The sequence below is a fragment of the Theropithecus gelada genome, chromosome 8, assembly GCF_003255815.1.
Source record: "Theropithecus gelada isolate Dixy chromosome 8, Tgel_1.0, whole genome shotgun sequence".
NCBI classification, from domain to species: domain Eukaryota; kingdom Metazoa; phylum Chordata; class Mammalia; order Primates; family Cercopithecidae; genus Theropithecus; species Theropithecus gelada.
In genome coordinates, this window is record NC_037676.1 from 56,887,141 (window position 1) to 57,175,498 (window position 288,358).

General features: G+C 38.1%; 2 protein-coding genes and 1 pseudogene across 3 annotated transcripts in view; all 3 read left to right on the forward strand.

The window, feature by feature from the left end:
- LOC112630251 overlaps nt 1–72,647 on the forward strand; it is an 83,061-nt gene extending 10,414 nt beyond the window's left edge. Inside the window, 13 exon segments of the mRNA XM_025394414.1 lie at nt 2,606–2,757; nt 14,106–14,184; nt 18,693–18,768; nt 19,643–19,754; nt 19,757–19,795; nt 19,797–19,856; nt 20,033–20,162; nt 45,410–45,513; nt 47,436–47,612; nt 52,353–52,565; nt 66,322–66,499; nt 66,631–66,693; nt 72,581–72,647. Coding sequence (XP_025250199.1) covers nt 2,606–2,757; nt 14,106–14,184; nt 18,693–18,768; nt 19,643–19,754; nt 19,757–19,795; nt 19,797–19,856; nt 20,033–20,162; nt 45,410–45,513; nt 47,436–47,612; nt 52,353–52,565; nt 66,322–66,499; nt 66,631–66,632 — 1,322 coding nt within the window. The 3' untranslated portion in view covers nt 66,633–66,693; nt 72,581–72,647.
- Nucleotides 72,648–101,180: 28,533 nt separating this feature from the next.
- LOC112630252 (lipoxygenase homology domain-containing protein 1-like) lies at nt 101,181–222,953 on the forward strand. The gene is made up of 11 exons (XM_025394415.1): nt 101,181–101,314; nt 102,007–102,158; nt 105,251–105,405; nt 116,375–116,433; nt 116,758–116,802; nt 129,748–129,911; nt 190,516–190,735; nt 205,949–206,103; nt 210,237–210,315; nt 218,970–219,051; nt 222,929–222,953. The coding sequence occupies exons 1-7, from the start codon at nt 101,188–101,190 to the stop codon at nt 190,588–190,590; spliced, it is 777 nt and encodes a 258-aa protein (XP_025250200.1). The 5' UTR covers nt 101,181–101,187; the 3' UTR covers nt 190,591–190,735; nt 205,949–206,103; nt 210,237–210,315; nt 218,970–219,051; nt 222,929–222,953.
- Nucleotides 222,954–261,635: 38,682 nt separating this feature from the next.
- LOC112630341 lies at nt 261,636–262,390 on the forward strand (annotated as a pseudogene). Its single transcript, XR_003120848.1, has one exon. The product of XR_003120848.1 is annotated as a peptidyl-prolyl cis-trans isomerase A pseudogene (transcript).
- Nucleotides 262,391–288,358: the final 25,968 nt, after the last annotated feature.

Below are 288,358 nucleotides of genomic sequence, written 5' to 3' on the forward strand. Positions count from 1 at the left end.
GGGAAGGCTGGGTGTGGTGGTTTACACTTGTAATCCCAGCACTTTGGGAGGCTAACGCAGGTGGCTCTCTTGAGTTCAAGACCAGCCTGGGCAACATGGTAAAACCCCATCTCTATTAAAAAGAATATATAAAATTATATATTATGAATATGTAATATAATGTTATATAATTATGTTATATACACATGATTATATATATATACACACACATATATATATGTGTGTGTGTGTACATATATAAATATTAGCTGGGCATAGTAGCACATGCCTGTAGTCCCAGCTAGTCAGGAGCCTGAGGAGGGAGGATCACTTGAGCCTGGGAGGTTGAGGATGCAGTAAGCCGTGATTGTTCCACCGCATTCCAGCCTGAGTGACAGAACCAGACCCTGAATAAAAAAAAAGAAAAAATGAAAAAGAATGGAGAAAAGTTATTAATCTTTAGAAAAGGATTGTCAAGTTTACAATCCCAGAAAGTAAATAAAACTTCCCTCAATAATTCCTACTTATAAACCTTCTGCATGAGCTGAGGAGGGAATGGAATATGAAGGAATATCAACTGATGTGAAAATCCAGAGGATGGAGCTGGTGTGGGAGGGCAGTGCAGGAATGTGTTTGAATTCACAGAACTCTTGAATTATAATCTTTTTATCTTCTTCTGGTACTTCATGCCCATGAATATTAGGTATTTTGTCATTACCCTACAGGTCCCTGAGGTTCATTTTTTAGAAAACGTATGTTTCTGTGTTGTTAGATTGGATGATTTCTGTTTATCTGTCTTCAGGCTCATTTGTGCCTTTTTCTGTTCTCTCCAGTCTGCTCTTGAGCCTATTCAGTGAGTTTTAAAATTTGCTTATGATGTTTTTTTTAGTTCTAAAATTTCTATTTAGTTATTCTTTAAATTTTCTATTTCTTTGTGGGGATTTTCTGTTTATCCATTGGTTTTAAGAGTGTTCATGATTGTTTGTAGTAACATTTGTATCCTGACTGCTTTAAAATATTTGCTAGATAATCAGTACCCGTGTCATCTCAATGGTGATGTCTCCGTTCTCTTTTCCCATGTGAGTTGATATTTTTCTTGTTCTTAATATTCTGATTATTCTTATTATATCCGGGGCATTTTACATATTATTATGTGAGACAGTAGCTCTTACTTAAATCCTAAGGAGAATGTTGATATTTTTGTTTTAGTATACAGTTGACTACTTAATTTCAGGTTGTAAATTCTAAACTGCCTTCTGTGGGCTGTGGTTCCAATGTCAGTTCAGTTCTTAAAATCTCTACAGTTCTTGGATCTTTCTTTTGGTCCTTTGCTTAGAAAACTGAGGCTTTAGTTATCCTGTTGTGCTGTGCACTTCTTCAGTCTTCCTGTTTGGAAGGAAGAACCTACTGAAGCCCAGTTCCTCCAAACAGAAGAGAAAGTTCTCTCCTTTAAAATGTTGGCTCCAATGTACCCCTCTTCCCAGGCACAGGGATATAAGAAAATAGAGAAATGCAAGTAAAAAAATGGTAGCATGTCTGCATCTTCTCTTCTCTATATTTGAGGAGTTCCCTTTCCTGCCTCCTGAACCAAAACTAGAGGGCTTCTACCGAGCCCGCATATCTGAGGTCCCGGTACCTATTTCCAGGTCTCTGGTGCATTGAATCTAGGCTGGGGGACTGTGGAGGAGGAAAAATGGTAAACTCACAGATGCTTGGTGTTACTTTAAATTTTGGTCTTCTTCCCCATTCCTCCTGCCGCTGTTCATGTTTTGACCTTCATATAGCTGTTCTATGCATTCTGTCAAAGTTTTACAGCTGCATTCAGTAGGAGAGACTGGGTGGTGCATGTTACTCCGTATTACCTGGAACTAGAACTCTTGATTGGATTTCTGTACAGTAGTCTCCACTTGTCCATGGTTTTTCTCTCCTTGGTCTCAGTTCTTCAAAGTCAATTGCTGTCCAAAAATATTAAATGTAAAATTCCAGAAACAGACAATTCACAAATTTTAAGTTGTGTCCCGTTCTGAGTGTGATGAAATCTCCTGCTGTCCTGCTCCATCCTGCCCTGATGTGAATCACCGCTTTCTCTAGTGAATCCATGCTGTATATGCTCTCCGCTTGTGTGTCACTTAGTAGCCATCAACTGTCACAGTATCGCAGTGCTTGTGTTCAAGTAACCCTTATTTTACTGAATAATGGCCTCAAAGTGCAAGAACAGTGATGCTGGTAATTTGGATATTTCAAAGAGAAGCCATAAAGTACTTCCTTTAAGTGAAAAGGTGAAAGTTCTTGAATTAATATGGAAAGAAAAAAAAAGTATGTCAAATTTGGTAAGATCTGTGGTAAGAACAAGTTTTCTGTCTGTGAAATTGTGAATAGTATATTGTTATAATTAATCAATTTTATTGTTATTGTTAATGTCTTATGGTGAACTAAACTGTATTATAAGTATGTATATGTAGAGAAAAACATAGTATATATAGAATTTGTTACTATCTGTGGTTTCTGGCATCCATTGGGGATCTTGGAACTTTTCCACCATGGATAAGGGGAGATTTCTGTACGTAATTTTCTATTATATGAGCACTGCTTGGCACTTAAAAAGGTTTTTTTCTTATGTTGTCAGTGACAATATATGAAGTGAATGTGGCAACGGGTGAGCTATGGAATGCTGGAACAGTAGCAAACGTCTACATTTCTATCCATGGGGAAAAGGGAGATACAGGATCCAGACAACTATTTAGATCGAAGAGCTCTTTCAATTTTTTAAGAGGACAAGTAAGCAAAATACCTGTTGATTTTAAAAAGATTAATCATGGTAAAACACATAAAATAAGATTTACTGTTGTAACTATTTTAAGAGCATTTTAAGTGCACAGTTTAGTAATGTTAAGTATTCACATTACTGTGCAACAGATCATCAGAACTTTTTTATCTTCCAAAATTGGTAATCTAGTAATTAACAACTCCCCATTTCTCCTTCCCTTCAGTCCCTAGTAACCACCATTCTACTTTCTATTTCTGTATTTTTACTTCAGATACCTCATGTAAGGGAAATAATATAGTAATTGTCTTTTGTGACTGGCTTATTTCACTTAGCATAATGTCCTCAAGATTCATCCATGTTATAGCATGTGACAGTATTTCCTTTCTTTTAAAGGCTGAATAATACTCCCTTGTGTGTAAACAAACAAACTACATTTCATTTATCATTTCATCAATTAATGGACATTTGGGTTGCCTCCACCTCTTGGCTATTGTGAATAATGCTACTGTGTACATGGGGGTGCAGTTATCTCTTTGAGCTCATCTTTTCAAATTGTTTTTGATACATATTTAGAAGTGAGACTGAGGGATCATATGGTAGTTTGTTTTTAATTTTTTGAAACTGCTATACTGTTTTGCATAGTGGTTGCACCATTTTACAATCCCACCAGCAGTGTACAAGGGTTCCAGTTTCTCCACCTCCTTGCCAAGACTTGTTAATTTTTTTTATGCACCCATCCTAATGGCTATGAGGGGATATCTCATTGCTTTCAGTTTACATTTCTTTATTTATTAGTGATGTTGAGCATCCTTCATATGCTTATCGGCCACTTGTATATAATCTTTGGAGAAATGTTTGTTCAAATTCTCTGCCCATTTTAGGGTTGGGTTATTTGTAGGAATAGAAAACCAAATACTGTATGTTCTCACTTATAAGTGGGAGCTAATTATAGGGTACTCATGGACACAATGAGAGCAACAATAGATACTGGGGTGTGGAGAGGGATGCAAGAGAATGAGGCAAGGATTGAAAAACTGTTGGGTACTAGGCTTAGTACCTGGGTGATAGGATCCTTCATATCCTAAACCTCAGCATCACACAATATACCCAGTTAACACACCTGTACATGTACTGCCTGAATCTAAAATAAAAGTTGAAAAAGAAAAAAATTGGGTTATTTCTTCTTTTTTGTTGTTGAATTGTAGAAATTCTTTGTTTATTCTGGAACTTAAGCCTTTGTATTTCCTCTTTGTTGAATTTCTAACTTGGTTCATTCATTGCTCTCCTGACCTCAGTATCTTTGTGACTGTTATTTTGAATTCTCTGTTGAGTAAATCACTTAGTTCCATTTCTGGAAATTAATCTTGTTCTTCTGTTTGGGACATATTTCCCTTTTTTCTTCATTTTCTTTGACTTTCTCTATTAGTTTCTATGAATTAGATAAGACAGCCACCTCTCCCAATCTTGTGAGACTGGCTTCATATAGGAAATAGAACCTCACCGATCAACTTGGCAGAGATTAAGTGCCTTCCAAACTTTTGTATTTGTCCCAACTACTGTCTTTGTTTTTAGTGGTCCCCAGGAGTTTAGGGTGTGCCAAGTCCTGTCAGTGCCCTAGAGATAGGTAAGATAGAAACCAGTCTCTTGAGAAGCAGCTGGAAAAGTTGGGTTGCTAGATGTGTGATCAAGTTCTGTTTTTCCTCAGGCAGAATCTGGAGTTTATCTCCCATTCACTCTGCATTAAGCTGCAGAGAGGATCTGTGGCAAATGCCTGCACTCCTGTTCAGACCACACCGTTGCATTGCTCTCTGTTGCCCCCAAGAGCCTAGCAAATGCTCAGTTCCATCAGTTCTCAGAGACAGGTGGGTCAGCTGGAGACTTGTTTTATCACTGGAATGAACCAGGGGAAAATGCTGTATGAAGTGTGCAGACACTCAGTAGACTACTGATTGCTTTTTCTGTCACTGCCTGGATACAAGATAATTAAAAATGTAACCCATGGAAATTGCTGGGAAACTTGACATTAGGTGTGCATCAAACCTCTTTCAAAGAAAAACTGGGTGCTGGGGTTTTTTGCCTGCTCTCTCTGCATGAAGCCAGGAGAAAGCTGCTGGAAGTGCTCCTTACCTGTTTAAAGCATCTCTTCATTCTCTGCAGTCCCTGGGGTACTTAAGAATGCCTATCCCCATCAGCTCCTACAAGTAGGTGATTTAGAGCCCAGTCCCTCAGGTAGAAGCTGTAAAATATGGGACATTCAATGTATGGACAAACTCCTTCCAGGGAGAAGATGGAGATTGGCTTTATCACTGGAGCCGGGTGGGGAAGAAGGCATGTCTGTTCAGGTTCACAAAGGACTTGTAATTACTTGACTTATCACCAACCAGATGCAGGCTAACCAGAAGCTCAACTCTGGGGCAGCATCTGAGAAAGTGTAAGTCCAAACTTTTGTAGTGAGAAAAAGGGATTTGGGTATTTTTGCCTGCTTGCTCTGTGCTAAGCCTTATGTGGGATAGCTGCTGGAAGTGTTCTTGTACCCAGTTGAAATTGCCTCTTTGTTCTCTGTGGTACCAGGCAATTCTCAAATGCTGAGCCCCCACATTTCCAAAAGTAGTTGATTTAGGAGCCAGTTGTTTAGGTGGGAGCTATGAAAGTTGCGATGCTCAGTGTGTAGAGAAACTCTTTTCAGGGAGAAGCTGGGGACTTGGTTTTATTGCTGGAGTGAGCTAGAGTGAGAAGACATGGGAAGTACCCACATGCCTATTGAGGGTCTGGGAACTTTACTAATTTCCTGCCCTCTAGGCTTCCAGATATACTCTAGTTAGAAGCCCTGACCCCCAGACAGCAGCTGGGATTGTGTGCAGTCACACCTCTTCTGGGAAGAAACTGGAAGTTAGATAATTTTCCTTGCTTACTCTGCACTAAGTCTAGGGGTATAGCTGCCTGCTTAAAACCACCTCCTAGTTCTCTGTGATCCCAGGGGATTTTCATATGCCAAGCCCCATCTGCTCTCAGAGGCAGTTGATGTAGGAGCCAATCCCTTGGATAGCAACCATAAAGTTAGGTTTTCTCCTCTACAATCCCTCAGCCTGGATTCAGTGCACCAGAAACCTGGAAACAGGCACTGGACCTCAGATATGGGGGCTCAGTAGAAGCCCTCTAGTTCTGGTTCAGGAGGCAGGAACGGGAACTCCTCACATATAGAGAAGGTGCAGACATGCCACCTTTTTTTTTTAACTTTCATTTTTCTGTTTTTGTATGTCCCCATACCTTGGAAGAGGAGCCCATGGGAGCCAACATTCTGAAGGAAAGGAACTTGCCCTTTGGTTTGGTAGAGCTGGGCTTCAATGGGGTCTTCCTTCCAAACAGGAAGACTGCAGAATTGCACAGCACAACAGGATAACTAAAGGACAGAAACAGAAGAGTGGATCCTATGTCCAGAATTCTGTCTCATTTGAAGGCTGCTGGAGAAACTGGTTTATGTCTCCCCTAACTTGGAGGCATGACAGAAATGGCAGATAGTTTGGAAGCCTGGAAAAACAGAGGCCAGCACTGCAGCCTATTTTTTGCAGCAGATATTCTTCAGTACAGCAGACAGACAACAAGGCAGGCAAGAGATTGTGGGCTCCAGATAAAAAAACAAACACTTCCTTTTTGAAGCTGGAGAAGCTCCTGACTGTGCAGTGCTATTTCTGGGGTGTGGTTTGTGGCAGGAGCTTGTCTCAGCTTTTTCTACCTGTTTCCATGTGGATATTTTCTCAGTTTCCCAGTGTGTGTGTGTTGCAATAAGTGTCTGGATATCTCTCCAAGTGAATTGATGTATTTGTATTTGTTTATTTGGTATGTCCATGGAAGAATTGAAAGTCAGAATCCTCCTAGTCTGCCATGTTGCTGACATCACCCAACCCGATGATGGTTTAAAGAGTGAGTTGTTAATAGCAGGCTCTGAAATTGAGGTAATAATTAATAGCCTACCAACCAAAAGAAAACCCAGGACCAGACGGATTCACAGCTGAATTCTACCAGGGGTACAAAGAGGAGCTGGTACCATTCCTTCTGAAACTATTCCAATCAATAGAAAAAGAGGGAATCCTCCCTAACTCACTTTATGAGGCCAGCATCATCCTGACACCAAAGCCTGGCAGAGACAAAACAAAACAAAACAAAACAAAAAACAGATAATTTTAGACCGATATGCCTGATGAACATCAATGCAAAAATCCTCAATAAAATACTGGCAAACCAAATCCAGCAGCACATCAAAAAGCTTATCCACCATGATCAAGTCAGCTTCATCCCTGGGATGCAAGGCTGGTTCAACATATGCAAATAAATAAATGTAATCCATCACATACACAGAACCAATGACAAAAAACACATGATTATCTCAATAGATGCAGAAAAGGCCTTCGACGAAATTCAACACCCCTTCGTGCTAAAAACTCTCAATAAACTTGGTGTTGATGGAATGTATCTCAAAATAATAAGAGCTATTTATTACAAACCCACAGCCAATATCATACTGAATGGGCAAAAACTGGAAGCATTCCCTTTGAAAACTAGCACAAGACAGAGATGCCCTCCCTCATCACTCCTATTCAACATAGTGTTGGAAGTTCTGGCCAGGGCAATCAGGAAAGAGGAAGAAATAAAAGGCATTCAATTAGGAAAAGAGGAAGTCAAATTGTCCCTGTTTGCAGATGACATGATTGTATATTTAGAAAACCCCATCATCTCAGCCCCAAATCTCCTTAAACTGATAAGCAACTTCAGAATAGTCTCAGGATACAAAATCAATGTGCAAACATCACAAGCATTCCTATACATCAATAACAGACAGAGAGCCAAATCATGAGTGAACTTCCATTCACAATCGCTACAAAGGTAATAAAATACCTAGGAATACCACTTACAAGGGATGTGAAGGACCTCTTCAAGGAGAACTACAAACCTCTGCTCAACGAAATAAAAGAGGACACAAGCAAACAGAAGAACATTCCATGCTCATGGATAGGAAGAATCAATATTGTGAAAATGGCCATACTGCCCAAAGTAATTTATAGATTCAATGCCATTCCCATCAAGCTACCAATGACTTTCTTCACAGAATTGGAAAAAACTACTTTCAAGTTCATATGGAACCACAAAAGAGCCCACATTGCCAAGACAATCCTAAGCCAAAAGAGTAAAGCTGGAGGCATCATGCTACTTGACTTCAAACTATACTGCAAGGCTACAGTAACCAAAACAACATGGTACTGTTACCAAAACAGAGATATAGACCAATGGAACAGAGCAGAGGCCTTAGAAATAACACCACACATCTACAACCATCTGATCTTTGATAAAGCTGACAAAAACAAGAAATGAGGAAAGGATTCTCTATTTAATAAATGGTTCTGGGAAAACTGGCTAGCTGAAACTTATAGAAAGCTGAAACTGGATCCCTTGCTTACACCTTATGCAAAAATTAATTCAAGATGGATTAAAGACTTAAATGTTAGACCTAAAACCATAAAAACCCTAGAAGAAAACCTAGGCAATACTATTCAGAACATAGGCATGGGCAAGGACTTCATGACAAAAACAGCAAAAGCAATGATAACAAAAGCCAAAATAAACAAATGGGATGTAATTAATCTAAAGAGCTTCTGCAGAGCAAAATAAACTACCATCAGAGTGAACAGGCAACCTACAGAATGGGAGAAAAGTTTTGCAATCTACCCATCTGACAGAGGGCTAACATCCCGAAGCTACAAAGAACTCAAACAAATTTACAAGAAAAAAAACAACCCCATCAAAAAGTGGGCAAAGAATATGAACAGGTATATCTCAAAAGAAGACATTTATGTGGTCAACAGACACATGAAAAAATGCTCATCATCACTGGTCATCAGAGAAATGCAAATCAAAACCACAATGAGACACCATCTCACACCAGTTAGAATGGCCATCATTAAAAAGTCAGGAAACAACAGATGCTGGAGGGGACGTGGAGAAATAGGAATGCTTTTACATTGTTGGTGGGAGTGTTAAACTAGTTAAACCATTGTGGAAGACAGTGTGGTGATTCCTAAAGGATCTAGAACTAGAAATACCATTTGATCTAGTGATCCTATTACTGGGTATATGCCCAAAATATTATAAATCATGCTATTATAAAGACACATGCACACGTATGTTTATTGTGGCACTATTCACAATAGCAAAGACTTGGAACCAACCCGAATGTCCATCAATGATAGACTGGATTAAGAAAATGAGGCACATATACACCATGGAATACTCTGCAGCCATAAAAAAGGATGAGTTCATGTCCTTTGCAGGGACATGGATGACACTGGAAACCATCATTGTGAGCAAACTATCACAAGGACAGAAAACCAGACACTGCGTGTTCTCACTCATAGATGGGAATTGAACAATGAGAACACTTGGACACAGGGTGTAGAACATCACACATGGGGGCCTGTCATGGGGTCGGGGGACAGGGGGAGGGATAGCATTAGGAGATATACCTAGTGCAAATGATGAGTTAATGGGTGCAGCAAACCAACATGGTACATGTATACCTATGTAACCGGCATGTTGTGCACATGTACCCTAGAACTTAAAGTATAATTAAAAAAAAAAAAAACATAAAAACAAAAAAAGTGAGTTATTTAATTCCGCATATATGTGAATATTCTAGTCACCTACTATTATTTTCTAGTTTTGTTCCACCATGATTGGAAAAGATACTTTATATTATTTTAATTTTCTTAAATTTGTTAAGACTTGTTTGTGAACTAACTTGTGATCTCTCATGGATAATGTTCCATGTTTGTTGGTGGTTCCGTATACGTCTGTTAGGACCAATTGGTTTATAGTGTTGGTCATGTCCTCTTGCTTTATTGATCTTTTGTTTCATTTTTCTATCCATTATCGAAAGTGGGGCATTGAAATCTCCTATTATTGTGTTGCTGTCTATTTCTCCCTTCAATTTTGTAAAAGTTTGCTTTATATATATATGGATACATACATATACACATATACATATGTATATATGCATATATATGTATCCATATATGTGTATACATACATGTATTTAAACTCTGATGTTAGGTGCATATATATTTATGAATAATATATATGATATATATTACATATTATATACTTTAAGTTATATATATATTATACTTTAAGTTTAGGGTACATGTGCACCACGTGCCGGTTTGTTACATAGGTAGACATGTGCCATGTTGGTTTGCTGCACCCATTTACCTAATTTACCATATGCCTAATTACCATATACCTAATATAAATTAGGTATATCTCCTAATGCTATCCCTCCCCATGCCGCCCTATCCCATGCCCATGACAGGCCCCCGTGTGTGATGTTCCCCACCCTGTGTCCAAGTATTGTCATATATAACACATGTATAACATATATAACACATAGATATGTTATATAACACATAGATATGTTATATATATAAAACTGTTATATATATATATGTATATATATTAAACGTTAAGTCCTGGTGAATTAACCATATTATCATTATATAGTACCTTTCTTTGTCTCTTGTGACAGTTTTGGAGTTAAACTCTATTTTGTCTGATATAAATATGACCACTGTCTCCCTCTTTAGGTTCCCATTTGCATAGAATTTCTATCTTTTCACTTTCAACCTGAGTCTATCCTGAGATCTAAAATCAGTCTCTTGTAGATAGCATAGTTAGATCTTGTTTTTTTTTTTTTTTTTTAATCCATTGAGCCCATCTATGTTTTTTTGTATGGAGTTAATCCATTTACACTTAAAAAGTTACTGATAGGGAAGGACTTACTGTTGTCATTTAGTGAATTGTTTTCTATATGTCTTGTAGCTTTCCTCTCCTGCTTTTCTCTCTTATAGCCTTCATTTGTGTCTCATTGATCTTTTTGTAGTGACCTGCTTTGATTCCCTTCTCCTTTCCATTTGTGTGTATTCTGTAGATATTTTCTTTGTGGGTCCTATTGCAATTATATAAAACATCTTAAAGTTATAATATTCTATTTTAGATTGATAACAGCTTAACTTCAGTTGCACACAAAAGTTGTCACCCTTTACAGCTCCACCCTCCAACTATGTTATTGATGTCAGAAATTATATCTTTATATATTGCATACCTACTTTTGTCTTTTAAATTCTATACAAGAAGTAAAAGTGGATTTATGCACCAAAATTACAATAATACAAGTTACTAATGTTTGTCTATTTATTTCCTTTACTGAAGAACTTTATTTTTTTTCCTTCCTTCCCTCCTTTCCTCCCTTCCTTCCTTCCTTTTTTCTTTTTCCTTTTTTTTTTTTTTTCTTTTTTGAGATAGGGTCTCACTCTGTTGCTCAGGCTGGAGTGCAGTGTACTGATCTCGGCTCACTGCAAGCCTCTGTATCCCGGGCTCAAACTTCATATTTTCATATGGCTTCATGTTGCTCTCTAGTGTCCTTTTATTTCAACTTTAAAGACTTCCTTAGCATTTCTTGTATTGTAGGTCGAGTGGTAGTGAGCTTACTCAGTTTGTTTATCTGGGAAAGTCTTAATTTCTTCTCCACTTTTGACAGTTTTGCCTGATGTAAAATTTTTGGTTGAGAGTTTTTTTTTCTTTTAATATTTTGAGTGTATCATCCTGTTGCCTTTTAGCCGGAATGGTTTCTACTTAAATTTACTCATGATTTTATAGAATCTCCATCATATATGATGAGTTGCCTTTCTCTTGCTGCTTTCAAGATTGTCTCTTTGAAAGTCACCAGTTTGATTATAATGTGTCTAAGTATGAATTTCTTTTCGTTTATTTTAGTTTTAGCTCATTGAGCTTCTTGAATTTACATGTGCATTTCACTCCTCCGATTTTAGAAGTTTTCGGCCATTATTTTTTCAAAAAAGCTCTGTGCCCCTTTATCTCTCTCTTTTCCTTTTTAAATTCCTGTAATCCATATGTTGGCCTGTTTAATGGTGTCTCATCAGTTTCTTATGCTCTCTTCACTTTTCTTCACCCTTCTATTTTGTTGCTCCTGTCTTGATGATTTCAAGTGACCCACCTTCAAGAAAGCTGATTCTTCTGCCTTATTAATCTCATGTTAAACCCCATTAGTGAATTTTTCAGTTTAGTTATTATATTAACAGCTTTAGAATTTCTGTTTGGTTTTTTCTTATAGTTTCTGTCTTTTTCATTGTATTCATGCCTGAATTTACTGATTTCATTTAGTTGGTCTCTCTGTATTCTTTTTAGCTCATTTAATATTTTAAGATAGTTGTTTTAAATTTCTATTAGGAAGTTTAGAGATTTGTATTTCTTTAGGGTTATTTCATGGAACCATTCATTTCTTGGATTGGGCCATGTTTTCCTCTTTTCTTTGTAGGATTTGTGATCTTTTATTGAGATTTGAACATTTAGAAATACAACTATACTTCACAGTCATTATGAGTCATAGGCTTTACTAGGGGAAAACTTGCATTGATCAGCTCTGGTGGAGGTTTGGGACCTCTCAAACCTTTTCTGACAATGTGTCTTCCCTGGGCTTATGTATTTGATTTTAAGTATCTTAATTTTCTTAATTGCTCGCTCTTGTTTCTTATCCAGAGCCCACAATCTCTTGCTTGCCTTGTCTGTCTGCTGTACTGAAGAAGCTCTGTTGAAAAGACAGGCTGCAGGGCTGGCCTCTGTCTTTTAGCCTTCCAGACTATCTGCCATTTCTGTCATGGCCCCAAGTCAGGGGAGAAAAAAACCAGTTTTTCAGGCAGCCTTCAGACAAGACAGAATTTTGGATGTATGGTCCACTCTTTTGTTTCTGTCCTGAGGGAGATTCTGGAGTGTGGGTGGTTTCCTTCCTATTGTACTGCACTATGCCAGGTAGGGGTAGGGCATGGGCATATAAAATGGCTTGAACTTTTTTGCCCTTTTTGGATGAAGTCCTTTCTTGGTTATGCATTGGCCTGGGTGCTGCATCTCTCAAGTGGTTTCTAAAGTTTTCAAAGAAGAGTATTCTAGTTCTTATGTTATTGTTAACTTAGTGTCTCCATGTGTAAACTGGAGCCTGGAGCTTCCTTATCTGCCATCTTCTTGACATCTCTCCCATCTTTGTTGATGTTTAAATCTGTATGTATATTGTTAAATGTGGATAATTATATACAGCAAATATTATTGTTGAATGTAGAAGCCAGATACATTATTTTATTATCTCTAATATTAATATGCATATAATATTTAACTTTTTCTTTTACTGAGTAAATTATAGACATTTTTTCATAGTATATTTATCTCAGCTTTCCTTGATGACCCAACTAGTTCTTAATGAACATGTCAACATATTTTCATTATATGTTTCTTCTCTTTTCCTTAGAGTTCTCTATATTATTATAAATATCATAACTCATAATTTTCTTTTATTGCATAGAAAGTCCTGCTTTTCTAACTGTTCTGTTTGGTGGATAAAGGGATAACAATGTTATCCATTAATTTGTACCAGGCATGAACAGTATATTTTTTGTCAATGAATGCTAATGGTTTTGTTTCTCATTATTTATATTATTAACAGTGCATTTACACAGAGACAAGGAGGTTCAAAAGAAAATAGTCTTATTATGTGTCAGAGGGAGGAGCTGAGCTCTAATCCTGGATATGTGCGTCAACTTTCTTATCTGTAGAAAGGATTTTTTTTTTCACTTAGCAAATTTTTGAGAATAAAATAAATGCATATGAAAATATTTTGAAACATAATACACTATACAAAGATTATTTTTTGTTTTCTTATCATTTTTTAATGGATATGCTACATCGTGTATTTTTCTTGGATTGAAACCTATAGCGTTATCTTTGATTTTATCAAAAGTATTCTGTGATTTTCACTTTTTATCTATATTCTGAATATGTAAACCATTGGAGCACAACTATGGCTCCTTTTAATTGTAAATTAATTTTTACAATCAGTTTTTACTGGCTGGGTGCAGTGGCTCATGCCTGTAATCCCAGCACTTTGGAAGGTCGAGGTGGGCAGACTGCTTGAGCCCAGGAGTTCCAGACCAGCCTGGGCAACATAGCCAAACGTCATCTCTACAAAAAATACAAAAATTCTCCTGGCATGGTGGCACATGCCTGTAGTACCAGCTACTCAGGAAGCTGAAGTAGGAGGATCACTGGCTCCTGGGAGGCAGAGGTTGCAGTGAGCCAAGATTGTGTCATTGCACTCCAACCTGGGTGACAGAGGGAAATCCTGTCTCAAAAAACAAACAAACAAACAAACAAACAAACAAACAAAAAACACTGCATCTTAATTTATACTCTTGGTATAAATCACAGTGATAGTCTAGATCTAATTATACTTTTTGATTCATTATAGACTGACACCTTTTTCCTGGAGGCTGTGCACCTTGGAGATTTGTGTAAGATTGTGATAGGCCATGATGGACTTGGCCCAGGTAAGGCTCTTCCACAGAGAGTTCACGAAGGTTTGATTTCACTCTGTTTTTGTGAAACTCTGTTCAAATCTAGAAAATACTGTGGAAAATTGGTAGAAAATGGATCTCTATGTATTGACTATGTGAAATCAAAATATTGTCTCCAAATACCGTTTAAAATTTAACTAGATGTATTTTTCTTCAAAATGACATAGGGGATAATCTACGATGGGCCTAAATGCTAGAAAGAATAATTTAAAAAAATAGAAGAGACTGGGGATTTATATGTTGTGACATGTGGCGGCATTCCAGCATGCTAGTGATGGAGGCAGCAGTCATATCTCCTGGCGGTGATATTCCTTGAAGGCTACTGATTGTCCAACAGTGGCATGTTAAGGAGACTGTCATGGCAGTGACGTCTCAGCTGTTTTCAGCTGCCACTTTATTCATGCTTTTCCTCAGTCTTCTCATCAACTCTGTGAGATGACTCACATCTTCCCAATAAATTTATTTTCTGCTACTGTGTAAAACAATTATAAGATAAACAAAATCCATTTAACAAAAGACGACTACTAAAGGGCACATAACAAAACAAAAAAAGAAAAAGGAAAAAAACCCAAATGCATCAAACAAGGTGATAAACTTTCTTACTAAAATGTGTCAAATTATAATTTTCAAAGTAAGAACAAGATTGTTATACAAATACAGAATAGACAATGTGTTTAGATAATTAATGAAGGAATTAGGAGGCTGACAAAGCTGGTTGAAAGGAGGTTGCAAGAAACTAAAAAATATGTACATATAATCCATGAAAAAAATAATTATGAATAAGATTAATAAAAAATATGACCAATGTTCTATAGACAATACAAATATACTTTGGAGGTTGTCTTCTCTCTCAGACAAAATATATCTATATTTTGAACAGATGTAAGTTATTTGCATATTATTTTTTGTCAGTTGATAGCTAATTTTACAGAGTCTAGGCCTGAATCCATAGTAGATATTAAATCAAATAATGTCACACTCCCACAGTGAGTCAAATGATTCTCAGACAAGCTTGTTGGTGTTCTACTACAATATTGAAAGGACATATGTCATCTTTTAGCCTTATTTCTGAGTTTCTGTTAATTTTTCTAAACAGAAATAAAGGCAAAAATTTTCAACCTAAAAAATCTCCGTGTCCAACTATATGCTCTATGAAAGAGACACTTGAAATAAATGACCTAGTAATATTAAAAATAAAAGTTTAGGCAATGATGTATCAGAAATATGTAAATAAAAGAAACAATCTTAGTTATAACCTTATTGTAAGATAAAGTAAAATTCAAGACAACAAGCATGAAAAGTTACAAGAAGGGTAATTTTTTGATGAAGTTTATAATTCACAACGAGATTATAAGAGTCATGAGCCTTTATTCCATTGATAATATGGCAAATAAATAAAGTAAAATACTCTTGGATAGTCAAGAAGAAATGAAAAGAAGATAGGATAGAATTTTATCATATGTCTCAGATTTTGGTAGGTTAGTTGGATACTTAAGTTACTCTCCTCAGATGTTTGTACTTTGTAGATAGGGAAACACTTTAATTTCAAAACTTCATGAAACATTTTTATAATTTGACTCAGATATTAGGCCAAAAAGAAAATCTCATTAAATTTCTCCAAACAAGCCACATTCTCTGCTACAATTTAGTAAAACAAAAATTTAATTAAAAGGGTGAAAGTAAAAAAAAAAAAAGTCATTTAAGGTGTTTCAGTCCTCTTCATGACTTTGGGCCAAAGCGAAAATCAGAACTATAAGTACAGTCTAACAGAATGTTATGATGGTGTTTTTTTCTGTCTCATTTTCTGCTGAGGTCTCAAAAGACTAGAATAAAATAATAGAAGCAAGATCTCACCATCTGTCTTACTTAGTTTGAGGCTGCTGTAACAAAATACCTTAGACTGGGCAATTTATAAAGAACACAAATTTATTCTTATACTTCTGGAGGCTGAGAAGTCTAAGATCAAAGTGCTGGCATTTGGTGTCTTGGGAGGGGCTTCTTGCTTTGTCCTCCCATGGTGGAAGGGCAAAAAGGCTTAGCTAGTTCCCTGAAGTCCTTTTATGAGGGCACTAATCCCACTCATGAGGGCCCTCATGACTTAATCACATCCTAAGGGCTCCACCTCTTAATGTTATCACATTGGATCTTAGGTTCCAATAGATGAATTTTAGGGGGACACGTGCACTTAGACCTATCCCAGCACCATCCTAAATGTAGGCACAAGGCTACATATTCAGGACTTATGAAGGAAGGGACAGGCAAGTTATGGGTTCACCACTGAGTATGAAAGCTACAAGTTTTCATTGCAGTAGGTTGGCTGTTGCTTTGATACCTATACACCAACTGCCAGTAATAGGAGGGGGTAGAAGGGGCTTTTCCGTTGTGAAGAAACCACTTGAAGAACATGTGCCATCTAGAATTTGTTACATGACCCTCACTTGAATAAAAATCTGCAGGCTTCCTCAGTTGCCTTTGGCCACGAAGAAAGGGCAGTCTGGAGAACAGTCGGAGTAGAATTGTAGGCAGATAATCGGAGAAGATAGTAAGACAAATGATTCCAGCTCCAAATACCTACTCACCAACATACATATGTAAAAAATGCTGGTTAATAAGACTTCTAGATTCTTTCCTCTCCCTAATCCGTGCAGGAACAGCCTAGCTTTCTTCAGGAACCCATCTTTTCTAGTTTTCTAAATCCAGTTCTGGTTCTTTCTTATGGGAAAAACATGACAAAAATGTAGACAATATATTTTTACATTAACAATTTAAAAACTAACTTATTAGCTTACAAAGTATTGTTAAAATTAATGTATCATTACCTCTAAGAGTTTTCTTTACAGCCTCCCCAGAAGCTCTTAAAACTCAGTTTAGAATTCTGGTAACATTTTATTTTTCCTTAAAGGAAACAAGTTATTCTTTTTTGGGAGATAGCATTTAAAAATGAAATTAAATAACATTTTGGAGATTTTGTTTCAGGTAAAGGAAACAGCATATGTAAGGGTATAGAATTATGCATATGAATCATCTATGGCAGTGGTTTTCAAAGTGTGGTTCCTGGGCCATCAGCATTGCTTGCGAAAATTGTTGAAGATTCAATGCTTGGGATCTTATCTAGGATGACCAGCCATCCTGGTTTGCCTGTGGCTATTCTGGTTTACCTATGGCTGTCCTGGTTTTAGCACTGAAAATCCTGCATCCTGGGAAACCCCTCTGTCCTGGGCAAACTGGGACATTTGATCACTGTAGGCTGCCTGTGCTGGGCCTACTGAATTAGAAACTGTAGAACTCAGTAGTCTGTGTTTTTGTAATCCCTCCTGGTGATTCAGATGCATGCTAAGTTTGGGAACCACTGGTCTAGGGAACTGTGAGGAGTTTAACACGACTCAATAATGAGAGTATGTGATGAGGGATGAAGCTGAAGAGTAAGCTGAAGGGTCTTGTATGCTGTGTTAAAAAGTTTTATTTGGCTGAGAACAGTGGCTTATGCCTATAATTCCAGCATGTTGCGAGGCTGAGGTGTGAGGATCGCTTGAGGCCAGGAGTTCAAGACCAGCCTGGGCAACATACGAGACCCCATCTCTACAAAAATATTTAAAAATTAGCTGGGCATGGTGGCACACACCTGGAATCCCAGCTACTTGAGAGGCTGAGGCTGGAAGGTTGCTTGAGTTCAAGAGTTCAAGGCTACAGTGAACTGTGATTGCACTACTGCACTCCAGCCTGGGTAACAGAGTGAGCCTCTGTCTCTAAATATATACAAATAAAAAATAAAAGAAAAAAAATAAATTTTATCTTATAGCTGATGAGTATACACTCACCAACTCAATAATTTTAATTAGAGTAGAATATATTTTGAGCTGGATCTTTGCATAGACAAAACAACTATGACTAATTAAAATATTTTATGTGTAAGTAAAAATGATTTTAACTAACTCTAGTTTGCAAATTAATATGAAATTAAACATTTAAAAAGAAATGTCTACCTTTATGTATACCAGTTGAGTCTATGTGCTTGGACAGAATTTCTGAATGGTTACTCATTTTTAGTCTATCAAAACATATGTATTTTATGCAGACTTTGTTTAAATTTGAACTTTAAAAACTTCCTGGAAATAGAAAGTGTTGGTAACTCATCAAGTATATATTATTTGGAACATGTTAGGTTTGGGATTATGAATGCAGTTTATGAAATTAAAAGCAGCTACAGAATTGTTCTATTTTCAATTGTTTGGAAAAGCACACTGAAATAGATATCATAAAGTATAAAGCCTTAAAATAATGCTTTGCTTTTGTTATATGTACAAGAAATACATTCCTTACAGTTTACTTCTGTTATACTTTGCTTTATTTGAAGTACTAAAGCTTTATATTGTGCAAGGCCTTTATGTATATTTGGAAGTTAGAACTTGTTTCTCAAAACTTGAAATAATATTGGACCATATTTATTCATGTTACATTTTCGTTCTTTAATTTGTGTTTAGGAAATGGCTGGTTTCTTGATGATGTTGTTATCAAGGATCCCACAACAAATTACGAATATGCGTTCTTCTGTCACAGGTTTGTAGGTGTACTTTTACATTGAAAAAATCCATTCCAAGTTTATGCATTGAGAACTGGGTAGCTTATTTAGTTGTTCCTAGTCACTGAGGCTTTGTTGGTTAACTTCTGTGAACATTAACCTTAGAGGCTCTTTATGCTATTGAGAAAGACATTTATTATGTTTATCATCATTCCTAATGATACAAATTTAATATTTAATGGTAAATTAAGATAGATTTTTAAAAATATGACTTCTCTGTTCATATCAGAAAGAAAAATGAAAGTCTCTGACAAGAAAACATATTCCCTTTGGACTAGGTCCCAAATTCGGTTCAAAAATAATAAATGTACACAGTGTTTCACGTAGCTTTTTATACAAAGATGATAGTAGCTTACTCACTGTCAATGGACCTTGATTTTTGAGTTATTTTCCCAGCAGTGGTGATTAGTTTGCTTTGGTGATAGATTTGCTTTTTTTTTTTTTTTTGACATTGTCCTGCCTCTTTTCCTATGGAACCCATAATAACCATTTATGAAATAACTGATCAGAGTTTAAACTATAGTTAGTGATCAAAGGACAGGATAAATTGATCCAGTGACTATAACATCTATGATTTTGACAGTTAGCAGACCGATTGAGTTACTCACCTGTGTATTAGGCAAAAACATATTTTAGCCTTTCCAGATAGTAACTGCTTCTTCTACCTCCCTTGCAGTCTTGTAGTCATTTTAGGATTTTCTTTCCCATTCTGTACTGCTCTGCCTTTGAGAGCCAGATGGTCACGTCTTTTCCAATTCCTGCTATCTTGTATTTCTGACTTGGGAAGATAATTGCCAATGGTTAATGTAAATACAAAGTCTGAAAATAATCGATGCACTTTTCTTTTCACAGATGGCTAGATCAGGGGGAAGATGATTGTAAAATTGTCAGAGAACTGTATGCCAGGGATAACAGTATCTTCTTTGCAAGTAGGTGTCATGTATACACATTTCCTGGAAAACTATATTTTATGATGGCTGGAGAAAGCATGACACTCTGAAATTAATGACCCTCTCTTTCCTTTATCTTCTCAGGGCAGAAGCTGGACCTTAAAAGAAAAGAAACAGTAAGTTTTTTGGGGGCTTTAAGATTATTTCATATAAACAATGTTCAAATGACTATTTGATGTGTTAAAACAAAACAGCCTATAGTGTCTAGTAAGTACTGTTTCTTAGCAATTTCTTTTCTTTGTTTCTTCTCATACTGGTGTTTTTGTTTGTTTTGTTTTGTTTTTCTTTTTAGTGGACTGCAGAAAGCTGGAAGTTTACAAAAGGAAATACTCTTCAGTTCTATAACAAGCTGACTGGAGGGTTTGTCCGTCTGCATCCAGATGGCACAGTTGATGCCATTGGAGAGAAGACAGACAAATATGGTAAAACCATCGTACAAAGCTTGTGGTGCTGGACAGTTCTGGGAGTTAAAGGAATGTAGATTTCTAGACACTGTTTAATTTATAGTATTGTTCTTTTTACAGATAGCTTTACACAAGTGTTAGGCCATTTAAATAATTTACTCTCTGCATTAATAAAAATGATAAATAGATGACAGGCTTTAAATCTGGACACTGTGAAAAATATGTATATTTGGCATTAATTAATTGAAGAATAAAATGTAGGCAGTTACCAAAACACCATGTTAAATAATTTGAGGGCTAGAGGAAATAACTGAAATATTATTCTAAATTTCAGACATTCATAATCTAATGAAGAAGACAAATACAACAATTCTAATAATTGTTATTTGTAGCTAGTGTCTAATAAATGTACAAAGGAAAACAAGGCAAGGAAAAACTAGATTTGATGTTTAATATCTGCATGTCATGAAGCTATAACCATGAGAATTAACAAAAGAGTAAACTGATGATGGTAGATGTTTGACTATAAACCCAAACCTCCAACTCTTTTTGAATTTGGGCCTTTATTATTTAAACCATATTTGCCTGTTACACCTATGAATTTAACTGTACTTTACTATGCTGGAAACTGTGCCGTTCAGTCTCGAGGATGTGCTGGAGCTACTAACCTACAGCATGTCTCCAAATGTAACCTCTTCTGCCTCGTATTTGAGATCCTAGGGAACAACCAGTTTTCTCCTGTATGAAAATAAGCATCTGTCTAAAAATACTTCCTAGGAGCTTCTGTTCCAAAATTATTCTTTAGACATTTTCCTTACCTCGGCAAAAATTAGTTCCCACTTGAGATTACTTATCCACTTACATCAGTCAAAGTGGCCCTTCATCCTATTCCCTGGGTTCTCTGCTGCCACTGTTGTTATTCTTTTTCTTTATTAGTATCTCTTATTTGCAGATATGGCCACAAAAATATCTCCCATTGTTAAATCAGAAACTGTGAAGGATCTAAATTGTACCTCACTTGTAGGAAACCACTGGGTCAGAGACCAAGACCATTTATTTCTCACATCAAGTGCACCAGCCAGAGCAGTTTCTTGTGTTGGGTTCCCTGAACTCCAGTCCTGCAGTATCACGATGTGAGGTCCCAATGGTACCAGCACACGCAGTCAGGTACATTAAAAGAGAGAAATTTGCAAATTAGGAAACTATGATCTTATATTTTCTATTTTTATTTTTTGTGCATAAATACATATAATCAACTTTTAAGTTCCAGGGTACATGTGCAGGTTTGTTACACAGGTAAACTTGTGCCATGGTAGTTTGCTATACAGATCAACCCTTCACCTAGTTATTAAGCCCAGCATCCATTAGCTATTCTTCCTGATGCTGTCCCTCCCCTGGACCCCCACCCCCTGATGTGTCCATTTGTTCTCATCATTCAGCTCCCACTTATAAGTGAGAACATGCAGTGTTTGGTTTTCTGTTCCTGGATTAGTTTGCTGAGGATAATGGCTTCTAGCTCCATCCTTGTCCCTGCAAAAGACATGATCTCATTTCTTTTTATGCTGCATAGTATTCCATGGTAGTTATGTACCACATTTTCTTTATCCAGTCTGTCATTGATGGGCATTTGGGTTGATTCCATGTCTTTGTTATTGTGAATAGTGCTGTAGTGAATGTACACAGGCATGTATCTTTATAATAGCATGATTTATATTACTTTGGGTATATACCCAGTAATGGAATTGCTGGGCCAAATGGTGTTTCTGCTTCTAGATCTTTGAGGAATTACCACACTGCCTTCCACATGGTTGAACTAACTTACATTCCCACCAGCAGTGTAAAAGCATTCCTTTTTCTCTGCAATCTCACCAGCATCTGTTGTTTCTTGACTTTTATTCCCCTTTTTAAAAATTTAATTTTTTTTTTTTTTTTTTACTCTGAGTTCTGGGATACTTGTGCAGAATGTGCAGGTTTGTTACATAGGTATACATGTGCCTTGGTGGTTTGCTGCACCTATCAACCCATCACCTAGGTTTTTAGTGGGAACATAAATTAGTTCAACCATTGTGGAAATCAGTATGGCAATTCCTCAAGGATCTAGAACCAGAAATACCATTTTACCCAGCAATCCCATTACCAAGTATATACCCACAGGAATATAAATCATTCGATTATAAAGACACATACACACGTATGTTTATTGCAGCACTATTCACAGTAGCAAAGTCATTGACTTTTTAATAATCTCCATTCTGACTGGCGTGAGATGGTATCTCATTGTGGTTTTGATTTATATTTCTCTAATTTACATTTCTCTAACGGGTTTTTTTCTTGTAAAATTTTTAAAGTTCCTTATAAATTCTAGACATTAGACCTTTGTCAGATGGATAGATTGCAGAATTTTTCTCCCATTCTCTAGGCTGTCTGTTCACTCTGATGATAGTTTCTTTTACTGTACAGAAGCTCTTTAGTTTAATTAGATCCCATTTGTCGATTTTTTCTTTTGTTGCAATTGCTTTTGGTGTTTTCATCATGAAATCTTTGCCCCTGCCTAAGTTCTGAATGTTATTGCCTAGATTTTCTTCTAGGGTTTTTATTGTTTTGGGTTTTACATTTGAGTCTTTAATCCATCTTGAGTTAATTTTTGTATAAGGTATAAGGAAGGGATCCAGTTTCCATTTTCTGCATATGGCTCGTCAGTTTTCCCAACATCATTTATTAAATAGGCAGTCCTTTTTCCATCGCTTGTTTTTGTGAGGTTTGTCAAAGATCAGTTGGCTGTAGATATGTGGCATTATTTCTGAGGCCTCTGTTCTGTTTCATTGGTCTATATATATCTGTACCAGTACCCTGCCGTTTTGGTTACTGTAGCCTTTTAGTATAGTTTGAAGTCAGGTAGCATGATGCCTTCAGCTTTGTTCTTTTTGTTTAGAATTGTCTTTGCTATATGGGCTTGTTTTTGGTTCCATATGAATTTTAACATAGCTTTTGTTCTAATTCTGTGAAGAATGTCAGTGGTGATTTAATAGTAATGACATTGGCTCTATAAATTACTTTGGGCAGTATGGCCATTTTCGTGATATTGATTCTTCCTCTCCATAAGCATGGACTGTTTCTCTATTTGTTTGTGTTCTCTCTGATTGCCTTGAGCAGTGGTTTGCAGTTCTCCTTGAAGAGGTCCTTCACATCCCTTGTAAGTTGGATTCCTAGGTAGTTTATTCTCATTGTAGCAATAGTGAATGGGAGTTCATTCATGATTTGGCTCTCCGCATGCTTGTTGTTGGTATATATGAATGCTTATGATTTTTGCACATTGATTTTGTATCCTGAGACTTTAAAGTTGCTTACTAGTTTAAGAAGCTTTTGGGCTGAGACAATGGGATTTTCTAGATATAGGGTTATGCCATCTGCAAACAAGGATAATTTGACTTCCTCTCTTCCTATTTGAATACGCTTTATTTCTTCCTCTTACTGTTAGCCCTGGCCAGGACTTCCAACGCTATGTTAAATAGGAGTCGTGAGAGAGGGCATCCTTATCTTATGCCTGCTTTCAGAGGGAATGCTTCCAGCTTTTGCTCATTCAGTACGATAGTGGCTGTGGGTTTGTCATATATGGCTCTTATTATTTTGAGGTATGCTTCTTCAATACCTAGTTGATTGAGAGGTTTCTTTATTTTTTTGACATGAAAGGATGTTGAATTTTACCAAAGGTCTTTTCTGTGTCTATTGAGATAATCCTGTGGTTTTTGTCTTTAGTTCTGTTTATGTGATGAATTACATTTATTGATTTGCGTATGTTGAATCAACCTTGTATCCCAGGGTTGAAGCCAACTTGATGGTGATGGATAAACTTTTTGATGTGCTGTTGTATCTGTTTGCCAGTATTTTATTGAGGATTTTTGCATCTATGTTCATTGGGGATATTGACCTGAAGTTTTCTTTTTTTGTTGTATCTCTACCAGGTTCTGGTATCAGGATGATGCTGGCCTCATAAAATGAGTTAGGGAGGAGTCTCTGCTTTTCAGTTGTTTGGAATAGTTTCAGTAGGAATGGTACCAGGTCCTCTTTGTACCTCTGGTAGAATTCAGCTGTAAATCTTTCTGGTCGTAGGCTTTTTTTTACTGCCTCAATTTCAGAACTCATTATTGATCTATTTTGGGATTCAGTTTCTTCTTGGTTCACTCATGGGAGGGTGTATGCATCCAGGAATTTATCAATTTCTTCTAGATTTTCTACTTTATGTACATAGAGGTGTATATAGTATTCTCTGATGGCTGTTCGTATTTCTGTGGGGTCAGTGGTGATATTTCCTTTATCATTTCTGATTGTGTCCATTTGATTCTTTTTTCTTCTTTATTAGTCTAACTAGTGGTTTATTTCACTTTTTAAGTTTTGAGGTACATATGCAGGATGTGCAGGTATATATACACAATGGAATGCTGTGGAGTCCTAAAAAGGAATGAGATCATGCCGTTTACAGGGACATGGATGAAACTGGAAGCCAATATTCTCAGCAAACTAACACAGGAACAGAAAACAAAACACTCCATGTTCTCACTTATAAGTGGGAGCTGAACATGAGAACACATGGACACAGGGAGGGGAACAACACTTACTGTGGCTTGTTGTGGGAGGGCAGAAGTGGGAGAGCATTAGGGAAAAGAGCTGATGCATGCTGGGCTTAATACCTAGGTGATGGGTTGACAGGTGCAGCAGTCTATTTTATTATTATTTATTTTTTTCAAAAAACCAGCTCCTGTATTTGTTGATTTTTTGAAGGGTTTTTTATGTCTCTGTCTCCTTCAGTTCAGCTCTGATATTAGTTATTTCTTATCTTCTGCTAGCTTTGGAGTTTATTTGCTCTTGGTTCTCTAGTTCCTTTAGTTGTGATGTTAGGTTGTTGATTTGAGATCTAACGTTTTGATGAGGGCATTTAGTGCTATAAATTTCCCTCTTAATACTGCTTTAGCTGTGTCCCAGAGTTCTGGTATGCTGTCTCTTTGTTCTCACTAGTTTCAAAGAACTTCTTGATTTCTGCCTTAATTTCATTATTTACCCAGGATTCATTCAGGAGCAGGTCATTCCATTTCCATGTAGTTGTGTGGTTTTGAGTGAATTTCTAAATTTTGAGTTCTAATTTGATTGCACTGTGATCTGAGAGACTGTTATGATTTCAGTTCTTTTGCATTTGCTGAGGAGTGGAAACTCTGATCTTATATAGGGCTGTCCATCCTTCCTTCTAGAGAATGAGCCAGAGAATGAATTTGAATGCAGCACAAATTCATAAACTTTCTTAAAACATTATGAGATTTTTTTTTTCTTTTCTATCCTTAGTGTTAGTGTGTTTTATGTGTGGCCCAAGATAATTCTTCCAATGTGGCCTGGGAAAGCCAAAAGATTGGACACCCCTGTTCTCGGTGTTATGACTAATTGAATGCAGCTGATTCAACACTTGAACTTCTAAGGTCTGCATCTTCTATCCTCACTTTTTGAATTAATCCTTCTTGGAACCCAGCCCTCAGGTAGAAAGGAAACCAGGCAGCCATGCAGAGAGGTCCTTCAGGAAAGAACTGGCCCTGAAAGCCCCAGCTGAATCTCCAACAAGCAACCATCACCAACCGCTAGCATGTGAGCCTCTGTGTGGATCAAACTAACTGATAGATGATGCAAACAGAAAAACTTTTTACCCTTCAGTGTTTCTAGCATCTTAATATGCTAGTCCTGCCATATACAAAGCAGAATGAGAAGTTCCAAAAAAGGCAGGTGGAGAATAATATGAGTAATTTTCCTCAGTGTAACTGACATTTTTGCAACAGGAGGTCTTTTATGTGTGATAATTACTTGCAGGATTATTTCCTGATGTTATGCTTAGTGTCCCATAAATTCACACTAATGAATCAGTTTTCACATGCCTGGAAAGTGTTTTGATGAACAATGCTAACCTGTAGACATCTTTTCAAGAAAATATTTTAAGACTATCTCCCTGAGATATTTTGACTTATAATTTTCACTCCAGAAAACAATGTTGTTTTTTTTTTGTTTTTTTGTTTTTTGCCACCATGAGCCAATATTTCTATTTAGTTATTCAGCTGCTTGTGAATTTAGTTTTTTCCATACTTAGAGAGTTAGAGTGCTCATTTCTGAGTTCTGCTGAACCACTTCTTGGCAATACTAGGCCTAAAAGTAGACACATAACACGATAAGTTCTTTGAAATGCCACAGGGAACTTCATTATATGATAATAAACTCTTTAGGTACTAGAAACAATACTGTAGCCAACATTGACAATGGCAGTCACAAACAAGTGTTGTCTCTGTTGTGGGATCTTATCACTAAAAGGAAGGACCAGACAACTAAAGCTATTCAGTTTTTAACAATGAACCCTTAATGGCTACTTCTATGTCAGGGCTAGTTTCACAAACTTTACATCCCTTGAAATGTCAAAATATTTACTATAAAATACAGATTCATATAGTTTTTTTCATTTTATCATAACCTTTCAAGAGAAAAATTTATAATCTGGATTTGGATATAATTGATTTATGCTACTAAAAGATTTTTAAATATTTAAAATATATTACACAACTGGAAGTTTTCCTCTGTCCTAGATTATCTCCATATTGATTTATGTAAATAATTTTACCAGGTTTTGAGTGTGGATTTTTTGCTTTTTGTTTTTGGAGTGTTTATTCATGCCATGTCAGACTATTGCATATGGAAAAGATAATTGCATTTTTCTTTTTTAATTATTAAAAATAATCTTTTGTATTACTCAATTCCTAGAAAGAATCAGGAAAGAAAAAGTCTAAAAAGCAGTGGTTTGAAGAAGAACAGGAAGGCTGCAACAGAGCATTTTGTGTAGGTTAATGAAGGTTATTAGTTAAGCTACTTCTTCTGCCCTAGTAGTCACTGACTGGACATGCCTCTGCATAATCCTGTTTTTTTTAAAACATATTTTTTTACTATACTTTAATTTCTGGGATACACGTGCATAACATGCAGGTTTGTTACATAGGTATACACATGCTATAGTGGTTTGCTGCACCCATCAACCCATCATCTACATTAGATATTTCTCCTAATGCTATACTTCCCCAAGCCCTCCATCCCCCGACAGGCCCCAGTTTGTGATGTTCCCCTCACTGTGTCCATGTGTTCTCATTGTTCAACTCCCACTTATGAGTGAAAACATGCATTGTTTGGTTTTCTCTTCTTGTGTTACTTTGCTGAGAATGATGCTTTCCAGTTTCATCCATGTCCCTGCAAATGACATGAACTCATCCTTTTTTATGGCTGCATAGTATTCCATGGTGTATATACACCACATTTTCTTTATCAAGTCTATCACTGATGGGTATTTGTGTTGGTTCCAAGTCTTTGCTATTGTGAACAGTGCTGCAATAAACATATGTGTGCATGTGTCTTTATAGTAGAATGATTTATAATCCTTTGGGTATATACCTAGTAATGGGATTCCTAGGTCAAATGATATTTCTGGTTCTAGATCATTGTGGACTGTCTTCCACAATGGTTGAACTAATTTACACTCCCACCAACAGTGTAAAAGCATTCCTATTTCTCCACATCCTCTCCAGCATCTGTTGTTTCCTGACTTTTTAATGATTGCCATTCTAACTAGCCAGAGGTGGTATCTCATTGTACTTTTGATTTGCATTTCTCTGATGACCAGTGATGATGAGCTTTTTTTCATATGTTTGTTGGCCGCATAAATGTCTTCTTTTGAGAAGTGTCGGTTCATATCCTTTGCCCATTTTTTGATGGGGTTATTTGTTTGTTTCTTATAAATTTGTTCAAATTCTTTGTAGATTCTGGATATTAGACCTTTGTTAGATGGATAGATTGCAAAAATTTTCTCCCATTCTATAGGTTGCCTGTTTAATGATAGTTTCTTTTGCTGTGCAGAAGCTCTTTAGCTTAATTTGATCCCATTTGTCAGTTTTTTCGTTTGTTGCCATTGCTTTTGGTGTTTTAGTCATGAAGTCTTTGTCCATCCTTATGTCCTGAATGGTATTGCCTAGGTTTTCTTCTAGGGTTTTTATAGTTTTAGGTCTTATGTTTAAGTCTTTAAACCATCTTGAGTTAATTTTTGTATAAGGTATAAGGAAGGGTTCCAGTTTCATTTTTCTGCATATAGCTAGCCAGTTTTCCCAATGCCATTTATTAAATAGGGAATCCTTTCCTCATTGCTTGTTTTTGTCAGATTCGTCAAAGATCAGATGGCTATGGATGTGTGGTGTTATTTCTGAGGCCTCTGTTCTGTTCCATTGGTCTATATGTCTGTTTTGGTACCAGTATCATGCTGTTTTGGTTACTGTAGCCTTGTAGTATAGTTTGAAGTCAGGTAGCATGATGCCTCCAGCTTTGTTCTTTTTGTTTATGATTGTCTTGGCTATACGGGCTCTTTTTTGGTTCCATATGAAATTTAAAGTAGTTTTTTCTAATTCTGTGATGAAAATCAGTGGTAGCTTGATGGGGATAGCATTGAATCTATAAATTACTTTGGGCAGTATGGCCATTTTCACAATATTGATTCTTCCTATCCATGAGCATGGAATGTTCTTCCATTTGTTTGTGTTCTCTCTTATTTCCTTGAGCAGTGGTTTGTAGTTCTCCTTGAAGAGGTCCTTCACATCCCTTGTAAGTGGTATTCCTAGGTATTTTATTCTCTTTGAAGCAATTGTGAATGGGTGTTCACTCATGATTTGGCTCTCTGTTTGTCTATTATTAGTGTCTTTGAATGCTTGTGATGTTTGCACATTGATTTTGTATCCTGAGATTGTGCTGAAGTTGCTTATCAGCTTAAGGAGCTTTTGGGCTGAGACGATGGGGTTTTCTAAATATATAATCATGTCATCTGCAAACAGAGAGAATTTGACGTCCTCTCTTCCTATTTGAATACCCTTTATTTTTTTAACTTGCCTGATTGCCCTGGCCAGAACTTCCAACACTATGTTGAATAGGAGTGGTGAGAGAGGGCATCCTTATCTTGTGCCTGTTTTCAAAGGGAATGATTCCAGTTTTTGCCTATTCAGTATGATATTGGCTGTGAGTTTGTCATAAATAGCTCTTATTATTTTGAAATACGTTCCATCAGTACCTAGTTTATTGAGAGTTTTTAGCATGAAGGGATGTTGACTTTTGTCAAAGGCCTTTTCTGCATCTATTGAGATAATCATGTGTTTTTTGTCATTGTTTCTTTTATGTGATGGATTACATTTATTTATTTGCATCTGTTGAACCAGCCTTGTATCCCAGGGATGAAGGTGACTTGATCATGGTGGATAAGTTTTTGATTTGCTTCAGGATTCAGTTTACCAGTATTTTATTGAGGATTTTCATGTCAATGTTCATCAGGGACATTGGCCTGAAATTTTTTTGTGTGTGTGTCTCTGCCAAGTTTTGGTATCAGGATGATGCTGGCTTCATAAAATGAGTTAGGGAGGATTCCTTCTTTTTCTATTGATTGGAATAGTTTCAGAAGGAATGGTACCAGCTCTTCTTTGCACCTCTGGTAGAATTCAGCTGTGAATCCATCTTCTCCTGATTTTTTTTTTTTTTTTTTTTGGCTGGTAGGCTATTAATTACTGCCTCAATATCAGAACTTGTTATTGGTCTATTCAAGGATTTGACTTCTTCCTGTTTTAGTTCTGGGAGGGTGTATGTGTCCAGGAATTTATCCATTTCTTGTAGATTTTCTAGTTTATTTGTGTAGGGGTGTTTATAGTATTCTCGGATGGTAGTTTGTATTTATGTGGGATCAGTGGTGATCTCCCCTTTATCCTTTTTTATTGTGTCTATTTGATTCTTCTCTCTTTTCTTCTTTATTAGTCTGGCTAGTGATCTATCTATTTTGTTGATCTTTTCAAAAAACCAGCTCTTGGATTCATTGGTTTTTTTTGAAGTGTTTTTCATGTCTCTATCTCCTTCAGCTCTGCTCTAATCTTAGTTATTTCTTGCCTTCTGCTAGCTTTTGAAGTTGTTTGCTCTTGCTTCTCTAGTTCTTTTAATTGTGATGTTAGACTGTTGAGTTTAGATCTTTCCTGCTTTCTTCTCTGGGCATTTAATGCTATAAATTTCCCTCTAAATACTGTTTTAGCTGTGTCCCAGAGATTATGTTATGTTGTGTCTTTGTTCTCATTGGTTTCAAAGAACTTAACTTATTTCTGCCTTGATTTCATTTTTTACCCAATAGTCATTCAGGAGCAGGTTGTTCAGTTTCTATGTATTGTGTGGTTTTGAGTGAGTTTCTTAATCCTGAGTTCTAATTTGATTGCTCTGTGGTCTGAGAGATTGATTGTTATGATTTCCATTCTTTTGCATTTGCTGGGAATGTTTTACTTCCAATTATGTGGTCAGTTTTAGAATTAGTGTGATGTGGTGCTGAGAAGAATGTATAGTCTGTTGATTTGGGGTGGAGAGTTCTGTTGATGTCTATTAGGTCCGCTTGTTCTAGAGCTGAGTTCAAATCCTGAATATCCTTGTTAAGTTTGTGTCTCATTGATCTGTCTAATATTGACAGTGGAGTGTTAAAGTCTCCCACTGTTATTGTGTGGGAGTCTAAGTCTCTTTGTAGGTCTCTAAGTACTTGTTTTATGAATCTGGGTGCTCCAGTATTGAGTGCATGTATATTTAGGATAGTTTTCTCTTCTTGTTGCATTGATCCCTTTACCATTATGTAATGCCCTTTTTGTCTTTTTTGATCTTTGTTGGTTTAAAGTTGTTTTATCAGAGGCTAGGATTGCAACCCCTGCTTTTCTTTTTGCTTTCCATTTGCTTGGTAAATATTTCTCCATGCTATTATTTTGAGTCTGTGTGTGTCTTTGCACATGAGATGGGTCTCCTGAATACAGCACACTGATGGGTCCTGACTCTTTATCTAGTTTGCCAGTCTGAGTCTTTTAATTGGGGCATTTAGCCCATTTACATTTAAGTTAATATTGTTATGTGTGAATTTGATTCTGTCATTATGATGCTAGCTGCTTATTTTGACCATTAGTTGATGCAGTTTTTTCATAGTACCGATGGTCTTTAGAATGTGGTATGTTTTTGCAGTGACTTGTACCAGTTTTTCCTTTCCATTTTTAGTGCTTCCTTCAGGAGCTCTGGTAAAGCAGACCTGGTGGTAACAAAATCTCTCTGCATATGCTTGTCCGTAAAGGATTTTATTTCTCCTTCACTTACGAAGCTCAGTTTGGCTGGATATAAAATTCTGGGTTGAAAATTCTTTTCTTTAAAAATGTTGTATATTGGTCCCCACTCTCTTCTGGCTTATAGGATTTCTGCAGAGAGATCTGCTGTTAGTCTGATAGACTTCTGTTTGTGGGTAACCCAACCTTTCTCGGTGGCTGCCCTTAACATTTTTTCCTTCATGTCAGCCTTGGTGAATCTGACAATTATGTGTCTTGGGGTTGATCTTCACGAGGAGTATCTTTGTGGTGTTCTCTGTATTTCCTGAATTTGAATGTTGGCTTGTCTTTCTAGGTTGGGGAAGTTCTCCTGCATAATATCCTGAAGAGTGTTTTCCAACTTGGTTCCATTCTCCTGTCACTTTCAGGTACACCAATCAAAAGTAGGTTTGGTCTTTTCACACAGTCCCATATTCCTTGGAGGCTTTGTTCATTCTTTTTTTGCTAATCTTGTCTTCATACTTTATTTCATTAAGTTGATCTTCAATCTCTGATATCCTTTCTTCTGCTTGATCGATTTGGCTGTTGATACTTGTGTATGCTTCACGAAGTTCTTGTGCTGTTTTTCAGCTCCATCAGGTCATTTATGTTCTTCTCTAAACTGGTTATTCTTAGCTTTTTTGCATTGGGTTAGAACATGCCCCTTTAGCTTGGAGGAGTTTGTTATTACCCACATTCTGGAGCCTACTTCTGTCAAATTGTCAGACTCATTCTCTGTCCAGTTTTGTTCCCTTGCTGGTGAGGAGTTGTGATCCTATGGAGGGGAAGAGGCATTCTGGTTTTTGGAATTTTCAGTCTTTTTTGCGATCATTTTTCCTCATCTTTGTGGAGTTTTCTACCTTTGGTCTTTGATGTTGGTGACTTTCAGATGGCGTTTCTGTGTGCATGTCCTTTTTGTTGATGTTGATGCTATTCCTTTATGTTTGTTAGTTTTCCTTCTAACAGTTAGGCCCCTCAGCTGCAGGTCTGTTGGAGTTTGCTGGAAGTCCACTCCACACCCTGTTTGCCTGGGTATCACCAGCAGAGGCTGGAGAACAGCAAATATTGCTGCCTGTTCCTTCCTCTGGAAGCTTCATCCCAGAGGTGTGCCCATCAGATGCCAGCTGGAGCTCTCCTGTATGAGGTGTCTGTCGACCCCTGCTGGGAGGTGTCTCTCAGTCAGGAGGCACAAGGGTCAGGGACCCACTTGAGGAGGCAGTTTGTCCCTTAGCAGAGCTCGAGCACTGTGCTGGGAGATCTGCTGCTATCTTCAGAGCCAGCAGGCAGGAAAGTTTAAGTCTGCTGAAGCTGTGCCCATAGCTGCCCCTTCCCCCATGTGCTCTGTCCCAGGGAGATGGGAGTTTTATCTATAAGCCCCTGACTGGGGTTGCTGCCCTTCTTTCAGAGATGCTCTGCCCAGAGAGGAGTAATGTAGAGAGGCAGTCTGGCCACAGCAGCTTAGCTGAGCTGCGGTGGGCTCTGCCCAGTTCAAACTTGCTGGAAACTTTGTTTACACTGTCAGGGGAAAACTGCCTACTCTCAAGCCTCAGTAATAACATGACGGATGCCTCTCCCCCCACCAAGCTGGAGCATCTCAGGTTGACGTCAGACCGCTGCGCTGGCCACAAGAATTTCCCCAGTGGATTGTAGCTTGCTGGACTCTGTGGAGCTGAGATCTGCTGAGCTAGACCACTTGGTTCCCTGGCTTCAGCCCCCTTTCCAGGGGAGTGAACTGTTCTGCCTCACTGGCTTTCCAGGTGCCACTGGGGTATGAAAAATAACTCCTGAAGCTAGCTCAGTGTCTGCCCAAACAGCCACCCAGTTTTGTGCTTGAAACCCAGGGCCCTCGTGGCGTAGGCACCAGAGGAAATCTCCTGGTCTTCAGGTTGTGAAGATCATGGGAAATGTGTAATTTCTGGGCAAGAGTGCATCTTTTCTCATGGCATGGTCCCTCACAGCTTCCCTTGGCTAGGGCAGGGAGTTCCCCGACCCCTTACACTTTCCGGGTTAGGCAACACCCCACCCTGCTTCTGCTCCCCTCCATGGGCTGCACCCACTGTCTAACCAGTCTCAATGAGATGAGCTGGGTACCTCAGTTGGAAATGCAGAAATCACCCACCTTCTGCGTTGATCTCGCTGGGAGCTGCAGACCGGAGCTGTTCCTATTCGGCCGTCTTGCCAGCCACCTGATAATTGCATTTTTCAATGTTGAGGTTTTAAAATATTTCACAAATTACTTGATACTGCTCCCTTCAAAGGGTGGAACCTGATTCCTCTCCCCATGAGCATGAGCTGAATTTAGTGACTGTCTTCTAAAAAATAGAATATGGTGGAGATGACTGTGTGACTTTCAAGAGTAGGTCATAAAAGGTATTACAGATTCCTGCTGGCCCTGTCTCTCGGATCGCTCATTCTGGGGAAGCCAGCTGCCATGTCATAAGGACATTCAAGCAGCCCTGTGGAGAGGCTGACATTGCAAGGAATAGAAGCCATTTGCCAACAGCCCTTTGAGTGAGTCATCTTGCAGGAGGATCCTCCAGCTCCAGACAAGCCTTTAGATATCTACAGCCCCAACCAACCTCTTGATTGCAACCTTATGAAGAGCCACTCAGATAAGTTTCTCCTAGATTCTTGACCTGCAGAAATTCCAAGAAATAAATGTTTGTTTTAATGCTGGGAAGTTTGGGAGTAATATTTTACACAACATTAGGTCGCTAACTACAGCAGTTCATAAACTGTTCTGTAAGGTAATTGCTTACAATATTTTGCTACTCTGGACACTAGGAGGGGCTCCACCTTCCTTTCACACTAAGTTATGGCCAGGAATGGAAAGAGCAATATCACTCTAATCTCTAATTGTAATCCTCATTTTTTTTTTCTCATGTTGCTGTTTCACTTCTACATTCTGCAGTGGGAAGTCCTGAATATTCAGTGTTAATATTGATGCCTATTTAATGATGGATGCATTTTTAAAAATATTCATTGTAGAAGGCATTGCAAGCATTAGAAAAAATATTTCTAATATAAAAGTAATTACACGCTTTAATGATAAAAACATTCAATGAATTAGTAATGGAAGGGAGTTTCTTCTACATGGCGACGAGCATTTATGAAAAACCCACAGCTAATGTAATCAGTGGTTAAAGACTGAAAGCTTTCTGTGTCGGAACTCAGAAAACAATGTCCTGAAATATGGTGCTTTGACATGCTGAACTAAAGAAGCAGTCTCAAGGTCTCTCTGACCCCCACCCCTCTAATATTCTGTCTCTCCCAAAGCAGAGAATGAGGCTATTCTCTGAAGTTTCCTTTTCTACCTAAAAACTGGACCCCAGAGAGGAACACAATTGCCTTCAATTCCTTCCCTGAAATTTCATCAATCAGAGAAGATTAAAACTCATATCACAGAGGAAGACACTGAAAATTTAACACCATTACAGCCCAGATGAAATTTGAACTTTGTCCCAACTATTAATAGTATTTGTTCTCTGGTCCTATCTCATTCAGTTTCCAAAAAGAATCATTCATAAGATAATGTCTGCCTCCAGGTCATTCATTTCCTCCCCAAAATCATTTACTGCTACAACCCCACCTAATCTTCCCCTATGGAGCATTTTTACCCCACTGGTTATTGGGTAGCATGCACATTAGAATAAATTTGGTTTTTTTTCTCCTATTAATCTGCATTTCTTCAGTTCATTTTCAGTGAACCTTCAGAGGGTGAAGGGGGAAGCTTTCCTTCTTTGCCCCTATACCCCTAAATAAAAAGCAAGATGAGGATGTCTGTTTTTGCCACTTCTATTCAACATTTTACTGGAAGTTCTAGGTAGAACAGGCAAGAAACAGAAATAAAAGACATCCAAATAAAAAAAGAAGTAAAACTATATTTATAGATGACATGATATAATATATAGAAGATCCTAAAGGATCCACACAAAAATATTAGACCTAATACATAAAGTCATAAAGATTGTGGGATACAAGATAAACACAGAAAAATTATTTGTATTTTTATGAAGTAGCAATGAACAATCCAAAAGTTAATTTAGGAGAACTATTTATAATAGCATCAAAATCTTAGCAATAAATTCAAGAAATGCAAGTCTTTGTATACTCAAAGCTATTAAACATTTTTGAAAGGAAGAAGACCTAAATAGATGGAGAGATAGTCCATGATTGTAAACTGGAAATCTTAAATTTCCCAAAGTAATCTACAGATTCATTGCAATCGCTATCACTTTTTTTCCCCCTGAGATGGAGTCTCACTCTGTCACCCAGGCTGGAGTGCAGTGGTGTGATCTCCACTCACTACAACTTCTTCTTCCCGGGTTCAAGCAATTCTCTTGCATCAGCCTCCCAAGTAGCTGGTACTACAGGCATGCACCACCACCACACCTGTACAATTTTTTTTTTTTTTTTTTTTGTATTTTTAGTAGAGACAGGATTTCAACATGTTGGCCAGGCTGGTCTTGAACTCCTGACCTCAGGTGATCCACCCACCTTGGCCTCTGGAAGTGCTGGGATTACAGGTGTGAGCCACAAGACCTGGCCTGAAATTGCTATCAAAATCATAACACCCTTTTCTGCAGAAATGGAGAAGCTAATCATAAATTTCGCATGGAATTTCAAGGTTCCTTGAATAGCCAAAACAATATTGAAGAATAACAAAGTTGACAGACATATATTTCCTCGTCTTAACAAGGAAGCAAGATAGCCCACCCACATGTAGGCAGTCTTGGCAACCTTAGGCTCCCCTTTGGTTACGGCCCCTTACCGGTGACAGGGAACATAACAGGAGGGCTCTCTGGGAGGGTGCCATCCCTTTAGGGATGCCAACCTAAAGGAAAGAAGATGAAAAAAAATATGGAGCATTTGTTTGGGCCAAGGTTGAGGGCGACAGCTCAGGACACATTTCACACTTTGAGGTTGCCTTTGGAGAGTGCTCTGGAGAGCAAAAGAGGGCTCACTACAGAAGTTGTTCTTCAGGAATTCTTGTAGGTTTACAGAAATAACATTGGTTAGTGAGTGGTTGAACTATAGGGTGTATGACTATGACATTTTATGGCTACTTGGTGTCAGTCTAGAGCCTGAATAGCAAGTGGCCTCAAGAGGTAATTACTTATCTCAAGGGGGAGTGAGATGTGACTACTGTTACATTTGATTTTATTAATTTATTATACTTTAAGTTCTAGGGTACATGTGCACAATGTGCAGGTTTGTTACATAGGTATACATGTGCTGTGTTGGTTTGCTGCACCCATTAACTCGCCATTTACATTAGGTATTTCTCCTAATGCTATCCCTCCCCTGCCCCCCACCCCACTGTGTCCAGAATTGGTTCCTTCTGATGGGTTCTTGGGCTCGCTGACTTCAAGCATGAAGCCACAGACCCTCGTGGTGAGTGTTACAGTTCTTAAAGATGGTGTGTCCAGAGTTTGTTCTTTCCAATGTTCAGATGTATCTGGAGTTTCTTCCTTCTGGTGGATTTGTGGTCTTGCTGACTTCAGGAATGAAGCCACAGATCTTCGCAGTGAGTGTTACAGCTCTTAAAGGTAGTGCCTCCAGAGTTGTTTCTTCCTTCTGGTGGGTTCATGGTCTTGCTGACTTCAGGAATGAAGCCACAGACCCTCGTGGTGAGTGTTACAGCTCATAAAATAGTGCAGACCCAAAGTGTGAGTAGCGGCAAGATTTATTGTGAAGCACAAAAGAACAAAGCTTCCACAGTGTGGAAGGGGCCTGAGTGGGTTGCCACTGCTGGCTGGGGTGGCCAGCTTTTATTCCCTTATTTGGCCTTGCCCACATCCTGCTGATTGGTCCATTTTACAGAGCACTGATTGGTCCATTTTGCTGATTGGTTCCTTTTACAGAGTGGTGATTGGTGCATTTACAATCCTTTAGCTAGACACAGAGTGTTGATTGGTGCATTTACAATCTTTAGCTAGACACAAAAGTTCTCCAAGTCCTCACCTGACCCAGAAGCCCAGCTGGCTTCACCTCTCACCATGACAGACCCCAGTGTATGATGTTCTCTGCCCTGTGTCCAAGTGTTCTCATTATTCAGTTCCCACCTATGAGTAAGAACGTGTGGTGTTTGGTCTTCTGTCCTTGTGATAATTTGCTCAGAATAATGGTTTCCAGCGTCATCCATGTCCCTGCAAAGGACATGAACACATCCTTTTTCATGGCTGCATAGTATTCTGTGGTGTATATGTGCCACATTTTCTTAATCCAGTGTATCTTTGATGGACATTTGGATTGGTTCCAAGTCTTTGCTATTGTGAACAGTGCTGCAATAAACATACGTGTTCATGTGTCTTTATAGTAGTATGATTTATGATCCTTTGGGTATATACTCAGCAATGGGATGGCTGGGTCAAATGGTATTTCTAGTTCTAGATCCTTGAGGAATTGCCACACCATCTTCCAGAATGGCTGAAGTAATTTACAGTCCCACCAACAATGTAAAAGCATTCCTATTTCTCCACATCCTCTCCAGCATCTGTTGTTTCCTGACTTTTTAATGATGGCTATTCTAACTGGTGTGAGATCGTATCTCATTGTGGTTTTGATTTGCATTTCTCTGATGACCAGTGATGATGAGCATTTTTTCATGTGTCTGTTTGCTGCATAAATGTCTTCTTTTGAGAAGTGTCTGTTCATATCCTTTGCCCACTTTTTGATGGGGTTGTTTGTTTTTTTTTCTTGTAAATTTGTTTTAGTTGTTTGTAGATTCTAGATATTAGCACTTTGTCCGATGGGTAGATTGCAAAACTTTTCTCCCATTCTGTAGGTTGCCTGTTTACTCTGATGGTAGTTTCTTTTGCTGTGCAGAAGCTCTTTAGTTTAATTACATCCCATTTGTCTATTTTGGCTTTTGTTACCATTGCTTTTGGTGTTTTAGTCATGAAGTCCTTGCTCATGCCTATGTCCTGAATGATATTGCCTAGGTTTTCTCTTGGGGTTTTTATGGTTTTAGGTCTAACATTTAAGTCTTTAATCTATCTTGAATCAATTTTTGTATAAGGTGTAAGGAAGGGATCCAATTTCAGCTTTCTACATATGGCTAGCCAGTTTTCCCAGCACCATTTATTAAATAGGGAATCCTTTCCCCATTGCTTGTTTTTGTCAGATTTGTCAAAGATCAGATGGTTGTAGATGTGTGGTGTTATTTCTGAGGCCTCTGTTCTGTTCCATTGGCCTGTATCTCTGTTTTGGTACCAGTACCATGCTGTTTTGGTTACTGTAGTCTTGTAGTATAGTTTGAAGTCAGGTAATGTGATGCCTCCAGCTTTGTTCTTTTGGCTTAGGATTGTCTTGGCAATGCAGGCTCTTTTTTGGTTCCATATGAACTTGAAAGTAGTTTTTTCCAATTCTGTGAAGAAAGTCATTGGTAGCTTGATGGGGATGGCATTAAATCTATAAATTACCTTGGGCAGTATGACCATTTTCATGATATTGATTCTTCCTATCCATGAGCATGGAATGTTCTTCCATTTGTTTGTGTCCACTCTTATTTCCTTGAGCAGTGGTTTGTAGTTCTCCTTGAAGAGGTCCTTCACATCCCTTGTAAGTGGTATTCCTAGGTATTTTATTATCTTTGTAGCAATTGTAAATGGAAGTTCACTCATGATTTGGCTCTCTGTTTGTCTGTTATTGGTGTACAGGAATGCTTGTGATTTTTGCACATTAATTTTGTATCCTAAGACTTTTCTGAAGTTGCTTATCAGCTTAAGGAGATTTGGGGCTGAGACGATGGGGTTTTCTAAATATACAGTCATGTCATCTGCAAACAGGGACAATTTGACTTCCTGTTTTCCTAATTGAATACCCTTTATTTATTTTTCCTCCCTGATTGTCCTGATCAGAACTTCCAGCACTATGTTGAATAGCAGTGGTGAGAGGGGGCATCTTTGTCCTGTTACATTTTAAATGCCTCTCTGGGCCTGACAATTTAAAGGGACTAGTATTCCTCAGATGAAAAGTTATTTCCTTTCTTGAGGCCTAAGTTGGCATACACAGCTCCTTCTTTCAAAGTCAATTACTAGGTTAAAAAGGATGTTAAGTCTCTTTATAAATATTGCCACATCTCTTTCCAGAAGTTATACTAGTTTTCACTGTCATCAGTGGTGCATGAGTCTTAGACTCACTACACTCTTGCCTTTAAAGTAGAAGTAATAACAAATACATAAACTTGTATATGTATATAGGTTTTTTTTCCATAAAGCATAAGTAGTTAATGGAGCTGTATACTCTACCCACTTTTGTTTGTGAAACACTTTTCTATTTACTTGGCATCCCCTTTCACTGTCAGTGGTGCCCTAATGACAGTCAGTTATACAGTCACCATATCTCTAATACATACTTTTTAAATTTCCAGTTCCAGTTTCAACTTAAGTGAAGTGACAATTTAAAGAGAATTATTTCATAGGGGATATAGCTTCTTAAATCTTCTTTGTGCTTTCAAGACAAACTTTTCTAAATTTAAAAAATTACTGCTTCAGTAAATAATTTGTATGGTGTATTGAAGAGTGTAATACCTCTTCTCCCTTTGCTTCGACTTAAAAATAAATGTTATTGTGCCGGTTGTTCTCTAATTCCCTTTGAATAGATAAAAATATAGCTAATTTCAATACCTGCCACCTGTGTAGATTTTCTTTGGTCTCCTTACTTATATCTCCTTTGTACCTAATGGAATTCCAGTTCCTCTCTGAGATAATCGCTAATAGTTAATCTATATAGTTTTAGGCCCTATTTCTAGTGAATATCTGGTGGTGATTAGCTGCTATTCTTGTCTCTGTCTGGTTCTCTGTACTTGGTTTTAATTAAGAATCTGAAAAAAGGTTTATTAGTATATAACACTAACTGTACAATGTCCACTTTTTCTACTGCCCAGCTCTTACCACATCTTGACTATACTTCTCTGAAATCAAACCCCTCTATTTTCTGAGCAGAGTTTGAAAGATCTCCTTTGTTTTAGATTGGAAATGAATGTGCTCTAAATTGGGGGTTGTCTGGTTCAGCCCCCTTCACTGAGAACTTCAATCCCCATATACAGAAAGAAACCTTGGGGAAAGGTGATGTCAGGGGAGAAGAGGATTCTGGATGTTTTAGAAATACATGTACATATTAATAGTAGGGGAGTGGCTGCTGATTTTTCTCTGGGATGTATACTGTAACTCTCTGACTTACGTATATAGTATGAAGTGTAACACCTTTACTGAGCTGCAGCAAATCGGGGCTATTTGTATCAAATTGCTGAATTTCTCAATTCAGAATCTCGCAAGAGATCTAACATTACTTTCAAGTGTTGTACTGCATGTGGTTGCAACAGGGAGTGTTTAATCTTCTGTTTTACTCTAGAAGCTGTAAAACAAGTTTTAAACATTTTCCCCCACCACTACAAACATAATCATCTCATGTTAAAAGCAGTCTACTAGCAACCCAAAGCTGTCAACTGCATTTGGTAATTTAAACCTTTACTCTTCTGTGGCTACTCTTTGCCTACTACAAAAGGCTCTGGGAGAGAAGTTGCATGTCTAAAATCAGCTTCCTTTATTCCCTCCTGGGTTGGGAGATAGCCATGAATGGATTTGAAGTAGAGTAGAAACACTTTGGCAGGTAAGTGGAGGCCAGATTTGAGGCATATGGAGGAAGATTAGAAAAGGAAAGACCAGTCAGTAGGGTTTTGTAATATGTCAAGCAAAAGGTGATGAGGGCTTGGAGTACTTCAGTGGGAGTACTAATGGAGAAGAAAGAAAAATTTGAAGAATTTCAAGCAAGCAAAATTGGCAGGGCTTGATGATATATTGGAAAAGGAATGTTAAGGGAAAAGGATTACTCTAAGGTTTCTGCTTTGGGTAATTGAGTTATTCATTGAGTCACTAACTGAATTAAGAAATGTAGAAGGATTTAGTAGGATTAGATTTGGAAGCTAGGAATGTGTGGAAAATTATGAGTTTTAGTTTGTGCATACTGAGTTTTGAGTGTTCATGAAACATCCAGTTGTTTACATTCAATAGTATATAAACCTGATGTTGAGGGAGAGATGAGTGGTGGAGATATAGGTTTGGGATTTCTCAATTTATAGATTATTAAAGCAGATTTCCCAGGGAGCGAGAAGAAGAGTGAGAACGGTAGTCATTTAAAGATAGAAGCCTAGGGACACCTTTGAGTGAAGAGCATGTAGGGGCCAAGGGAAAACTTCCCCTTTCCCCTGTGAAGATTCACTAAAAATCACTGATAAAATGCAGATTAATAACGGAAGAAGCATACAAGTATTTTGTATTTAAAAGCATGCAAGTATTAATAGGATAAAAAGCATACAAGTTTTACATAACACAAGAGCCTTCAGAATGAAGACTCACAGATACAGGGGAAGTTCTCCATTTAAAATATATATATTTAACAAAATATGAACAGCCATGTAGAAATAGGATCGGACAAAAAAGGTATAAACTAGTACTAATAGACTGAGTGGGGAAACCTAGCAAGGCCTGTCTTTCTAGATTCTTCTTGGCCTCACTGTGCTACATTCCTTCCTTCTGGGTGTGGGACAGGACCCTCTCTGGTTAGGGGTCTTATGACTTATAGTCAAGGCAGGTCAGATCATTTCTTCATGGCCAGTTTTTCCATAGAAAGGGAGGAAGAATGTTAGAAAAATATTTTTAGGTTTCATGACTGGCTTTGGGGAGATGGGGCTCTGGTTTCTATGACCTGCCTTTGAAAAGAGAGATTCTAGTTTCTGTGGCTAGCCTCCAGGGAGAATGAGGGGCCAGGTGAAAGTCAGAAAAAGCTTTTGCTTCTGAGACCGCTTCTGAAGGACTTCATTTTGGGATGTTGTTTTTTGGGACCCTACAATAGAACAAAGAATGAAGTGGGAGACCAAGAAGGAAGCTAGTGAGGTGGGAGATGGTGGAGTTTCAAATGGCATCCACAGGTTCAAACATAGTAAAGAGGCAAAGTGCAATAAGGATTGAAATACTTCTGTTGGATTTGACCAATTCAAGTTTATTTTGGTGAATGTGACTAGATCCAATGGATGTTAGTATTACCTGGGAACTTTAAGATAATGTAGCCTTAACCCTTATTTTTAAAGATCAGAACATTTTAGATATAAGAACTTTGATAATTTTTATCTAGGTTATAACTAAAAATATTCCTTGCACAACATAGGTGTTCAATAAATGATGGTTGAATGAGTGATTGAACTCTTTATTGGCAGAGCCAGAACTAGAAATCATACATCCAGATTCATGTTGTAGAGAAAGCTTTTTCTCTACTGTTTTAGGTTTGAATGGTTGGGAGCCTGAGAAATAACTGACAATAGACATGTATCAGGAGAAAATACAAGGTTTATTTACATGTGCACACCATAGGTAAGGTGGAAGTACTTAGTAATGAGTAACTTACTGAATAGTAGAGGTAAAGGTTTATATGCCAACTTCACAACAAAAAAGGGAGTGTGTTTAGGGCTTCCATGGGAAAGTATGGAACGTTCTATTGGACTTCCAGTAATGTGGGAGCCAGTGGCACCTGTATTTTCAGGAAGGGGATAAATACAGCTGTAGTTCCTGGAGTATCTGCCTAATGCTTCTTTCTGTTGCTGCTGATTGCTCAGATGTTTTCAGCTTAATTTTAATACCTCTTAGTGGCCCGTCACGCTACCAAAAATAGAGTGGGCTTCTTCAAGGAGATGGGCACACCGGGTTATCGGGGTGAACACATCAATCTGCTCATCTGCCAACTGAACTAGACCTAGGTGCCAAACTGTAGTAAATTTTTATCAATGAAGTGGAAGCATGTGTTTTTGTTTTTTTGGGGGGGAATTTTTATTGAGTATCTTCAGGGAAGATTATTTCCTGCGTTATTTTCAAAAACTGGAAAGGAAGGGTCAAAAAAAAAGACAGTACCTGGCCGGGCGTGATGGCTCATGCCTGTAATCCCACCACTTTGGTAGGCTGAGACAGGCAGATCACCTGAGGTCGGGAGTCCGAGACCAGCCTGACCAACATGGAGAAACCCTGTCTCTACGAAAAATACAAAAATTAGCCAGGCATGGTGACACATGCCTGTAATCCCAACTACTCGGGAGGCTGAGGCAGGAGAATCGCTTGAACCTGGAAGGCGGAGGTTGTGGTGAGCCAAGATTGTGCCATTGCACTCCAGCCTGGGCAACAAGAGCAAAACTCCATCTCAAAAAAAGAAAATAAAATACAGTAGCTTATGTTCATGGCAAGCACCTCTCCTCATAGTCTAGTTCCAAGGAAAAAATTCCAGCGTTTCCTCAAGGCTACAGAAACCAAAACAGCATGGTACTGATAGGAAAACAGATATGTAGACCAATGGAACAGAACAGAGGCCTCAGAAATAATACATCTACAGCCATCTGATCTTTGACAAACCTCACAAAAACAAGCAATTGGGAGAGGATTCCCTATTTAATAAATGGTGCTGGGAAAACTGGCTAGCCATATGTAGAAAGCTGAAACTGGATCCCTTCATTACCCCTTGTACAAAAATTAACTCAAGATGGATTAAAGACTTAAATGTAAGACCTAAAACCATAAAAACCCTAGAAGAAAACCTAGGCAATACCATTCAGGACATAGGCGTGGACAGAGACTTCATGACTAAAACACCAAAAGCAAGGGCAACAAAAGAAAAAACTGACAAATGGGATCTAATTAAGCTAAAGAGCTTCTGCACAGCAAAAGAAACTATCATCAGAGTAAACAGGCAACCTACAGAATGGGAGAAAATTTTTGCAATCTACCTATCTGACAAAGGTCTAATATCCATAATCTACAAAAAACTTAAACAAATTTACAAGAAAAAAACAACCCCATCAAAAAATGGGCAAAGGATATGAAAAGATGCTTCTCAAAAGAAGACATTTATGCAGCCAACAAACATGAAAAAATGCTCATCATCACTGGTCATCAGAGAAATGCAAATCAAAACCACAATGAGATACCACCTCCAGCCAGTTAGAAGGGCGATCATTAAAAAGTCAGGAAACAACAGATGCTGGAGAGGATGTGGAGAAATAGAAACACTTTTACACTGTGGGTAGGAATATAAATTAGTTCAGCCATTGTGGAAGACAATGTGGTGATTCCTCAAGGATCTAGAACTAGAAATACCATTTGACACAGCAATCCCATTACTGGGTATATACCCAAAGGATTATAAATCGTTCTACCGTAAGGACACATGCACACATATGTTTATTGTAGCACTGTTCACAATAGCAAAGTCTTGGAACCAACACAGATGTCTATCAATGATAGACTGGATAAGGAAAATGTGGCATATATACACCATGGAATACTATGCAGCCACAAAAAAGGATGAGTTCATGTCCTTTGCAGGGACATGGATGAAACTGGAAAACATCATTCTCAGCAAAGTAACACGAGAAGAGGAAACCAAACACCGCATGTTCTCATGCATAAGTGGGAGCTGAACAATGAGAACACATGGACACAGGGAGGGGAACATCACACACCAAGGTCTGCCAGGGGTTGGGGGCCTGGGGGAGGGATAGCATTAGGAGAAATACCTAATGTGAATGATGAGTTGATGGGTGTAGCAAACAAACATGGCACGTGTATACCTATGTAACAAACCTGCACGTTGTGCACATGTACCCCAGAACTTAAAGTATAATAAAAAAAGTTTAACTTTGTTATGAAATCATTTTATAAATATTATATAATGTACATTACATGTTATATATTTGATATATTTTATATATTAGTATATTGCATATGTATATAGATATAGCTGTGTATATACATACATACTCAAATATATATGACACAGACTAGGAAATGAAATAGGTCATGGATCAAGGAATCACCAGTTTTTAAAATCATTTTATTCACATAGATATAGATGAGAAAAGTGCATACATTATACTATGACTTTTCACAAGTTGAACATACTATGGAGAAGCATTTTACCTTTGACTGAAAACATTTAATAGAGAAATGTAAAATATTAAGAGATTTCAGTATATATTGAATAAAAAAAGTTTTAAAAGCAAAAATTGCTTTCTAATACTTAAAATATGTTTTCCAGGTGTCTTTGATGTTATTTTCAACGAAAGAAATATATGCATTTTCCAAAGTCATGAGATAAGGCATCTTTCTCTTGCTCTTGACAATGGCATTGTCACTGGAATGGTGTGTAATAAATTTTCTTTTTGCCATATATCAATAGTATTATGTTTGTATATATTTTTGTATAATATACCTTTATAAGATTACCATTTCCTTTTGGCTTGTACTAGTGCTTTTTTCATTCTGTTTTGTTTCATTAGTTGTTGAGATTGTGATGCATAAATGGTTCTAAATTTCAGCAATTGGAATTTAGACAAGAAAAAGTAGACCAATTCTCTAATAACATTCAAAATTTTAATGAGCTTTCAAAAGGAGACTGACTTCTCAATGGCCGTTTTGGGGACCATATTGTTGGGGAAAAAACAATAATTTTATATAATTATACCTTGTATTGCTTAGTTTAGATTTGAAAAGTAGCATTTAATATAATGCATACATGTTATTTATTTTTAAAAATAATACAATATAGAATAACTTTAATGTACTATCTTAAGTGCTTAATATGTATTACAATATTTCATTCTTCAATCTACTAGATGAGAGAATCCATTATTATTTGTATTTAACAGGAGAGGAACATGAAAAATAGAAGGATTAAGTGAGTGCACAGAGTCACAAGCTAGTAAGTGTGAAAGCAGGAATTTAGTGTAGGCAATCTGACACTAACACTCATGCTACAGCTTCCTCATATAACGCTATACAATAATTGTTTTTTTTTTTTTGGAGACAAGATCTTGCTCTGTTAACCAGGCTGGAGGGCAGTTGGCATGATCAGAACTCACTGCCGTCTCGAATTCCTGGGCTGAAGCATTCTTCCTTCCTCAGCCTCCCCAAATACTGGCATTACAGGCTGATTTCAACTCATGGAATGTTGTTTAACTTAAGGGAAAAGAATGTTTATAGAAAAAAACCCACCTTGTGTAATTTGTATGCCTGAAATTCTGACTAGTGATCAGTCAGTCAGACTTTTCCATGAAGTCTTTTCTCCTCTGCTCTGGACTTGCTAAGGTACCTACACTATAGTTCACAGCACATTCTGATCAGCATGGAGCCTGGTCATAGTAAATACTTAAGAAATACGAATGTGGATATGGAATCTACTCCATTGAATTAAGAGTTGAAGAAATATCTCATTACTGTATTTTTCTAAAATCAAATTAAGGCTACCTTAAAGCCCTTATTCTACTAGGTTGCACTAGGTTGGTGGGATATTTCATTTTAGTTACTATGGGACTCATCTTGTTTCACAGAAGATTTCACCTGGTATGGTGGGCCTCAGAATATCTGGTGACAGCTGTCATAGCTTTGAACCACACTGGTTACTGAGATGTACTTATCCAGTGTCAGATGGTTTCTTGCAGATCAATAGCTCTGCTGCCTCCCTGCCATGCTTGGGCAATGGAACTTTGCTGAGGTTGATAGATTTAGTGTTTTGGATCTAACCATTTAAGAAGCACCAATGACTTTTCTTCTTCAGGCCCTACTGCCTCCCTGGGGAACTAGAGGGAGATGGGGAGGGACTTAAAACACTGTCTTGAACAATAGTCATGTCTCAGTGTTGAATAACCTTCTCAATTTGTTTTGTTTTTGAAAGCAAAATTTAGGAATGAGATAGAATTTCTATCAATTTCAGTTTTTAGTCCCAAATGCTCCTAAATTGGGAGGACACAAATGAGAAAATGAAAAAAAAAAGATAAGATACGTATTAGCATGTCATTAAATTATCCTGCCAATGAAGTTATTGTTCCAACATTTCCAACATTCTTCCTATGGATTCTGAGAAATCAAGAGAAGGAAGTCCTTGGAGCAAGTCATTGGAAATAACTCTGGGGAATAAAATCTATTGAATTTCAAAATCATGAGATTTTATAAATAGTACAAAGTTTCCATGAAATGAAGTAGACACCTGTATATGTATATAATGTGATTACATTAAAAAACTTTTTCTCTTGCTAATTTAGAGGGTTTTTTGTTTTTCCTTTTAGGTTAGTGGTGAAGCCACTACTGAGCTGCGGGTGCTTTATCAGCCTAATCGCTGTGCACTTCTTGAGTCGGCACTGGTTCCTGGTCACACAGTTGTTTTTGATCGTCATGGCAAAATAGCTGATGCATCACCAGCAGGCTATGCAAACCTTTCAAAAGAATTTGTGATTTTTGTCAAGGTAAAATGGGGAAAGTTATTAAAGTTTATATTGCTAAATCCCAACTTTCCTTTGCTCTATTGAGGAAAAATCTTAAATTGAGTCATAATGCAGTAATCAAATCACTTCCCACTAGGTGGCATTGGTGCCTATTTCCATTCTGTTTGCCAGACTTTGAAAGGCAATAGGGATGACAGCTTTAGTAGCAATGACACTCTGAGGGGATTAATATCCTCTAATTGAAGTTGGAGATTAAACTATGAATGTGGGAATTCTTAATAAAAAGTTAAAGAACCTTGCATTTGGAAGTCAAACAAATGTGTATATTGAACTTTTCTAACAATTAGAATTTATACCCTTTGAGTGTTGCATACATTTGATCCTTTCATAATACTTATTTTTTTCTTTATGTGTTTGTGAATCTATCTTAAAATGATATATAAATATAATAGCATTTATGAGGTTTCTTATTTTGTTCCAGCATTTACTGAGAATTTCACCACACCATGAGACTAAATAAACATCAAAAAACACTAACAGATACTATCTGTATTTTAAAGGCAAAGGAAAAGATTTTCAGTGAAAATAATTATCTTAACTAGTATAGCATAGTTATTAAATCAGTATTCGGCTAAAGTCTACTTAGATTTAAAACCTCAAAGATTTTGTAGGTTCATTTCTAGACCATTGAATATGCGAATTTCTCAATAAAGCTAGTCACACAAATTCCTGAGTTTTCCATTGCCTATAAAAGTTATATTTACTACACTGTAGTCTATTAAGTGTACAACAGCGTTATGTCTAAAAAATGTACATACCTTAATTTTAAAATATTTTAGTGCCAAAAAATGCTAACGATCATCTGAGCTTTCAGCAAGTTGTAATCTTTTTGCTGTTGTGGGGGTCTTGCCTCGATGTTGACAGCTGCTCATGAATCAGGGTGGTGGTTGCTGCAGGTTGGGGTGGCTGTGGCAGTTTCTTAAAATAAGACAACAATGAAGTTTGCCACATTGATTGACTCATTCTTTCAAGAAAGATTTCTCTGTAGCGTGCAATGTTGTTTGATAGCATTTTATCCATAGTAGAACTTTTCAAAGTTGGTATCGATTCTCTCAAACTGCTGCTGCTTTATCAACTGAGTTTATTAATAGTCTGAATTATTTGTTGTCATTTTAACAATGTTCACAGTGTCTTCATCAGGAGTTTATTCTGTCTCAACAAATTACATTCTTTGCTCATCCGTAAGAAGTAACCCTTCATCTGTTCAAGTTTTATCATGAGATTGCAGCAATTCAGTCACAACTTCAAACTCCACTTCTCATTCTAGTTCCCTTGCTATTTCTATGACATCTGCAGTTATTTCCTTCTCCAAAGCCTTGAACCACTCAAAATCATTCACGAGGTTTCAGATCAAATTCTTTCAAACTCCTGTTAATGTTGGTATTTTGACCTCCTATCCCCATGAATCGTAATTGTTCTTAATGGCATCTAGAATGGTGAATCTTTTCTAAAAGGTATTCAATGTACTTTGCCCAGAGCCATCAGTGAAATCACTCTGTATGGCAGCTATAGTATTAGGAAATGTATTTCTTAAATAATAAGGCTTGAAAGTTGAAATTACTTCTTGATTCATGGGCTACAGAATGGATATTGTGTTAGCAGGCATGAAAATAACATTAATCTCCTTGTACATGTCCATCAGAGCTCTTGGGTGACCAGGTACATTGTCAATGAATAGTTACATTTTGAATTGTTTTTTTCTGAGCAGTAGGTCTCAACAGTGGGCTGAAAATACTCAGTAAACAATGCTATAAATAGATATGTTGTCCTTCAGGCTTTATTTTTCCATTTCTAGAGCACAGGTAGAGTAGATTTAGTACAATTCCGAAGGGCCCTAGGGTTTTTGGAATGGTAAATGAGCACTGGCTTCAACTGAAAGTCACCAAATGCATTAGCCCTTAACAAGAGAGTCAACTTATCTTTTGAAGTTTTGAAGCCAGGCAATGAATTCTCCTCTCTAGCTTTGAAAGTCATACATGGCATCTTCTAATAGAAGGTTGTTTTATTTTCACTGAAAATCTGTTGATAATCTCATCAACTATCTTAACTAGATCTTCTGGGTAACTTGCTACAGCTTCTCCATCAGTACTTGCCACCTTGTACTGTTATGTTGTGAAAATGGCTTCTTTCCTTAAACTTCATCAACCTCTGCTAGCTTCAGCCTTTTCTCCTGCACCTTCCTAACCTCTCTCAGCCTTCGTAAAATTGAAGAGAGTTAGGTCCTTGCTCTTGGGGTTTGGCTTTGGCTAAGGGTATATTGTGGTTGGTTTTGGTCTTATTTCGAGGCCACTAAAACTTCCTCCATATCAGCAATAAGACTGTTTAGGTTTCTTATTATTCATGTATTCACTGGAGTGGCATTTCTGATTTGCTTCAAGAACTTTTCCTTTGCATTCACAACATGGCTACCTTACACAAGAGGCCTAGCTTTAGATCTGTCTCAGCTTTTGACAGATCTTCCTCGCTAAGCTCAATCATTTCTAGCTTTTGATTTAAAGCAGGAGATATGTGACTCTTCCTTTCACTTAAACACTTAGAGGTCATTATAGGGTTATTGATTAGCCTAATTTCAATATTGTTGTGTCTGGGGGAATAGCGAGGCAAGGGAGAGAGATAGCGGAATGGCTGGTTAGTGGAGCCATTCAAAACACACACGGCATTTGTCGATTAAGTTCACTGTCTTATATGGGCATGGTTTATGCCCCCAACATAATTACAATGGTTAACGTCAAAGATCACTGATCACCATAACAGATATAATAATAATGAAAAGCTTGAAATATTGTGATAATTACCAAAATGTGGCACAGAGACATGAAGTGAACACATGCTGTTGGAAAAATAGCGCTGATAGACTTGCCTGATGTAGAGTTCTCACAAACCTTCAGTTTCTTTAAAAAAAAAAGTATCTGTGAAGCGAATAAAGTGAAGCACAATTAACTGAAGTGCAAGTAAAGAAGGTATGGCTGTACTTACTCTATAATAAACACTTTCTCACATTACTATTTCTCCCAAAACAACATAATTTTAACTCAGACATCTCATGTTATTTAGCTTAAGGTTAAACTTAAAGTTAATGGTTTCATAATACTCAAATGTAAGTATTACATGTATACACACACACGTATATGTCTTTTTGTTGTTGCACATTTAATCTCTCTCTTTTCCCACTTCTGCATATGATACTATAATGTATATTTTGACATGTGCCTTTGACCACACCATTTATTATTTTCTTAGCCTAGAAAATTAAAAATTGAACTTAAGGGTTAGAATGTGAAACTTTCAAGGCTCTGGGAACATACTGCCAAATTTATTTCTTCAGATGTCCCAATTTTTACTCCTGTGAAAGTTAAGCCAACTATAAAGTTAGGGTAATACTATCCTCACTTTTGACATCAACCACAGAGTTTGGGGGACACTGAGACCACTATCAAGGCTTGATAATTTACCAGGAGAACTCACAGAACCCATTGAAAATTGTTATACTCAAAGTTACAGTGTATTATAGAGAAAGGATACAGATTAAAATTGGCTAAGCAAAGAGACACATAAGGCAGAGTCTAGGAAAAGCACCAAATATGGAAGGTGCACGGTTCTCTCCCCATGGAGTCAAGACGGAGGTACTTTCTCAGCACTGGTGTGTGACAGTATGCACGGAGTATTGCCAACCAAGGAAGCTTTCCGAGCCTTGGTATTCAGAGTCTTTAATGGGCTTCCATCCTGTAGGGAGTCCATGTGGCTGGTCTCAGTCTCCAGCCTCTGAGGAGGTCACTTGACACTTTCTGACTCAAAGCCCCCTAACCTAAGTCACATTATTAATATCTGGCTGGCCCAAGGTCTGCAGGCAAACAACGACACTCCTATCAGGCATGACACTCCAAGGGTAAAGAGATTACCACTCAGAAGCTGAGGCGAAGGTCAGACTTCTCTGGGTAAAGTTAAATTCTTAGTTCCCAACTACTTTCAGCAGTGTAGAAAAACATCCATCTCACTGCCCTCAGTGTCACTGAGTATGGTCCTTAAGGAGAAGAGCTTTGACAATTTTCTAGAGGAATAAACATCCAATTTTAGCTTATTTTTTTTTTTTTGTATTACTAGTGTGAATTACCTTTCCTTATGTTTATTCACCATTTGTATTTTTCTTTTGTGATTTGAGTATTTATCTATTATCAGTTCTTTACTGTGTTAGTGTTTTTCTAATTAACTTTCAAGAGTCTTTTATATATTCCTCTTAATGATTACATATGATTTTCTTAAATATATCTTATTTGTATTTGATATCTTTTTACATTCATTCCTATATGCATACATTTAAATATCCATAGAGGGTATTCCGTAATTCAGTTACTCTTATAGCATACTTTTTATTGTGCTTTATTTTAATATTACCATTATTTGTTTAAGGTGATAGTAAATTCCTTAAGAGAAATATTTGTGTTTTGTATCTTTTAAAAATCTCTGTAGCATCTGATGCTGGCCTTTATACTGTCAACAAATGATAACTGAAGTAAATCAACCTCCTTTAGTTTTGTTTACCTTTTCATAGCAGTTAAATTATTTACTTCTTTTGCTCATTTTCAGCCACCAAGCTTCCTGGTCACTGGTCAATTCTAAAGAGAATCGCCCCTATAGCTGTCTCCCTCTAGCAAACACGAGCCTGTTATTGACTGCCTTTCTGTTCTGTTTGTTGCTCTGAAGGGGGTGTTCCTCAACAGTGCTGTGGTTCTACTTGCTACAAGCCTGTGTCAGGCCCTATGTCTACAGCCTGATGGAAGCTGCACTGGAGTGGGAAGCCAGTCTGAAAAATCCTACTGGAAAGTGCATAAAATCAGCTCTGGGATTTGCATGTTTGAAAGTGTGAAAAATGCACAAATGTATCTAAGAATCAAGGATGGCCGATGCGATGGAATGGTAAGCATCTGCTCTTGTTTCTCTCAGCAAATGTTTAAGACATTTGCCAGTTGTAGACATGAGAATAGCACTTTCTGAGTGGGTTTTGGAAATTGAATGTTACATGTGGTGGTCTCCCTTGACTGGTATTTTTAATAAGTGAGGAGAGCAGCCACATGCCTGGTATGATAAGAGAGGAATCCTGACCCTCTAGACAGGGCTTCTGAAATGTAATGTATGTACAGATCACATGGGAATTGTGTTAGGAAGTAGATTCTGATTCAGGAAGGCTGGCGTGGGACCTGAGTGTTTACATTTCTAACAAGCTCTCAGCTGTGGCTACTGAAGCTGGTCCACGAATGATGCTTTGAGAACCAAGGTTCTAGAAAGGCCAGCTCAACAGTGTTTCCTTACTGCTCCTTTTGGTGCCTGAATTTCCACCACTGGAAACCCTGTACTTGACTAAGGAAGCTATTTTAAATTCTAAATATTAGGGGTTTTTCTTTTTGTATTTTTATTTTTAGAGACAGAGTCTCACTCTGTCACACAGGCTGGAGTGTAGTCATGCAATCTTGGCTCACAGCAGCTCAGGTGATCCTCCTGCTTCAGTCTCCTGAGTAGCTGGGACTACAGGCACTTGCCACCATGCCTTGCTAATTTTTGTACTTTTTGTAGAGAGAGGGTCTCACCATGTTGCCCAGGCTGGTCTCCAACGCCTAGGCTCAAGAGATTCACTGCCTTGGCCTCCCAAAGTGCTGGAATTATAGGCCTAAGACATTGTGCCCGGACAAGGGTTTTTCTTTAACACCTTGAGCCTTAGGAGGGGATGTGGAAGACAACTAACATAACAGCTTATATATATTCATAATTCTTCTGTGGGGTGAGGAACAAGTAAGAGTGCACATTTAACCTTCCTGTTAATGCTCTCCATCTATTATTGTTTAAAATAGTTTAGTTTAAATTTGGTCTTCTGGATAAATTCTAAGGTCCCCCGTCTCTCTTCTTACCAGTCATGTCTAGCCATAAGGGAGAACTTGCATGTGTTTGTTGGGGTATGAGGAGGGAGGACTTCAACCTTTCATAGTTCCCAGGGTCCCTGTCTGTGCTGCAGACTGGTGAGTTTGTGTCAGGTGAGCTGCACTGATGCTTACAATGCAAAGGCGAAGCACATGCACATATACACGTGTAGTTAATATCCCTGATCTACTCACAAGTGCATAATGAGGTAGGTTTTATCACCATTTCACAGAAGATGAAGCCAAGCTTAAGAGACAAACTGTCATGCTTGTAGTCTTTACACTGGTAAGTGGACTAATTGAGATAAAAATGGGTAACATTGTTACTGTGACTAGACTAGTTAGGAGTACAATTTCATCTAATGCTCAGTCACCCCCTAGGATGGGGTGTCCTAGGAGGAACATCAGTAAGTAGGTTTCCTATCCTCAACATTCACAAGGTATACAAGCCTTTCCCTTCTGGGGCTCGTAGGAGTGTTCAGAACCATGAAATAATGTGTTACTATATAATACATGCTTTAGTGTTTGTGTTTGAGTTTCTGGAGGCACAGGTAAGTGTCACTCCAAAGTTGAAAATGGGTCAACTTTGGAAATGTGTATCTTCCCTGGGTAGCAACCAAAGGGACCTCTCAGTGGTTGCTCACTTTCTATTTAGCTGCCTCATACTCTAGCCTAATGGTGATTTCTTGGTTCTTCACTTTCAGCATGTGTGCCTCTCTCTGACTCTTCCATTTTTTTTCTCAGTGTGCTGGTTATTTTGTTCTTCCCATTGAGTGAACTTCCTCTGTAAGTTTTTAGCAGAATTTTTTTGTCCTACACTTAATATTCATGCTTTTTCTTTTTCTTCCTATTTGTGCTATGGGTGACTCAGCTCTATCTGATGGGGCTGAGGGACTGGAAGAAGTCCTTGGCATTCAATTGAAAGAATCTGGTGATCACAGGAAGTTGGGTGGAGATGTAAAGATTAAAACACAGAAGTATTATCCTACCACAAAGAAACTATTGGCATGCTCATTCTTCAGATGCTGAAGCTGAGTGTGAGCCTGGTTAAGTAGCTCACCCAGAGTCCCCAGGTGGCCTTAGAGCTGAGGCTTCATTCAGGTTTGCCCACTTCCTAAGGCTCCGTTGTGGAGGACTGAGAATAACAGGATGGAGAAACTGGCTTGCACCCATGAGGAGACCAGAGTCAGGATACATGAGGTAGAGGTGACTCTAAACACAAAACCAAGGTTTTCTTTAGAAATTTCCCAAGAACCAGCCTTGTTGACAGTATGTCAGGTGAGTGAGTGGCTCTGAAATAGGTGGGAGAACACTCTGTGCCGCGCCAGCCTACATTGTGCTGCTTTGCATCAATGTTGGGAGCCCCTTCTGTTTTCCCTTCCTGAAGGGTTTCTCATGATGAAATGCCAGGTTCAGGACTTCCATATATGCTGGAAGGCAATCATGCTGAGCTGAGCTGAGGCAGGCAATCGTGCACTGGAGTTTCAAACCCAAGTATCACTTCTTCTTAGAGATATTTCGCAATTTGAAAAAAGCCAGAGACATTTGTTCTATTTGCTTTGGGGAAGAGATAGCCAAAATGGAGAACCCAGTGAAACTGATTGATAAAGGTGAAAGAGCATAAATGAGTTTGTTACACAGAATTTGATATACAGAACATTAAAATAAGAAATATTGGACATAAGGCAGAGATTCCCTAGGCCTTTTGGAGATAAGCACACCATAGCTAGGTTACATGAGGCTTGTCCAGAGGGTTAAGGTCACTCCTCTGAGGCCTCTGAAGGCAACACATGTGTGTAAAGTAGTAGCTAAATGCAAAAGACATTGGTAAGGGGAGCTGTGTAAAGGAGCAAACCAGAAATAATAGGTCCATACATGCTGGGGTGATATTCAAAATACTGTATTTAACAAGCAGTTTGGTACATTGAAACTCCTAGAGTGCAACCTTCAGGATGAGCAAGGAGCAAGGAGCCTTGAGGGCCCAAGATGTGGATGAGGCATTGGCTGGCCATGCCGTCAGGGCGCCTTGTTTTTGTGCTGGGATCCAGGCCCTGACACCTAACCCTGGCAGTGGGCTGTGACTTCTAGGGGTTCTCCCATTCTAGGGCAACCAGAACACGAGGGAGACACAAAGGGGCTCAGATGATGGCTCTTCATCATCCAATATGAAAATATTGATGCAGGATATTTTCTTGACCCCTTTGCAGGTCTTGCAACAGGGGAGCCTATTTACTTAGCCCACCCTGCTCAACCCCTTATAGGAGGCAGCATGCGAGCAAACAAGTGTGGGCACTGGAGCAAGTGAGTGCAAAAACTGGCCAGCTGCTTTAGCACCAGCAGGAGCAAACTCTTTCAGGCCCCATGGCAGCATCCAGGTGGTAGTGCCTGCAACCCCAGGGTCCCACAAGGGATGTGTTACAATGCTCTGTTAGTTCCACCGTCTGCAGACAGCAGTGTGTTATCAGTTTTGTGGGCCCTTTGTCTCATTGCATAGGGCAGCTAGCTGCCCTCCACCAGTGAGAGCAAAGGGCCAGTGTGACAGCCTTTTTGGGTACCCGCATTTGGTGCATCCTGAGTTTTTGTCCGCTACCCAAGAAGAATGAGGTCACATGGACAAATTGAAGGATGGTGAATGCGGATAATTTTATTGAGCAATGAAAGTGGCTGTCAGCGGAAAGGGGAGCTAGAAAAAAGATGGAAAGGGCAGGTCACTCTACCCTGAAGTTAAGCCAACTCCCTGCCTCATCCAGCCACTGTCTCTGGAGTCAAGTCACCTCTCCCTGATGTCCAGCTGCTTATCCTCTCTACCGACTGAGTCTGGGTCTTTATAGGCACAGGATGGGGAGGTGGGTCAGGTCATAGGTAATTTTGGAAAAGGCAACATTAGACTGGTAAAAAGACATTATTCAGAAAGAACTAATCAGGAGAGAGCCGACACACAAGGATGGAAGTTTTCACTTTGGGCTGTGGGTTTCAGGGTTTTCACCTCGAAGGAGGAGTTTTGCCAGGGGCATGCTCCTGTCTGCCTAGCATTTTAGGAGACCGACTTCTGTCGCTCTCAATATTTCAGTATTTAAAAAATGGGTCTGGCTCTATCAATGTGTATCAGTTCAGCATCAATCCTCAGAATAAGGTGAGGTGAGTGTAATCTTTGAGGATTACAGAGGAAATACTGTTACTATGTTTTTTTATTAATAGACATTTGTAAAAATCTTTAGCTTAAGGTTAAGGTTTTGAAGGTCTTCCTGGCCTATATCATACTATACATCAGTAACTTTCGCCCTTCTGCTTCCTAAACTCAGAGGCTCAGAGGCTCAAACATTCTCTAGAGGTTTCTAGCTTCCTGTTATTTCTGTTAAAAATTCCAATCCTGTTCTTGGGAAAGTTACTACATTAGAAAGTTATTGCTAAAAGATTTGAAATTTTACACAGGCTGTCCATAAAGCCAGAAGCTCTTGAATACTCTGTAAATCATAGGAAAGTGTGGCACTGCTTTGGCCAGTGGTGAATTCCCTGATACTATAACCAGATCCGCAAGACAAAGGGAGGAGGCTGACTGTATTTTTAGTGTCTACTGCATTCCAAGGCTCAGCGAGCTCTCTTAGGTTTGTAGTAATGCCCCTTAACCCTAAGCTCACACAGCAAACAAACAGGAAAGCAAACAGCTACAGCAGGTCTTCACCTAAAACCGACCCATGTAAATGATCTTATGACTTCTTTTGTGTAGTTATTAAAAGATTTGCCAGGGTTGCAGAGTTTCTGTTCTAAATTTAATGCTTGTAAATGCAGGAGACAAAATGTGATTTTTTTTTTTCACCCATTGCAAGCTTCCCAACTGAGACCCCATAACAAAAAAAAGATTGATAAGAGAAAAGCGTACGAATTCACCTAAATAAGTTCTGTGTAGCTCAGGAGCCTTCAGAAATGATGATCCAAAGACCTAGGGAAAACTTTGTATTTTTATAGACACTTAAGTGTGATTGGAGAACCAAAGGGTGTGATCTAGTGGTAACGAACTGTGGGGAACTTAGTAAGGCCTGTCTGTCCAGGTTTTTCTTGGAGTCACTGTGAGGTTTTTCTTTCCTCCAGGTATAAAGTAAGACAGCTGTCACATGAAGGTCTTTAGGGGAAACAAGGAGAGGGAAGGTCAGAGAGGTGCCCTTTCCAGGTTTTGGGTGTGGTTCCTGGGAGAAGAAGCAAGAGGAATTCTAGTTTCTGTGGCCTACACCAGGGGAGAGAGGGGAGAGGGAATTTCAGTTTCTATGGCCTGCTTCCGGAGAGAGTGGGCTGGAGAGGGTCAGGGAGACCTTCCTGCTTCCACAGTTTTCTCATTTCCTTCAGCTTAAAATACTCACTGTGCCAAGCTGCCATATTTTAGGCTAGTGTTTCCTGCGTTCCATTATAAGTATCAGGCCTGGTCCAGAGCCATGGTGTCCTAGCTCTTCATTGGGATCTGCCCCTTGAGTGTGGCTTCTCACACATGCTGTCACTGAACATCAGGGTTCTCCTGTGGGTTGCCAGTTGTTTTGTGCATTAACAACATGTTATTAGCAGAGGCCTAAGGGAGCACTCTGAGGCTACCTCCTGATAGTGTCTGCCACTCAGACAACATTGATTTTTAACCTTTACTCTGGTACTTTTATAGAGAAGAGCCTCCACAGAAAACCCCTCATTTATGTTTTATTTCTGCTACTTCCATTGTAGTGTTTTCTTTGACTTAATGACTCATTGATTTCGTTGTCTTACTTTAAAATTCTCCATCTGAAATTTTGGTAGTGAGTCATTTTACTCAAAATGCCTTTGCTTCCTTGTTCTTAAGAAATAGTGTTGATACATAACAATGAAGCATATTATTTTTCACTTTCATTATATCTGACTAGGAATCACTAGACTGGAATGACATTACCCTTGAAAACAGAATGGAAACAGTCCTCTTAATTACCCTAGTTTGTGTATGTTTAGAGGCTATGGTAAGGCATGCTTATAATTTCCAAAGGGATTTAAGATGCATTCAAAGGTAAATGGTAATGCATGGTCATATTGCTATACCTTAAAAACCCAACAGTGCCTCAGTGCTGGTAGCTACTCAAGAAATGCTTTTTTTTTTGTACTAAATTGAATTGAATAAAAACATTAATGGTCCCAACATGTCTGCTGTTGTAAATTTGGAAACGTTTTTATAGGCAAATACATTTAAATCAAGTGACATTGATCCTATAACAAATATTTCTATTTCTGTTACCATGAAGTTTTTATCCTGTATGAGTAAATCACCTTAATAGATTTGATGTAATCGAAATTCAGGTTAGCAACAAACAGCATGCAGTTCACTAGGGACATTTGTAAGGGTGTTAATTTAAAGAAGAAAAATAAACTTCAGAATAACACGGGTGGAACTCACTAAGCATGAGTACAAAGGAAAAAAAGATGTAGGAATTGTAGGAAAAATAAGCTCAAGTGTGATCACCGTATCCAAGATACACACACAGACATACCCCACACTGGCAGGATGCTTGTCTATGGGCAAGAGTTTAGTTTGCAGAAACTAAGAAAGATTCTCTCATTGTGGATTTGTCTAATTTTTTCCTCTTCATTCAAAATACATTCTATGCATGCAAATAATTTAAAAATGAAAGGTAATTCATATTTATAAGAAGTTGAAATATAAAAAACACATGAAAGCATATAGATGGAGTTAGGTTTACATGGTGCTAGACCAGTGGGTTGAAAAGTATAAAATTCAGTGAAAGTCTTAGTTTTATGTAAAAATTGTAAATCATGTTTTACCTAATCAAAAAATTTTAAAAACCTGATGTGAATAAAATTGTGTTTACTTCCATAGCTACATGCAAGATAAGTCATTTGAATTTTCTAAAAAATGGTCTTACATTTCACTATTACTGAAACTGCCTTTGCAAAAATTATGTTAGTGGGAAAAATCTGACACAGGAAAATTATGGCAGTGAAAGAAATTTGACCTAACAGACTCCATCTTGCTTCTAACCTGCAAGCTGTCCTCCTCTGTGTCCTGGGTTCAGGTGATTCTCTGCCTCAGCTTCCCGAGTAGCTGGGATTACAGATGTCCACCACCACACCCAGCTAATTTTTGTATTTTTAGTAGAGATGGGGATTCACCACGTTGGCCAGGGTGGTCTCAAACTGCTGAACTCAGGTGATCCACCCGCCTTGGCCTCCCAAAGTGCTGGGATTACACGTGTGAGCCACTACACCCAGCCTGTAGTTTAACTTAGAAACAAAGATAATAACAGTGCCTCTCTGTAACAAACTCCTTCCTTCTTTAGGCACCAGACAGACTTGATAAAACTAACAAATTAGCCACAAGATAAAAAATTATGGCTCAGGAGTCATGTAGCCAAACTCCTGACCTTTCCAGTTGCTCCTATGGATAACATCACTATTGTGAAATCTAAGATTGGAGTTTGGGGTGTTTTTTAGACCCTGCATTCTGATGGACCAGCTGGTGCCACCCAGACTAGTAAACTGGTTCAACTAGTTATATGCACCCACCTAGGAACTGAAGACAGCAAGAAGACAGCTTCAACTCCCTATGATTTCATTCCTGACCCAACTAGTCAGCATTCCCCACTCTCTAGCCTCATGCCTGCCAAACTGTCTTGAAAAACCCTGGCCTCCAAATTTTGGGGGAGGTTAATCTGAGTAATAATAAAACTCCAGTCTCCCATTTAGCCTGCTCTGCATGTGTTGAACGCATTCTCTATTGCAATTCCTCCATCTTCATAAACTAGCTCTATCTGGGCAGCTGGCAAGATGAACTTGTCAGTGGTTACATTGTTGTAGATCACAGTCTATGTATTTAATCTTTACAGCAGATACAGAGATTTGAAGAAAATACAGTGGGCCTTAAGGACAGCAACAAAGATTGCTCTTATTAGGGGAAAATAGGCTTTAAGAAAGGAATAAATTGTTGAGTGATTCATCTTGGAAAAGAGAAGGCATAATAATACTCCAGTGTATAGAATGTATACTACTAGGATGCGGGCACCACAGTGGGGAGAGTTTTGTTTGCTTTGTTTATTTAAATATCCCAAACTGTACAGCAAGAACTGATATTTGATACGTGCTTAACAAATATTAAGTATGAGAAGTTAAAATATCACTTGAGTGATGGTAACTAGGAGTTGTTCTACTGCAAAGGAGCCAAATAGAGGGAAATGGGCATTAGATGTTATAGTAGCTTGCAGTGGTGTGAGCATGCCTCAGATATTCTAACCTGGCTTTGTCTAGCTGCTGTTTGCTGCAGATGTGTAGGAAGGCAGACCTTTTGCATTCAGAACTCACGTTTTGTTTCCCATCTACATCTCTTTAATCAGTTTGTATTTGGGTTAGGGATGAAGCAGAGATTTTTAAATGAAAGCAGGAAAAAGGAAACAAAGGAAACTAAAGGTTTATTTTGAAATGTAGTTATATTCCATTTTACTTTTATTATTTTCACTAATTATACTTAGTGGAGGTTACAAATACCATTTCTTCAGGTGCCGTTAGAGGGGTCAGGACAAATACGCATGCAACACTGATCTGGAGAACAATAGTTAATTGGTAATCCTTTCCAAGTTGTGGTTCAAGTGTTTCTGCGAACGCTCAGGAGAGGCAGGTTGATTTGAGCAGAGTGGGTGAGTAAGAGAAGTTTCCTGGAATGGGGAATTTTAGAGGGAGAGAATAATTCCACTTTTCTTTATCAAAGAGAGGAGAGGACATTACATGAACAAATTATGAGATTAGAAATTAGTAAAAAGAAATTTAGAGTTAACAGATACTGAGTTTCTACTGAAAGGCAGAAACTGCTTGTCACTAGTGCTACAGTAGATATACTAAGACATGCTCCCTGCTCTCAGGAAATTTGTGATTTAAAAGGGGAAAAGAAGAACATAAATAGACAAATACACCATAGTGTGCCAAGTGCAATACCAGGAGTAAGTACCAAGTTCAGTGTTGGTTTGGAAAAAGATATGTCTGAGAAAGAATTTTCTGTTGTGTGAGTCATGAGCAATTGCTTGAGATCTTTAATGTAAAATGACGTTGATTTTTAATATGTTATCTGTTCTAAGTTTGGAGAGATAGTGGTTTGGGAATAATATTCAAGTTCATAAATCTGGCCTCACTGTAGAAGATGCGCTAGTTTATTGAGAACCAGAAGTTTGGAAGAATAACTATGAGATTACTATAATGAAACACAGTATGACTGAAAAGCCTATAATTTATCTAAAGTGCACTAGTACTTCTAGTGTGTTCCAGTGTGCTTAGTTCGACTGATGGATTTTTTTTTTTTTTCTGTCAGAATATGCTTGTGTATCTTGGTTTCTATCTAGTTGAAAGATTAGTCCTTTACAGGTCAATAGTAATTTTTTTTTAAATTATTTATTCTTTTTTTTCTCCTTTCCCTCATCCTTGTTTGATATCTTGGCACAAAGACTTAAAAAAAAAGTCATGGAAAAAGGCCACAGGACATAGACCGTTCTTTAGGTCCACACTAGTCTTTACTGAAGTGTGGCTGATTTAGTTTGTCCCTGAACTTGGGTATACCAATTGTGTTTAATTTCAAATATGACTGATATTATAATCAGAGCATTTTGGGCAACATAGGGCTTGAGGGTCTTGCATAACCTCTGGTCTTAACGGTCCTAACTTAATGGGCAGCTTGTAGCAAATCCAGCTCTCTCCCAGATTACTAGTCCTCTCAATAACTGAGTCTGCCATGAAGGCATGGGATAACTTCTAGATCCCCTGATGTCTCCATGTGAGCTGCGGAGAAACTAGGAAGCTGCATCAGTGTTACTTTCTCAGACTCCTTCCTTGAACATTTCTTTTTTTTTTTTTTTTTTTTTTTTGAGACGGGGTCTCGCTCTGTCACCCAGGCTGGAGTGCAGTGACCGGATCTCGGCTCACTGCAAGCTCCGCCTCCCGGGTTCACGCCATTCTCCTGCCTCAGCCTCCCGAGTAGCTGGGACTACAGGCGCCCGCCACCTCGCCCGGCTAGTTTTTTGTATTTTTTAGTAGAGACGGGGTTTCACCGGGTTCGCCAGGATGGTCTCGATCTCCTGACCTTGTGATCCGCCCGTCTCGGCCTCCCAAAGTGCTGGGATTACAGGCTTGAGCCACCGCGCCCGGCCTCCTTCCTTGAACATTTCTAATCCACCTTCTGGATGTCCCCATTGTGCTCTAGTACTATGCTAAACACTGGGATGCTCTAAGTGGAGTGTGTAAGTTTCCTGGGATAACCCCTCAGCTGTTGAGATTCTCTTCCAAAATATATGGATGATTCTAATGCCCCTTATTTCTTTGTTACACCAAGAATCAACTCCAAGTGGAGTTGATGTAAGAAATCCATGTCTCTCTTCTAGCCATTTATCCCAGGCCCCTCCTCTCAGAACTGGATGCACCTCTCTTCTTGTGGGGTAGCAGTTTTCTCTGTGTAATATATGGTATCTACCTTTTCAGTGGCTTCATCATTTAAACTCTCAGGTGTCCAGTCCTCCAGGTTCTAGGAATATTAAGTTCAATTTTGGAATTTCTTTTATCAACCATTTTCTCTCTCAATAAAGCTTGCTTTTACAAATAAAAAGCACCTTTTAAAATCTTAATTTACTGCAGATTTGTTAAAACCCTTTCATTTGGAAGCTCAAAGCTGAGCAAAGATTTTTTAGCTCTAGGCTGGATTCTACTTACACCAACACAATGAGTATTGTTGATTTAGTGGGTAAGAGAGCCTTGGAAGAATTAGCAATGAAAATATATTAGTTAAAGAATTCACAAATATTATCTTTACTTGAGTTAGTGATTGTAGAGATCTAGGAATGAGGTGATGGGGCCTACAGTCTGGGAATTAATGACAAAAGTGGAGAGTTTGAGTCAAATTTGATAGATCATGTGAATTACTGAATATTAATGACTGATTGAATATTGGTGATGAAATAAAAAGACTGTCAGTAAACTATGAATAGAGGGGAACTTTCTCAACTTGATTAAGAATACCTACAAACGGACATGGATGCAGCTGGAAACCATCATTCTCAGCAAACTATCGCAAGAACGGAAAACCAAACACCACATGTTCTCACTCATAGGTGGGAATTGAACAGTGAGATCACCTGGACTCGGGAAGGGGAACATCACACACCGGGGCCTATTATGGGGAGGGGGGGTGGTGGCATTGGGAGTTATACCTGATGTAAATGACGAGTTGATGGGTGCTGTTGAGTTGATGGGTGCAGCACACCAACATGGCACAAATATACATATGTAACAAACTTGCACGTTGTGTACATGTACCCTAGAACTTAAAGTATAATTTAAAAAAAAAAAGAATACCTACAAAAAACTTGCAACTAATATTATACTTAATAGTGAGAAACTGCATGCTTTTTCTTTAAGATCAGGAACAAAGCAAGGACATCTCTCACCACTCCAATATTATATAGAAAGTCTTAGCTAATCAATAAGACAGAAAAAGGAAACAAAATGTATACAGATTGGGAAGGAAGAAATCAAACTGTCTTGGCTCACAGATGATATTAGTTTTTATGTAGGTAATCCCAAAGAATCAACAAAAAAATTTCAGGATCAATAAGTGTTTATAGTGAGGTTGCAATGTATGAGGCTAATATACAAATTTTAATTGCTTTCCTATATACTAGCAATGAACAATTGGAATTTAAAATTAAAAACATAATGCCAGTCATATTAGTACAAAAATGTATAAATCTAACAAAATATATTCTGGATCTGTATGTGGAAAACTAGAAAATGCTGATGAAAGAAATCAAAGAAAATTTAAATAAATGGACAGATGTTCCTCGTTTATATACTGGAAGACTCAAGGTTGTTGTCAGTTCTTACCAACTTGATCGATAGATTCAATACAATTCCAGTCAAAATTCCAGCAAGCTATTTTGTGACTATCTATAAGCTGGTCCTGAGTTTCTATGGAAAGGCAACAGACCCAGAATAGCCAACGTAATACTGAAGAAGAACAAAGTTAGAAGACTGAAACTACCTAAATTTATGATTTACTATAAAGCTACAGAAATCAAGACAGTGTGGTATTGATGAAAGAAAAGGCACAGAGATCAGTGGAGCAGAATGGAGCGCCTAGAAATAGACCCACACAAATACAGTGAAGTGATCTTTGACAAAGGAGCAAAGGTAACTCGATGGAGAAAGGGTAGACTTTTCAACAAATGGTGCTGGAACAATTGGATGTCCATATGCCTACAAATGAATCTAGACCCAGAGCTTAAACATGTCCATGAATGTTTATAGCAGCTTTTTTCATAATCACCCCAAACTGGAAACAACCAAGATGTCCTTCAGTAGGTGAATGTATAAATTTTGGTGCATTTATACAATGGAATATTATTCATCAGTAAAAAGAAATAAGCCATGACAAGACATTAAGGAAACTTAATTGCATATTGCTAAGTGTAAGAAGCCAGTATGATGAGGTTACATATTACCCCATTCCAATTATAGGACATTCTGGAAAATGCAAAGCTATAATAGACACAGTAAAATGATCAGTGTTTGCTAGGGATTTGAGGGAAGTATGGAAAGGATAAATAGATGAAGCATAGGGAATCTTTAGGGCAGTACGATTATTCTGTATGCTATTGTAATAACGGATACAAGACATTATAGATTTGTTAAAACCCACAGAATTGTATAGCACAAAGAGTAAACCTTAATGTATGCAAATACATCATTTAGGAGGTTTGGGAATCTGCCTTAGTTTATGGTGCCCCTCTACCTGCCTTAGTTTATGGTGCCCCTCTACCTGAAATTTCCTATCCCTACCCCCAGCTCATCTTTCCCTACTTATTATCTGTATACGTGATTTGTCTTCTCTACTCGACCATGAACAATGCAAGGCCAGAATCTTACTGAATTTAGAACAAGAACAGAAGACAGAAATTGCTTACTTTATATTTATAAAAAGAGAGAGAGAGAAAGAGAGAGAGAGACTGCCTTGGTTCTTACTGACAAGAAGCTCACATTTGAGTGGAGACTAGAATACCGTTTGTATTACAAATAAAATAATAGTTACTAGTGGAAATTTTAATCCATGCTTATAAAACTCATTAGTTAGGACTGAAATCCTGTAAGGAAACTTTTAAAACAATGAAAGGCGAAATATTTTCTAATATTAGATTATAAATGGCTTAAAGAAGGGAGAAGTGTTATAATAATCTGAGAGTGTGTAGATTACTGCTAGGCATTCAATTCTTGAATATTTTCCTCTACAGTCTTTGCATCATTTGTGTGCGTGCTGTTTATGAAAATTCAATCTGGAAAATGCAGAGTAGCACAGAAAATTAGTTTAAATTTAAATGTAAATTGACCTATGGTAAGAATAGCCCTTTTCCCACCACTTTAGAGTATTTTCTAAAAGAAAAGTTCCACATTTTAATGTTCTACATTCACCCATAGAGGTGAGCAACTCTAAAATGAAATACAGCATACACAACACTCTCCTTAGTTGAAGCTCTTACGCTATTCAGAGCTTTTTGTCCAAAGGCATGTGTCCTTGCCTCAACCCATCATGTGATCTCTGTTTCTGGATCTTGTGAAATAGGATGAAGCACACGGGGCAATTTATGTAAAAAGTCTCTTGATTTATCATACTGATGTGAAACGAGACAAAATTATATTCTTGTAAAATGACTGGTTTTAAATTCTGTCTTTTACGACTTGCTTATATTTATTGAATCATTTTGTATTGATTGTAGGGTACAGGAGATGTCGACTGTCATTTTAAAATTAGGAAGAACTTGGAGAATGCATCCATAAGCCTGGAATCTACGAAGAGCCCAGGATTGTTTGTTGGACTTCAGTCAGATGGGCAGGCAAAACCAATGATTTATACCAAGGATGAGAATGTTTGCTTCTATCCACAAGTCATCCAATGTATGTTTACTCTGACATACTTTGCTTTTTGGTTTGCTTTATGATGGTTTGTGTACAGTGTCTGAAAATTTCATCACATTTTTACTAGGCAAATCTCTGCTGTTAGGCTTTTTTGTTTGTTGTCATTCCAGAAACAATGGAAGGAAAACATAATGAAGACGGTTGCCTCAAATTTTCAGATAAATTAATATTAGGTATAGAAGTTTTGCTACATTGAACTTCTTTGTAACTTTGAAAGTTATGTGTGCATTCGTGTGTATGTGTACATGTTCATGTTTGAATCTTTGTTTTTTAAGGATAGCTTCATATACCCCGAGAGGAATGAGGCTGTTAGAAATATTCTCAGATTCATTGCTATTAATTTTTAATGGTTGCAGTATAAAAAGAGATGGAATAAAGATCAACACAAATGGGATTTGGATTAAAAATAGGATTTGGGAAAAAATCTCAAGATAGGACAGAAATGTGAATATTTTGAAACTGGTTTCTCTCATATCTAAGTTCACGTTCTCTAGCAAATCGAAATGAAGATATGAGGACATTATTTAATCATGTATTTGTGTTCAAACCTTAAAATATGTTTCAACACAAAGGCTAATAAAGTAACTTTATTGTATTTTTCAATTATCTTGAAGTTTAGTTTGCTATCTAATTTTTGCTTGATGTGAGGTTCCCTGAATTTTGGCTTACTCAATATCTGTGTCATTTTCTTGGTCTGACTTTTGTTTAGCTTCTGTTGGCTTATGAGAGTCCATATTTACTGTATGTGTATATATAATATCCCACAGAAGATAGCTTAGAATAGGAATAAAATGATCCTGATGTAACATGATGGTATATTTGGCCCTGTTCTTCACTCTATCTGCATCAACTCCTTTTCAGCCTTTAGTTGCCTTTTTAAAAATTTTGTAAACTGTTGGACTAGTATACCTGAGTTTACTGCCATCCATACCACCACTCCCTCCACCCTTCATTTTCCCACAGGCTGGCCCAGAGTGGCATTCTGCCTTGACACAATGCATATGCCATCTGCCTCTGGAGCTCTGAAGGGAAACAGGTGACTTCAAAGCCAGCAGAAGGATACAGGAGTAGAAAAAGAACAGTGGGAAATAGCTAGCAGGGGTCAGCTGCCATGCTGGAAGAGCACAGGGAGAAAACAGAAATGACCAGGAAGCAGGTAGAGATGAAAAGGTGAAAAAGAAGAGATTGAAACAATAGAAAAAGAAATGAGAAGAAGAAAAGTAATTTGTGGCAAGACATAAGAGAGGGATAACAAAAGGACACATTTGTCAATGTTAGGGTATTAGTACTAAAAGAACCAATAGAAACAAAGCCATTCTTCTTTACAGCTCCTACAATTTAGTTCTGTTACTAAAGCATAGATGGTTTGTTTTCTTCTCTGTTTACTAGAGGCAGCCTCCTGCTTTAACAAGGGCAAGAATGCAAGAGACATTGCTTTAGAAATTTTATTGAAGATTCATGAATCCTAGGAATTCTGAGGAAGGGTTTGAAAGCATCAACATTTCTTCAAAATACAAAATAATACTTTCCAATTTTACAAGAAGAGCATTCCATTGGGATTTCTGAGTGTTAAAAACTCTGTCTTAGGGGATTTTGTGAAGAGTGACAGAATGTTTATGTAAAAGTTTGTAGGGCCAGGCACGGTGGCTCACACCTATAATCCCAGCACTTTGAGAGGCCAAGACGGGTGGATCACTTAAGGCCAGGAGTTTGAGACCAGCCTGGCCAACATGGTGAAACCCTGTCTCTACTACAAATACAAAAATTAGCTGGGCATGGTGGTGCATGCCTGTAATCCCAGCTACTGGAAGGAGAATCACTTGAACCTGGGAGGTGGAGTTTGCAGTGAGCTAAGAACGTTCCACTGCACTCTAGCTGAAAAAAAAAAAAAAAAAAAAAAAAGGTTACAGTAATTCCACTAATTTTTTTATTTTTTTAGAATTTTTTCTCCCTCCCCTCCCCTCCCCTTCCCTTTCTTGTTGTTCTTCTTTTTTTTTTTTGACGGTCTCGCTGAGTCACCCAGGCTGGAGTGCAGTGGCGATCTTGGCTCACTGCAAGCTCCGCCTCCCAGGTTCTCGCCGTTCTCCTGCCTCAGCCTCCCAAGTAGCTGAGACTACAGGCGCCAGCCACCATGCCCGGCTAATTTTTTGTATTTTTAGTAGAGACGGGGTTTTACCATGTTAGCCAGGATGGTCTCGATCTCCTGACCTCGTGATCTGCCTGCCTCGGCCTCCCGATAGAATGTTTTCTAACTAGACTATCTACATATGATAGATTGAACCTACTCTATGCCAAAAAAGTTCACTCCCAAAAACATTTGGGAATTTTGAATTGTTTATATTCTAATACAGAGATAGAGCAGCCCCCCAAAACGTTAAGCTGAAACTTTTTTTTTCAGTGTAAATTTTTCCTCATAGTTGTCTAGAAAGCAGAGTTAAAGTTGTGAGGTACCCTGAATGATAAGGGGACTTGGATAGGGTAAGAGATTGTGGTAGGAAGAGAATCATAAGGTTACTCTCAAGAGACTCCACCTGTTGCCCCCAGGCATGCAACCTGAATGACTGGTCCTGGCTTCCTTGGAAGCTGCTGCACCTCAAGTAAATGTCTACAAGCTGCCTGGTCTGACATGGCACACAATCACGTGGAGGGCACAGCTCTGCTCAGCCGAGGACGAGGGCAGTCTCATTGACAGGTTCCACCCACCAAACAGCAAGAGGCTCAGAAGTATAGCAGGGTAGAGGGACAAGGGTAGGATTTCAGCACACAGGCTTTGAGAGCCAGACTGCAGGTCCTGGGAGGGCACCTTTTGCCAGTGGTATGCTCTCACAGCTCTTGGACCACCTGCCTCTGTTCTGTCAAATGAGGACCAAGAGTGCCTTCACTCAGTTGTGGTGTGAGAATTACATGAATTAACATATGTAAGATGATTAGAATAGTGTCTGGTACTCAGCAAGTGCTGTGCAAGTGTTTGCTGTTACGATTATTAAAGAGAGGAAGAGCACTTCATGGCATATTTTCTTTTATCACTTAAATAGAGTCGATGGATTCCTGAAAGACAAGAGATTCTGTCTCATCACCTCTTTTAATCACTTGGCATATTTCATTTCTCTGCGATTGATTTTTTTCATCTACAGTTTGGCAAGGATTTGGTTTAATTTACTGTGTATTGGGAATTTATAATAAAAGTCATTTATCCCACTACCATTTAGCTGTTCTTGCTAGTGTGTGCAGTAAAACCTCTTCATTCTCTATTTTCATGAATTTATATTCACAGTATATACAGGAGAAAGTGTGAAAGGATCTTTCCCCCTGGGCTTATGTGATTAGTTATTATACTGAGCCTATGGAGAAGATTCTCCATTGATTATCTGGATATTTGGATAATTTGAAAGTTTTCTTCATTCTGTTCCTCTAGATAATAAACCTGCATTTATAATTCCATACAGTAAGACCACACTGCTAGGTATCGTTTTAAAGAACTGTAGATCAATATAACATGTAACTTTTCGCTAACTTCAGTGTACTATTACTTTTATAGAATACTTAGGAAAGAGTGAACCTATAAGTTTTTAGAAGTACTTTAACAGAGAATTGACTTTTGCACAGAAATTTACCTCCTCTTGCTCTAATTCCAGCCCAGTTTTATGGTATGAGCCATCCTCTGTATATAGATCATGAGACTCTGGCTATTAGTAACCCCTCAAAAATGCAGGACTGAAGATATGGTTCAGATGTTACATTTTTATTACAATAAGAATTTCTTTCAGGTTCAAGTTTTATGGAAGTTTGCCTTAAAATATGTTTGGAAATTTCATTTTTGCTTCATTCTAGTCTGCTAAGATCATTCAAGCATAAAAATCTAAATGAAATACTGTCATATATCCAATTCATAAAATTCTGACTATGTATATTACAGTCTTAGAAAAATATGACAAAATATGTTTCAGATGATAAAATGACTATATGGATTTAAAATATATATGCACTAATGTGACACTATAATCATTGCTATTATGTAAGTTTTCACTTGTTTTACTTTTAAAATAGAAGGTATTCAATAAAACAAAAGACTTTTCCTAGTTGATTTTGTAGAGTTACTGCCTTTATTGTCTGGTAGATCTTGATATAGCTTAAATTTTGGATATAATGAGGTACTACCTGAAGTGAGTCATTAATCATCCAAATCCAGCTGTATAGGTAACATATACCTTTTGATAACATCTCTACCTAGACAGCTCTGGTTCTTTCACCTTCACCACAGGTTTTGTTTTACATTGCCAGTGATAGAGTTTTCACTTTTTTTTTTTTAATTGTAAAAGTCAGACAAAGAGCTACTAAGGGTTGCTCCAGTTCAGAGTATTGTATTATTGGAGGGTCACTTTGGTACTTGGCTTTTGAACATCTTTCTGTAACCCACCTGGCCTGAAGACAAAGTGGGAAGCCTTCTCTACAGAGGGATAGGAAGGTGCTGGATAACATTTCCAGAAAATGTCTTCCACTTTCTGAATTCCCTACTACTGTGTCGTATAAAGAGATGTTGGTGTACTTTTTGAGAAGCAGAGGTAGAATTAATGAGAAGCCAGTGTGGGAAGGATAGAGAGGTAAAATGCTCATTCTCCTTTCACAGTTCTGCATAGACTGGCCTTGTTGTGCAACCCTTTTTGGGCTTGTTTCTAATGGACTGGCACATTAATTGCTTTCTCCTCTGTGCTCCCTATGCACGTTGTGCTTGTGTCAGTTAAAGAGCTCATCAGTATCTATCAGAGGTCATGTTTATGTATTCTCTCTCTGGGCTATAACGCCATCAATGTCAGAAGCCATTTCTTATACATTGATTTGTTCCTAGTGCTATGCAGTGACTGGAAGATAGTTTATCTTTTTGTAGATTCTGGATTTCTACATTACATTGGTAAATGAACTCTTAGCTATATATAAGAATCTTAATTTTTTCCCTCTACAATTACTTATTTATTCTCCATGAACATATTTCTAGTTATTTCTATCTTCTTTTTAATGTTTTAAAATTCCTTTATTATCAATTTTTAGTGTCTCAGCATTGCATTGTATATAAACCACATGGAAAAACTATGTTTTATAAGGATTAGTATTTAAAAGCTTATTGTTGTCTGAAATGATATCTTATAACACCTGAAGGATATAAATAACAGTGTAATCATGGACAGTTCTTCAGCCACCAGTATTGTAGAGTCTGCACCATCACCCTGTGTGATAAGTGTTGCTAATTTCTACTAAGCATACCTTTGAGGTTGTTATGCTTTCTTACTTTGTGAGTCATCTTACATCGTTGACTGCAATTGTGGTATTAAGAAGTAGTTGTTATTACTCTTTATCATATAGAATCAGAAATTTACATAATTTTTTGTTGCTGATGAGAACCTAAAGCCATTCATAGTGTGAATTACCACCATTTAAAAACAATATGCCTATGCCTGATCCTAGAAAATGAACACAAACAACTTGAATTTGAAATCCTAAATATAAATAGCACTTAGGAGCATATACTATAAAGCTGAAGTCATTATTTAACTTAGAGATACCTATTCTTAAACAAGACTCCAAAGCAACTTGCTTCTAAGTAAAAGGTAGAAAAGTAGCTAATGTTTTCATTGCTTATAGATATGTGTATATTTTGTTGATTCACATATTTCAGTAAGGTAACATGAAATCCTGTTTGAATGACGTTTTAGTTTCCCCTTTTGAGGAAGGCAAAGTAAAAGATTGTTAAGGAAGTTCCCATTTAGAATCTATAAGAAAAACATTTTGAATAAGTTGTTTGATTCATATTGTGATGTTAAACGATCGTTCAGATTTGCAAAGCAATGAGTAGGTTTTATAGGGATGCCATCTATGCACAGCCTGCTGGTAAGAATAAGAAGTCATTTTCTGTTAACTACGTAATTCTGAGTAAAGAGATTTGACTAGGCATTGAAATGGAAACAATGGCAAAACTTAAACTTGCATAGCTGAACATATGGTGAGTATTCTGAGAAGCAGCAAGTGATTTTGAAATGATGGCATCTTTTAAAATCTTAATTTCAGTTGGCAGAGAAAACCCAATGGGAATGTCTGCAACACCCAGCCAAGAAGAAGAAAAGATCCATGAGTCAAAAAAACAGAAAAAAATACCCCCAGAATCTGAGGATAGGAGTCCCTTACCTTCTTCAACTGCAAGTAAGCCACAGCTTTTGCTTTCCTGCTTTTGGTTTGTTTGACTGCATTATTTCTTCCTGCGGCCATCGCAGGAAGACTATGAAATTATTTTATAGCCTATATCATGTTATACCACATGGACTGCTTGTAGGCTGTTATCTTGCTTTTTTATGCCTTAATTTTATATTATAAAGAATACATATATTTTTCAATGTGTTTCTTTGTCTTAAATTTAATGTTCATCCAGAACAATGTGTTGAAAAGAAGATAGTATTAAATTATAACATCAATTGAACTATTACCTACACAATATTTTATGAAAAATGGTAAATTCTCACCAAAGTCTAAGCAACGACAAAAATAATCTCTATTTCTCTGGTATAGAAAGTGAAGCTTGAAAGAAAGTGCTCTCGGTCCCAGAGGCTTAAATTCCTAGTTTCTATATTAGTTTGATCATTTTTCTTGCTCTTAAATGTATTAACTTTTATCTGGCGGGAAAGTGTAATGTATGATATCTGACAAATTCTGTGTATCAGAATCTAGTCATCTTTGGGTAAAATGAAATAGAGGACCATCTCTGGGGGACCATTTTTTTAAAACCCGTCTTGGGAGACAGATAAATTATAATGTTACCTTTAAAAAAGTGATTTTTAAAAATTAGTTATTGGGTATGCTAGCTTTTCTTTCAGATAGTAATATAATAGACGTCTCTTGTTGACTATCCTAAGCTATTAGCACATGAACATAGGGAAGAGAAATTAGCCTTTTGATTTTTGCTGCAAAGGACTAGTCTCAGTTTTTTATTTCCATGTCATGTCATGAATCCATGGAGCAGTGTGAAGAATCACACTGAATGAGAAATATGTGCTTAGTTAAAATTTCTCACAGCAGAATTCAGTCTTGTGTCAGGAAGTAATGGTATCTAAATCAGGGATGGCCACCTCAAGTAAAATTTGACTTGGTTGAAAATAGCATGCTAGCCGAAATCCCTGGGGGATAAATACTTTTTAAATGAGTGGCAAAATGCTTATGAGAAAACCTTCTGTATGTCTTATGAAAATTTGTTCTGACAAAAATATTTTTAAAATGTTACCATTGTGAAATTTTTAAGAATTTTTTTTTATTGAGGCAGGCCAAGTAATTTGTAAAAATGACAAAATTAGGCTTCATGATAAACCTAGACCTTTTCAAATAATTATTTCATTTAATTAAACATTAAATATGAATTGTGTGCCCATTAAATGTCAGATGTTGTAGCTAAAACAGACTTGGTCTCTGCCCTCTTGAATTTGATAGGTGAGCTGTTCAGATAAACATTAAACAATCACACAGAAATGGAAGGCTAAAACCTGATAATTGAGATGAAGGAAATACCCAGGGCATATGAGACACAAAATAAAATTTAAATCATTAATTAATTGTAAAAAGACCTATAAGTTTCTTCATTTGGTTAATGGCAATACAGTGGAAATGGAGAGTGGGCCAAAGACTGAGAAAATGGAGACTAAGCTCAGTTTCTTCAAGAACTTTTTAAAACATTGATCTGTCACAGATTTTGGCCTTGGATATGAAATCTGGGAAGTCCAGATGATGAGGCTCCTGTAAGGCAAATGCCACCTATAAAATGCCCATGATACGGTTAAATTTTGCCTTCTCTGTTTGTAGTCGGAGTGGTTTTATAGCATCCATGACTTTAAGTGAGGAAAAAATGTCTTCATGGATGAATATTTCCCTAGAAGGCTCTCTCTCATCTGGTACTGAGTAATTAGATCATGATTCCCTTTAGTTGTCTTTTTTCTACCTCTATCAAAGGACTGCAATAGTTAAAAGTTGCCTCTTGAAAGAAATACCTTCCTCTTGGTTTTGCAGCTTAGCTGTCAAGATAGATTTGGGTTACATTAGCCATTCATATTAAAATATGTTCGTTGAAAAATACTTTAGAAAACTTATTTTCTACTTTTATAGATATCTAAAACCAAATTTCAGTTCTTTAAGAATGAGACTATATTTGTCCATCCACTTTTGGGATAGGGCAAGATGTATAGTTTTGGAAATGAGGAATTATAGAAAAAATAAAATGGTTCTCTCTCCATTCAAAATGCTTATTTATTAAGGAGAAAGATGGAACTTTTCTCATCTACATCAAAGGGGCAAGAGAATTTAGAACTTAAAATAGCACATATATGATAAATAGTTATTTTATAGTAGTTAAGTAGAGAGATAGTGTCATTAAATTTGCAAGGCTTTCCTTTAGGTCTAAACTGCATTATGATATTAATTTTGTTAGGGTGGGGGGGTTGAGGAAGGAATCTTATTTTTTTTAGAATAACCTTTTTATTATGGAAAATTTTAAACACATACAAAGGTAGAGAGAATGGACAAATGAACCCCCATGTACCCATCACTCAGCTTCAATAATGATCAACATAGGCATAGTCCTGTTTTAGTTATGGTCCTTCCTGCTATGCCCTACAATGTCCTCATTTAATTATTTTAAAGCAAATCTAAGACACCATATTATTCATAAATACTTTGGAAATTCATATTTTAAAAATTAAGTGAGAATATACATTACTTCTGCATAATTTTAAGTTTGGAAACACTGCATTTAAACACATTCAAACCGAATATAAAAAGAGAAGACTTATGATTTGATGCTCTGAACTGAAATTGCCCTTAGATATCTTTCCAGCGCCTACCTATTTCTATGAATGAGAAAATCAAGACCCAGGAAGATGAATGTTATGCAAGTCTCAGCTCCAGTCACTTGTCTCTGTGCATGGACACTTGAACAGTGCAGTGCAGCCATCCTGCCAGTCCATCATCTGTTTGTGGAGGCATGCTCCACAGTGTTGCCAGGCAAATCCTAATCTGGGCCAAAGTCTCAGCCATGGCATTTTCTTTCTTAAATGTGTTTAGGTGCCAATACTTTAAAAACAAACCTGGGCAGAAAAAAATCTATTAGTTGAAGTCTTCCTTAAAAACAGTAGTCAGTAAATTTATTCTGAAAAATCTCGGGTAGTCATCTTTGACTAAAAATAATTTCATTCTGAAAGAAATTAGAATACGTAAAGCATACAGGAAAATCTTAAAATTATATCATCTTGCTACTTCCCCAAAGATCACTTAAAAATGTATTTATACTTGTGTATATATGTATGTATACACACTTGTAGATTATATTAAATATATCATTTTGTAACCTTCTCAGTTAATAGAAGGTATTAATCATTTAAGGATTTTTCATAATAAATTTTTTTTTTTTTTTTTTTTTTTTTTTTTGAGACGGAGTCTCGCTCTGTCGCCCAGGCTGGAGTGCAGTGGCCGGATCTCAGCTCACTGCAAGCTCCGCCTCCCAGGTTTACGCCATTCTCCTGCCTCAGCCTCCCGAGTAGCTGGGACTACAGGCGCCCACCACCTCGCCCGGCTAGTTTTTTGTATTTTTTAGTAGAGACGGGGTTTCACCGGGTTAGCCAGGATGGTCTCGATCTCCTGACCTCGTGATCCGCCCGTCTCGGCCTCCCAAAGTGCTGGGATTACAGGCTTGAGCCACCGCGCCCGGCCAATAAATATTTTTAATAAAATGTAATAGCTATAAATAATCCATTGTGTTGATGTAGCATAACATATTTACCTATTTTCTTATAATTTGTAATGGATGCTCATCTATATGTTATTTCATTAGAATAATTCCCATAAATGGAATTACAAAGTAGTTATATTAATTATATTAATGGTTATTCTCATCGTAATTTTTATGTCCCTTTTAATATAAAAAATAGCACTTGGCATCCAGAGTGAAATACAGTTTTTTTTTTTAATGCTCGTGGTGTCGTAAATTATATTGTAAAGGTAGTGTAAGTTTTCGTTCATCATAGATTGAGGATTTGAAGAGACCTTTGACACATCATAAGCAACATAGAGATTCATAGGAAAAGTGCAGAAATAAACCATTCCATTTCAAATCATCCTAATCACTTGAAAGTGCCTCCTTATGTTGAGCAGAAAAGCTACCCATAAATTCTTTTGGCTTATAAAAAAGTCAATATCTTCTTCTATAAAACAACCATTGTTGTTTTTTCTTAGTATATTCTCATTTCCTCTTAGTATATTCATCTTATATGTATATAAATATACCAAAAAGTGGATTCTCAGTATTTTTTTTTAGTATATTCTCATCTGTGTCAAATGTATTGCTTTAATAGTTTCTTTTTATGTATGGTTTTAGACTCTTCACCTTTATGAATATTTCTCTTAAAGTGTGAATCTCCAAGTAGGAACCTGTCTTCTCATATAATCTGAACAGTTTAGAATAATGGTATTCCTTTTATGGGACCTTATACATCAGTTGATACAGTCTCAGCTTGGAATACATGTTTTGGGCATTTTTATTGCATTTCTGGTTTATATTAACATCATTAGGATATTTTATTCATAATATCCTTTCAGTGTAAAACATATAACTGATCTTTCAACCAAGCCACAGACCTTTACCTTGATACTGGTTAGTTTTTATCTTCTTGGTGTTAATCCAGTGTGCAAGCATGTTAGGATGCCTTTGATTATTTGATTCTGTTTTCTATGTTAGTTATCCGTACCAGCTTTGTGCATCCTGTGCTTTGTATCCCTTAATTGAGAAACTGAAATTTATGAATATAACAAGACTATGTTAATTTTGTAGAAATAGATTTCATCCATTGCAAGATAACTATAGGGGAATGCTTTCACTGTCTTATTTTTTTTCAGATTTATATGTTCTGAAATTAGGGTTTAAATATCTGATATTACACTATCAGGTATTAGGAAGCATTTGTTTTCAATGACATGTTAGAATAAATCGACTTTCTCAAATACTATCTTGGAATAGCATACAGAGGCTATACAAGCTGTCCCTTTATGGCCACACTCTGATGGTAATTCATGCTTATGCTGACCTCAACTTTAATCAACCCATGAACTGTTAGAATCAGCTAATTTGTTATTTATTTCTATGAGTAATTTATTTTTTCCGCTAGAGCTTCAGTGGACTAGTAGCAGCACAAAGTAGATAACTTTTTTTTTTTTTTTTTAGTTTGAGTCAACCTGATTGGTGTTTAATTAAATTGTTCAGTCACCCTCACAGAGGATGTTTTTGAGTCGTATGAATACATCTTAGGTACCATTGATTTTATTCAGGGTGACCGTGAAGAAGTCTATTGACTAATCCAGGGTCCCCATTAAATATTTTCCTAGCTTAGAGTATTTTAAACTTCTGGTCAACAAAAGCAACTGCTTTTATGGTTCTCAGTTCTCAGCAGAAATTTATAGTCTGAGACTAATGGACGTTGGTTCATTTCCAAAAGATCGTAGTATTACATGGTATTCATATTTAATTGATAACAGTACAAACTTTAATACATCATTCTGTATTATAGATTATATCATATTTAGCCATCAATTTTTATAATATGAGTGTACCCTGACAATGTGTTATTTTTGTGCAAGTGATGCAAGAACATGTTAATGCAGGAATAAGGGACCTTAGAAAACATCAACTCATTTTCAGATTAAATCAAACAAACAAGCTAAACACATACACACATAGATTTGTGTTCATCCATGCACAGACATGGAAAAAAATTCAGACTAAATAACCGTGGTCTCTTGATTTCATTTCAGAGTTTGTTTCTTTGTATGTTTGTTCACTGTCTTGTGTCTATTGTTTGTTCACTGGCCTTCCTACCTCAGTCTGTCCCTGCTATAGTTCACCCTGTTTCAGACCTATCTTTCTAATACTTAGCTCATACCACCACCATACTTTAAAATTGTGACTGGTTCTCTCTTGCTTGCAAAAGGATGTGCCAACTCCCTTCCAGCTTGACCAGTGCCTTCCATGATCCTCACGTTTCTGTCTCTCCTCTTCACATATAGTAACTGAACATTGGCACCTGCAGTTCTTCCAGCATGCCTGCTGCTTCAAGCCACGTACATGCTGGGAATGCTGTCCCATCTGTTTAGAATGCTCTTCCTGTCTTTCTGCAAAATTCTGAGCCATCTTCCTACATCCAGCACTGAGGTTTCCTCTGTGCAGCCTTTTCTGCCCACTCCTTAATTACTCACTTCCTGCCCTCTGCTACACCGGAACTTTTCAGTAGTTTTTTTTGTTTGTTGGTTTTCCATGAAGGTATTTGAGTGTTTGAAATCCAGATATTTGTATGTCTGTTTTCACCGCTGGATAGCATGTATCTCCAGGTGTGACTGTCATTATTTATCTTTCAAACTTTTCATCAGTTCTGTTATTATGAGAGCAGTGAGCCTAACACAATGCCCAGCAATTAATAGGAACTAAAGTCTTCTCGAATTGTGTAAAAGTGATTCTTTTAGATGACTAAGATATCCATAAGATAGTAAGTGAGTGAATGATCGACATCCTGTAATGTTCACCATTGACCTAGGATCACCAGTTTCTCTCTGGAACTCATGGATGTGCTGTGGAGTCTTTGTCAGTAGAGATCTGGTAGTGCAGTTGCCTGGGCCTGAGGAAATTCCAAGTGTATTTGACTAGAAATGTCAGGCACAGTGGCCAAATGTTCACATGTAACATTGAGTTTTAAAAATTAGATCATGTCATAAAATTTTGTTGGACCAATTTTTGTGATCATTTCCAGGTCAGCTATTTCTGATGTAAATGACGTGGAATTCACACTTGCTCTGCCTGGGTTTGAAGTTTGGTTCCTTGTTACTTCCTGTGTAATTCTGGGCAAGTCACTTCACTTCTGAGTCCTGGTTTGTCCATCTGCTTAATAGGGGACAGCACCTCATAGGAGTAGTATGAGGGTTGAGTGAGAGTGACTTGATGATGAATGTTAAGTGCTTAGGATAGTGTGCAGCACAGAAGAAAACCTCACATGCTAGCAGCACTGCTGCATCCTGGTGAATTATGTTTAGGTGAATACAGAATGCTTATCAAGCTTGTTTAAGTGCAGGTGCTTTGCAGTTAAACATCCCATAGTTTGCTTATTATGTGACTCGGCCATATTATTTAATTTCCCTGCTTCTTTTCCTCTTCTTAAAATGGACATCATAATTTGACTCACCTTATGAGTTTGGAATGAGGATTGGATGAGAAATGCATATAAAAGGTGCAACGCAGAACCCTGCATATATTAGGAGCTTAAAAACAATTAAATTGTTCAGTCACTCCCAGAGACAGAGATTACCCAGAGCTGTTATACTGACAGAGATTACCCAGCACATTCTAGAGAAAACTTTAAAAAATGAATATCAGTTCTTTCATAGCATTTGTTTTTATTTGTATATTTTTGCATGGTTTTTATTTTAAAATTAGTTCATTATAGCTTAGCAGGAATAATTTCATATTTGTTGGGCTTTTCATCATTGTCGGTAAGATCCTAAGTGCTGCCTAGGGCTGCGTATAGTTTCAAGCTACAGAATTAAAGGAAGGAGATCAGCTCTGGCTACCTTTTAACCATTTGACATGAAGAACTTTTACCTCATCATCTTGGGTGTATACGATTTCAAAGTGGAAATATCAGTGAAGAATTAAAGTGCAGTTGTTGGGGTACTTTCAGACAACCAGTGCAGAGTAGCATGGGAGATGCCCTCAGCACTGCCTGGCCCAGTATCTCCTCAGATGAGACCACAGGCGAAAGGGAGTGTGAAGAAGACAGCCATTCTAGCTTGGGATGTCATGGCATTCTTTACAAACAGGAGTGGCTGTGTTTGGGCACTGCTGGTTGCTAGAGAATGCATTGTGAAACACAAGTGCTGTGCAGCCCTGCTCTCGTGGACAACTGCTCTGAGCACCATAGGAACAATTTGTATGTGTGAAAATTCTCTTTAGTTCCAAATCCTTTCCATTGCCCACTCCAGTAAGGTATTTTTTAATTTTTTTGGAAATATTTCAGAAAATTTTTCTCTGCCCTCAATTTGTCACTTACTTATCGTATGTGAAAACAAGTTTTAATTCCCCCTTTTTATTACTTTATGTGGTGGTAGTTCTATATAAAATATGTAAGTCAAGCAGGCAGCTTTATGAAAAATCTGTGGACATAGGACAGAAACTCCAGTTTGCCCTCCTGGGTAAGTGAAAGATTGCCAGGTAGGTCAGATGTTTACTGTTCGAATCCAGTTTACTTAGGTGGTTGAGTGTCAGTTGACCAGAACCTTGCCGTGAGGAGACAAGCACAAATCAGCTCCCTGGAGTCCTCACAGTGCAGTGCCTTCTGCTTGCTTCACCCTACCCTGCCCAGTTTTCATGTCCTTTGGCCCCAATGTGACAAAGGATTCTGTCAGCCTGATGTTGTATCTGATCTGCCACTAATGCTTTATTCCCCCATAGAAGAAATCAGACGTTTCCAAAGTGGTAAGACTCTTCTGTCAGAAGATGAATGGAAGGTGTTAGTGCTGACGGGAAATACAGGAACTCGAGCCAATGTCACTCTCTGGGTGTATGGAGATAAAGGAGTCACTGGGCCAATAAGTCTTCGCAAGGACAGCTCAGAGCAGCTCTTCCTTCCAGGACAGGAGGATGAGTTTCAGGTAAACAACACTGTGATATTTTCCTGTGAACATTTCAAAGACATTTCTGTAATGTAGAAGTGTGTGTGTGTGTCTCCTATTAAAATGGATCTCTGGTCTTTTAGAATGCCTGTAAGTTAATAATGCTTATTTTAACAATCAAAGGAAATATTTTTGCTCACATATCTTATTCGAGCAAGGAAAGTTGTAGAAAAAACTGCTTTCTTTAAAGACAGTTTATTTTAGTATACTTTCAAACCATGGGTTTGGAACTGGCCCTATAAACTACCAACTTCAACTCAATTTATAACCAACTTATATGCTGTATAGAGATTCTTCTGGTAATGAAAACTCTTCTTTTATGTACTTGCATATACTTATAGATGTTGCTCAGCTGAGCTATACAGGTGTGAAATTATTTTCTTTTTATAAAATTTGTTTCATCTTTTTAATTAAAAAAGTCTTAAGAATGAAATAATTTCCTTGGCATCTTCACAGGCCATGTTTTGAAGCTCTGCCCACGCCCATTCTAATTTCTCTCTCTTTTACTTCTTAGAGTCAGAGAACACTGGGCTGCTTAAGTTTGCATGTGGCTGGTTGCCTCTCCTAGTTCCTCAGAGCTTTGGCCAAGTTTCAATTAGGACAATTACATTCCACTTCACTAATCCACCCTTCCACCCCCACTGCCTGTGAAAGCCCTTTGGTGCACTGTTAAACAGCAGTCATTTTCTCTGGAGGGTATTCCTTTTGCATCCTAAGGCTGACTAGAGAATAGAGAATGATTGAGGACAATTCATGTTGCCAGGAACCCAAGGCTATTTGGGGCTACGGTACCTGGCAATCACTAATACCCAAATGGTTTCTAGATTTTCAGACCTAGGCCTGTCATTCTACTTTTGTAATAATTAAAGTTAATTTTCATTGAAGAAAAGCAATTGTCTGCAGTTGTGGAAGAGCACTTTGGCTCCTTGCATAGGCAGCCATACCTTATATAAATACATATTTCAAAAGATTATTTGAAGATAATTGTTTAGAATTCAGAATGTGTGTGTATGGTTAGATCCCTAAGTCACCCCACAAAAGTCTAATTTTCCCGTAATATACCTTGTGGTATATGTATTTATATGCTGATAAATCCTATCAATGTTTTTCTGAAAAATTTACTTATGGTCAAATCTTGGAATGAATGGTATAGATTCTCAGTCTTGATGCACATTGGAATTACCCAGGGAGCTTTAAAAACTACTGATGCCTGATTCCACCTCCAGAAATTCTAGTTTAATTTGCCTGAGGTGCAGTCTGGGTATTGAGGTTTTCAGATGTTCCCCAACTGATTCTAAAGTGCAACCAAGGTTGAGAATGCTAGATATAGCACTAGACTGCAAATCAGGTAAGCTAGATTAGAGTCCTTGCTTCCCACATGTTAGTTATGTGACCTTGAATATGCCACTTTATTTCTCCAGGCCAGCATTATCTTTAGGTATAGAATACAGGCAATAATATCTTTTCTTTCTAAATTTTAAGGTAGTGTGATGACAAAAAGAGAAAATGTGTATAAATTAAAAAAGGAATCCTATTGACATATAGTAAAACTCATAAACCGGTTAAGAACAGAAGCCTTGGAGTCAGAGACCAGGTTCAAATCACCCTTTCACTAGTTTTGTGACCTTAAATAGACTGATTATCCTTTCTAATCCTCAGTTTCCTACTTAGTACAAGGTAGGTAATAATACTTAAAAACCTTGCTGTGAAATTTAAAGAATGCCTGGGAAGGTGTGTGTCGTGCGCTGTACCCAGTAGATGGGAAGTGCTCTACAGGTGACAGATTGCAGGCACTAAGGACTCTCGCTCTGCTGGTAAATGGCTCAGGATATGTTTTCTACCCGCCTCTGTCATTTGCTGTGAAGAGTGAATAGCTCTAGATTATTACCTCAGTGGTGGAGATTGGGGCTACATGTGGAAGCTCCCAGGAGCGTAGAGTCTTGTGGACTCCAGGCCAGCAGGATGGGCATTGCCTGGGAGCTTGTGAGACACACAGAATTTTGGTTCCCATCCCAGACCTACTGGATCAGAATCTGCGTTTTAACCGGATCCCCATGTAATTTGTGTGTGTGCTAAAGTTTGAGAAGCACTGGCCTAGGGGTTAATGGGCTCTGGGACTGGGGCCTTGTGATAGTTTGAGAATCCTAAATTAGGATGAATTGACACATTTCTACTCTCTCTCCTCTGTGAGTATTGATTCTCTTGTTCCTTTTAATTGGCATCATTTGCCAGTTTTAAGTTTGTCTTTCATTCTCTTTTCCTTCTTTCCAGTCCTGAAGTGAGCATATAGCCATTTTTGAGGACAATGTGGGATATTTTATTAAACCTGGGTTCAAATTTTACTTTTGGAACTTTCTGTGTATCCAGCTGTGTATCCTTAGACAAATGACTTAACCTCTTTGAGTTTATTCATCTTTTAAAGTAGATGCTTAAAAGAGCCTTACGCTTCACAGGGTGACTGTGTGAATTGTCAGGGACAAGAATATCAAGTCTTTCCCGCCTGGCTGGCACAGAGCTGAGTAGCAGTTAGTTCTGCTCTTCTGCAGTGACAGGCACATAGGTATCAAGTCACATATGCTTGGTAACCAGACTGTTCAGATATCCCTTTATTATTTTCACTTAAATTGTGCAGAAAGGAAGTTTACACTTAAGTGCTAATAGATTCTTGGGACAATGAAAGGATATTTAAATATCCTTTCATTTAATCTTTAAAAAGATTTGTCTTTAAAAAAGACAAATATCCTTTGTCTTTTAGAGACAAAGTAGCCTCAAACTGGAGGATAACTTCCTGCTTTCTCTGGGAGGAAGAGCTAGCCTCTGAGTTCTGCCACTGAAACCAGCTCTGGGAATAAGGAAGTGGGGGAAATTGGCTGTTGGGGATTAACATCCCTATTTTCCTTCTTCCCAGTTGACACCAGCATAATTTCTCTTGACCTGGTATTGAAACAGGCCCAGTTCTGTTCTAGCTGCTGCAGTCTGTAGGGGAAAGTGGTGGTGGGCACTTAAAAAAAAAGAATTGTAAGCATGGGAACTGGGTATGAAAGAGGAGTTCTGATAGTTTTTTCGTGATTTGACTGTCTCAGCTCTTTCAGGGTCTAGTCCATAGGTAGGCAATGTCTAGTCAGATATAATATGCAAGTGCCTACCTATTTATATCTCTAGTCTACAGAGGTAGATTGGCACCTATAGTAGAAATAATGACAGTGGCTATTAGGTAAGCCATTAAGTAATAAGGTGGTATATTACATTTAAAAAAAATTCTCACAGTTCAGTGACCTGGACAGATTTTATTATACTAAAAATATCTGCTTATAAGTCTGTCTCCCTTGCTAGGCTGTATATTTCTCCAAGTTAGAGACAGTGCCGTCATTTTCATCTTTGCATACCTGTGGACTTGCATGTTGTTTATTGTTTCAATATACATTTATTTAGTTGAACTGAAAATTTTATGCCATAAGCATTATGTGACCATTCTTACAGATAAAGAAATTGAAGATAAGAGAAGTAAAAAGACATATTTTACTCAGTTTACAACAGTCAGGTTCCCAGTTGAGCTCCAAGTAATTCCAAAGCCAGTTCTCTACAATGCTACCTGGATTAACAAATACTCTTGGTCCTCATCAAAAACTAAAGCAGCACCCATATTCTGTGGGCAGGTTTGCTTCTCTTCCTTGAACGTAGAACATCTATATCTTAACCTAGGTATCATCAAAGACGACAGGATTTTCAGAGTGCAAGGAAGTTCTAGACTCACACTTTGCTTAAGCTTGTAGAAATCACCATATTTAGCTTTTCTTTGGTGAAAATTGTTTTTTTTTTATTTCTTAAAATACGAACCCATCTTTCTGTCATTGGAACTCAGAAAGTGTTGGCTTCCAGTGAGAAATGTGTGGTAGTCGGAGAACTGAGCATATGTGTGTTCTTCATCCTGTTCTCTCATTTGACTCCTTCTGCATATTTTTAGTCAAGTCTCATGATATTTCTGTCTCATACTCTGTGTCTGTGAAGTTCACTGATTGTTTCTTGAGGGCACTTCTTTTCTAGACTCTGAAAGAATTCCTGAGAGCTTTTTAACTATTAGGAACAAAAAATGCATTTAGTGTAAAGAGAAAGAATTTTTTAATGTGCTTAATTTAAAACATTCTGATAATTTTTTTCTTCTTTGTATTTCATTTAGGTTGAAATAAGGAGCATTGGAAACATATATAAGATAAGGATAGGACATGATGGAACCAGTGAGCAACCCGAGTGGAAATTGCAGAGGGTAATCATGTCACTTATTTTTTTCTTCATAGTTATTCTCTGATGAAAAGAAGCAAGCAGGCTCTGTAAAGCAGTGAAAATGGTATTTTCCTAATTACAGATGCCCCTTGACTTACAGTGGAGTCATATCTCTCTAAACTCATGGTAAATAAAAAATATCCTAAGTCAAAAACGAATTTAATGCCAGTGACATAGCAGATGGTTCCCTACTTACTATGGTTTGACTTAAGATTTTTCGACTTTATGATGGCGTGAAAGCTCAATAGAAACTGTAACCCATCATAGAAGTCATACAGAGCTCTCTGACTTATGACGGGTTACTTCCCAGTAAACCCATCATAACCTCAAGAAATTGTAAGTTGAACTATGGTAAGTTGAGGACCATCCGTATCGTAAATAATGTGAACAAAATTTTTGTGGACATAACACTGTAAACAAATATGGTTCACCCTTGTGAAAGGTTTTTTTTTCTTTTTTAAATAGCATATTTATGGTTATATTTGCAAAGGTAATATCTGTTCATAGAAGAAATCTGAAAAATACAGTGAAGTGTAAGAATAAAAATGAGTTGTTATTCATTGATCATTAGATGACCCCTCTGGTGGTGCATTTTTTTTTTTTTCAAATCTTTTTTCTATAAATCTCTTTCATGGTTCCTTGCAGTCTCATGTGCTTTCTCTCTCTCAGTATAGATATAGATACATACACACACACACACATTACATATATTTATGTAAATATCAATGTAAAATATAGCCATGTGCCGCAGAGTGATATTTTGATTAGCAGTGGACTGCATATACAATGGTGGTCCCATAAGATTATAATGGAGCTGAAAAATTCTTACTCCCTGGTGATGTCATAGCTGTTGTAATGTCCTAGTGTAATGCATTACTCATGTATTTGTGGTGATGCAGGTGTAAACAAACCTGCTGTGCTGCCAGTTGTATAAAAGTATAGCATATTCAATTATGTACAGCACATAATACTTGCTAATATAAGCAACTGTTACTGGGATGTGTTTTTATATATATATATAAAATATATTTTCTCTATATACATATAATACCATATACTTTTAATCACTTAGAGTGCACTCATTCTACTTATTAACAAAAAGTTAACTCTAAAACAGCCTCAGGCAGGCTTTCAGGAAGTATTCCAGAAGAAGGTATTGTTATCATAGGAGATGACGGCTTCATGCATGTTGTTCCCCTGAATATCTCCCAATGGGACAAGATGTGGGGGTGTAAGGCAGTGATATGGGTGAACCTGACACTGTGCAGGCCTAGGCGAATGTGTATGTTTATGTCTTTATTTTTAACAAGAAAACTTACAAAGTAAAAAAGAAAATTTAAGTAGAGAGCCAGGCACAGTGGCTCATGCCTATAATCCTAGCACTTTGGGAGGCCAAGGTGGGTGGCTCACGAGGTCAGGAGTTCGAGACCAGCCTAACCAACATGGTGAAATCCTGTCTCTACTAAAAATACAAAAATTAGCTGGGCGTGGTGGTACGCGCCTATAATCCCAGCTACTCGGGAGGCTGAGGCAGGAGAATCGCTTGAACCTAGGAGGCAGAGGTTGCAGTGAGCCAAGATCTCACCACTGCATTCCAGCCTGGGAAACAAGGCAAGACTCTATCTTTAAAAAAATAAAATAAGTAGAAAAAAAGCTTCTGGGCTGGGTGTGGGGGCTCACGCCTATAATCTCAGCACTTTGGGAGGCGGAGGCAGAACGGAACACCTGAGGTCAGGAGTTCGAGACCAGCCTGGCCAACATGGTGAAACCCCATCTCTACTAAAAATACAAAAATTACCCGGGTGTGGTGGCAGGCACTTGTAATCCCAGCCACTCGGGGGACTGAGGCAGAATTGCTTGAACCTGGGAGGCGGAGGTTGCGGTGAGCCAAGATCACACCATTGCACTCCAGCCTGGGGGACAAGAGCGAGACTTTGTCTCAAAAACACACAAAAAAAAACAAAACAAAAAAACTTATGGAATAAGGATATAAATAAAGAAAATAGTTTTGTATGACTGTACAGTATGTTTGTGTTTTAAGCCAAATATTATTACAAAAGAGTCAAAGGGTTTTTTAAAAATTAAAATTTTAATTTATTATGGAAGAAAAAAATTTTTTATGAATTTAGTGTAGCGTAAGTATACAATGTTAATGAAGTGTACAGTAGTGTACAGTAATATCCTAGGCCTTCACATTCACTCACCACTTACTCACTGACTCACCCAGAGCAACTTCCATCCTGCAAACTCCTTTCATGGCAAATGCCCTATACAGGTGTACCATTTTTAATCTTTTATGTTCTATTTTTACTTTACCTTTTCTATGTTTAATAAGTTTAAATTTGTAAATACTTACCATTGTGTTACAATTTCCTATAGTACAGTAACATGCTATACAGGTGTGTAGCCTGTGAGCAATAAGCTATACCATATAGCCTAGGTGTGTAGTAGGCTATTCCATCTAGGTTTGTGGAAGTGCACTCTGTGATATTGACACAATAATGAAATTGCCTAACAATGCATTTCTTGGAAAGTATCCCCATTGTTAAACAACACATGAATATATATAAAAACATATGTATAAATACCTTAAGTATGTACATATAAATACATGTATATATATGTTTATATGTGCTTTGCCCTTTTAGTGAAATTGAATCATTCTATGTATGCACTTTGGGATCCTGGTTTTTTTATTTTTTATTTTTATTTAATCATGGCAGTAATAACAATAATAATAATAATACTGAGTATTTGTTGAGTGCTTAACATATGCCACCTACCTTACAAATACCATTGTATTTCTGCGTGATAGCAACTCTTTGTTTTAGGTACCATTAATATTCTATTTTACAGATGAGGAGACTGAGGCTTGATAAAGTTATTTGCCTGAGGTTCCTCAGTAAGTGGTCTTATTGTATGTTGGACTCCAGAGATTGAGATCTTAAGCACTATCATTGGACCTTAAGTTTATTTTCAAAAATAGATGGTAATTAAAATCTTAAAAGCCTTGAGATTTCTGTATGGAAGCACTAGATTATAGTGGAGTCAGATGAAATGGTTTGAATCGTAGAACATCTTTCTGGCTTTAAATACGGTATCTGTCACTGGTTCCTTTACAGTACATGATATGTTATTCCAAAATGCTTGAGGTTTAAAATTTGGAATACCACTGATAGAGTCTAGCAAAATATTTCTTTCTTTTTAAGTGTTTCTTAATTTTATCTGTGATTTTTATTATTGTATCTTTGGTTGTATAATGAAAGCAATTGAGAAAAATGTTAATTTAGCTGAAATATTTATTGTAGCATTTCTTAGCATATGCCTATATAGTGAAATGTTTTCTAGTCGTACAGGAACAGGTAAATATGTTCCAGTCAGTAAGTCAAGAAATTCCTACTTAGCACCTAATATATGCCCTGCATTATGCTAGACGATATGGAGGATTTGAGGAAACCATTTGGTGACTTTAAAGTTTTCTTTAGAAGCATTGAAAGAATTTGAAGAAGAGAAAAGCAATCACCTTTTAATAAGATGCAAAAACCATGGAACCTGCAAAGTGTAGTAAAATCACAAGCTCTGTGCCTGTGAATTACTGGGAAAGGCGAGTCAGAACATTTTAAAAGAAACTTACCCTTGAGTTAAGTGGGCCTGAAGTCAATAGTATGGCTTGTGCTTTCTCTGGGGCCTGTGAGTGAAAAAGTGGTTGAGAGGTATAGCAACATCACTACGTAGTGATTCTTCAACTGGAGGAAAAAAAACATCCCCAGCAGAAGCCATCCAAGGAAGGAGCACTCAGTCCTGGGAACCAAGGGAGGGGTCATCCATTCCTCTGGTCAGTGGTAAAGGCTTCTGTGAAGAGTAAAGTGGGTAGAACACTAATTAATTGATTGAATTGAGCAGCTCAAACTGTCATTACCAAAGCAGTGTAAGAGAAGGGACTTTTCCTACAGCGTACTTTACTTTTTACTGTGAAGTGATTTCAAATTTATTTTAAAAATTACAAGAATGGAAAAAAGAACTCAAATTTCACCCAGATTCCCCATTGTTAAGGTTGTACCCCATCTACTTTGCCATTCCCTGTTAAAATGTATATATGTATGTGTGTTTATGTGTGTGTTTTAATCATTTGACAAATATTTACTGACATGATGTCCACTGATTCTTAGGCTATGTAAATATCTTATTCACCATAAAATTTTTACCCACTAATTTTAGGATCCATTGATGATTCTTGCCTTAGTCAGTTATTACTATGATGGTTGCCAAATGGTGATTTTTATATTCTATTGTTATTTCTCTACATGTTAATTGGCATTCTACTACAAGGTAGAACTTCTTCCTTCTCTCCATTTCAAAATTTCATTTATTTATTTATACCAGCGTGTACTTGTAGATCCTTATTTTATTTGATGGGCTAATCTTTATTAACATAATTTACTTTGATGCTGAAACCATCCTTCATTTTTTCCTGTAAGCTCCTATATTCTTTTCACTTGTCACTGTCCGTTCTACGAGGACTTCTTTACTTTCTGATTTGAAAAGTTGTTTTAGGCTTATCTAGCACTTTCTTTTCCCTAGCCCTGGAATTACATATTTCTCAAGGAGCCCTAGTTTAATTTAGTGGAGAATGTCTTTTAGACACCAGTATTTATGTGAGCCATTCAGATAAGTTACTTTCCCCACTAATGCCCACTCACCTCAGCCCTGAGGCCACTTCCCATGATGTGAAAAGCCAGCCATGCTTCTGCTTTCCCAAGATGCTCCCCAGTAAATGTTTCCAGTGTGGAAAACACTGAGTTTCCCACATGAGTTTTGGAAACACTGAGTTTTTCATTCCTCTCTTGGAGGGTCACAATGCAAATAAATATAGTAAAGACTCTGGGATGCCCTGTGGTAAGGAAGTCTGTTTAACAGCATTTTCAAAACTAAATTCACCAAGGGGGCCATATTTTTCAGGTAAAATCTATTAACATTCTATGAAAGGAATACTGTGCATTACTGTAGGGGTTCAAAGCATTTGGGGTTTGATTTAGGAAAAAGATATGACTATGGTGCAGAGGCAGTAGCACACATTTTATTAGCACACAACATCACCTAAGATGGTGTGACAAGGTTGCATATGGAGGAAGTTCCCTCCAGCAGTAATCTGTCCAGAAGCCACAGTGCAGGCCTATACTCAAAAGGGGGAGAGGGCAAGGGAGCTCCCTAGGGAGCCTAGGTGATGCCTCTGAGTGCACAGTGGGGACATGTGTCAGAGAGCCCCAAAGGGATGGTTATGAAATATTGCATCCTAAATATGTAAAATAATTTGTTCCCCAATGAGAAGCAAAGTGTCTATTTGCAAAGCTGAAATAGTTTCCTTGTGTTTGAAGGATCTTGACATAGACTGGAATTTGTCAGACACAAGCTGTTTGACCTTGTTTAGGTAGAGTCACTTGATGAATACATAGACCTACAAATATTTTATTACCGTCTCTTGCGGTCCCATTCAAGCATATAGAAAAAATTCTGTATAGATGACTACCATCTTCTGTCTGATAATTAAACTCCAGTCATTATTTCTTCTCTCAGTATTTCACAAATACACTGGAAGTTTATTGCTATACAGTACAAAATTTTATTCCTCCACATGCATTTGCTCAGTGGCAAAGTTCAGTAATCTTTATGTCTTTTATATAGTCTTCTTAATCAGTATTTCCCTTTTGTTATATTGCATGGACTATGCTAGTCAAATTAGCTTTATATTTTAGGACAGATTAGGACCAAGGCAATTTTTAAATACATAGATTTAAGTGTGTCAGGGTGGGAGAGAGCACATCAAGTCTCTCCTTGGACTTTGGTGCTAGAATAAACAATAGCACAGATGTATAAAAGTATACATTTGTACTCATTCAGAAAACAATTGTACTCGTATTCAAAGTATGTTATCAAGTATTACTAGAAGAGTTGATAAGAGTTGGAAGAGTTCTGTTGGTCATTTGAGCATGCCAACATGACTAAGATGCAGTTCTTGTCTTCAAAGAACACATCCCACCATTAACCTAACTATAAACCGGATTGTGCTTAGTTATCCATAAAGTTGTCATTGTAATTGTCCCAGTGAAAATGGCACATGCTGTCTCTACATCTGTCTTCCAAAAGATTTATGGAGAGAACTAAATTGATTTCTCCCTTTTCTCAGGTTCTGAGCAGGAAGGTTGGGTAACCTGACCTAGATGTTATATTCTCATTACTGAATTCTAACATGTTAATTCAGACATTGTAAGTACCACCATCTGTCTGTTCCAGTCAACTATTTTTAGGATATGTATTTAACCACTTGGTTGAAAATTTTTAAAGTAATCCAGGAATTTTAAGTTTCTAAGAAACAATAATGAGTTTTTATGGTAACGTTCTCTTGTGAAACAACTAATATTTGCTGTTGTAAATCAGTAGGGGGAGCTCAGCAAATGAACTTTAGTTTCTATTGAAGGCATTCCTAAAATTATTCCCATTCATTTAGGAAATTAAAACAAATGCTGAATATTTTATGTGATAAAGACACTGCTGTTTCCTTTTCCTTTATTTTTTCCCCAAGCACTTTGTTTATTTGTTTGTTTGCAAGGAAAATGAATGCATGTTTCAGTGAAAAAATGGTTTTGGAAATTCACCCTTTTTCTATTTCTCATCTATCCCACCATAAAGTTTGGCTTTGAAGTTTAATGTTAGTGCACTTTTTCTCAGCCATATCGACTCTTTCATAGTACTCACATTTGGCAATTCTGTATCAGAGCTAAAGCAAAAGTCAAGGCTTTGGGTCTTTTTAGTATTGATAGAATAATACTAGATGATGCTTCAGTCTGAAAGCCAAAAGAAAATACTATTTCCAAAAAGGAAAATGATTGATTTTACAGTGACCAAAGGCTGCCTTTTGTGTACTTGGAAAATCTGAAAGTTTGCCATTATTAGGACATATGCCATGAGGGTTCCCCCCATTAATGATCAACCGTTTATAGCCAATAGCTATTGTTCATCTTGTGATGAACAATGCAAGCACTTATGGAATGCTATTGTTTAGGGGAAGCTGTTGTTTCTAAACAAGTGTTTGTTGAAATTTTTCCCAGTGTCCCAAATTAAAATGGGTGAAAATCTAGTTTTTGACATAGCATTTTGAGCAGGGAGCACCTGCCCATTTCATGATACTCTGGTACTTTGGGGCTTTTGATCTAGTGGTGGGTCATGTGATGTCATTCAGACTCTTAAACTTGTATTCCTTGATCATACTTCAGAGGCCTTTGAGAAGGTCTGACTTGCTATTTCAGCCATATTAATACACATTAACCAACTGTGCTGTCTAGCATTCAAAATACAGTTGTAGAATATTAATCCAAGTGACCATACTGATTTCAGGTAATGGGTAGCTTGGACTCAAAACGAGATGGCTGCAACTGAACATAGACAGATAGTAATTAACTTTGAATATTGAAGAAAGAAAGATAAGAATACATTTTAGCAAATGCTGTTAAAACTAATAATTGTTTTTAAATCTTAAGTTTTCTATTTTTTTCTCTCTGGAATTGACTTTGACTCTTTCAAATTGAGGTAATAAACTTTACAGTTGAAGTCAAAAGACTCGAAAGATGTTTAATTTCTAAAAAGTTAAAAAATCACTTTTTCTCTAGGTTTTTCTTGTTGTAAAGTAGGGCTCAACGGTACTTGGTATCTCACAAGTTGTGAATATCGGTGAAAAAAGTAAATAAAACACAATCAGACCTTTTTGATTCCCTCATTCAACCTGCTCTCCTTCAGTCTTGTTTGTCTGAGTAGATGGTGTCACTGTCTACCTAGTTATATAAGCCAGAATCCTACAAATTTTCCTAGATTGTTTTATTTCCCTTCCCTCCAAAATCCAATCCCTCAGGAATCTCCTGCTGACTCTATTGCTGAAACATACCTCAATTTTGTCTATTTTTCCTCCATCTTATTACCATCACTTTACTCCAAGTTGCAATTTTTTCTCTTCTCTCTGCTGTAAAGGTCTCCTGTGATAGCCTTCCAGCTTCTTTCCGCCTCCCCGCCGCCGCTCAGTATCCAGATTTCAAAGAGCAGCCAGAGTGATCTCTCATAAACATCAGTCAGATCATGTCCCCTCATGTAATCTGTCCCCTGCCCACCTCTTGCTCTGCCCCTTCTCGTGCTGTGGAAGCCACACTGTTCTTCTCCTGCTTTAGAGGTCCTTTGCTATACAATCTCAAGGGAGCCCACGTTTGCTCTTGATCACATCAGCATGGTTTATTATCTTTATAACACATCCCTTATCTGATATTTTACATTTGTTTATTGTCTGACTTCCACTAGAAAGTGAGTGACTTGAGAACAGGAGCTTTGTATTTCAGTGTTATAATACCAACTCCTAGAGTATTGCCTGTCATACAGTAGATGTTAGATAAACATTTGTGGAATGAATGAACAAATAAAACACATTTTGTTTATTTAACACGTATTTATAATATGTGAAGTACGGCTGGGTGCAGTGGCTTATGCCTGTAATCCCAGCACTTTGGGAGCCCAAGGCCAGAGGATCTCTTGAGCCCAGAAGTTCAAGACCAGCCTGGGCAACATGGGAAGACCCCTGTCTCTACAGAAATGCAAAAAATTAGCTGGGTGTGCTGCAGTGAGCTGAGATTGCACCAGTGCACTCCAGCCTGGGTGACAGAGTGAGACCCTGTCTCAAATATATAGCCTGGAGAGTCTTGGAGGTTTGACCCATTCACACAGAATTAGCGGCGAGATAAGGCCAGTGCCCCTTCTCTTGGCCCATGGCCTAATGCTCTCTCCAATGTCTGGGCTGCCTCTGCAGCACATTTGCTATACATTAACTGGATAAATAAGCTCAAATAGAATAGGAATTCTCTCGAAACTTTTTGATCATTCTAAGTCTTTGAATTGAAGTGGGTCATAGGTTTTGGTGAATTTGTTATTATTTTAACCTACTGCTGGTTAATATGATATGGTAACCTACTTGATATGAGCCCAAGGCAGTCCTGAGATTAGCAAAATTAGGTAAGAAATGCCTTATTTTTTTGAAGTTTTAAAGTATCTCATAAATATTTCTAGTTCCTTTTCATTTCCAGTTACCTCTTCACTTCAGGGTTCTAGAAAGAACTGCATAAAGGAAAGAGCAAGTTCTGAAATGCAGTAAGAAAAATAGTTTGTTTTTGAGGATTTTCTAGTTCAGTGAACAGCAGGAAGCACCAGCTTCTTTTGACAAAATCTCCAGGCAAATGTTTAATCTCAAAAGACTCCAGTAGTTTATAGAAACATTCTCAAAGTTGTGCCAGCTTATTTGAACCAAAGATAAATTCGTGTATTTGATAGTCCCTCAGTCAGTTGTAAACACCATAGTTGGTTCCCCTTGTACAGTCCTTGTAACAAATAGGGTGTTATCACAAGGCACAGGATGAGAAATAAGGACATTTAGAGTCAAGCTTTGACTTTGTGTCTGATTTGCAAGAACATTTAAAATGTTCTCTGTTAACACATTTAAACCTTATTATATTTTCATATTTCTGGCTATACAAAGAAAATATTAATGACTGACATGACTGCCCCATCCACCATCCCCAGTATCAGATCTTATAGAGTACTGTAAATACTTTGTGTCCAACAAACGTGTTGGTGACTATTTGCCTTTACTTTTTCAGAAAAAGCTTTGTGTGTATGGAATCTGTAATGAAAGTAGAAGTATTTTTTGTTTTGTTTTGTTTTATGGAACAAAGGTTTATGGTATGTCAGAGTAGGATTTCTAAAAGGATTTTTTTCTAAATCCTTTCTCATCCTGATGTATTCTTTGTGTTCTAACCAGTGTTTATCTTGCATCCACTGTTAAGCAGACAACTGGCCACATGGGTAGCTCTCAGAAAGTATTTGTTGACTCTGGTTCTATATCATTTCTCTTCTAGGAAAAGATAAGATTATTTTATTTATTTTGTTTAGGATTAAATGAGATGTGTGAAGAGTGTTTTATTAAAACACAAATATAGATGGTGGCAATTGTTGTTGATTATTAATTACATTTAGTCAGGATGTGGAGTGAGGCTATGGCAAAGGGCAGTTGGCTCATTCTGCCCTCGCAACCCCGAGTCTTCTGGCCACAGTGATGACCTTTCTTCTGACCCAACTGGACCTGATCCTTGCTCCATTGATATCTAGGTTGACATTAAATGCAGGCACTAAGAACAGTTAGAGAAGGGGCTCGGGGAGGACATGAAAGAAGAGGTAAAGCCTTTGAGAGGAGTTGGGACAGTGCTAGTCCTTATAGTTTAGAGAGGAATGGCCTCCTTTTTCTTAAAAGCTCGTGCCTGAGGTACAAAAGACCAGAATGGGAGCCATTTTAGGGAAAGCAGGCAAGGATTGCACAGTGATCTAGGGGCCCAGGAGACTAGAAGTGCTGGAGAGCTTTCTTGGGAGGATGGGATGAGTGGGAGACCTAGCTCAGAGGACAGCTTTGGGATTCCAAAGCTTTGGAGATTTCTTTTTTTGTTTTGTTGAAGTTAGAGGTTTTGCCTTTTGTTTATGAACTCCTTGACTGATGGGCTAGAGAATTCATGGAGGGGCCCAGGAGAGAGGAAGCAGGAGAAGCTACTTCAGACTGGCTAAGGGGAAGAGAGCCAAAGGAGACCATTCGTTGTCTTCCCAGATGGTCGTGGTCAGCTCTCCCAAGTACAGTAGGAGTCAGGGAATTGGATTAGTGTTTCTCATTCTGGTAATAGAGAACTGAACATTTGGCTGAAGTGTTCCTTGTGCAGCCTCTAGGAGGTTGTTAAAGAGTGAGGAACCACAATCCCAAATAATTGTTAAGAATTCTGATCTCTAATCTCTGAGATTAATTTTGACACTATTATTATTAATAACAATAAACGTGTTGAGCACTCAGGGTATATACATGATCACTTTTAATGTTTATACCACAGCAAGGTAGATACTATCATTATCCCAATTGAGAACATTGAGGTTTTGAGAACTAGGCAGTACCCATATCACATAGCTAGCATGTGGATCTGGAAAGAAGTGGTCTTACTTCTAGGCACAAAAACCAACCTCTTACTGTTAACTTGGAAGATTAGATGTTCTGAAATCAAGCTCTTTTACAGTGTTCTTAGGTATCACTAAGAGGTGAAGCCAGCTGGACTTCCTGGGTCAAGTGGGGACTTGGAGAACTTTTCTGTCTTACAAGAGGATTGTAAAACGCCCCAATCAGCACTATGTGGATAGGATTGTAAAATGCAACAATCAGTGCTCTGTAGCTAGCAAGAGGATTGTAAAATGCACCAATCGGCACCCTGTAAAACTCACCAATCAGTAAAGCGCACCAATCAGCAGGAGTCTAAAAATAGCCAATCACAGGGAAGATTAAAAAAGAGCATTCTGATAGGACACAATGGAACATGGGAGGGGACAAATAAGGGAATAAAAGCTGGCCACTCCTGCCAGCAGTGGCAACTCTCTCGGGTCCCCTTCCATGCTGTGGAAACATTGTTCTTTCGCCCTTCACAGTAAATCTTGCTGCTGATCATTCTTTGGGTCTGTGCCATATTCAAGAGCTGTAACACTCACCGTGAAGGTGTGCGGCTCCATTCTTCAAGTCAGCCAGACCACGAAACCACCAGAAGGAACCCACTCCCGACACACCGCCACCCATTCTTGAGAAAGTTCTGCTTTGGGAAATAACTTCCTATGTGTAATCATTTATAGTTTACAAACCGTTTTCTAAAAGGTGTTTTAATCTCATTTTATTACATAAGGCACTTTTCAGCTTGTTGAGATGCGATGGCAGTTTTGCAAATGAGGGCCTGAAGATGACAGGTCCTCTTGTGGAACTTTTATAAAAGTGCTCGGTGAGCTGCCATGTTTGTGCTGGTTTGTTTTTGAACTGCATGGTGGGAGGAAGTGCTTCTGACAATTTGTACTTTGCAAACATTTAATCTTTGATTTAACTCACCATCAAGACTGCTATTGCTCACTGATCCACCAAAAAATGAGGTAAAATAAACTTTCATACTTGTTTTCATTAATCTTTCTTAATGTATGCATAGCTCACATTTATTTCAGTGGTTAATGGTTAAGGCCATACACCTGGTAAGTAGCAGTGCCAATACATAAACCAAGGTCTTTTAATTCAAATCCGGGTTTGTTTCACTTGCCACATGCATTTTACTGAGTCCTGCCATTAGCTATCATGTAACTGGGCTTAAACATTGTGGTTGTCCTGGAATTTTGCCTTCTTACTAATTTAACAGTTGAAAAAAACTTTTGTGAAAATAAAAACAAACGTAACTGGAGATTACCTAGATTCTTTATTTTTCTGTTTTGAGCCATCATGACTTGGAAGGTAAATGGAACTCATTTAGAGCCCTCGCCATGGAGGCTTTTCAGTGGTGTTGGTGGGATTGCACTTCAGTCAAATCAGTGAGGCTTTCTTATCAGTGGGCTCTTCTAAGGATGAAGGGATGATGGGGCCTTAGAAACCAGAGGCTTCTTGCCAGTTTACATGGAGAGGCTAATGTAGAGGAAGAACCTGTTGAAGTTTTAGGTAGTATGACCTTGTAATTGCTTAACCTTTTCTTAGGTTCTTGGAAACTGTGACTTCAAACAAAACTTGGCATAACGAAACTAATTTACCGCAGGCTAACCGATACAAACAAGAGTTAAATTTCTAGTGCATATTTCTGGTCCCAAAAACATCACCAATCTTATAAAGTCCAAAACACTTCACATATTAACCATTGAAATAAATGTGAGCTATACATAAATTTAATAAAGATTAATGAAAACAAGTAAGAAAGTTTTACCCTATATTTGGTGAATTAGTGAGTGATAGCAGTCGTAGTTTTGGTGAGTTAAATCAAAGAATAAATGTTTGCGAAGGGAAATTGTCAGGACCACCTCCTCCCACCATGCAGTTCAAAAACCATCACAAACATGACAACTCACTGAGTGCTTTCGTCCCCTAATTGTTTATTGTTGTACATTTGTATGATTATTATAGACGTTACAAATTTTTATTTGACAATCATTTGTATTCATTCGTTCATTTTTCAACCTGCTTATTCCAGTTCAGAGTTGTGGGTGGGCAGAGCCTGTCCTGGCAGCTCAGGGTCCAAGGCGGGAACTGACCTGGCCAGGACGCCATGCCATCATCCCATTGCAGGGCACACTCATACCCACACACTTGCACACCCCCCACACTCTCACACTGGGACCGTGTAGACACACCAGTTCCTCTAACATGCAGAACTTCTAGATGTTGGAGGAAACTGGAGGACCTGGAGAAAACCCATACAGACTTAGGGAGAATGTGCAAATTCCACACAGACACTGGCCCCTGTCTAAATAAAGAATGATATAATCCAAAGAGAACATTTCCAATTTCAGCAGAATATATTATATTAACCTTTTTAATATTAATGTATGTATACATATATACATTTCACTAATGTTAATATGAAGTATTTATATAGTTTATATAAAATTGTATACATTACGTATAATCTCATTTAATATCCACAGTAACCGTATGAGATAGTCATTATTTCTATTTTAAAGATGAGAAAACTGATATTCAAAGTGGTTACATGATTTCTCATGGTCAGTTGGAAATGCCAGAGCTAGACTTTGGGCACAGTTTTTCTAGCTGTCCAGTGTTCTTTTCAAGACCTCTTGCCTGGAACAAGTAAAGATACAGTCGTCACTCATTAATAATCAGGTGTGCTGAGTTAGTCTGTAACCTGTGTTGACAAATACACATTTCACGTAGTTATTCATTTGATCATTCATTCAACAAACGACCCAAGGACTGCCTTGTGAAAGCTTGTGGTAGTATCAAGATGGATAGGACATGGTTTCTTCCCTCAAGTCAGTCAAGTGTTAGCTCCTAAATCATGAATGGGGAGGCTGTCGCGGATCACAAAGTAGGGTTGCTGAACCAAACTGGGGGCTCACAAAAAACTCCTTAGAAGAGGTTACGTGTAAGCTATGAAGGATGGGCAGAGTCATCATGGTAATGAGTCGGGATGAAAACTGTTCTAAGCAGAGCTATGAGTGTATGTGAAAACTGACATGAGAGGGAATGTAGCCAGGTTGAGGAACCATGAACAGATCAGTACAACTAGAACATAGCACGTGAGGGAGAAGTATCTAGCAAGATTATGACCCAACCATGAAGTGCTCATTGTATTGAGGATTTGGGATTTTATACTATAGGAAGGACTGTTTAAAAAAAGTTGTGTGCAGTGTGCAAAATGATCATATTTCTGTTTTAAAATAGTCTCTCTTGAAACAGGCTAAAGGCAGGATTGGAAGAGAGCAAGAACAGCAGACAATGGGTTATGGCAGCAAGCTTGAAGAATAAGCCATCTGAGAAATGGTGGCACCTGCTCCAAAGACCAGGAAGCAGAGAAAATTGAGGAGGGATGGGGACTTATTTAGAAGATTAGCTGGAATCTTAAAAGTATAAGGACATTTTTATCTATCGTGATAGGAGGCAAGGCAAACAACTGTGGGCTTATGCCTGGAAGTCCTCTGCTAGTCTGCTGGCATGTGAAGGGGAACATAAAGGGAAGGGGCCTTTGTGTGGAACAGCCACCAAAAGGGCTGACGAGGGGTCTATGGAGGAGTCACTGGGCTGTGGGGAAAGGCAGCTGCCTGCATGCTGGAAGGTGCAGGCATTTGGTCTGTGGCAACTGGGAGTTTATTTAGAGCCTACAGATGTTATAAATACACTTAAAAGGCAATCACTTTTTTTTTTTTTTTTTTGAGACGGAGTCTCACTCTGTCACCCAGGCTGGAGTGCAGTGGCGTGATCTCGCCCCGGGAGGCGGTTCACGCCATTCTCCTGCCTCAGCTTCCCGAGTAGCTGGTTCTACAGGCGCCTGCCACCACGCCCAGCTAATTTTTTTGTGTATTTAGTAGAGACAGGGTTTCACCGTGTTAGCCAGGATGGTCTCGATCTCCTGACCTCGTGATCCACCCGCCTCAGCCTCCCAAAGTGTTGGGATTACAGGCGTGAGCCACAGCACCTGGCAAAAGGCATTCACTTTTTTTTTTTCAAGTTCTGATGTATGTCTTGCTTTGGTGACTGATAGGAGCACAAGACCTCCTTTCGAGTTCTCTGAGATTGCTTTTTTTTCAAATCACTACGATAGGTGAAATTGAGAGCTTTGAATCTGCTAGAGTCCATTTCAAATCTTCATGCCTCCATTTTCTTATCTATTAGATTGAAAGAATTTTACAAGTCTGGTTGGTTAAGGTTAAAAGATAATTAAAATAAAGCACTTAGCATAATACACGGCAAATAAAAATTGCCTAATAAACAGCTGATGGTACTGCTACTACTGCTACTACTACTACTGCTGCTAGTAAGTTGGTGCAAAAGTAATTGTGGTTTTGTCATTAACAGTAATGGCAAAATGGCAATTACTTTTGCACCAACCTGCTACTACTACTACTACTACTACTATTGCTAATACTACTAAGAACCATCACCACTATCACCATCATCAGAGTATGCAGTACATTTTTGAAATCCCTGGGATGCATTTTGAATTCCAAGTTCTTTGAGAAATTGGAGATGACACAATTTGGTCATTTTTTTCTTCTAATTCCAGGTGACCATGCAACATACGAAAAGCAAGAAGATCCTAGATTTTGCAGCAAACGTGCGGCTCTCTCGGATTCAGGCAGATGGGGATGTTGTCTGTGAGCTTCCTGTGGTAAAAGGAGGACAAGCTATTTTTCCATGTGTGTTATTAATCTTCAGTAGCATCTATTCCATAGACAAATTGTTTGGTAGTTGCTTAAATTTGCTTCTAAGCTATTCAGTTACAGAATATTTTTCCTGCTTCTAAGAGAGTTGTTTTACTCTTGAGAAGTGACGTTTTTAATGTCACAGCATGAGTTGCTGGTGGATCTTAGATTAAATGTAATCTCAAAATTGTTCTTGTGGCCCAGCCACAGTCACAAAGGCTGAGGCTATGAGACACAAGAAATGCCGTGACTGCGACTCACCTTAGCTTTGCCTGGGGCCAGCTTACCTCCTTGCTTGATTTCTTTCCTCATCAAACCTTATGTCATTTTAAACTTTAAATATAATGTACAATAACAGTCACCCTTACCACTAAAATACTAAGCATAAAATGTCCTCTTATGTCATATATAGAAGAACAGCCTTTTAAAAAATCTTTTATTTCTCTTTCTGAAAAAGCAATAAACCTTCTGGCCTTTTGTTCATGGTATAAAAATGCCCATGTATGATTAAAAATAATTGAAGCTCAAAAGCCTCTCAATAGACACAGAAAATCCAGATTAGAGGAATTCTCATATATGTTTTTCTTTTTTCACTGTAGCCTAAAAACCTATGGATCTGGGTTCTGTTTATATGGATTTCAAGGTAATGTATTTCCTCTTGTTTTCTCTCCCTGTTGCTTTGCCAGTAGTGAGATATCAGGTTGACGTCTACACTGGGAAGCTGAAGCATGCAGAAACGGAGTCTGAGGTTTTCCTCTGTCTCTTTGGGGAGAGGGGAGACTCTGGCCTCAGACTGCTGTACAAATCTAACATGCAAGTAAAATTTCAAAGAGGACAGGTGAGTCTATACAAATAATTTCCCAGATTCTTAACAATCTCTCTGAAGATGGCCATCTATGATTTAAAATTTAAAAGGTGTTTGGCCCTCTTCAAATTTTAGTTTTAAGACATCTTTAACACGTTTTCCTGACCTGACTTTCTAGTGTGCTTTGTTTTGGAAGTTGTTCTTACAAGAAAAATGGGACATACTAAACCAACAATAAATAATAGAACAAAGAAAATATATTAAGATTAGTGATTGTGTGAGAGAAAGAAAAAAATGAACTGAAAAGACAAGGAAAACGTTTTTGAATGTGCTCTCTCAGGCTTGAAAGATACAAGGCATTATTTTAAAAGATAAGGCCATATAAATGCCATTATACTATATTTCATATAATAACACAATGACCTTTAATCTATATAACATCTTGAATGGGGCCAGCTGTGTTATTTTCACACCTAAGCCCCTCCTTATTTCCTTTTGTCCTTATGGACAAGCATAAGTCTTTCTATACATTAGATCTTTGAGAAGTTGCAGTAGGATATTGTTAATGTTATTTTGTTGCATATGGAGAGAAGGTACTATTTGAGGGTCTGACATTAAGTTTGGGGATTATGTAATCTAAAGGCATATTTTTAAGAAAGAAGACTCCTTAAACCAGTTAGAGTGCTGTTTCTCAGACTGTTGTAGTTTGTGAAATATTTTGAAACATTGGATATCTTAAAGCTCACCTATACATTTGTCACTGTTGATTACACAAAAGCTTTCATCAGAATGAATAGGAAAGCTAGTTCTGCTTTGAGTGAGTCAAAAGCAAAATTAGGCCTAACTTTTGCTATCAGGAATGAATTATTAATTTTAAGCAGAAACAAAATTTTAGATACCATGGTATTATTATTAATATTATGCTAAGTAATCAGTGAAGTGATCTCCTGCAGAACCCTGCTGGCTTTACATCAGCCCCAGACTCTTTCTCCCTACCACTTGAGGATAAACGGCAGAGGCTCCATGTCCCCTGGCTGCCTGCTCGTTGGACACCAGCATATATCATTTTGCAGCAGTGCTGTATCATGGGACGTTACCGGCTGAGATTTTGCAAGTCATCTTCATGATTGATCTTCCTCAGTTCATCATTGTGTTTAGCATTTTCCAGACAGTAGGGAGGGTGTGTTATGGACCAAAATTAAAATTGGGTAGGAGATATAGTTGCCATCAGTTTATGAAGAAGAGTACAGTGAGGGCTTAGTGGTATCCGTTTTTAAGTTTAGAATCAGAGATGTAAAAGTGTTTTTCTTCCCTGGTTCATTTTAGATTTTACATTTTCTGTTATTTTCCTCAGTGCTTGGGATGTAATGGAAATGCCAAGTAATTTCAAGAGTTTTGTAGTCAAGAAACTGTGGTAAGAGTCTGAGAGTTTTATTATCAGACTTCATGCACACCAGCCACATCTCACGTCATAAACCACTCATTGGGCTGGTTGTCATTTTCTCTACAAGGTGTCCTAGCAGGATAATAAAACGTAGCAATATATGTAACAGACCCAATTTAATTCCGTCTTCAAACCTAAAGTTACTTTAAGATACAAGAAGAGACCAGAAAGCTGACTCAGCCTATCTTTCCAGACCTCAAGGTACTGTAGTTTGGGTTTGTCCCAAAGCTGACTGAGAGACAAAGACTTCAGTGAAGGTAATTTATCTGGGAGATAATCCCAGTAAGCACTTGAGAAGTGAAGGAGTGGGAACAGTGAGACAGGAAAGGAGAAAAGCAATATAGGGACATTTGTGAGCTGGTTACTATTATGGCTCCCTCTTCTTGCTGAGAGCTTCAGAGAAACTCTGTGAAACATCCCTCAGATTTGTCCCACCAGGGGAAGCCCTCAGACACAGAAGCAGGAGACAGGGGATTGAGATAGAAAGTTATGAGCACACCTAAACTGTTTATCAAAGCAGCAGATGCACCTAGAAATGGATCTAGAGGACATGGGATGGGGCATCACTTGCATTTGCTACAATAGGTGATGCGCCTCGTGAACGTCCCTTGTAAAGCCATGCTGAGAATGCAGGATAGTGACAATGAGATGATCCATGCACACATGAGAAGATGCACAAATACTCATCACCTGGTTTACAGAACCGTCATTACTGAACTAGTAATGGTTTTGGTCTGGACTCTACAGGAGGTTTCCATCAACAACATGGAGCCAATAGTTGAGACCCAGGTAGTGTGTCTTCAAATATCAAATCGAAAATTCAACCTGGTAACAATGCAGGGAGCTGTTAAGACAGCTCCCCACATAGGCAATACAAGTGATACTAGAGTCACATTTTTTACCATAGAGTGCCAGTAGCTAACAGTCAACTATCATTTCTGGTAATTTTTCAGACTTACTTAAATTCATGATCCTTTCCTCAGATAACTTTAGGACAGTCATTCTCAACAACCATCTACGAGGAAGTAATGTGTGAAGGAGTTCTTTTTATTTTAATCAGTATAGCACTGACTTCAGGTCCTGAATTGTTCTGGAAATGTCAGTGTATTTTTGATATAACAAACTAATTCTATTTAGGAGTCCAGGCTGCTCTTTTACAACAAACCCAAGAATGTGCTCTATTTTCATCTACAGAGGAAGGTGCAGGGGAAGGATGTATTGAAGGTGGGAGGGAGGGAGGGGAGGAAGGAAGGAAGGAAAGAAAATTTGTCCCACATGTCTCACAGCATATCAGTGCTCATAGAAAGGAAATGTGCTGTACATTAGCTGCATGGTTGTCAACCTGATGCCCTAATGAACTGCTTCTCGAGTAGGGGTCTAACATGAGAAAAGTCTTTGTGTTGGGATTTCTTTGTTTATTACTCTGGATGCTACTACAAATGGAGAAAATAAAACTGTGAAAGCAAAAAAACCAGCCAGAAATATATTCTTGATAGATAAAAAGTAATTTGCTTATTTTTCTTACCATATTGCCCCTTTTGATGCTAACTATAGTAACATTATCTCTTTTAAAGTATTGTGCTGCTTCTGGCAGTCATTGGGCTATTACTATTGCCTGCATTTGCCATGCCTCGGACTCTAGTTATTTCTGTGAGTTTTTTTTCTCTGTCTCCCACACCAGATTGATAAATTTCAAGTAGCAGCAGTGTCGCTTGGAAAACTGCAGAAGGTGCTGTTGCGCTGTGAGGCCAGTGACAAATCACAGTACTGGTACTGTGAACAAGTCGTAGTCAGAGAGCCCGGCACCACATCCAAGTCCATCTTCACCTGTCAAAGGTATGATGCTGTGTGTGTGTGTGTGGTGTGTATCTTTTAGGTCACAGATTTATTTCCTTAACTCAGATTCCACATCATGCATAACTCATTGATTGCTTAAATAATCTTTTGCTAAGCATTGTAAGGAAGGCTTATCTTATAATTTCTTATTACCACAATGTTCTGTGTGTCACAGAAGGACTAAAAGTTTAATACTGGAAATTATTACATAAATAGTGAGAAAATTTGCTTAACTATTGGTTTCTTTACATTACTAAAATTGCAGTGTTACAACAGTTTCATAAGGAAATTAAGTGTGGAGAAGTTTAGAGAGAAGAACTTTCAGAACAGAACGTAAGGAAGACAAACATTAAATTATGGATAAGTTGGACTTTCCTTGAGCCCCATGAGGGTCAGTCCTGAAAGCAGCTCTCTAAATTCCTGACCTGGCCCTGTACTGCCTAGGCTTGAGACGCAGGTCCCACATATACTTCCTTCTTCAAATCTCCTCATAGAAATCCCACACCTTCTTGCTTAAGAAAGTGTCACCTGTTTTTCCAAGAAGGCTGGTTCTCTGGATCTTTACTGAGCCCTGCTATTTCTCAAGAAAATGCTTAGCTTCGGCTAGATGGGCAATCATGTTTATTGTTGCTTGGTCTCTCAGTCACAGGGAATAGGCTGGGCCCCAGACTTACGAATTGATTTAAAACCCAATCTGTTGTGGGCATGGGAATGAGAAACTTGGGGTTCCATTTTGAAAACTTGAATCTTCAATATCGAGGGCTGCCCTGTCCTCTTTTTCCAAATAGATAATCAACAGGAAATGAGATAACAAAGTGCAGGCAGAATAGGGAAGAGGGGAAATTCAAGGGTCTGAATTTAGCCAAGAAAATTGCAACTTTAAGTACTAAGCAAAAAGTAAAAGTAATGAGGCAATTCAACTAAAAGACCTAAAGGCATGCCGCTAAAAACTGCAAACACCCAAGATGATTGGAGCTGACTGCGGATGAACAGAAGCGGTGAGATCCACAGTAGCCCTCGTCTTTTTTGCCTTTTAGTTATTAAATTCAGTCAATTCCTTGTTCAGAGTGTCTGCTTAATTCATCCTTTCTTTTCTCTTACTACTACCTCTGCCCTGATTGATGCCCTTGCTCATCAAGACTAGCTCATCCCCGTCGTCTCCCAATTGTCTTCTGTGTCTTTCTTTCCCAGCCTACCTGCCCACAACTTCCAAGCTAGCTCTTCTATGGTACTAACTAGCATCGTTCTGACTTTATCTTTTCTTCTCTCATTTCTCCTTTCTTTTATTTTGAATTTTATTCTTTAATATTTTATTGTATCGCTTTGCCTGAAAATGTTTCAAGAAAAATTGTGGGGGAAAATAATGTTCTAAAAGCTATATTTTAATCACATCACTCCCCTGTTAAAAACCTTCAGTAATCCTCATTGCCTACCACAAAAGCAAAGCAAAACATAACTTCCATTCGAGGCTTTGTAACATCTGACTCTATATTTCCCCCTCCAATTTGCTTTTATAGCAGTCCTCTTGCAAGATCTTAGTGAAATTAGACCCCTATAATTACCTAAACAAGTTCTGTTCCACTCTGCTTCTGTCCTCTGGAGTGCTAGTCTTCACTCAGGAAGACCTTTCCTTGGTCTATTCTCCCCGTTATAATCCTATCCATCCTCAAGTTCCAATTCCAATTTGGCCTGTAGTATGACTTAATTGGCCAAACTACAAGTATTTTTTCTCTTTTCTCAATGTGTACTCAGAACTTAGCACAGCACAGGCACCCCCATCTGATGAGTAACACGTAGCACTGAAGAGGACTTGGGTATCATTTCCCAGCCTGCTCCCACCCACAGCACACAGGCATCTCTGGGGCACTGGGGGCAGCTCTGTTTTATTCCCTGCATCAGAAGAGGTAGAGTGTGCTTCATCCAGGATTTTCATCTTATGTTCTGATATACTTTGTCACATTAATTTAGCTGATTTCTTTTAAATATGAAATCTCCTGGTGGATAATTTAGATGCATTCACTGCCACTGTCCATGTCTACACATACATTTCACTTCGTCACCCATCATTTATTGCGCTACCTTACTTTTTTTTTTTTTTTTTGAGATGGAGTCTTGCTATGTCAAACAGGCTGGAGTGCAGTGACTCAATCTCGGCTCACTGCAACCTTCACCTCCTGGGTTGAAGGAATTCTCCTGCCTCATGCTCCCAAGTAGCTGGGATTACAGGTGTGTACCACCATGCCTGGCTAACTTTTGTGTTTTTAGTCGAGACAGGGTTTCACCATGTTGGCCAGGCTGGTCTCCAACTCCTGACCTCAGGCAATCTGCCTGCCTTAACCTCCCAAAGTGCTGGATTACAGGCATGAGTCACTGCACCCGGCCCCTGCACTACCTTACTTCTTGTTTGTGCTGTGCTACCATGGCCTCCTTTGGAAGGAAGGAACATAAGTGATACCTTAATTATTATAATTTCAACGGGTTGTATCTGAAAGAATTTTAGTTACAAAATATATTGAACAATCACAAATAATGTAACAGATATAAAATATTAAATGTTAATATTTAATACCCTGCTCATAGTAGGTCCTAAATAAATGGTGGCTAGTGCTCATTCATATAATACCCTGATAAAGAAAGTAAGTTGCCAAAATAATTCCTTTCTACTATGTAGCTATAAAGAGATGGGACAGGTCCTACTTCCTTACTCCTTAAAGAAGCAGAAGAGTGTGGCACCAGGAATAGAACTTGTGGCACAGCAGGTTTCTTTCTACTGCAGAAAAAGACCATTCTGAAGCCACTTATAGTTACTTCTGTGCTCCCAGAGCCTTTTCTGTGCATATGAGGTCAAGGTCTGTGTCCACGGAGCCTGGAAGGTTGTTCTGAGGGGAAAGGAGACCCGCGGGTGCACACAGGAGCTGGACTGGACAGTCCTGGCAGGAGAGATGGGTAGGGTATGATGCTGGACATGTTCATTGTAGCTAGTTCGTTCTGGGGTGCAGGCATCCAAAATGCGCAGGTGCACACCACAGAAGGGAAAAGGAAAGAAAATCTCGGTCATGCTCCTTGGAGCTTCCTCAGAGAACAAGAATTTACAGCACAGCTGAATTAGGGCAGAGAGAAAGACCACCAAGTGCTTGTTCCTTTTGTGGGCTCAGGGGAAATGCTTAGGTGAGACACAAAGCAGAGCCGCGGGAGGAGACTGCTTCTGTGCATCACAGAGGCTGCCTGCGAGTGTGTGCATCCTCCTTTCCTTTTTCCCTCTTCAATTGAACACCCACGTCCTTATGGCTTTATTTTATTTCTATGCCTGAAGGTATTATTTTTCTGTCTTTTGTACATTTAATATAGATAGGGGTATACATCACTGAATTTCTACCATTTACACTGCAGGCTTGGCTATTTGAGGTTTGCAGCAAACAAAATTTGTATTTGAATAAGGCAGACATTCAACTATCTTTATGAATTAATGCAAATATTTTTATTTAGTATTTATATTAGCTTCCTGTGGCTGCCGTAACAAATTGCCACAGACTTGATTGCATTGAACAACCGAAATATATCCTTTTGCAGCTCCTGGAGGCCAGTGATCCACGATCCAGGTGTCATCGGGGCCTCACTGTCTCGGAAGGCCTGGGAAACAGTCCTTCCTCACCCTCCCCACTTCTGCTGGGTGCTCATCATCCTTGGGTTTCCTTGGCTTGCGGCTGCATCACTCCAGCCTCTGCTCCATTGTCACATGGCTGTCTTCCTTTTGTGTGTCTGTGTCTCTGTGTTTCTTATCTTTTTGTAAAGACACTGTCATCATTGGTCTAGGCCCATGCTACTCCAGTATGGCCTCATCTTTACTAATTACGTCTGCAAAAATCCTATTTCCAAACAAGGTCATGTTCTGAGGTTCTAGGTGGCCACGAATTTTGGAGGAACACTATTTAACCCAGTATACTTTTTGAGTGGATTCTGTAATGTACTGTTTAGCATTAAATTAGGGAATCTCCAGATTTTTCTGTGTTAACAAACTTGAACTATTGTGTATGCATGTGTATATGAGAGTCTTGACTTTAATGTGAAATTATTAAAAATAAGTTAGCATCTATCTTTTAATAGAAACAATACCATTCACAATATTTATTTGATAACCTGCTTGACCTGAGAGGGCCTGGAAACAAGGAGCGTCAAAAGCCTCTCAATGTTGCCTTCCGTAACTCCTGACTGGTTTGGGAAATGACATTGACACGAGCTTGCAGAAGCAAGTTATTTGAAATAAAGGCCATATCTAGGGAAATTCTAAATAGAAGGAGAACTTATAAATGCAGAAATCAATCAGTTAAATGCAAATAACTACAAAGAATGACCAACATGGAGAAACCCTGTCTCTACTAAAAATACAAAATTAGCCAGGCGTGGTGGTGCATGCCTGTAATCCCAGCTACTCAGGAGGCTGAGGCAGGAGAATTGCTTGAACCCAGGAGGTGGAGGTGGTGGTGAGCTCATAGTGCACCATTACACTCCAGCCTGGGCAACAAGAGCAAAAACTCTGTCTCAAAAACAAATAAACAAATATAATGATCTAACTTGACTTGTCAAGGCAAGGCAGCATGACCAGCTTTGTCCTCTCAAAACCAAATTGTGGTCAGATAGGTGGAGTGACCCTGAGGCACATTCACCTGAGGAATAAGGATGTGATGCTGCACAGCATTCCTTAGAGTTGACATTGCAGCTAACACCTTTAAAGTGTTCCCGTCTCATTTCTATTCAGGATTCTTGGCTTTTTAAATTTTATTTATTTATTTATTTATTTATTTTGAGAAAGGTTGAGATTATCTCCTTTGTGCAAAGTATAAGAAAAGAAGACTTTAAAAGCTTTCCACTATGGATAGAATAGACTATCAGCAAATCCTGAATACCTCTGGTAGGTGGAATGCCACTTCCACTCCAGACCCATACCCTTTTCACTGTCCTCAGCACCTTCTTACTAATTGTTGAAAAAAAAGAGTCTGTTGTTCCACCGAAACAATTGTGGGCCCCCTGCAGGCAGGTGAGGCAGGCCCTTGGGCAAGGCAAATTAAAGGCCTTCCTTTCATCCTTGAAATCACTCTCTAGGGGAACCTTTGCAGCCAAAAGCTGGCCTTGGGCACACAGCAGGCCTACAGCTCAGCCAGGGCCTGGCAGACAGGTTCTTCTCTGCTCCTCACGGGCCTTCACTGTGTTCTCAGCTGGTGCTGTTGGATCTGAGTTTACCTAACTCTTGGCCATTCCCTGGTGCCTGGAGTCCTGTAGGCTTTCATGTGTATATTTACTGGTGAGTTGACAAAAGATGTGTCACCTCTGCCAGGAGATATTTCCTGAAGCCACAGGTTGGGAAACTCATTTTCCTGTACACGTTTCACAAGGCATCTGACATTAACTCAGCACTTACTACATTAAATTATAGGTATGTGTTTATGTGTCTATCCTACTGCTTCAGCTCAGTACACTTTTCCCCAAGGTTGGCCTGATGTCTTATATTTTTACTTTCAGCTCCTATCATTGTTTTTGAAATAGAATAGGTTAAATTTACATGTGTAATAAATTCAACCAAAATGCATGCATTAATCAAGACACTATAAGCCCAAAGGGAAATCATATTAAAAGACAGATTTGGAATTAGAACATAAAATTTAAAAGGTTTAATTGTATCTTAATCTCACTAAGACATATATAAACGAAATTGTCACTTAATACCCATTTTTAAGTGTTAATGACAACAAAAAGCCAAAGAGTGATTCTTAGAATTAGCATAAGTTAAAAAAAAAAAAAAAAAAAGGGACGTGTCGTAGTGGCATAGAATTTTTTTTTTTTTTTTGATACGGAGTCTCGCTTTGTGGCCCAGGCTGGAGTGCGGTGGCGCGATCTCGGCTCACTGCAAGCTCCGCCTCCCGGGTTCATGCCATTCTTCTGCCTCAGCCTCCCCAGCAGCTGGGACTACAGGCGCCCGCCACCACGCCCAGCTAATTTTTTGTATTTTTAGTAGAGACGGGGTTTCACCATGTTAGCCAGGATGGTCTCGATCTCCTGACCTCGTGATCCGCCCGCCTCGGCCTCCCGAAGTACTGGGATTACAGGCGTGAGCCACCGCGCCCAGCTACTGGTATAGATTTTTAAGCAAAACGCAGTTTACTTGTCTCAGGATCTCACTCTTGAAAAACTGAAGTGGCTAGTTGACCAACCACACCGCAAGGGGGCTCCACCTTGACGGCCTGGCAGAGAGCTGCGTTTCTGCTGGTCTGTCGCTGCAGCCTCACATACCAGCAGGGCCGCATCTCCATGCGTGAGATTGTTACGTGGAAGCAAGGCTGATAATCACCCCTCTACCATCCCGTCATTATTATTCACAAAGCATTCTCCTTGCTTAATTGCCTTGTGGCAACTCTGGCGGTTATTCCATGAAAAGCAAACATAAGGCATGTGTTCTTAGGAGGTTGTAATGAAGACCTTCAGTGTCCACAGGACAAATACACAGAACATAATAGGTACTCAGAAAGTGTGTGCTAAATTAGTGAATTAGTGAGTAAATAATGAGCTGAGCCTTATACAGAACAGGACTGAGTATATCATTTGTGGAGAGGGTCAGGAAAAGAAGCAGGGGCAGCCCTGTTTGAACAGCATCCTTCTTCTGTGTAAGTATAGCTGGCAAGAGAACTTTTACACCTAGGCCAGCTCTGGCTGAAGGTGTTAGTGTGTGGTGAATTAAAAATGAATTATCCCCCTGCCTTGGCCATTTACCTTTCTAGGCTTTTCTTCCAATTCTCCTGAGTAGAGTACGTTTTGCTTCTGTCCCTAGACATTCTCCAGGGATATTGTTACTCTTTTCCCTCATTTGTTTTAGCTCATTTTATTCTTTCTTCTGCTTATTGAAATTCTTATCCCTTAAGGCCCCGGACAAAATGTTATCCATGCCATGAAGCTTTCTCTGCTTGCCAGTCAGAACTGTGTTCATCCTTACCCTCTTTAAATTCCTCCAGCACTTGACTTAGACCTTTGTGCAATTCTTGCCAAACAGTGCACTGCCATTGTTTGTGAACGTATTTGTCTCACATACCAGATGATATGCTTCTTAAGGGTAGGGTCTCATAAATTTCTCTTTATTTTCCAGTATGGTTTCTTGTACCGAGTATGGATTTAGCAAATATTTATAGATAGGAATGGGGAAGGGAAGGAAGGAGGGAGGGGGGTAAGGACGATGGATGGAAAACATAATGGAATCCTAAGTTGGAAGAAACCTTAGAGGTCACCTAATCTTTGCATGAGTTCCCTCTGTAACATACTCAGATGTCTCATTACAAATAATTTATGCATTTATTTATTTTCAAAATAATTCAGCCTGTCTACAAATGGTTTTATTTTCCCTTTCTGGGAAAAGCAGGGGTGGGAAGGGTGAGGGGAGATGATGAATGATATAGATAAAAAAGATGTTGAAATTTTGATAAAGTACAGAAATGTAAAATACAATTTTTATAGGGAGAAGGGAATAATAAAAATTATCATGAGGCAGTGAGCAATCATTTAACTTTGCTGATTTTTTTTTTCCTGAAAGAGGCCACTATTAATCATTTCTTGCTATTCTGAGCATGTATTTGTGCTGCTGCAGATTTCTGTGCTCTTCTTTGTCAGTTTGCGCCATTCCTTGGTGCGAAAGTGACAAGTAGTGATGGTGGGAACCTGACAGAATGAGGTGCAGGAATGAGTCTTGTTCATTTTTTTGGGATGGGGGTGGAGACATAGAATCTTCAAATATTTCTTCTGCCATTTTCAATGTGAATGTGTGACAAATATAAAATATATCTCAGACTAAATATAATCTGTACTACTCCTTACCTTGTTATACATCTTCCCCCAGCAAAACACCCTGCATGTTTTAAGGCAGGAGCACCCCAACACATTCCACAGTTGTCTAATCTTAAAACACTAAGAGAACTTTTGCCCCTGTCTTTGTGTTTCCTAGCTAGGCCAGTGAAAGGGAGCTCCCTGGTGACCAAGGGGTTTAGGCATTCTTTAGCTGATGGCTGGCTGCAGAGAATGGATTGTGTTCTTGGTCAAGCAACCTTCTGCTGCTTGCTTTTCATTCCACTCCTTTAATATCATCACTGCACCTCTCAAGCCATACTGCTCCAATTCTCCCATCTGTTCACTGGCTTTGGGGAAATTTTCTTGTCCTAATGCAAAAACTTCCTTCACTATGCAAGGCCTACTGTTTTATGGCACATCTGAGAAAAGTAGAGTGATTGTTGGTTGACTGGCAGTCACCCCAAATATATTTTCTGTAACACCAACTGTGTACAAGGCACTGTGTTCGGCAGTCAGAAAATGCAGTAGGAACTACTATACTGTAGTACATTTATGTATGTTTAATTCTGTGTCCTTTGTGTAGCTACAATTATTATCCATAATTTACAAATGAGGAAATTGAGGGTTACACAGATTAAGAATATGGGTCAAGGTTGCACAAGCAGTAGATGTTGAAGCCAGGTTTTGAAACAAGGCAATCTGACTCTACTTGAAATTTAACATCTGTTTTCTTTTTTCTTTCTTTTGTTTTTCTTTTTTTTTTTTTTTTTTTTGAGATGGAGTCTTGCTCTGTCACCCAGGCTGGAGTGCAGTGAAGCGATCTCAGCCCACTGCAACTTCTGCCTCCCAGGTTCAAGTGATTCTCCTGCCTCAGCCTCCTGAGTAGCTGGGATTACAGGTGTGCGCCACCACGCCTGGCCAATTTTTGTATTTTTAGTAGAGATGGGGTTTCACCATATTGGGCAGGCTGGTCTTGAACTCCTGACCTCAGGTGATCCACTCGCCTCGGCCTCCCAAAGTGCTGGGATTACAGGTGCGAGCCACTGCGCTGGGCCCTGAAGTCTGTATTTTTAAACATGAAGCTGACTGCCTTTATTCAGGCATATAAAGTAAACTCTACATATATAACAATGTAGCTGGAAAGATGGGATACATAAGCCAAAACATAACTAATAAAGTAAGATTGCATAATTAGGGGCTGACTAAATGTGCAAAATATATTGTATGTGTGTTATTAGGTTCCAGAGGAGGAAAGAACACTGTGAGCTAAAGTGGTCAGAAGGAAATGGAATTTCTCTTAGCTCTGGAAAAATGGAGAGATGAGCAACCCTGACAGCTGGGTAGGACTGTGAGCTCACAGTTCGCCTTTATACCCCACACCTTCCCATTATCTGCTGATTGCAAGGCTAGTGTGGTGGCATCAGTCCTACAGCTCAGACTCACATTGGATTGTGAGATTGTCAGATCCTTGAGTAACCCACACACAACCCCTGCCCCTACCCCATCTTGTCCAGCAGCCTCCTGTGCGTCAGCCTCATGGAATCTCATTGGACTCTGGACCTTTGCCAGTGCTGCTGTTTCCCTCTACAGTGCCCTTCGTGACCTACTTATTGTCCAGCCTTCAGCTCAAGTATCACCTCTTTGTTGAATTGTTTTGTTCTTCATTCCTTTGCACTTCCCCATTCCTGCCATTGAGTTGGTCAGTCTCTTTCTTCTCCTGTAACATCTGTATTTAAGTCACTCATCACACTTTGTTACATTTTATATCTTTACATATCTGTTTTCTTATGTTTTACAGTGGAAGCTCCTCAGGTCAGGTTTCTTCTCTCTTTTGTTTTTCTTGTAGCTCCAGCACTTAGGAAAATGCCTGCACACACAAGGCATTTTCTAAGTATCTATTGAATGGATAGATGGAAGGATGGAAGGAATGAGAGTATGCGTGAGTGTGTGAGATAGCAATAACCATGTTTTTTGTGGGCAATAATAAAATTGATATACTATGTAATACTACAAAAAAAATGCTTGTACATGACTTTTCATTTCAGCTTCACAACACTGCTATGAGGCAGGTAATTTAGTCAAAGAAAGTAAGCTTCAGGAGGGTAAGATCACAAAGTCAGTAAATGGCAAAGCTGGTTTTCTGAACTTTTCTTCAAAAGGGAGCTTCTAACTCTAAAGTTTACCTGGTTTAGGGGGAAGCTGCCCGGAGGATCAGCTCTGAGCTCACCCGAAGCACGTTTTCCAACATGATAATATTTCACGAACTTTTATGGTTATATGTGTATATATGTGTGTGTGTGTGTATATATATATATATATTTTAATGAGATGGAGTCTCACTCTGTTGCCCAGGCTGGAGTGCAGGGGCGTGATCTCAGCTCACTGCAAGCTCCACCTCCCAGGTTCTTTCTAGTCTCCTGCCTCAGCCTCCCGAGTAGCTGGGACTATAGGCGTCCACCACCACACCCGGCTAATTTTTTGTATTTTTAGTAGACGGGGTTTCACCATGTTAGCCACGATGGTCTCAATTTCCTGACCTTGTGATCCGCCCGCCTTGGCCTCTCAAAGTGCTGGGATTACAGGTGTGAGACACCACGCTTGGCCAATGGTAATATTCTTTTCGCAAACACTGAGGAAGAGATTTTAGAGGAAGTCAGGTGAAAGCAAGACAGAAACTCTCATAGAGGAAATATTAAAATAGGGAGTCTATTTTTCTGTGCCAAGTTTCCCTGCAACCAATGTGCAGGCCGTGTTTTCTAGGCTGGCCCAGGTACCATGCTCAAAATCTGAAACCCGCCCTTGCCCTTTGCTCCAGCTTGGTACTGGGAGTGCTCTGCTGGAGCCCCATTTGCTTTTACAGGTGATAGTGATAGACAACTGACAAACCTGGAGAGGTGCGTGGTTAGCAGGGTTAACAACGTATATATTTTGTTCTTCAAGCCACAGGTATGATACCATTCTTAGTGCTATGATGAGTATGTAATAGGATGGGTTGTGTTTGACTATATAAAAAGCAATTTTATAGTTAACATTTAGTGTGCAAAATTAATGCAGAATCAACCTCATTTTAAAATTGAGAAAATAAGAAATTAATTTTCTCTCTATTTTCTCCTCTCTCTTTCTTTCTCTCTCTCTTTTTTCTCAGATGGCTTCCTTTTATGTTTCAGGGCATAATTCATTCAGAAATTGAACTTTATCTTCAAGGTGAGGATTACTGAAACCATCGGTAGAAGAAAGTACAAGATGATTTTGTTACATCTGGACATCATGGAACACTATTCCCCAGTTTTCCTCAGAACAGCCCCTTTGATCATTTATCTTTTATTGTTGGATTTATAGTATTCCTCACAGTGAAATAAAAACATATGTAAATCTGTGTCTTAGAAATGTTATATGCCCTACTTGAAGTTAAAAATCAACATAAGGATTTGCCACTGTTAAAGAGTTAAACTCATGTTTCTTCTTTTCCCACTTACGATGTCATCAGACAGATCTATTATTAACTGCACTTCACTTTTATTTTTGCAGAAATGCAAATAAATCATCAACCTAAAATACAAGAGGAAGCAAATGGTAAATGTTGTTGCCACTTTTCATCTTTTAATCATCTGAAATAATCCATTTCTGTTTCAAGATTACCAACATTACACATTTTTTATAGTACATTCTTACTGAGTTTAACTGTTGATTGAAAAATACTTAAAATGAATACAGGAATAAGCACTAAAGTATAGTTGATTTATAAAGAAACTGACAGCAACTTTAGGCCCAAATGCTTTTTTCCTTAATGCTTCTCTTCAATAATTTAAATATATGGGGAAAATAATTATTTTCTGAATGGTTAAATTATATTAACTTCTTTTAATTGTACTTTTTAAAAAACTTATTTGCATATTGGTTTCTTAGTTTTCTTTTAAAGTTTTTGTAATTATATTTTTCTATTAGATCCTCTTCAAATCAATCTGCAATTATAGTATTAATATGTTACATTTTTAAAGTTGATCTGAATGAAATTGATAAATACTGTTTACTAATATGCATACCAGGTTACCATATCTCTATGTTTTCAAAAATGGATATACTTTCTACAGTGGTGTGAAACTAGGCAAAGATTAGTGCTAACATTATTTTATTCATGAAGTCCTATAATGATGAAGATGGCTGCTGAGACATAAACAGTTCAAGCTTAAACTAGCATTCTTATCTATTTATATTAGGAACTGTGTTTCAGCTTAGTTTTTGTTATTTATTTTGTAAGGAAAAGTCTGTTCATGTGTCAGATTCTTAGTATGGTCATAATTTTACTAATGTTCCAGAATTTCTTAATAATTTTAAAGGACCTCAAGAGGTCTGTGTCTTACAATAAACCATCAAGTAATAAGGCTTGAAATGATATTCTAAGTAGAAAAATTATCCATTAATACCAGAACTTGGTGGGGCATATGTGGGTAATAAAGGCTAATAGTTTTAAAATGAAGGTTATAATTAAGGCTGAAAATATCAGAAGTCCTTTGCCAATAATGTAAGCCATGTAATCAACTTCAGTGATGTCAAACATGAAGTTGCAATGTACAGGGAATGTGTTGACCTAGAACTTTGTTAGATATACTTCATCAAATTTGATTAAAATAAGCTATTTTAAAATACTTGCTTGTAATTAATTATTTCTGTTGTCTTATTTTATGGCCTCATTAAAATGTATATTTTTTATAGTTCAAAAGTGGATTAGTCAAAGACTAATGAGTTTAGTTAGTTTATGATACACTGTCATTGTTTGTGAATGGTTCTGTCTTATTTCATTTTTAAATTCTAAATAATGCGACCTTTAATATTTCTTCGGATATGATTCTGGAAATACATTAGTGATCTCATAGTTATGTGAATGAGCTAATTTATGGTGTGGAAAGAACCTTGAAATGTTAAGCAGTCTAATCTATTAAGGCAGTGTTACATTGTGGTTAAGAATGTTGAAAAGCAAGCATGAGTCTTAGATTTTGAAAGTATATGAAGCACATGTATGTCATTTATGCCTTTCTATGTAGCTTCAGGGGGAAGAAAGTAGACAAAAATGCTATTTAAATTTAAAGGAGAAAAGGAAAAAGGACTCAACTAAGTTATTTTTACTTTCATTTTGAGGTGATTAACACTAAGTACAATTGTGCACCATTACTAACTCCTAGCCATGTTTTATTAATTCCCACAATCATCTAGGACATGTTTTCTAAACTTTGACACCTTATAATCTTAAATATTTATAATTCATATAGGTAAAATCATTCTTCATAGCAAAACTAACTACATAACTGAGTTAGACTGAACTTGGTTGTGAGAGAATATTTTCAGTATCCATTGCTGGATTGAGTTTCTTCATTGTTATCAGTGCTTTTGGCATATTGCTCTTATATCCAGCCACTATGCTAAACCCCTTCACTAATTCCAATAAATTTATATTAATTATATAATAAAAAATAACTTTAAATTGTAGTTCTAGAAGGTTTTTCAAGATACAATTTGAATGATCTATGAAGACCATATCATATGTGAATTACAACACCTTTTCTTATCCTAATATGCTATCTAGGTCCCTGGTACAATGTGGAATAGAAGCAGTGATGGTAACATTAATAGTGAATGCGTATATTATTTGCTGTGTAGTCTAAGTGTTCCAGAAAAATTTATATATTTCATCCTCCAGTAACCCTATGGGGTAGGTTGTATCATTAGTCTACTTCACAGGTGATGAAACTAAAGGACAGAGAGGTTTTTATAACTTGCCTAAAGTCATACAAACAGATTTAGAATTTGAATGCAAGTGGTTCGACTTCGGGGACTGTACTGTTCTTGCTTTAGAGGGACTGATTTTCACTGCCCCCTGCCCCCAGTCACTAAAAATGTGTGCGTGAGAGAGTATTTATCTTCTGTGTCTTTGGATTTATCTTGTTGTGTTATTTTTTAACATATTAAGCTACATTTAGCTTTTAGCCTTGTTTAAAATCTGAGTGAAAGGATGTTTTTAATTGTCAGGGGAGATTATTATTGTTATTATATTTCATATTACTCTTTTCTCAACCAGAACCTTTGTGGGGACAGGTTGGGTTTTTGATAAGCTCCTTTTACTACCCCTTATTTGGAGTCCAACCTTTCGCTAAGGGTGTATCCCCCTTTGGCTTACTTCAGAAGTCTCAGGTCCAGCTCCCACCCTCGTGTGGCCATTGCCACTCATTCTCCTGGCTTGGAGTGTTGGCATCCATCACACCTGCAGTCCTCGCCTTCTTGTTTGCTGAGTGCTCACCACTCACTTTCAGCTAGTGGCCCCTTTTATTTTTAACATGCAGTGGATAATTTTTCGTACTTCCTTGAGATTAGAATAATGTACTAAAAACAATTTTTTTGTGTGTAATTTATCCAGAATCTCATTGTATTATAGTGAAATGGCTTTAAAAATACCATCTCAGGGCCAGGTGCAGTTGCTCATACCTGTAATCCCAGCACTTTGGGAGGCTGAGGTGGCCGGATCACTTGAGGTCAGGAGTTTGAGACCAGCCTGGCCAACATGGTGAAACCCAGTCTCTACTAAAAATACAATAATTAGCTGAGCATGGTAGTGCATGCCTGTAATCCCAGCTACTCGGGAGGCTGAGGCAGAAGAATTGCTTGAATCTAGGTTTTGGAGGTTGCAGTGAACCTAGATGGCACCACTGCACTCCAGCTGGGGCAACAGAGCAAGACCCTGTCTCAAAAAACTAAATAAATAAAATACCATCTCAGGAAACTGTGGCTCAGAAGTGTAAGAACCTTGTCATCAGTCAAGCAGTTAGTAAATGAAAGAACTGATCTTGGAACTCAGCTCTTAACCATTATACAAAGCTGCTTGATTTTAATGACTCAGCTTCCTACATGTACTCAAGGATTTCTGACTTCAGGGATTTAAAAATTCTTGGAGCACTTATTTATAGGCAATGCCAACTCTTTGTAGTATCATTAACAATTTGGTGGATTTTGTGTGGTAAAGATTATTAAAATATTTTCTCTCTCCTCTCAATTCTATTGCCTATACATGCTTGGCTGGCCTCACTTCCCAAATAGTGTCTGCTCAAAGAAAGAAAATTAAATTTAATGATTAGTCTCAGCTAAACATGATTAAGAACATAAAATATTCTATCACATCATCATGCATTCTGAGTCAACTATAGATGGCTTTGTATTGCTTTCTACTCTGATCATTCAGGGTACAATTTCCTGTGGTGGTGTGGATAATGACAGAGTAACAGCCTACCTCTTGTGTTGGAGCCTTCTGTCTGTTGTGTCAGCCTCATTTCCTCCACAGGAAGACACACTGTGGCACTAGGGAGCCTGGGCAGGCCTCAGGAATCAGTGTCTCAGATGAGTGTGCATAATTTGTGAAGCTGAGATGCCAGAGGAACCATTTTCAAGATTGCCTCGTCAGTCCCAACATACAGAGCCTGAAACTAGGTTAATGAATTCCAGCAGGGCTAAGTGGGAAAAGAGAAGTCAACTTGTGAACAAGTTTAGAATCAAAAGGAGAGAAGGTGAGCCAAGAGGAATTCTCCCAGCAGAGGCCAGATGCTGTGACTTACTGTTTAGTGCCTGAAACCTTTGGTATGGGCATGCCAGGAAGTGTTAAGTGAGCAACCAGGAAGACAGTGCAGTGTTTCTCATGCCCTGGCTGGGTTTAGCTTCATTTGCTCCCAAATTAAATAGCTAGTGTTTAGTTTTTGTTTGATTCTAGAACATTGGCTCACACTTTTTTTTTTTTTTTGGTTTGAGACAAAATAACCGTAACTCAACATAGCAGTGGAATGGAATGGATTTGACACTGAAACAGTAATACTCACTCAGCATCTTCAGATATCCAACAGCCATGCAGAAACATCACCATCAACAGCCTACACCTCAACCACTTTGTGTTTATAAATAATTCACAGAAAGCATAGAATGGTTTGGGGTGAAGTAGACTTAATCAGGGTATGTCTTGTTAGTCTGAAGCAAGTTTTCTAAACCTTGGGTCTACTGACATTTCAGCTTGGATAATGTTTTGTTGTGGGGGACTGTCATAAATATCAGGGTATTCAGCAGCTTTCCTGGGTTCTACTCACCCACTGGATGGCAATAGCACGCACCTAGTTGTGATGACAAAAAAAAAATGTCTCCAGACATCAACAAATGTCTCTAAGGGGCAAAATCACCCACAGTTGAGAACTGCTGACCTAGAAAATAGTGGTTCTGCTGGAAAAGTGGTCAGAGAGGTGTGGAGATGGGGAAGTCTGGAAAGGAGGGTGTGGGAAACTGTTTGCTGAAAACGTCTGTAACTGCAGCATTTTCTGTGTTCTTCTGAACTCAACAAAAGGTGGAATCAGCCTGGGCAGACATTTGAAACTGCCTTGACTAACTGTGTAAAGCAGAAATGATAGTATGTGACAGTTTTGCTATACACTATTAGGTCATAAAAGATGACACCACTCCTGCCTGGGAATGTTAGTCTTTAGAATCCAGCCACTGTCCTGTGAAAAAGCCTGGACCTTATGGAGAAGTCTGCATGGAAAGGAACTAAGGCCATTGCTCTGACCCCTGGCTGTGCTTGCCACCAGCACCACCTTGCCAGTCACATTGAGAGAGTCATGTTGGAAGCAAATCCTCCTGGCCACAGCTGAACTGCCCCAATTGACACTATGTGGAGCAAAGATAATCCTTCCCTGCTAAGCCTGGCCCAAATTGTACTTTCAATGGCATACGAAATGATTGTCATTGTTCTGCACCATTAAGTTTTAGGATAGTTTGTTATGCGGCAATAGATCATGGTAGCAGTAGAATTGGTAGTGGATAGGCTCATATAGACCTGCATACATAGGTCAAGACTTGGATTCTAAATATATTGAAGATTATGAATTGCTCTCCTAATGACCAGCACACAGTAATGTGGGTCTGAAAAGTAGATTTGAACCTAGTAGATTGCTTAGGATGTTGGGACACAAAGCACTCAGGAATTGTTAGCAAATGCAGTTGGCCCTCCGTACCTGCAGGTCCTACATCCCTGGATTCCATCAACCATAGATCGAAAAGTTCCAGAAAAAACCCAAACAATAAAAAATAACAATATAACAACAGAAAGTAATACACATTTAAAAAATACTATTTATATAGCATTTATATGGTATTATAAGTAATCTAGAGAAGATTTAATGTATATGGGAGGATGTGCATAGGTTATATGCAAATATTGTGCCATTTTATTGTTGTTTTTGTTTGGTTAGTTTATTTTTTAGAGACAGGGTCTTGCTCTGTCACCCAGGGTAGAGTGCAGTGGCATGATCATAGCTTACTGCAGCCTTGACCTCTTCACCTCGGGATCCTCCTGCCTCGGCCTCCTGAGTAGCTGGGACTATAGGCATATGCCACCACGCCCAGCTAATTAAAAAAAATTGTAGAGACAAGATCTCACTGTGTTGCCCAGGCTGGGCTTGATCTTCCCACGTTGGCCTGCCAAAGCACTGGAATTACAGATGTGAGCTACTATTCTTGGCCAACTAGGCCATTTCCTATAAGAGACTTGAGCATCTTTGGATTTTGATATGAGGGGGCATCCTGGAACTAATCTCCCTGGAACACCGAAGGATGACTATAGTCAAAGGAAGGCAAGTCAAGTTTTCCATGTAAGCCAAGATAAGGTGGGTGATTAAAGAGGCAATGGGACATGGAAGAGGTTTGGCAGCAAGTATCAAGGATACAATGGAAGGGAATTTGGGATGAGGACAAGGTGGAAATGCCAAGGCTGAGCTGCTAGAATCAGCTTCCCTGTGAAAATCATCACAGGGAACCTAGGGCACCTGGAAAGAATTTGATATTTAATTTTCACACTTTTCTCCCTGTTAAGGGTCAAGATTTGAGGTGGAATCGGATGTACTAGATTCTGAATCTTGACTGCACCACTTACTCACTGCATGGCTTGGGAAATCACTGTATTTCTTTCAAATACATTTTGAAAATACATTGTGCCTCAGTTTCTTTCCTATAAAATGTAGGTAATAGTAGAAACTCTTGGGATTGTTGTGAGAATTAAATAATATCCATAAAGTACCTTGAACAGAGCCTAGTACATCTTATGTATCCAATAAACATTAGCTTTTAAACTGTATGTTTCACTTGTAATGGAACCTATCCCTGTCTTAAGTGCTGCGGCTGTAGTCCCACTGTGCACATGTTTGGACTACAGCAAGCACTTCCCACCTGGTTGGCTGACTCTGTCACTCTTCTTAGTGTTCTCTCTTTAGCCCTGTAAAGTGGAGTGTCCTTTACGACATCATACAATAATCGGTGGTAAATAATCACAGGAATAACAAGAGATTCATCTTAGACCAATATCAGGATAAAATAGGTAACAGATTCATTTCTGATAATGTTTTATGGTTGTTTTCTGGACTTAAAGTGGAGAAAATTGAGCACTGTTCAAAACCATTTTATTCTAGGAAGCATAGCTGTTTCTAATTCGGTGTCAAATTTATCCCAACTCCTGTGGTAGTCAGCACAGAATTTCTCTATTGCTTTACATGTATAATAGGATTAATGATATTTGTCTCTTGAAAGGATAAAAATATTTGTAAAGCACTTAAAATTAAAAAAAAAATCTCATGATCCTCTTATCAGGTTGTATTTTGAAGGACTTGTGAATTTATATACACAGAATTATTTGGAGATAAAATTAATAAAAATTAGAATAATCTGTCTTGTTTACAGTATCTTTGCTAAATCTCATATAAATATATTTATATGACCTTGAAAATGTGGATCATACAAGGTCAATATTTGTTTTGATTATCTTTGTTCTAATAAGATCAATTATGAGGCAAATAATAATGTCCTTGTCCTTTGTATGAAAAATGACACTAATGACACATCATCAGAAGGACTTGTTTTTGTTAATTGATAAGTAGTTATATATTGTGCTGAAATAATCTTAATAGTATCTTGAATATCCTTCCTCATACAGGCAGCCTTGCTTTTCAAAATACATTTTAACGGATCCCAAAACGTTTCATAAATCACCCATTCGTTTTTTGAAAGGCTGTTATGTGCCAAATGTTGTATTAGGCACTGGGAATACAGAGACATTTAAGGCCAAAATCTGCCCTTCAGGGGCTTACAATCTGGGTGGAGAGGGTCCTGATCTGTCAAGGCACTTACTTGCATGTCCAAATGTTGAAGTGTGCCAGGGTCCAGTATAGGCATGAGAGGGAGAGTGGTTCATTCTGGTTACAGGGAGGAATGTTTGTCAATGCTTCTTTTTTCCGTTTTTGGAGATGGAGTCTCACTCTGTTGCCCAGGTTGGAGTGTAGTGGCCCGATCTCGGCTCACTGCAACCTCCACCTCCCGGTTCAAGCAATTCTCCTGCCTCAGCCTCCCAAGTAGCTGGGTCTACAGGCATGCACCACCATGCCCGGCTAATATTTGTATTTTTAGTAGAGATGAAGTTTCACCATATTGGCCAGGCTGGTCTCGAACTCCTGACCTCGTGATCTGCCCACCTCAGCCTCCCAAAGTGCTGGGATTACAGGTGTGAGCCGCTGCACCTGGCCACGTTAATGCTTCTTAAGAGAAGCTGACCTTTGAGCTAGGATGTTCACCAGGTTAGAGGAGAGAGCTGAAAGAGAGGACATTTTGGCTGAAAGATTTTAGTCCAAGTCCTGGAGGAAGAAAGGAGCCTTTCAGGATAGCTGAAGGCTGGCACAAGGGAAGGTCACCATGTGAGAGGGAGGCTGTAGAGGGGTCCAGTGGCTACTTGGAGGTGGGTGTTATGGGCAGTGGGCATCAATATTATAAAAAGAGCTAGATTAGACATTTGACAGGCATACCAACCTATATGTAATATTATGTCAGCATGGATGTAATGATAGAGAAAGTTTTATTAATTCTGACCCTTCCTCACCACCTAAAATCTGGGGTGCTCTCCAGGACTTTTTTGGAGGTAGATCTGTTCAACTTTTGAGTTTTATCCCCCAAGTCACCTGCAGTTCTTCTCCGTCTTTCCCTGCCACAACCCTCAACTTCTCTACCGAGTAAGAGCCAAACAAACATTTCATGCATAGGGCTCTTGGTCTTTTTAGGCTGTCTCAATCTACCCTTGATTATTATAGTCAGGGAAGTGAGAGACTGCAGTCTGCAGAGACGCGCTGGGTTTTTTCGCTTTCATTCAATCTTCCTGTGTCCTACTCTGTTAATGTAAGAGTCATGGGGACCACGTTTGCTGTCCAATGAGGCAAAGCAGACTGTCCCATCGTTTTTTTTTATTGCATTGCACTGACTTAAGGCAAGCAGATGTGAAGAGTGTTTTCCCTCAGTATGCCCAACTAACAATTGCATGGAAGAGCTTAATTTACATGCATCCTCTCTGCATTTCTTTGAGTATTCAGTGGGTAGTTGCCAAGTAACTGAAAATGTGTCTAGACACAGATGTTTCTATATTCAACAACAGGGTTAATTTTCTGAACTGCAAAGTCAAATGCATGTAACCCCTGTAACAGAATACACAGAATAAGGTAAAGAAAAAATGTTATAATCTAAGGAAGGGCTATTGAACTTTACTAGCTGTAGCAACTTTGCTCACCAAAATAACTCAGCCATGCTTTCCTGAGAATGCATTTCCAATTGATAAGAAAACATTGGGAAGGAAACAGTTAATGACAAGTCTGCAGTCTAATTTTTTCCTCTACCTGGGATACATGAAAGAGGTGACTCAGTCAAATCCCTGTGCATACATGCTAATAACTAGACATCCTGATAAAAATGCTAATGTTTTTATAAGTAAAAAGATAATGGAGAGTCCTTATCTGTGAAATACTTTCAGCAGCTATTCTAGTTATCTATTGCTGTGTGAAAAACCACCCCCAAACTCAGTGGCTTAAAACAATAATTTGTTATTATCTCTACCTTTCAGCAAGTTAACGTGACTCAGCTAGGTGATTTTTTGCTTGGAACTTCTCACACAACTTTAGTTAGTGCTGCAATTGCAGACATCTGAAGAGATAGCTCTCCCATGCTGCCAGCTGATGAGCCTGGGTTAGGCTTTTCAGGCCATATGGTCTTTGTTGCAACTACTCAACTCTGCTGTTGTAGTGTGAAGGCATCGATGGACAATACATAAACAAATGAGCATGGCTTCATTCCAATGAAACTTAATTACAAAAACAGGTGGCAGGCCAGATTTGGCCCATGGGCCATAGTTTGCCAACCCCTGGGCTATGATCTCTGCAGGGAAGAATGCTTGTCCTGCGTCCTGCTAGTGAATCATTAGTAAATTCGGTATTAGGTAAGATGCATAAACTGTGTGGAGTTTGATTTGATCATCGAACTCACTTGTTCCTTAGAGTCTCTCGAATGTTGAACACAATGTTTGTGCATAATGTGGACACAATATCTGTAAGTCAACTTGTCAACAGATATTAATTTAATTCCAATTGTTGGCCTACATTACACTTGATGTTCCACATTCATGGATTCAACCAACAGCAGATAAAAATATTTTTAAAAAGGAAGGTAGTGTCTGTACTGAACACGTACAGACTTTTTTCATGTTATTGTTACCTAAACAATACATTCTAACAACTATTTATGTTGCATTTACATAGTATTAGGTATTAGAAATAATCTAGATATGATTTAAAATATACAAAAGGATGTGTGTGTATTATACAGAAATACTACACCACTGTATATCAGGGACTTGAGCATCTATTGGCGTTGGTATCTACGGGGATTTCTGGAACAAATCCTCCACAGATACTGAGGAACAACTGTAGGCTAAAGTTTGGAATTCTCTAGGTCAGTTTTATGTATACTGATTGCACCTGGTTACATGAGAATGGAAATGGCAGAGCACATACTTCTCAGTGTAAATATGGAAGATCCTGTTAGACTTTACTTCATTGTTGAGAAGAAATCTGAATTTATTATGGAATATTTGGAGATCATAGAGTATATCCAAACTACTTTAAAAGTATTTTTAACACAAAAGAAAGTAAGCCTCCTAAGGCTGTGATTTCCAAGAAAATTTCCTTTTACCTGCAGTAGGGTTTATTTAAATGAAAGACATTGCTATAGTATCTCCCCCAATTTAAGCTTGGAAAAGAGAATGAAAGGGCACAGCCTGAGGTAGATTGTCAGTAATGGCTTATTGCACAGTCAACGAACTTTTAAAAAAATCCTTCAAAACATTGGTAAATGTAAGATAAATATTTAGACTTCAATTACATGGAATTTTCTTTCTTCCTTTGAAAACTCTAATAGAAGTAATTTTCCAAAGGGATTAACAGATGACAACATTTTTTGATATGAGTCCTTGGAGTTGAATAGACAGTAGCTATAAGGCAAAGGAAAAAAAAGAAACGTATAGATAAAATATCTGAAGGCATATTCTTTTGATTTTTTTGGTGAAAAAAGTTTTGCAATAGAAAATTACAGAAAATACTTGTAATTTTGGCACATATACAAGCAATACAAAAACTGTACACATACTTTTAGCCCTGTTATAAATAAATTATTTCATAGGGCAGTGGAACCTTTAATTTAAAAATAAACTCAGAATATTATTTTCTATAAGTGTTCTCAACTATTTTGTATTTTAGGTAGTGAAACATTCTTAGAGAAGTTCAGTGATTAGATGCTTAAAGCATGAAATATAAAATTTATTTTTTTTCCAATTGCAAAGAGAAAAACATGCTTAGGAAAACTTGAAAGTGAATAAAAATAACTGTAGAAGATATTTCATTAGTTATCCCACCCTTAAGGCCTGTGTCATCGTGACATGCTAATTCCAAAAAGGAGGAACACAGACATATTATATGAATCAGTGGTTCCTTGCTATTTGCCTCTATTTCAGTAAACAAGATATCCAAGCTTCTGTGCAAACTTATTCCTGTCCTTGCCCCCATGATAGTAGGGGGGATCATGATAGTAGTAGACAGCAGGTCCAGATGGCCCGGGAAGGAGATAAGGATGAGATAGGAAAGAAGACCTACAAAAAAGGAAAGAGATCCTTCCACTTCTTGAATTATGCATCAAAGCACAGGTGTGAGGTTTTCTGTAAGAATTAAATTATGATAGGATTCTCAATGGGACTTAGTTTTAGATTTGCATGTTTCTTATTTTCCCACATGAACTGTAGATCCTGAAAGCTGGCTGGCTGCAGGGTAGAAGTAGCAGTGCACCCTTTTGAGTTCTGCTGCCCATTTGAGGTACTGGGTCCATCTTTCTTAACAAAGATGACATTATGCCAAATTTACTTGATGCAAGTTTTATCAAACTGTTTAGAGATCTTCAAATGATGTTTATGGATATACGGACAGTGGCGGGTGGGGAGAGGCATTGTTCTTTTCAAAAGAAAATCACATCTTAACGGAAGAATTGCTGAGAACTTGGTGGGCAGAGTGTGGTGGTTTTAATCGTATTTTGGAAATATAAAAATTACTTACAAGGTAGGAGGTTTATGGAGCCTTGGAAAACAACAGTAACAACATCTTCAGATTACCCTTGCACCCTAGGGACAAGCTATGATGAGTAGAGGTGCATGCGCTGCACAGAGTTCTAACTTGCCGGACTTTGTCCTTTGCTGTGCTTGGCTGTGTGGTGTGGACTCGGGGTGAGAGGGGTTCATTGCTGTGGGTTTGATGATGTAGTTTCCCAAAGAAGTGCACAAAATAATAAAATGAAGACCTATTTTGTCTTTCTAACTAAACCAATCATAAAACAACTCATAGATCTTTTTAAGTTGTTTCCTGCCATGCTCTGCTTGTCTCAGCCTTTCTGTGCTCTCAGTATCACTGCAGCAGGAAGCTCAGTGATCTCCTATGCTTTCCCGATGCATTGCCTTTCTCTGCTTCAAACGTGTCTTTTCTTCATCCTCCCTCCCCAAGCCCAACTCCTTCTGCCAAGACCTATTTGTCCAGCACAGCATTTTTTTCCTTACTTGTTGGTTTGTTCCAGCTCTCAGGGTACTCCAGCAATTTTTCATGAGAAAGAAAGTTAGCAATTTTTTTGCCTTGTTTTTATGTCTTCTACATCCTTAGCACTATCTGCTAGGATCACCAAACTGTGTTACTAGTGTAGCTTGATAGGACTCTTTTCTAGGACAGATGATGCCTTAACGTCAGGTTTTCAGGATGCCTGTCATTCATTCCCATCCCCAAATTTGACAGTTATTTGCCTAAATAAACTCCTAAGTATTTCAGCTAAACACTTAATTCTAAATGCCTCCAATTCCATTGTTTTGCCCAAAATATGTATTGTTCTCAAAAGCCCACTGCTATTTGTTTTGTAATTAAGCTACAATATTTCCAAAACCTTTTTATATTCTAGCATTCAAGAACGAAATCCATGATAAGCAATTATTTTCGTACTTGATTTCACAAACTATTCATAACCAAGTAAATTAAGTAGAAATCTTTATTTTCCTAATATTAATGTGTTTTTCCTCTATACTTTTATATTGATTTCCTTTTTTCTTTGCAGATGGAGACTGGAAGGTGACCATTGTCACTGGGGATCCTGAAAATGCTGGCACCACGGCAACAGTGTTCCTTTATGTCTATGGAGAAACAAAATGTTCAGGTCCTATTATTTTGGGATCTGGGAAATACCAGCTGTTTAACTCTAACACTGCAGATATATTCAAGGTAGAAATGATATAGCTATAATTTGTTTGCTAAGATATATTGTGATGTACATCCCCGCAGATGAAATGGAGAGTAATTTTTTGTTGTTCTTTTGGTATTGCATTCGCATTAAATTTGCTTGGTATATGTGGCATGTTTTATCCCATGGGAGCTGGGAAACAGTAATAACAACTGGGACATAAGATTTTTGTTTCTTCTTCATTTTTTTATTTGTATAAAGGCAAAAAAGTAAAGGCATTTTAGAACATTTAAAAATTAGAGTGGAATAATTTACTACTAATCCTATCATCAAGCTGAGTATTTCCATTTTTGAATATCTGTCTCAGTCCTTGTTCATACCCATACATGTTTTCCACAAGCACACTAACACATATGATGGAGCATGATGGTATGATGGAATGGTGGTGCAGCCTAATGACTAAGACATGGGCGAAAGAGTCAAATGGTCAACATTCAAATGCTGACTTTGCCACTTACAAGCGTGGTGACCTGGCCATATTACTTAACATTTCTGTGCCTCACTTTCCTCAATAATCTTTACTTCAAAGGGTTAGAATGAGGATTAAATTAATTAATCCTCAGTGTAGTATCTGAAATGCTCAATAAATGTTTGCTATTAATATTACACTACATAGGCAATTTTGTAGCACCCTGTATTACATGCAATATGGCCATTTATGAAAGGAGCTACAAAGTCTTCCCACTTAAAATTTTTATTGATTAGATACTAAGTAATATACTATGGACAAATAGAACACTTTGGTGTCGTTGGACATTTAAATGGCTTCTAAGTTTTTGCTATTATAAATAATGCTGCAACAAACATACTTTTGACCTTAGCTTTCTTCTTGTTTTTTTTTAACCAAAGCTACCTATTTTCCTATGACAAACTCTGAGAAATGGTATTACTCTTGAGCCATTTTGAAAAACTACTTTGTAAAAGTATCTGATTTACATAGCACATTGCCTCCTAAAACATAGTAAACACTGGTAAATTTTAATGGTTGTTAAATCCCTATGACATCCCAAGTCATGTTGTCTATTTCTGCCATACAACATATTTAATAATTTCAATTAAAATTTATCAGTTTCTTTGTGCAAGTTAGAGTATATGACTGTGGACTTATGGAAGTTGTCTTCATTTCTTTTTGTTAAAAGTGCTTTTTTGTGATGTAATTCACCCTAACATTCATATCATAACATTCATCCATTTTTAATATTTTAAAATTTTTTATGTTTTAAAGTTTCGTTTTAAATGCAATACATTGAGTACATAATTTTATATATTTATGGGGTACAGTGTGATGTTCCAATACATACATATATTGTATAATGATCAAATCAGGGTAAAAAACATTCACCCATTTAAAGTGTATAAAGTGTACAACCCTGTGAATGTACTGAACAATCACCACAATCTAATTTTAGAACATTTTCATCACTCCAAAAAGAAGGCCAGTACCCATTAGCAGAAACTCTCCATTTTTCTATCTCCCAGCTTTAGGAAACTAGTAATCTACTTTCTGTCTCTATACATTTGCCTGTTCTAGACATTTCATATAAGTGGAATCATGCAATATGGAGTATTTGTGTCTGACTTCTTTACGTAGCATAAAGAATGCTTTAAAGCTTAATCAGTGTTGCAGCATGTATCAGTGCTTTATTCTTCTTTATGGTTAAATAATATCCTATTATATGAATGAACCACATTTTATTTATCCATTTATCCGTTGATACAGATTTGAGTTGTTTTCATTTTCAGCTGTTGTGAACAATGCAGCTATGAACATCTATGTACAAGTTTTTGTGTGAACATGTTATTGTTTCACTATGTATGTATCATTTCACACATAAACTTGGGTATATACCTAGGAGTAGAATTTCTGAATCATATGTTTAACACTTTGAGAAACTGCCAAACTGTTTTCCAAAGTAGCTGCACCATTTTAACACTTCTACCAGCAATGTACAAGGTTTCATCTTTCTCCACATCCTTATCAACATTTGATATTATATGATTTTTGCTTCTAACCATCCTAGTGGATGTGAAATAGTATCTTATTGTGATTTTGATATGTATTACTTTAATGACTAATAATATTGAGCACCTTTTCATATGCTTGTTGGCCATTGATGTGTTTTCACTGGAAAAATATCTATTCAAATGACTTGCCCATTTTTATACTTGATCTTAGCCAAACGGCTGAGAAGCAATGATTTGCCCATTTTTAATTGGATCATTTGTCTTTTTATTAATGAGTTTAAGAGTTCTTTATAATTCTGAATATGAATCTGTTATCATATATATGCTTTACAATTTTTTCTCCTGTTTTTTGAGTTATCTTTTAACTTTCTTGCTGGTATGGATTTAAGTTACCTTCTAGTGTCCTTTCAAATCAGACTGAAGAGTTCCCTTTGGTATTTCTTGTAGAGCAGGTCTGCTAGTGATGAATTCTCTATTTTTGTTTTTCTGGGAAAGTCTTAATTTGCATATCCAAGTCCTGGTTGACAGTTTTCTTCTTTCAGTACTTTGAATATGTCATCCCACCTCTTTATGGCCTTTATGATTTCTGATGAGAAGTCAGGAGTTAACCTTATTAAAGATCCTGTACATATGATAAGTTGTTTGCCTTCTGCTGCTTTCAAGATTCTCTGCTTGTTTTTGGCTTTCAAAAATTTTACTGTGTTGTGTTTAGGTGTAGATCACCTTACTATTGGTTTTAATAGTTACTGTGGTTGCAAGGTTGCCAGTTTTCAAGCCTATTGTGGAGTTGGGGAGGGTGGTAGAGAGTAGATCAACGTACAATACACAAACCCTTATGTTTCTACCAATGTTCATCGTTTTCATTGAATACATGCTCCTCAATTTGTTATAATCTTTTGACTAATTTTCAGAGTTCTAGATAATTTCATTTCAATAATTTTTTTATTGCTTTTGTGGGGCACTGGATTTATGGAGGGTCTCAGTCTGCCATTTCGGAAGTCCTGCTCTCCTCTTACTATCTTGGTCATATTTTGTTATTTTTAATTCAAGTTTCTGTTTCTCCATGAAATCTTCCATGATTTCCATAACTTGCTGAAGATAAACAAGAACTGGCCCAATATAAATTTGGATTCGAGGCTATGTCATGTGACTAAATCCTTGGAATAGAAGAACCACCATCCAAGTGGCTCTTGAGACATTGACTATCTTATTGTCAGAACAGTGAAAATTTCCTTTTATATAACGGATTCATATGGTAGGTGACAATGTAGGGTAACTGTAATATTCTCCTGACCCAATCATAGGCCTCGAAGAGGAACTTGATTGTAGGACTTCATAAAAGAAGGGGATTCTAGTTTCAAAAAGGGCTTGCAAAATGGTGTCAGTGGCTTTGTAGCAATTTTGATATATACCCTCTATAGACTATACAGTTCAGCTCTATGGTTGCACCTAGAATGTCACTGAGAGCCAAAATGAAGGAAATTAAACATCCTCAGGAAAACAATCAAGGCAAAATTAAGAGCAAAATGTCCATTATGGCAGAAAGTTGGAGAGAGTAGGCAGAGAGGAGTTTCTAGAAAACAGGGACTAGACCTAGTTCAGTTGCTAACCCTTGAATCTGTTCATTGCCTGACATAGACTAGACACTCATGAATAGCTGTTGAAATCATGAAAATTTAATAAAAATTACTTGGCTGAAATTCGTTTAATATTGGCTGCTTTATCTTGGGGGCGTTCATTGTTGAATTTTTCTTGTGATCCTTCTCTGAGGGAATCATAAAAGCATCCATGTATCTTATATGGATATTATTTACTTATAAACCTGCCCAGAGATTTAGTTGAGCTTTTTATTGCATTTTTGCAAATTGAAATCTAAGTAGTAGTCTCTGTTGCTTGGAAAAAGTTAGTGCTTACGCCATTCACTCCTAGAAAGTCGTTTTCTGCTTCTGATTTACTATTGTATGAAGTCAATTAATTTTGTAGATGAATAGGTTTAATATTTATTGTGAACTCCTAGGGCACTTGCCTAATCATTGAATATCCCTTATGCTTCTTAGAACAGAAATGGATAATACAGTTTTGCCTTTGTAAAAACAATTTATATCAGCAGCAAAGAGAAGACCTATACTTGACCTCCAACTCTGCCCTTTACTATATAAGGAAATATGGATAAAGCACTTAACATTTGTAAACTTTAATTTCCTCCTTTGTAAAATGCGTGCAACAATACTTTATATCTATGCAGATTGAAAGAGTTAAGAATCAATGCACTTTATATAAAGTATAAAACACTCTTATCATTATGCTCTTTAGGCTGACTCTTATGATACTGCCCACAAATTGTTGGAGACTTCCTGATAGGATGGGGTTTAAGATAATTTTTCAGATGAATGAAGGCAGGAAGGCAGCTTGGCAGATGGCTGGTGGGTGGCTATTTCTGTCATGGGGGTATGTGTAGAAATGTGTGGAGGCTGGAGTGGGAGGAAGAAACATAGGAAAACAAGACTAGGTTGGCTGAGCTAGAGCAAGTCAGTGAGTATGTAATATCAAGAATGTTTATCTGGGTCTTTTCGATGTTTAAAGGTTAGATGTCCATGTGGACCTACAAACTATTAGCCATTATTAGCTAGGTGGGTGTTAGCATGTCATTTTGATTTTGGCACAACTCTGTATGACTTTCTTTTCTCTCCTCCTTCTTGTCCTCTTTCTTCTTTATCTTCTTTTCCATTGTTTCCTTTTTTTTTTTTTTCTTGGAATCCTAAAACTTGGGGATTGGTGATATTTTACATTGACTTCATTCAGAAGTTTAGGAGTGGCCGCACTAAGCAGTTCCCTGTTGACATGATTGACTTTCCTGTGGATGGCAGATCCTAGGGACAATTTAACTTAAACTTTTTCCTTAGTTACAAAAGTTGAAATATTTTTAAAATGACATCTTCTACAAATTCTCACTTATAAATACTTATTAAGAAAAGTTAATAGTGTTGCTCCCCTTAAATAGAAAATAAATTGCAGAAATAAAACCCCAGCTCAGATGATGTCAGCAAGATAATAGAATGAAATTTGCCCAGCTTAAGTACTCCTCACAGGAAGACAAACTAACAATTATCTACGGAGAAGAGTGCCTTTGTGAAAATCCCAGAAACTGGGGGTGAGGTTGATGCACCCCACAGAAATGAGAAAAGGTCTCATTAAAAGGGTAAGAGAAGCAGTTACACTTTGACTGCTTCACCTCTCCCTCAGGCTGGCATGGCATCATACGAAGCTAGTCCTAGATGGACATCCAGCTTTTCCAACATTTTGGGGTGCTTCATGGGAAACTCACTTCTGCTTTGCCCTACAGGGTATACTGGGGGAATTGGCAGGGCTAGATTCTATGGGGTCAGCCAGGAACAAAGAAGCATGGCAGGGTTCACAGCAACAAGTGCACAGAACTTGGCGATAGCACTGCATCCCTGCTGTTATCATTATCACTGACTAACCAGAGAGCTTAGTCAGTGTCTCTGCCTAACTATGGAGCAAAACTAGTGGTACTGTCTGGCCAGAGAATGCAGTCTGCAGTTTTGCCTGTCTTGGGTTCCAAGCCAGTGGTCAGGCCAAGCCATGAAGCCTAACCTACAGCTCTGCCTGAGCAATGAGCCAAGCCAAAGACCCGGCCTGACTCTGGAGCATATCTTGCAGCCCTGCCTGATCAACAAGCCCAGACAAAGACTGCCATGACATAGAACCCATCCTGTGATTCCACTGGCAGCAGAGCCAGTGACCTTGCGCAACTATGGGGCAAGCCTGTGTCCCTGCCTGACCAGGGAGCTAGGCTAGCAATCCAGCCTACCATGAAGCCCAGTCTATGGCCCCTCTCAGCTGTGAAATTTAGCCTACAGCCCCACCTGATAATAAAACCCAGCCTATGGTCTTGCTAAATTGTAGAGCATAGCCTGATGGAGCAGGGAGTCCAGACAGCAAACCCACCTAATGGTGGAGTGCAGCCAATAACCCCATCAACTGCAGGGCACAATCTACAGATTCTCCCAACCTGAGAGCCCAGTAGAGGTCCTCACTGACTGTGGAGCACAGCCAACAACTCTGCATTATCAGGCAACCCACCCAATAACCCTGCTCAACTGTGGGACACAGCCTGTGACCCTACCCAATTGCAGAGCCCAGGCTGCAGCTAACCCCAACTGCAGAGCTCAGTCTGCGTAAATGTGAAGACCAGCCATGAGCACTGTCTGGCCAGAGAGATTGGTTAGGTCTCTGACTAGGAGTGATTGTGGAACTCAGCCTATAGCCCTGCCTAATCATAAGTCCAAGCAGCAGCACTGCTTGGCCAGGGAAAGCAGCCTATAACTCTGCCCAACCAGAGGCAGTTGTGGAGCCCAACCAGTGGCCCCACGTTGCCAGGAGCCCAATCAGAAGTTCTGCCTGACCACAGCCAGGTCAGCAGACCTACTGGTTGCAGAGACCACCTTGCAGCTCCACCCAACATCAGAGCATGGACAGATGTCTTGCCCAGTTGGAGACCTTAACAGAAAGCATCACCTACCTGTGAATGCTACCAGCTGGTCTGTCTAAAACCCCAGGCTGGGCTGATGGGCGAAGGTCTTTCCCTGCCGATGTCAACCTGTAAAGGCTAGAAGACCTGACTGCTTCCTTAAATGCACAGTCACCAATGCAAGAATATAAGGATCACAAAGAGTCATGGTAACATGAAACTACCAAAGAAAACTAATAAAGCTGCAATAGTTGATCCTAGAGAAATGGAGATCTAGGAACTGTTTGACAAGAAATTGAGAATAATCCCTTTAGACAAGTTCAGTGAACTTCAAGAACAAAACAGGTAGACAACTAAATGAAGTTAGATAAGCAACACATGATCAAAACTATTATAGAAGTTCAACAAGGACATAGAAACCATTAAACAAAATTAAAATTCTAAAGCTGAAGAATACAATGAATGAAATGAAAAATCCAGTAGAGAGCTTCAACATTTGACTCAATAAAGAAGAAGAAAGAATCAGTGAATTTGAAGACAGGTCATTTGAAAATATCCAGTCGGTGGAGCAAAAAGGAAACAAAATAATTTTTCAAAGCAAAGAAAGGTTATTAGTTAATGGGATACCATCAAGTGAAACAATACATGCATTATGAAAATTCCAGAAGGAGAAGAAGGAAAGATGGGGACAAAAAGCCTACTTAAAGAAATGATTACTGAAAACCTTGCAAATTTGGAGAGAGAAATAGACATTCTGATTTGTGAACCCCAAGGGTCACTGGACGTGTTGAATCTGAAATGTTAAACACAAAGCAAATTATAAATAAATTGTCAAAAGTCAAAGACAAAGAGAATTTTGAAAGCAATGAAAGAAAAATGATTCATTATATACAATGGAACCTCCACAAGACTATCAGTGGATCTCTAGCAGAACCCTTGCAGGCCAGGAAAGACTGTGATCAGATATTCAAAATACTAAGAAAAAAAACTGCCGACCAAGAATACTGTACCCACCAAACTTGTCCTTCAGAGATGGAGAGATAAAGATTTCCCATCCCAAAGTGATGAAGAAGTTCATCACTTTACCTTTCTTACAAGAAGTGCTAAAGGAAGTTCATCAAGTTGAAATGAAAGGACACTAATTAACAACCTAAAATATATGAATGTGTGAAACTGGCTATAAAAATAAACATATATAGTCAAAGGCAGAATTCTCTAAATTTTTATTATGGTGATGCATAACTCATTTCAATTCTAGTAGAGAAGTTAAAAATGTATTAAAAATAACTATAACAACAATAACTTGCTATTAGAAATGGAATACATAAAATATAAATTGTAATATCAATAACATAAAATATTAGATATAAGTTAAAAGTATCATTTTATAGACAATTAAATTTAAATTATCTGGTTGTAAGATATTTTATGCAAGTCTTATGGTAACCACAAAGAATAAACCTGCAGTAGATACACAAAAGATTAAGAGACAGAGATCAAAGAATACCAACACAAAAGTCATCAATTACAAAAGAAGACAGTAAGCAAGAAAGAAAGGAGTAAAGGAAATATAAAGAATCAGAAAATTAACCAAATGGCAAGGATATGTTTTTAATTATCAATAATTACTTTAAATATAAATGGATTAAACTCTTTGATGAAAAGATGTGCAGCATTTGAATGGATTCAAAAACAAGATCCAATAATATGCTGCCTACAAGGGATTCACTTTAGCTTTAAAGACACACATAGGCTGTAGTTAGGGATAGAAAAGACTTTCCATGAAATGATAATCAAATATTGGCATGGGTGACTATAATTATATCATACAAATTGACTTTAAGCCAAAGACTGTCACAAGAGACAAGAAGATTATTACTTAATGATAAAGGGATCAATTTATCAAGAAGGTAGAGCAAATATAAATATTTATGTACCCAACACTGAGCAGCTAAATATATAAAGTGAGTACATTTACAACAATAGAAGTGAAAGGAGAAATAAGCAGCAATATTATAATAGTAAGAGTCTTTGGTATTAAACCCTCAATGATGGAGAGATCATCCAGATAGAAAATTGATGAAGAAACCATGGGTTTGAACAATACTGTAAACCCAGTGAACCTAACAGACATATACAGAACATTTCATCCAACAGCAGCAGAATACACACTGTTCTCAAGGGCACATAAAATATCCAGGATAGATCACATGTTAGGACAGAAAACAAGTCTTAACAAATTCAAGAAGATTGAAATTACATCAAGTATCTTTTCTCACTACAATAGTATGAAACTTAAAGTAAATGACAGGAGGGAAATTGGGAGATTTACAAATACGTGGAGATTAAACATACTCCTCAATAATTAAGGAGTCATAGAATAAATCAGAAAATAACTTGAGACAAACACAAATGAAAATAGAACATACCAAAACTTATGTGATACAAAAGCAGTGCTGAGAGGAAAGTTTATAGCTGTAAATGGCTACTTAATGAAACAATAAAGATCTCAAATAAACAAGCTAACTATACACTTCGAGGAATTAGAAAAATAGAACAAAATAAGTCCAAAGTTAGCAGAAAGAAGGAAACAATAAAGATTAGAGTAGGAAAAAAATGAAATAGAGAGTAGAAGAACAATAGAAAAGATCAATAAAACCAAAAATTAGTTTTTGGAAAAGATAAAATTAGCAAGTCTCTAGCTAGGCTAATCAAGAGAAAAAGTGAGAAAACTCAAATAAAAAAATTTTCAATGAAAAAGAAGACATCACAACTCATACCACAGAAACACATAGGATCATAAGAGACTACTATGAACAATTATGTGTCAATAAATTGAATAACTTAGAGAAAATGTAGAAATGTATAAAAACATATAACCTAAAAATATTGAAACATAAAGAAATAGAAAGTCTGAATACACCAGTAATGAGTAAGGAGATTGAATCAGTAATCTCCCAGCAAGGAAAAAACCAAGACCTTTAGTCTTCATTCTGAGTTCTACCAAACATTTAAAGAAGAATTAATGCCAAACCATCTCAAACTCTTCTAAAAAATTTCAAGTGGAGAGAATAATTCCAAACTCATTTTATGAAGCCAGCATTACCCTGATACCGAAGCCAGACAGGATATTAGAAGAAAAAAAAATTACAGGACAATATTCCTGATGAACATAGAGGCAAAACTCCTCAACAAAATACTGGCAAACACAATTCAAAAGCAGATTAAAGTATCTTTTAGCATAATCAATTGGGATTTATCCCTGGGGTGCAAGGATGGTTCAATATGTACAAATCAATAATTGTGATACACCATATTAACAGAAGGAAGGATAAAAATAATATGATCATCTCAACAGATACAGAAAAAGCATTTGAAAAACTTCAACATGGTTTTATGATAAAAACTCTCAGCATATTTAATATAGAAGGAATGTATCTCAACCTAATAAAGACCAAATATTATAATACCACAGCAAACATTATACTCAATGGTGAAAAACTGAATGCTTTTTCTCAAACATGAGGAACAAGATAAGGGTGCCTACTCTTGCTACTTCGATTCAGCATAGTACTGGAAGTGCTAGTTAGACTAATTAGGCGAGAAAAAAATAGGGCATCCAAATCAGAGAGAAGGAAGTAAAATCATCTGTTTGCAGATGACATAATCATATATATAGAAAATTCTAAAAATTCCACCAAAAAGCAGTTAGAATAAACAAACTCAGTAAAGTTACAGGCTACAAAATCAACGTTTAAAAAATCTGTTGCATTTTCATACATTAACAATAAACTATCTGAAAAAAAAGTTTAATCCCATTTGTAATACCATGGAAACAATAAAATAATTAGGAATAAATTTAACCAAGGAGGTGAAACATCTCTACATTTAAAACAATAAGCCATTGTTGAAAGAAATTAAATACGCACAATTAAATGGAAAGATATTCCATGTTCATGGATCAGAAAAATTAATATTATTAAAATGTACATATTACCCAAAGCAGTTTACAGATTCAGTGAAATTTCTATCACAATTCCAATAGCATTTTTCACAGAAATATAAAATACAATCCAAAATTTTATATGAAACCACAAAAAACTCTAAATAGTCAAAGCATTCTTGAGAAAAAAGAACAAAGCTGGATGCATCACATTACCTCATTTCACATTATATTCTAAAACCATAATAACTAAAACAGTATTTTTATTTTATTGGCATAAAAAGAGACACAAAGACAAATGGAAGAGAATCAAGAGCCCAGAAACAAACCCATGCATATACAGCCAACTGTTTGTCAATATTTGACAATATTTGTCAATATTTGACAAGGGCACCAAGAATACATAATGGGGAAATATTACCTTTTTCAATAAGTGGTATTGGGAAAACTGGATATCCACGAGCAAAAGGATGAAATTGGACCTATGTCTTACACCTTTCACAAAAATTGATTAGAAATGGATTAAATACTTAAAACTTCTAGAAGAGAAAGAAACCATAGGAAAACCCCACTTTTCCCTATGTTTTGGCAATGATGTTTTTGGCTATGACACCAGAAGCACAGGCAACACAAGCAAAAATACACAAATGGGCTGTATTAAACTAAAACGCTTCTGCACAGAAATGAAAACAATCAACAAAATAAAAAGGTAATGAGTGGAAATGAAATGGGAATGGGAGAAAATATTTGCCAACCAAATGTCTGATGAGGGATTAATATCCCAAATATATCAGGAACTCGTTCAGCTTAATAGTAGAAAAACCCAAATAATATAATTTAAAAATGTAAAAAGATCTCAGTAGACATTTTCCCAAAGAAGACATAGAAATGGCCAACATGTACACCAAAAGTGCTCAAAATAACGAATCTTCAGGGAAATGTAAATTGAAACCACAATGAGATACCACATTTAACCTGTTAGCATGGCTATCATCAAAAAAATAAGAGATAATAAGTTTTGGTGAAGATGTGGAGAAAAGGGAATGCTTGTATACTGTTTGTGGGAATGTATCGTTATAGCCATTATGGAAAACAGTAAGGAGAGGCCTATAAAATTAAAAATAGAGCTACCATATGATCTGCTTCTGTGTATATATCTGAAGGAAACAAAATCAGTATCTTGAAGAGATATCTGCACCCCTGTGGTCATCGCAGAGTCATTCATAATAGCCAAGACATGAAAACAACTTATTTCTCCATCATTGAATGAATAAACATAAAGCCAAAAAAGACCTAAAAACCCTAATACAGGTGCAGAATGTATTATGGAAAAACATATCATTGATTTTCAGAAGGGTTAAATTTTCTCAGACAGGCTAAATTTTAGAACAAAAATATTATTGGCTTCAGATATCAATCATTTTTTATTTATTGGAAGATAACTGAAAGAATATGGCATGGCCTACTCCTTAAGAATCCAAAAGCCTTTGTGGAGAGGGAAGATTAAGGTTGTTTGCTGCTGTCTGCTCTGAGCTGGATGACAGATATTTAGCAAAACTGAAACATGAAAGAAAAAATGTCTTTCTCTAAACTCTCTCTGTTGACATCTTCTTTTGAAAGACTAACGTCTTTATTTGTGGACTTGATCATATCCTCCTCTATCTCTCAAGATTGTGTGCCATTAGCCATCCTTATTTTTTCTTGCATCTTCAGGATAATTCTATTTAACCCTTGCCTTCAACCTGGCAACAGGCTTGTTTTTCCTGTTCTAAATATGACCCTTACTCTACTCTTAAGTTACAGTTTTCCTTCTCTTTGCAGATCTTCAAAGTACTAACCCATACTCATTCCTTTACCTCTTTCTCTTTCCATTCTCTCCTAATCTTGCAATTTGGAATATTATCTCATCACTCTATTTAAACCACATTTTCTAGGATCAGCAGTGAGGTTCTGATTCTTCCTCAACTATTTTTCTCAATTGGTAGCCAAGGAATTATTGGGTGAACAGATAGTGCAGTGATAGATGTGAGTATTGGAACCAGATATCCTGGGTTCAGATTTTAGCTTCTTGACCACCTGTGTGTTTGTGCAAAATTATTTACCATTTTATTCTCTGTAAAATTATTAAAAATAATAGTACCTAAGAGGACTGTTGTGAGGATTATGTGGATATATAAAATCAACATAAAATTTTCAGCATATAAAAGGGCATGTAGTCAACACTCAAAATTTTTAAAAGTATTTTTATTATGTTTGGGAAGCAAAGAGACAAAAATGTTTTAGGAAACTGTAGGTGACAGTTATAGGTTGAATTGTGTTCGTCTAAAAGATATGTTGAAATCCTTGATACCTATGAATATGACCTTATTTGGAAATAGGCTCTTTACAGATTTAATTATGATATAAGTTAACATGAGGTCATACTAGAGTAGACAGGGCCTTGATTCAATATGACTGGTGTTATGAGAGAGAAGAGAAGCATCGAGAGAGAACACTATTTAGTGACAGAGGCAGAGATTAGATTGGTGAACTGCAAGCCAAGGGATGCCAAGGATTGACAGCCACCACCAGGAGCTAGAAAGAGGCAAGGAAGGATTCCACCCAGAGTCTCAGAGGGAGTATGGCCTCACTGACCTCTTGATTTCAGACTTCCAGCCTCCAGAATGGTGAGAGAATAAGTATCTGTTGTTTTAAGCCACCAATTTGTTATGAAAACCCTAGGAAATGAATATAGAATCCAACAGTCAGATGCTTCACAGAAATGAAGAACAAAAATGGAAAGAAAATGGATAAATTTGCCAACAAAGAGGATATTAGTGCCTTTCAAAAGAGCCGTTTTACTAATCTTGCTGAGAGATATTATAGGGAATGATAGAATCTATCATGGGGTGAAGAGAAATGGTGGTTCTGGATGTAGAGCCACTTGCCCATTACATTTGTGAGAGGGAAACAGGTATTAGAGCACAACAGTGTAAAGAGTAGGACCCTTTTTAGGAATATAAAAATTATCCAGTTTTGCATGAGAAGAAGGTGGCAGTGGAGAGACATTTTTGTATGTAAGACTGCTGAAGACAGTTGGAGTAAGTGTTAGAGTCAGATCCTTCAAAAGTCAAGAGATCTACTCTCGTAACAGCTACCAAGGATGCGGTTGGAAGAATAGGTTTTATAGAGGAGGACGGCACCTCTTCATCATCTTTGAGACTAGAAATTAAGCTAGGAAATAGTTGTAATAATAGACGTTAAGGTGGAAATAAAGTACAATCAGTTTGGCTGTAATAGTTGCTTTGGAAATTTGAATTTGTTCCAACATAATCAATATATTAAAGAACAGTGAGCATAAGTGGAATTTCACATTTGCTTATGCACATTTTATCCATAAGAACCACTAGCTGAACTGAGTCACATAGGACTATACACACACACACACAGGCGCACACACACCTCAAACACCTACCAGCTACCTCAGTTCACTGCATGTGTTAGGAACCATACTTATTCACATCTGATGTTAAAACTATCCTTCCAATTTCAAATACCCCTTCTTCCACAACTTGACAATAACTTACAAGCTACAATTGTTTCCACACCCCTTCCAGGAGAAAACTTTGTATCTTTTCAAAATAAAATATCATATTTATCATAGTATTTATGTATTTCTTAACCATTAACATGTATATAACTGTGCTACCATTTTTATTAGGTTCCTATCTTTTTTCTGATGTCATTGATGAAGTTTCCAAGTGTTGTTTCCAAACTTATTTTTTTTTTTACCATAATCCTATGGTTTTTATTGTAATATTTTTCAGTGTGGTGATTTTAGGGACACATGTCACATTATAGAACTGGTTATACATATAGCAGGAGCTCCTCCTGGATGATCTGATTTCCCTTTCATTTTGTTTTTTTTACTTGAGACAGAGTCTCACTCTGTAGCCCAAGCTGTAATGCAGTTGTGTGATCTTGGCTCACTGCAACCTCCGCCTCCTGGGTTCAAGCAATTCTCATGCCTCAGCCTCCCGAGTAGGTGGGACTACAGTCACACGCCACCATGCCCCAGTTTTTTGTATTTTTACAAGTTTTTTGTATTTTAGTAGAGAGGGGGTTTCACCATGTGGTCTCAAACTCCTGAGCTCAGGCGATCTGCCTGCTTCGGCCTCCCAAAGTGCTGGGATTACAGGCATGAGCCACCGCACCCAGCCGGTGGTTCGATTTGTAAAATATAGAAGAAGCCAGCAATATTTCTATGAGTGGAATTTCATTTCCCCAAGGTAATGAACAAAGAGAGTGATAGACTAGAAAGTCTATGAAGACTCCAGAAATACATTAAGGAAACAAGGGAAACTGAAGTCTTCACATTGTCTTAATTTTGTTGGTTCCATTATCTACTTGTTCCCTGAAACTTAATTATCAAAAAATTCACAAATTGTATCATGTAGGTTGTCAATTAATAAATTGAGCTTATGGCTCAAGTAACTTTCAGGCATAAGACAATAGAGGCAAAAGATCATTATCCTCAGATGATTTATTTTGAGGGCATTAGTGTTCTTATTGCATGTTGAGCCACATAAATTTGAAGTGATTTGTCCTCAGAATATTTCAATTATTGTAACGTATACAGGAAACATTCTTCATCTTTTTAGTTGCCACTTAAGGAAGAAAAAGTAAATTATAAAGTTGTTCTTATCCTGGCTTGACAATATCACATATACTTGTACATCTATATTAGTCTCTATTTTTATCTTCATCTTCTCTTAACATATGTAATGTTAACATATACAATATTTGTTACATTTCTTTTTCTATAGAACTGTGATAGCAAAAAATGTTAATATTTTATATACAATTATTATATTCAACTTTTTTTTGGATTTGGTTTTTCCTACAGCATAATATGTAAGTAATATAGTGAAAATAAATGTCTATGCATTTTGAGACTATGTTAATTAATTAGAAAAGCTTTTTGTTTTAAAGATGAAACCCCGAAATATCTTGGTGATGTTATTTGCTACTATAATATAAAAGCAAAATAATAGAAAGCTATATGTGATTAAACTTAATACTCTATAAATTTTGTAATAATTTTCCATTTTAACTTAAAAAGAAATAAATCTCCCACAAATCCAAATATATTCGTTCAAAAAACATTTATTGCGATCTATTCTTTACCAAATACCATGACAACAGCTTTTACTTTCTTTAAAATTTATGGATACTTTTGACTTCTCTGTATCTTTATAGTTAATGGGTTTCTTATAGACAGTATGGAGTTGGGTCTTGCTTTTTATCCTACCTGGCAATCTGTCATTTCACTATGTTTAGACCATTCTCACTTAAAGTGATTATTATATAACTAGAATAAGATCTACCATCTTGCTAGTTGTTTTCTATTTGTTCTATTTATTCCTTCTTTCCTTTTTCTCCCCTTTTTCTGCCTTCTCAGGATTTAACTGAACTTTGTAAATGCATCAATGTTATCTCCTTTTTTGAAATTATTTATACTTTTTTTCTTTTATCAAAAACATTCTACTGGTTTCCCCATGGTTTAGGGTGTCTATTTTAAAATAACCTGAGTCTCCTTTCAAATAATATAATACCCCATGTGCAGTATAAGGGTCTTAGAATAATCCAAATTTCTACCTCCCATTTCTTATAGCATTGTTGTCATATATTTCACTTTTATTTATGGGTAATCATACAATATATAATAACTGATTTTATTTTAAATAGTCAGTTATATTTTAGAGAATTAAAAATGAGAAAAATAATATTTATTTTACTTTTATTCCATTTACAACATTCTTTATTTCTTTGTGTAGACCAAGGTTTCTGGCCTATGCCACAAACCTCTGTATGAAGAATTCCCTTCAATATTTTTTGTTGAATAGATCTGTTAGAAATATATTTCCTCAGTTTGTGTTTGTGTGAGAATGTCTTTATTTATCCTTCATTTTTAAATGGTGTTTTTACTGGACATGAAATTCTGGATTGCCAGTTCTTTTGTTCTTTAGTACTTTGAAGAAGTCAGTTAATTGTCTTCTGTTTGCATTTATTCCAACAAGAACGCTGATGTAATTCTTATTCTTCCCTCTCCTCATAATGTATCTTTTTCTCTAACCACCTTCAAGATTTTCTCTTTGTCTTTGGTTTATAGCAATTTGTATATAATTTGCCTCTGTGTGTGTGTGGGTGGGTGGGTGTGTGTGTATTAGTATTTATCCTGGTTGGTGAGCTTCTTAGCTGATTTGGTTTCTGTATCTAATTTTGAAAATTTTTGACCATTATCTTTTGAAAATATTTCTCATACCCTGTTCTCTTTCTTCTTTTTTCAAGATTCCAACTGTACGTATACAAGACTACACATTTGATATTGTCCCATGTTCTCAGATGCTCTGTTCTAATATTTTCCCATTAACAAAATCTTTGTGTTTCAATTAACCAATCTAAATATTCATTCATTCTTCCCTTGGCCATGTTGAATCTGTCAATGAGGCTGTCAAAGGAATTCTCCATCTTTGTAATGTGTTTTCGATTTCTAGAGATTTCTTTGGTTCTTTCTTATAGCTTCCAATTGTTTTACTGAAAGTACTCATCTGTTTTTTTATGTTGTCCACATCTTCCATTAGCGGTTTAAACATTTAATCATAGTTATATTAAATTTCTTATGTGATAGTTTTAACATTTGTGTCATATCTGAGTCTGATTTTGATTATTGTTTTGACTCTTCAGATTGTAGTTTTCTTGCCTTTTCCCAAGTCTTGTAGGTTTTGTTGTTGTTAGAAGCTGGATGTGTTGTATAGAACGGTAGATAGTGAAATAAATACTGTTAATACTTGGAGATAAGCACACTTTCCTTTTGCTCTGCATTTAGTGGAGGAATTTGTACTAATGTAACCATTACTTGAGCTGAGTTTAAAGTCTGTTGTTGCTATGGTAACCTTCAGTGTAACTTCAGGTTCCTTTAGTAACACCTTATGTTTAGGATATAGTCTAATTAGAGAGTTTTTCTCAATATTTGCTTCCCAGTTGGCTTGGGTCTGTCTACCTGGCTTTGGCTCTTCTGGTTTGTCTGTTGCAGCTCACAGCTGTATTCCACTATTATTTTTCCTCTAGTGTTGAGAGGGTGGGGCAGGTGTATGTTCTCAGATGTTCTGATTAAGCTTCAGTCTTAGCCAGGTGTTGTGAACCTTCACAGGTGTTCCTGCTTCTCCTCCAGGCGTAGTGGGCCTCGGATGTGTTTCTGCCACTCCCCTCAGAATCACAGACTTTTTTTTCATGTTGCCCTTTCCCAGTTGCAATGTATTTCCATCAGTGCCCCTCAGATAACAGTTTTTGTTTCTCTTCCCTCTGCAAATTACAGCTTTTGTTCCATAGGTGAGATAGAGGAGACAGATTCAGGGCTTCAGCCTTGGCTGCTGTTCCTACCCCCAGCCAGCACGAGGAAGGACTCTTTCTCACTGTTCACCCCAATCTTCCCTGCAAGTGCCTGGTGGGGTTCTTGGAGGAAAAGTCTGCAAGAGAGTGCAAACTCTTACGCTTCCCACATCCAGCCTTAAGCAATTTGTTGGAAATTTCTAGGTGCATTCTTTACTGGTATACAGGACATCTGTAGGCATCCACTCCAGGTGAGCACATGCGTAGGTCCTGTTTCTCCCTGAGGAAACCTCTCTCTCTCCAGAGTTTGGTTAGATGTTTACCCTGTAATCTAGTTCTCCAGGAAAGTCATTGATTTGCAGTTTTTCCAGGTTTTTCTTTGTTGTAAAAGTGACTCTCTCTTCCAACTCTCTATATCTCTGAGCTCAAACTATGAATATTTAGATGTGTAGTTGGATTTATTTATTTTCTTTTTATTAGATTTCTATAGAATTGTAGTCACTAAAGAGCTGCAGATAATATATAAAATTTAAAAATGTATAAAGGCTCAATAATCCAGTAAATAAGATGTTATTTAGATGTTATAAGTCCACTGTTCTCCATTTTCTCTGAGAAGAAAATAAATAATATAGACTGTAAAAAAGGTAACTTAAAGACATATTTAAGAAAGACCTTCTAAATAGTAAAGGTAAAAATAGCCTTGTAATTTATTTATTATAGATTCTTTTCATGTGACAATATTAAACAACAACTGAGGCATTTTCTGTATGTCCTGATTCAGATTAATACAACCTGTAAGTAAGAGAACAGATCCATAAAAGACTGTTTAATCATGGCATTCAATAGAAAATGTTAAATGCTTGAGAATATCGGCTTTTTAGTGAGGATAGAGCAAAACAAAATGAGAAATACCTTCAAATTTCAATTTGATGTGAAGAGACAAGAAAACCTCTATCAAAGTTCTTAGGAAAGATATGATGAAATCTAAATAAAATGTGTTATCCACTTTCTCAAAAACCATTGTAGGAAAACCAAATTGTTATTTCTTTCTGAAAGGTAAGGTCTTCAAAGGCTGCTATTCATTTCAATGTCGTTCAGCAAGTACTTCTACAGTACACGCAATAAGTTTAACACTGTGCTGAGGTCTCTGAAGGGTACAGAGCTATGAAATGAGAAAAAATCCCACTAAGAGAAAGGACATATACGCGTGACACAGGCAAGATGCCAGAAGTGTTACGAGTTAGTGCCCCATTAAGCAGGATAGATGCAAAAAGCTTTATGGGCTCAGAGAAAGCATCTACAGTTCACTCTTGGGACTGGATGAAACAAAATCTTCTATAGCTGTTGACTAGTGGACCTTTCAACTGGGATCAGGGTGTGCTGGAAGTGTGTTCTGTAGAAGCAAGGTAGCTTACTAAGCTCAAGGGAGAAAAAAGCTTTGTCTGTCTTAGGATTCATAGCTTTATTTCTTCTATGCGTCTTTGTGCTTCCCACATAAAATTCTCAAACTCAGTCACAGCAACATTTACCCCTTTTGTGAGTATTTTCTACATCTTCTCAGCTTGCCTGGAAACCAAGACTACAAAATATTATTTTTAAAATCTCATTAAAAACTTTGTCTTATTTTTCAGTCTAATCAGTTTGTTTTTCAAATTAATTTTCATAGCTACTTTTGGAGTCTATGTGATAAATGTACTGGGACTCTGTATGAACATGTTCCTCACTGTGTCATGGATAGGACTGGAGAGAGACACATGGACAGAATTTTGGAGCTGTTGATAATACAATTAGATGTCACAGATGAACATAGGGGAAAAATGATGAACACTATCTTGTAACATGAGGGATTATGACGTATCTCCTGAGGACCATGAAAATTATTTTGACTCTTGTAACAGTTAATGGGCTTGAAATAACTGAAGACTTCCCTAAGAAAACTGAGGGTCCAGGAAAATGTATAACAAATAATGGTATCACACTATCATCCTTCAGATGCTATTCAGGGAACAATGTTGTTGAATGATTTCCTTAAAAGAATTGCTTATTGTATAAATGAGTGAGGTATATCTTTATCTACCATTACAAAAGATTTCCAGGATATATTATGTAGTGAAAAAAGGTAAAAACGTCTATGCTACAATTTATTTAAGAAAAGAAGTGTTATGGGAATATATGCATACACATATTTATATATACATAAATATTGCATGTATACATGGTTTTCAATTTAAAAATAAACAATGGACTGGGCTCAGTGGCTCACATCTATAATCCCAGCACTTTGGGAGGCAGAGGTGGGCAGATCACGAGGTCAGGAGTTTGAGACCAGCCTGACCAACATGGTGAAACCCCATCTCTACTAAAAATACAAAAATTAGCTGGGCGTGGTGGCACATGCCCGTAATCTCAGCTACTCAGGAGGCTGAGGCAGGAGAATCGCTTGAACCTGGGAGGCGGAGGTTACAGTGAGCTGAGATCGCACCACTGCACTCCAGCCTGGGCAACAGAGCGAGACTCTGTCTCAAAAAAATAAAAGAATAAAAAATAATAATAAACAATGGAAGGTAAACTATAAGATAAGTGACTACATATGTGAGAGAGAGGGGCTAGGTTAGAGGGGTTAGTAAGAAAAACTAAGCTTCTCTGAATAAACTTTGTTTTGCAACTTTGATTTAAAACATATAATCATTTATATAATTTTTTAAATTATTATTATACTTTAAGTTCTAGGGTACATGTGCATAACGTGCAGGTTTGTTACATATGTATACTTGTGCCATGTTGGTGTGCTGCACCCATCAACTCGTCAGCACCCATCAACTCGTCATTTACCTCAGGTATAACTTCCAATGCAATCCCTCCCCACCCCCCTCCCCATGATAGGCCCCAATGTGTGATGTTCCCCTTCCCAAGTCCAAGTGATCTCATTGTTCAGTTCCCACCTATGAGTGAGAACATGCGGTGTTTGGTTTTCTGTTCTTGCGATAGTTTGCTGAGAATGATGGTTTCCAGCTGTATCCATGTCCCTACAAAGGACACAAACTCATCCATTTTTATGGCCGCATAGTATTCCATGGTGTATATGTGCCACATTTTCTTAATCCAGTCTGTCACTGATGGACATTTGGGTTGATTCCAAGTCTTTGCTCTTGTGGATAGTGCTGCAATAAACATACGTGTACATGTGTCTTTATAGCAGCATGATTTATAATCCTTTGGGTATATACCCAGTAATGGGATGGCTGGGTCATATGGTACTTCTAGTTCTAGATCTTTGAGGAATCGCCATACTGTTTTCCATAATGGTTGAACTAGTTTACAATCCCACCAACAGTGTAAAAGTGTTCCTATTTCTCCACATCCTCTCCAGCACCTGCTGTTTCCTGACTTTTTAATGATTGCCATTCTAACTGGTGTGAGATGGTATCTCATTGTGGTTTTGATTTGCATTTCTCTGATGGCCAGTGATGATGAGCATTTTTTCATTTGTCTATTGGCTGTATGCATGTCTTCTTTTGAGAAATGTCTGTTCATATCCTTTGCCCACTTTTTGATGGTGTTGTTTGTTTTTTTCTTGTAAATTTGTTTGAGTTCTTTGTAGGTTCTAGATATTAGCCCTTTGTCAGATGAGTAGATTGCAAAAATTTTCTCCCATTCTGTAGGTTGTCTGTTCACTCTGATGGTAGTTTCTTTTGCTGTGCAGAAGCTCTTTAGTTTAATGAGATCCCATTTGTCAATTTTGGCTTTTGTTGCCATTGCTTTTGGTGTTTTAGACATGAAGTCCTTGCCCATGCCTATGTCCTGAATGGTATTACCTAGGTTTTCTTCTAGGGTTTTTATGGTTTTAGGTCTAACATTTAAGTCTTTAATCCATCTTGAATTAATTTTTGTATAAGATGTAAGCAAGGGATCCAGTTTCAGCTTTCTACACATGGCTAGCCAGTTTTCCCAGCACCATTTACTAAATAGGGAATCCTTTCGCCATTGCTTGTTTTTGTCAGGTTTGTCCAAGGTCAGATGGTTGTAGATGTGTGGTGTTATTTCTGAGGACTCTGTTCTGTTCCATTGGTCTATATCTCTGTTTTGGTACCAGTACCATGCTGTTTTGGTTACTGTAGCCTTGTAGTATAGTTTGAAGTCAGGTAACGTGATGCCTCCAGCTTTGTTCTTTTGGCTTAGGATTGTCTTGGCAATGTAGGCTCTTTTTTGGTTCCATATGAACTTTAAAGCAGTTTTTTCCAATTCTGTGAAGAAAGTCATTGGTAGCTTGATGGGGATGGCATTGAATCTATAAATTACCTTGGGCAGTATGGCCATTTTCACGATATTGATTCTTCCTATCCATGAGCATGGTATGTTCTTCCATTTGTTTGTGTCCTCTTTTATTTCACTGAGCAGTGGTTTGTAGTTCTCCTTGAAGAGGTCCTTTACATCCTTGATTTTAAAAAGGCAACTTCTGAAAGTAAAAGGAAAATGAAACAAATGAACCTGTATAGCTAGATGATGTAAGCACACACAACCTGGAACTATTCCAAATGATGTTAAGGGCCAGCGTTAAGGTTTGACTCCATAACCCTTGTAGGGTAGACATTCATCATTTAGCTGGTGCTACTTTTGATATGGATAACCTGAGACTGTTGTTTGTGTAATGTGGGATAAAGCACATGAAACATCACACAACTGTAATTGAGAACTCCTTTTTTTTTTTTCAGTGATTTCAAAAAGGCTAACAAAAAATGATATGGACGAAAATTTACCTGGCAAAAAGAAGCAGTAAGAAAAGCAAGAGTTACAATTCTGACAACAAAAAACATCAAAATCGAAAAGTATAAGATGAGATAAAGGACACTTTGTAATGTTAAAAGCTACACTTGATGCAACACCAATACATTAAATAACACAGCACTCATGTGAAACAAAAACTACATAGATGCAAGGATTTGGGTAGAAACCCAGTCATATAAGAGACTTTAATACATGACTCTTAATTCAAGACAGGTCAAGTGTTCCAAAAGCAAGCAATTATATTTTAAAAAGTCTAAGCAGTGTAACCAATAAGGTAGCTCTTTTGTTTGTATACATTATACCCTAATAGTGGAGAATATTTTCTCTTTTCACATTTGGGTGACAATGTAAATATTGGTGTAGCTTTCAAATACAGATGCTTGGGTTTCACCTGGGATCATACGATTCCAAGGTCTGAAAAGCTGCTCATGTTATTCTGACTTTCATCAGCATCTGAAGTCACTGACAAAGGAGACAGAATCAACAACATTGGCAGTGCCTGAATTTTGAGAGAAATCTGAACAAAACATTTGATACTGAGATTGCTTGAGATCATCCTGGACAGAGAGTTTTTATAAACATCCCTGATTTTTCTCTGCCAAGACCATTTAACTGTTTTTTGAATATCGTTTCAATAAATATGCTCATTTACTAGTTGTATAGTACATATTAGTTATGCCTGGCTAGTTATTTATTTCTATCTCGAAGCTATCTTTCAGATGAAATATGTATATTATGGCAGAATTATTGACATTCTTCACCAAGTTTGAATATTGGTCTCTAGCATCACAGTAAATAAAATTTGTGCTCTCAACTTGTCCACAGAAATAGAGATACCACAATAAAATAAAATAATGCAAAAAAACAGTGGCATAGTTCACACCCATGACTTGAATCCTATTATTCTAAACGGCTTACCAGTTATATATTATACCCCGTGAAACTATGCCATGTTGATTGGAGCTTGTTTCAAAAAGTGACTGAGTTTATACAACTGGAAAATGCAAGTGACCTGGTTGGACCCTGGATGTTTTGTTGGTACATTAGTTAAAACATTCTGGCGATAACACCAGGTGCATGCTCATGGAGTGGAAATGTTTTCCATTTCTCTAGACTTTTTTTCATTTTCTGAAGGTGCCATGGAAGGCAAATGAATGCTGTTGGTGATTTCCAGGCTATTAGAGAATCCAGCCATTATATATGGCATCTGAAGCTTTGTGAATGACGGCTCCTTATGGCTAGTGATCAAGTGTGTTTCCCAGCAGCCTTCAGGATGTGTTAGGCGCTAAAAGTTAAACTTTGATTCCTCTGAGTGAGTCCACCTTCTCTTTTGCAGAATGTTTGTATCTAATACCAGAGACCAAGGTAATAAATTTACTGTCAGTGGTTTTTTTTAATTTTAATTTTAATTTAATTTAATTTTTTTTTTTGAGACAGAGTCACGCTCTGTCACCCCTGCTGGAGTGCAGTGGTGCAATCTCGGCTCACTGCAACCTTCGCCTCCCAGGTTCAAGCGATTCTCCTGCCTCAGCCTCCTGAGTAGCTGAGATTATAGGCAACTGCCACCATGCCCAGCTAATTTTTGTATTTTTAGTAGAGATGGGGTTTCACTGTGTTGGCTATGCTGGTCTCGAACTCCTAACCTCGTGATCCACCTGTCTTGGCCTCTCAAAGTGCTGGGATTACAAGCGTGAGCCACTGCATCTGGCCAGGTTTTTCTTTAACCTCAGCATAGAGTCAACTGGAGAGCTTAACGATGGACAGCCTTTCAGTGTGGAATCATGGACTTTTATCTTAGTTGGAGCCGATTTAAAACACTAAAAACCCATCTCTCTTTACAAGGTTTCCCTGTCTACATCTTAGCAAAGTGACATAACTGCTTTTTGGCAAGCATTGTGGCACTAGCTTTACATTTGAAATTTCACAGCATTGTCATTTTTTTTCAAAGCCCACATTTGTTTCATGAATGCAGTTCATAAAGTTATATACCTTGCTACATGTGAACATAAGTGTTTTAAGAGCTCACAACTTAGATAATTAGGCGTACAACTTTTTTGGTGATAGTTTTGAAGACAGAATTGGAGTATTGGTCATCATAAAAACTTAAGGAATGGCTCATATATTTGCCTTCATTTCTTTCTTTGTATTTTTATGAAAAATATTATTTGTTTTTAACAAATTGTAATGGGTGAAGAGGAACATTTAGTACCTCAAGGGGAGATGGACAATTATCTTCACCCTGAGATAATACCATTGTTAAGGTTACCAAATGCTAACTATGTTGTCCCCAAAATAAGCTGAAAGTGCATCAATTTAAGTCACGTCTGTCTTTAAAGTCTTATTTGCCACAAAATTAGATTTCTAAAAGAAAAATTGAACAAAACAAGCACGTTCTAGGTGACAGAAATGTTTCATTCTTGTTTTTATGAGAATGTCAAAATTAATATCTATTGACCACCTGCAAAGGGCAATGTTTGTTTGAGGTATTCTACTTGTGTCATATAATTAAATCTCCTCCACCTGTTATGAGGTAGAATGCAAAAGGACAGGTGACTTGTAAGGAGAAATGGGCACACAGCTTTCTGAGGCCAGGTCTGTTAAGCTCCATCAGCCTTTCATTATATCATGTTTGAACTAGAGACTGAAGTAGTCTCATAGATCACAAAAAACAGAAAGAAGGGTATCACTAGTCCTTCAAAGAACAAATTCTTCTGAACTGGAAATTATATTTTCCTTTTTTTAGTTAGAAGAAATCATGGTAGTTACATGGTTAGAATCTTACCTCGCTAAAATATTCCAGAGCCTATGTTGACATCTCACTAGATCCTTTCACTCCTTTGACCACATATGTGTAAATGCATGCTGTATTCAATGTGTGTTTCTGATGCTTGTCTGTTTATTTGTACTTGAGCTTTTCCTTTAACTTAGAGAGGTACCCGGATGTAGGGACTGTATTAGTCATGGTTCTCTAACCATACAGAACCACCAGAATGTGTGTGCATCTCTATCATCTAGCTATCTCTATCTATCTATCTATCTATCTATCTATCTATCTATCTATCTATCTATCTATCTATCTATCTATCTATCTTATCTATCTATCTTATCAATCAATCAATCAATCATGAGATATTTATTTTAAGGAATTGGCTCAAAATTCCTTCAGTGTGGACTGGCAGGCTTGAACCCAAAGAAAAGCTGCAGTCCATGTCCAAGTCCAAAGGCCATCTGCTGGTAGAATTACTTCTTGCTTGGGAGGTCAGTCTGTTCTGTTGAGGCCTTTAACAGATTTGATGAGGCCCGCCCACATTATGGAAGGCAATCTGCTTTCCTGAGAGTCCACAGATTCAAATCAGATCTTATCCAAAAAAAAAAAAAAAAACAACACACACACCTTCTCGGGAACACTCAGAATACTGTTTGACCAAATATTTGGGCCCCATGGCCCTGTCACGTAGACACATGCAATAATCATCGTAGCATGGAACCATCATATCATGAAACTTCTTTCAACAACCAAATGAACAGGGGCTTATAGAATATAGGGTTCACTGAGGTGCAAGAAAGTCTTTCTCCTCCCAGAATCACGAGCAGGAAAACGGTGGTTACTTCCTGATCCTTCAAGAAGCCCTTTACCCTCAGTAAACTGGAGTCCACTGCATGGAGGCCCACTGCCCTCTAACCACCTGACTTCCCCACGGCTCTGCACGAAGCTGTCTTAAAATGCCTGGGGCAAATGGAAGAAGAAGGTCTTCCCTTAGCCCACTGTCCAGGATCCCTCAGGTGCCCAGAGTGTGGAAGTGGACATCTTTGCATCCCCTGGCATTCTCCACAGATTTGCCATCAGCCTGAGCTTTGAATAGTTGTGATTTAATACTGAGGTTGCTAGCATGTGGGGTACAGGAAATGGGAGTTAGAATCCTGATCTTCTTAAGAACTCTTAGTCTATGTTATGGGATTGGAATACCTGGCTAGTCGTTACAGAGCATGACTCTAGAAGATGTGAGCAAATCTCCCCTTCCTCTCATTTTTCACTTGACCATTATTTTACCCTTTCTTTGTTAAAAAGTGTTTCTTCTGCTTCCAACTGTAAGTCAGAAATAAAAAGAAAAGTGTTACTCTCACATGGGTATAATCCCATAGAATTTGGAAGGGACTGATGAACAGATATTGGTGTATAGTTGCTTATCTCTTTGTTCATCTTTTCTCCCTGGAAACTCTGCCTATTGTGTTACTAGAGTAGCCCTTGATGGTCACACCCCATTCTACCTAGATCAGCTTCACAGAGCCCACTGAAGTTTGTTAAGTTCCTTATATTTAACAACATTATCTGTCGCATAGCATAAACAATTAGCACATATAATTTTATAATGCTAATGAAGAAGATAAGCTACCAATGAAGCTAAAAGCTCTAGTTCTACCAAATATTTGCATAGTTGTAGTATTTATGCAAATTATTTCACTTGGCACTTCAACCTACATTCCTTAATTTAGCTATATTTTCCTGTCTTTATATACTCTGGGCAATAACTTTTGCTTGCTTCACTGCCTTTACCTAGAAAGAAATGTGGCTTTATACAAGATTGAATTTGCTTTTATTAACTTGGAGCTCTTTCTAAAGTTTAGTTGTACATAGCTTGCTAACATCGTATGCCATCATGCATAAACAACTCATATTCTTACTCATACATTCTCTTTCTTCATTCTGTGATGCAAAACTTGGATTGGTATCTGTGGGAGTTATGTATATGCTTCCAAAAGAGGCCAAATTCTCACAGGATATCAAAATAGCCTAGTGAGATAGTATCAGCAATGGGGGTTCAGTGGCAGAGATGGAGTCGACTGCTGGCACCTGAATTATGTATTAATAAAAGTTAGATTCATGCAGTATGCTAGTAGTAGCAGACTGCGTTGTTCATAAAAGCCTTAAATTCAAACAAATTCTCTGTATTTATTTCAATCATATGCCAGAAAGACATGCTGTACATAAAAATGACTGTTTCTTTCACAGCCATTGTACTGTAAAGAAAATAAAATTCTATTTTGTTTGGTGGCTTTGCTAGGGAAAAAATAGCACTCTCTCCTAGAACAACTTTTTGCAACATAGTCTGATCCCAAGGACTACATGCATGCCATTTGCCATGGTTAGGTTGATGCTGAAAATAAGTGGTGACTTCAGCTGTATTACTTAAGGTGGCAATAAGAAAGTCATTTGTGATGCTGTGTGATAGCAAAAGCATTTTTTTTCTCTGAATTGCAGTATGTGAAAGAGTTGAAGAACATTTGACAGTATGCCAGTTGGCAAGTGGTACCATTTTAATAAGTCAGTATTGCCAAGAGTCCAGGTAAAAGCTCATCTGAAAGTGAAATACATTGATGAAAGCTCAGGCCAATGAACGCTTTCACCACTGGAAACAGTATGCCTGTGTGTCTAGAGCACATATATGAGAATCCTTTCAGAATGATGCACACGCCTGACCATATGCTCTAGTGAATGCCATTACAATCCCTGCTGGCTTTTCAGAGAAAATAAACATAATTACATTGGGCACCAGCATGAACTTATTTTAGAATAAAAAAGGTACTAAACAATGTTTCAAAATAACTGGGGTTCTAGAGTGCCCTGCTTCTCATAAGGCAATCAGCCAGAGAAGATGAGAACTCAGGAGGCTGTTTTGATCCCAGCTTAAAGATTTTAGAAAGCGTATTTCTGAACATTCATAATACTTAATCCTATTATTTGGGCACTTATTTCCTTACACATGGCAGGTGATCACTTTGTAAATAGATTTTTTAAGTCCCATCACTCTATCTTTTGCTTCTTGCCTTTGTTATGATTGAATTTGATTGTCAAAGTGCTGTTCCCGGAGACCATTCAGATCCCCTTCATAGGCATGATGTCTCTTGAAACTCACGATATATTGAATTATTTTTTTCCTTCTATTGGGAAACAGCTGGAAATAAATTGACTGTTAACTATTGTTCCCAAGCAAGTTCCACCAAGGTCCATGTGTTCCTTTTGCAGAAAGATAAATGTCACATTATGGCAAGAAATGAAACATGTAATGTTTGCACTGTTTCTGTGGAAAATCCCTGTTCCAACACTGTGCCCGCTTACTGTTTAATGTTGTTCCTGGAGAAGAGGGAAGGCTCGGTCCAACGTGCCACAGAAGAGTCACAACTGCAGATCCCCACTGTTGATGATAGAAAAGGGCGTAAAAGGTGGCACCATTCCATTCTGCTGGCTTTGAGGCAGAACCTGTTAGCAGGCCAAGTTTTGTTTTTGCCATCCCAAGTAGTAAGAGGTTCAAATCTGTGCAAATGCGTGGAAAAATAGGGGACACACATACAGAGGGTCAAACCCGGGGTGGTGATCTTTAAATGCTGTGAAGTATAGTTTCGTATAGAGAATTAAGAGATAACAGAATAAACCCTTGTTGGTTGTTTCTAGGTCTTTTGCTACCCTAAAGCATCCTCATCTTTGCTTATTTTAAAACAAACAAAATAAAGCCTAGTGTAGAGAAGGGAGAAACTCCTGATCTTGAACAAGTACATAGTATGAGGTTCTATCCATTTTGTTTTGCTGTGGTATGCTTTGCAGCTTTCCTTGGAATTGTTACTGCTGCCAACTCAAGCCAGGCCTGTCTTCCCATGTCTGCACTTCACCAGTATCCTTATTATAGGGTCCTCCTGCCAGGCTGTTTCCTGTAATGATTATCCCCAAACCCACCTTTAGCAAATTATCATCAACACTATTTGTAATTTTAATAATAAAATGTAACATTTCCTGCTATCCTAGACTATTTTATTATTGCTCAAATCAGTCTCCAACCTAAACTATTTTAAGTCAACATTTTCTATACCTGCACAGCCCCCTCTTGCAGCACTAATCACATTAGTATTTAACATTTTAAGATCTGCAACCATTTCTGAGCTGTATGCTCCGTGAGGGAAGAAGTCGTGTCACAGGTATGCTACTTCCTCCTCAGCACATGGCACCGGACAGACATAGGCCTTTAAATATCTGTGAAATGGGTAAAGTTAAGTGTGACTTCAAATTACATATTTCGAAGTTTAGATATTCCCAGCCATTTTTAAAATTGGTAGAATCAGGGATTCAAAAGTTGCGGTGTGGGAAACATTCACTAACATTCCAGGTTTTAACTGATTCAAGTTCATATCTTGATCTTGACATTTTGATGCTTTTCATTGAACTCAGGATTGCACAGATAATTTCAAACTGAAAGCTCACTTACCGCATATTGCCTTCCTTCACACTATTCAGCAAGACTTGGTTTCTGGGTGTTCCTCACCAAAGCTCTGACTTGGAGTCTTGTGGTGGTAGCTCAGTTATAATTAAATAAAAACATTGTATAATTGAACAATGTTTGTCAACTCAGTTTCAAGAACAGTTTGTATCTTCTTCTCTAAAACTAGTCTTCTCTAAAACTAGTCTATAAATTACAGAGTGAGCACAACCATACTATATCAAGACCAAGAGAAAAACCTATAGATGTCAGCTATACAATAAGAAATGTGTACATTTGTCAGAATTTTGTTTGCTTTTATTTATGTAGACACAGAATCTCACTCTGTCACCCAGGCTGGAGTGCAGTGGTGAAATCTCGGCCCACTGCAACTTCTGCCTCCCAGACTCAAGCGGTTCTTGTGTCTCAGCCTTCCGAGTAGCTGGGATTATAGGCATACGCCATCATGCCTGGCTGATTTTTGTATTTTTAATAGAGACAGGGTTTTGCCATGTTGACTGGGCTGGTCTTGAACTCCTGGCTTCAAATGATCCGCCTACCTCAGCCTCCTAAAGTGCTAGGATTACAGGTGTGAGCCACTGTGCTTGACCTTTGTTTGCTTTTAAAATGCATATATTAACATTTTCTGTCAGTGTTTTGGTTCCTATGATATGGTAATATATAGATTCGATTCAGACATGTCATCCTCATGCATGGCTTCTCAATAACCAATCTTAGAAAGATCCGTAAAGTTATTTAATTTTATTTTAGGCATTCACTTCCAATTCTGTTTTCCTTTGCCTCATAAGCACATGTTAATTTTATCTTCCTAAAATTCTACTGGGTCTCAAGCATAACAGCAGATTCTCATTCACATGATTCCAGATATCTCTCCCTCTTTCTATGTATCTATGTATCCATGTATGTATGTGTGTATCTATCTATCTATCTATCTATCTATCTATCTATCTATCCATCCATCCATCTTCTATCTTTTATCTATTGAATTAAAAAGTAAAGGAAGCAGGAATGTTATTCTTGAGACTCCTCTGAAGATTCCAGCAGCTCACTGCTCTAGTTATTTCAGTTTCTTAAATGCCTGTGGTAACTCATTCTTACTAATCCATCTGGCCAACAGATTTTATTGGTATTAACACTTCTGTGCCACAAGTCAAAATTTAGTTTCTGCTCTCATTTTCTGTAAGAATCTTATTGTGGGTAATGGTGAGGAGGTGTTAAAGGGAACCCAGTCCAACTTTTATACTTTGCAGAAAGTGAAGCCTTAGGCATGGAACTCTAATTACACCTAAATTGTCTCGAGCAGTTTCCTAAGTCTAGTAACAGTAGCCAATCAAATCAACATCTACATGTTTCCCATGGGATACTTTTCACTCTCCTTTACCTGGACTCAGAAACTGAATTAACTGACAGCAAGATAGCATGCTAGGAAAAGAATCCTGGCTTTCAGGTTTGTCACACTGTCTTAGGGGACAGAGTTCCATGAACAGCCTGCCCGCGCACCCAGGGATGCACCTACTCAGTACTTTGCCTCACCTTTACTCTGTGGTTAACCTTTGCCCCGAATGCAAATAGAAATCCGTGTGATGGTGAAACCAGGCCATTGCCCAGAAAAAGGAGAGTAGTTGAATGGATACTGCAGGCCTACTGAAACTTACAGCAGAATGAGAAAAACTTTTCCACTCCATGGATATAAAGGACATTTAAAATCAATTGGTTTTAACATTGCTTCATCATTTGCTCTTGCAAATAAGATATTATCTAATTCCCTGGAAATATTCTATAAATATTTGAGAGCCAGCCCTCATATGTACAGTCACATGGACATCCCTGTGCACACAGCATTTACACACATGCACTGGATAAGCACAGGCTGTGTCTACACAGGGGGAGATTATGCAGAAAATGCAGGGGCTGGAAAGATAAGGAACTATTTGAAATTATGTTTGCTGTTTCTATTTTTTGTTTTCCTATGTGGATCAGGTTTATCTCTCAGAATAGAATTGCCCAAATGTTTTAGCATGTGGTGTGGTGGTAAGGACAGGCCATATGAAATCCAGTCATCTGGAATTAAAATTTCCTGCTCTGAATCTGAGAGGCTGTGGGGAGTTGAGCAAATGACATAACCTCTCTGAATCTTAGTGTCCTCTTTTGTAAATAGGGAGAATTATGTGTATCTCATATGGCTCCAGTAAGGATTTAAAATAACTTACAGAAAGCGTCTGGCAGAGAATCTCCTTACCGCAACAAACAGACCTGTTGTTCTTGTCCATGTTTTTAGTATTAAACCATGTAAATTTTGACTCTTATTTTTCTTTAAGCTAATCTTGAGCGTTTCCTTTATTTTTTTTATTATTATACTTTAAGTTCTAGGGTACATGTGCACAATGTGCAGGTTTGCTACATATGTGTACATGTGCCATATTGGTGTGCTGCACCTATTAACTCGTCATTTACATTAGGTATATCTCCTAGTGCTATCCTTCCCTACTCCCCACTCCCCACAATAGGCCCTGGTGTGTGATGTTCCCCTTCCTGTGTCCAAGTGATCTCATCGTTCAATTCCCACCTATGAGTGAGAACATGTGGTATTTGGTTTTCTGATCTTGTGATAGTTTGCTGAGAATGATGGTTTCCAGCTGCATCTATGTCCCTACAAAGGACACGAACTCATCCATTTTTATGACTGCATAGTATTCAATGGTGTATATGTGCCACATTTTCTTAATCCAGTCTGTCACTGATGGACATTTGGGTTGATTCCAAGTCTTTGCTATTGTGAATAGTGCTGCAGTAAACATACATGTGCATGTGTCTTTATAGCAGCATGATTTATAATCCTTTGGGTATATACCCAGTAATGGGATGGCTGGGTCAAATGGTATTTCTAGTTCTAGATCCTTGAGGAATCGCCACACTGTTTTCCACAATGGTTGAACTAGTTTACAGTCCCACCAACAGTGTAAAAGTGTTCCTATTTCTCCACATCCTCTCCAGCACCCGTTGTTTCCTGATTTTTTAATGATCGCCATTCTAACTGGTGTGAGATGATATCTCATTGTGGTTTTGATTTGCATTTCTCTGATGGCCAGTGATGATGAGCATTTTTTCATGTGTCTGTTGGCTGTATGAATGTCTTCGTTTGAGAAGTGTCTGTTCGTATCCTTTGTCCACTTTATGATGGGGTTGTTTTTTTTTTTCTTGTAAATTTGTTTGAGTTCTTTGTAGGTTGTGGATATTAGCCCTTTGTCATATGAGTAGATTGCAAAAATTTTCTCCCATTCTGTAGGTTGCCTGTTCACTCTGATGGTAGTTTCTTTTGCTGTGCAGAAGCTCTTTAGTTTAATGAGATCCCATTTGTCAATTTTGGCTTTTGTTGCCATTGCTTTTGGTGTTTTAGACATGAAGTCCTTGCCCATGCCTATGTCCTGAATGGTATTACCTAGGTTTCCTTCTAGTGTTTTTATGGTTTTAGGTCTAACATTTAAGTCTCTAATCCATCTTGAATTAATTTTCATATAAGGAGTAAGGAAAGGATCCAGTTTCAGCTTTCTACTTATGGCTAGCCAATTTTCCCAGCACCATTTATTAAATAGGGAATCCTTTCCCCATTTCTTGTTTTTGTCAGGTTTGTCAAAGATCAGATGGCTGTAGATGTGTGGTATTATTTCTGAGGGCTCTGTTCTGTTCCATTGGTTTATGTCTCTGTTTTGGTACCAGTACCATGCTGTTTTGGTTACTGTAGCCTTGTAGTATAGTTTGAAGTCAGGAGCGTGATGCCTCCAGCTTTGTTCTTTTGGCTTAGGATTGTCTTGGCAATGCAGGCTCTGTTTTGGTTCCATATGAACTTTAAAGCAGTTTTTTCCAATTCTGTGAAGAAAGTCATTGGTAGCTTAATGGGGATGGCATTGAATCTACAAATTACCTTGGGCAGTGTGGCCATTTTCACAATATTGATTCTTCCTATCTATGAGCATGATATGCTCTTCCATTTGTTTGTGTCCTCTTTTATTACACTGAGCAGTGGTTTGTAGTTCTCCTTGAAGAGGTCCTTCACATCCCTTGTAAGTTGGTTTCCTAGGTATTTTATTCTCTTTGAAGCTATTGTGAATGGGAGTTCATTTATGATTTGACTTTCTGTTTGTCTGTTACTGGTGTATAAGAATGCTTGTGATTTTTGCACATTGATTTTGTATCCTGAGACTTTTCCGAAGTTGCTTATCAGCTTAAGGAGATTTTGGGCTGAGATGATAGGGCTTTCTAAATATACAATCATGTCATCTGCAAAGAGGGACAATTTGACTTCTTCTTTTCCTAACTGAATACCCGTTATTTCTTTGTCTTGCCTGATTGCCCTGGCCAGAACTTCCAACACTATGTTGAATAGGAGTAGTGAGAGAGGGCATCCCTGTCTTGTGCCAGTTTTCAAAGGGAATTTTTCCAGTTTTTGCCCATTCAGTATGATATTGGCTGTGGGTTTGTCATAAATAGCTTTTATTATTTTGAGATACATTCCATCAATACCGAATTTATTGAGAGTTTTTAGCATGAAGGGCTGTTGAATTTTGTCAAAGGCCTTTTCTGCATCTATTGAGATAATTATGTGGTTTTTGTCTTTGGTTCTGTTTATATGCTGGATTACGTTTATTGATTTGCGTATGTTGAACCAGCCTTGCATCCCAGGGATGAAGCCAACTTGATCGTGGTGGATAAGCTTTTTGATATGCTGCTGGATTCAGTTTGCCAGTATTTTATTGAGGATTTTTGCATCGATGTTCATCAGGGATATTGGTCTAAAATTCTCTTTTTTTGTTGTGTCTCTGCCAAGCTTTGGTATCAGGATGATGTTGGCCTCATAAAATGAATTAGGGAGGATTCCCTCTTTTTCTGTTGATTGGAATAGTTTCAGAAGGAATGGTACCAGCTCCTCCTTGTACCTCTGGTAGAATTCGGCTGTGAATCTGTCTGGTCCTGGACTTTTTTTGGTTGGTAGGCTATTAATTATTGCCTCAATTTCAGAGCCTGCTATTGGTCTATTCAGGGATTCAATTTCTTCCTGGTTTAGTCTTGGGAGAGTGTAAGTGTCCAGGAAATTGCCCATTTCTTCTAGGTTTTCTAGTTTATTTGCGTAGAGGTGTTTATAGTATTCTTTGATGGTAGTTTGTATTTCTGTGGGTTCGGTGGTGATATCCCCTTTATCATTTTTTATTGCATCTATTTGATTCTTCTCTCTTTCCTTCTTTATTAGTCTTGCTAATGGTCTATCAATTTTGTTGTTCTTTTCAAAAAACCAACTCCTGGATTCATTGATTTTTTGGAGGGTTTTTTCTGTCTCTATCTCCTTCAGTTCTGCTCTGATCTTAGTTATTTCTTGCCTTCTGCTAGCTTTTGAATGTGTTTGGTCTTGCTTCTCTAGTTCTTTTAATTGTGATGTTAGAGTGTCAATTTTAGATCTTTCCAGCTTTCTCTTGTGGGCATTTAGTGCTATAAATTTCCCTCTACACACTGCTTTAAATGTGTCCCAGAGATTCTGGTATGTTGTATCTTTGTTCTCATTGGTTTCAAAGAACATCTTTATTTCTGCCTTCATTTTGTTATGTACCCAGTAGTCATTCAGGAGCAGGTTGTTCAGTTTCCATGTAGTTGAGTGGTTTTGATTGAGTTTCTTAGTCCTGAGTTCTAGTTTGATTGCACTGTGGTCTGAGAGACAGTTTGTTATAATTTCTGTTCTTTTACATTTGCTGAGGAGTGCTTTACTTCCAACTATGTGGTCGATTTTGGAATAAGTGCGATGTGGTGCTGAGAAGAACGTACATTCTGTTGATTTGGGGTGGAGAGTTTTGTAGGTGTCTTTTAGGTCCACTTGGTACAGAGTTGAGTTCGATTCCTGGATATCCCTGTTAACTTTCTGTCTCGTTGATCAGTCTAATGTTGATAATGGGGTGTTAAAGTCTCCCATTATTATTGTATGGGAGTCTAAGTCTCTTTGTAAGTCTCTAAGGACTTGCTTTATGAATCCGGGTGCTCCTGTATTGGATGCATATATATTTAGGGTAGTTAGCTCTTCCTGATGAATTTATCCCTTTACCATTATGTAATGGCCTCTTTGTCTCTTTTGATCTTGGATGGTTTAAAGTCTGTTTTATCAGAGACTAGGATTGCAATCCTTGCTTTTTTTTGTTTTCCGTTTTCTTGGTAGAATTCCTCCATCCCTTTATTTTGAGCATATGTGCATCTCTGCATGTGAGATGGGTCTCCTGAATACAGCAAACTGACGGGTCTTGACTCTATCCAATTTGCCAGTCTGTGTCTTTTAATTGGATCATTTAGTCCATTTACCTTTAAGGTTAATATTGTTATGTGTGAAGTTGATCCTGTCATTATGATATTAGCTGGTTATTTTGCTCGTTAGCTAGCATTGATGGACTTTACATTTTGGCCTGTTTTTGCAATAGCTGATACTGGTTTTTCCTTTCCATGTTTAGTGCTTCCTTCAGGATATCTTGTAGGGCAGGCCTGGTGGTGACAAAATCTCTAAGCATTTGCTTGTCTGTAAAGGATTTTATTTCTCCTTCACTTATGAAACTTAGTTTGGCTGGATATGAAATTCTGGGTTGAAAATTCTTTTCTTTAAGAATGTTGAACATTGGTCCCCACTCTCTTCTGGCTTGTAGAGTTTCTGCTGAGAGATCTGCTGTTAGTCTGATGGGCTTCCCTTTGTGGATAACCCAACCTTTCTCTCTGGCTTCCCTTAACATTTTTTCCTTCATTTCAACTTTGGTGAATCTGACAATTATGTGTCTTGAGTTGCTCTTCTCAAGGAGTATCTTTGTGGCGTTCTCTGTATTTCCTGAATTTGAATGTTAGCCTGCCGTACTAGGTTGGGGAAGTTCTCCTGGATGATATCCTGTAGAGTGTTTTCCAACTTGGTTCCATTTTCCCCGTCACTTTCAGGCACACCAATCAGACGTAGATTTGGTCTTTTCACATAATCCCATATTTCTTGGAGGCTTTGTTCATTTCTTCTTACTCTTTTTTCTCTACACTTCTCTTCTCACTTCTTTTCATTCATTTGATCTTCAATCACTGATACTGTTTCTTCCAGTTGATTGAGTCAGTTACTGAAGCTTGTGCATTTGTCACGTAGTTCTCGTGTCATGGTTTTCATCTCTATCAGTTATTTTAAGGTGTTCTCTGCATTGATTATTCTAGTTATCCATTCATCCATTCTTTTTTCAAGGTTTTTAGTTTCTTTGTGCTGGGTACGTAGTTCCTCCTTTAGCTCTGAGAAGTTTGATCGACTGAAGCCTTCTTCTCTCATCTCATCAAAGTCATCTTCTGTCCACCTTTGTTCCATTGCTGGCGATGAGCTGCGTTCCTCTGGAGGGGGAGATGCGCTCTGAATTTTTGAATTTCCGGTTTTTCTGCACTGCTTTTCCCCCATCTTTGTGGTTTTATCTGTCTTTGGTCTTTGATGATGGTGACATACTGATGGGGTTTTGGTGTGGGTGTCCTTTCTGTTTGTTAGTTTTCCTTCTGACAGTCAGGACCCTCAGCTGCAGTTCTGTTGGAGTTTGCTTGAGGTCCACTCCAGACCCTGTTTGCCTGGGTATCAGTAGCAGAGGCTGCAGAAGATAGAATATTGCTGAACAGCAAGTGTTGCTGTCTGATTCTTGCTCTGAAAGCTTCGTCTCAGGGGTGTACCCAGCCATGTGAGGTGTGAGGTGTTGGTCTGCACCTAGTGGGGATGTCTCCCAGTTAGGCTACTCAGGGGTCAGGGACCCACTTGAGCAGGCAGTCTGTCCATTCTCAGATCCCAACCTTCATGCCAGGAGAACCAGTGCTGTCTTCAAAGCTGTCAGACAGGGACATTTACATCTGCAGAGGTTTCTGCAGCTTTTTGTTTACCTATGCCCTGTCCCCAGAGGTGCAGTCTACAGAGGCAGGCAGGCCTCCTTGAGCTGTGGTGGGCTCCACCCAATTCAAGCTTCCCGGCAGCTTGTTTACCTACTTAAGCCTCTGCGATGGTGGGCGCCCCTCCCCCAGCCTTGCTGCTGCCTTGCAGTTAGATCTCAGACTGCTGTGCTAGCAATGAGGGAGGCTCCGTGGGCGTGGGACCCTCCGGGCCAGGTGTGGGATATAATCTCCTGGTGTGCTATTTGCTAAGACCCTTGGTAAAGCGCAATATTAGGGTGGGAGTTACCCGATTTTCCAGGTGTTGTGTGTCTCAGTTTCCCTTGGCTAGGAAAAGGAATTCCCTTCCCCCTTACTCTTCCCAGGTGAGGTGAAGCCTTGCCCTGCCTCAGCTCTCGCTGGTTGGGCTGCACCCGTGGACCAGCATTAACTGTCTGACATGCCCCAGTGAGATGAATCCAGTACCTCAGTTGAAAATGCAGAAATCACCCATCATCTGTGTCACTCACACTGGGAGCTGGAGGCTGGAGCTGTTCCTATTCAGCCATCTTGGGTGCCCCCCAAATTTTGACTCTTGACTTTTGACTTGGTTTTGGATGTAAGATTGGGTTAGTTTTAAGTAAAAAGTCAAAATTATTAGATATGTTAGGCACATATTTAAGACATTTTCTTGTTGTAACTCTGAAAATGAATGGGCCCATGAAAATCTCCACAAAGTTCACCAGATATGAGCCTTAAAGTGATATCTGCAGAGAATGAATGAGCACTCAAAAGTAAAAAACAAACAAAAATAAAAATAACGCAAAGTAACTGTACTGTCCCTTGAAAGTATTTCAGACCATAGTATTATATAGCATGGAGTGGTTGCTGGTTGTTCTGTAGAGAACAAGAAGCCATAATGGATAATCATTGGAACATATAAAATCTGGTGTTTTCTTAGAGTTCACTGATTAGACTCTGTAGAGAATTTGTCCTGGTATGGAACTCAGCGTCTCTGCAAGGAACACTGGACATAGAATTTAGTCTCCCAATTTCCCCTGACTATTATGTTTTCAAAGCTCTCTCTCAGGTGTGCTGGTTACTTAATGCTCTTTCATAATTGTTTACTCTGTTAAGCTGACATTTGATGCCACTCACATTGCTTCAGTTATTTTGTCCCTCTTTGGAGAGGTTTGCTGCTGAGCACAGAATGACAGTGTCCATGGGCTCATTAAAGAGTGCAAATTTTGCCTAAAAAAAAAAAAAAGGTTCAGTATGTTTTTGGAAACCACCAACATGCACACACTCTCCCCCCACCCAATGCCACCACCTGGCCACTGCCATAGAATTTTGTCCTTTGTGAGCATGGCTTGAACCCAGGAAGCGGAGGTTGCAGTGAGCTGAGATTGCACAACTGCACTCCAGCCTGGGTGACAAAGGGAGACTCCGTCTCAAAAAACTAATGAAAAAATAATTTTGTCATTTGTGATTGAGCTATTCTTTTATAAGTCAAGTAGTTTAATAACTATTTTTGAAATAGTTTTATAATGTACTTGTTGAATAACTCTTAGTCACAGAAAAATTGGTTTCATTTTTAAGTTAAAATCAACCCTTAGCTCTCTTCTTCAAAGAGACATGCATAAACTTTTGGAGTTAATGGATGTGTTTGTTACATGGATTATGGTTGTGGCCTCATACCATGTCCAAACCCCTCAAATTGTATACATCAAATATACACAATTTTTGCAAATCAATTATACCTCAATAAAGCTATTAAAAGAAATAAAATAAATTAAAAACTCTCTTCTTATACTTTTCTTAAATGAAATACCAAAATAATCAATTAACCAATACTTAATATTGGCATCAACTCAAGGAAAGAGTACACTTTAAATATTCAAGACTATGAATAGGACTAATATTGATTTGTTGTACTCCAGACAATGTAGCTTGGTAACAATATTCCTTACATAAAATGTGAATATTAAGATAGCTGGAATTTTCTTCAAAATCTAACATGGCACACTTTAAAACCTCTTAATGGCAGACAGATGGGTCGGATAGCATTAGAAACTTCTTTCCAACCCTTTAATTCTTAGAGCATTTTTACAAAAACAAAAGTGTGTGTGTGTGTGTGTGTGTGTGTGGTGTTTGTGTGTGTGCAGAGAGAGAGAATGCAAAATACCAGGCCAATATTTTAGATTTTAAAAATAGATGACTATTTGTTCTGTTTGCTAATGTTAATAATTTTCAGAAAGAGAGTTCATATTTGGCTCAGCTGAAGTAATTATTATAATAGGGATTAACTTATGTCTAGACATGAACATTTTGCCTTTGCTCTGAGTGGTATTATTACTTGAAAAATTTTAATACACCATGAATATGAACCTGTAGCATACTGATGTATCCCAATTTGACTATAACACTTTCTGAGCCTTACAGATCTCTTACCTACTAGCTTTGTGATGATTGCTGAGTCCTAACTGTTCTTTCACAGGTGTAAATGTGAAGCCTTAGGGGATTCAGCTTACAAGGAAGGTAGATTCTTAAAAATAAAACCCTCACTCTCCAATTATAAACAATCCCAATGAGTGAAAAGGGAGAAGTATTTAATAAAGTTACTGACTACATAGAGATTTCTTTGATGAACTAGAATTTTGAAAGCTGCATTCTAAAATGCATAAAGGGGCAAAATTAAGAAGGCATAAAAATGAATAGCAGGAGCTTTCCAAAAAGGTCTCTGTAAGGCTAAAAGCTCCATACTACTGCAGACACGGAAAATGCTAATGGCCATTAAAAGCAAAGACAAAGGAAGGAGTCTCCTGCTTTGATCAAATAGATATAAAAAGCAAGGAAAAAATAGAACTACCAAACTTTGACTGGACTTTTAATGAAAAGTCTCTAACTTGGAAATATAAAGGCAAATAAGGTGGAATTTCAATCTAAGAAACTGAGGATTCTGTTAGATAAAATATGTGGCATAGAATGTACCCCAAATATTTAGGATTACTCTCCTTGCCTTCATTTCCAACATTACCATCAGGGTCACCACCTTCTCTTGCCCAGACTCATGTACTAGTCTCTTACATAGTCTCTCCTGGCTTTTACTTATACTTCCTTGCCATTCTTCTTTTGCAGAACCGTCAAGGAAATCTTTTAAAAACATAAACTGGAACATGTTATCTCCTGCTTTAAATCCCCACATGGGTTCACATCCCTGCCTGAGGGAACCAGCTACCTTTTCATCCTTCATCCATTCTGTGCTTCCCCCAGGTCCTAACAGCCCAGGGAGCTTCTCTCTGCTCCAAGCTTGACCACTCCAAACTCATTTCCACTGTAGGACCTTGAAATGGTTATGGTAGCGAGCCCCTCTGCTTGCAGTGCTTTCTCCCCTGATATCCACCAGCTTAGGAGAGTATCTTTTTGTCATTCAGATCTCAGCCTGAATATCACTTTCTTGGAGAGCCTTTCCCTGGCCACTCTGTCTAGAATGACCACCCCTTCAGTCTCTTCAGAGGACTGAGCATGTCATTGCTTTATTTCTCATTTGTGTTCATTGTCTGTCTCATCTCATTAGACATCTCCATAAGTATGCTCCATATGGATAGGTACCCTGTGTATTTTATTCATTGCTGTCTCTTCCCAGTCCCTAGAACAATGACTGGTTAGATAACAAGCACTCAATACACGTTTTTAGATGACTGAGAGACAGACTGAATAAATGGCTAAGAACTGGGAGAACTGAGACAAAGAAGATCAGGTTAGGTTTGGTGTCTTGGGGATGCTTTTGGAGAAGATGGGATCAAGCTGGACTCTGCCCAAGGCTTGGAAAGGTGGGAGGGAGACTTGGGCACACATTGTGAGCCAGGGAAATGTTAGGAGAGAAGATTCTGATGGGGAAAGCCCATAGCTGTTGGCAATGGTGACAAATGAGCCTGTCCAGAAGGTAGAGAGTGGTAGGGGAATGAAATCGAATGGGTGGAGTCAGAGTAATGGTGGGGAGTGTTTGAAAACTAGACAGAAAATGTTGGTACCTCTGTGGAAAGAAGAGTATATTTCTGTGAGCAAAATAAAACTATATTTAATACAGAGGAAAATGTGTTACAATATAGGTGAGGAATAAACAATTTCCTCACTTATGTAGGAAGACTTTCTTTTTGTTAAGTGACTCTAGAACACCTCATTATTCCATCTGTTAATTCTATTAATGTTCACACATGTATGATATACATAAAGGAAAACATTTTTCTCTAAAAATAATATGCACTCTTCATTTTAATTTATTAGACTCGGGTGGTAGTATTGCAAAGTTCCACTAGCAGAGAAAATCATAATTAATATGTAGCCTATTTAATTTTATTTTCACAAAGGAACTATGAAAGCATAATTGGGAAATGTGACTGTCTCTTACAGAGTTTGTATTTCCTGTCACAAAACTTGACCAAATGAAATGCCCACAACCAGAATTTTTCTATAAAATTAGAGAAAAACAGCAAAAAACCCCAAAATCTTCAACCCTTTTTAACATTGCAAAGATGCGGTATGTTAACAACAACTGCTTAGGCTATTTTTCAAGCCAAGGTCATCTTATGCTGCCTTGGCTAGGTATGAATTTGACTGACAGTTTTAAACCAAATGTTCACTGAAGTCCTGCATTCTTCATTAGCATGCATCCTATGCAACCTCAGACTAGCTACTTTAGCTCAATTTCCTCAACTGTGAAATGGATTCAATAAATAATGTCTTTGCAAAAATGCAAACTGTAACTGAAATAACCCTTATGCTAATGATGGCCTGTTCTGACAGGAGATTTCCTGTCCTCTCACTTCCATCAACCCTAAGAGATGCTATTTTATAAAAACATATCAGAGGCCGGGCGCGGTGGCTCAAGCCTGTAATCCCAGCACTTTGGGAGGCCGAGACAGGTGGATCACGAGGTCAGGAGATCAAGACCATCCGGGCTAACACGGTGAAACCCCGTCTCTACTAAAAATACAAAAAATTAGCCGGGCGTGGTGGCGGGCGCCTGTAGTCCCAGCTACTCGGGAGGCTGAGGCAGGAGAATGGCGTAAACCTGGGAGGCGGAGCTTGCAGTGAGCTGAGATCCGGCCACTGTACTCCAGCCTGGGTGACAGAGCGAGACTCCGTCTCAAAAAAAAAAAAAAAAAAAAAAAAAAAACATATCAGATTTATTTAGCTTGAGACTTTTTGTTCAAAGTAGCAGCTATAACACAACAAACACAGATTCAGAAATAATGAAAAATTCCAACATAGAAAACTAAGGCTAATGACAGACCTCTTGATGCAGAAGGACTTCTAAGTGAAGCTCAGTCAAGATGTCAGGCTCAGTTTTACTTAATGAGACAGCCTGTCTAAGGAAAGGCAGGAAGGGGTGTCAGAGTGTCCTTGCCTTAGTTCTCGAAACTTGAGTCTTAGGGTCTATGCCCACTGGAGAAAGGCAACTCCCTGTCTTTGTCCTGTGGATCTACTTTGAGAGGCGAATTACTGTTTGCCCTGCATTTTCTTTAAGTGAGAAAACCTTACTGACAGGATCTCAGAACAAGGCAAATACTGCAAATCCCAGAAACCACAGAGCAAAAGAAGGAAATCAGCAATGATGGAGTGCATTATGTGAGGAGAGTCTTCAGGTCTGAAGGCTTAAGCAGGGGCAGAGAAGAGAACTCAGTGTGCATTTCTCCCAGTGCCAGGATGTTACAGAGGAGCAGTAGAGACTGGGGTTGGGAAGACGAGGGGGAGGTAAAATGCACTGGAGGGCCCAGAACACATTCATTATAAACTTTCTACCCACATTTTTCTCTATGCCTCCTTTTTAAGACCAATAACTCTTAGAATTGTGCTTTTGAGGCTATTTTCTAGATCCTGTAGGCACGCTTCATTCGTTTTTATTCTTTTTTCTCCTCTGTGTATTTTCATATAGCCTCTCTTCACACTCACTAATTCTGTCTTCTGCTTGATCAGTTCAGCCGTTAAGAGACTCTGATGCATTTTTCAGTATGCCACTTGCATTTTTCAGCTCCAGAATTTCTGCTTGATCTTTTTTATTATTTCAATATCTTTGTTAAATATCTCTGATAGGATTCTGAAGTCCTTCTGTCAGTTATCTTGAAGTTTGTTGAGCTTCCTTGAAACAGCTATTTTGAATTCTGTGTCTGAAAGGTCACATATCTCTGTCTCTCCAAGATTAGTCCGTGGTACCTTGTTAGTTTGCTTGGTGAGGTCACATTCTGCTGGATGTTCTTCATGTTTGTAGATGTGTGTTGATGTATCGGCATTGAATAATTACATATTCATTCTAATCTTCACAGTCTGAGCTTCTCTGTACCTATTTTTTAAGAGAAGGCTCTCCAGATATTCAAAGGGAATTGAGTGTTGTGATCTGAGTCTTTGGGCACTGCGGTAGTATCTGCATTAGGGAGCACCATAAGCCCAGTAATGCTACAACTCTTGCAAACTCATGGAGGTACCACCATGGTGGGCTTGGGTAAGATCCAGAAAATTTCTCTGGAATACCAGGCAGAGTCTCTCATTCTATTCTCTCACTTTCCCCTAAACAGAAGAAGCCTCTCTCTCCATGAAGGGCTGCGTGGAATTGACAGAGGGGTGACACAAGAACTTCTCAGCTGCGAATGTGCAAGAAGTACTTGATACAGTACTAGATCTCACGCAAGACCCATAGTGACTACTGCCTGAGTACCACTGATTTTTATCAGGGCCCAGTGGCTGTTAGTCAACAGGTGGTAAATCCTGCCAGGACTGGTCTATCCCTTCAGGGTAACTTCCTTTCTGGTCAAGGATGGATCTAAAAATGCCATCCAGGAGTTTGGACCTGGAATCAGGGTCTTTAGGAATCTGCTTGGTGTTTTATTTTATTGTGGCTGAGCTGGTACCCAAGCTGCAAGACAAAAATCCTCTGTGCTCTTCCCTCTCCTTTCCCCAAGCAGTGGAGTTTCTTCCTGAGCTGCGCTGCCTGGGGTTGGGGGAGGGGTGAGGCAAGCACTCCCTTGGCCACTCCAGCTTGTGTTGCACTGGGGTTGTATACACTGCAAGTTCACTGGCTTCGAAGCCAGTGAAGCACCAGGACTTGCCTCAGAATTGCAGTCCTTGTGGCCTGACTGCATTTCAAATTTATACAGGACCCTAGACTGCTTTAGTCTGCTGGTGGTAGAGTTAGCTGGAAATCGAGTTTCTACTGCTGGGGTGGAGGATTCCCCTCTGGCTGGGACTACTCTAAATGCTCCCTCCATGGGCACAGGAAGAATTTCTGCCCTGTGTTGTGTTCTGCTGTGACAGGGCAGCAATAAGTTCCATGGCAGAGTCTCATGGTCACTTCACTGTCCCTTCCTCAAACACAAGGGTTCTCTGCATTCTCTGGAGGATGTGGAGGGCTGGTGTGGGCAGTGCAAGGTTGTCTTTTTGGCCGTCTTCAGTGCCCCTTTCCCTGATATGATCTTAAAACCAGGTACTGTGATCACTCACCTGATTTTTGGTTCTTATGATGATGTTTTTTTTTTTTTTTTTTTTTTTTTTTTTTTTTTTTTTTTTTTTTTTTTTTTTTTTTGAGACGGAGTCTCACTCTGTCGCCCAGGCTGGAGTGCAGTGGCCGGATCTCAGCTCACTGCAAGCTCCGCCTCCCAGGTTCACGCCATTCTCCTGCCTCAGCCTCCCGAGTAGCTGGGACTACAGGCGCCCGCCGCCTCGCCTAGTAGAGACGGGGTTTCACCGGGTTAGCCAGGATGGTCTCGATCTCCTGACCTCATGATCCGCCCGTCTCGGCCTCCCAAAGTGCTGGGATTACAGGCTTGAGCCACCGCGCCCGGCCAATTCCACCTCCTCCCCGGAGCACACTCAGGAAATTGGCGTCCTCAGAAGAGTGAAAGAAGACATGGCCTCCAGGAATCCGCAGGAGGATCCAGGAGGAGAGGATATCCTTAGGCGAAGCAGCAAGATGAGGGATGAAGCTGGAGATGGCTTAGAAACAAAAACACAAAGCAGAATAAAAAGCCATATTTAAAGCAGACGAGTATAGAATAGCATTGCCAAAGGTGGACTCAGTGATGAGGGGCACACCAGAAATTACCTCCCAGAATGAAAAAAAAGAGATAGAAAAATAGAGAAGAGAATGTAGGTGTAGAAGACAGAGAACAGATGGTAAATAAGGTGTTTTAGAAGAAAAAACAAGGGGAAATATAGTAATAACCATCAAAAATATGATGGAAACAACCTTCGGTAGTTCTAGAAAGACTATCATATAGAAATGAAATGGCTTGAATTGAGTAGAAAGAGATGCACACATCCAGATACACCCTGATAGCTTTTTGGAAAGCTAAGAATAATCCCACAGGTGGACATCAAAAAAAAAAAAAAAATAGATGCTTGACAAACCATACTAATGACTTACATGAACATATTTACACTGATTTCAATAGGCTTATGTTATTTAAAATAAATTCTAGTAATTATGGTGGTTTGATTCCACATTCTGCCTTACTCTACATAACAGAGTCCAATTTAGTACTTTCTAAACTTGGGTACTCTGATATGTAGAAAACGGGCACAGACATTTATCTCTTATGTTGGTTGTGAAGATGAAATTAACAGTTAGTCATCCTCAGTGGTTGCTGAAGCCTCACACTCTAAGAACAACTTAATGTGTTAACTTGGAAAAAAATTAGTATGAACTCATGACCTTAAAAAGATACCTATTTTCTAATTTGTCACTGCTAATTATCCCAACGGCAGCTGTTCGTTCATCTACCACCAGTTCTTCTGCGTCCTATACTGCCCCAAATTTGCCCCGATAATGCACACCACTAAAAAGAATCAGGGTATCCGGGAGGAAAATTGATTCCAGCGTTTAAGCAGGAAAAAAACTGGATTGGTCTGGAATATCCTTTTGTTGTCTGAAATCAACTATTGCTTCAAAAGTGTCAGGAACAGTGCTAAAGGACAGAAGAGCAAACTTAACAAGGCTTCCACTGGCTAAGCTGCAAAGACCATCATCATAATAGTGATAATAATCATAATAGTTAATTGAAACAAGTTGAGACTGTGAAAAGTCAGGCATTAGTAACTATATTTGAAAGAGAAAAGTGAATATAAAGTGTACAAAATGTAGTTGTAATACAGAGAAGGGTATACATAATAGTTTACGTTTAATTATTTATTAGTTTTAATAAATAAAGGAGAAACATAAAATGTTGGTACCTCTGTGGAAAGAGATTCCCGTAAAGCACTGTGCCATTTGAAATCTTAATAAATTCACTTCTATAAAAGATTTAAACATTCTGCAAAATGCTACTGAGAAAATTTATCCAGAGAGTAGCATATTTGATTGTAGGAATTTTATCTTTCAGTGTATCTACTATGATTTTGGATAATATTACTGATGTCATTCAGTATAGCATAGTTCTTTATTACCTGGAATATGAAAGAAAGAAATTAGAAAAAACAAATTATTAACAATTTAGTTTAAATGATGGGATCTCTTTTACATTTTGTAAATTGTTTATATCTTCTATAGATAAAAATGTATTAAAATTCAAACTGCACATTTATTTTATGGATATTTTGAATATATGATTATTTTGCTTCTCATTTTAATTATGTATCTGTTTATGAGTACAAAAAACAAACTTGTTTCTTTTTCTGTGGAAAGGAAGGGAAAAATACAGAAAATTATGCAGAGTAATCCAAGTAGTCCGTGAAAAAGCAGGTATTACACCAAGATGAGGAAGGACTGCCTCAAACCTGCAGGCATCAACATTAGCCAACTAAAGAAGAGTTCACCATGTGTCCCAAAATAGTGAATTAGCCAAATACCTAGAGGGGAGCTAACTACACACATGCAATCTCTCATCTCCTAGGATGGGACTTCTAGGTGGCTCTGCTAATTGTAACAAAATGGTAATAAGTAAATTTCTTAACTTTTGTTTTTAAATAATTACGTATTCCTCAGAAGTTGCAAAGATAATAGAGAGGTCTTGTGTACCCTTAACCCATTTTCCCACAGTGGTTTCATCTCACATAGTAATAGTTCAATATCTAAGCCTTAGTACAATGTGCATGCATAGTTCTATGTTGTTTTATCAGGTGTATAGCACTCATGTGACTCCCCCCACACCACACACACTGCAGTAAAGATCTGTAACTATTCCATCCTTAGAAAGCCCTCCCCGGTGCTGCCCCTTTACAGTCACAGCTCCCCCACCTCCACCCTACCTACCATCATCTCTGGCAAACATGCTTCTGTTTTATATCTCAATAATGTTTAGAATGTTGTATAATTGGAATCATATAGCATATGACCTTTTGAGACTGGCACTCCTTTTTGTTTTTCTTTTTTATTTTTTGAGATGGATTCTCCCTCTGTTGCCCAGACTGGAATGCAGTAGCACCATCTTGGGTCACTGCAAACTCCGCCTCCCAGGTTTAAGCAATTCTTGTGCCTCAGCCTCCTGAGTACCTGGGATTACACGCATGTGGAACCACACCCAGCTAATTTTTGTGTTTTTAGTGGAGATGGGGTTTCACCATGTTGACCAGGCTGGTCTTGAACTCCTGAGCTCAAGTGGTCCACCCACCTTGGCCTCCAAAAATACTGGGATTACAGGCATGAGCCACCACGCCCAGCCAGTTTGCTCCTTTTTATTGCTGAGTAATATTTTATGGTATGGGTGTATCACAGTTTGTCTAACCATTCACCTATTGAAGGACATTTTGCTCATTTCCAGTTTGGGGCCGTTATAAATAAAGATGCTAAAATAAATATGTATGAGACTTTGTGTGGACTTGATTTTCCATTTCTCTGGGATAAATTCCCAGGAATACAATTGCTAGGTTGTATGGTAGTGTATTATGGAAACTGTCAAAGTATTTTCCAGATTGTGCTATTTTATCTCCATCAACAACATACGAGAGATCTGGATTTTTTTTTTTCATCCCTGCAAGCATTTGACAGTCACTAAACTTTTATTTTAGCTATCCTAATAGTTGTGCAGTGATATCTCATTGTGGTCTTAATTTGTATTACCCTAATTCAAAACATCTTTTCATATGCTTGTTTGCCATCCATACATACTCTTTGGTAAAATATATTTTTATATCATTTGCCCATTTTCTAATTGGATTGTTTGTGTGTGTGTGTTTTGTTTTTTTTTTTAATATTGAGCTTTTAGCTTCTAGTAAAACTAACAAATTAAAAAAAGAAGATAAATTACTAATATTAGAAATGAAACAGACGTTATCACTATAGATATTGCAGATGTTGAAAAGAAAATAAGGGAACACCACAAACAGTTCTACCCATAGTTTGCCAGCTTAGATAAAATGGATCGCTTCCTCACAAAAACAAACGAGTACAACTCACCCAATATGAAATGGATTGAAGTAGATAATTTGAATAGCCCTATAATCAGCAAGGAAATTGAATTTTTAATTTTGAAACTCCCAGAGAAGAATCTCTAGGCCCACAGATGGTTTCACTAGAGAATCCTACCAAATATTTAAGGAATGATTAGTTTTGCACAATCCTTACTGGAAATCAGAAGTGGGAATACTGTCTAGCTCATTCTATGAAGCCATTACTACCTTGATCACTAAAACGAGATAAAGACATCCCCAAAAATGGGAAACCACAGACTAATTTTCCTCATGAATATAGATACAAAAGTCCTTAACAAAATATTACCAAACAGAATTCAGTAATCTACAAAAAAAGAATTATATACCATGACCAATTAGGATTTATCCAGGCATACAAGTCTGGTTAAACGTTTGAGAATGAGTCAGTTGTAACCTATTATATCAATAGGCTAAGAAAGAAAAATTGTATGATCATGTTAATTGATGCAGAAATAGCATTTGACAAAATTCAACACCCATTCATAATTTTTTAAACTCTCAGAAAAAATGCGAATATCAACTCGAAAAGAGCATCTATAAATACTCAGAGCTAACACTATTCTTTTTTTTTTTTTTCCTTTTTCTTTTTTTTTTTTTTTTTTGAGAGGGAGTCTCGCTCTGTCCCCCAGGCTGGAGTGCAGTGGCGCGATCTCAGCTCACTGCAAGCTCCGCCTCCCGGGTTCACGCCATTTTCCTGCCTCAGCCTCCCTGAGTAGATGGGACTACAGGCGCCTGCCACCGCGCCCAGCTAATTTTTTGTATTTTTAGTAGAGATGGGGTTTCACCGCGGTCTCAGTCTCCTGACCTTGTGATCCGCCCGCCTCGGCCTCTCAAAGTGCTGGGATTACAGGCGTGAGCCACCACGCCCGACCAACACTATTCTTAGTGGCAAAAAGCTGAATGCTTTTTTCCTAAGGGAAAAGTTTTGCAAGGCAAAACTGCCTGCCTTCAACGTTCTTATTCAATGCAGTGGTAAAAGTTCAGGAAATAAAAAGCATAGGGATTAGAGTTCTTGGGCATGTATTACTGTGCTTTTAGACACAAAAAGCATGATCCATCAAAGAAAAAAGTGATAAATTGGACTTTATCAGAATTAAAAACTTTTATATGTGAAAAACCTTGTTAAAAGGATGAAAAGACACACTTCAAATGGGACAAAATATTTGCAAACTACGTATATGACAGACAACTCGTATCTGTTGGGTGGAGTGTTCTATACATGTCTATTAGATCCTGTTGGTTGTTGGTGTTAGTTCTATATCCTTCATGATTTTCTGTCTAGTTGTTTCATCAATTTTTGAGAGATGGATGTTCTGGTTTCCAACAATCTTGTGGATATGTTTATTTTTCTTGAGTTGTATCAAGTTTTCCTTTACATATTTTGCTTGAGCTATATAAGAGATATAATAAGATGGCTCATGCCTATAATTCCAATTTTGGGGGGCAGAGCAGAGGATAAGTGCTTGAAGCCAGGAGCTTGAGACCAGCCTGGGCAACATGGCAAGACCCTGTCTTCACAAAAAATAAAAATCGGCCTGGTGCAATGGCTTTCACCTGTAGTCCTAGTTATTTGGGAGGCTGAGGCGGTAGGATCATTTGAGCCCAGGAATTGGAGGCTGCAGTGAAGCATGATTGTAACCACTGCTCTCTAGCCTTCGTGACAGAGTGAGCCTGACTCACAATAAAAAACAAAACCAAAAAACAAAAAAAGATGTAATAAGAGATGTTTGACTAGAGAAAAAGGCAACTTAGCCTGACAGTTGACTCAGGTTTAAAACACATGGGATAAGCAACCACATTTGAGAAGCTGGCATTTGAGCAGAATCTTAAAGACTGAGAAAAACTTTTGTAGGCAAAAAAGTAAAGGAAGGGTATCATGAACAGAAGGACAAGTCCTTGATGCAGTACTTGGAGAATGATGTAGATGACTGTGCCCCCCACGTTGTCTGCATTATCATTGCCACCTCCTGGAGGAATGCTTTTGAGGGGTAGCACTGATTTATCTTGTGTCTAACCACAAAAGTCTATGCATAATTGAAATTGTTAGCTTTGCCTACTGTGGAGTTCTTTGTTCCATGATATTTCTTTGAAGATATAAGTTGTTTCAGTTTTTAGAGAATAACCATTATAAAGCATTTCTGTCATCAATATAAACATGAGTTGCTTAAGTATTACAGCAACAAAATTTAAACTCCTATCAAAATTGCAGAAATATTTTGTTACATCAAATAATCCAATTATATATTCGGTCTCCAATTTAATGTATATTTTACAAACTTAAAGAAAATTACCAAGTCCTCGTGATATGTGTCACTCAATCCAAACCCTACAAAATATTTACAAAAGAGGCCATTAAAAAGATCTGCATTAAACTTTTCCTGCTTCATGTTCAAAGTTTAATACAGCCATGCGTTGCTTAATGATGGGGATACCTCTGACAGATGTGTCAGCAGGTAATTTTGTCATTGTGTAAACATCATAGAGTGTACTTGCACAAACCTAGATGGTCTAGCCTGCTACGCGCCTATGCTATATGGGATTGCCTATTGATTCTAGGCCTTGAACCTGTACTACTAAGTAGTGTAGGCACTTGTAACACAGTGATAACGACTTATGTATCTAAGCATAGAAAAGGTACAGTAAAAATATGATATGAAATATAAAAATGGTATACCTGTACAGGGCACTTACCATGAATGGAGCTTGCAGGACTGGAAGTAGCTCTGGATGAAGAAGTGAGTGAGTGGTGAGTGAATGTGAAGGCCTAGGACATTACTGTACACCAATTTATGTAAATACTGGACACCAAGCCTATACTAGATTTATAAAAAATATTTTTCTTTCATCAATAACAAAGTAACCTTAGCTTACTGTTTGATTTTTCTGCAATAGCACAGCTTGAAACACAAACACATTGTACAGCAGTACAAAAATATTTTCTTTATATTTTTACTCTATAAGTGTTTTATTTATTTTTCTTTTTTCTTTCTTTCTTTCTTTCTTTCTTTCTTTCTTTCTTTCTTTCTTTCTTTCTTTCTTTCTTTCTTTCTTTCTTTCTTTCTTTTTTCTTTTCTTTTTTTTTTTTTTTTGAGATAAGATTTCACTCTGTTGCCCAGGCTGGAGTGCAGTGGTACAATCGTGACTTACTGCAGCCCCCACCTCCCAAGCTCAGGTGATCCTCCCACCTCAGCCTCCTCCCAAGTCCAAACTCCTCTCAGGTCCATTATAATTTTACAAGACCACGGCATATATGCAATCCATCATTGACCCAAATGTTGTTATGCAGTGCATGACTATATGTAATTTCTAGATAGGAGGTGGATTTGGTTTTGCTGGGCGTGAAATATAAACCTTCATGGTAAACCTGCCTCTGCTTCCTGGCAATGGCTAATGCCATATGCTCTTGGCCCAATAAAAAGTTTTCCAAAACATCATGGGAACTTTGGGGAATAGAGCATATATTTTTAAAAATATGGTTTATTGAGAAATTAAAGAATCAGATGAAAGCAGAAAATAAAAGCATCCATTATAAACACAATCAATAGAAATTTATATTAATGATATTAATAAAGTGTACAAAGCAGAAGAATCACAAATATGTTTTTGGAGGAGACAACATCGAGAGAACATATAACTTTTGATATATTTATGATGGAATTACATAATCAGGGTTCTAGATGAATATAAGGAGGTTCTCTGGATGTTCAGGATAGGTATTTGACACCATTTTACGTCTAGTATATCTATGATCATTCCAAAAATAATACAGAAAGACCAACAAATGTACATGTTCTTAAGAACTGATTGAACCCAGTAAATATTTAAAAATCATTTGAATAAGCAGAGAGACTTTGATTCACTAGATTTTTCCCTTATCTGGTGAGAAAAGTCGCTGGATTTCTCAATTATTTGATCTAAAATTTACTAATTGTATGAATAGATCTTGTGGAATGATTCTGGGTGGGGGAGGGGAAAGGACAGCACTTGCTCCCATAAACCAGTATAAATTTATCTGAATTAAAATTTTATATCTGTTTAATTTGGAAAAGCTACACATCTAGATGTTTTTAGACAGAATTAAAAAAAAAGAGTATGTATTCTGAAGCTTTTGGATATAACGTACTCTGAATGTCAGTTAGGGCAAGTTAGTTGATAGTATTGATAGTCTTCTATATACCAACTTATTTTTTGTAAATATCTGTCAATTATTGAGAGAAGGGTGTTAAAATCTCCAAATATGATTGTGTATTAATTTATCCCTTTTATTTCTATCAAGTTTTTCTTCCTGTTTTTAAACTCTATTAATAGGTACCTTCACACTTAGGATTATTATATCTAGTTGCTGAGTTGACTTTTTGTCATAAAATGATCTGTATTTCTAGTAATTCTCCGATTCTTAAAGTCACCATTATCTAATGTTAATATACACATGCAGATTTCTTTTGCTTTGTGTTTTCTTGGTATCTAATTTTTCCATCCTTTCCTTTTTTAGCTGTCTGTGTCTTTACACAGTACAGTTTTTATATATGGCATATTGTTAGATGTTACTTTTTTAATCCAGTCTGATAATCTCTGCCATTTAAATAAAAAATTTGATCAATTTACTTTTATAAAAAATGGAGTTGCAATTCACATAGCATACAATTAACCATTTTGAAACATACCATTCAGTGGCATTTAGTACATTTAGTGGTTCATGTTATGCAGCCACTACCCTGTCTAGTTCCAAAACATTTCCATCACCCCAAAAGAAAACTCTGTACACATTCAGCCATTACTTTCCATTCTCCCTTCCCTTTCAGCTGGCAACCAGTAATCTGTTTTCTGCCTCTTCAAATATTTCTTGATACTTTTATATCAATGGACTCATTGAGTACATGGTCTTTTTTGTTTGACTTCTTTCCCTTAGCATCATGATTTTTGAGGTTTATCCATGTTGAAGCCTATATCAGTACTTCACTTCTTTTTATGGCTGAATAATATTCCTTTGTTTGTATATATCAAAATTTGTTGATACATTCATCAATTGTTGGACATTTGGTTTGTATCTACATTTTGGGTGCATAGACTGTGTTGCTTCGAATATTTATGTACAAGTATTTGTCTGAATACCTGTTTTCAATTCTTTTGGGTATATACCCAGCAGTGGAATGTTGGGTCATATGGTAATGCTATATTTAATGTCATGAGAACTGCCAAATGTTTTCCCATAGTGGCTGCACCTTATTGTTGTTTTAGAATTCTTTATATATTCTGGATATTTCAATCTTGTATTATTTTGTTTCTCCTTTCTCTTTTTTGGGATAACCTATTGTTTCTTTATTTTTTTATTTTTTATTTTCTTTTTTTACCATTCAATAGTATCTTCTCCTTTGGCTTATTAACTGTTCCTCTTTTTGGTTTTTAGTGGTTTATGTACACATTAAAATATGCATTTTTAACATGTATAATATAATAAACTTTAAAGAGTGCTATCCTATTCATATCCCATCAAACCCTTGTGCTATTATTGTGTATTTTATTTCTACATATATTACAAACCCCATGAAAGGTAAAACATCCTATTCGTCATTATATTTGCTTTAAACAGTCCATTGATTTGCATAAAATTTAACAAAAGAAGAAAAATTGTGGTTTATGTATACCCTTTTATGTATAGTATATTTACTATATCCATGCTTCTCCTTTTTTGGTATACATTTACATATCCATCTTGTATTATTTCTCTTCAGCCTGAAGAACTTCTCTTTGCATTTTTTATAGTACAAGTTGGCTAGTTACAAATTTTCTTAGCTTTTTTTTTAATGAAAAGATGTTCATTTTACCTTCATTTTTAAAGAATATTTTTGCTAGATATAAAACTTTAGGTTGACAATGTTAATTTGTTCTTAGAACTTAAAAGACGCTTCATTGTATTCTGACCTGCATTATTTCTAAAGCAAAAATAGCCACTATTCTTATTACTATTCTCCTATATAAAAATAGTATTTTTCTTTGGCTGCTTTTAAGAATTTTTCTTTCCTTTTCATTAGTTACTATGATCTGTCTAGGTGTGATTTTCTTTATATATATTTTGCTTGAGATTCACTGTGATTGCTTTTTCTGTGGGTTGCTGTTTTTGGCCAAAATTGAAAAATTTTAATAAATATTTAAGTAATTTTTCTGCTCTATTCAATCTATTCTTTCCTTCCAGGAGTCTAATTATATATATGTTAGTTTAATTGATACTGTCTCACAGGTTGCTGAGATGCTGTTAAATTGTTTTACTAATTTTGTATTGTATATTTCAATATGGATAATTTCTATTAACTGCCTTCAAGTTTACTGACTTTTTTGTGTCTAATTGATTATTTTATTCCATTAATTATTATTTTACTTATTGTGTTTCCTAGATCTAGGATTTTCACTTTTTTAAATATAATTTCTAGATATTGCTTGACAATGCTTATCTCTTTACTCATTATATTCCTCCTTTCCTGTAGATTATACAGCATATTTGCTATATTTTAATATCCTTGTCTGCTAATTCCAACATCCATGTTATTTGCAGGTCTATTTTTATTGACTCCTTTTTTATTGACATTTTACAGTTTGTTCATATGTCTAGTAATTTTGATTGCATAGTAGACCTTGTGGATAATAGTGCAGTAACTCTGGATTATGTTACATTCTTCTGAAGAATGTTGAGTGCTGTTAATTTGTGGATCACCTTGAATGTAGGGGTTTGTTTTTATGCCTTGTTAGGACAGGGCTATTTCAGCTTTATCCTTAGTCTTGAGAGAATCTTTTTAGTAAAGAGATGTAGTTGTCATTTCTAATGCATGGTACTTCTGGGGATTTGATAGAAAGCCTTGGGAATTTATCATGCTTTTATAACTTGGTGTAACTCAAACTTTAAAGTCTTTTTCTCAAGTCACTTGTGGTAAGTAACAGCTAGAATTGCCACTTAGTTATTTTAGCCTTCTGACTTCTTTTCTCTCTGAACTCCTTGCAGTCATACCTGCATGTGAATAGTGTAGTCATTGGTCTAGGATTTGACTGGTATTTACATACAAATTTGTATCACCCACTTTTGTTCCCTCCTTTCTGGGATCTCCCTTCTTAATTTCCAGCTACTCTGGTAGTTCCAAATTAGTTCCAAATTCATTCTGCCCATTCTTCATCAGATTAGACTGTGTGTTTCTGCTTGAGTTTTATCCTCGCTGTTTCTTGTAGAATTGGAAATGTCCTCAGGCAAAAAGCTATACAAATATAAATATTGGTTATTTTCAAGGGTAAGGTCTTTTCTATCTCATTTAAGATCAAATCCCTGGCTTTGCTGTCGGCTTTGTTTGTTTTACAGTGCCCTCAAGCAGAATTTATTATTGTTGTTGCTGGAAAGTTAGGTCAAAATAAGTTACCCTTCTATAATAAAAGTGGACCCTACATAAAGAATTGATTATAATCCATTTATATTTTGCCAAGATGTATCAAGATTTACTTCAAAATCCAGGAGAAATGTGACTGCTATGTTAGAAAAAGTTAAAGATCCATATTAGGGGACATTGGCTTTAACCTTAATCATACAACTCCTTCATAAAGATATCAGGACTTTGTTTCCAGTAGAAATCATTCACTGTTGAAAATACAGACTGCATAACAAAGTATAAGCCACATTTTTCATTCATTTAAATAGCAACTAATTGGATTACAAACTGTTATTGTTAAATTAAAAAAAAGAAAGAAACACAAGCATCAAAGTGTTAACAAGAACCTTTTCCCAGTTACTGGGGCTCAGATACTTATAAGGAGACTGTTATAACAAATCATCAAAACTTTGCAAATTATTATCAGATTTGTGTGCCCACTAAAATTTTGATAGAAGCCAAAGAGAATGAAGGAAACACATGAAATGAAAAAAAATCAACAGCTATATGATTTATTTAACAAATGATTAAAGCAGTCTATTCTCTGCCAAATTTTGTGTAAATACTAAGGGTAGAGAAAAAAAAGACAGAACTCAGATCCTCAAGGAGTTAAGGGTCTAGTGGGGGAATGCCAAAAATGGACAAAGGACTTAAGATTAAATACATAAGACTTAAACTTAAGACTTAAGTTTAAATTTTCTCAGGAAAGTAGGACAAGGGTATTTAAGGTACCCAGAATTGTTTACAGCTAGTAGCTCCTAAATCTTCAGAGGCATCATAACTCTAGATAATCAAATGCGTGAGAAGTCTGTTCCCTCTGAAAGTCAATGTCAGAGTCAGGGACTCGGGACTAGGAGAACATGTTACTCTGTGCAGGGAAAAACCCACTAGAATCTGCGATCACTTAGATTCTTGAAGTTTCTTAAGATTTTTGAGGAAAGAGCTTTTGAACTTAGCTTTGTGAATGACACCAAGACTAAAGAATAAAGCATTTTTTAAACCAAGGACCCCTGTTTAGTTTCAGAAGGAAGCCTGAATACTCTAGACCATAAAGCCCTGTACCCTTTTAAAAAAAAATCTAAGTGTCATTTACTCATTAAGCCAGGAAAGTTTTATTTTCCAGTTCTTTCATAAGGAATTTTTATCCAGGATGTGTAGAGGAGAAGAGTATCATATTTTTCGTGTTGTATAATATAACAAATTGTCTGTGCTTTGGGAGGTGTTTTTTTTGTTGTTGTTGTTTTGTTTTGTTTTTGGTTTTTTTGTTTGTTTTTTTTGTGATGTCACTTCCTCTTAAAATTTACCCGAATGATTTTTAGTGTTTCTAACTTGTTAGAACTCAAGTTTCTAGTTTATACTTCTACATTCCTGCCCTGAGTTGAAAGCTATAGTATTTCCTTGAAGGGCAATCAGTATGTAAAATGAGCTGTCCTAGATGACTTGAGATGCTGAGTTAAGATAAAATGCCCCAGATGGAATTCAGTGATCACAAAGCTAATTTGTGTTTCAATGTGTTTTTCCAACATATGAAAGTGTCTTAAACAGAGGATACAGACTTTACACAACATGAAATTTGCTTCTAGAACTTAAGTTTTAAAAATAACTTATTTTCCATTTATTAAAAAAATACTAAATTTTCATGTGGGTTTAGGGTATCCTGGTTAGAAAAATCCTACATTTTGGAGTCACTGTCCTTTTTTGTGTGTTTTCAAATGTAGGAAGTTAAATGTAGAAAACTAAAAACAGTTATATGCAAGAAAAATTTCTAGGCATATTACATTTTTATTTGATTAAAACTGAAGTGACGCAGGTTGATTTATTAAACCAGAACTAACAGTTCCAAACTAATTTGACTAATATCTTAGAAGCAATTAGAAAGCAGTCTACAGCACTAGCCATGCTATAGTTCAGTCATTTTGGTTCTGGTTCTAATTGGCTAACCCAGGCATGCACAATCTATGGGTAATTTAGTTTCTATGCCATGACACTATTCAGTTATTATTTACAAGTATATTTGTGAATTACCAACAGAATTAGACACAGGGTTTATCAATTTTAATTTCACTTATGATGGCCAAACCGTAGTTTTAATTTCCTTCTGTGAGTGGTTGGACCCATTTTCTGTCCTGTCTTTAGATTAGATATATTTAGACCACTTCTTTTTGTTGTTAGTACAAAATTCTGACTCATAAAAAATAGCTGCTATATTTATTGACTTCTATCATACTTTGTAAGATTGGTACTATTGTAGTATTCAGATGGGGGCACTGAAACTTAGAGAGGTTGAAAAACTTGCTGCAGTTCACACAGCCAGCCAGGGAACAAGGAAATAACTTTCAGACTCAGGTCTGTCTGATATCAAAACCTGAGGTTCCATATTTCTATGGAGAGACCATGTTATTTTGCCTTAGGGTGCATGTTGGAGCTTGGCTACTGATTTCTATCATATTTCCTTCTATCAGTAACTTTGAGGAGGATGTTAGGAGTACTGTACTTATCTGAACTAAGTACCAATGTTAACATTTTTTCTATGTGATAGAATTCCTATAATCACATTGTTCTAGAAATAATAGGAGGGGGACCAACTATTTAGCTTGCCTGTGATGAATTCTGTCTCTGTGCACCCAGACTAGAGAGCATTTTGGCTACAGGACAGAATTTATTCAGAGCAATTATCACCAATATGACAACCCAAGATTATATTATCAAGAAAAATATTTTAGTAGAAAAAAGTAGCAGGTATGCATAACAGGTGTAACTTCTGTGATGATGTGACCATTTATGGTAATACCAAAGGGAGAAAAGATGTTGTAGGTCATTGTGGGGGTGAGGGCAGATGAAATACTAGAAGGCAGATTAAATGGTTTCTAACTATAGTATGTGGCCGTCAGAATTTTGGCCTCATGATTTTTGGCCCTGGTGTTACTCTTATGACTACGTTATGTTCCATGGCAAATAGATTTTGCAGACATAATTAAGGTTACTAATTAGCTGACCTTAAAATAGGAAGATTAGTCTGGTTTATACAGGTGGGCCTACTCTAAGTTATACATGACTCTAAAAACAAACATTTTTCTCCCAATGGTAGCAGAAATTCCAAGCATAAGAAGGGTTTGATGTGCCCTTGGTAACTTGGAGATGCAGAGGGCCACATGTCAAGGAAACTGGGAACTCAATCCTATAGCCACAAGGAACAGGATCCTGCCAACAGTGTGAATAAGCTTGGAAGCAGAAGCTTCCCCAGAGTCTCCAAAGAGGAGCCCAGCTCACCCAGCACCTTGATCTCAGCTTGTGTGGTCTTAAGCGGAAGTTCAGCTGAGCCACATGGTGCCTGGACTTTTGACTCATGGAATTGGAAGACAATAAATGGGTCGTATTTTAAGTAATTAAGTGTGTGGTAATTTGTTACAAGAGAAATAGAAAACTAATGTAGTACATAATTGATCAATTTTTTTTTCACATGACCCCTGTAGGAATTTTCAAGACAAAAAATATTGCTTATTCTGAATAATGAATAATATCTTAGAATATTTGTCATACTGAATAATTGTGTGTTTTGGGGGGGTGCAAAGGAAAACAATCACATTACCAACACGTTTGTAGAATCACAGCATGAACCCTAGTTTAAATCTAGGTGTACATATGGTCTCTTCCTCAGGATCTCACTTTAATGGGAAAATTCAATCTTAATAACACCAGAGCATTAGATTGTCTTATTCTTCAAGTCTAACCACTGAATGAATAGTGTGTAATAATAATTACAATAAAATATGTGTATTGCAAGATAGTAATGGTGAGTTGCTAAAAGAAAGGATGTAATGAAAACTAGCTGGATTTAATTTATTGGTTTCTACATGGTTAGTGGATACATGCTTCACCATATAGAACAGCATTTCATGGTGTTAGAAGTAACTGGTTCTAAGGGAAATTAGTAAGGAGTGTTTATGATAAGAAAAAAAGTAAGTATTGAGTTCAAAATGGAATATGAATTTGGAAATTGGAGATGTAGAGAGTTTTAGTTCCCTTTTATCCTTTGTGTTGCAGATTAATCTCAAAGATATTGGTGAAATCTATAAAATACGTATTGGACACGACAACACTGGAAAGAATCCCAGGTAGTATCTGGAAGAAGTTAGACTTGAAAATACAGCCACAAATGAGCTATTTTGTTTACCTGTTGATTCCTGGATAGCTGAGAATGAAAATGATGGAGATCTATGGAAGGAAATACCCATCATGGGAACTAAGAAAGCACCTTTGCCAGGTATATCATTTCATTTCCTTTGTGATGTGTATTGAAAATTAAAATAATTGAGATGATTTAGAATAGGGGCTGGCACCTTTTTCTGTAAAGGACCAGATACTAAATATCTCACACTCTGTGTGCTATAAAGTCTCTGCGAAAACTGCTCAACTCTGCCAGTGCAGTGAGGTGGCAGATATAGATAATATGGAAACAAATGACGTGGCTGTGTGCCAATAAAACTTTATGTGTAGACTCTGAAATTGGAGTTTCATATGTTTATTTGTTAAAAAATAGTATTCTGGTTTTGATTTTTTTAATCATTAAGAAAAATAAAAAGCATTCTAGCTCCTGGACTGTACAAAAACAAGTGGCTGGCAGATTTGGCCCACAGGCCTCAAGTTGTTTGCCCCCCCTGATTTAGAACATTAGACTTTAGGATTAACACCAGTATGTCTGTTCAAAGGTGACCATGGATATCCAAGAATAGATGCGTGTGTTCAGCTCATCTTTCTTTAAGCTGCTTTGCTACCATTTAGATGTGACTTTCTTCTTAGCTAATTATGTTAACAGATGTCAGCAATCATGAACTTTGTAGCACCTGAATTCCCTTACTGCGTATTTTTTCTTTCTTGCTTGAAAGCGAACTTACCCAATGTCTTAATTTTCTCTCTGTCTATTCCCGGTATCTCTAATAACTACCTTCTTTTTGCCTCCACCACTGGAGAGAAAACGTTATTTCTCAATGGATACTGATAGTCTCTTTGTTCAGAATGAAATGACTGTGTATATGTGTGTGTATATGTGTGCATGTATGTGTTTGTGTGTATGCATGTGAGTGAGTGTATGTGTGTGAATGCTTATATATGTATGTGTTTGACAGAACGTATACATGTGGGTATATGCGTATGAGTGCCTGTATGCATGTAACACTATGTGTATGTGTATATATGTGTGTGTATGTTCCTGTATGCATGTGTGAAAAAGTCTGTGTGTATGAGTGTGTGTGTGTGTTCTTAGTATCCTGGACCTCTGCTGTATTTGATACTGATACTGTTCATGTCTCATTTGAAGAGGCAGAGGTTCTTAGAGGCTCTGGAACCAAGTCTTGGCTTGGTGATGTGATTAGCTAGCCTCCCTTAGCCAACAATGCCTTGTCTGTAAAGTGGTGATAAATAGTGTTTATGCCACAGGATTGTTTTCAGTACATGAGATAATGCATTTATGATATTTAGGATGACATACTTACAGTATACAGCAGTGTTCCTAGCATACAATAATTCCACAAGAAATACTAGCCATTACTATCATCATCATCATTACGTATCTCTCCTACCTTGACCTTCATCACATGGTACCAGCCTAGTACTTTGACTGTTTCATCCAAGTTTTTCTCTTTATATCACTGGCCCTACTTGGTCATTTTGCCTTGAACAGGTGGGTTTAAATGCTTGATTCTTTGCTCCCCTTTGAGCCTCTCTCTAACTTCTATTGTTAATTCTACGCAACAGAATGACACATTTTCTTCTTCAGTCCTGTCTTCTTTCCTGCCTAGAGCCCCAGCACTGCATTAGGTGTTTACCATCACATCATCTTTTTTTTTTTTTTTTTTGAGACGGAGTCTCGCTCTGCCGCCCGGGCTGGAGTGCAGTGGCCGGATCTCAGCTCACTGCAAGCTCCGCCTCCCGGGTTCCCGCCATTCTCCTGCCTCAGCCTCCCGAGTAGCTGGGACTACAGGCGCCGCCACCTCGCCCGGCTAGTTTTTTGTATTTTTTAATAGAGACGGGGTTTCACCGTATTAGCCAGGATGGTCTCGATCTCCTGACCTCGTGATCCGCCCGTCTCGGCCTCCCAAAGTGCTGGGATTACAGGCTTGAGCCACCGCGCCCGGCCACATCATCTTTAATACCCACTCATTCAACCATTCCACACAGATAAGGGTAAACACATGCCTACAAACAGGTCTCAGGTGGCTGGTGTGAGCCAGGAGTAATGAGCACCAGAGGAAATCCAGATGATTCAGATAGGGGTCCTATTCTTTAGAAGTCATTCTGTCTTCATGGCCATAGTTATCATCGTCAGTCTAATGACTCCCCCTCTTCTGGCCTCTCATCCATTTCTTCTTTTCAGTATCCCCTGGAAGTCTTTGCTCAGCATTTCAGTAATTCTTTGAACCCTCCCTGTCCCTGCCCGTTCACCTCCTGCTGATTTCTTCTACAATTACTGGAGGGGCTGGGCTTCTCTCCACCAGCTTCTCATTGATTAGCCTTATATCCCACCTGGTGCTCCACGCTACATACTCTCAATCTCTGTTAGAATGGCACAGAACACATGGGTACATGCCCCCAGATATTTGTTGATTAATTCAGACACAGCAAGAAATATTTGGGGTAAGTCCTGCTTAATAAAAGGAGAAATGTAGAATAATACTAATGCTTTATATTTGTATATATTTTGACAGTTTGCAAAAACATTCTCTCATATAAAATTTCATTTGACACATCATAAAGCTCCTGATTCTAATAGTTCTTTCTAGCTATCCTGCAGCCATGTGAAGGTGGCAGTGGTATCCAGGGATGCCCAGAAGATGCTGAAGTGGGAAAAATGAAGGGGTCCTAAAAAATTAAGAATTCTAGTTTCTACCATGCATGTCTCAGGACCTATCTATTCTATTCACCTTGTTGCTAACATGTCAAATTCATTCTACTTTTGAAAAATGATGTTTAAAAAAATGTTGAAGTCCATGGTACTGATAAGAAACAGAAGAACTCTGATGGCGTGCTATACTACATATTTCTTAATTTGTTATGTTTTTAAAGGCTGCATTATTATTATTATTATTATTATTATTATTATTATTGAGATAGAGTCTTTCTCTGTCGCCCAGGCTGGAGTGCAGTGGTGCAGTCTCGACTCACTGCAACGTCCACCTCCCGAGTTCAAGCGATTCTCCTGCCCCAGCCTCCTGAGTAGCTGCAATTACAGGCATGAGCTACCTTGCCTGGCTAATTTTTGCATTTTTAGTAGAGATGGGGTTTCACCATGTTGGCCAGGCTGGTCTCGAACCCCTGACCTCAGGTGATCTGCCCAAGGCTGCATTATTTTAAAGTGAACTTTCAACCCTATTAGACAACTCATTTGTATTTCTTTCAGTTGCTTCTATTGGAGCACATTTGTTACATGCAAAAAGGAAAAAAAAAATGTGGAAGGCAGTTGTATGAGTTTGTTGTTGTTGTTGTTGTTTTTTAATTTGAGGTCCAAGAGAAACTGCATTGTATCTTAAATGAGCTATTGATTTTGGGTCCATTTAACTCGAGCAGCAATAAAGGCTCAGCATGTCTTCCCTGCATCTTTCTGTTCATCCTTTCTCCAAACTAGCTAATGAAACTTTATCCATTAGCATTTCCCATTTAAAGGGGTTAATTTCTTAGCTGAAGCGGACTAACCATTTCTTAAGGTACTTTCTCCAGCAGAAGAATATAATGTAATAATGATACTTACAGCTAATCAGACCAAGTCTTCTTATTTTTCTCAGGCTCTGCAATATCAATCCAGTTGCCCTTTTCCCAGATTAATCATTAAAATCATTAAAATAAGAAAATGAAAAAAATAATAACACCTCAGTATTCAGGAATTAAACAGAGACCAAAACTCATGGGTGGGCAAGGAGCGGTCTGGGCATGCTGAGTACCGTCTTTTGGAAAGTCATCTTGGTGCCATCCAGAGGCTCATTTGTTATTCCCATAACATCAAGGAAAGCCCACAGTGGATTCAGACCAATGAACTGATACTTTCTTGGTTTGGCTTTGAGAAGAGAAGGAAGGAAATGTTGACCTTCAACGTTGTGGGATTGTCTGTCCCTCTGTCGTAGCATTCTCTAGCTGGCCACGGGAAAAACACAGGGAGTCATGAGGAGAAACTTTTAAATGATTAAGCTACCGATACTTTTCTTGGAGTTGCCAGGCTGGTAAAGTCCTACGGATGCACTCGAGGGTTGGGTACTTTTTAATTTCATAGCACAGAAAGAGTGGTTTTCCAAGCAGTTGGCACTTACACTCTGAGCCGATTAATTCTGTGACCTTGCCTCTTATTTTCAAAGGATTGCTGGAATGTTTTCAAAAGGAGAGGGTTTTGAGACTACTAGTCTATAAGTCATCATGCTTTGGGGGCTGAGCTAGATTGCTGGTGGATTATAGTCATCTCCTCCCAGAGGCCAGCACTGCCAAGTGCAGCTTGTTTCATGTCTTTCTCTGATTTATTCACCATCCGCGGTGTTGGTGGGGAGCAGCCCGGAGGAGATGCCTATTGCCCTTGGCTTGTTGTCCTTAAGAGTCTTTAGTTAACGGCCTGGCAGGGATGCTTAAGGCTGATAAGAATGCCGACTCAGCTTGAGGTGGCTTTGCCTCACGTTCTGGCTCCAGGCTCTCTCCAGGAGAGATGGATGATAAAGGAAGGTGAGGTTCGAGGCCCCATCTATGGGTGAAGAAATGTTTGATGCCAGCCTTTGGCAAGTGGTCAGAAGGGCTTTACTTCAAATCAAGAAATAACCATCTGAGAATGTATTAAAGTACCATCATATTTGAAATATGCCTGCTTCAAAATATTTGCATTTATGAAACTTGAAGTCACGAGAAAATAAGCTGAAATGCCTGCTGACAACCTATAGCAAGTTTTAGATAACAACTGAGCTAAATTTAAAAAAAAAAGACAAGCTTTCTTTAATGCTTTAGCCTTTATCACAGTACTCGTCAATATGTGAGGGGAAAACATGGGCTTCAGAATGATTCAGACCTTTTCGTCCACAAGAGGACTGTAGTTCAGATACACAGCATCTGGCCTCAAATCCAGGTCTCCATCACTGACTATGTGAATTGGGGCAAGTGGCCAGGTTTTCTGAGTTTCTGTTACTTTCTTTGTGAAATGGGAAATATAACATCTATTACCAGAATGGTTTCCATTTAATTCACCATCTAAACCAGGACTTTTTTTGAGAGTGAAGAAGGGCTCTGAATCATTATTTCAGGACAGCAGTGTCAGTGGAGACCTTTTTAGGCAAACCCAGGCCATGAGCCTCCTGTGGGGTTTCCACCAGGAGTGCAGCAGAGCAGCGCAATGGGTGCCCATCACAGAGGAGGCACTCAGTACACTAAAATCATTCATTCCCCTCCTTCCTTCGAAGCATTTAGCTGCTATCATGGGAACACTGGTATCACAAAGAGCGCTTTGGGATTAGTACACGCTGTTCTCAACCCCATTGACAGAGTGACCCTCTTAAAATGTCAGTCAGATTATGTCATTCCTTTGCTTACAACCCTCCAAAGATTTTCTAACTTACTAAGAGTAACAGCCAAAGTCATCACAATGTCCTACAAGGACCTACTTGTGTCCCACCACCACCCGCTGTCCCTGACTCCAGCCTCTATTTCCGTCGTGACTCTGGCTTGCATCCCCGAAGTCCTCAGGCCCCTGCCCTTTCTGTCCCGTCTGCTATCACAGGCCTTGCCCAGGCCCCTACATGGCCAGCTCTTCATGTGTGCTCAGGTCTCTGATCCAAGGGACGTTTCCAGTGCCGCTTTCCTGGCAACCTTCTGTAAAACTGCAAGAAACTCTAGTCCCCTCCCAACTATGGCATCCCTTTTCTCTCTATGGCTCAGACGTACTTCTTTTGTGTGTGTGTGAGACAGAGTCTTGCCCAGGCTGGAGTGTTGTGGTGCAATCTCAGCCCACTGCAACCTCCACCTTCTAGGTTCAAGCGATTCTCCTGCCTCAACCTCCTGAGGAGCTGGGACTACAGGTATTTTATTCTATTTATTTATTTATGTATTTTTAGTAGAGACGGAGTTTTGCTCTGTTGGCCAGGCTGGTATTAAACTCCTGACCTCAGGTGATCCACCCGCCTCGGCCTCCCAAAGTGCTGAGATTACAGGTGTGAGCTATGGTGCCTGGCCCAGAGGTATTTCTTTTTCAGCAATCAGATATGTACTTTCAACCAAGAGGCACAGGATGATGCAGCCCCAAACCACCACCGTATATGGTCGTGGATCCTAAACCTTCAGTGCAGACTGGAACTGAACTGTCTGCACATGTTTAACGCTGAATCTCATTTGCCATCTGTTCCTGAGATCTGATTTTTTTGGGCTGTATCAATGTGATCTCACCACAATGAGTGCTCCAAAAGCTTAATTCTTGATGACCTGAGAGAAAGCACTAAAATGGTTCATTAATTAAATCAAAGGGACGCTTCAGCCTAGGGGTTGTCTTCGGGAAGTTTGGTTGCTCTGCCTGCAGAGCTCCAGGGTCCTTGTGCCCACACTTGCTCCAGTTCTGCGGGGGCTGGTAGCCGTCCCTGCACAGCATCGCAGGGCTCAGGTGCAGAGGGAAGTAGGCCCAATAGCCAGGAGAGGGGGCAGGTGAGGAGTCCCTGGGGCAGTCATTAGTGTTACCTAGGCGCATTAGAGCCTCATGGCTAAGACTAAGGGACTAGGCAAGTCCCCGAAACGCAATTGCACTCTTTGTTCTGATTAGGAAAGGTTCCACAAAAAATACCCATGTTAACTGACAATATTGTGTGCCCTGCGATAAGGCTGAGGGCATCAATGAGAAGTTCATGGCCTTCTAGCCTTCTCCTTGAACTTCATGGTTATTTGGTTATGTCCACCAAGGTAGGTAGAACCTGAAACTTGTTCAGAACTTTTTCCCGAGATGAAAGACAGTGTGCTGAGAGAGCATGGCCCCGGGATGATTTACCAGCTGGACAGAGTTGGGAGGCCGGGTGGCCCAAAGAACGCTTCATACCACCTTCTGTACATTGAGGAGCTAAATAAATATTTAGCTCAATTTATTTATTTATTTAGCTTCAATTTATGTATTTAGCTCCTCAATTTATTTACTTTTAATGGCAAAAACCGCAGTTACTTTTGCACCAACCTATAGAAGGGCCTGAGTGGAGAATCTTCTGGTTAGGGTCCTAATTAAGATGTAAGGTCTCATGGATTTCACTGGAGTGTAATGCTGTTTGCCCCTAATAAAGGTTGCGGAGTCCTCTGTGTGTACGTATGTGTGTGCGTGTGTAGACATGCTTGCCTCTGTGTTTGCATATGTGTGTGCGTGTGTAGACATGCTTGCCTCTGTGTTTGCATATGGGTGTGCGTGTGTAGACATGCTTGCCTCTGTGTTTGCATATGGGTGTGCGTGTGCAGACATGCTTGCCTCTGTGTTTGCATGTGTGTGTGTGTGTAGACATGTTTGCATACATGTTTGCACAAGGGCACATTTTTCTAGGTTAAGTCCCATAGATCATTTCCCAATAAAATATGAACTATACACCTTGTTAGGAGAACAGACGTCTGCAACATTAGGGATACAGCTGGAAAAATGATATTCTTATGTGATCCTATTGTTGATTTGTTAAATGGAGAATATTTCCCGAGCCAATTGAGCAGATTGAGAAATCTTGGATAGTTTGGATGGAAGGAAAATGAATGACGCCACTGGGTCACATTGTGTAAAGGAGATGAGGAGACATTCTAAATGAGCTCTCTTAGGGGGAGCTTCTAGCCCAGAGTCTGACATGAAGGGCTCACCATGCCAGGTCCCCACCTCACCCCTCTTCAGTCCCTCCACACGCTGGTGGATGGCACTCCTTAGAGACAGTCAGAGTCTGGGAAGCGAAATTCTATTGTCCGTGCCACTGACATGTATGGACCTGGGTCTAGGAGATGTGGTCAAAGGGCCAGAAGCTAGGTGGCCCCTGGGGTGAAGTGGGGAACAAGAACAAAGTTAGGAAGGAAGAGACAAGTTCCAATGACTATCAGGGAGGAACACTTTGGGGCGGGAGTTGCAGAGTGCCTGGGAAGGTGGCCTGGGAAGGACACAGCTCTGGGTGGGGAGCAGCCGCTGCCTTCTTTAGATGATTCATACCTGATCAGTGGTTCTTTGGCAACTAGCAGAGCGCGGTGCACAGGACTCATCGACGGAGGGATGAGGGAGCGCTTCTTTATTCAGCAGATATTTATGTGTGCTAGGAGCTGGGGGTTCTAACCTGAAAAAACATGAGCCCTGCCCCTAGGAATATGGGAGTTAGGAGCAAGGAAACCAAGACGCCCCCTGCACGGATGAGTGGACTTCTGCAGCAGTGCCCTCAGAAGTGGCAGCTCGGGCTATAGACAGTCCTGTAGACAAAGCCATTGCCTGATAGAGCACTGATAACTTCAAGTGATCTTAACAACACAATTACCAAATATTCTTTCGTGGTTTGTTCAAAATCATCCTAAATTGAGGAGATTGCTTCCTTTTAGGGCATTTCTCTGGCAATAGCTGCTTAAATCTAGCAGGAAAATTGCCTGGCTCAACTAATTTATTATCACTTCCTATTACTGACAGATGGCCAGCTGTGGGGGAGGCAGCCGCCTGCTCCTTTGCATGCGTACTACTGGGACCAAAATTTTGTGGTCCTCAGTGCTTCCTTGCTCATGTTCAACTGCAACATCTTAGACTAGGTTAGAAGTGGCCCTTCCTCCTGAAACATCTACTGGTCCTAATGTTCTATGCATTTATAGACACACATAGAAGTCTGATAGGGGAAGACTCAATTTCATTCCACAGATAAACTTCTGGTCTCTAAATAGTTAAGCTACTCCATTCCAGCCAGCTTTGTGAAGGGCTGCCCTCATTGCCACATGTCTGCAGTTCTCACTTTACCTTGCATAATCAGAAATGGGCCACCAAGGGAAAGAAAAACTTCTTGGCCCGAAAAGAATATGAGATGACCATTAAAATGAAATCCAGATTAAAAACAGAACTATACTAAATATAGTATATATTATAAACAATTAATTAGCTTCAATTCCTTTATACATTCATTCATTTAAGAAACAGACACGTGTCATGTATGAGACCATCTTTCTAGACATGGTCCAGGTTACTGCTATATCTGCATTGTTTTCACCATCATGTGGTGGATTTGAATCTTCATAATGATAACTTTGAGGGGTGCAAAATATAAGCTTTTTCCTTCTCCACAACTGATTAAAGTCTACAGCCCTTCCTAGGAAAGTATTGGGTGTGATGGAAATATTCTCTATCTTGATTGTGGTAGTAGTTCCAAGACTGTGCGCATTTGGTAATACTCATCAAACTATATCTTAAAAGTGAATTTTACTGCATGTTAAATTATACTTTAACATACTTGACTTGAAAAATAACCCACACCCTTGTTGCTACTGATGGTGGAAATCTTAATCATTTTGACTCCGAATAAACTCAGACGCTTCTAGTATGGAGTTGAATTTAGTTTCTTTTGGTCTAAAACTGACCAATTCAGGATTCTTTCTTCTCATTCTGCCCCTCTTCCTACTCCACGTGAATACCTTAGTTCCCAGATATGGTCCTCGTGTCTGAAGGTGCGAGAGCTACCTTCAGTTCTCTTTGGCCTTCCCCAAAGTCTCATTCTGTTTGTCTTTGGGAGTCACCTCCTCCCTCACTGGTAATGTCTGCTGAAGGAAGCACACATCACACCATGGCTCTAGTTTCTGTGCCACCCTGGCTAGAAAAATGTGTCCCTTTGGGACTATGACACTGATCTCAGCCATTCCATGCTTCTCTTAGCAGCAGGGGTGAGAGCTGATGAGGGCACTCTGTTGCCTTTCCCACACTCCTCTTGGCTGCTTGGACAACAGGATGCTGCCTCAGGGCTGCCCCCGAGATCCAACCCTCAGCCTCTGCTGGTGCATTGCTCAGGCCAAATCAGAGACACCAGGGAAGGAGGGAAGGAGGCAGAGGGGAGGGAGGGAGATGGAAAAGGGACTTTTTTCTCTAAATTCTTGTAAAAAAAGAGAGAGATTTGTTCAAAAACTCTTACAATGAGTAGTCACATCTTTCACAAGTGATATCTCTCCTAAGATTCTTTCAGTCTGTTTCAGAAATCAGTGGACTTTTTGTTCTAGGCCTTATTCAGAACTGTCTTCCCCCAAGAAATAAGTGTCAGTCCCAGGAGGCCCCAGGGCCCTCAGGGCAAGAAAGAAAAATGTAGGGAAGAAAAGTCTCAGCTACGATCTCATAATAGTATCCTGATGTGTTTACCAGAATGATGGTGATAATAACGATCTTTTGACAGATGAAATTTCAGTTCTGAATGGTAGAAAGCAGGGCTTTGTTTTGGTTGCGTTCATTTTAGATTGTGCAATCCTTCCACTGGCTCTCTGAGAGGAGGTCGTCCAGGCCACAGGCATCAAGCACAGTAGCTGCTGACTCGTGAGCTGTATTTGGTCACCTCTGGGCTCTGGGAGCCCCTCTACTCTCTTGGTGGATTGCTGATAGATATCACAGGCCCTTGGCTTTATCCAACCTGCTGCTATTCATTAAGCTGTCATGGTTCTTCACACTTTCCTGCTACCACTGTCCCTGTTTCCCAGCTCAGGCTCTGGGGCAGTGTGTGTGGGGTCCACTTTTTGGGGACAGCTAAGTTGCCCACACTCTTCAGGGCTAGTCCCCAGAGCAGTGCGGGGCTCTGAGTAGAGAACTGCAGAATGAATCAAACAGCTGCTGCTTCTCTTCCCTGCAGGTCCCCTCTCACTTCTATTACTTCTGTGTCTTTGGCCTCTAGTCCTGTAAAATATATATATAGCTTTTGTTTTGTTTTAATCTGCTCTTAATTTTAGAAAAATTTCCCACAACATGAAAATACATGTGATTTCTCTCTCTCCCTCCTCTCCTATCCCTTCTCCCTCCTGTTGCAGTTTTGCACTCATTTCTCCCTGCCCCACCTATGTGTGGGCTCAGATATCTGGCGCAGGCATCCTTGGCAGTCATCTCGGGCAGTACAAGTGCTTGAGTCAGGAGCTGAGGCAGCAGGTGGAGCTTAGGAGTCTCTGTCAATGTCCACCTGCTTCTGCACTCTCCTCTGAGCCCCAAGACTCATGGGCTCCTTGGCTTCTAAGGAATGCCTCCTCCTATCCTGTTCTTCCTGGGGCCTGAGGACAAGGTCCTGGTGGAGTGCTTGTAGGAGTGGTAAGGAGAGATAAACTGCAGCTGTCTGGTTGTTGGTGTGTCCCGATCATCCTCTGTCCCTGCCTGGTGTGAATTGGGCCCAACGATACAGCTGCAGAAGACACAGATGCTATCTGGTTTAAGGCTCTTCTCCCATACACACTGCTGGATGGAGACTCCTATACCATCACAGAAATATGAACTCACAGCCAAAATAATGTAATCTCTGTATAGTACAACTGTGTCAAAAGTAAATAAAGAGACTGGATCACGATGCAGTGGTATTATAGCGAAGAAACTAAAAATTTGAAGACTTATAATGAACGTATTTAAAGAGATAAAAAAAGTTTAGTGATGAAGAACAGTTCTTTCCCAAGATGATTTTTTTAAAAATATTTTTTAATTTTTTTGAGATGGAGTCTCACTCAGTCGCCGAGGCTAGAGTGCAGTGGCACAATCTCGGCTCACTGCAACCTCTGCCTCCTGGGTTCAAGCTATTTTCCTACCTCAGCCTCCCGAGTAGCTGGGATTACAGGCGCCCGCCACCACACCCTGCAAATTTTTGCATTTTTAGTAGAGATGGGGTTTCACCATGTTGGCCAGGCTGGTCTTAAACGCCTGACCTCAAGTAATCTGCCCACCTTGGCCTCCCAAAGTGCTGGGATTACAGGTGCGAGCCACCACACCCGGCCTGGGATGATATTTTAGAGAAGCTTCCTAATGACTGATAAGCTCTCAGACCAGTGACACTAAGCCAAGTCAACCATTCTTGGGTGTGGCAAGGCTGCCCATCAAGCAGGCAGAAGTTAGGGAATGCCAACACCTGGAACTCTGAAGGAGGCTACAGTGCACCTGTGCATTCTTATATAAATTAAAAAAACGAAACAAAACAAAAAACACAGAAGTACATTGTATTTTCTGTTTTTTGTTTTTTACTGGTTCGACAATCAACCAGGAGACCAAGCAGCTGAATTCATTCATTGCAGTAAAATTGGACTGGAAAAAAAAATTAAGTTGTTGTGCTTGGACAAATTTTTTGCACATCCCTCTCCCAGACTTCTAGTGAAAAATCATATCATCCCCCTTCTCCAGCCATGTGACATTTTAAATATATCCTTATGACTAAGCAATTATATGTCCCCATGAAAAGCAAGCATATTAAAAAAAAATTCTGTGCTTGCTGCAGTAAGCAGAGACTGAAGAATCCAGGGATTAAGGATACTATTTATGGAGCTGTTAATGCTTGGAGTTGAGGTTGATAAATAATCATTAACAAACACTTAGCAAAAATTTGGGCCTACAAAGATGTTTGAAAATAAACCTGCAGGTGAAGATTTTGAAAGATTTTTGTACCACTAATAAGATCATATAAATCTTATTTATGTAGTCGGTACATTTATAAGCCCAAATAATGAATAAGTTAAAGAAATCAGACATTAAACATGCTGAGCTTTGATAATACATGTGTTTGCATTCCTTGACAGATGGGGGAATTGTTAAAATGGTAATAAATAATACAAAATATAAGGATGAGAGTGTTGAAGATAACGACATTGCAAACAAAAGTGAAAAAATAGTGAAAATACATAGTGTAGCTGTCAATTGAATTGGGTGACAATTGTGGCAAATAGGAAGAAAAGCATTTTATGCTATGCTTCTGGCTTTGTCATGTAAGGTTTTCATAAGCACTTGAAGTTAGTGGCTAATTGTCAGAAAGGAAAATTTAACATCAAGCATGGTAAAAAGAACATTTAAAAAATTTGGCAGAAATGTCCAACATATATGGATAACCAACAACAAATCTACTTTTTCAAATACTTTTAGCTAAATGACAGTGATAGATGCAGTAATAGCCACTTCTAAAAAATGGTGCTTTAAGAAGATTATCTGTAGCCTGAATGACAGGTATCAGTAATACCTGTCTTTAAATATATTCAGGTAAAATGATCTCCATTCTGGAAAACATTGACATCTTGAAATCTATCCTCGTATTTGTCAAGTATTCGAGCTAATTTTAAGTTCTCTTCTGACATATTTTAGACTTATCATTGAGCTCCCCCGGGAGTTCATCTCCTTGTATGTATCCTTCTCTTGAGGTCAGATAATTTGTCAGCCTTGTATATTTTACAATAGAATGAATATTTGTTAGCTAGGGCATATGGCTGGGCTTTTAAATCAACAACACTGAGCGTTGACTTTTCATGCCCAAGGAGAAGGACTGAAGAAAGGAGCTGATACAATCTTTGCTTACTCAGACTTGTTTGCAACACCTGATATTTCAGGGTGTGTCTAAGTGACATGTTAACTAAGCATTATTGAAGTTCTCTCTTGGAGTTAAGTTAGATAAAGAAGAATTTCATATTGCCTTAAAGATCAAGAAAAAAAATTCTGAAGTTAGAAATTATTGTTATGAATTTAGCACTAAAAAAGAATTTACATGCTTTTGTTGTACTGCTATAGCAAATGCTTAGTGAATCATATTATGTAGTATAGTGAAAACAAAGTCAATGTTACAGATTCCAGCAAAAATGTCTGTTTCTCCAGGCGGGGTGGGCAGAATTGTGTTTTGTTTATCTCCCAACTTAAACTATGTAACTCTTTTTAACTTGGTTTGAGAATAAAACTTAGTGCTCCACTATGATAACAACCTTGTTCTAAATTTCTGGTACATTTTCTTTCTTTGAATTATTTAGATGGCAACCACGCATGTGTGTGTCTGTGCGTGCGCATGCGCACACGTGCATGCATGCTTTTTGAGGTACATATGAGGTGCATATAACCTAATCAATTGGAGCAGCTTCTGGGGACACTGTGTTGAGAAGTATCTGAGGCCATGTGCAGGTTAGCAGGAAGCTGCATGATTTCATTAGGGATGTGTGATGGTTGAGGAAGGGCTGAGTGTTGCTTTTTGTGCTGTCAATATGTGGTTTGTGTTCTAAACGCTTTTTTATGTATACTTTCAAACACCTTCAACTATTCATTTAATTGTCTTACTTTGTATCTGTTTTAATATTTTAACATCTCCCTTTAAAAAAAATCATAAGCAAGTTCACCCTTCAACTGAAATTTAAAAGATTTCTCAGTGAACAGAAGCCTGATTTCTCTATATAAAGACATCAAATCATGCTGGTCCTCACAAGCATCATACTTGTTTTCATGAAGAATTCTAGGAGAAGCTTTCACTTAATTCAGTCCAGGCAATTCCACAGGTTGTAAGACCAACTCTTCTTTATAGGTTGTTTTAAAGATTTCTTTGGTTGTCCTAAATTCATGAGAAGTGTTCTAATTTTCTGTTTACACTCAGCTGGGTTTCACTCTGGGGTAGTTTTGAATATGTAAGACTGCACAAAGAAACTGATTTATCTTCTCTGCTTATACCATTTCCCAATATACCACATTTGTCTTTATAAAGGTCAGGCATGATGGAAACAGCCCATGTTTCTCACTTACCTTGTTTCCTTACTTGTTGGATTTTCATGTCTGAGTTCTTCAGAAAATGTTAATGTGAATTTCTATAAATGAAACTGCTCAATTGCACAAAGCATGATTTATAAAGAGTTCTAAGATCTTGGAATAAAAAGTACCCATTGTATCCCAGATATTATTCTTACTAGTAATAGCAGCAAGAACAATCTCTTTTCTAACTATTGACTTCTATCAATGTCTCAGAAATTGCCTTAATTCTAAGGTCAAATATAGTGGATTATAATTTGCTGGTACCTTACTGGACTTATAAAAATATATATATTTAAATTTGCATCTCTCTGGGATCTTTGTTATTTTTTCTCTGTCAACAGGGCTATTAAAAATCTCCATTATTAGAATAATCTCCAAGAAGTAGCAGCATGAGTGACCAGCTGTGATTAGAACAGCCAAACTTTAGGGGGAAAAATGGCCGCTTTCATCTAATTAAGAGAGAGGAGAGTTTTTGTTTTTTTAAAAGTACAACTTCTCATAATAACTGTGAAAGTGCAGTGGTTAATGAAAGTACATCATTGCTAACAATAATTATTTTGAAACAGTAGTTCTGGGAATAACTGAGAGTCTGTATGAGTGAGGTAAACATTAAGTAGCTGAAAGTATGTTTGAAAGAGGGTACATAGAAGAAGAAGAGCTGGGGCCAAGTACCATAGAGAAACTCACATCCACTAGATGAGAAAACATTCTGATTTCTTTGTAGAATATCTAGCTACATTCAAAGAGATAAATAAAAATGAGAAAGATAATATCAGATTTCTTACATTTCAGTGGTGCTTTATGAGATTCGCACATATACTGGCACAATGCTAGGTGCAGAAACAGAGTCTAATGTATTTATCAACCTCATCGGTACCAGAGGAGATTCAGGAAAACGGAGACTTCATCAGTCCAAAAACAATGAAATCAAGTTTCAACGTGGACAGGTAACAGAAACAGGTCTTCATCTGTTTTTACCGACTATCCTTCCTTTAATTTATTTAACAAAAAGACACACAAACAGAAAATATCTGAGATGCTCAGTTGATTCCTGTGAGGAATTCAGGGAGGTGTGGTCATTTCTTAGTGTGCATGTTATTGTTCTGGAGTTGAGTAGAGGATGGGACTTAACCCAACAAACGCAATATTCTACTTCCAGATAGGGCAGACTCAGCTATAACAAAATGGGCATCCTGCTGAGAACAACTAGAAACATTTGATAAAACATCTTTTAAACTGGTTTTAAAGGTATGAGAGAGCTACCCAGGCAGTTAGGGCTTGAGGGCCCAAGATCCTGGAGAGAAAGAAAGTGCAGAGGAGAACTTGGTATCAGCATGGCTTTCCAACATTTGTAAGGGGAAGCTTGGAATCAATAAGCCAGTCAAAAAGTAGCAGTGGAGCAGTGGAGAGTCTGAGATGCTGTTCAGAGATTTAGGAGGCCTCCTGGGGCTGGGATTTCTCACTTGAACAGTGGCAACCTTAGTGTGAGTCCTCTCAAAGCAGAGCAGGGACATGTCCTGCAACTCATCATTGAGAGCAGTGATCCCAGGAAGTAGCAGTGAAGGAAAGCAGAGAGTGAGAGAGGAAAAGAGGAAGAGTCAGTAGAAGTGTGCATTCTAGAAGTCACTGCTGTTGGCAGCAGGGACTGGATCACTCTAGGACCAGAGCCACCAGACTGGGCACCAGGAGCAGCAGTGACAGGAGCAGCCTTGGGGGACAGTAACTCATGTCTTATGGCCATGCACAGACAAACTCCATCTCTGCCATTGTGGTTACTCCATCCATGGCCCGTGGCCCATTGCACCACAGGCATTGAGGTGGCCAAGGCAAGACTTCTAAATAAAAAATTATAAAATATTATTGGAAAAAAAATTAAAACATAGCTACATGGGAAGCTGAGATAGGACAATTGCTTGAGCCTAGCCCAACTTAGCAAGACCTCATCTCTAAAAAAAGATAAGAGAGAGAGAAAGAGAAAGAAAGAAAGAAAGAAAGCGAAAGGAAGGAAGGAAAAGAAAGAAAAAGAAAGAAAGAAAAGAAGGAAAGAAAGAAAGAAAGAGAAAGAAAGGGAGAGAAAGAGAAAGAAAGGTGGAAAGAAAGAGAAAAGAAAAGAGAGAAGAAAAGAAAAAGAAATATACTATGTTCAGGGACTCAGTATTATAAAGTTCTTACTGCTGTCTAATTGATCTGCAATTTTAATGTAATATCAATCAAAATCTCAGGAACTCTTTTAAAACAGAAATTGGCAATCTAATTATAAAATTTATGTGGAAATGCAGCCAAATACATCTAAAATAATGTTGAAAAAGAAAAACTAAGCCGAGGAATTACAGTACCAGGTATCAAGACTTATAAAATTATGGTAATTAAGACAGCATCAATTTGTACAAAGAAAGTCAAATATAGCAGAGAAACAGAAGAGAGTCCAGAAACAGATCCACACATCCTAATGTGCAGCATCAGCGAAAGCACTGAAAAATTTCAACAAATTTTTTAAATTGGATATTGTTATAGAAAAAAAATCACAACTCCTATTTTACATCAAATCCCCAAATCAGTTTTATGTAACTTTATGTCTAAATGTGAAAGGTAAAGCAATTAAATATCTAGAAGATATGATGCAAGAAAATCCTCATAATCTAGGGGGTTGACTAGGACTTTAAAAGCGTTTAATTGTGGGCCGCGCACAGTGGTTCATGCCTGTAATCCCAGCACTTTGGGAGGCCGGGGTGGGTGGATCATTTGAGGTCAGCAGTTCGAGACCAGCCTGGTCAACATGGTGAAAACCCACCTTTACTAAAAATACGAAAATTAGCCCGGCATGGTGGCGGGCACCTGTAGTCCCAGTTACTCAGGAGGCTGAGGCAGGAGAATCAGGAGGCTGAACCTGGGAACTGGAGGTTGCATTGAGCCAAGAAAGCACCACTGCACTCCAGCCTGGGTGACAGAGCAAGACTCTGTCTCAAAAAAAAAAAAAAAAAAAAAAAAATTATTTGTGGTAAAATACACATAACATAAAATTTATTTTTAAACCATTTTTAAGTATAATGTTCTTAAAGTGTAAGTATAATGGTTTAAGTACATTCACATTATTGTGTAAGCATTACTACCATCCATCTCCAGAACTCTTTTCATTTTGCGAAACTGAAACTCAGTATTCATTAAACAACTCTCTATTCTTCCGTCCTCCAGCCCTTGGCAACCACCATTCTACTTTATGTCTCTATGAGTTGACTACTCTAGGTACCTCATATAAGTGGAATCATACAGTATTTTCTTTTTGTGACTAACTTCACTTAGCATAATATCCTCAAATTTCATGCATGTTGTAGCATGTGACAGGATTTATTTCCTTTGCAAGGCTGAGTAGTATTTTATTGTGTTGTTCATGCATGTTGTAGCATGTGACAGGGCATCTTTCCTTTGAAAGGCTGAATAATGTTTGAAAACATTTCCTGTTTTGTTTATCCATTCACTCCACGATGGACACGTGGGTTGCTTCTGCCTTTTAGCTATTGTGAATGATGTCGCTATGAACATGCATAGACAGTTATAAACTAAAACTTTAAAGACAAATCATACAGCATAAAGGGGAAAAAGATAAATTATACTATTTTAGTATTAAAGATTTCTGTTCCTCAAGATACCGTTAAGAGAGTAAAAAGGGAAGGCACACGGTGGGAGAAGATACTGTAGAAACATACCGACAAAAGACTTGTTTGCGGACTGTGTATAAAAAAACCACAGAGCAACAAGAAAAAGACTGAAAACCCCATTTAAAACATGGGCATGACACTTGAATATGTGCTCTGCAAATCAGGGTATCCAAATCACCAACAAACATAAAAAGCCTCCCCAGCCTTATTAATAATCAGGAAGAGTCCATGAAAACCACAGTGAAGTGTTACTGTGCGTGATCAGATGGTTAAACTTAAAAAGAATAACAATAAATATTGATTCACCCGTGGAGCACTTTGAACTCTCATATGCTTCACATACGGAGTGCATATTAGTATAAACATTTTTAAAAAGCGAGACTTCCTATACACACACACACACCCCCATAACCCAGCTGTTTCCCAACAGAAATATATGCAGATATCATGAAAAGACACGTATAGGAATGTTCCGAGCAGCACTATTCTAGGAATAATGTTTGTCTGTAAATAGTAGAGTGGATGAATAATTTGGAGTAATATTCAGTAATGAAAATGAACAAGATGCTGCTGAGCAAAATGGCACAGATGAATCTCACGCTGAGTGACACAAGCCAGGTGGAGCAAGAACGCACTGTAGGATTCTGTTGATATATGGTCCCAAACAAGGCAAAACCAATTAAAAGTGCTAAACGTCACGATAGGGGATATCGTTTGGGCAGACGGTGACTGAGAGAGGCATGTCGGGGTCTTGGGTGCTGCTAAGGCTCTGTTACATGGATGTGTTTGCTGAGTGTGCATTTGTAATTTGTACACCTGTATCTATTTCATAGTTTATTTTAAAACATACGTATATTTCAATACGTAGTTTATTTAAAAGTAAAAGATACTAAGAAATAGAACAATGTGGAAAGCACCAATTCTGATGATAGCCTCCTGGGTCTGAGACTTGGCTCCTTACCCACTAGGTATTGACCTGGGACAAGTAGCTTAACTCTAGGTGCCTCGGTCTCTTCAACTGTGAAATGAGGAGGTGAGTAGTACTGACCTCATGGGCTGTTCTGAAGATTCAATGAGTTAATATGTCAAAAATACTTGGGAGAGTTTGGCACTTACTCATATACTATGGATTATGAGCTGTTATTATTGGTAATAGTAGATTTAAAATAAATCTCCTAATTACATTCTAAAAATCTTTTTTACTAGACTCTGTGATTTAGGAGAGCAAGAATTATATTCTACATGTTTTTGTGTCTCTCACAAAGCATAGTGTAGAACTTTGCACATAAAATAGTGGTAATTTTTATAGTAGTAGTAAGAATATTATATAGTATTGTAACAATATAGTATCAATAGTAATACTATTTTTTTCTAGAGGAAGGAAATATCCTAATGGTCACTGAGTTTATTTCTTTATTGTGCAGGTTGATATTTTTTCCATTAAGGCCGTATCTCTCGGAAAATTGAAGAAAGTTCTGATTAGTCATGATGGGACAGGTCCAGGTAAGATTTAGTTTATTGGTAAGAAGTTTATTTTGCAAATTTATGAAAAATTGTATAAAAAGTAGGTTGAAAGAACAGAAAAATGTACAGGTCATATAAAATTCAGATAAGAAAATAATCTTATTTTATATTACAGTTAATGTAAACATATGAAGTTATATTTATATATAATTTACATTATATTATAATTATATTTGTATAATTATAATATATTTATATAATATATATTTATGTCATAAATTTACATTAAATATATTTTTATAAATATTTAATGTAAATTTATGATATATATTTATATTAGGTATATTTACATTAAATATAATGTAAGGTTATAAATGGTCAGTAATTAAATTATATAGTGACCATTTATTGGCTGAACATTAAATTATATACATTTACATTAAATATATTTAATGTAAATTTATGAAGTTTTGTCAGGTTGAGTTTATTACATGACTTATACAAGCACACGATTATATTACAGAGGAAATTTCCCAGAAAGACAAAAGCTTTAGTGTGTGCGTGCGTGCGTGCGTGTATGTGATCCCTAGAGCTCCTAGGCATTCTTCACAGTTGCATGTCTGTCGTGTCTGTCCCTGTGTTTCTCTGGGTCCCTTATCCCACACTTTTCAGCAAACCAGTCACTTGAGCACCATCCCTGATCCAACCTTTCCCTCCGTGTCTTCTCCCCAGGCACAGCTATCAACCAAGCCCTGTCAATTCCACTCCATTCGTATCTTTCCTACTGGCTCCCTTAGCACTATTAAATTCAAACTTCAGTTCTACTGCTAAAATGTAACTCTATATTATAACTTATATCATAGTACTGAAACCATTGATCACATTGATTTCCATATTCCTTTTTTCTTTCTGCTAGATTTTGAGTTTTTTAAAGGCTAGAATTATGTAATATTTATCTTTATTTTCCTAGTGTCTAGTATTGTGCCTGACAGTATAGTTTAATTAGTGACCATTCATGAATGAACATATTTAAATCAGTGAAATGATTTTCAGTATAACTCTTTAAAATGAATGGGAAGACCTTAAAGTGGCCATAATGGCAGAAACCAAATGGAGCAGAAGCAGAAAAGGTGAGGTAGCCGTGAAAAGAAAGAAAATAGACACATAGTTCAAGGAGTTCAGGATCGTATAGAGGAAATTATTAGGAAAAGGCAGAAGTAAGAAATCGAATAGAGGAAGGAACGACATAATATGCTTCCTTCCACTTGACAGTGTTGTCACTGTCAAGTGGTATCACTGTAGGTGGTGCCGCTGTAGTGCAGTGTCACTGTGGAGCAGTACTGTCACCATCGAGGGGTGTCACTATAGGGTGGTGTTGCTGTAGTAAGGTGTCACTGTGGAGCAGCATTGTCACTGTAGAGGGGTGTCACTGTAGGGTGGTGTCACTACAGAGTGATATCACTATAGGTGGTGTCACTGTGGAGTGTTGTCTCTGTGGATCAATGTCACTATAGGTGGTGTCACTGTAGGGTGGTGTCCCTGTGGAGTGTGTCACTGTGGAGCATTGTGGTGTCACTGCAGAGTGGTGTCACTGTAGAGTGGTGTTTCTGTAAGGTGGTGTCACCGTAGAGCAGTGCCACTGTAGAGTGATGTTACTGCAGAGTGATGCCACTGTAGAACATTGTCACTGTAGAGCACTGTCACTGTAGAGTGGTGTCACTGTAGAGCAGTGCCACTGTAGAGTGATGTTACTGCAGAGCGATGTCACTGTGGAACATTGTCACTGTAGAGCACTGTCACTGTAGAGTAGTGTTGCTGTAGAGCTGTGTCACTGTAGAACAGTGTCCGTAGGCTGGTATCACTGCAGAGTGCTCTCACTGTAGAGTGGTGTCACTGTAGAGTTGCATTTCTATAAGGTGGTATCACTGTGGAGTGGTGTCACTGTAGAGTGGCGTTTCTGTAAGGTGGTGTCACTGTGGAGCAGTGTCACTGTACAGCAGTGCCAGTGTAGAGCAATGTTACTGTAGAGTGATGTCACTGTGGAATGTTGTCACTGTAGAGCAGTGTCACTGTAGATTGATGTGACTGTAGAGCAGTGCTGCTATAGAGCAGTGTTGCTGTAGAGTGATGTCACTGTAGAGTGATGTCACTGTAGAGTGATATTACTGTAGAAGAGTGTCACCATAGAGTGGCTTCACTGCAGAATGGCATCAGTGCACAGCCATGGCACTGTAAAGGAGTGTCACTGTAGAGCAGTGTCACTGTAGACTAGTGTCACTGTAGAGTGGTGTCATTGTAGAGCAGTGTCACCATAGAGCAGGATCACTGTAGAGGGGTGTCATTATACAGTTGTTTCACTGCAGAGTGGTGTCACTGTCGGGTAGTGTCACTGTAGAGCGGTGTCACTGTGGAGTGTTGTCACTGTCAAGTGGTATCACTGTAGGTGGTGTCGCTGTAGTGCAGTGTCACTGTGGAGCAGTACTGTCACCATCGAGGGGTGTCACTATAGGGTGGTGTTGCTGTAGTAAGGTGTCACTGTGGAGCAGCATTGTCACTGTAGAGGGGTGTCACTGTAGGGTGGTGTCACTACAGAGTGATATCACTATAGGTGGTGTCACTGTGGAGTGTTGTCTCTGTGGATCAATGTCACTATAGGTGGTGTCACTGTAGGGTGGTGTCCCTGTGGAGTGTGTCACTGTGGAGCATTGTCACTACAGAGTGGTATCACTGTAGGTGGTGTCAGTGCAGGGTGGTGTCACTGTAGGTGGTGTCACTGTAGGGTGGTGTCACTGTAGCAGTGTCACTGTGGAGCATTGTCACTATGGAGTGGTATCACTATAGGTGGAGTCACTGTAGGACGTTGCTGTAGAGAAAACTGCCACCACAACATCAGGGCAATCACTATTGCAGGCAGAGGAAGGAGAATTAGGCATTTATTTGAAGAGGTAGGCTGGACATTTGATGGGGATGATATTATAACCAAGGTTGTTTGATACAAAGAATAAAAATGACAGAAGGAAGAAGGAAAGGGACATTGTGATTTTAAACATGTTTGCATGGCTAATTTACTCATACAGAAATGTCTTTGATGGGGGGAGCAACAAACTTCCAAAATACTGATTTTTTTTTTTTTGAATGAAACATTCATTAACAAAAAACATGCAGGCATGGGAAGGACGATAGTGAGATTCTCAAGTTATTTTTTTTCTTTCCATTTTTAAGAAGAAGCCACATACAGTGTTATTCTTTTAACCCAAATACTGTTATGTCCACGGTTATCTAACCACAAACGGAATACATAGAAAGCTTCAGTAAAGACTCAAATTTGTAGCAAATTTGTAGAACTGCAGAACATTTAGGAATTATCTGAGTATCTTAAATAAAATAGACCCCTGGGCCCACCCCAGAGATTCTGCCTGAGTGGGTACCAAGTAATCAGAAGTATATGTGCTTTTCTGTTTATCGCTTGCAACACAAGCACCTCCAGGGGTCCTGATTCCAGAGGTCCTCAGACTGCATCCCCAGGGTTCTTTGTTGAGGGACTGCAGGATGCCAGTCCCCGGCTGGATGCAAATATCAGTGAGATGCATGGGGTGTCTGTGCTCACAGGCAGGGCCTATGGTGACAAACACATATGAAATACTTACATTAAGTTAGAATGGAGTATGATAAATATTTGAAAATAACCTTCACAGTGCTATTGTCCATTTGGCAAAGGGACCTGGAAGAACATAAAAACCTTCACAGGAGAAGAAGAAAATGTGGTAGGTAGGCTGGGGGTGAGGGCCAGGTTTTGGCTGGATATTTGGACATTTAGATGGGCTTCTCTGACTGGTGGGATTAGGGTATTTGAAATTCAGTTAAGGAACTCAGTTAAGGCAAGTTAAAAGTAATTTTAAAGTTAACATGATTTTAAAGTTCTTTAATGAAACTATCCTTCCTACATTCTGAATACTCTTTCCACTAAAATAAAAATATGCCATAATACAGTATCTAGGTTATATTCTTTTCCCATCTTTTCTCTTCAAACTGTGTATTATTTGGAGTCTGATAACCCACTATCTAACATAAGCCTGAACATTACCAATACCGGTGGTTCTACCTGTGTTCACCTCTTCCACAAAGTATCCATCCTGATTTTTAAATTTTTTCATGATTTCAAAAACCTGTGCTTTAAAGAAAGGCTTTACTAATCATGTGGGGATACTTGAAAACACTGATAGTTTCTGTGCCCTCTAAAAGTTGTGATGTGCCATATGCCATCTTTTGAGACACGATTTTTTTGACTCAACGTTGTTTCCAAGATCTATCCACTTTCATGTGTAGTGCAATAGTTGATTTTCACCACTGTGTAATATTCTATTGCATAACACATAATTAATCTGTCCATCTCTTGTTAATACATAGTTGTGTTGTTTGCAGTTTGACTGTTACAAACAAGCTGAAATAAACATTCTTTTTTTTTTATTTTTTTGAGATGGAATCTCACTCTGTTGCCCAGGCTGGAGTACAGTGGTGTGATCTCGGCTTACTGCAACCTCCATCTCCTGGGTTCAAGCAATGCTCCTGCCTCAGCCTCTCGAGTGACTTGGACTACAGGCTCATGCCACCATGCCCAGCTAATTTTTTGTATATTTAGTAGAGACGGGGTTTCACCGTGTTGGCCAGGCTGGTCTCAAACTCCTGACCTCAGGTGATCTACTCGCCTTGGCCTCTAAAAGTTCTGGGATTTCAGGCATGAGCCACCGTGCCCAGTCTGAAAGAAACTTTCTAATGCACAGAAGCAAGAGTTCTTCTAGGAGGGTGGTTCTCAACTGGGAGCAAATTTGCCCCCTAGGGACATTTGACAATGTCTGGAGACTGTTTTGGTTGTCACAGCTGGTAGGTGTTATTACCAGCACCTAGTGGGTAGAGGCCTGAGATGCTGCTAAGCATTTTACCACACACAAGACAGTCCCACAACAAAGAATTATCAGGCCCCAAATGTCAGCAGAGCTGAGGCTAAGAAACCTCAGGTTCTAAGGTAAATCCATGGAAATCAGTTGCTAGGTAGGTCAAAGGATATGATCAAATCTGGCTCTCTAAGATAAACTACTTGTTTCAAAAGTGATTCTACTAAGTTTTTCTCTTATCTACAGTATATAAGAATTTCTATTGCGTCATATGCTTGCCAACACCTGGTACACTTAATTTTTGCCTTTATTTTACGTAAGTTGGTATAAAATAGTATTCTGTTTGGCCCTAATTTGCATTACCCTGATTTCTAAGAACAGTGAGCATTCTTTCTTCTTTTTCTTATCCTTAACTGAATTTCTTTATCTGTGGAAATACATGTTCTTTTCCATAATATTTAGGGTAAAGGCAAAGGTCTTCTAATAAAAAGTGATTTACAAAAAAGATTTTTAAAAGGTAGCAGCGTATTCCACACACAGGTAACAGCCCCAAAGAGATAGCCATTCCTAGCCAGCCATCAGGGACCAGGTCCTGCCACCTTGCTATTCTTCCATCACCTAAGTCTCCTCTCCTCTGTGTGGTCAGAGCTGGTTACAGCACATGGAAAAGAGGGAAAGTCCCCTGCAACAGTGTCTTTTGAGTATGGGAGATGGCAGCTGCGCATATGACTTCTGGCCACATTTCATTCCTGAGAACCTAGTCACATAGTGCATCTGTGGCTGCGGAGACATCTGGGAGATGTGGATCTCTCCCATTGCAGAAATGCCAAGCAAAGGAGAGCAATTAGCAGTTACTGGCACCATGTCTTCTCTAGTTATTGTTATATTTTGATGACTGAAATTCTTAATTTTAAAGTAGTTTAAGAGTTTAGTGTAATTTTTAAATTATCTGCATATTTTGTGTCTTATTTAAGAAAGTCTTCTCTACCACTAGAGTATTCCAAATGGATATTTTTATGGATATATGTGCACAATCATGTGCTTCATAATCATGTTTCGGTTAACGTGGACCACATATGTGATGGTAGTCCCATAAGATTATAATGGAGTTGAAAAATTCCTATTACCTAGTAACATCACTGCTGTTGCAATATTGCAGTGAAACACATTACCTTTTCTATGTTTAGATACACATATACTTACCATTGTGTGACGGTTGCCTACAGTATTTAGTACAGTAACATGCTGAACAGGTTATAGCCTAGGAGGATAGGCTATGCCATATCACCTAGGTGTGTAGTAGGTGATACCATCTAGGTTTGTGTAAGTGCTCACAAAGTTTGCACAATAATGAAACCGCCTAATGATGCCTTTCTTAGAATGTGTCCCTGATGTTAATGACTACAAGTTTATACATCCACATACATATATGTTAAGTCTTGTTGTTAAAATTTAAAATTTTACTCCATCTGTAATTGATTTCTATGTATGATATGAGGATGGAATCAACTTACATTCTTTTCCATATGGATCACCAATTGTATTACCACTGTGTATTGAGTACTTCATCTTCACTTGAGAGCTCTACAAAGTCATCTTTATTTTATACAAGGAGTCATTGTTTTGCATACAATCTATATACACACATTTCAGTTGCAATGATTTACTTAACACAAGTCCCCAAACAGCATAGTTCAAATTTCAGCTACCATGCTCTAGTAACTGCAATCGCATAAGTACAAACTTTGCTGCTAGCTTTTTAGTCTGCAAATCACTATGTGGATAACAGATGCACATTCTCATCAGCCACCAGTCACATCACTTCTTCCAATGTCTGTCTGTTGGTACTGGGTCATGGTGCATTTGTTATCAGTATATGCCTAGACAGCAAAGTGTATAGTTGTGTTGCTTCCTTGTTTACCAATAATGAATCCGTGTGACAGTTTATAACAATATGTAATTGAAAGATGAAAGTGCATCAAAGGAATGAAAAGTGGCAATGCTGGAAGTGAAGTCCAAATCTAACATAAATGGAGTTATATACAAAATTTACCACTATGAAAGTGTTGACATTGCCACCATTTGAGAGACTTTAGATTCGCAGTAAGAGGAAATGAATGAGGGGAATTGATACCCATGGACGAGGAAGGTGGTGGTGACAAAAAGGACGAAGGTGTTGATAAAAACTTCCCTTAAAGGAATTCTGAGATATTTTATGACGTTGAAAACACAAAGAAAAAAAATATTGTAAGCTGATCCAAATTTAGGAGTTTAATAATTTGCTAAGATGCAAAAGATGCTTCCTCTGTATTATAAATTATATGATGAGAAAAAGAAGGCAAGCACCAAACAATTCCTACGTTTTTTCTTAGAAAAAAATAAAACATTTTAATTTTCAGTGTTTCCAATGTTTTAAATTATAGCGCATTAAATATTAGTGTTGCTACTTTACATTTTTGTAGCAATTTTAGGTTCACAGTAAAGATTTTTTGATGTTTTGAAAAAATGTTTAAAGATCATCAAACAGTCATAAGTTTTCCCTGTTGATTATTAAGAAGGCTTGCATAGTTTCAGCTTGCAGTTCTTATTATGGTTGCACACTAATGTGCAGAGCAGAGCTGCCTATATCAAGTTTGTGTGAATGGGAAAGGTTAATTCTGAATTCTTTTTCTGTCCCATAGTCAATTTATCTACGCCAGCCCCAATTCCACATTGCCTTGATTGGTATAGATTTACAATAAACGTTGATAACTGGTAGGATGATTCCCCTCCCTTACTGAAGATCAGAAGTGCTTGTGATATTCTTGGGCCTTTATCATCCACATGAATTTTATTACCAGCTTCTGGATTTTCATGTAAAACACTATGGTGAATTTGGTTTACTTACACTGAGGTTTTTAATTAGTTTATGAGGAACTGACATCTTTATGATATCTTCCTACTTACCCATATGGGATAGTTCTCCATTTATTTATGGCTTTTTTTGCTGTCATTTCCTACATTTAGATGATTTTTCTATAAATTATACTACATCTGATTTTAAATTTACTCCCAAATTCTTAAATTTTTATAGCAATTCAACATTGTGACTTTCATTAAATTATGCTTTTTAACCTTTCCTCTCTGGTTAATAGAAATACACTGGATTTTTATATATTAATTATATTTCTAACAATTTTTCTCATCACTCTTAATTCTATATTCTGTGATTTCTTTGGGTTTTAAGTCATATCTTCTGTGAATAATGACAGTTCTGTTTCTTTTTTCTATACTTATCAGTTTTCCTTTTCCTTTCTTCTGTCTCTCCTCTCCTTTCTCCCTTCTTCCCTCATTCTCTCTCTCCCTCCTTTCCTTACTTTCATTTTTTCTTTCTTTAATTGTATTGACAAGTACAGTAATCAATGATAACTTCTAAATTTTCACTATTAAGAATGATGATTGATTGTGACTTTCCATTACTATTTAAACTTATAAACCTTCTATGGCTTAACATAACTGAAATGCATTTATATGAATTTACTTCTCTCTTTATTCTTGGCTCATGTGCTTTTAAATAATTTTTTAAAATTTTATAGAGAGTTTGGGTCCCTATCTTCTCTTTTCCTCTGCTTCTAGTACTCTGAGTAATTAGGTTGCTCACTCACATTTTCATTTCTCCACTGGCATAATTTGCATGTGCATATTTTCGTATCCTGACATGTGTACTTAAAAAGGAACATTTGGAGGACCTATGAATAAAATCATAATGCTGGTATTTTTATGCTAAAGAGTTAAATAAATCTCTTTTGTCAACTGACACAGGTAATGGATGGTTTCTCGGGAGTATTGTTGTTAAGTCTGAATATGAAGACAGCAGTGAAGAGGTGCTGTTTCCATGCAACAGGTATGCTGTTAATGCATTATTATGCAAAATTATGCTCTCTTTGTCCAATTTATTCCACCTGTGTCCTCCAGCATGCCTCATCCCAGCTGTTGGACAATATCATTCCCTCCCTGAAAACCAGAGCTGAAGGTCTTCTCTCCTCAAGAAGCTGTCCTTTATCAGCATTAGTAATTCTCTCTTCTTTTGTAATCTCTAACATTTTTCTCTTCTGAAAAAAGTATGCTGAAATGGAAAGAAATTGGATTAGGACTTGAAAAACAGGTTCTTCTTTCTGTTTCTAAAAAACGTGCTAAGCTCCCTGCTAGTACTGTGAACTTGGGTACCACTCTTCACTTCTCTGAGGTTCAATGCCCTCATATGGAAGATGGCAATAATACCTGTTTCCCCTAGTTCATTTGAATCATTTAAACTCAAATTATGTTATATATGTGAACTGTGAACTCTAATGCATTGTACTAATGTGGCGTAGCTGTAATATAATAGGAGACTTAAGTGGCAAGGGTAACTGTAATTCTTTGGCCGTGTGGTCATAGGTGAATCACTCAAACTTCTGATTCTCAGTTTTCAAAGTTTTATGAGAATGATTAAATATTCTCTACCTACTTTATAGAGTTATAATAAGTAGAATATCAAATACACCTTAAAACAAAATGCACTAAACAAAGAAATTATGTAGTTAAGTTCCCTCCATTATTAATCAATCTACAGAATATGTCGATCCATTTGATCAGTCATTATGCAAGTAGTAATGGAGCACCCACCATATCGAGAAGTGGGGTAGATAATGGAGATCCAGCAATAAGGCAATCCAGGTTCTGTTGGCAAGGACCTATGGTCCCCACATGGGAACATGGGAAATGTTAACGATATGAGGGCCATGGGAGAGGCTTATATATGCTGTGAAGACCTGGTGTCAAGGTGCTATATCTATGTGAGTGCATGTTCCTTGAATCTAGAGAACTCATGCATTGTACATATTAATTTATCCATCCATTTATTTATGCGAAAATATTGCATGCCTGCTAGGTGTCAGGTACTACACCAAATCCTAGAGATTTAGAGATAAAAAAGTGGAGTCCCTGTCTTCAAAGAACTTCCACTTGATGCTCAATTAGGGGAGGAGGGATGTAATGCTACATGAAGCTGGAGAGCTGAGTATGCTCCGAGTTTAGCAGGTGGCTTGGCATCACTATTCCCTAAAGTGAGGGACACTCTTCAGACATGCAGAGAAGCACATTGGTTGACTGACTGGATTTTACCTTACTATAGTTTTAATTCTAGGAAATAGTCATTCCTTTGAAACTTAATAAGGAGTTGCATTTTGTATGAACAAAATGTGTAGCACTTCTCTGATCATCTGTTTGTTTCTTTTCTCAATGCACATTCATTTAAAGTGCATGTAGTAGTAGCTATTGCCATTTTATGAAATTCAAGCTCTAGGAAGAGACCTTGTATTTTTATTTTTGCAAGAAATCTTAGTGAATAGGGAATAAAAGGGGCAAAGATTGAAGTTTTTAAGCACCAGATTTGGATTACAACTGCATTACTTACTAGCTCTGGGAGCCTCAGTTTATTCTTATGTAAAATGGCAGTCATGACACTTATTTTGCAGGGTTGTTTGAGGATTTCAGACAATGTATATAAAGTACCTACAAAAGTGTCCTGTAATTATTAGAGGCTCCATGATGGTAAATGTTATTGTCATAGAAGCAATTTTAAAGAAATTTTTAGACATGATACTATACATGCAAATGAAGGGAGAAAACACACCTTTGTTTCTAGATCATGTGTCTAGTATTTAGAACTCTCAATAATTGACTAAGTTTTACTTTTTAAATATTGTATCTGCACAGTCCAATATGGTAGCCACCAGTCACATATGGCTAATTAAATTTAAATTAATTAAAATCGAATCAAATAAAAATTCAGTTGCTTGGTTGTACTAGCTACAATTCAAGTGCTGAATAGACACAGATGGTTACTGACTACCATATTGGCCAGTATATATACAACATTTGGTTTTATATCACATGTACATATTTGGTATCATATGAAGCTGTGTTTAATATTTTACAGTATAGTTTATTGCTCTAAATGTGATGGTACCAATGAAATCATGTAAGTAGTAAATATAAGATTATTATTTTTCTAAATGTGCCACATTTAGCAAAGTCAAAAGGCATCCAGGGTAGGTGATAATGGTCACATTCTCTTCCAAGCCAAGATTAATTTTACTGGCAATGCAAAGGAGTAGAAATCAAGATGGAGGCGACGTATTTCTACATTTTAGAATAATTGCAAACCTTAGAGATTGGATTTATAGAAACAAAATGATGCAGATGAAAATATTTAAGATGTTTTATTGTATTATACTATCATATGGAATGATATGCACACAGGCATATCATTGCACTGTTATATTAACTTAACTACAGCAATATAAACTATTTTCCTTGCCTTTTCTCTCTGAGGACCTAGGGTTAAATAAGTAATAAAAATGTTTTCTTGCTATTCCATCAGAAGTGGAAGAAACCATAGATAGCATTTAGTCTTATGGTTTGACAGATGAGAAAACTATGACCTAATGAGATTAATGGCGTGCACACCTCAGACCGGTTAGTCAGAGAGCAGGGAGGGGCTCTTGGTTCCTCAGCCCTCTGGAAAGTTTTAATTTAGTATCTATCAATCTGTTGTTTTTATGATATAACTATGATTTTGTGAATTATCTTCTACTGAAGAATTCCCTGCACAAGATACCAAGTTTGCTATAAAACTGTTTTGTCAGAAAGTTCTACTTTCTGGAGCGTTTGGAGTGTTTAGATGACGTAAGTTTTACTGTCTTCCCCAGCACAGGTTATCAGCTACTTAAATGCAAGTCCCCTCCTAATTATGGGAAAAGAAAAGGTCTCTGAAAAGGAAGTTATTTATAACTTTATTTGTGGAGTTTCAAAATAAGCAAGATATAGAGGGGTTATATTTTGTGTTGTGGGAGCCTCTAAGATTTCCACACCCATCTGTTGTATTGCCGTAGAGAAAAATCAGAAGAATACCCATCACCAGCATTTACTGAATGCTTTCCAAGGAATAGGCTTCGTGGTAAAGCCAGAACTGCACACAGATACTCATTTGATCCCCACAGCAAGCCTACAGGTAGACTCTGTCATCTTTATATTTCAAAGACAATTTCCTTGCCTGAATATATTAGTAATTGGAGTCAGGATTCAGATCAAAATATATTTGACTCTATAACTGTACTGTTTCATATGGGAGCCACAAGCCACATATGTGTACTGAACTGTGGCTCTTCCAATGTAGGTATAAGATATAGTCCAGATTTCAAGAATGTAGAATAAAAAAAGTACGTGATATAATTTTTATACTGATTACATGTTGAAATAATCATCTTTTGAATGTATGAAAATTCAGAATATTAAATTTACCTTCTTTTTACTTCTTTCCATATGCAGTTTGTATTCTACTTCTCTTGAAGAGTGCTGTCCTAGAGTCTGAGGGTTTAGCCACTATGTATACCTGTCAGTCACATGGCAGGAGAGAAATAACAGCTACCACTAAGGAAACTCCAAGTGAGAAATTTTGACTATGTTAGAATGTTTGTGATGTTACCAGAGGACTTTTCTAAAAGCCAAAATTTTGCAGTGAACCAATATGACCTTGCAACTTGAGTAAAGGAAAAAGGCTTGCCGAAGCTGGACTGCTAAATAATCTGGTGTGGCTTAAAATCTTAAATCCTTTTTTAAAATGCCGATCTCTCTAAAGGCCTCTTTAAATTCTTTCCATATATATTTTTTTCCTTTCTAACTAATGAGCCTTCTTTCAATGCTCTCTCATATTAATTATCTTCTTTTTTCCATGGCAGATGGCTAGATGAGTACCAAGATGATGGCGAGACCCAGCGGGAATTGCTCGCAGAAAGTAGCCCCAGTACAGGAGGAGAGACTGGGTCCATCATCTCTTGAAAGGGCCCACTTGGGCCTGTCGCTCCACTATGCTTCAAAAGGCTACTGATCTGATTGTGACAGTGCATTTTTCTTTTGCTTGGGCTGGAGCAAACACCTGGGGAGGGTCAGTTTGTGCTGGACCCACTCATTGTTTCTGAGAACTTCCAAAGTTGGGAGGATGCACTGAGTCTCGGCCACAGCTGACCAAGATCCTCCCCTGGTATCTGGGGTGCCCATACTGCTGCTGCTCACCTCCTCCTCCTCTTCCTCCTCCTCTTCCTTCTCCTTTTCTTTCCCTTCCTCCCTCCTCTTCCCCTCCCTCCTCTTCCTTCTTTCTTTTCCTTTTTCTTTCAGAAAATCTGACTTACTGCTAAGGTTACTGAAATGTTTAAATAAGTAGCCTTTGTAGAAAATAACTGAAGAGGTACCTAATAACATTTGATGTACGAAAAACACTTCTATGCAACCTATGTTAATTTTAAAGTGGAAGTTTTATTGTTAGACAATGGTATGTCTCTCTCAGAATTAGTGGTCATATCAATAAGAAAATGTAGAAAGAACCCAACCAATTGGGTTACTGTGTGTTCCCAGTGCACGTCCTGTGGGTCCACTTGCAGTTTGGTCTTTGAGCTGGCGACAGAGGCCTGCAGGCAGACAGCAACAGAGTGCGGGGCAGACATCTCACATCCATCAGTCACTTTTTCTCATGAAACCTCAAATACTTGTCAACTCGGTGCCACAGGCGCCTTCTTCCAATCTGTTAATTTGGCACATGAGCTAAAACTCATTTGCCAGCCCAGGAGAGGTCAGGATGTGGCTTTCAATATCAAAGACACCTGTCTTTGAATCTCTATTTTGCCCCTGTGAGGTAGATGCTATCATCACCCACATTTTGCAGATGAGGAAACCAACACATGGAAAAGCCAAGTGACCTGCCCAAGCTTAGAGAGTGGAATGAGCAGGAGAGCCAGGATGTGACCCTACAAGTCTGACTCCAGAGCCCATGTGCGTCCACACTGTGACCTTGGCCCTCCTGCCTTCCCTGCGTGTTTTTAGTATCCTGTGAAATCAGGCAGAGGGGCCAAGGAGGCAAATCTTGCATACCACCTTCATGATTTTTGTCATCTGCAGTAGTACCTGTACTAGTATATGCTTGATATTTTCTTCCTTGAACTGGGTATAAATCAGTTTATTTACAAGTGAAGAGAGCTTGGCCTCATCCTAAACCATATTCCTAATATCCATGAAATCACTGACTTAATATGTAATTACATTTTTTCCTAAAACACATTAAAATAAATCTATGTCTAACAAAAGTTTTAAGTTAGACTATATGCTAACTAAAATTATCTTATCAATATCCAGTAGTGGGCACATTTCACAATTAGGAAAAGCAAGGTGTGTGTATAAGTGTGTATATATGTGTGTGTGTGTCTATGTGTGTGTGTGTGTGTGTGCATGTGTGTGTAGTATTTAACTCTGGCCTGGCAGATCATTATTAGTAAATAATGTTCAATAAGTAGATGCTGTTGTTATAATGGTTTCCCTTTTACTAACCCATGACCAAGAACTAATCCCTTCCTTAGAAACGGTAAATTTTTACATCTGAGGATGAAAATACATCAAGAAGACAGCTTCAGTGAAGTTAAAAACAGCCTTTTTTTTGTCTAAAGTGACCAGTAGACCATATTAGAGGTAAGAAAAATAAGTACAATAGTTCCCCCTTATTGGTGATTTTGCTTCCTGAGGTTTCAATTACCAGAAGTCAACCACAGTCTGAAAATATTAAATGGAAAATGTCGGAAATAAACAATTCATTCATTTTCAGTTGCATGCCATTCTAATCAGTGTGATGAAATCTCATGGCATCCTGCTCTGTCCCATCCAGGATGTGAATATTCTCTTTGTCTTGAGTATCCATGAATCACTTAGTCCTAGTATTGCAGCGCTTGTGTTTGTCACCCTTATTTTACCTAATAAGGACCCCAAAGTGCAAGAGTAGTACTCTAGCAATTCGGATATGCCAAAGAGAAGCTGAAAAGTGCTTCCTTTAAGTGAAAGGGTGAAAGTTCTTGTCTTAATAAGGAAAGAAAATAAGTTGTATGCTAAGGTTGCTAAGACCCATAGTAAGAACAAATATCCGTCAAATTGTAAAGAGAGAAAAATAAATTTGTGGATGACATAAATAGGGTACAATACTATTCATGGTTTCAGACATCCAGCAGGGGTTTTGGAATGTATCCCCCAAGGATAAGGGGGACCAGTCCAGGCTGCACAGAAGCTTGGAGAATCACCTCTTGCCCTTGATGACATTTATTTCATGGTCCCCTGCACAAAGCGGAACTGAACAAACACACTCATTTACTAAGCAGAAGCTTGTAAAGCATCTCCTGTGTGCCAGGCCCAGAGTCAGACACTGGGAATAAACTGGCAAACAGCATAGTCATTTTCCCTGCCCTCTGAGGGGCCAGTGTTCTAGCAGGGACCTGAGTGAATAATGTGCATGCTGCAAACAGAGCAGAGGCGCGCTGCAAACTCGTAGGCCCTATGGAGGGAGAGAGAGCTTGTGCTCAGCTTTGTATGTTCAGTTCTTGGCATACCAAGAGCTATCTGCTAACTCGCAGGCCCTATGGAGGGAGAGAGATCTTGTGCTCAGCTTTGTATATTCAGCTCTTGGCATACTGCCTACTTATAGTCAATGCTCTGTGTCTATTAAATACATGAATCATTCTTGCCTTACCATACAATACACCTTATTAGAGATTGAAATATTAAATGATTCCCAATTCAGTTTATATTTGTGCAGAATAAGTATTCACAAATAATTATACTCAGTGCCTCTATTTTTACAAACTCTGCTGCAACAATACAGTTTCATTCCAAGCATAATCCTGCCCCTTTCTCCCCACCCTGCCACAGTTCAGATTGGAGTTGTCTATTTCCCAATTCTATCCAACAGCACATTTACAATTCTCTTGAGGGGGTAGGTGATGTAATACCAATCGGATCCATTTTATGTGGATTCTTGTTTATTTTATCCTTATAGTGCTCATTTGTTAGACATTGTCCAGATTCTGGGACTGTCTCAGTCCAAACCCCTTATATAATAGCTATTCCTTGAAAACTGGAAAACTAACATTGACGCTATATTTATTTCTAGGTTTTCAGAGAAAGCAAAAAATTATTGACAGAGTGCACAGCACAAAGGCAGCAAATAGATTCTTAAAGGTTGGGTGAAAAGAAGCATTTTGGTCATGTCGTTTGTTTTTTCTTGTGGAGTGAATGATGTAAAACCCTCATCCATAAACCTGACATGCGTATCCTTTAAAAATGCTGGTAAATGGCAGACAAGTGCAAACACAAAGACCAGAAAACAAAATGTGGCCCATTTCATGGAGCACCACAATTGTCTAGCACAACCCTTGTGTCTTCACGGGTTTGCTTATATCTGGGTTAAAGGCCAGATGGAGCGAAGAACACTTTTATCTGATGGATGCATCTTCTATTTTAACCAGCAAGTTATTGTAATGGTGCAATGATGGTATGGATGGCCTTCAGGTGCTAATGTGTTTTCATATAAACGTTGCAAGCAGATTTAAGTTATGTGTTTGTTATAGCAAAGGATGATGTAGCTTCTTTGTGGCTGTAGGTAAAATAATGTCTTGGACAGCTAAGCTAATTGTTCTTTAATATGGAGAGAGGCTCTCCAGAAAGCCCATCAGAGTTAGGTTTATCCTGCAGTCATCAGGGCTGATAATACTTTTGGACAGTTATATTTTAAGTTACATTTAGAAGCGAAGAAACACTGCAAAGTAGGCTGTCCTCCACATCCAGGTAAGCTAATATTTTTTACATGGAGGTTCCTTTTCATTCTTTCAGGCAGTGGGATAGAGTATACTAGAAAAAGACCCCTGGGTTCTGAAATTAATCTCGATTCTCTACCACAAAGAGTGTGAAGTCCTAAGAATGTAGCATCAACTTCCTTGGGCCTCTGTTTCCAGGCCTCTATGAGGATGACTAAAGAGTACCAATTAAACTGATTACTAAGCTTATAAATATGTCAATTACTTGATTATAGGGTCAACATTAATATTTGCAAGCTTATCCACATCAGTTGATTGAAACTTTGCAAACACACCATTCCCTAGGACTTTGCCCATGTTGGTTTCTTTGCTTGGAAGGGCCTTCCCTTCTTGCCTGGAAAATTCCTATTCATTTTCTGAGACCATGCATCAGTTTTGCATCAGTCAAAACTAAGGCTCCCCCCATCCTCTGTGTTTCCATATTACCCTGTCCTTCTCCCCTTACTGTAATTAGCATTTTGCGTAGTGATCATGTATCTCAGTTCACAAATTCAGAAATGTGACAAATATTACTTCTTCCTTTTTCTGTATGTCAGCTTAATGTTCAGCTCCTAATCTCTGTCACACAGATTGGTAAAAATTTCCTGTTATTCCTTCCTTCCTTCCCTCCTTCCTTGCTTCCCTCCTTCCTTCCTTCCTTGCCTCCCTCCCTCCCTCCCTCCTTCCCTCCTTCCCTGCCTCCCTCCCTCCCTCCCTCCCTCCCTCCCTCCTTCCCTCCTTCCCTCCTTCCCATCCTTCCCTTCCTTCCTTCCTGAGACCGACTTTCGGTTTCGCTCTTGTTGCACAGGCTGGAGTGCAGTGGCGTGATCTCGGCTCAGTTGCAACCTCCGCCTCCCGGATTCAAGCGATTCTCCTGCCACAGCCTCTCAAGTAGCTGGGATTACAGGTGTGCACCTCATTTTCAAGCATAATTGAGGCACGTTCTCCTTTCTAAGGGGCAGCAGAATCCTAGAAGCTTATACTCTGTTTGGAGAGAAAAATGCTTTTCCTCCAAGTCTGTCATTGTCCCTGCCACAGTCTGTTTTCTCTCTGGACCACTCACGCAGTACTAGACTTTTTGGCATGGCTGAGAACCCAAGTGTCTCAGGACACTCCTTTCTAGGCTGCTCTGCAGCCCTCCCCTAAGAGGAAGGGTGCATCTCCTCCAGGTCTCTCCTTACTCGAACACAACAGATCTCACGGGGATCCCGCTGCTCTGGGGCTCACAGACCTCTTTTTTTCTGGTAGATAAAAATCTCTTCTCTTTTCCCTGTTGTTTCTCCAAAGCCCTGTCTGTTTTTCCTCCTATATCAGTGTAACTAGTGTAAGTTATTGGTTTTTTTAAAGTGTTTTGATTTTTACAGAAGACTGGATGTTGTTTCTAGTATGAATATGATGATGGCAGACAAAAGAACTTTCCCCTTCTGTTTTTATTCAAATTAACAAAGAGAATGGAAAACCTATGGTCTCCCAATTTCAGTGAAAGCAGTACTTAGTGAACACCTGCAAACTCCCGGGTATACAGTGTGTGGCCTGCAAAAGCCACTGACACAGACAAAAGCTCGAGGGCCAAGCAGTGGCAAATCTCAGAAAGTGCCAGCAGAAGTCTACTTCCCAAGGTTGTGTGGCCCACTGGGAGGTACAAAAGCTGTATTTTAATTGATAACAGCTGGAAAAGATGTGTCTGGAGCCTGACAGAGAGGAGGGTTGAGATTAGGCGGAAGTTGTGTGGAGGAAGGTCGAGTAGGGAATGTGCCTTTGAGGTCGTTAAGCGTTAAAGAGTTCCCACAAATAATTTTCCAAGGAAAAGGAACAGTACAGAGTAAAAACAAAGCTAAGCCTTAAATAAAACAAAAAAACATTAATGAGTATCAGCAGAAATAGCATATATCTGACACAGCCTTTGGATATTGGAAATGTCAATATAGATTATAAAAACATCTATAGCACTACTTCAACAGGTTTAAAAATATCTTCTGCTGTAAAAAACTATGAAATTAATCTAGCATATTGAAAAGTAAAACAACCAAACAAGACTTATGGAAATTAAAAAATAGAATGCGTAAAATTTAAATCTGAGTTTATGTGTTTAATGCAAATTAGGTTCCGTTGAAAAGAAAATTTGTTCACTAGAATATAAACTAGAAGGAATTTTCTAGAATGTAGCAGAGAAAGATAAATAAATGATATGTATGATGGGGAAGTTTCCAGAAGTGTTGAAATATATCATTTCACAGATTCCTTAATTTCCAGGAAATCAATAAATTTCAAACTGGATTCAATTAAAAATATCCACACCCAGAGAAAATGTAATAAAACTGTTGAGTATCAAAAACGTACAGAATATTTAACAAACAGCCTGAGAGAAAAGCTAGTTACCTTTAGAGAAGCAGAATGTAGAAGATCAACAAAGAAAACCAGGGAATGGAGTAATATCTTCAGGATGCTGAAAAATTATAAAAATAACCTAAAATTTTCTAGCCAAAGAAAATATATTTCCAGAATGAGACCAAAATGAAAATATTTTCTTTTCTTTTTTTTTTTTTTTTTTTTTTTGAGACGGAGTTTCGCTCTTGTTGCTCAGGCTGGAGTGCAATGGCATGCCACTGTCAGATGCTGATATATATAGATGGGGAAAGATTTCGTGGCAGTGTGAAGTCTTCCAAAGCACTTCAAATTGTATCATCTTTACAGGGTTCATTTCGGTTTTTTTTTTCTGACGGAGTTTTGCTCTTGGGGCCAGGCTGGAGTGCAATGGCGTGATCTTGGCTCACCACAGCCTCCACCTCCGGGGTTCAAGCAATTCTCCTGCCTCAGCCTCCCGAGTAGCTGGGATTACAGGCATGTGCCACCACTCCCAGCTAATTTTGTATTTTTATTAGAGACAGGGTTTCTCCATGTTGGTCAGGCTGGTCTTGAACTCCCGACCTCAGGTGATCTGCCTGCCTTAGCCTCCCAAAGTGCTGGGATTACAGGCATGAGCCACTGCGCCTGGACTAAATGAAGATATTTTAAAACATACACACAAAAATTCTCAGAGAGTTTGCTATTAGTTCCTCACTAAAGGACATTCTAAAGCACGTACTTCGAACAGAAAGAAAGTGACTCTGGATGTAAAGACTGAGATGCAAGAAGGAATGATGATTGTGGGAAGTAGAAAATATGTAGACACATCTAAAATAACATTGGCTGCATTGAAGTATTGTTAAAAATAACATGAGATAAAGTTGAAACAGGAAACAACAAATAACACATAAGTCTGTGAGTTGGGTGGGGGTAAGTGAAGCACTGTATTCTAAAGCCCCGGGATGATCTAAAAGGAGGATGGAGGTATTCGATTTAGTATGCTTGTTTGAATTTCTAGGGCAACCACCAAAAGAATAAAAACAGGATAAAATTTCCAAACAAGTTTAAGTGTGGTGAAAAGGTTTAATCCATCAGGAAGATATTGTATAATTTTAAATTAATGTTACTAGTAATATAGGCTCAAATGACATAATACAAAAATAAGCATACACACAAATAAAAATAGATGCAGCCTGTTTTACATACATAATAGTACAAGGAGATTTTAAATATGTACTTCTCTTGGTAACTGGGAAAATAAGGGAGAAAAAAAGTGTTAAAGATATAGAAGATTTAAATGACATGATTAAGAGATGTGTAAAACTGTGCATCTGGCAAATGCCAATGCCCATTCTTTTCAGATATATATGTAACATCATAAAAATTAGGTATGGTTTGGGCCATAAAACAGTCATAAAATTGAATGAAATACAGATACATCAATAACATGGATGGATTTCATAATAAATCATAATTTTATAATGTTGAATAAAATAAGCCAGTAACACAAATATATGAATGTATTTACATTTATATAAAAGTAAAAAGCAGGCAAAATTTTCACAGGTAGTGTTTTCTTACATACATATATTATATATAAAACTATTTTTAAAGGCCCAACAGTTATTACCAAAAAGGTCAGGAAGATGGTGGTGCCTTTGAGAGAAGGCTGTGGCCCACGGGGGGCCTTCCAGGCAATTGACAGTGTTCCGTATTTAACCTTTTTTTTTTGATGGCTACATGAGTGTTGATTTTATAATTATTCTCTACGCTTTCATAGATGTTTTTGTGGTGAAATGTACATAACATAGAAGTTAGTATTGTAGCCATTTTTAGGTGTACAATCTCGTGGCATTAAGTCCATTCACAGTGTTGTGTAACAATCACCACCATCCATCTCCAGAAACTTATCATCGTCCCAAACAAATGCTTTGTGGCTATTAAACAATGTCTACCCACTCCTCTGTTTCCTGTAGCCCCTGGTAACCTCTGATCTACTTTCTGTTTCATTAATTTGCCTAATTCTGGACATTTCATATAAATGGAATCATGCAATATTTGTTCTTTTGTGTCTCACTTTTTTCATTAAGCATAATGTCTTCAAGGTTCATCCATGTTGTAGCATGGTTGAGAATTTCCTTCCTTTCTAAGGCTGAATAACATTCCATTGTATGGATAGACCACATTTGGTTTATCATCATATATGTTTTCTGTAAATATCTGTCTTAGTGTTATATCTCACAAACAGAAAAACGAACTATAGAAAGACATACAAGAAAAAAATTTTAAATAGGTTGTCTGTGGTAGAGGAGGGACGGGAATAGGGAGAATGAAAGACAAGAATAGAAATAAATCTTTTGTGCCACTTGATGGTTTTGAATCACTCAGTTTATCACCTGTATAAAAAATTAAGAATGAATTATTGATGGGTTAAAAAATAGAATAAATAAGACTTAGTACTTGGTAACACAACGGGGTGACTATAGTCAGTAATAATTTAATTGTACATTTAAAAATAACTAAAAGAGTCGAACTGAATTGTTTGTAACACAAAGGATAAATGCTTGAGGGGATGGATACCCCATTTTCTGTGATGTGATTATAACGCACTGCATGCCTGTATCAACGCATCTCAAGTGTCCCATAGATATATATGTATATATGCCTACTACGTATCCACAAACATTAAACATTTAAACAAATGAATGGTTCAATGAATAAATGATTGAAAATGAAAGGGGAGTATCTTAACTACCAACGCACATAAGGGACAGATGTTCAGGGAACCTCAGCCTTCCTCTTTACCAAAATTATCAGGAAAGAGAGTGACCTAGCCTGATCTCCTGCCTGAAAGGAGGGGACGGAGGAGGAGCAAATGAAAGAAGTCAGGAATTGACAGCTCAAAACTGTTCCCGTTATATTAGTCTATTTCTCTCTCGAGAGCAGGACTTTTTATCTTATTCATCTTTGTTTTCTGGAGCACAATGCCTGGGTCAGTACAGACACAAAAAAGTTATGTGTTGCTACTGGAAATTAAAATTTAGGAGTAATGAAGATTAATAGGAAAGCTGAGAAAACTGAAATATTTTGGGAAATTCATCTTGCTTGCTTTTTTTTTCCCCCAGCAGTTTTTGTGATTCTGTGTTCACCCAGTGAGACACTCTTAGAAAAAAGATCTGTGAAGTCTCTTGTTTAGCCCCGTGTCACTGTCAGTTAATAGGAAGGGACAGGCTTCTCAGAAAGACTTAGGAAGTTAGAAATGTATGGTGAAGTGACAATGACAATCCCAGCAGTGGTGACTGGAGCACATCGAGAGTGCTCACCACTGTCGTCTGAGGGCTCTGACCCTGGGCATTTGGCTGGCAAAGCTCAATGTGGCGTTTCATCAGGGGCAACTAGCTCACGTAGACCCCATGAAAATGCATTCTGACTCCCAGAAATTAAGCACCTGTTAGGAATATTACACTGATTACCCTATAGAGAAAGGAAGACTCAGATGGGCTTATAAAGTGTCCGTTTTTGTAAGCTTTCTGGCTCTCTAAGTTGTGTTGCTACCAATCTCCCCATTGTCATTACTTGTGTACCTCCCTAACTTATTTTACTGCTATTATTCTCCTGTTGGAATTAATGATTACTGACTTCTTTAATTTTAACAATAAAATTGGCGATTGTTGGAGAGAGGTCAAATTTAAGCATCACACAATCATTTCAAAAGATTCCCTAACACTTAAAAATCCACTCCTCAACTCTGCTTTTTTATTTCACTGATATAGCTGGAGGATGATGTGTCAAATTGAATTCCACAGGCCCTTTATTAGTGTTTACTGCATTTTGCCTGCCCAGCACCCATTCCTGCTCCTAAGAACAGCCCAGTTTCCTTTTAAAAAACCAGCTCTTCCTAATGCAAAGGACTGTATTTTTCTCGCTCTGTCCTTTTGGCTGAGGGCAAGGCTTGTGACCCAAGCAAAGCTAATACTTTAAAACTTTAAATCTTCAATGGCCAAGAGACCAAAAAATGGTATTTTTGCCGCACACAACAAAGGGTCTCCTCTTCCCCACAACCAGAGTGTTTGTTGTTGAGGTGTCTGCCCTTGGGCCAAGTGAGCTGTCTGGGTCCCTCCCACCCTGCCACACTGGCCCCCCACCCGCAAGCTAGTCCTGTCAAGTGCCTTCCTACAGTTACTCAAGATTTTCACGTTGGGTGAGGTGGCTCACACCTGTAATCCCAGCACTTTGGGAGGCCGAGTTGGGTGGATCATTTGAGATTGGGAGTTCGAGACCAGCCTGGCCAACATGGCGAAACCCTGTTTCTACAAAAAACGCAAAAAAATTAGCTGGGCGTGGTGGCATGCGCCTGTAATCCCAGTTACTCAGGAGGCTGAGGTGGGAGAATGGCTTGAACCTGGGAGGCAGAGGCTGCAGGGAGCCAAGATCTCGCCACTGTAATCCAGCCCGGGTGACAGAGTGAGAATCTGTCTCAAAAAACAAACAAACAAACAAACAAAAAAATTCAGCATTACTCTTCCCTCCGATTAATTAAAGAATTCCAACTAATTCAAACACTTTGCTCAGCCTGCTTGGGTCTTACGTCCTTTTTCCTCCATCCTGCAGTTTTTTCTGCATGCCATCCCTCTTTTACAGACCTCAATCACTGACCCCTCCCATCTCCTCCCATCTGCTTCCTTTAATTCCAGCCTTGAGTGTGTATGCTGGCATAAGCATTGTTTTAGGATGGAAGTCCTTAAACAAGAGGGTAATGGGCTTTTGCTTGTTGTGTTTTATTACGTTGAAGATTATGTGGAAATAAACAAAAGCTATCCAAATGACAAAAGCAAATGCTATCTTTTCTGACCTTGCTGTAGCAAGGGAGTCAGCTACCATTGCTTGTGTTTTGGCAGAGACTCACAGGCAGGCAGACGGGTGGAAAGGTGGAGAAGAGGAAAGGCTCCAGGTGTGCCCTGATGAAGCTGTTGGCCTGGGGAAGCTGGAGGTGGCTAACTAGCTGGGGCATCCTATGTAACCGGTTAGGAGTGCATATTTGGCTTTTTCTGGTTGATCGTTAGGTTCAAGTGGGAGCAGAAAACATGGAATCTGATCATATTGATCTCATCTTGACTGCTGGGGGCCATTGCTACTGAAGTTGTATTTTGGCTTCCTGGGTTGGTTGCTGCAGAGTTTGGGGTTCAGAATTCTATTGTCATGTACAGTCTGCTTATTGTCTCTTTGTTTAATCCAGACTCTCAATTAGCACTTGAGTTTTGTGGTTTAGGTTACTTATATTTAAGACACTTTCTCTTTACTTTTATTCCCCAACCTCTTATTTTCATTTCCAGTGCAAAGGAAATGAAATGATAAGAAATAAAATTCTTTGCCCAAAGACACCCGTTAAAACTGAGAGTTCTAGTTTCTAATTGCCTGGCATTTTTGTTTTGTTTTACTAAATGGAGATTAACTTTTAGTTGCTCTTTGTGGTCTCTAAATGCAGGTGATCAGGACCTGCATATGAAAAGGTTTTAAAATTCCTTCTGAAACACGTCATCGACTTCTGAATACATTTACAAATGAGTCTGCAAAAATGACTAGGTTTTCTTTCCCACATGACTCCCATCAAGATATTATTTCCAAATGTGCTTATGCATAAGAATGACCTGGAAAAGTGATTTAAGATGCAGACCCCCACTCCTCCTGTAGACTTGATGTACAAGACTCTCTGGAGGTGGAGTCTGAAGCTTTTTGTTGGTTGGTTTGTTGATGTACAAGAAAGCACCCTGGGTGACTCTCATGCAATCTGGCAGGTACTGGTCCTCAGGCTGACATCTGGCAACCTTTGAATTAGGAATTTCACTGCAACATGTTGGTGAGACTGACACTGTCACATCATTTACCCCTTTTGCAAATGTTGCTGTTGACAGCGTGTGCACACTTACATTGTGTTTCCTGAGGTTTGAAAATCGTGCAGCCTGGGGGATTTCCAATTTACCATTTTGTGTGTGTGTGTGTGTGTGTGTGTGTGTGTGTACTACTCTTGGAAGGGGAGACAGATGAAGGCAAAGCATGTAAGTCAGGAGGTGTTACTTTTGTCCTTGCCAAAGGTGCTTTCCTGAACCTGGAACAAGTACGAAAAACAAAGCTTCACAATGTTAGAAAGTTCAAGGAAGAGCCGAGCTGCAGAGCGCCTAAGCACAAAGGCATGTAACGTTTCCCAGTTAATTTGATGAAAGGAGTTGCTCTATCAATTTAACCATAGTGCTTAAAATAGCTTTTGCTCTAAATTCTTTTCAAGACTGGCAGTGCAAAAAGAGACAGGAAACATTCCATACTGTGTCAGACAATAAGTCACTCACTTCTTCCAGAGTTGTCCTTGACTAAATGTTAGAGTTCCCCTCAAGACTCTCCTGCCACAGTCCACACACTCAGAGCAGGACAAAACCCAGCAGATGGGGGCTGTGTTGCTGGTGCAGCATTTCTCCCTCTGGAGGGGCCCCACGCTGACCACTCCCCTGTTGTCTGGATCTTTAAAAGGGATTGTCATCAGTGAAGAAATGCACTGTCACTGCCAGTGGGTGTGAGTTCTGGAGGTAGCCCTAGCTCTTGCAGGCTATGATATCTGGAAATGCTGCGTCAGTAGGATACCCTTGATCACTTCATGACACCCTGACAGCTCAGACACAAAGGTCCCATGGGGAGGTGTCAGCAAAGGACGTTTCTTAGCCATCAGCTAGTCCACAATCCTTAGGTGTGGCCTCATGTATCCATGTAATCATTCCTTCATTCAATAAGCAACATAAAGCATGTGGTGTCACCTCCTATGAGAGCTCATGCTTCTTCGCACCAGGGTGCATGCCCCACTCACTTGCTATGCTCTGAGCTCACTGAGCTCGAACGGAGGCGACACCAAGCTGCGTGCAGAGATTCTGACTTACGGTGTCTGTGCCTGTGATCACAAAGTGCACTCAGGATTGAGGAGCCCTTTCTAGAATGGTCTAGGATTCTCAATTACAGTGTAACACATGCTCCCTCAACCTTGGTGCTGATGGGAACTGCAAGGACCTTGTTACTAATCATAGATTCACAAACAGAGTTTGAAAATGGTTTCATGTTCTTTATAAATGGAAGCAGACTCTGTCACTTATTGGCATTTAAATTATTATGCTCTGTTCTAAAACATTTGCTTGAATTTTATCATTTAACACACAACCCAAGAGACACAGACTTAGGTCTGTAGTAAAGATGGAACACTGAGGCACACAGAGACTAAGTAATCTGTTTGGTTTATCCCACCCTGGGTTGTCAGATCTGGGATTCAAACTCCATGGTTTCCCATAGGGCACAGAACCTGTTGCATAACCATTTGTTTGAGGCACTCCGTCTTCGTCTTCAGGGATCTTGAGCTACTTTCCAACCATTTTATCCTGAAGCCAACATGAACTTGCCTTTCGTTGAGTGTGGTGCATCCTCCCTTCTGTGCTAGGGAGTGCTCCTGCAATCTGCATGTGTTTCCTTTTTCATCTATCTTCAGATCATACCTGTCTTTCAAAATCCAACTTTCTTTCTTACTATTCCTTGAAAGTGTACCATCCAACAGGTCTAGTGTCCCTGACTACATCTTTAGTATTTAAAATATTGGCCTTGGAGAAATACCATTTGACCCAATAATCCCATTACTGGGTATATACCCAAAGGAATGAATATAAATCATTCTATTATAAAGATACATGCACACATATGTTCATGCAGCACTATTCACAAGAGCAAAGATATGCCCATTAGCAATAGACTGGATAAAGAAAATATGGTACATATACACCGTGGAATACTATGCAGTGATAAAACAAAATGAGATCGTATCTTTTGCAGGGATATGAATGGATCTGGAGACCATTATCCTCAGCAAACTAACATGGGAACAGAAAACCAAACACTGCATGTTCTCACTTATACCTGGAAGCTGAATAATGAGAACACACGGACACATTGAGGGAACAACACACACTGGGGCCTGTTGGGGGTTTGGGGTGGAGGGAGAGCATTCAGGAAGAATAGATAATTGATGCTGGGCCTAATACCTAGGTGATGTGTTGATCTGTGCAGCAAACCACTATGGTACATGTTTACCTATGTAACAAACCTGAACATCCTGCACATGTACCCTGGAACTTAAAATAAAAGTTGAAGTAAATAAATAACTAAAAGATTGCCTTTGGGTTTGCCTTGTAAATATTTGGGTCAATAGTATTATATAGAGCAGACTGATTGAAGAAACATGGCCATGTTCTCTGTTAAACTGATACAAATAAAGAACTGTCATGCAGAGTTAAAAAGAAAAATCTCAATTAAACTTTTAAGTTAAGCCATTTCAACTTGTATTGTACTATGATATTGTTGCAGGAATTTTCCTTAGTTCCACTACAGACGGGGTCTTTGTCAGTCCCACGGTCATGAAAATTTAGGCTCGCAGATGGTTTGAAGGGTGAGTAAGACAGGATTTTATTAGGTGAAAAGGGAAGAAAAGGGAAAGCAGGGATCCTCTGCAAGGACAGAGTCCCTGCTAGAGTCATATTACTATCTGTAAAATACAGACTATTTGCCCTAATTTTGTCAAAAGTATTCCTCTGGCTTTATCTCATGGTTGATATTTAGATTGGTAATGTTTGTTTGCTTGTTTGTTTTTATAAATTCACCTTTCCACTTGAGAGCACTTACTATTTCTGCTGTCTTCATGATGAACAAACTCTATGGTCTCAGATGATGAGGACAAGGTATTGTTTTCAGTCAGCTTGAAAAATTCTGGTTTATGTTAAAAGATGACTTGGTTGCCTATGTTACTTTCCTTGAAGTTCTATGGTTTCAGATGTTACATTTAAGCCTAATACATTTCAAGTTATATTTTGTATATGGTATAAGACAAGGGTCCAGTTTCATTCTTTTACATGTAGATATCCTGTTTTCTCAACACCATTTATTGAAGAGGTGATCCTTTCTTCATTGTGTATTCTTGGTGCTGTTGATGAAAATTAGTATACCATATGTGAATAGGTTCGTTTCTGGGCTCTCTATTTTGTTCCATTGGTTCACATGTCTGTTTTTGTGCCAGGACCATATTGTTTGTTTACTATAGCTTTGTAATGTAGTTTAAAATCAGGGAATGTGATGCCTCCACCTTTGTTCTTCTTTCTCAAGTTTGCTTTGGCTATTCTGATATTTTTATGGTTTCATATGAATTTTAGAATTTTTTTTCTAGTTCTGTGAAAAATGCTATTGGAAATTTGATAGGGACGGAATTGGATTTGTAGATATTTAGGTACTATGGACATTGTAACAATGATTTTGGATATGACACCAAAAAAATAGACAACTAAAGCAAAAGTGAGTGAGATTACATAAAACTAAAAATCTGCACAGCAAAGGAAACAGTCAACAAAATGAAAAGGCAGCTTATGAAATATGGGAGAAAATATATGCAAACCATATATCTGATAAGGAGTTAATATCCAAAATATATAAGAAACTCATATAATCCAAAAGCAAAACAAAACAAGCAACAACAATAAAACCCATATAACCTGATTTAAAAAGGTGGCAAAGAACCTGAATAGACATTTCTTTAAAGAAGGCATACATGTCAGCAGGCATATGAAAAGGTGTTCAGCGTCACTAATTATCAGAGAAATGCAGGTCAAAACCACAAGGAGATATCACCTCGCATGACAGAATGACTAATCAAAGAGACAAGAAATAATAAGGATGTGGAGGAAATTAAACCCTTGTACACTGTTGGTGGGAATGTAAATTGGTACAGCCATTATGGCAAACGGTTATGAAGGTTTCTTTAAAAATTAAAAATAGAACTAACATAGAATCCAGCAATTCCACTTCTGGGTTTATATCTAAACGTAATAAAATTAGTATCCTAAAGAGATATATTCTCTCGCATGTGTACTGCAGCATTATTCACAATAGCTAAAGTATTGAAACAACTTAAGTGCCCATTGATGGATGAATGGGTAAAGAAAATGTGTGTGTTTGCGGCACTATTCACAATAGTAAAGACTTGGAATCAACCCAAATGTCCATCAGGGACAGACTGGATTAAGAAAATGTGGCACATATACACCATGGAATACTATGCAGCCATAAAAAAGGATGAGTTCGTGTCCTTTGTAGGGACATGGATGCAGCTGGAAACCATCATTCTCAGCAAACTATCGCAAGAACAGAAAACCAAGTACCGCATTTTCTCACTCATAGGTGGGAATTGAACAATGAGATCACTTGGACACAGGAAGGGGAACATCACACACCAGGTCTTATTGTGGGGAGGGATAGCATTAGGAGATACACCTAATGTAAATGACGAGTTAATGGGTGCAGCACACCAACATGGCACATGTAAACATATGTAACAAAACTGCACGTTGTGCACATGTACCCTAGAATTTAAAGTATATATAAAAAAAAGAAAATGTGTGTGTGTGTATTATACATATATAAATGTCAATAATAAATACATTGGTATTCACTGTATTGTGGTACATATATATGTAGTACATATATTAAATACAAAGAAAAAATATATGTGTTATTCAGGCAAAAAAAAAAAAAAGAAAGAAATCTTGCCATTTGAAACAACATGGGTAAACCCAGAAGACATTATACTAAGTGAAATAAGCCAAACACAAAAAGACAAATACTATATGATCTCACTTTTTAGATGTGGAATCTAAAAAGGTGAACTCATACAAACGGAGTAGAATGATGATTGCTAGGAATGAAGAGTGGGGAAAATGGGGAGATGCTGATGGAAAGGTACAAACTTCCAGTTATAAGAGAAACAAGTTCTGGCGATGTAATGTATAGCACTGGTGATAATGGATATGTTAATTTATTTGATTGTGATAATCATTACATGATGTATATGTATATCAAAGCAGTCCGTTGTATGCCTTGAATATGTACAATCTTTTTGTCAATTTTTTTAAAAAAAGATGACTTGGTTTTTTTCACTTAACATAATGCTTCTGAGGTTCATTTATATGGTTGTATATATTATTAGTTATTTCTTTTATTACTGAATAGGTGTTCCATTGTATAGATATACCACAATGTGTTTATCTATTTATCAGTTAGCCATTAGGGTTGCTTTTGTTTGAGACTATTATTATAATAATAAAGCTGCTATAAATATTTGTGCAAAGGCCTTTGTGGAGACATCGCTTCTCATTTCTTTTAGATATGTGTTTAGGGGTGGAATTGCTTGGTCATATGGTAAGTGTATGTTTAACTCTACAAGAGACTGCAAAATTTTTTAAAATATGGCTGTACCATTTTACATTCTTACCAACTATACATGAGAGTTATACTCCCTCTTCTTTCCCTTATACTTGCTACTATTAGTTGTCAAATTTTAGCCATTCTAGTGTGCATTGTGGTATCTCATTGAAGTTTTCATTTGCAATTTTCTAGTGACCAGTAATACTAAGAATCTTTTCAAGTGCTTGTTTTTCATCCGTATCTCTTCTTTGGTGGTGTGTCTCTGCAAATATTTTTCTCCTTTTTTCATTAGGTTAAGATTCATTTTAAATTATCTTTCCTTCTTTTCCAAATGTTGATTAAGAAGAGGATGTTCTTATCTCTTTACCCAGATTTCTCGTGTGCTTAAAATGAGAAATACTCTTCTCTCCTGGTGCCCCACCATCTACCTTTTAAAACCAGGATAAGAGAAAAAGGAACCCTTGGGAATGTAGTTGGAAATATGAGGAATTATATCCCATGTCCCCACATGTCCATGAGGCCACTTTTGCATTCTCCATTCTATGCTTAGTCCTTCCCATGTGAGTAAAGTTGGCACAAGAAATTGGTGAGTAATATGGGAAGAAAATGACCTTTCCTGCTCCCTATCGGGCAGGTCTGGCTTTCCAGTGAACAGTCATTCTCCCTTTTGGACACACTTCTGTCAGTCCCTACTCTCATGACTCAGCAATGAGAGACAGACAGTGAGCAATTATCCAGACAGCTGGCCCATAAGGGTCTGCACTGGGGACCCAGTGTCCCCAGGGTAAGTCACAGATTGGTATCTCATTGGTGCATCGGTGCTAAGGCATGTTCTCCATTCAGAATACCAAGTATAAAGCTATAGTTTGAACCTCATCTGCTGCCTGTGTCTTCTTCTCAATTTATTTGGAACCCACTGGTGTAAGGAGTATAACTAGCTCCTGGTGATTTCAATGCAGTCTTGAGTGCATGCACTGTTTATGGGGTGTTGTCCTTGCTCCCTCCCTTCCATTCATTCTGTAAATATTTACCAAGTACTTACCATGCTCTGGGTACTGAGGCATTAGAGCTTTGGAAGTGTAAGTGCTTGACCTTGGAAGATTAAAATATATTTATATGGGAAAAGGAAAGGAAACATCTATATTATACATTTTCTTACAGCATCTTTTTTACTCTGTGTCACATCTACTTTCTTCACTCTGCCATTGGGTAAAAATAGAAATTTTTTATTCAGTCTTTCATTTCTTTAATGCTTAGTCTATGCCACTTCTCAAAATGTATCCTTCACACAAAGCAACTAGCAATATTGAATGTAGGGATAATTTTATCCAGAATATTTTACAGGTTCATGTTTGCAAACATTATCACCATTATATTTTAACGTCTTAGAGAAGTCACTGTGGTCTGTTTAGTATGCAGTTCTTAGCTCATCACAGCCACTGCAGTTATGCATGGTTTTTTTCTTTCTTTCTTTTTCCTTTGGAGACATGGTCTTGCTCTGTCAGTCAGGCTGGAATGACATGATTCATCAGGGCATGATTACTGCTCGCTGCAGTGTTGACTTCCTGGGCTCAAGCAATCCTCCCACCTCAGCCTCCTGAGTAGCTGGGACTACAGGTGTGCGCCACCACGCCCAGCTAATTTTTTTTTTTTTTTTTTGTAAAGACAAAATCTTGCTCTGTTGCCCAGGTTGGTCTCCAAATCTTGGCCTCAAGCAGTACTCCTGCCTTAGCCTCCCAAAGTGCTGGTATTACTGAAGCGAGCCACTGCTGCCAGCAATGCATGCTTTTTAAACAAACATGCTTTAAATGATCTTCCACAGTTAGAAATTTGAAATTATTTTTACAAGTATTCTAATTGCACTTTTGACTTAGAAAATTAACCTGGAGTCCATTTAAATTTTTGGTATGATATTTCTTATCTTCAATTTTTTTCAACTTTGTAAGCCTCCTTTAAGAATGAGGAAGAATAATAGATCATTATGCTTGAAAGCCCTTGATGCTGACAAACATCCAACATTTACACCTGTCAAGAAGAGAATGGATTGTGCAAGTGTAGACATCTGAAGACTCTGCCAAAACTAAAAAATCTGATAGAAATGGGTAATTTACAGTCCAAATGGAACTATCATAATCCTTATTTGTTAACTGAGGACAAGGTGTTCTTCCTGGAGCTACCAGCGAATTCCCTGTAAGCCACTAAGAGAGGTTCTTTGTATATTATATTGTCGAAAATTGACAGAAAGAACGAGACCATTTACAAGAAGGGACTTGGTGCTCATTTGATTTGGATACTTTGTGCATCTCCTGTGGCTTCTGAAATGAAAAATTTCCAGGATTGACTGTGTGTGTGTTTTAACTTCGTAGCATATTCAATGGGCTGTTTTGTAGAGCAGGTGGTCAGCGCTGTGGCCCTTATCTGGCCCTGCCTCAGGAACTTTGCATCATCCACTTAGACCCGTTGCCATAGGTTTCCTGTGACTCTGTCTCATCCAGATGTCAGCCCTAGAGTTGCCTACACAGAAGGCTTTGCTGGCCACCCCCTTCCTATTTTTCCTGCCCATGGTCACTTCTTATCCCATGACCCTGCCATGTTCTCTGTAGAACCTAACATCCTCCAAGACAGTACATATTTACTGGAGTATTTGTTTATTTCTTCTCCTCACACTACAACGTGAACTTCATAAGGACAGCGATTCTGTCCTGTTCAGCACAGAATCCCAGGGATAGACTAATGCCTAAGGCAGACTACCTGCCCATAAATCACTGATGAAGAATTGATTACTAACTGATTGCCAATTAGAGCTAATCAGACCAGATAGCTGTCCCTTTTCCAAGTGGGATATCTTTAAATCATGGATATCTTTCAATTGAGCCTAATATTTTGTCAGAAAAAAAGGAGATTGAAGCTTCCTGTGGCTTAAAAGCCTAAGGTAGCAAACTGGTAGTCCCTCATTGCCAAAGCTCTGTTAGTCTGTGCCCAACCCTGCTGACTACTGGGCTTTGTTGGAATACTAAAGCCATGTCTAAAGGGCAGAGCCTTCTCTGCCTGCAGAAATTGGTCCCTCCTGTTGTGGCTAGGAAAGGCTCTCCTCTCCCGGTGGCAAGGAAGGGCCCCTCCGAAAGCTGGCCTTAGCCCAGTCCGATGTATCATATAAGAGCTTCCCCGTTCAGATGTTACTGCAAAATGCACTTTCTCCAGTCACATCCCACTCCCATGCCCATTCATACCCGCCAGAGTCATTGAGTGTAGGATGGGTTCCTCCTACTTCCCAGGGTGACAAAACGCTCATAAATGACTGCAAGTTATTTCATGGTCTGGTTGTCATATAAAAACTGTGTAGCCTGAGAATTTCATGAACAGATCGAACAGAAAACATAATTATATTTCCCCAGTCTCATAACTCTCTGATCAGAAATATCAGCTATAGTTTCATACCACTGAATTCATCCTTTAGGGGAGACAGTTCAGCAAACTAACATTCGTTTTACTTTCAACTTTTTATGGTGTTCTACTTATTATATATTTGTATTTGGATGGGTAACTCTCTGGCCACTTAGAAATAGAATGCTAAGCTTCTTATTGGTCAGGATTTATGAGGAAATGAGACACATTTCATCCTTGTTTGCGCGTGATCTTGCCAGAACATCTGTATTCTCAAAGTCATCATTTTTTAAAAAATTTGATGTTTTTCTTTCTGATTGAATTGTGATGTTTCATCCATTTTTAAATGCTATACGATAATCAGAATAGCAGGGTACAACATTAAGAAGTTGATATATCATGGAAAACATTTTAAGTAGAAAGATTTGAATGCATATGCCATGTCATTGCTAGTCCTTTTTGTTGCCTTTATCACTAAAAATTGTACGGGAATCAGAATATTCCTTTCTGAAGAAAACTGGAAGCATTCAGTGAATCTTTAAGACTTTAGTGGTCTTCAACTGTGGAATGATGATGTCACGATGAACAGAGCAGAGTTACCTCATATGGGGAGTAAATCGCTGACATGATGAAATAGAATTTATCCCTAAGAAAGTAAATATGAGAAGGAGTCAATTGGATACAATTTTTGGAAGCTCGTTATAAAATAGAAGTTTAATATGTTCTGAGTGGCAAGGAAGAAAAATGTGGCAAAGAAATGAAGCAATTAACAAATAGCTAGGAGCCAATGCTTTGATGAATTTGACTAAAATAGTAAAGCATTAAAAATCTGTTTATCTAAGAACATCTTAAAATTAGTGAGTAGGAGGAATGTTGGGTTGAAATGTATGTCTGTTTTGTTATGTAGGCAGTGAAAAACATCAAGTGAAAGCCATGACTTTGAGAAGCCAAGTTTAAAATAAAAGCCATTTTGACAGCAATCCAAGTCACTGAGTATGACAAAATACTCTTTTAAATGGCTTCCAGGTATCTTTAAAAGTTTGTGTGCAACTTGTGTGCAACTTGTGTGCCCAGGTCCTATTGTGAAAGAAGGGGAAACATATATATCCCCAAAGACATTGCTGTTCAGAATCCCTTTTATTAGTAAGAACTAGAAGCTCAGGGGATGATTTGTAGGTTGCAAAATATTCCCATCCATGAGTGGGCTGACTTGCAAGACTATCTTCCTAAACCGAGAAATTTCAAATATAATTTTTTTTTCTGAAAGATTCAGTGTGATCAATGAGATGCAAGTTGAGAACTGAGTTGAATGCAGTGAAAGACATAGCTTTTAATGGTTCTATGGAAGGCATGCTAATTATCCCCATAGGAAGTGTGTACGTTCCCTTGAAACCAAGTGTTTGCCTTTGAAAAAGACTCACATTCATGGGGTCAAATGCTAAGTACCCGCTTGGAAAATGTTCCTGGTCTGCATTACTCCCTCTGCACCTAGGTATGAGTTTACAAGGTCACTTTTTCCATTTGCAGTCTATTTTATAAAATCTTCTTTGTTATTTTTATAATTTCCCCTTAAGTTTCCAAAACACTTTTAAGGTTTTTGAATAACAGAAGTCCTATTAACAAAGCGTATAATCTCTAAGCAGAAAAAGGCAGTCTGCTTCTACTGACAATTTTCCTCATGCTGCATGAATGTTGGAAATCCTCTCTCAATATGTGCTAGTTCCAGGTTCTCCACAAGCAGAGCAGGTAGGCTACAAAGAGTTAATGAGGAACAAATGCCTACCCCATTCTTTGTTGGGGAGCTGCTATTCTTCCTAAATTTAGTTGAACTTGTGGTAAAAAGAATGATATTCTGGTCTCAGCTTTATAATTTGTTGGCCAATTGGCCTTGGGTATATCATTTTATCTTTCCAAAATTCATGTATTCCTCTGTAAAGTGTGGTAATATTGTGCACTTCTCTGAACTTACTGCAAGGATGAAGTGAAATAATGTGGGTAAAATTTCGCTTGAATATGAAAATGTTCATAATAATGATAGTAACCATCACATAGCTCATTTTAAAATTCTTGATCTCATCATGAGAACAGGCACAGCTCTCTCTGGGCATGGCTAACTACAATGCTATCTGATGCTCAGGGGCTTCAATAACTGTTCCCCCTTTGAGTGCAATCTGTTAACATGTGCTTAACTTTCAGCTTTATCCTTGATACAGATCTTCTTTTGTAACATCAGAGAGCAGAGGTGTCATACTGGGTAGCCTAAATTTAACTGACCTATTGGGGGTGGGAATTCTGAGAAAGAATTTCCTAGAGATTTATGACCACTGTTAGTTTATGACCACTGTGGGGTCACCTTGGTTGAGGTTCAGTAAAGTAAAGCTCTCTGTAATGTAGAACTGCCCAAGCTTTCCCTTTATCTTGTTTTTAAATTATTGACTGAAAATGAGATACGTAATTATATGTGATATGCATACATGTTTAATTAATCATAATGGTATGATTAACAGTAGCCCGCTAATTATTCAATATATGGATTATTAGCAAAATTATAAAATAGACTCCAACGTGTTTAATAACATGTTTGAACAACAGTGAACACTATAACCCTAAAAGTAGTCATTGAAACTTTGATGACACTATCAGAATTTCTGATCTCAAAATTGTAAAGGTGAGGGGAGAGTGTTAGAATATATTTAATTCGTGACTTCAAACGTACATCGCTGATGCTTTATTAAAGAGAGAACACTATATTGGAGCTAATTGTTACTAAAAATTGTCAAGTCTTTGGCCACATTGTCAGATCTAATAGAAGACGTCTGAAATTAATGGATCCTCACTGCTATCCCGGGCAGTCTTTGTCTTCTTGGTGGACATGTTGACATTGAGCCACAGGCAGGGTGAATAATGATAGTTCAGGGACAGTTGGAGTCCTGTGCTCTTGAGGCAGCAAAAGCAATTAAGTCACTTCAAAAAATCTGTGAATCTTCGTGGAAACTGTAATGTCAGATATGCTACCCAGCTCTGCAATTTTTCAGAATTCATGATGGGTCAGAGAGTTCCTGTAAGGGAGACTAAGTGGTCTACGGTGGGCTTCTACCCAATGCAGGTGTCCAGTTTGAGCCTGAAGATCTAGACTGTTTTTATTAGTTCAGCCTTGCCTTGGTTTCTTTTCTAAAATTTCAGATTCAACATGTCCAGATGGCTTGTTACATTGGGGGAAGGAAAACCTTAAATCCTGTGAACCACTTGATTTCTAACAAATTGGCTTTCTCAGAGCTTTTAGTTAAAAAAAAATTCTTAGTCGAATAAAATAGTTAAGTACATCTCTTCAACAAGTTTCTACCATCTGTCTATAAACAATCACCACTACCACAAAGGGCAAACACCATATCATGCTCAACTTAAGTATCACATAGACCAATCATGATTAAGGGCACAAGAATTACAAAGGAAAGGACTAAACTTGGCTATTTTCTATGTCTGCATTGTTGGGGCTCAGAACACAATACCTCAAACTATGGCACCATGGCCTGCTGACTTTGAACTGAAGGGCATTGGAAGGGCCTCAGAAGCATGTTCTCTCTGACTTTCTCCTGCCCTCTTGTCTCTCTTTTCCTCCCCCAAGTGAGTCATAGAAACCAGGATTCTTATTCCATGAGTTAAGCCAAAGAAACTAGAATGCCCCTCCTGCAAAGCAAACCATAAAACCTAGAAAAGTAATTCTTTCCCTTTTCCCTTGAAGACTCTCCTTCCAAGGGGGTCCCTGCCATGTATAAGGTATTTTCAAAAAGTTCATGGAAAATGCATATTGTGAAAAAACATGCATGGATTTCAAAAATTTTTGCACAAAAATAAACTCATACTAACTTGTTAAAACACAGAATCTGAACAGCATCTAGTCTGAGGCACTAAAAAGCATAAGACATCAGTTTGAAGGCAGCCCTTTTCTTTTCTTTTCTTTTTTTTTTTTTTTTTGAGACAGAGTCACGCTGTGTCTCCCAGACTGGAGTGCAATGGCGGGATCTCGGCTCACTGCAAGCTCCACCTCCCGGGTTCACACCATTCTCCTGCCTCAGCCTCCCGAGTAGCTGGGACTATAGGCGCCCGCCACCATGCCTGGCTAATTTTTTGTATTTTTAGTAGAGACGGGGTTTCACAGTGTTAGCCAGGATGGTCTCGATCTCCTGACCTCATGATCCACCCACCTCGGCCTCCCAAAGTGCTGGGATTACAGGCGTGAGCCACCACGTCCGGCTGAAGGCAGCCCTTTTCAAAGCAACATGAATTCTGCTATAATTGAAGCAAGAACAAACATTAAATTTATGGTGAAACTTGGTGGAAGAATGATGAAATCACTGATGATTTACAAAAAGTTTATGGGGACAAGTCCCAAAGAAATCAGCAATTTACCTATGGATAATTCATTTAAGAAGGCACAAGAAGATGTTGAAAATGAAGCCCACAGCAGCAAACCATCCACATCAATTTGTGAGGAAAAAATTAATCTTGTGCATGCCCTAATTAAAGAGGACTGACGACTAACAGCACAAACGATAGCCAGCACCACAGACATCTCAGTTGGTTCAACTCACACAATTCTGACTAAAAAATTAAAGCTGAGCAAACTTTCCACCCAATGGGTGCCAAAACTGTTGTGTTCAGATCAGCTCCCAACAATAGCAGAGCTTTCAGTGAAAATTTTATGCAAGTAGGATCAAGATCCTGAAGCATTTCTTTGAAGAATTGTAACAGAAGATGAAACATGGCTCTACCAGTACCATCCTGAATACAAAACACAATCAAAGCAATGGTTACGAAGAGGTGACAGTGGTCCAGGCAAAGCCAAAGGGGACCAATCAAGAGCCAAGGTTATGGCAAAAGTTTTGGGGATTCTCAAGGCATTTTACTTCTTGACTTTCTGGAGGGCTGAAGAACAATAATACCTACTTGTTCTTACAGTGTTTTGATAAAGCCGTAGCTTTTACAGTAAAACTTCCAGGAAACCTTCACCAGGGAGTCCTTCTTCACCACAACAATGCTCCTGATCATTATTTTCATTAAGAAAGTGCAATTTTGCAAGATCTTTGATAGGAATAAATTAGGAATCTATCTTACAGTCCTGATTTAGCTCCTTGTGACTTCTTTGCATTTCCTAATCTCAAAAATCTTTAAAGGGCACTCAAAGAGTCTCCTTAGTGGTGGATTAAATAGCTAGTATCATCATTTACAAAAGAGTCTTCAATTTGATGGAGCTCATATTGAGAAATAAAGTTTACATTTTTAAATTTTCATCTTTTAATTCCATTTTTCCAAGAACTTTTTGAAGCTTCTTGTACTCTGGGGGCAATAGTGCTGCACAAATAGGTCAAGAAGAATCTGAACAGACAGGCCTTGCTGGCTTCCCTCCTCATTCTATTACCAAAGGTCATACTATTTTGTCCAATCACATTTCCACATAGTTGTCCACTTGTCATCAAACCTAAGCATAGAAATAGACAGTTTTCCCTGGATCTTTTGCTATTCATTTCTGAAGGCTCCTGTGTCACTTTGCAGCAGAGTTTGTGTAAACTTTTTGATTCAATAAATTTGTTATGCTTCATTCTTATTAACCAGTCTGTGGTTATAGGAATGTCAGTTGTGACCCTCATGATGGGTGAGGAGAGGTGTCACACCTTTCTACCCCTACAGCATCATGTGGAAAGGCAAGACCTCAGACCAAATTCCTGGTGCGTGACTAAATACAGTGACTTTATCTTTGACTTGGATAATTCCCTGACTATATCTCTTTTAATCTTTTATTGCTGGTGTCCAGGGGCAAGTAAATCTTTTTTGATGAGTCACCTTTTATAATGCCCAAATTTTACTTAAAAAAATCTTAGTGGAATTCAATTTAAACAGCACAAAATAATATCATTTAGTTATATTAACTTAACAAGTATTAACCAACCTAAGTTCCCTAGTTTGACAATTAGCAGCACTTACCTAACAGCAGTTAATAGTAGTATGGTAGCTCATCAGTTTTCCCCACAAATGTTCCATTCCATGCCCAACCACAAGTTGCATGCCTTCTGAGCATTCTGCCCAAAAAAACACAAGCTGTACTAGAAACCTTCTCTTTTCTTGTTCTGCTAGTCCAACACAGGTTTTTAAAAGGCAGCTAACCACAAAATCAATACAGAAAGTAATTTTTCTTGCTAAATAATTCTAATCAGGTACAAGCAAAACTTCTAAAATGAATCATAACTTTTACAGGCTACAATAGACAAACAGGTTGACTGGCTGGTAGCCTTTGGGGTCAGAATGACCAGGTTATAAATATTAATTCCCCTACTTATAACTGAGCCCCAATTTGTTTATTCGTGAGATGGTCTTAATAATACCTAGTTTGCAAGGCTATTGACAGGATTGAATGAGGACTACTTGCAATAGTGCCTGTTACATAGTATGGTGTCCAAAATTATAGCTGTTAATATCATTAATAGCTTAGAATCTATTAATATATCTATTATATAAACATATATAGCTCAGTTAATATATCCACTTTCTCCCTGCTTCTATTGTAGATTGCATCCTGGATGTGGGAGACATGTACAAGGTTCAGGTCAGCTGTGAGGCCCCAGCAGCCTTTGAGGGCTGGCATTTTAAGTCTTCTCACATTAAAAAAAACATATAAAACATGAAGTGAACTTTGACTGTAGCTGCTGGTTCTCTCTTAACAGAGAAGAATTCTCTACAGAGAATTCTTTGGACAGAAAGGACTAAAACATTTTATCAGGTAAAAAAAAATGGTGAAGACAAAAACAGCATCAATTTGGCTTTGAAAACAAATCAATGGAGCATTACATTTTATCACTTTCCCCTCCTCTTGATATGTGCTTATGCTTATGTGCTTCCATAATGACTTTACAAATGTGGCACTTTTCAATGTTGATGACAAGTTGAAGTTCAATTTTCAAATAATGCTAAGATTGTAAAATTTCACGTATAGTATTACTATTAAGAGATAATATATGTTATTCAAAAGTATAAGCCATTATTGTTAAAATTTTGTATTTAATATTTTGTTCCCCAGGTTGAGATATATGAAAAGTATTTATTATAACCCAATAATGAGTTATCTTATTATTGAAAGTATTTACATAATCCTTTATATGTACTTGTTTAGAAAATATGTTAGAAGTGCCTAATTATGATGCCTGACAAATCTGAGAAAAATTATAGAATGAAGTTACAAGAAAATAAAAGATATTGCTAGTTATCTCAATCTCCTATAGTATGGATAAAATTAATTGTTAAAATGTATTAAGAAAATACTACTGATTTCTAGGGAGAGGGAGAGATGACTAGATGGAACAGATAAGATGTTTAGGCAGTGGAAATACTCCGTATGATACTGTAGCGATGGATACATGTGACTGTACATTCGTCCGAACCCATAGAATGTAAAACACCAAGAGTGAACCCTGAAGTAAACTATGGACTCTGGGAAATAATGATGTGTCAATGGAGGTTCATAAATTGTAGCAAATGGTCCAGTCTGGCAGGGGATGTTGCTAGTGGGGGAGAATGTGCATGTGGGGACAGGAAGGGGATATACAGAAAATCTTTGGGCCTTCCTCTTAATTTTATTGTGAACTTAAAACTGCTGTAAAAATAAAGTTTTATTTTTAAAAAGTATATTAAGAAATTAGCATATGTCAGGACCTATATGTTTTTGTTTTCCCCACAGCATCAAATTAAGCTATATATGAATTGACCTGGATGATGATCTATTTACATAGGAGAAAACACCTGTTATTTTTTGGTGTGTACCTTCAATGTTCATGTTTATTTTTCCAAGTGTTATAACATTTTTGCATTTATTTCAATCAAGGATGTCAATAAGTTTGTGTTGTTTGAACTTCCTTTCAATTTTTAAAAATAACAAAATACCTTGCTTTTCAGTATTCTTGGCAAGTTTACAAAGCGTTCTGACATGTTTTGTCTCAAATAACCCTGAATGTTAGGAATTAACAATTCAGTAGAAGAGAAAACACAATCTCAAAGAGGCTAAGACCCATCAAAGATCATATAGTTGGTAACAGTTTGGGCTAGAACCATAATTATGGATTCATAATTATCAGTAGATAATTTTCTGTTTAAGCATTTTTATCTTACATTGATCAGAAACTGACAAAAAAATCCTTCTGATAATTCAATCCTTCCCCCATCTCCAATGTTTCTAATTAGAGTTTTCCCCATGATTTGAGATGATAAATAGGACTTAACTGCACTTCAGTTTTTCTCCAAAGAGTCAGTGTAGAATAATGGGTAAAAAAAAGTATGAATTCTAGAGCAGAGCAAGATCACACAGGTGTGAATCTAAACTCTGGTTCTACCACCTATGAGTTGTGAGACTTTGGGCAGTACTTAGTTGGTTTCTGGCTCAATTTTCTTATCTGACAAGTGGGATGATAATGATTCTTATGAAGATGAGTTAAATGACTTAATACTTACAAACAGCTTAGAAGAGTGCATGGCACAATAGTAAACATTATATGTGTGTTACCAAAATAAGTGATATTTTTTACTACTTTCTGTTAATCCTTTCCTTCTAAAAAACTATTATTTAGGTCATTAATGAACATCAGTTGCCAAATTTCATTATAAGTTTTCATGCTCTGTCTTCTTATTTCCCTCTGAACTCTTCCAACAAGTACTAATGAGCATCCATTCTTTTATGGAACATTTACTCTAGTTGGTACCACTTCTTCAATAAGCTTTAATATTCTCTTGCTTCTACTACATTTCTGACATTTTCTCAGACTTTCTCATTCTGTTCCTCAGCTTTAGGTATTATTCTTGGTTAATTATCTATAATCTTTATTAGATCTTCCCACTCTCACCTCTGGGGAAATTAAAACAAATTATCTATCTGCCTATCTAACATCTATCTCTCTATCTAGAAAGATAGATAGATAGAAATCTGACCCAGATTCATTTTATTCTAAGATATTTAGCTGACTATTGGAAACATTTACATGGATATTCTGCTGACATCTTCAAACCTGACATATATCTGTATCTATATTTATGCCTATCAATCTATCTGTCTGACCTTTACATTACAGATTTGTTCCTTCTCATGTTTTCTTTACATTTACCAGTTGAATAAATATTAATTGAATGAATATTAAAATGTTAAATTGAATAATACTCATAGACTTTTACTCTGGGCTTTCTTGTCTATAAAAATGAAGAATTTGAACTTAGTACACTTTAACACTCCTTATAGAATTATAATTCTGTGTTTATGCAAGAATGAAAAGAAAATGTGTAATTTAGAAATAATATACAGTTATGGAATTTCTATGAAATTATAATGAAACTCCTTAAAACCAGTGATAAAGAGAAAAATGTTAAAATCAGATGAGAAAAAATGAACACAGCATACACAATAACAAAGAATAACAGCAGACTTCTTGTTTGAGACAATGCAAGCAAAAAGACGGTGGAGCAATAGGAAGAAAAGAAAAAGATAAAAGATAGAAGAAGGAAGGAAGGAAGGAAAGAAGGAAAGAAGGAAGGAAGGAAATAAGGAAGAAAAAAAGAGGTTGTCAACCTAGAATTCTATACTCAGTAAAAATACCTTTTAAAATAAAAAGGAAACACTTTTTCAAACATATAAAAGTTGAAAGAATTCCCTACTAGCAGACCTTCAGTACAAGTAATGTTAAATAAAATTCTTCACACAGAAGGAAAATGGTATCATTTGGAAATATAGAGCTCTGCAAAGAAATGAAGAGCATAGGAAAATGCTAAATATGTAAATAAATATAACTGTGATAATGTGTCTAAAGAAGCCTTTAAATGATAAGATTAGTAATGTTTCAACACTGAGTACAACTTTTTATTGAATAAATCAAAGGATTATTTTTCTTATAATCATGAATAGTAAAAACAAAAAAGATTATTTCTTTCATAATAAAAAGGAATTTTTGAACACCAAGCTAAGTACTAAACCAGATTTTGTTTAATTCTACTTTTAATCTGGACTCAATGGCATTATATATTTCAGTTGATAATAATTTATCTTTACAATTTATTTTTATACTCTCCTAATTTCTGATCCATAATTGCGTATCTTTTCTCCCTGGATTCTAATTTTTCTCTTTGTCTTCTGCCTCAGCTTTTTCATTTATTCTTTCTACTTGCAGTTTTCTCATTCAATCTGTCTTCATGACTTCCTTTCTGTTTAGCCTAACATTTTGAAAAGCATTTTGTATTCTCTTTCTAAAACTGGTCATAAACTCAGCAAACTAAAAAGACTGAGACATGACTGAAATACTTTCTCAAGTGTGAAATATAAAATTTAATGTTGACCATCAAGCACATATTTATTGAACATCTACAATGTACTATATGAGGTATTTAGGATACCTTGATGAATAAAATAAAGAAAGTTTCATGAGCTCCTTAATTTTACATTCTAGGGGAAAGGGACAGATCATAAACAATAAATATAAATTAGAAGTTATTATTTTACATTAAAAGGTGATACAGGCTATGAAAAAATATTAAAGTAGGGACAAGTAGATGACACTGGGAGGTAAAAGTTGAAGTAGTAAATGAAGTGATCAGGTTATTCTTTGAAAAGTGAGATTTGGGGAAAAACTTGAAAATACATCCAGACACAAGGACAGATAGACAAGGGCCAGGGCCATAAAACAAGAGCATGTGATGAGTGTCCTAAGAACATCAAGAAGACCACGGTGGCTAAAGTAGTGCAATCTGGAGCAGAGCTGCAGGATAGAAGGTCAGAAAAGTAATGATGACCTGGTAATGTAATGTTTTATAGATCCCTGAAAGGACCTTTACTGTTTTGTTTTGTTGTAGATATGGAGTCTTGCAATTTGCTCAGGCTGGTCTCAAACTTCTGGCCTCAAACAATTTTCCTACCTCAGCCTCCCAAATTGCTGGGATTACAGGTGTGAGCCACTGAGCCTGGCCTAATATTTTAACTTTTATGTGAGTATGATGGAAGCCATGGATGAGTTTTGAGCATAGAACTGACATGATCTGACATACTTTAAAAAAAAAAAAAATTCTGATAACTTTGTTGAGAATCGATTACAAGTGGCAAACGGGCAAGAATAGAACCAAGAAAACCTTTTGTAGTTATTCAAGCAGGAGATACTGGTGGCTTAGACCGTACCAGGAAGGTGATGAGAAATGATTGGATTCTGGGTATATTTTGAGGGTAGATTCAATGAAACTGACTAACTGGTTTTATGTGGGATGTGAGAAATATGGGGAGAGGGCAATGATGATGCCAAGATTTATTTACACAACTGGACATACAGAGTTGCCTTCAACCTGAAATGGGAAAGATGAGTTAATTAGATGTCTCTTGGGCATATGGATAGAAATATCAAGTGGACAGTATAACATGCAAGTCAACAATTCAGGGGAGAAGTCCAAGCTAGAGAGGTAAATTTGGGCATTGTAAGCATATAGATGCTATATAAAGCCAGAGGCTGGATGGGATCTCTGTGAAAGTGAGTGTAGATGGAAATCAGAAACTGCCCAAGAACTAAGTCCTAGAATTTGCCACTGTTAAAAGATCAGAGAGAGAATAAATAATCTATCAAGGAGGTATGATTGTTTTTCTCATTTTTCTACATTTAATCTTTGCAAACAAAGTTTATGTCTATGTAAAAAAACATTCCCACTCCCAGTTTCATGTAGGACCAGTGCTCCCTCCTTTGGAGCTATGCAACTTCAATGGATGATACCATGTGAGACTCCTAGCGATGTGTCCTGTAGGATTCCGGAGATGTTCCCTTAACCACACTGCCTTATGAGGACAGTCACTGGAGCCATGATATGGACAGCTGAGAGCATCGGCTGTTCAGTGAGAGAGAAGAGGCTTGCTCACCTCTTATTAGTTCTGTGAGCAATGCACTCTTCTCAATTTCCTCATCTTTTAAATGGAGATAATAATCCTACCACATACTGGGTTGATGAGAGGATTAAATAAATCAATGAATTAATGTATGCCAAGTGCATGTAAAGGAGTGATCACTCAACAAAGAAGCACATCCTTCTCCATGTGGGGCACTGTGTTAGAGCTAAGGGTTTGTGTGGACTATCGCAATGAGTTCCCTCCGCTCCTGGGGCCTACATCCTCCACAGGAAGACAAATGGTAAACAAGCAGATGTGACTCATAAAACTCAAAGTGCTACCAAGGAAACAAATCAGGGGCTGAGATAGAAAAGAGTGAGGGGAAGCTACTTTTCATATTTATTTCGTATTTAATTTTCACAGCAATCCTGTGAAGTGGTATTAACAGTACTGTTTCAAGATGAGGAAGTTGTGGGATGGAACTGTCACATAGCTATCAAGTGGCAGAAGAGGGACTCAAATCCAGATGATTGAATGCTCTCCTGCTGCCTAGGCCACTGTGCTTTATTTGTATTTGCATATCCTTGCAGCAAGTGAGGGGCCTATGAATCTTAAAAAAATGCAATGACTATCCAATCTATTAAATTAACTCTGTGCCTTTATATAAATGACCCCACATGAAACTGAACAGGAGGAAAACCACATTTTTGAGTATAAACATGTACTCTCCCACTGCATAAAACATTCTCCCCTCAGCAAGCATGTGGTGATTATTATTATCCATGTTTTACAAATAAGGAACCAAGGTCTGAATCAAAGACTGACTCTGTAGCTCAGGCCGCTGCACTCCCCTGGAGAGACCCAAAGAGGAAAGCTATCGAGGCACAAGAGAGGAGAAGGTCCTCCTGCAGCCAGAGGCGGCTTGGGAAGACAAGCAGTCGAAGGAGAGCAAGACTAAGGAGAGTAAGACTAAGGTCTGGATATCACCAAAGACTCTAACAGAAAGCAGAAAAATGTGGCTACCATCATTTTTCCCCAACTAGTAGGAACACTTATTTCCAAAAATTCTATGTGATAATTAAAAGCTCAATAAGATTTGATGATTTAGATATGAACAAATGAAATTACTTTCATGCTAAGTCAGGCTGACTGTTTGGTGACCTGCTCTGCCATGAGAGCCTGTCCCAAGGATAAGCTGCCTGGCACGCTGTCCCCTCTTGACAGTTTATGATGCACCTGTGCACTGAAGACTCTCCAAGTACCATGGCAAATGCAATTTCAATCTCCTTCAAACCAGGATTTATAAGCCTGTTTGACTGCAAAACTCTCTCTAACCTTGGAATTCCTATCAGATTCTCACCAGGGTGAATTTAGGCATAATGGTTGTAGAGGAAAGAGCATAGGCATTAATAATTAGACTTTAAACTCATTAATTAATTCATTCATTCATGCACAACTGAATGTCTACATGATCGGGCATAGTGTCTTGGCAGTATGAAAAATGATGACATTGTCCTTGTCCTCATGGGATTTATATTAGCGTGGTCAAGGGCCGGGAGGGGAGAGAGACATATCAAATGTAATTATGAGAGAATGTGCTTAGCGGGCAGTCCGTTTATTTATTGAACAAACAGCTGCTGCATGCCCACACTGCTGTTGTCTCTGGTTTAGAGTCTGGGAACACATTGAATAAGAGACATAATGTCTTTAATTTCAGGAAAATTACATTTTAGTTGAGATGGGGAAGATAATAAGTTAAAAAACAAAGTCATCTAAGACAATAATGAAGACATTTTAATGAAAATGAAGGAAATTTAAACAAGACGATAAGATAAAGAGTGACTAAAGCCAGTGATTATTTTAAAGTATCTATGTGAGGCTTATCTTGAAACTAGGAGGGACTTTCTTTTATAACTTTTTTCATTAGTAAAATTATACATTCACATTTTAGAAAGTTTACAAAATCCAGAAAGCGTTCAAAGACTTGCCTTCAGTAGCTATGTATACCATTATAGCATTTACTTAATCATTTTCTCATTAATGGGTCAAAGGGCACATTAATTTTTAGAAAAATCTTTTACAACTATACTTTCTCATGTAATGATGAATGTTAATGTGAAAATTGACAGCCATAAACCAAAAACCTATTGAAGAATCCTTATTAGTTTCTGATTAAATTTTAAATCACTGAACTATTTATATCTTAAGGTAAAGAATTAATGATAAATTATTAGTGGAATCACATTATGCTCATAGTGAATTGGACAGAGCTGACCTGTCTTCAATGGGTCAGTTAGTATAAAACTTAGTAATGGATGGCTATTAGGTTTGAGTATATTAGCCAACTTTATTTTTATTTTTCCTTTGCTCACTGAATTGATCAGTAGTAAAAAGGCAGGACTGATTTGGTCTCACTTAAAGATAATTAAGCTCCTTGTGTTTTCAAAATTGAGCAAATTCAGAGCTCTCAGTAGTACATTGTCAAGACTGTCTTTTGAACTCTCTTTTCTTAGCAGTCTGTTAAAACTTGTTAAAGTTTTAAAGTTGTTAAAGCTTGAATTTTCAAGCCAACAGCTCTTAAATTGGATCTTAAAATCAGGAGAGGATTAGTCTTAGTGTAGGACTATGTTTGCGGGGAGAAACCATAGGAAAGATCTGGAATTTCTTAATATCTGGAAATTTTGAAGGAGAGGGGATTGCTTTAGGGTTTGACTGTACCACAGTTCCTTAAAGAGTTCTAAAATACTAACTAGCAGAACTTGCTTGGATACCAAGAGAACAAACTCTATAAAAGTTAAAATCAATGATAATTTCTCATAAGCACAAAACATTTCTAAGTAAAATGGTAGGTTTTTTTTTTTCCTATTGCCCATTTTTGGAGATTAATTATAGGAACAGCTTATGCCCTTTAACAAACAGTTCTGTAGGGAAAGAGTTGACATAACTAGCCGACAAGAAAAAATATCTGGAAAAGCTTAAAAGATCTAAAAATACTCAAGTGTTCAATGCTTTCTGCAATAAAAGCAATACAGTACTTATGGCAACAGTCTACCCAGATTTCTGCCATACCTGTACAGTCATGCACCACATAACAATGCTTCAGTCAATGACAGATCGCATGTACCACAATGGTCCCATAAAATTATAATGGAGTTGAAAAATTCTTATCGCCTAGTGATGTCAGCCTTCCTAATGTCCTGCCTGCTGGTGGTAATGTTTGTGCAAACACACCTACTGCTCTGCTATCATATAAACGTATATAGCACATACAATTATGGACAGGGCATGATACTTAATAATGATAATACGTGACTATGCTACTGGCTTATGTATTTACCATATGGTACTTTTAATCATTATTTTAGAGTGTACTCCTGCATATATATAAAGTTAACTGTAGAACAGCCCCTGACAGGTCCTTCATGAGGTATCCAGAAGGAGGCATGGTTATCACAGGAGATGATAGCTGCAAGCTTGTTATTGTCCCCGAAAACCTTCCACTGGGACAAGATGTGGAAGTGGAAGAGAGTGATATTATGATCCTGACTCTGTGTAGTTCTCAGCCAATATGTGTGTTTATGTCTTAGTTTTTAACAAAAAAGTTTAAAAAGTAAGGGAAAATTTTAACAGAAAAATACTCATAAAATAAAGATACAAAGAAAATATTTTTGTTTAGCTGTACAATGTGTTTATGTGTTAAGCAAAGAGTTATTACAGAAGAGTCAAAAAGTTAAAAGAAAAGTTTATAAACTAAAAAGGTTACAGTGAGCTAAGGTTAATTTATTAAAGAAAAATATTTTAAAATTAATTTAGCCTAAGTGTGCAGTGTTTATAAATCCACAGTAGTGCATAGTAATGTCCCAGACCTTCACATTCACTCACAACTCACTCACGGACTCACCCAGAGCAACTTCCATCCTGCAAGCTGCATTCATCATAAGTGTCCTATGCAGGTGCACCATTTTTAATCTTTTATACTGCATTTTATTGTACCTTTTCTATGTTTAAATACATAAATGTTCACCATTGTGTTACAGTTGCCTGCAGTCCCATGCCGTGCAGGGTTGTAGCCTAGGAGAAATGGGCTGTACCCTATAGCCTAAGAGTCTAGTAGGCACTACCATCTAGGTCTGTGTACGTGCACTGTTTGATGTTCACACGATGACACACAACAAAGTAGCCTAAAAATGCATTTCTCAGAACATATTTTCTTTGTCAAGTAACCTATGACTGTACAAGCAACCTACAAATATAGCTTTTTTTTTTTTTTTTGAGACGGAATTTTGCTCTTTTGCCCAGGCTGGAGTTCAGTGGCATGACCTCGGCTCACTGCAACCTCCACCTCCTGGGTTCAAGCCATTCTTCTGCCTCAACCTCCCTAGTAGCTGGGATTACAGGTGCACCGCCATGCCAAGCTAATTTTTGTATTTTTAGTAAAGACGGGGTTTTGCCATGTTGGCCAGACTGGTCTCAAACTCCTGACATCTGGTGATCGACCCGCCTCGACCTCCTGAAGTGTTAGGATTACAGGATTGAGCCGCCGCGCCCGGCCAAATACAGCTTTGTTTAGACTTTATAATAATTGTCAGCCCCCAGTCCTTGTATATTATGACTTGATCTCATGCTTTCTCCTTTCTCATGTCTCCCTTTTCTTCCATGTATTTAAGGAAAAAGATTGATTTGGACTCCACCACAGCTTCAAATTGAGGTGCACTCCCCAGGCTTATGGAAACAAACATCATAAATGTGAGCTGGACACAGACCAGATATGACCTCATCCACGTGGTCTTTTATGGGCAATTGAATCTCAAAGAGATGGCCCTGCAAATTATAGAAAGTAGAACACAAACAAAAGTAATATAGCCTTTGCTTATTAATTGAATATCACCCAAGAATGTTTGAGGATGCTCCTGACTCATGGAGAAATACTAATTAATTTATGAGTATTGTCGCCCTGCCAAGGGACAGTCTCTGTTAATAGTTAACCTCCACTTCTTGTTTCTTCTGCTTTCACTACCAAATATGTGTTTTTGTGTTGCTGTTTTGCCTTAAATCCCCTTTTCTTCACAACAAAACGATGTCTTCATGACTCCACATAACTGTTTTAAATTATATCTTTAACTCACATTAGTCTTACAGCACCCAGAAAAGGCACCTCTCAAAGAACACTCCCATGGTGGCTGGAGGTCTGAGCCCCTGAACCTCTCAGATTTTAATGATGAGATGATTCATTTTAATTCTATTTTGTAATAGTCGCTAGAGACCGAGACACTTTTAAAAGCTAATTTCTACAGCACCAGAGTTCTGGCTCATGATGAGAAAGAGATGATGGGAGAAATGAATGTGTTACCAGGTTTATGATCTTGTCCTGTCCTATTGACCAGCAATCAGAATTCTTCACAGATCATTGACTTTTTTTTTTTTTTTTTTTTGAGGAAAACAAATTCCTGTGAGTTCTGGACATTGAGGACCAGAATTGTATTTTACATTACTAAGTAAGAAATATCCAGAATTATCTGCTTTGTAAAATCTGTTAAATATTATTTATGGAGCAGGTCTTGGGTTTAGACATTAAGCATTTGAATACAGAGATGGACTCCTTGCCAGTTTTGTGGGTTGACTGATAAGAGCTATCAGTGACACACGTAGTTAGCGAGGTTCTTCAATGTTGAAGGGTTTATATCAATTAGGCTGCATAAGAATCACCCGGGATATTTGTTACAATTCCAATTTCCAGGCCCTATGTCTTGGAAGCTGCATTTTTTAAACAAATGCAACACATGCACACTCATCATTGGAACCATTGGACTTGCCTCTCCAGGTCAACTTTAAATGAAAAGAACTCTCTACTCCTGTAGTACCTGGCAACTCTGACAGAAATAATCAGAAGTGGCTTTGCAGACGCTGCCGCCGAGGAAAGTCCTGTACTACTAGCCATGGTCAACCCTACCGTGTTCTTCGACATTGCCGTCGACGGCGAGCCTTTGGGCTGCGTCTCCTTCGAGCTGTTTGCAGACAAGGTTCCAAAGACAGCAGAAAATTTTCGTGCTCTGAGCACGAGAGAAAGGATTTGGTTATAAGGGTTCCTGCTTTCACAGAATTATTCCAGGGTTTATGTGTCAGGGTGGTGACTTCACACGCCATAATGGCACTGGTGGCAAGTCCATCTATGGGGAGAAATTTGAAGATGAGAACTTCATCCTAAAGCATACAGGTCCTGGCATCTTGTCCATGGCAAATGCTGGACCCAACACAAATGGTTCCCAGTTTTTCATCTGCACTGCCAAGACTGAGTGGTTGGATGGCAAGCATGTGGTCTTTGGCAAAGTGAAAGAAGGCATGAATATTGTGGAGGCCATGGAGCACTTTGGGTCCAGGAATGGCAAGACCAGCAAGAAGATCACCATTGCTGACTGTGGACAACTCGAATAAGTTTGACTTGTGTTTTATCTTAACCACCAGACCATTCCTTCTGTAGCTCAGGAGAGCACCCCTCCACCCCATTTGCTCACAGTATCCTAGAATCTTTGTGCTCTCGCTGCAGTTCCCTTTGGGTTCCATGTTTTCCTTGTTCTCTCCCATGCCTAGCTGGATTGCAGAGTTAAGTTTATGATTATGAAATAAAAACTAAGTAACAATTGTCAAAAAAAAAAAAAAAAGAAAGAAATAATCAGAAGTTATCCACTGTTTAAACTGGAGGGGTTCATTTGTTTTTCTGGTTTTTTGTTTTTTGTTTTTCAGAATATAAGGAAAAATATGATCATAATATAGTAACTGCTTTTGAAATCTTCATTATCTAGATATTCAATATTATTAATTTAATTACAAGTTCTACTGATCAATTCACAAATGTATATTTTTGCCAACTGGGAATTAATGAAACAATTAAGAAATTGCTATATTGTTTCTCTTAGGCAAGGCTTAGAAACAAAATTATCAAGCCTCAAGTTTCTGCAGTGCAGTGAAATGATCTTCAGGAACCAGAATTGATCACAATCTGCTGTCCAAATTTTGAATCCATTGATCAATGACTTTTTAATGTATCAACAAGATAGTCAGTTGATCTGGAATCTGGACCAATGGAAATGAGATTGATGAAACTTACGTGATTAAGACAAACATAATATGCTCCCAGTTGTTGTCAAATATTCCTTTTAATAAGGCATAAGATTTCTTATTGCTTTTGAAGCTCATTTCCTCAGGGAAAAACCAAATGTTATCTGGCTAAAGTTCTTAACCTGCAAATATAGCAGGAAGTCCACGTGGGCTCTCCTCTCTGGGCCTAAACCAGTAGTCTAGCACATTCCGAAGAACCAGGATGATTGTTTCATAGTAATTGAGTTCTCCCCTTGCATTCAGAGAACTTCGTAAGTGATGGGGACATGGGGATTCATGGGGCATGAGAGCTCATATTCATGAATTTAAGTTGTATTAATTGGATTTTAAGGAAGACTTACCAGTGTTTTATGAGATAAACTATTACACTGACTCAAAAAATATGGAGAGCAATTTGTTTTCTTCTTTCTCCCAGGAGGTGGGATCAACATGCTTTAAGTAGCAGAGAAGTCTGTGCACTCCTTCCTCCCCCCCACCATACCTGTTCACACCCAAGTTAGGAGCTGGCCTTGTATTAGTTTTGGCGGTATTCTCATTCTCCCGCTTTCTCTCTCAGCTCCCTACACATGGAATGTTGTTTGCTACAGACCTCCAGACCTGGACTGTCCAATATGGTAGCCACTAACCACAGGCGGCTCTTTACATGAACATTAACTAAAATACCATGAAATTTAAAATTCTGTTCCTCAGTCCTCCTAGCCACAGTTCAACAGCCACAGAACACGGATCCAGAACATTCCTGTCAGTGCAGAAAGTTCTATTGGGCAGTACTGATCCAGACTCACACATACGTGGTTTCCCAGCCCACCAGACTGCCCGGATTTGACCCAGGCAAGTTGAGCCTGCTTGAAGTGGATTGCAAGAGTCATTGGTGAATACCCAGGAACTTTGCAGGCCAATTGGTAATGCACTGGTAGCTCAAAACTGGGCATGGTGGGAGCATTTATACCGTGGGAAAGGTCTCAAGTAGGGCCTTTTTTGGTTTTTATAGACATAGGGTCTTGCTCTGTTGCCCAGGCTAGAGTGCAGTAGTGCAATTATAGCCAATTGCATGCAGCCTCTGCCTCCTAAGTTCAAGTGATCCTCCTGTCTCAACCTCCCGAGCAGCTGGGACTAAAGGTGCACACCACCATGCCTGGCTAATGTTTTTCCTTTTTAATTTTATTTTTCGTATGGACTGGGTCTTGCTATGTTGTCCAGGCTGATCTCCAGCTCTGGTCTCAAGTGATCCCCTCACCTTGGCCTCTCAAAGAGCTGGGACTACAGGCATGAGCCACCATGCCTGGCCTTTTTTTTTTTTTTTTTTTTTTTGAAGAGGCCATTTACTATTACACCACTACATGACAATGTTTAGTTTAAGCACTTACCAGGAAGAAACAACCCAGAAAGTTGATGCCCTTACCATGAGGCTGCTCAGGTGATATCCTTTGTAGGGCCAAAATCCTCATACTGGTGGATATTAAAACCTGGGGTAACAGAGGAGCATAGGTTATAGGAAGAAGTAGGGAGTTGCAGTGCTCAAAGAGATGGCATTATGAGAGTTCCAGTTCATAACTAGTCTTAGTAGCTTTTGTCCTACTTTTCAGTTATATCATATTACTCTGTTACGATAGTACTCTAGAAGAGCACCCGTGCTATATTAATATAACACAAGCCACAAATTTCAAGTTAAATTTCCTAGTACTTAAAACAAGTGAAATTGATTTATTAATATATATTTTTTAACCAAATAGATCCACATCATTATTATTTTAATACATAATCAACATTAAATAGTGTTAAAGGAGACATTTTACATTCTTACTTTTTCACAGAAAGTGCATGTCTTTATGCTTATAGTGCAGAGCAATTCAAGATAAACATATTTCAAGCGTCCAACAGTCACATGTGGGTCGTATTAGACAGTACAGCTCTAAGTAAAAAGGATAAAACAGTTTAATAATAGGCAAGGTAGGACTGGTAGAACTTGGAGAGTGATTAGACGTGGGAGAGACTCTATATCTAGACTAGAGAGAAGCCAAAGGGAACACTCGGGAGAGGCAAATGGCTATCCCACGGCAGCCTCATTCATTTCCATGGCTTAAGCTCTACAGTGGCACAGAATGCTCCCATCTTCAGGTCTGGCCATGCCCCTGCATCCCATATGCACACTGTCTTACATGTGCGACCAGAATCATTATCTTCACCTGTAGAGCTGCTGTCCCCTTACTTCAGTCTTGTCAAACATTCAGGCTAAGACCCCCCAGCTGCCTTCCCTCTTGCCACCTGCAATCTGTAGTCATTTTGCCTCCACAATATCTTCCAGGTACCCACCCTCTACTGCTGTCTTGGTACAGAAGGCATCACACTGGCCCAAACTGGCCTAGCATCTGAGTAGCTTCCAGCTAGTCACGCTGTTTTCTCAGTGCATTCCGTTTCCTATCATCCTTTGCCGTGCTGCAAGTTTCCATGCCAAATGGCATCACTGGTCCTGTGGCCACAAATTAGGTAGAAAATAAGATCACACTTCATGTGACATCACATGACTTTCAAGGCTCTTACTCCCCCCATCTCTTCTCTAGGACTCCCCTTCCACTCTTCTCACTGCAGAAACTCTTACTGGCTCTGCCCTGAACCCTGGATTTCTCACTCTGTGTTCACTCATTTATGTGTTCTCATCTCTGTGCCTCCAAATCTTCCCACTGCTACTTCTCAACAGAGCCACTCTTCCTTAGAAAACCATCACTAAGGCCGGGCGTGGTGGCTCACTCCTGTAATCCCAGCACTTTGGGAGGCCGAGGTGGGTGGATCACGAGGTCAGGAGATCAAGACCATCCTGGATAACATGGTAAAACCCCGTCTCTACTAAAAATGCAAAAAATTAGCTGGGCGTGGTGGCGGGCGCCTGTAGTATCAGTTACTCGGGAGGCTGAGGCAGGAGAATGGCGTGAACCCAGGAGGTGGAGATTGCAGTGAGCCGAGATTGTGTCACAGCACTCCAGCCAGGGTGACAAAACGAAACTCCGTCTCAAAAAAAAAAAAAAAAAGAAAAGAAAAGAAAAAAAGAAAACCATCACTAAATGCCCTTCTGCCTGGGGATGGGTAAGGCAAACCTTATGTGGGTTCAACACCTGCACATGAGCATGGCTGCCCTCACACCATGGCATTGCCACCATTCTCATACGCGTCTGTCTCCTCCACCCCACCCCGGGACTGTGCTCAGCTCCAGCATGCTGTGGACCACCAGTGCATACTTGCTGCCCAGCTGCTTTGGGAGCTTTGCTAGATTTTCCTGGGTAGACCTTCCACAACATTCCTCTGGAGCATCGTTTGGTTCCTGTGATGTCTGGGGTGTACCTCTGTTTCGACCTGTCAAATCCTGCCCTGTGGTGTGCACTCTGTTTGCTCCCAGTTGTTTGCTCTGCGCTCACAGGGATCCTCCCTTCAGCTGTACTCCCAGCTTTGGGTCTGCAGAGTCTGGTTCACACCTGTAATCCCAGCACTTTGGGAGGCCAATGTGGGAGGATCACTTGAGACCAGGAGTTGGAGACCAGCCTGGCAACATAGCAAGACCCTGTTTCTACAGTTTTTTTTTTTTTTTTTTAAATTAGCCAGGTATAGTGACATATGCCTGCAGCACAGCTACTTGGAAGGCTGAGATGGGAGGCTTGCTTGAGGCTAGGAGTTCAAGGCTGCAGTCAGTGAACTATGATTGTGCCACTACCCTCCAGTCTGGGTGACAGAGCAAGACCTTATCTCATAAAAGAAAAGAAAAGAAAAGAAACATGTTTGGGTCGCTTTTGCTGATGTGCCGTAAGACAGGAAGTGCAGGAGGGAATGTTTTCTAATCACCAGGGTTATCCCCTTTTAGTGCTGCCCACCATGGCTCTATGCCTGGATACAGGAGGCCACTCCGAGAGTTCCCTCGCTAACCTGTCAGCCCCGTCATTGCAAAGAATGCTTTGAAAAAACACTATTTCAAATCTGCCAGTCATTTTTACCTTTCAACTCCAAAGGCTTCTCTTCTATCAACTCCTAGGACCATGCCTTATCTTTGTTTTGAAAACCTTTTTTTAAAAGCAAATACACATTTTGATATGATATTTGTCCCCCAAATGGGAGACCAAGTTATTGAATACCCTCCTTCCTGAGGAAACCAAGGCTGAGACATCAAGGGCTCCCACTTTGGCACTCATTGAGAGATTTCTGGAGCTCATGGGTCCCTTTAGCAAAGCCTACAGCTTTAGAAAACTTGCTATAAAAGGGCTTGGTGTCCTGAACCCAGCCTACCAGGGCTGGCAGGCTGTTGCCGTTTCCCTGCCTGCACATCCATTGGACATTAAACCGGGTACTGAAACTGATAAATACAAGGAAGTGCTATTGAACTGAAGAGAAGCTATTTAACTCCATTCCAAAGCTATATATAATATTTATGAGGAGGACAACTTTAGCCCTCCACTCAGAAAATCTCTGCTCAGAAAATTACCTCTAATTATTGACCATAGCTCTAAACATTTATGGATTGGTGCTTTTTAATGTTATGTGAATAATTTTAACTAATAGCATATTTAATGTTTGTTCTTTTGCTTGAACAGAAGCTAACCATATGAAGTCTGCCAGTTACACTGAAAATTTGCCTTCTCCTTTATAGGTGTTGTGCACTTTGCAATAAGAAAATCAGAACATTATTTTTCTCTTATCGACATATGTTATTTCAGGCATGACACCTCTTCGTTAGATATATTGATTTCAGATTTAACCTCCCCTCCCTTATCTTTTTTTATTCTACTTTTCTCAAGACTATGCAAAATTGTGTTTTTTCATTAGCATTATGTTCTTTTTGGCATTTTAGAAGTATTTTATATAATGACTGCATCAAATGTCACAATATTTGGAATTGAGCCCTTTCATTATATCATTCAATATGGAAAGCTTATGAAAAGAGCTGCAGGAACTCATTTAAAAACAAATATCCTGAAGTTATTTTTCCGATCACCTGTGAACCAAAATAACCGTCAGCATTGTGTCTTGTCCTTAGCTCCACTCCCTCTCTAGTTTATTTGGACCATCTCTCCATCAGTCATCTTGCAGGTATTGCACATAGCCACTTTCAAATGAGTCTTGTTTTAAGTCTTTGTTTTCACTGTGAGGATTAAACATCACCATGGGATCTGGGCTAATCCATAAGATCCTGGAAGGAGGGGGTGCATATCGTGACTGGGATGCGTGGTGGTATGATTCAGAGCGTCCTGAATGTTCCAAGGTGCTGCCCAAAAAAGACGAAAAAATCTACAATTGCCTCAGGAATTGCCATTGTAATTTTTTTTCTCTTTTCAGCATTGTACTCAGGCAAGAAGATTACTGTGTGCGCCATTCCAGACCAATAGAGTCATGCAAGACAGAGAAAATGACAGTGTTTTTCCCACTGGCACCCCTCCATCTATTGCCTTTTTCTAGTTCTGAAGACTGTGGCAACTTGGAAGAGTGACAAATTATCATTGACAGCATCCCCAGCATTAGCTCCAGATCATTACCTCAGATATTTATTAATCAGATATTTATCAAGATGCTACTGAAATATAAAAATAGAAAGCATGAATTCTGCCTTCTATGTGGGCTTAATCTCTTTGGAGAGATAAGACAGGGGCTCTTTTGCCAACATAATATCATAAAAATGTGGTGATTATAGTTAAAATCATTATCTCCATGTAGTGTTGACTTGTGTTTTCTTACATGCATGAGGCTGAGCATCTTTGGATAGGTAGCCATTTCCACTTTTTAAACTGAAAAGAGCATTTTTCAGATTATTTTTCTATAGCACCACTGGCCTATTTTCCCCTCTATTTTTGGATACTCTATATATTTAAGGGAAATAACCTTTATTGTGAGATAAGTTACAAATACTTTCCCTAGTTATGATTTTTAATTTTTAAATTATTTTTATGACTGTGATTATTTAAACTATATTCAGTCTTACTTGAAAACTATCAATTTCATTGTACTTAAGGTTAGGATGCAACCTAGATGATCATGACAAGATGAGACAAGTTGTTTTTAAAAACTTAAAATTTGTTATCAACACTGGGGAGCCCTTGAAGATTGAAAAGGGAGGTGACCTGGTGGACACAGGGATTGGGTGCAGGGTGGATTGAAGGGGAACTGGACAGGGAGGCAGGTGGGAGCTGTTTTTCTTGCTCTTGGAGGGCAAAGGAAGCTGCATGCCCAGTGTGCTCTTCTGAGACAGTGGAGGCTGGCGCGAAGACATCGCTCTCACATACTTAACAGGGGCCAGTTGGGAAGATCAGTCATTGCTGACTGGGGACACCCTTGTCATGGAATGCTGAGGGCAGAGGAGGCTACTGACCTAGGCAGAGTTTGGCTGGTCCAAGACCCCTGCTCCACTCCTGTCCTAGAGATGGGCACAGTGTCCATCTGCAGCTTTCCTGCACTTGAGCCCATGCCCTGGGGCCTTGGTAATTAGCAGAGCCTGAAATTCAGTCAGCCAAGGCATGTGTGTAGGCTGCAGTCTAGAACCTTGACTCTCCTTTCTCCCTCCCTTCCTTTTCCCCACAGCTCTCCCAGGCTTGACAGCTCTTCTTTCAGGAATGCAAACTAAAAGGCCACCACCCCCTTTGGAATAGCCACTGACTGTTCTCAGAAAGGCAGACGACTTGAGCATCTTTAGCAGACCTCTAACCAACCAGCAACAGCCATGTCTCTATTCAAAACCCAAAAGAGCTGATTATCTTGCAATCTTCCCATTATAAAGTTACTCACCCTTCTCCTTCTTAAAGAAAAGTAACTGAGTGTCTTCTGGAAAAGACATATTATGTGTTCCTTCCCTCATCACCATGGGGCAGCATGTAGGAAACTAGAACAATACAGTCACTGGTTTAGAGGTGAATTCCCTTTGGGAGTCAAGCCCTCTTTCAACAGAATGGGAAAGACATGTAAATTTAATGTCTAGGAGAAACCCTCTGTGTGTCTTCATCTCGCTCTCCATATGTACACGTATACACATGTACCATACCTGTGTATACATATAGGTATGTGCATATGTGTGTTACTCCTTCCTTTTGTCTTTTTATGGTTTTGGGAGTTTGAGGATTTCTCTTTCTCCAAGAATAAGCTGTCAGTAAATATTCTATCCCTTCTGTGTGACTTCAGTTTATCTCTGCATTAGCTAAGCACATACACTTCCCATGCTCTCATCACACACAGCCAGTTCCAGTTTAAATGAAGTGTTTTAGTATAATTTCTGAAGACAGTCGTGCGTCACTTAACCACAGAGATATGTTTGAGAAGTGTGTGGTTAGGAGATTTTGTCCATATGCAAACATCACAGAGTGCACTTTCATAAACCTAAATGGTTGAGCCTACTACACACCTAGGTTATACGGTAGAGCCTGTGGCTCGTAGGCTACAAACCTGCACAGCATGTGACTCTGCTGAATACTATAGGCAATTGGAACACAACAGCATTTATGTATCTAAACATAGTTAAACCTGAAACAGATATAATAAAAAGTAGGGTATTACAATCTTATGGGACCACCCTTGTATATGCAGTTTGTTGTTGACCGAAACATCATTATACAGTACATGATTATATCTGTTCAGTTTTTTGGCTTGAAATCTCAGAAGACCCACCCCAAAAGTGATTCCTCTGCTCAAATTACTGTCTAACCAGGTTAGACTAACGAGGCTGGCTTGTGTTACTGAATGAAAAATGCTTTACCTATAAACTATCATTTCAGAAAGAAAATGAGGAAATTCAGATATTTTCTCTTTTTTTCAGTTTAAATAAGATTTAAAGGGAAGGAGCTAGCTAGGCATTTTGTGAATGTGAAGTCCTTCTAGGATTTCGAAGTCATCCTTGATCAAATTTTAACACAGAATGAGAGAGGAGCTGAAAATTCACATCTGAAAGGGATGACTACTTCATAATACATTTTGTTTTCTGATGAGAATTTATCTGCTGGAAATAGACACAGTTAAAGCAAAGTAAAAGCCTATTGTGACTTAGGAGGAGGGCCATTTTGGTTCTGTTCAGGCTTTGTTTTCCCTGGTTGCACGTAAGATGAGAATCATTACTAATCTAAAAGAGGAAAAAGTGAATACTACTACTAGAAATTGAAAAAAAAAATCACTCCTATCATGCCTGTCAAACAGTGTGACACCAGTGCTCAGAAGAGAGGTGAGTCTAATTCATTAAGTGCTCTCTGGTTTAAAAACCTATTATGTAAATTGAAGAGCGTAATATCTATTCCAAGCAAAACAGCAGAGGCTTAAAAATAGCTCATAAAACAAATATTTATCCAAAAATGCAAGAAGTTTCTATCCGTAAAGTGATACCAATATTATTAGCCATTCTTAAACAGTGAAGGTTTATTTGATATCAAATCAGATTTGTAAGTCATAACGTCCAGGTTTCTTAGACTTGACTTTGACTTTCTGGTACATGTTTCGTGCGTAGATTGATTTTTTTTTTTTTTTTTTTTTTTTTTGAGATGAAGTCTCACTCTGTCGCCCAGGCTGGAGTGCAGGTGGCGTGATCTTGACTCACTGCAAGCTCCGCCTCCCGGGCCCACACCATTCTCCTGCCTCAGCCTCCCGAGTACCTGGGACCACAGGCGCCCGCCACCGCGCCCGGCTAATTTTTTGTATTTTTAGTAGAGACGGGGTTTCACCATGTTAGCCAGGATGGTCTGGATCTCCTGACCTCGTGATCCGCCCGCCTCGGCCTCCCAAAGTGCTGGGATTACAGGCGTGAGCCACTGCGCCCGGCCTCCATGCGTAGATATTAACTGAGCTCCTTGAACTTGCCTTTCAGTGCATGGCTCTAGTAACCTGCAATACCTCTGTTTTGCTCCTGACCCTGCAGGAGCCTTCCCTCTGCTGGCCTTGGGAGACTGTGGCCTGCGCACGTGCAGCCCAGCCCTCAGCCATGGACTAAGGCTCATCACATAGATTCAGGGGGTCACCTCTATGCGGCTCTCTCCTATTGGGGTCCTGCTCTGTGGATTCCAGGCTCTTGAGATGTTCCGATGCTGATCTCTGCCTCCACAGCTCCGCAGACATCTTGCTTAGCGTGGACTCTGCCCCTTGTGCCATGTTAAGATGTGGTTCCAGGCAGAGAATGGGAATAAGAGGCGCAACTCAGAATTTCTCCCTCTCCGGGACTGCGGTTCCCTCTACTTTTTGACCCAGGCTGCATCATTCAGTCCTGTTTTGTACTTGTTCTGGTGGGGACACAAGTGCAGTTCCAGGTTAAAATAGAATAGTTTCCCCACATATTAGGTCTTTTCACACTATTGCCTGTTGTCTAAGCATTATCAGATGTATTATAGGGTGTCCTGGAGATTTTTATGATGTACTCTAAATTATATTTTGATATTGATCATAACTAGAAAATCGTATAAGGGTATTCTAGATCATGCTAATGAATGGCTAATTACAACATAGCACTATTATATTAAGGTACATACTGCATGTATATCTGTGTTTAAATTTGTGTTGACATTGGTAGAACTTGCCTTACACTTGCTAAATGAACAAATCTCAGGGATGGACTCATGTAGATGATGTAGTTGGGTCAAGTAAAGGCCAAATGGCCTTATAGTTGCTATATGGAGGTTTTATAATGGACTGATTAGAGAAAAGTTGAGGGAGAATTGAGTTTCTATGTGCTACAATGGTGCTAGAGTCTGACTGTCTGTGTTCCCCCAAAGTTCTACTGTTGAAGTCCTATCTCCCAAGGTGATGGTATGAGAAGCTGGGGCTTTGGGAGAGGCCATTAGGTTATGAAGATGGAGCCCTCATTAATGGGATTAGTGCCCTTATAAAGTAGGCCCAAGGGAGCTAATTCACCCCTTCTACTGGGTGAGGACACAGCAAGAAGCGTGCTGTCTGTGAACCAGAATGCTGACCCTCGCCAAACATTAAATCTGCTGGCATACTGATCTTGGGCTTCTCAGGCTTCAGAAAAGTTTGCGGGAAATAAGTTTATGTTGTTTATAAACCACTCATTCTGGGCAAGGATACAAGGTAATATAAATTATGTCAAACTGAAAAGAACTGGCACCCTAATTGTTTGTACACTGGGACGTCATGATTTATGTTCAGAAAGCGGTATTTATCAATCCCATTAAATATGTGTAGATAATTTGAGTTTTATTTTCTCAACTTTAGTATTGTTTTCATTTAATTTGTAAATTTGGTTTTGGTTTAGAGTAATATCAGAACTATTAATGGAAGCATAAGCAATTTATTTATACCTTATGTTTTATGTGTGCATGTTTAAGGAACATTATAACAAAAATAATTAAAGTCAACACTTAGGGGTCCATATAAGTGTGTTTTTGTTATTGTTTGGTTTTGACTTTTGTAGAGATGAATACACGACCCAGATTTGAGCAGTGCTACATGGTACCATGTTATGGAGTTCATTTTTGTTTTCTACCCTAGTCTGCAATCAGGGTGTCTTTCATTTATGTTTGTGCCAAAATCTACATGAGATGAATGTGGGAAGGGCATCGCACTGAAGATAACCCTGGATTTCAGACCAGATGTACTGCTGTGGAATTGATCTCTCAGGCCTGTGTCTCCCTGACCATGCAAGAGGAACACCACCATTCCCTTCCCATCCCATTGTCTCCAATTAAATACATTCTGCCAGAAATATTTGTCAAGTGTAAAACTCTGCAAATACTTGAGGCACCTTCTTAGCAGTGCATTGTGATAACAGCAATAAATTATTTCTTAGAAGGCTTTCAGTGATGTTTCAATCCATATCGAGTATTTAACCTTTTAAAATACGATTTAACCTGCACCCCGATAGTACTTACTTACCTGTATATCTATACATTTAAGACAATACTTTATTCATAATTTTCTTATAGATGAAAACATCATTGTGTATTTTTTGATCCAAAATAACAGATATTGGCTATTATTTTGTGTAAACAGAACAAAAGTTTACAAAAATCACAAAAAGAGATGCTGATGGGAAAAAGCAGTTTAAAACATAAAGAAGATTCAAAGATTAAAAAGAAAGAGATTCAGAGAAGATTAATGCAGGTGCAGGAAAGATACAGAACATTACCAAGCAGATAAAAGTTAATATCACAGATTTGTACAGATTAAAACTGACATTATTTATTGGAGAGCTGTCTTCAACCAAATGCCCAGGACATGTAAGTTCATAAGCACTAATGATATCATTGATAACTTTCTGTGTTCAAGCTCCTAAGAGCAACTGTGCTTTTCTGGTGATTTGGCGTGAGGTCCTTGGCCAGCATTGATATACAATCCCAGTCATTCAGAAGTGAGCGGTAACAATTTTTTTTTCAGAAATATGAAGTACCCCAAGATTCCAGATTTCTAATGCCAAATTCTTGGTTTATTCATTACTTTTATATCCACATATACAATAATTTAAAAACACTTTTAATTTTGTAACAACATTGATGAATTTTTACTGAAAAAAACAAGATACAGTCAGCCCTCCATCCCCGCAGGTTTCATACCTATCCGTGAATTCAAGCAACTGCAAATTGAAAACACTCCAAAATCACACCAATAAAAAGTAGCAATACAGCAATAAAAATAATACAAATTAAAAGACCAGTACAGTATAACCCCTATTTACATTATATTATGTATTATAAGTAAGCTAGAGATGATTTAAAATGTACAGGAAGATGTGCATTGCTTATATGCAAATTCTACACAATTTTATATCAGAGACTTGAGCATCCACGAATTTTGGTATCCTCCAGTGTCCTTGAATCAATCCCCCATGGATACTGAGGGATGTCTTTACCCAGTTCGAGCATCACTCTGAATGCATATAAGCATATATGGAGTGTTTCTATGTGTCAGGCAATGTGCTGCCTATTGGGAATCTATTGACAAATAAACTATGAGTTCTATCTTAAGAACACAGGGCACAATGGATGGCAGCAAATATCTAGGAAAATGGTTAGAATATTATATGTTAAATTTAATACTAGAAGAACCATTTAAACAGCACAATGGAAAAGAGAGATTAAATGTATTTGGGGCAAGTAGAGAAGGATTCACTGAAGAGAAAATTTCTCAGCTGGGTTTTGAAGTATGAATGGAAGTTTTCTGTGCAGATAAGCAGAAATCATTTTAGCAGAGAGAACAGCATATGCAAAAGCAAAGAGGCATGAAGTCACATTGCACTTTCAAAAAACTAGGGGCATTATAAAACTCCTAAAGTTTTTAAGAAAGGGATAGTGACACACAAGAGAATAACGGCAGATGCTAGATCCTGTTAAGAAGCCTAGGTTTTATTCTAGGGTCATGAGTCATGATAGCAGAGAAGTTGTGCTGGGGGTGGGCTGAGGGAGGGCAGTGTGGAGTCCTGTTTTCAGGGAAAAGGAGCAAGAAGAGGAAGGTCTGCTAAGAGGACTGTAGCACCTACTAGTTGCATATTCGTACCTCAACAAAGAAGAGGGAGAAAAGGAAGATCATAGCTAGAACAGAGACTTAGTAGGTGTTTGTTTTATTTAAAAATGGGAGAAACTTGAGCTTTGGGAAGGGAAGCAGAAGGGGGGACTTGGGAAACCTTTCAGTTGTGGCAACAAGGTAGATAAGTGAATGCATTCCTGCCCCGGACACATGCATAGCTTCACACCCAGGGAAGTGTGAGTATCAGTGCAGAGATGCAGTGGTGGGCCTGGGACTGAGAAAGAGGACAGCAGGCAGGGCCTGCCTGCAGAGGGAATGCTGGCGCCTCTTAGCAGCACTCTCCCTTTTGACCTTAGAGGTAGTGCCAGAAAAGAAGTCTTGTCTCTGCTTGGGCCTCTTAGTGGAGGCTAAAATAAAAAGTAGGTTCGCACAGATGTGTGTAGGGTATGCATCCCCTTTCTTATTCTTAACCTACTTAATAAATAAAATGAGCACTATTTTTTAAATGATGAGATTTGAAAAGATTAAAATTACAAGAAATAAAAATATATCCACTGAAATTTAGACTCATTGAAAAATATACCCAAGAAATTTCAATGTTCTTGAGAGACAGAGTTGAAGAAATTATGAGAATGCAGCACAATGCTAAAAACAAAATGCAAGAGATTACCAATCAAAAGCAAAGCAAAACAAAGCAAGGCAGAATAGGTCTCAACCAACTGTATGGCTATTAAAAAACATACATAAATAATTCGTGGATCCAAAACTCAATGGGAATTGTGAAATATGAAAAACTAAACAACAAAATGCACAACATACATAAAATCTTTTTAGATGCAGCCAAATTTCCTTTGAAGGAAATAAATTGTCCTGAGTGTATATTTTCAAAAAGAAAAAAGATTAAAAATGAATGACTTCACCATTCAACTAAAGAAGTTAGAAAGAAATAAAACACCATAAATTTTAAAAAGATGAAGGAAGAAAATAATAAAGAAAAATCAGAAAATATTTTTTAAAACTCAAGAAATAATAAATAGCATCAGTAAATCCAAAAGCTAGTTCTATAAAAGAATTAATTAAGTAGACATGCCTCTGGACAGAAAATAAATGGAAGGAACTACATAAACTTATAAAAATATATATAATTTATATGTAATATATATACATTTCATATATATGTATAAAACATTTACATTTATATAAGCCTAAGTATAAAATTCTAAGTAAAATATTTACCAACTTTAGTTGGTAATTTAATAATAGTGCCAATAATATGCTATGGTGCCAATAATATGAATAATATGATATGAACAAGTTGGTTGTATTCCCAGAATGCTGTATAACCATACAAGCCTTGAAAGGCCATTCCCACTGATCTGTAGGACCAGAAAATGCTGATAGGAAACCCAAAACTTTGAGGTCTTCCCACAGCAGGCTACTCAACTCTGTCTTACTCATTTCCAAAATTTCCCTGCTGAGAAAATGTAGGAAAAAGAAATAGATTTCATGATTTCCTTTGGGAATCATTTGACAAAGGGAGAACATATATTTTTGGACAACTTATTGGAGACTCCTAACAGGTCATCTGGCTAGAGGGGAAAGTGGGAGCTGAGGCTCCGAGTTCAAGAAGAGTTTTGTGGGTTTTCTTTTTGACAGGTCTGGAGTGCAGAGGTGTGATCATAGCTCACTGTAGCCTCAAACTCCTGTGCTTGAGTGATCCTCCCACCTCAGCAACCCAAGTAGCTGGGACTACAGGCTCACACCACCATGCCTGGTTAATGAAAAAAAAAATTCTTTGTAAAGATTGAGTTTTGCTATGTTTCTAGGGCTGATCTTGAACTCCTCGACTCAAGTGATCCTCCTGCCTCAGCCCCTTGAGTAGCTGGAATTAGAGGTGTGAGCCACGGTGCCTAGCCTCAAGAAGAGTGTTTAATGTAGCTTCTCATATGGCATTTTTGGAGACCTATAAAATTCTATGAGTAGACTGCTGTAGTGTAAGAAAAAAAGCCAGTGTTGACATTGCTGGAATTTACAACAATCCTGTGTCTCATTTGGTTGGCAATGAGGACTACTGAAGTTACTGAGTTGGTAGAGAATCAGCATCAAACACAGGTTTCTTCTTTACATGAGTGTCTAAAAAAACGCTGCATAGGCTCAATAAAAGTCAACATTCACTCATGTTAAAACCACCACCACAACAAAACCTTAGCAGATAGCAATGCCCAGAGAACGTTTTCAACTTGATAAAGGATATCTACCAAAAATCAGCAGTAAACAATGAGAAAAGGAAATAACAATTAAAAGAATATACATCAGAGTAGAATAGGATTGTCTGCATTCACAGATAATATGATAATCTACATAGAAAGTCCAAAAGAATTTTATGCAAACAGGTAAGAAGGTTTCAAAATCATTCTGGATTTAAGATTCATATTTAAAGATAAACTACATTCTTATATGCCAGCAACCACTAATTAAAAATATAATAAGTCAAAAAAAAAAAGCATAAGGTTATAGGAATAAGTTCTACAAAAGATGTGAAGAAAAATGAAACTATTTAAAAAACAAAATTGTGAGGGAAAAAATGGTGGATAGGAGACAGGACTAACTTGTAGCTCCCACTTGGATGGACAGAGAAGCACATGGAAACCCACATCATGAACTTTCACTCCAAGAACTACTGCAGGAATGTATCAGGAAAACCACAAGAATCCACAGACCCTTTGAAGGAGGTAGATTGCTGCTGCAGGCTCCATGGGACCACAGGCTCCATGAGGAACTGTGTGAGTCTGCTTGCTTTCTCAGCTGGAGGCTGGTAGCCTGGGGCAAGTGCTCAGCCCTGGTCACCAGCTGCCTGGAAATAAACTCAGTCCTGTTGAGGGGGCCACAGTGGGAGTGAGACTGGCCTTTCAGGCTGAGGGCTCCGTGGGAGATGGGTGAGGCCTGTGGCCGCTGGCTTTCTCCCACTTCCCTGGTGACCTATGTGACACAGCATAGACATCCATAACTCCCCTGGGAACATAACTTAGTTGGCCTGGGAACCACAGCCCCATCTCCCACAACAACTGTAGCAAGCCCCACCTAAGGAGAGTCTGAGCTCAGATATGCCTAACTCTGCCCCCACCTAACGGTCTTTCTCAACCCACCCTGGTAGCTGAAGTCAAAGGACATAACCTCGTGGGCGCTCTAGGGCCCCACCCACTGCCTGATCCTCCCTATACAGCTGATACATTCTTGAAAGTGCCACTTCCTGACTGGAGGCCAATCAACACAAAACCATCGCACTTAACAAAAATACAACCAAGGACCCTCACAGAGTCCAATTCACTCGCCTGCTACCTCCACTGGAGTGGGTGCTGGTATCTATGACTGAGAGACCTGAAGATGGATCACATCACAGAACTCTTGGCAGACACTCCTCAGTATCAGCCTGCAGCCCAGTGGCTCCACTGGGTGGCTAGATCTAGAAGAGAAATAGCAATCACTACAGTTCAGCTCTCAGGAAGCCCCATTCCCACAGGGGAAAGGGGAAAGCACTACATCAAGAGAGTACCCTGGGGGAAAAAAGAATCCAAACAGCAGCCTGTGAGTCCTAAACCTTGCCACTGACACAGTCTACCCAAATGAGAAGGAACCAGAAAAGCGATTCTGGTAATATGACAAAACAAGTTTCTGTAATACCCCAAAAGATCACACTAGCTCACCAGCAATGAACCCAAACCAAGACAAAATTGTTGTATTGCCCAAAAACGAATTCGGAAGGTTGATTATTAAGCTAATCAAGGAGGCACCAGAGAAAGGTGAAGTCCAACTTAAAGAAATGTTTTTAAAAACTGATACAGGATACAAATGAAAAATCTCCAGTGAAATAGAGAGCACAAATAAAAAATAATCACAACTTCTGGAAATCAAGGACACACCTAGAGAAATACAAAGTGCATTGGAAAGTCTCAGCAATAGAATCAAACAAGCAGAAGAAAGAAATTCAGAGCTTGAAGACAAGGCTTTTGAACAAAGCCTCTGAGAAGATTGGGATTATGTTAAACAGCCAAACCTAAGAAAAATATCTATTCCCAAGGAAGAAGAGAACTCTAAAAGTTTAGAAAACATATTTGATGGAATAATCAAGGAAAACTTCTATGACCTTGTTAGAGATCTAGGCATTCAAATACAAGAAGCTCAGAGAACACTTGGGAAATTCTTTTTTTTTTTTTTTTAATATTAACAGAATATGAAAAGTTTATTAGTATTATTTCAAATTTCAACTAACTTTTTTTTATTATTATACTTTAAGTTCTAGGGTATATGTGCACAATGTGCATGTTTGGTACATATGTGTACATGTGCCATGTTGGTGTGCTGCATGCATTAACTGGTCATTTACATTAGGTATATCTCTTAATGCTATCCCTCCCCACTGTCCCAACTCCATGACAGGCTCTGGTGTATGATGATCCCCACCCTGTGTCGAAGTGATCTTATTGTTCAACTCCCACTTATGAGTGAGAACATGTAGTGTTTGGTTGTCTGTCCTTTTGATAGTTTGCTGAGAATGATGGTTTCCAGCTTCATCCATGACCCTAAAAAGGACATGAACTCATCCTTTTCTATGGCTGCATAGAATTCCAAGGTGTATATGTGCCACATTTTCTTAATCCAGTCTATCACTGATGGACATTTGGGTTGGTTCCAAGTCTTTGCTATTGTGAATAGTACTGCAATAAACATACATGTGTATGTGTCTTTATAGCAGCATGATTGATAATCCTTTGGGTACATACCCAGTAATGGGATGGCTGGGTCAAATGGTAGTTCTAGCTCTAGATCCTTGAGGAATTGCCACACTATCTTCCACAATGGTTGAACTAGTTTACAGTTCCACCAATAGTGTAAAAGTGTTTACCTGGGAAATTCTTTGCAAAAAGACCATCACCTAGGCACAGAGTCATCAGGTTATCTAAAGCCAAGACAAAGGAAAGAATCTTAAGAGCTGTGAGGCAAAAGCATCGGGTAACATATAAAGGAAAACCGATCACATTAACAGCATATTTTTCAACAGAAACCCTACAAGCCAGAAGAGATTGGAGTTCTATCTTTAGGCTCCTTAAATAAAATGATTATCAGCCAAGAATTTTGTATCCAGTGAAACTAAGCTTCATAAATGAAGGAAAGATGCAATCTTTCTTAGGCAATCAAATGCTGAGAAAATTTACCACTACCAAGCCAGCACAGCCAGCACTACAAGAACTGCTAAAAGGAGCTCTAAATCTTGAAACAAACCATAGAAATACACCAAAATGAAGTTCTTAAAGCATAAATCTCACAGGAACTATGTAACAATAATACAGTGAAAAAACCCCAAGGTATTCGGCAACAAATAGCATGGAATAGAATAGTACCGCTTATCTCAATACTAACATTGAATGTAAATGACCTAAATGTTCCACTTAGAAGATACAGTATGGCAGAATGGATGAGAATTCACCAACCAAGCATTTGCTGTCTTCAAGACTCACCTGACACATAAGGACTCACATAAGCTTAAGGTAAAGGGGTGGAAAAAGATATTCCATGCAAATGGACACCAAAAAATGAGAAGAAGTAGCTATTCTTATATCAGAGAAAACAAACTTTAAAGCAACAGCAGTTAAAAAAAAAAAAGAGGGACATTATATAATGATAAAAGGACTAGTCCAAAAGGAAAATATCACAATCCTAAATACATATGCACCTAACACTGGAGCTCCTAAATTTATAAAATAATTACTAGTAGACCTAAGAAATGAGATAGATGGCAGCATAATAATAGTGGGGAATTTGAATACTCCACTGACAGCACCAGACAGGTGGTCAAGACAGAAAGTCAACAAAGAAACAAGGGACTTAAACTCTATTCTAGAAAAATGGACTTAACAGATATATACAGAACATTCTACCTAACAACTACAGAATATACATTCTATTCATCAGCACATGGAACATTCTCCAAGATAGACCATATAACCGGCCACAAAACAAGTCTCAACAAATTTAAGAAAATCAAAATTATAGCAAGTACTCTCTCAGACCACAGTGGAATAAAATTGCAAACCAACTCCAAAAGGAACCCTCAAAACCATGCAAACACATGGAAATTTAATAACCTGCTCCTGAACGATCTTGGGGTCAAAAACAAAATCAAGATTGAAATTTAAAAATTCTTTTAACTAAGTGACAATAGTGACACAACCTATCAAAACCCCTGGGATACAGCAAAAGTGGTGCTAAGAGGAAAGTTCATAGCATTAAATGCCTACATCAAAAAGTCTAAAAGAGCACAAAATAGACAGTCTAAGGTCACTCCTCAAGGAACTAGAGAAAAAAGAACAAACCAAATCCAAACCAGCAGAAGAAAAGAAATAGCAAAGATCAGAGCAGAGCTAAATGAAATTGAAACAAACAAACAAACAAAAAATACAAAAGGTAAATGAAACAAAAAGCTGGTTATTTGAAAAGATACATTAAATTGATAGGCCATTAGCAAGATTAACTAAGAAAAAAAGAGAGAAGGTCCAAATAAGCTCAATTAGAAATAAAATGGGAGATATTACAACCCATACAATAGAAATACAAAAGATCATTCAAGGCTGCTATGAACACCTTTACATGCATAAACTAGAAAAGCTAGAAGAGATGGATAAATTCCTGGAAATATACAACCCTTCTAGATTAAAGTGGGAAGATACTGAAACTCTGAACAGACTAGTAACAAGCAGTGAAATTGAAATGGTAATTTAAAAATTGCCAACAACAACAAAAAGTCAGGGACCAGAAGGATTCACAGCTGAATTCTATCAGACATTCAAAGAAGAATTGGTACCAATCCTATTGACACTATTCCAAAAGATAGGGAAAGAGGGAATCCTCCCTAAATTGTTCTATGAAGCCAGTACCACCCTAATACCAAAACTGGGAAAGGACATAACAAAAATAGAGAACTACAGACCAATATCTCTGATGAACATAGATGCAAAAATCCTCAACAAAATACTAACTAACTGAGTCCAATAGCATATCAAAAAGATAATCCTTCATGATCAAGTGGGTTTCATGCCAGGGATGCAGGAGTGGTTTAACATGCACAATTTAATAAATGTAATATACCACATAAACAGAATTAAAAACAAAAATCACGTGATGATCTCAATAGACGCAGAAAAAGCATTTGACAAAATCTAGCATCCCTTTATGATTAAAACCCCTAGCAAAATTGGCATAGAAGAGACATACCTTAATGTAATAAAAGCCATCTATGACAAACCCACAACCAACCGTATACTGAATGGGAAAAAGTTGAAAGCATTCCCCCGGGAACTGGAGCAAGACAAGGATGCCCACTTTTACCCCTTCTATTCAACATAGTACTGGAAGTCTTAGCCAGAGCAATCAGACAAAAGAAAGAAATAAATGACATCTAAATCAGTAAAGAGGAAGTCAAACTGTCGCTACTTGTTGATAACATGATCGTATACCTAGAAAACACTAAAGACTCATCCAAAAATTTCCTAGAACTGGTAAATGAATTCAGCAAAGTTTCAGGATACAAAATTAATGCACACAAATCAGTAGCCCAACAACATCAACAAATACATCAACAGTGACCAAGCTAAGAATAAAATCAAGAACTCAATCCCTTTTACAATAGGTGCAAAACAAACAAATAAACAAACAAATAAAAAACAACGACAGCACTTAGGAATATACCCAACCAAGCAGGTGAAACACCTCTACGAGGAAAACTACAAAACACTTCTGAAAAAAGTAATAGATGACACAAACAGATGGAAACACGTTTTATGCTCATGGATAGGTAGAATCAATATTGTGAAAATGATCATACTGCCAAAACAATCTACAAATTCAATGCAATTCACATCAAAATAACATAATCATTCTTCACAGAACTAGAAAAAAAAATCCTAAAATTCATATGGAACCAAAAAAAAAAAAAAAAAAAAAAAGCCTGCATAGCCAAAGCAAGACTAAGTCAAAAGAACAAATCTGGAGGCATTACATTACCCCACTTCAAACTACACTATAATACAAGGCCACAGTCACCAAAACAGCATAGTATTGGTATAAAAATAGGCACATAGACCAATGGAACAGAATACACAACCCAGAAATAAAGTTAAATACTTACAGTCAACTGATCTTCAGTAAAGCAAACAAAAACAAAAAGTGGGGAAAGGACACCCTATTCCACAAATGGTGCTGGGATAATTGGCTAACCACATGCAGAAGAATGAAACTGGATCCTCTTCTCTCACCCGATATAAAAATCAACTCAAGATGGATCAAAGACTTAAATCTAAGACCTGAAACCATAAAAATTCTAGAATACAACATTGGAAAAACCCCTCTAGACTTTGGCCTAGGCAAAGACTTCATGACCAATAACCCAAAGCAAATGCAACAAAAACAAAGATAAATAGATAGGACTTAATTAAACTAAAAAGCTTTTGCAAAGCAAAAGAAATAATCAGCAGGGAAAACAGACAACTCACAGAGTGGGAGAAAATCTTTGCAATGTCAGCATCTGACAATGGACTAATATCCAGAATCTACAAGGAACTCAAAGAAATCAGCAAGAAAATAACAAAAAATTCCATCAAAATGTGGGCTAAGGACATGAATAGACAATTTTCAAAAGAAAATATATAAATGGCCAAGAAACATATGAAAACATACTAAACATCACTAATAATCAGGGAAATGCAAATCAAAATTACAATGTGATACCACCTCACTCCTGCAAAAATGGCCATAATCAAAAATTTAAAAAAATGGTAGATGTTGACATGGATGTGATGAAAAGGAAACACTTCTACACTGCTGGTGGGAATCTAAACTAGTACAACCACTAAGAAAAACAGTGTGGAGATTCCTTAAATAATTAAAAGTAGAATTACCATTTGATCCAGCAATCCCACTCCTGGGTATCTGCCCAGAGGAAAATAAGTCATTATACAAAAGATACTTGCACACACATGTTTATAGCAGCCCAATTTGCAACTGCAAAAATATGGAACCATTCCAAACGCCCATCAATCAAAGAGTGGATAAAGAAAATGTTATATATATATACATACACACACACACATATATATACACATATACACACACACATACCATGGAATATTACTCAGCTGTAAAAAGAAACTAATGGCATTTGCAGAAATCTGGGTGGAATTGGAGACCATTATCATCAGTGAAGTAACTGAGAAATGGAAAACCAAACATTGTATGTTTTCACTCACAAGTGGGAACTAAGCTATAAGGACACAAAGCCACAAGAAGGATACAATAGACTTTGGGGACTCAGAAGAAATGCTGGGAATAAGGTGAGGTTTAAAAGACTACACATTGGGCACAGTGTACACTGCTCTGGTGATGGGTGCACCAAAATCTCGAACATCACCACTAAAGAACTTATTCATGTAACCAAACACTACTTGTTCCCCAAAAATCTATTGAAATAATTAAAAAAAAGAGAATAGACCAATAAACTTTATGAATAGAAAAAAACACAAAATTATGCTTAAATATGTAGAGAGTAACACTGTTTTCACAGATGAGATAACTTAATACTCATATTAATTTAATAAAGCTATGATTTTAATAAAACACCAAGAAGATTATCCATCTATCTTTCTCTCTTTCTTCCTCCTTTCTTCTGATTTCTCCCTCCCTCCCTTCCTTCTTTCTTTCTGTTTTACTTTCTTTTCTCTTTGTAGAACTTGGCCAGTTGATTCTAGAATTTATGCAAAGTAATCAAAGACCAAAGAATAGCTAAGACAATATTGGAGAATATCTGAGAACAACCTTCCCAGACAACAACATGCATTTTAAAGCTTAGTAGTTAAGGCCCATGGTATAGACTCAGGTTTAACAAAAAAGAATGAGGCAAAATAAAGGGCTGAACATAAACCCAGGAATGTGACAGAAGTGGCGTCATAAATCAGCGGTTGTGGATGAATTTTCAACAAGTGGGACTTGATTATCAATACTTCGAAAAAGATAAAATCTGATCACTACTTAACACCTGTCAAATTCAACAAGTGGATGTCCATTAGCCTATGGTTGTCACCTTATTTATACTATGAGTTTCTCTATAACAAACTTAGTGCCTAAAAATATATAAGTTATAATCGAACTTAGTGCCTAAAAACATAAAAGCCTAATTTAAGAAAATACTTTTTGTAACTAATAACTGGGTTTCTGCTAATCACAAACAGCCAAGCTTCAATCAATCACAGGCAGCAAACTCATCACACTGTACCCAAATAACGTAAATGCCTAGCTGTGGCCAATCAGGTGATTTCTCTGTTTTGTTTCTGAACTTTTATAAGCTCTCCACTCACACCTCTGGGAAGAATTAGCTTAACTTCTTCTGGTTCTGAGTGCTGTTCAATTCATGAATCATTCTTTTCTCAAATAAACTCTGTTAAATTTCATTTCTCTAAAGCTTTTCTTTTAACAACCTATATACCAAAATCACACTTCTGTGAAAGACTAAAATGTGAAAAATAAAAATTTAGAACTATTAGAAGAAAATATAATAGAATATTTATACTTATTATAAAGAGAGGTAACTTAATCAAGACACAAAAATTTTAATGAATAGACGTATTAAAATAAAATCTTCTGTATAATAAAATAGAACATACTTGAACTGAAAACATAAACCCCTGAGAAAAGATACTTGCAATTTATGTAGATGAAATATTACTCTGCACATACTCTGTATGAATTACACAATTCATACAGCAAATAAGATATTAGTATCCTTATAGGAAAAAATGAAAACCCTGATGGGCAAATGGTTCACAGAAGAGGAAAACCAAGTTCAAGCACTGAGGAGGTATTTTTCAGTCTTGATACTGGACTGATAGAACAGGTAAGACCCTAGGAAAATGAGAAAGGAAAATGAGGACGATGGAAGACAAATATTGAAGTAACTGGCATTGTGACGTAGGTTAGTTAGGGAATGAAACGAAACCAGCAGAACTGATTAAGGCTAATTGAAAAGAATTAAGGAGATAAATACTGTGAATAAGTGGGTGTAGAGGTAGTGAGGAAATGAGCAGCTAGCTCTGTTTGGCCCATAATGAGAGAATGAACTCTTACCGCTTAAGATTTCAGAGGTTTGAGATCCCTTACGATGACCAAGCCCAGACAGAGTTTGTCCATAAAGGCAGTAAGTGAAGATGAGTGAAGGTCATTGGGCAAGAGAAGACCAAGAGGTTGTGGATGGGTCCACAGAACACTGGAATTGATGGAATGAGAGACAGATTTGGCATAAAGACAGTAGTGCTTAAAAATTCACCATTTTATTTAATCCCAGTTTAATTTCCATTATAAACTAGTAATGGAAAAATAAGAATGTAAAATCTTTGTCTTTGACTGATCAAAATCATCCTGTGTATTGACCACTAAGTTAATCTAATTAGAAAACTGAGTTATTCTACTTCCCTTTCAAAAAATAATGTAAAAATATCAGTCTCTTTATTTGGAGGAGACAGAACATTGGTAATAATCCAGCAACTCTCACCCTAAGATTAGTGGATCTTCATACATTTTCTCTTTATCCTCTACAAAGTGCTTGATTACTAATTGATCATCTATAATTCTGAAGAAAAATATCTCCAGGAAAAACATTACTTTTCTTCCTTCCTCATATATCCTGCTCATGATAAGATTAAGTGGTTACCCAAGTTTTGGTTTCCTTCAGTACACTTTGCATGCTGTTCTCAACTCCCGAGACTTAAAAATCAATTCTAAATCATTCTCTGTGGCCCTATGAGTTCATGCTGGCTGCATGCTGAGTATTTAGAGGCTGTAATAATTGATGGGGCTTCTAGTTTTCCTTTAAGATACACTACCTGTCTTCCTCCACAAGCTCTCATGTGTCATCTTACTTAGTTATGTATGTCCCAACAGCTGACAAGCAATGATATGCTTAGTGGAACTTTAAACAGAGCATGGATGCTTTTGAAAACACTGTATATCATTGACAGCAGCTGTGCTTAAAATTACTCAGTACCTCTTATAGCAGTGGCATTCAGAGGACCTGGCTGAGACTCGGGGTACCCGAATTCCCATCCTGGCTGGTTACTCACCAGCTCTGCACCCAGGGGCAACTCAGACTCCCTGCCCTTCAGTTTCTCCATCTATTAAAGATTCCTAAAACCTTCAAAAATAAGAGGGTTATTTGAATTGTGTCAGTGTTGTATTTTTAAGAAGTTAAAGGAAATCAATACAAGTCAGATGCATGCAAAAATATTCACAAGCTGCCAAAAAGGGGAATAAAAGACACATTTGAAATCAATTGGTGCACTAAATGTTACATTGTTCATTCAGCATTCCCGGAGTGCTTGTTTTAATCACAGGTGGATGCTTTCAGAGTTGGAATAGTGCAGTCACTCAGGCTGCAGCAGTTCACACTGCATCCTGGATTTTTAAAAAGGCACAGTGTTTTAAAACAAAATAAACTGCAGTAGCTGGGCACAGTGGCTCACGCTTGTAATCCCAGCACTTTGGGAGGCTGAGGTGGGCGGATCCCCTGAGGTCAGGAGTTCGAGACCAGTCTGGCCAACATAGTGAAACCCCATCTCTACTAAAAGTAAAAAAAATTAGCCGGGTGTGATGGTGGGTGCCTGCTACTTGGGAGGCTGAGGCAGGAGAATTGCTTGAACCTGGGAGGTGGTAAATAAATAATAAAATAAATAAATAAATAATAATTAACTGCAGGCCTACCACACCACTTTGTGATAGGTTAAACACATCAGGGACATTTAATGAGGAGCTACTATTTTAACTTCTTGTATTATTCCCAATTAATTCTGTGTTGATCTTCAATAACAAGCAGAATTTAATTATCTCTCTAAAATAGTGAAGTAAAAACAACCTATTAAGATAGAACTGCATTCATGTCTATGATTTCCAATGTGTCTAATCCTTATTATTATTGTCATTTTATTTGTTTATTTATTTGAGACACAGTTTCCCTCTTGTTGCCCAGGCTGGCATGCAATGGCATGATCTCG

Excerpts from the sequence above, each read along its gene's own strand:
- LOC112630252 (XM_025394415.1), top strand. The coding sequence starts at position 101,188 with ATGCAACATACGAAAAGCAAGAAGATCCTAGATTTTGCAGCAAACGTG. Across the intron at positions 116,434-116,757 it reads AATTGAACTTTATCTTCAAG|AAATGCAAATAAATCATCAA; the intron begins GTGAGGATTACT and ends TTATTTTTGCAG. Across the intron at positions 129,912-190,515 it reads ACACTGCAGATATATTCAAG|ATTAATCTCAAAGATATTGG; the intron begins GTAGAAATGATA and ends TTTGTGTTGCAG.